The sequence below is a fragment of the Pan troglodytes genome, chromosome 5, assembly GCF_028858775.2.
Source record: "Pan troglodytes isolate AG18354 chromosome 5, NHGRI_mPanTro3-v2.0_pri, whole genome shotgun sequence".
Classification (NCBI taxonomy): Eukaryota; Metazoa; Chordata; class Mammalia; order Primates; family Hominidae; genus Pan; species Pan troglodytes.
Window position 1 is genome coordinate 14015571 of NC_072403.2, and position 288358 is coordinate 14303928.

At 40.9% G+C, this 288358-nt stretch overlaps 1 protein-coding gene and 3 long non-coding RNA genes across 9 annotated transcripts; 2 read left to right on the plus strand and 2 right to left on the minus strand.

Annotated features, from left to right (window-relative positions):
* Positions 1 to 7971: 7971 nt before the first annotated feature.
* Positions 7972 to 37001, minus strand: EEF1E1 (eukaryotic translation elongation factor 1 epsilon 1). Of its 5 annotated transcripts, none has more exons than XR_010157542.1 (5): positions 36812 to 36970; positions 31659 to 31859; positions 24624 to 24719; positions 13181 to 13331; positions 7972 to 8122 (listed from the first exon to the last, which is right to left on the minus strand). XR_010157542.1 is itself a non-coding variant. In XM_518229.9 (5 exons), the coding sequence occupies exons 1-4, from the start codon at positions 36896 to 36898 to the stop codon at positions 13263 to 13265; spliced, it is 453 nt and encodes a 150-aa protein (XP_518229.2). In that variant the 5' UTR covers positions 36899 to 36970; the 3' UTR covers positions 7972 to 8122; positions 13232 to 13262. The 5 variants fall into 5 exon arrangements, 3 of the variants coding, with proteins under 3 accessions (XP_518229.2, XP_001166169.1, XP_001166234.1); XR_010157541.1 differs by having other exon boundaries at positions 13094 to 13331; XM_518229.9 differs by having other exon boundaries at positions 13232 to 13331.
* Positions 37002 to 37051: 50 nt separating this feature from the next.
* On the plus strand, positions 37052 to 87513 carry LOC107975046 (uncharacterized). Its single transcript, XR_010157543.1, has 3 exons — positions 37052 to 37229; positions 80860 to 80949; positions 87342 to 87513. It is a non-coding gene; the product is annotated as an uncharacterized LOC107975046 (long non-coding RNA).
* A 12082-nt stretch (positions 87514 to 99595) lies between these two features.
* On the plus strand, positions 99596 to 180022 carry LOC129144390 (uncharacterized). The gene is made up of 4 exons (XR_010157544.1): positions 99596 to 100436; positions 101895 to 102001; positions 172470 to 172555; positions 179392 to 180022. It is a non-coding gene; the product is annotated as an uncharacterized LOC129144390 (long non-coding RNA).
* LOC104006709 (uncharacterized) lies at positions 100229 to 112204 on the minus strand. 2 transcript variants are annotated; one of them, XR_680598.5, is made up of 4 exons: positions 112122 to 112204; positions 111575 to 111731; positions 102395 to 102623; positions 100229 to 101061 (listed from the first exon to the last, which is right to left on the minus strand). It is a non-coding gene; the product is annotated as an uncharacterized LOC104006709 (long non-coding RNA). The 2 variants fall into 2 exon arrangements; XR_001718236.4 differs by having other exon boundaries at positions 100563 to 101061; positions 111567 to 111731.
* Positions 180023 to 288358: the final 108336 nt, after the last annotated feature.

Genomic DNA, 288358 nt, shown 5'->3' on the forward strand with positions numbered 1-288358 from the left:
GATTTAACCAGCTATGCCTACATAATGGAACCCCAGTGAGTACTCTGGATGTGGAAGCTCAGGTGAGCTTACTGGTCGATAATCATTCATCAAAGTGTCAGGAGGGGGAAGCGTTCCTGAGGACACGTAAGCTTCTATTTGGGAAATCTCCCACATCTCGCCCTATACATCTCTTCATTTGGCTGGTCCTGATATGTGTCCTTTATAATAAAACTGTAATAGCAAGGAAAGCACTTTCTTGAGTTCTATGAGTCATTCTGTGAAACCTGAGGGAGTAAAGCGAATAGCAATGAAACATCATGTGTAGAGAGAAGCTGCGTGGGTGAGAACTGAGGCACCCTAGCAGAGAGTGCTCAGGCCCTGGGCATATGACAGAGACAGCTGGTCAGAAGTGCAGGTGGCCTGGGAACCCCAAAGCTTGTGGCAGGTGTCTGAAGGGGCATCTTGAGGAGGACCATGCTTTGACCTCTGAAGTCTGTGCTAACTTCGGATAGCACTGCAGTTTAACAAACACTTACATGGCACTTGCTACATGCCAGGTAATACTGTAAGTGGTCTACAAATTTGCATTCATTTAATCCTCATGGCCGGCCTTTGAAGTAGTTATTATTATTGTCCTCATTTTACAGATGAGGAGGCTGAGGCACAGAGAGGTTAAATGACTGCCTGACTTGTATGTGGCAGAAACAACTGCCTCTGTGTCTCTGTGTATGTGTTTAAGCATAGGTGGTGGGTGAAGAGAGAGTGGGGAAGGGAGATTTGGAGAGAAGGGAGAGAGAAGCCATATTAACTTTAACAGGCCACATGGGCTTTTCATTTTTTCATTCAAAAACATTTAACAAATACGTTATTGAGCAGCTGCTATGTGCCCAGCATAGTGCTAGGAGCTAAGACACAGTGGTGAACAAGACTAATGCAGCCTTTTCCTTTCCTCATGCAGCCTGCAGGGGAGCCAACACTGAATAAGTACACAATTACTTTTCTGCAAGTCTGTTGCTTGTAGCCTGTGAATATGTGTTCTAGCCATTTGATTATACACTATTAAGTTGTATTGTTCTCTGGGATGGTGAGGTCCAGCATATGCCTCTGTTCTCTCTCCGCTTTTATATAAATCTTTACACTGCGGCTCAGACAGCTAGGAGACTGAGAAGCAACATTGGCAGTGCCATTTCGCCTGGCACATTCAGCTGCTATGAGTGTGTCCTTGGTCTTTGACCCATGAAATCTCCAGAGTTTTGAGGCTAAAATGGGACTCTTATCCTCTCCCTGAAGGTCTTGTATTGTTTCTTATTGTCTCTGGATTGATGAGACTTTTCCTGTATTTTTAAATGAAATTTTTATTGAGATATTTGTAGCTTCTCATGCAGTTGTAAGAAATAATAGAGTTTCCTTTTACACTTTGCCTAGTTTCCCCCAGTGGTAACATTTTGCAAATGCTAATGTTACAACCAGGATATTGACATTGATACAATCCACCAATGTTATTCAGATTTCACCAGTTTTCCTTGTATTCATTGTGTGTGTATATGTTTAAGTTTATGCAATTTTATTACATGTAGATTTATGCATCTATCATCACAGTCAGCATACTGACCAGTTCTGATGCCATAAGGATCTCGTTAAGGTTCCTGTTTATAACCACATTTACCTTCCTCCCTGTCCCCACCCTGACTTCTGGCAACCTATCATCTGTCCTCTATTTCTAAAAACTTTTTCACCTCAAAAATATTATAGAAATGAAATCATACATTAAGTACCTTTATGTTTTTAAGAATAGCTGTACTCACATCATAACCTCTATACAAGATTGGAGAATCAATATCATATACAAATATAAGCATGGGATTGTAAAGGGATTTTTCCAATTACTGTGCTTTTTGAGACTCAAGACATCTAAATCATGGAGATATTGTCAATTTAGTAGAAGTAAAGTTCTGACTTTGGGGGAAATTTTTTGCTGTAATCCCATGTTGAATCTTTTGAAAATTAAAAAATAAATGAGTTATTACATGTATACCAAGAATAAAATTATAATTTATTCCTTAGTATAAGCCCATCAAGGGGAACCATAATAGGCACAGGGTGGGAGATAGAGGGACTCCTAAGTTTATTTTGTGTTCTATCACATCCACTCCATGAGATTTCCTCTGCAACATCTTTTATTGACATTATTTCTTATTTTTGTTTGTCTAACCTATTTTAGAAATGGGTTAAAAAATTAAAAAATGCAAAAACTGATTAAAGCAAAGGAGGAGAAAAGAGTAGGTGGTCTTGCTGGGCGTGGTGGCTCACGCCTGTAATCCCAGCACTTTGGGAGGCTGAGACGGGCGGATCGCCTGAGGTCGGGAGTTCGAGACCAGCCTGACCAACATGGAGAAACCCCGTCTCTACTAAAAATACAAAATTAGCTGGGCATGGTGGCACATGCCTGTAATCCCAGCTACTTGGGAGGCTGAGGCAGGAGAATCGCTTGAACCCGGGAGGCGGAGGTTGCGGTGACATGAGATTGCACCATTGCTCTCCAGCCTGGACAATAAGAGCGAAACTGTCTCAAAACAAAAACAAAAAAAGAGTAGGTGGTCTTTTGGGTGAGGTACTAAATATTACTGTGTAGCAATCTCATAACATTTTGGAAATGCGGCCGGGTGCGGTGGCTCACACCTGTAATCCCAGCACTTTGGGAGGCTGAGGTGGGTGGATCACCTGAGATCAGGAGTTCAAGACCAGCCTGACCAACATGGTGAAACCCCATCTCTACTAAAAATACAAAAAATTTTAGTATTAGCACCGGGTGTGGTGGCAAACACCTGTAATCCCAGCTATTTGGGAGGCTGAGGCAGGAGAATCACTTGAACCTGGGAGGCGGAGGTTGCAGTGAGCTAAGATTGCACCATTGCACTCCAGCCTGAGCAACAGAGCGAGACTCTATCTCAAAAAAAAAAAAAAGTTTTGGAAATGCTTAGGGCACACTGGGCATGAAAGCCAGTTTAGTGTGAAGTAGCACACTTTGTATTAGCATTAGCGGTCTTCTAGGCTGAAGCAATTTTATAATCCAGTGCTGAATCTTCCTGTACCAAATGCTGCTAGTTCCCCCTAGAGAAGCTTCTGGTGTAGCTCCATCATTTGGAGAACATGCAGGGCTTACTGCAAGAGCCACTAGAAAGTAACTGCTCCGGTGACAAAGCCAACCCATTGGAACACAGAATGCATTCCATCCACCACCCTGGGCACACCTTCATTAAACTGGACTCAGCTGTGCAAAAAGACAAAAGCATGAGTTGTTGTGTGCATGCAGCTAGCTCTACGTATGCCTGTCACCTAAGCTTTGGACAGGTGTAGTACAGTGGTTCTCATGGTATGGTCATCACAGCAGCAGTATTAGACTCCTCCTGAATCAGAAACTCAAATTGGATCCCAGAAATCTGTGGTTTGAGAAGCCCCAGGTGATTCCCACGCATGCTAAGTCTGCGAACCAGTGCTTTATTGCAATGTCTATTACCTGTTTCCTCAGCATCTGATAATGAGAGTCAATGATAGAGTTCTTTTATCCAAGTGACAGGGTTCAAACCAAATGGTGAAAATGGTCAGGAACTGGAAACTTCATGAGGTCAAAGAGTTTAAAACTTCTAAGGGTTTTTAAGACAAAGTATGTGTGTTGCAGAAGGTCAGGAAAAATGGGGATGGGGGAGAAGGAGAACTTACATTACATGAACAGACTAGTTTATCGACTGCACCAAAGAAGCTTTGGAATTTGTAATCAGGTGGCTGGAAGTTTCTCATCTTGCTCAAAGCAAGCCTGTGGCCTTATTGTTTAGAGCTATGCCTTGTCAAATTGGTCGTATGGCTACTGTATTTCAAGCTTAACTTGGACAGACAGGCCTGCGAGGCACAAATTTCTCAAGCAGATGAAGTTGGGGAGAACAAAAATTATCCACTGCAAGACTTCGAGGACAGATGACACCCAGCAGGAATGGCAAGCCAAATCTGCAGGAGCCATAATACAATTGGCTAGCCCTAGGGACCTGGCCTCTTTGAAGTGGAAGAGACAGCACGAATGAGCCATTAAATTAACTCACTGTGCTGGAAAAGATGCAATGCTTTCATTACCCCCAAAGAAACAAAATTTAAAAGATTAAAATATTCCTAAAGGAATCATGATAATGGAAGCAGAAATCCTTGAGATAACAGCAAAAAAATGGCCAGCATCTCAAATTCTCCTGCCTTCCTGCCTACCTTCTTTTGGCCTCCCTTCCTTAAGTGAAAGATGAGTTTTGCTAGATTAGGTAGCAGTTGGAATTAGTTTTATTTGCTAGCAGTATTGGGAATAAAGGCAAAGCCTGCAGGAATGTGGGCGCCAGCAACAAGTAATCATTATTGCAGAATCAAATTCCTCATCTCATCTCTGATATGCCTCTATGTAACCCTAGAGCTGGGCTTCACGGTGTTATAAATCCAGCATACAAGACACAGAGCAGTGGGATGTGGAGCCCCTTGTGTATCTAAAAGCTCTGCCCAGCAAGAGAGATATATGACGGTAACTTTCTCCCCATTGCTTTTGCAATAAAATTCACCCAGTGCTCCGGGAAGAGTTAGGAATGTAATTCCACTTCAATAAATCAAGACTAAAATTAAGATGGCCAGATATGTAGCAGCCTGCTCAGGTGTATGGAGAATTTGAAATTTAGTGCCCTGGTAATGGGCAGTAGCAGATTATCTAATTATACAGAGAAAGAAGAAATATTACTCTCTGGGGTAAAAAGCTAAATGCTCTAATCCATTAAACTACCACAGCCCTGGCAAAGCTAGATTCATATTAAAGTTCATGCAACATCTGACTTTTTAAAAAGGAATTAAGTCAAATGTTAGAAAAAAATATAAATGAAAAAGCTATAGTTCACAATAATTCTAATTTGACCACTTGTCAAATAGTGTATTTTATCTTTGGGTGTGATGTACATGTACCTGATTATAATAGAGTTCTATTCCGTCGTAACAATATAACCGCTTAAATTTTTATCAACATATCTTGAAGCTATTCTGAGCAGACTTGCTATTCTGAATGGAATTTCAGCAGGGCTCTCATGAATTACATTTTTTTTTTTGAGTCGGAGTTTTGCTCTTGTTCCCCAGGCTGGAGTGCAGTGGCGTGATCTCGGCTCACTGCAACCTCTGCCTCCTGGGTTCAAGCGATTCTCCTGCCTCAGCCTCCCGAATAGCTGGGATTACACACATGCACCACCACACCTGGCTAATTTTGTATTTTTGCTAGAGACAAGGTTTCTTCACGTTGATCAGGCTGGTTGTGAACTCCCGACCTCAGGTGCTCTGCCCACTTTGGCTTCCTGAAGTGCTGGGATTACAGGCGTGAGCCACCGCGCCTGGCCATGAATTACATTTTTAAGGGGGCACTGACAGCATGATGCGCTGGCAGTGGATGATCGTTCACATTCATTCCACTCCTCCCTTCCTGCCTTCTTCATCCCTGTGGGAGATCTAATGTGCCTATTACTGACTGTAGTTAACCGTGGGCTCAGGTATAATTGGGTGGGGTAACTGGGAGTTTACCAGTACTGCTAGCGAATAAACTGCTACATATCTGGCCATCTTAATTTTAGGTGTAACTGGGAGTAAACATGAGAATTCCTATATATCTGCTAAAAGCCTTAGTGAATAATCTTCTTGCTGAACTGGGGGTGGGAGATGGGGTGTTTAACTGGGAAGTCGGGTCATGGATGGATGATTATGTCATTCTTGGAGCTATGTCACCTTTTCTACCATATTGTGATAGTCATTGCTTGGGAAGAGACTCACAACTGCAGAACTACACAAAATACTTCATGATCTCTTGGATGCTTGGGTATAAGCTTGGCTGTGGTTGTTTGACATTGTTCCCATTCTATAATTTCTATTTGTTTTAAAACTCGTTTTTATTCTAATTAATGAAAAAGTTCACAGATGTTTGACTGAAGAGTGATTCTTCCCTACTTGGAATTTTTTGTCTGTTCCTAAAAGTTTCACATGGAATAGGGACATGTGTCTAATCAGGGGAGTTGAATCAAATCCAGTGAACATGGCAACAGATGGTCTTCTAACCCTGAAATCATACAGTTCCCATTTCAGTCATGGTCTAACCGAGGTGGTGGTTAGCATGTGGGTTAGTCTCTGCCTCCTCTCTAGCTCCTAAATTAACATGAGATCATATTAATGTTGTAAAATTCCCATACAGAGCTCAGAACATATTAAATACTCAGTAAATGATATCTAATTATTTACTTTCAAACAATGCTGAGTGGCTGGCAGCCTCCCAAAGAGTGCTCTATATACCCTGTTTCAGGAATGTGTTCACAGACCATTGGATTGTAAACTTTATGAGGGCAGGGATGTGACTGTGTTATCTGCAGGGCCTAGCAGAGTTCTGTTACACAGTATGACCTAAATAATATTTGGATTATCATTGACTGGTCAGTGCTGTAGGCTTCTCGGAATTACAGAAAGAAAATCCTTGGAAAGGGGCTTTCACTTTTCAGAAGGAAGAGCATTCACAAAGATAGCTGCACTCTCTTCTAGACAGGTCGCATCAATCTTTGTTGTTTTTTTTTTTGAGACGGAGTCTCGCTCTGTCACCCAGGCTGGAGTGCAGTGGGGGGATCTCAGCTCACTGCAAGCTCTGCCTCCCGGGTTCACACCATTCTCCTGCCTCAGCCTCCTGAGTAGCTGGGACTACAGGCACCTGCCACCACACCCGGCTAATTTTTTTGTATTTTTAGTAGAGATGGGGTTTCACCGTGTAAGCCAGGATGGTCTCAATCTCCTGACCTCGTGATCCGCCCACCTCGGCCTCCCAAAGTGCTGGGATTACAGGCGTGAGCCACCGTGCCCGGCTAATCAATCTTTGTTTTTAAGAGACAGGGTCTCACTCTGTTGCCCAGGCTGGGATCCAGTGACACCATCATAGCTCACTGTAATCTCAAATCCTGGGCTCAAGTGATCCTCTTGCTTCAGTCTCCCAAAGCACTGGGATTACAGGTGTGAGCCACCACACCTGGCTCTTTCATCTATTAGAAACAAAATAAGAAAGACAGCATGGTCCTTTTTTCCAACAGCTTGAAAAGTGTGAGAACCAGAGACTTTTTTTTTTTTTTTTTTTTTTTGAGATGGAGTCTTGCACTTTCACCAGGGTTGGAGTACAGTGGTGCGACCTCAGCTCACTGCAACCTCCGCCTCCTGGGTTCAAGTAATTCTCCTGCCTCAGCCTCCCAAGTAGCTGCAATTACAGGCACCTGCCACTATGCCCAGCTAATTTTTTGTATTTTTAGTAGAGATGGGGTTTCACCATGTTGGCCAGGCTGGTCTTGAACACCTGACCTTGTGATTCATCTGCCTCATCCTCCCAAAGTGCTGGGATTACAGGCGTGAGAGACTTTTAAACTGGTAAGTAATGTAAATTCATGTTTTATCAAAATCCCAGGATGCTCTGCCACCATTTTTATCTCAGGCTCACATGTTGAGCAAGTTGGTACCTCAGGGATGATTGGCAGGTAGGAAAAGTCTTAATAATTTGGCTTTATGATTTTACAATCTTCCATAGCAGTTTTTTACTCATAACTTTCTACGTATTAGGCACAGTGCTGAGTAATTTTTATATATTCCCACTGCAAATTAAATGAGATCAGTTGTCTTTACCCCTATTTCATACGAGGAATTCCATGTGCAGTGACTTGAGCAAGGTCTCATAATTAATACATGGTGAGGCTGGTGTGCTCGACTCCACTGCTTCCCCACCCCCAAATGATTTAATGCTGTAATTCACATATTACAACATTCACCATTTGAAGTGTACAAGTTAGAAGTTTTCCGTATATTCCCAGAGTGGTGCAACCATCTCATTTATTCTTAAAATTATGTACCCATTTATTTTATCTAATACCTAGGGCAGGTTTTTTCTAGGTTGGTAAAAACTGATTCCACAAGTTAATTAAGCAGAATTTTATGGCACTCCATGTAGAGTAGTTTACAGGTAAGTTTGAGCCAGACATTTGTGTTTGAATCTCAGTTCCTTGATCTCAGTTCCTTGTATGATGTTGGGTTCGTTCCCTACCTCTGTGTGCTTCAGCTTCCTTATCTGCAAAAGGGGATAAAAAAGGAGTGAATTCACTTAAAGCACTTAGAATAGTGCCTGATACACACTAAATGCTCAGTAAATGTTATCTATTATTGTTATTAAAAGTTTTAACAGATATTTTAAAAAGCATTAACAGATCTTCATAACTGCATACTACAGAATCCTAAAATTAGCTCTGAATCATGAAAATTAAATTGTCAGTGAAATGTGGTCAGTGGAAATTGTATTATATCCCAATTCTTTGCAAATTGATGATCCATGTGATGTCAGCAATGTATTAACAAAATATCTTATACAATTGATCATTTGGCACTCAGAAGGCATTTTCCCATTTAAGCATTACTCACTGTGACAGAGATAGCTGGTTGCCTATGCAGTATCCCTTTTCCTTCTTTTCTCATTGACAGAGCAGAGCTTTATTCTGGGTGCCCTCCGACTACACATCTGGCCTCCTCCCAGCTGGAGTGGCCAAAATTGTAAATCAATACAGCCAAACAGGGCTTCCAGGAAAGGCCCTTCAGGGGAATTGATAAGGTTGGGAGAGAAGCCTTTTGCTGTCCCCCTCTTGCTCTTTCTTTGGGTCTTAATCAGACTTGATGTCTGGAGTTCTGACGTTAACATTGGACCATACGTTGAACTTAAGAATGGAAACCATTCGTTCAGCATGGAGCAGCAAAAACAGGAGCTGGATGCTTCACACCAAAGGTGGCCTAATTTCCTAACTTCTTTTACATGAGAAAAAAACAACCCACCCTGATGTTACTGGGTCTTTCTGCAATATACAGCTGTACCAGTAACATATACGTGTAATTTACACTTATACTTTCCTCAGTCAGCTCAAAAGGAATGTACTGAGCTCAGTCGGCTCAGTACATTCTTTTAAGAGATTGAGCACTGACTGTGGTGTGCCAATGATTGTTCTGAGGGCTGGATAAGCAAGGGAAAATATAGTCTTTGCTCTCAAGAAATTACTAAGCCCGGCGGAAGAAACAGATAATCAAAAACAGTACAATGATGCCAGTGCCAGAATCAGGGGCCAGGGGTGGGACAGACTTGACTTCATGAGGACATTGACAAAGCAGAATACTGAAGAGGTTACCAAGTGAGAAGGAAAGGGCATTTCAGGCAAGTGCCTGACAGAAATGACCCAAGAAGCACAGTAGAAATTCTACAAGGAAATGAATTGTTTTGATCTGGATGCTGAGAATATGATCTAACACTTGGCTGCAGAAGCCAGGTCTTCATCTTTCGACCATCCCTTCATCCTCCAAGATCTAAGTTAGTTGCGAGAAGTCCTGGTACTTGGTGGTACCAAGTAATACCTGTTCTATCAATGTTTTGCACAATAAAGAATTGCCTAGCCGACTGAGGGATTCAGAGGAGTAAGACACAGGAAGAAGCGGGAAGAGGGGTCGCTTGACAAAGAGGTGGTTTCCCTCTCTGGCCTCCCGCTCTTTCCTCACTGCTGACCTAAAATGAAGGAAAAGAGTGAAATAGTTGGGATGAGAATGCTTGGTGGCCTATTTCCTGTCGCCTCTATCTGTCCTGCTTCAATCCTCCTGCTGAATGGGGGGAGAAGACAGAAGTGTTGGGGCTAGGTGTAATTTGCAGCAGTGAATCATGATGTGGCATGCTTATAGCAGACCGAGTGGTCAGCATGAAAGGTACACAGACTTGACCTACCCCTGTAAGACACATAACAACTCCCATAATTAATTTGAACCCTGTAGTCTCCGAACATACAAATACAAATTTACAGTTTTTAATTTAAAGACCATGTCACAAAACTAAAAATACTCCTGAGGGCAATGAATTGTGAAATACATCACGTAAAAACTGTCTTGATCTGTTATACAGGAAGATGTGAAAGAGTGTGGGTTCCTTTCTAGACCACCACAATAATGACAACAAAGTGAGTTGCACAAATTTTTCAGTTCCCCCGTCCATAGAAAAGTTACGTTTATACTATACTGGAGTCTATTCAGTGTACAACAGCATTATGTCTAAAACCACAATGTATGCACCTTAACTAAAAAAATTTTGTTGCTAAAAACAGCATTAATGATCATCTGGACCTTTAGGAAGTCAATCTTCTTGCTGGTGGAGGGTTTTGCCTCCATGTCAATGGCTCCTCATTGATCAGGGTGGTGGTTGCTGGAGGTTGGGGTGGCTGTGTCCATCTCTTAAGACAACAATAAAGTTTGCCACATTAATCGACTCTTCCTTTCAAAAGACATTTCTCTGTAGCATGCAATGCTATCTGATGGCATTTCAACCAAAGTAGAACTTCTTTCAAAATTGAAGTCAATCCTCTCCAACCCTGCAGCTGCTTTGTCAACTAAGCTTATGTAATAGTCTAAATCCTTTGTTCTCATCTCTACAGTGTTCACAGCATCATCTCTAGGAATAAAGTCCACCTCAAGAAACCACTTTCTTTGTTCACCCCTAAAAAGCAACTCCTCGTATGTTGAAGTTTTATCAAGAGACTGCGGCAATTCCGTACCATCTTCAGGCTCTGCTTCTAATTCTACTTCTCTTGTTATTTCCACCACATCCGTAGTTGTTTCCTCCACTTAAGTCTTGAACTCTCTCAAAGTCATCCTTTAGAGTTGAAACCAACTTCTTCCAAAGTGCTGTTAATGTTACATTTTGACCTCTTCCCGTGAATCACAAATGTTCCTAACGGCATCTAGAATGCTGAATCCTTTCCAGGTTTGCAATTTACTTGGCCTACTCCATCAGAGAAATCACTATCTATGGCAGCTATAGCCTTACAAAATGTATTTCTTTCTTTTCTTTCTTTCTCTCTGTCTCAATTTCTTTCTTTGAGAGGGAGTCTCGCTCCGTTGCCCAGGCTGGAGTGCAGTGGCTTGATCTCGGCTCACTGCAAGCTCCGCCTCCCGGGTTCATGCTATTCTCCTGTCTCAGCCTCTGGAGTAGCTGGGACTACAGGCGCCCACCACCACGCCCGGCTAATTTTTTGTATTTTTAGTACAGACGGGGTTTCACCATGTTAGCCAGGATGGTCTAAATCTCCTGACCTCGTGATCTGCCTGCCTCGGCCTCCCAAAGTGCTGGGATCACAGGCATGAGCCACCGCGCCCGGCCTACAAAATGTATTTCTTAAGTAATAAGACTTGAAAGTTGAAATTACTCCTTAATCCATGGGCTGTAGAATGAATGTTGTGTTAGCAGGCATGAAAACACTGTATTTATCTCCTTTTTATCTCCATCAGAGCTCTAAGGGTAACCAGGTGTATTGTCATTGAGCAGTAACATTTTGAAACGAGGCTTTTTTTCTGAGCAGTAGGTCTCAACAGTCGGCTTCAGTAAACCATACTGTAAACAGATGTGCTGTCACCCAGGCTTTGTTGTTCCTTTTATAAAGCACAGGCAGAGTAGATGTAGCATGATTTTTTTTTTTTTTTGAGATGGAGTCTCACGCTGTCGCCCAGGCTGGAGTGCAGTGGCAGCGATCTTGGCTCACTGCAATCTCCGCCTCCCGGGTTCACGCCATTCTCCTGCCTCAGCTTCCCGAGTAGCTGGGACTACAGGCGCCCGCCACCACACCCAGCTGATTTTCTGTATTTCTAGTAGAGATGGGGTTTCACCATGTTAGCCAGGATTGTCTCGATCTCCTGACCTCGTGATCCGCCTGCCTTGGCCTCCCAAAGTGCTGGGATTACAAGCATGAGTCACTGCACCTGGCAAGATTTAGCATAATTCTCAAGGGCCCTAGGATTTTTGGAATGGTACATGAGCACTGGCTTCAACTTCAAGTCACCAGCTGCATTAGCCCCATATTTAATAAGAAAGTCAGTTGGTCCTTTGAAGCTCTGAAGCCAGGCACTGACTTCTCTCGAGCCATGGAAGTCCTAGGTGGCATCTTCTGCTAATAGCAGGCTGTTTCATATACACTGAAAATCTGTTGTTTAGTGTAGACACCTTCACCCATGATCTTAGCTAGATCTTGCAGTCTACGTTAGCACTTGCTGCTTCACCTTGCACTTGTGTTATGGAGATGGTGCCTTTCCTCAAATCTCATGAACCAATCTCTGCTGGCTTGGTTTCAAACCTTTCTTCTGCAGTTTCCTCACCTTTCTCAACCTTCATAGAATTGAAGAGAGTTAGGGTCTTCCCCTGGATTAAGAGAATGTTGTGGCTGGTTTCATCTTCTATCCAGACCACTCAAACTTTCTCCCTATCAGCAATAAGGCTGTTTTGCTTTCCTATCATCTGTGTGTTCACTTGAGTAGCACTTTTATTGATTGATTTATTTTGAGACAGGGGCTCACTCTGTTGCCCAGGCTGGAGTGCAGTGGCACAATCACGGCTCACTGCAACCTCAACCTCCCAGGCTCAGGTGATCCTCCCACCTCAGCCTCCCAAGTAGCTGGGATTACAGGCACTCCACCATGCCTAATTTTTGTAGAGATGGGGTTTTGTCATGTTTCCCAAGCTGGTCTTGAACTCTTGGGCTCAAGTGATCCATCTACTTCCACATCTCGAAGTGCTGGGATTATAGGTATGGGCCACCACACCCAGCCAGCACTTTTAATTTCCTTAAAACTTTTCCTTTGCATTCAAGTTGGCTGTTTGGTGCAAGAGGCCTAGCTTTCAGCCTGTTTTGGTTTTGACATGCATTCCTCAAGAAGCTTAATCATTTCTAGAGAGAGATGTGCAACTCCTCCTTTCACCTGAGCACTTAGGGGCTACTGTAAGGTTATTAAGTGGCCTAATTTCAATACTCTTGTGTCTCGAGGAAGAGGGAAGCCCAAGGAAAAGGAAAGAAATGGGGAACGGCTGGTCAGTGGAGCAGTCAGAACACACACAACATTTATTACGTCTGAAGTCTTATATGGGCTTGGCTTGTGGCACCCCAAAAATAACAATAGTAACAAAGATCATGGGACACAGATCACTGCTAACAGATAGAGTAATGAAAAAAATTCAAAATAATGTGAGCATTACCAAAATGTGACACAGAGACATGAAGCAAGCACAAGCTGACGGAAAAATGGTGCCAATAGTCTCGCTCGAAGCAGGGTTGCCACAAACCTTCCACGTGTTGAAGATGCAGTAAAATGAGGCGTGCCTGTGCCCACACACCTGGCCTGTGAAGTCTCCTGACTCAGTCACTTCAGAGACAAACATGGGGGCCGCCTGTTACAATCCTCATTTTCTTATAAACAAAACAATCATGATTTGCCTGGAGAAGAGAAAGGAAACTAACCTTACTGATTGCCAAGAGCTACATACTAGGCTTTTTTCTTCATGTTGTCTACTTTAATCCTAATTTAGCATTATCTTTTTATTTTTAGAAATTAAGAAAATATGATTGACTGCTTTAAGTTCTGCTAGAACTTTGAAGGGTCCACTGGTCAGACTCAGCATCAACACCAAAACATTAAGTAGCATTAAACGGGAAAGCCCCCGAAGACCCCATTTTTCTCATTATTTGTAAAGATAAGGTCTTTAGCTCTATGATAACTATTATTTATTCAACCAGCAAGTTATAAAATATACAGATCTTTTAATAAAGTGCCTCTGTTCTTCACACAGCTCTTTAACAGCAGTCTTTCCATGAGAGTTGGCTTTCAGTTTAGAAAAAATCTAGTAATTAAAAATCCAAAATTAGTGGGACAGTAAGACTTTCCCATCTCTTTTTTATTTTCCTCCTTACAGGAGGAAGAATTTCCCATCTCTTTTTGGCCACTGCATTGAATCATTAACTCAAGAGGAATGTATCTTACTCCAGTTTCCCGTAGGGCAGTTCAGTAGTTAGTTTCACCCCAATGAGTACTGACTACAGAAAGAAAGAAACAACGAAAAAATATTTTTTCAACCACATTTACTAGCTCACATAAATATTTTAAAACAAATCCATCTGTCTTCCCTTTTGGCTTCCTTGGCACAATTTATCACAGTTCTTAACAAACTACCATAAATATCCATAAGGGGAAAATGAATTTTAGAATATGAAAGAGAGGTTAATAAATAGCCAAATATGTCAACCATTGAAATGACCACCAATTTTAAGATTAAGCCTGATTTGCAACTTTTATTGAAATAAATGTCATCTATTAAAAACAAGGTTAATTTATAACTTGATCTCAACTTGTTTAATAGCAATTGAATTTTGACATAAAAATTGCAAAACTTCAACTAAAGAACAAATAAAACATTCAGACACAAGTTTACACTTCAAAAATTCTATCAACTTCAACAAATAATGAATGACTGTATATTAATTTACATTAGTCCTGTGGTCTAGAGTACATTTTCCATTTAAAACATTTTTAATAGATCTTCTGTATGGCATGGACAGCTTCTAGTGAGAATTAGTATATAGTCTGTTCTTGATGAAGACAACACTAGACAGATGTTGCCTGATGCCTGGATAATGCTGAATGTGACAAAACCAGCGAGACACATTAAGGTATTTCTCCTTTTCTTGAACTGTCAGGTCAACCTAAGTAGAGATTAAAAACATACACACACAACACAGATGTTACATAAGCACAACTGTTAATATCACTTAAGTAGGAGACAGAAGTTGAAAAACAACAACACCAATCCCCCAAGAGCTCTCAAAAGCCAACATATTCAGATAGGAGTAAAAGTTTCAGCCCAGTGAACACTGACTTATAAAGGTTCTTCGTGTTCAATGTTATGTTCAGTACAAAACCTGATGTCCTTCCTGCGAAATATCAAGTTTTCAACAAATGCAAAATTTACATTAACTGAGGATTTGGAGGTCAAATAATTTGTTTTTTACTTCATTGGAAAGGAAGATAGATTAAGATAACAGTTCTTTCTCTGGTATTCTTTAGTAAATCTAAAAAAAGGAAATGATCCATTTCAAGTCAATATTGCTTAATATAAGGAGGGGCTATTTCCAGTGGTGTGTGACTCAGATGAAGGAGGCTGAGTAAGTGCATGAGAACAGACCTTCATAATTCTGTTTGCAATAAAGCTGAACTCAATCTTTTAGTGAATGGAGCAGTTCACCCAATTTGCTATCAAGCTACAAGAATGCTCAGAGATTTGGTTAGAGAGAGATGTGATACAAACTGCAGGTGCTTATCATTTCACTGGGCTCAAATTCCAAAATAGGTGACTCAAAGACTTTTCTCTAAGATAAATTTTAGAATTATTGAGAGTTATCAGGTAAAGAGAAAACCAGTAGGGCAGTAACTTGCAGCCATGACCCCATGAATGGGTAGTGTATTTCCTTCTCTTAAGTCACATTTACTTAACAGATAGTGCAAGTCTCTATAACGCTGACAGGAGTGTTTGCAGAAAGAAATAACTCAGCCACCCTACAAGCGCTACAAACGCCCCAGCAGCCTGCTTGTTGGGAGACATTTTTAGTGAGATGAATGTCCTTTGCTTTTCAGCATTTAGCACATACCTGTTCTGCAGACAAACATTCTGCTAAGTTACCAGATCACCAAAGGTGAAGGATAAATCACTCCACATGCAGTAATTATTACAGAATACAAAAGGATATTAACAATAAAATTAAAAAGTAGGCGGTATTTTCTCATTAAATGTTTATTTGGACTCATATTTGTTGGCTCGATTTACTTAAGTTGTTACCAGGGAGAATCTTCACTGCTTCTGTTTCATAAAAATTTAAGTTTCAGGTTTTAGTGATACATACTTAAGTCCTACACACAAGCTGCTCTAGCACATTATAAAAACATATTCATCTTGTTTAAGGTGTGTAAGGTTGTGTCTACTTAGAAAGATGTTACTACAACTGTCTCACCTATAACATAGTCAGTCCATGGCACAGAGATAAATAACACATCAGTCAAGAAAACTGGTCAGGTATGTCTTTTTTAATGTAAAAGTTTAATTTTTATTATGAAAATTCATGGTTTCACATGAAAGAATTACATTAGGCTAACTGGTAGATTCAAACTGAAAGGAGCATCTACCTGTCAGGTGTGTTTTCATAGGCAGCACTTAATCTGTGGAATAAACTGAGCATCAGTCTATATTTCAAAAATATTTTGAAAAATATTTTGTAAAAGAGCATTTTGTTCTTTTTCTAAATCTTTACCATATATAAACCTCAGCAAGGACTTCGAAAGAAAATGTACGATTTATTAAAAGCTCAACCAGTAATAAACAGAGCTGCAAATCTAACAAGAAATGGGAGCTTTCTTACCAAAAATGAATAAATGAATGAATAAAATTCAAAATCAACTTCGACAAATCTCTTTGCTGATAGTTAAAGCAAACAGATGTAACAATAAGTTTTCCTCCAACTTGATTTCATGTCAGCTGCTGAAATACATGATGATTCAAATCTGACCTCTTTCTTACCATTTTAGTCCTTTCATAGCTCTTTCATTTCAGATAATTCTCCACTCAGCCATTTGGTAAAGCATTTCCAAACAATAGAGTACTAATGCTTGTTCATGTTCAAGTTGTTCACCCAGATTTTAAACTAGGTAAAAAGGGCAATGTTATGTGTGATATTTGTATTTCAGAACAGCATTTGGTGTCACTGAGGACTAGTATAAGTTGCTTACAGGCCTATTATTTAAAGAAATACTAACATACAGAACACAGCAAAATAAATATTCTCCAACTTAAACATTTTACATTTGGAGTCTCTAGAGTCAGGATTATCAACAGACTCACAGTAAAAAATAGTTTTTATTCCAAGAGCTCCTAAAGCTTCTAAAAATTCCTAATTTATTCCAATAATTTATTTATTATTATTATTTTTTGAGACAGAGTCTTACTCTGTTGCCCCGACTGGAGGGCAGTGGCGCGATCTGGGCTCACTGCAACCTCCACTTCCTGGGTTCAAGCGATTCTCCTGCCTCAGCCTCCCGAGTAGCTGGGACTATAGTCACATACCACCACACCTGGCTAATTTTTTGTACTTTTAGTAGAGACGTGGTTTTGCCATGTTGGCCAGGCTGGTCTCGAACTCCTGGCCTCAAGTGATCCACCAGCTTCGGTCTCCCAAAGTGCCTGGATTACAGGCATGAGCCACTGCACCCAACCCCCTATTCTAATAATTTTTAGCTAGATGATCCATTTGACAATATTTTTAGATGATCTATTTTAAGAATGTACATTTATTCATTTTTCCCTCAGGAAACTTTTGCCAGAAACTCACAGAGTTTTTCAAAAAGGATGAGGTTACGGTTACCACTTTCATCTCTTTTTACAGTTTAAACTTTGGAACTTGTCCCTTTGAGTCTGAGATAATTATGAATGACCTTGACTTGTTAACTCTGCTACTTTTTTGGAAGACATTCCCTATATAAACTTACTGTAAACAAAGAAATGAACAGATTTCTCCCCTCACCAAATTTACAGATTTTAAAAACATTTCTGATGGGATCTCCCGGACTATTTCACTTACAACACTGGTTTTCCACCATCCCTTTCTAGCTCAAGTTCTTTTTCCTTTCTTACAACAGGAAACAATGCAATTGTTCTAGTTGCCATTTCCTGCTTCATGTTGATCTGCATGCCAGTGTGTCTATAGTGGTGCTTGGCTCTTTCTGCCTAATAATTCCTTTTAATTTATATTGGCACTCTATCGTGACTTTGAACTTTAAAGCCAAGCAGATAATATTCTGAATCACTAATTTTCCATGAAGTCATGTGAGAAACACTTTAAGTGAACCGTTCCAGATCAGGGTGACACGCTGCTTTGCTACCTTTCCAACTGGCACCACGCTGCCGCCTTTGGGACATTCTTTAGGGCCAGTGCTCCTGGACTATTTTGCAGTTATTTCTTTTATTTTTCCTTTCCTTATAAAAGAACCACATGCCTCCAATGGTGCTCCAAACTTCAGAACAAAAGTATTTCAGTTGATAGCAATCTTACAGTCAAGCAGCACATAATATTACAAAGGATTTTAATAATCTTGAGTAACAGTCTGTTCACAGGGATGACTATGTCCTAGTGAAATCACTTTAAGAAAGCAGTGAGTCACTGGTGTTATAATAAACAGCCGCACTAACAGGCAGTATAACAAAGGAAAGGCAACAAAATATTCCTCAAACGGAGTTAAGATAGACCAGATCTTAGAATAACTCAGCCATGACTAAAATTGGGCTCACAATGAAACAAAATACAGTGGAATTATCTGATGACTCGAAGGTTCCTTGACTGCTGTTTTGTACACTGTGCTGATTACATATTCCGTATTGAATAATGTGAACAAACAAATTAAGGAATGCACGAGGACAAAAATAAATAATATTGCCAAAGCAAACAAAGCACGAAGACCTGGTAAATATCAGCAGGTGGCCAATCTGCACCTCACACCCACCCTACCTTAACACCTAGAAATCATTTATTCCACATCTGTATGTATTTGTACCCAACTTAACTGGAATGTCATTTAACACCACAGTGCAATTCTGCCATTGTGTAGGTTTTAGTCTGTGAGGCCTGTTCCTTGAGAAGGTGTTTATTTCTCTGATTACTTTGCCTGCACTTGGACTAGAGTGGGAGAGATACTTTGACTCATGATAGGAACCCAAAAGGATGGTCAACAGTGATTTACATATTAATCTATTCAATTTCACTTTGATAAGGATATCTTTAATCATAACATCCTGGTCACTATATATGAAGATGACATACATTCCAAAATACAAAATGTAAACACATACAGAATGCTAAATATTATGAATGTAACCCTAACTTTAACATGCTGCACTGAATGAAACACTTCTAACCTGCCTAAAAACCAAGTGCCCTCCAGTGCACTTAGACGCGTAATTAAATAACTTCGCAGCTAGTGCTAGGAATATTTTGCACTATAGGATTATGACCTTATTCATTCTGCTGGCAAAGGAATTCCAAACAAGTTCCCTCCTTTTCCGAGTATTTCTTTTCCCTACTGCAAAACCTGCATAAGCTAGAGGAAAGGAAAATTTAATTAAACACTTGGTTTATGAGTTGCACTTCAGTATCATCTTTTTTATTTTTAATTAGATGTAGAAATACTCTCCTTCTTAATGACAGCCCGATGCTACAGCAAGCCAGATCTTGTGGGTCTGAACAGACGTTCACTAGCCTGCTGGCTGTCATCACAAAGGACGACTGATGATATTTTTCCTAATATAAAGCTTAAAAAGTTAAATGTCAAAACATATGTCACATTTAAATATATATTTTGTAAAAAGCCAACAAGTTTGTTATTGTGGTTTTCAGATAGAAATTGTTCTTGGAGCCCTGTTGGGTAGCCATGCTCACAGCAGCACAGTCTCACTAAAATGAAGTACAGACTCCCTCAAGTTCAAAGACTGTGTTTAGGCTGCCACCAGGAGAGAGATGCTTAGATACCTTAGCAGCAAATCCTCTTTACCTTGGAGGCTTTTTTTGTTTTGAAATGAGGTAAGTTGTGCCTCATGATCATTTTAAATTCGAAAAGCTACTAAAACATATTGAACCTAGCATGGAATAAAAGAAGCTGGTAATCAATGTACTTCAGCTCCAATAAACTTTCTCCACATTTAAATAACATTACTTATATTACACTTTCACTACAAAGATAAAAAATCTGAAATAGGAACTATAAATAGGTACCAGTTGTTAAATATTGCTTTTATTTATTTTTTTAAGACAGGTCTCACTCTGTTGCCCAGGCTGGAATGCAGTGGTGCAATCATGACTCACTGTGGCCTTGACCTCCCTGGGCTCAGAAGATCCTCCTACCTCATTCCCCCAAGTAGCTGGGACTACAGGCACAGAGCTACCACGCCTGGTTAATGGTTTTTTTTTTTTTTTAAATAGAGACGGGTTTTGCCCTGTTGCCTAGGCTGGTCTTGAACTCCTGGGCTCAAGCTATCTACCTGCCTCAGCTTCCCAAAGTGCTGGGATTACAGGCATGAGCCATCATGCCCAGCCTTAATATTGCTAATCTCAATAAGCATTTAGCTGCACAAGGCACTGTTTTAAAAGCCAAGAGGGGATGAACAGAAATAAGACAAATCCTCTTTGGTCTCTTATTTTGCGTAAATTGAATCATATTCTTTGTAAGTATGGGGAACATTCATTCTACTTCACTCCTGCTGTCCCAATGTAATTATTAATAGGCCTCCTTTCACAGCCAAGTGTTTTGGATGAGAAATCATGTGGTCGCCCTATTTACAAAGAATATTTGTAATCAAACTTTTCATAAGCTTTCCAAAACAATGCAAATTCCCTTAGACAGCCAAGGCCATCCAAATCTTCAGATATTTTTCTGACAATTTTATGATTCTGTATTCTACTTATCTGCCTCATTCATTAATAACATAATATTCTGACCAGAGATTAGCACTGGATTCCATTTTCTCTACTTCATTAATTGCTTTCATGTAAAACAGTCTAATTTCTTCAATAAGATTAATATGCCCCTGAAAATAGTTTTATACTTCTGTTGTCTCCCTCTCAAGTATGGCATAGTGGGCATACACAGTGGGCTCTCAATAAATCATTTAAAACTCATAATAGTTTTACATTAAATTAAGGATCATTCTAAGCCATTTCAATAATGTTACAGAATTTAACATAATCACTGAGAGATCTTTGAGGAACAATTCAGAATAAAGTCAAGTAAATTCAAACTGAGGGATTATAGCTTGAGTAGGGAACTAATAACTGTATCATGCATTATTACGGTACGTTTGGGGGGTGAGGGGAAACTAAAAGGAATCCACTTCTATGACTGTCATGAAGCCCAGGAGTTCTGGAGGGAACTGCATTCCATTCTGAATTTTCTGGTTACAATCCCTGTCTTCTCTCTTCAACCTCAACTGAAAACCCAGACTCAAGAGGCCTCAATCTGTGCCCTCTTATTCTTGGCAAATGGCAAAGCCAACTATGTAGGAGGCTTTTTCAGAGGAGAAAACGACTTTGTTTTTCCAAAAGACAAACCCTCCACTTTGCTTTATGAGGCAGATAGCAGCCCCAAACCATGGACAGGTTGGGGCCTGCGCAGACCTCAATTACTACGGTATTTTACAGTTTATAAGACAAAGAGCTTCCCCACACATTAAGACACTTCAGTCAGAAGATCTGAAAGTTTGGCCCTTCCAAAAACTGAGCGCCGTGCCTTTAAACCACTCAAGTTTCCTAAGCATTAGTTTCTTTTTCTGTAAAAGAAGGCCAATAACACTGGTCCTATTTCCTTCTTAGTGATGAGGTACAGTGAGAAAGTATAGAGGAAACTCCTTGAAAAGCATAGAGAAATACGTTTAAAAATTTATTCAGTGTTTATGGAGGGGTGACCACCTACACATGCCAGGAATTACCTCAGACAATGGTGTTACAAATATGTGTCGCTACAATCATTGAGTCAAACAGCTTATAATTTAGAGAGATTTTCAAAGAATTACAGTAAGAGTGAAATGAGCTAGACCTGAAGTGTATATGAGGTACAAACACACACAGAGGAAGGAGCACCTCAATGTGGTTTAGGGGCCTGAGAGAGATGCAGCCGAGGAATGAGTGGGAACTGAGAGATACTTGGGAAATGCAAATGAAGTGGGGAGGAAGGGAAGGGCTGGGACCAGGGAACAAAAGAGAAGAGTAATGCAAGGACGCTGGGTAGAAACAGCCCAGCATACAGCAGGCTCTGGGGCACATGTTGTGGCTGAGAGAATGACGGGAAGGAGGATAGCAAGGGAGGCAGAAGTCAGATGAATTAAGACAGGGTTTCACTCTTGTCGCCCAAGCTGGAGTGCCTTGGTGCGATCTCTGCTCAGGGCAACCTCTTCCTCCTGGGTTCAAGCAATTCTCCTGCCTCAGCCTCTGGAGTAGCTGGGATTTCAGGCATGCGCCACCACGCCTGGCTGATTTTTGTAGTTTTACTAGAGACGGGGTTTCACCATGTTGGCCAGGCTGGTCTCAAACTCCTGACCTCAAGTGATCTGCCCGCCTTGGCCTCCCAAAGTGCTGGGATTACAGGGGTGAGCTACTGTGCCTGTCTGAGTTGATTATTTTGAGAAAGAAAAAGACACGGTCATGAGAAAGACTGCTCCAGGGGCCACCAAGCTCATCTCTTACAGTCCATCCTCTTTAGATGAACAAAAGATTCTAAATACTGGAACTTGGGCAATGTCATTGGGATCACAGGAAAAGACACATGTGAGAGGCATTTAGGAGCTGGAAATCAGGATCTGATTGACTGGATGCATGAGGTGCACAATGCACAAAAACACATGAGTTCTTTTTTTTCCACAGGGGGAAGATGGGTGTTGGGGTGATGGGGAGTTGAGCCAAGCTTGTAGGCAGAGAGATGGTCATAACAAAGCACATATTCTGGGGCCAAAGTGTCTGGTTTCTGGACCTTGTTCCACCACTTACTTGGGCAATCTCAAAGAAAACACTTGACCTCTCTACGCCTCAGTTATCTCATCTGTAAAATGGGGCTGATATTATTAGTGCCTACCCTATATGGCTGTTATTAGGATTAAATGAGTCAACATTTGTACAGCATGAAGAACAGTGCCAAGAACATAGTGAGTATCATGTCATCGTTCATGAACAAATTTAAAATAAAGAGACTGATCATGTAGGTAGTGGACAAGATTGAAGGAAAAAAAAGGAAATACGATCTGGAGCAAGATCCAGAAAAGGGGCAGGAGGCAGAGAGGAGATTCAGGTAAGAGGCCAGATGAATGGTGATATGGTTTGGCTGTGTACCCACCCACATCTCATTTTGAAATGTAACGTCCACAATTCCCACATGTCACAGGAGGAACCTGGTGGGAGGTAATTGAACCATGGGGGTAGGTCTTCCCTGTGCTGTTCTTGTGATAGTGAATAAGTCTCATGAGATCTGATGGTTTTATAAGTGGGAGTTCCCCTGCACAAGCCCTCTCTGCCTGCTGCCATCCATGTAAGACATGACTTGCTCCGACTTGCTCGTCCTTGCCTTCCACCATGATTGTGAGGCTTCCCCAGCCACTGTTAAGTCCATTAAACCCTTTTTCCTGTATATATATTACCCAGTCTCAAGTATGTCTTTATCAGCAGCGTGAAAATGGACTAATACAAATGGATTGGCCTAGGAAAAAGGCAAGGCTGAGACCAGGAAAAGGAGACAAGATAGACAAGGATGCACAATCAGGCAGGCTGGAAGATGAAGGGATTCAGATGAACAGCCTCCATTTTTCTAGCCGAATAATGGAGGAAGGCTCAGTGATAAGGACTAAAGATAAAGGAGGAGGGAGAAGGAAGGGGCTTAAGGAAGGAAGTAAAGGTTTGGAAGTATCGCTGGGAGAAAAAAAAAAAAAGGAGCTGAGCCAGTATGAGAGCCCAGCTGCAAATGGATAGTAAACATTTTTAGTGGCAGTAATCTACAGTGTTGTAATTTCTCCAGTAGAGCTCAGCTTGGATCTTGGATGTAAGAATGAAGACATTTATTTGGACTGGCCAAGAGCTGGGAACTTACAGGGAAAGGGTGGTGACTGTAGGGTAAAGCAAAGGAGCTGAAGATACTAAGAGGACGTAGCTGAAGTTACACAAAAGGGGGTCTAGGTTGGGTGGGGAAGAAAGTATACAGATTTGGAAAAGAGGAGTCAAATTACATCAGACAGAAATTAGACACTAAGAGATCAAAAGAGCTAAGATAAGCGGTGTATTAGTCAGGGTTCTCTAGAGGGACAGAATTAATGGAATACATAAATATATAAAGGGGAGTCTATTAAGTATTAACTCACACAATCACAAGGTCCCACAACAGGCCATCTTCAGGCTGAGGAGCAAGGAGAGCCAGTCCGAGTTCCAAAACTGAAGAACTTGGGAGTCTGATGTTTGAGGGCAGAAAGCATCCAGCACGGGAGAAAGATGTAGGCTGGGAGGCTAAGCCAGTCTAATCTTTTCACGTTTTTCTGCTGCTTTATGTTTGCTGGCAGCTGATCAGATGGTGCCCATCCAGATTAAGGTTGGGTCTGCCTTCCCCAGCCCACTGACTCAAGTGTTAATCTCCTTTGGCAACACCGTCACAGACACACCCAGGATTAATACTTTGCGTCTTCAATACAATCAAGTTGACACTCAGTATTAACCATCACAAGTGGTTACACAGAAGATGGGGTACTGGAGTTAAGATCTAGAGGTGGAATGGTAGGAATATGGGGCCCAGGGGATGATGACAAAACCTAAAGTGTGGCTGGAGAAGTCACTGCTGAAGAAGAGCAGAAGCATAGGAAAAAAATCAAGGTCAAGGAAAAGGAAGCAACTGAAAGGAATTCCTTTCATTTTTATCTGATAAGCTGAAAATGCAAATCTGATTTAAATTCAAGACAAAGTTTTTTTAAATTTTATTATTATTATACTTTAAGTTTTAGGGTACATGTGCACAACGTGCAGGTTTGTTACAAAAGGCACCTTGTATAAAGGAATTCCTTTCATTTTTATTTGATAAGCCAAAAATGCAAATCTGATTTAAATTCAAGACAAAGTTTTAAAAATCATTCTCAACACTACAGAAAAAAAGCCAGTAACTATACAAATACTCACTATAAAGCGATGAAGTCCATAGTACAATAGTATATCTGCTAATGTAAAGTTATACCCTGTAAGGTAGACTTTATCTTCAAGATATGAATTAAGATCCTAGAAAAAAGAAAAAACAAATAAATATTAATGTAAAAAACAGTAATAATAAAGTTAATTATCATATCATGACTTAAAAGATTTAGGCTACTAGAAAACAAAATATTGCCATTTAATAAATTTACTCTTTGACATTAATATTCATTCACAATCACAAATAATACGCCAGTCACCCCATTTTAAAAAAATAGGCTAAACATTACTAGTCTTAAATAAACAAGAAAACATTAGAAAATGATATTCAAAGTGCCATCTATGATCATTTTAAAGTCTAGCTTTTTGTTTTTGGAAATATTTTGTTGCTCATGCTCATTATTACACTTATTTTTTCCATTAAAATCAAAAATTCCCCAACAATTTCAATCTCTTTAGAGAATTCTAAGAAACTCTGTATCCATGAAACAATAATTCACCCATTTCCCCTTGCCTCTAGGTCCTGGCAACCACCATTCTACCTTGTTTCTATGAATGTGACTACTTTAGATACCTCATGTAAGTGCAATCATAGACTATATGTACTTTTGTGACTGGCTTGTTTCACTGAATGTAAAGTTCCTCCATGTAGCATGCAGCACATGTCAGGATTTCCATCTTTTTTAGGGCTGCATAATATTCCACTGTATGTACAGATCATATTTTATCGATTCCTGTGTCTACAGACATAGTTGTTTCCACTTCTTGGCTACTGTAACGCTGCTGTGAACAGGAGCGTACAAACATCTCTTCAAAACCATGCTTTGAATTCTTTTGGGTATATACTTACAAGTACAATTGCTGGACCATATGGTAATTCCATTAATTTCTTGAGGAAGTGCTATTCTGCTTTTCATAGCAGTTGCACATTTTACATTCCCACCAACAATGCACAAGGGTTACAATTTCTTCATATCCTCACCAACACATGTTGTGTTGCTCTGTGGGATTTTTTTTGGTAGTAGCCATCCTAATGGGTGTGAGATGATATCTCACTGTAAACGTGATCTACATTTCCCTAATGATTAGTGATTCCAGCATCTTTTCATATGCTTGCTGGCCACTGGTATATCTTCTTTGGCTAAATGTATACTAAAGTGCTTTGCCACTTTTGAAATCAGGATATTGGGTTTGTTTGTTGCTGAGTTGTAGGAGTTCTTCACATATTCTGAATATTAACCCCTTATCAAACATATGATTTACAAATATTTTCTCCTACTCTATGGGCTGCCTTTTCACTCTGTTGTCTCCTTTGATTGTGTCCGGAAATGTTTAATTTTGACATAGTCCAATTTATCTATTTTTCCTTTTGTTAGAGGTATTTTCTGGCAGAACAGCATGAATACGTCAATTTCCTGAGATGGAAAATGTTGGCTTCTCTTAAAATTAACACTTAATTTAGCAGAACAGGAATTTACATTGAATTATAGTCAATTAAGTGAAACAACAGATTCATAAAACCTTCAGAGAAAGGTTTTGTAAATGAGTTATATGAACTATTATTAAATATTCTTTGAGGCTCCTCTAAGGACTAGATATAAAAAACTGTCCAGTGATCAACAGCATTTATTCTAGAAGAATTCCTTAAACTATAGAGAGGGCATTTTGTTCCGATTCTCAAATCACATCTGTCTTAGTTCACTTGGGCAACTATAATAGAATACACAGACTGGGTAGCATGTAAACAAAAGAGATTTATTCCTCACAGTTCTGGAGGCTGGAAGTGTAAGATGAAGGTGATGGCAGATGCAGTGTCTGGTAAGGGCTTGCTTCCTGGTTCACAGGCAGCTGTCTTTTCACTTGGTGGAAGGGGTGAGGTCTCTCTCAGGCCTTTATTAAGGCAATAATTCCATTCATGAAGGCTCTGCCTCCAGGACCTAATCACCCCCAAAGACCCCACCTCCTAACTCCATAACTTTGGGGGTTAGAATTTTAACATATAAATTTGGGGAGGGGGAGTCAACCATTCAGACCATAGCAACATCCCAAAGTATCTGGAATACAGTGGTTCAGCAATCAGTAAAAAATGTTTGCAGAATATAGTGGTTCAGCAATCAATAAAAAATGTTTGCAGAATTGAATTTAATCTCTTTGAGTCTGCAAACAAAGTTAACATGATACACACTCAACATGAAGATAATGATGAAGACCTTTATGATAATCTACTTCCACTTAATAAAGAGTAAACACATTTTCTCTGACGATTTTCATTTAAAGACAGTCATTTTCAAAATGGTATATGAATATGAGCCCCTAAAGGTGGTACAGATAAGAACATAAAGGAATATGGACACAAATGAGGTGGGCATGGAAGAATCAAAATAAAATTTGGCTGGAAAGGGTAGAATGTATTGGAATATTAGGGACTACCACTTAAATTTTATGGTACTCTGTTGAATGGAGATGATTTCTCTCCAAATATCTTCAGAGAAATCAACTTTGAGAAAGTACAAGAAATAAAATATCTTCATTAAATTTCAAATAAAATAAATACATCTTCATTTAATTTCAAGAAGTATTTAAAGACCTGAAACAATAACAGTTTCGTATATTTTTTCCAAAAACAGAATCTATATCCGTGTTTTAGTGATAAAGACTGTTTTTTTTTTCTTTTTTTGAGATGGAGTCTCACTCTGTTGCCCAGGCTGGAGTGCAGTGGCGTGATCTTGGCTCACCACAACCTCTGCCTCCAGGGTTCAAGCGATTCTCCTGCCTCAGCCTCCTGAGTAGCTGGGACTACAGGCACACAACATGACCGGCTAATTTTTTGTATTTTTAGTGGAGACAGTGGTTTCACTACGTTGGCCAGGCTGGTCTCAAACTCCTGACCTCGTGATCAGCCTGCCTCGGCCTCCCAAAGTGCTGGGATTACAGGCGTGAGCCACCGCGCCCGGCCAAGACTCTTAAAAATGTAGTTTTTATAAACTATGATTAGGTAATATTTTCTGGGTTCATGATATAAATGAAATCTTTCCTACCAAAAGACAGAGTTTCACACACATTCAAAATATTCACAGGTGAGAACTAATTATGTCTGACATTCATTTCCTTTTTTTTTTTTTTTTTTTTACAATTCTTTCTGATGCCATTGTCAAACTGTTAAATACTTCCCCTACAATTCCACCTGATTTTTCTTTTTCCTTCCATCTATTAAACTTTCTAATAATACAAAAAAGTTGAAAAAGCAGTAAAATAAACAACTATATACCCTCCACCTAGACTCAACAAATGTTAGTGTTTTGTAATGCCTGCTTTTTGAAATTATATACTACCTTATTTATGAGGCATTTAAACTTAGCATTGTGGTTTTACCACTGAAATGGCACTTTGACAAATAAGAATTAAACCCTTTCATAATACCCTAAAAGGAAGAGTTTTAAAAATAAATAATAAAAACCTATACAGCCCAGTATAAACACAGGCAAAGAATACATGTAAGTGAATTTTTAAAAATAATAGCTAATAAGCAGTATGAAAACGACACATTAATAATTTTATTTTTAAAAAAAAGCAAATAATTTTTTTTTTTGAGACACAGCCTCGCTCTGTTGCCCAGGCTGGAGTACAGTGGGGTGACCCTGGCTCACTGCAACCTCCGCCTCCCGGGTTCAAGTGATTCTCCTGCCTCAGCCTCCTGAGTAGCTGGGACTACAGGTGCGTGCCATCACGCCCAGCTAATTTTTCTGTTTTTAGCAGAGATGGGGGTTCCACTATGTTGGCCAGGCTGATCTCGGACTCCTAACCTCAAGTGATCTGCCTGCCTCAGCCTTCCAAAGTGCTGGGATTTCAGGCGTGAGCTACCGCATGCGGCCTCAAACGAATAATTTTTAAATTTTCTTGTTTTGGTAATTAAATTGGGGTAGTGAAGGAGAAAGAGGTAATACCATGTTAGTTTTGTGGAAGAGGCCACTCTTATATGCTATGATACTATAATAATGTACTTTTCTGGAGGACAAATGAGCAACATAGCTTTAAAAATATATAGCTTTTAGCCTAGCAGTTTCTCTTGCAGGAATTTAGCCTAAGGACGCCGGGTGCAGTGGCTCACTCCTGTAATCCCAACACTTCAGGAGGCCGAGGCGGGCAGACCACTTGAGGTTAGGAATTCGAGACCAGCCTGGCCAACATGCTGAAACCCCATCTCTACTAAAAATACAAAAAAAATTAGCTGGGTGTGGTGGCACACACCTGTAATCCCAGCTACTTGGGAGGCTGAGGCAGGAGAATTGCTTGAACCTGGAAGGCAGAGGTTGCAGCCTGTGTGACAGAGCAAGACTCTATTTAAAAAAAAAAAAAATTAGGCTAAGGAAACAAATGGGAAAGTGTTCAAGTATTTAGCAACAATCTAGTAACTACCCAGGGATAGATAATTTAAATTGTGGTACAATTACAGCTTAAACCTTGAACAACGCAAGTTGGAATTGCACAGGTCCACTTAAACACAAATTTTCTTCTGCCTCTGTCACCCAAGAGAGTAAGACAAAGCCTTGCTCTTCTTCCTCCTCCTTAGCCTACTCAATGTGAAGTGAAGACTATGAGGATAAAGACCTATATGACAATCCACTTCCACTTTATGAATAGTAAACGTATTCCCTCCTCATGATTTTCTTAATAATATTCTTTTCTCTAGCTTACTTTAAGAATACGGTATATAATACACATAAAATACAAAATATGTATTAACTGACTTTATGTTACAGGTAAGGCTTGCAGTTAACAGTAGGCTATTAGCAATTGAATTTTTGGGGAATCAAAATTATACATGGATTTTCAACTGCTCAGGGAGTCAGTGCCCTGCACTGTTTAAGGGTCAACTATATATGATGCAATGCTAACATGTTATTAAAAGGAGAGTGTAAGTGAATACTTGTTGACGTAAAAAGGTGTTGACAACACATTGTAGGTGAACAAAAAAAGTTTACTGGCCAGGCGAGGTGACTCATGCCAGTAATCCCAGCACTTTGGGAGGCTGAGGTGGGCGGATCGTTTGAGGTCAGGAGTTCGAGACCAGCCTGGCCAACATGATGAAACCCTATCTCTACTAAAAACACAAAAAAATGAGCCATGCATGGTGGTGCACACCTGTAATACCATTTACTCAGGAGGCTGAGGCACGAGAATCACTTGAACCCAGGAGGCGGAGGTTGCAGTGAGCCAAGATTGCGCCACTGCACTCCAGCCTGGGTGACAGAGTGAGACCCTGTCACAAAAATATAAAAAGAAAAAAAACAAAACAAAACCAACAGGTTACCATGTCCAGTAGGTGCCTGTTTTTTTTTTAATACATACACACATATATACAAAAGGAAAAAAAAGGCATAGAAAAAACACAAAAGGGGTTTAATAAATATCTGATGGCCAAACATAAGCATTAATAGTTCTCTCTTGTTGGTGGGACTATGGATGTTTCAAATGTCCTCCATTTGCTTATTTCTACTTCCTAAATTCTGTAATATTTACTGCTTTTAAAATAAAAACAACACTGTCTTAAAATAGCAAAACAAAACAAATCAACCCTTTTCTCATCTGTGCATGTGGCCAAAATCACATTGCAATCCACTCTATATACAATCGGTCTCACCCGCCAGTCTGAGTTCTGTAAGGGCAGAAACTGTGTCTAATGCACCACCAGCCCTTAGAACTGCATCCTGGTGCACTGCAAGTGCTTATATTGTAGGTGCAGATGAGCAAACTGCGGTCAGACGAGGAAGACAATGCAAATTGTCCAGCTCCACATATATTTCAAAAACAAGAACATCTTAAATCAGAGGCTCCCAATTAAATATTTACATGTCTCAGAGATAACACTTTGGAAGTTACTTCTGTGCTTCTAATACCACATCTATTAATATAACTTTTGAATCTTATAAACCCAATTCATTGAAATTCTGTTCCTATCTTTCAGAATCAAGTACTTCATTACTATCCTTTCCCTTGGAAAACTGTAAAAGATGGTTGTGTTCACTTGTTATTTGCCTGAAATCTCACATTCACTTGGAGGGAGGATATGACTGCTTCCCCCTGGAAATGCTGTGAATAGTAGGGGCACAAGAGAAGGGTCCCTGTGAATGACCAATATGGTATTAAGAATAAATGGTTGATCACGACAGACATACAAAGGGCCAAGTTCTGAAACTGACTTTGTACCAGTTCTCTTGATGGCATCTATCAAGAACACAGTTTGAGCCATTTTCCCCAAAGTGATAAAGGAAGACCTTTCTTGTACAACTTACATTGCCATGATATAACAATCACAATACAATTAAGAAACAGAAGGAATTCCTACAGTGATATGCTGTTGTCTGAATAATCTCTAGGTTTCTTTCAAATTTAAAGCTTCAACAAAATCTTAAAATCTGCCTTCTTTTTATATAAATAAATTAACAAAAATAACTTCATTTGGAATTTTTTTTATTCTTGGTAACTCTGAAGCTATATCCAGTAGATTATTTTATTATTTGATGCCTTTGAAAATAAAAATTTAAAGCAATGATTCTCAAAACAGGGAAAGGTGAGCTTTCCCAGATCAGACAGTTTTTTTCAAACTACAACCCTAAAAGATTCTGCTTCTCTCTTGCCTCTGAGAAAGTACTTTACCCCTTAGAGAATCGGGATTGTCGAGTGGGGCATCACATCAAAAAAACAAAAAAAGTCATATAATACTGTAATTATTGACTATGACAAGGGTCCTGAAGGAAAAGCACAGGGTGCTGTGACTGCATATAGAACAAAGAACCTCATCCAGCTGAGAGAGAAGTAGTCAAGGAAGTTTCCAAGGCAGCATATCTTGGAGGGGCTGGTGGGGGGAACAGAGTCTGTTCCAGGCAGAGGGAATAACAGATGCAAACTACTGAGGCAGAAGGAAAGAGGTGAAGAAGGCCAACAGCTACAGCTTTTTAATCTCAGGGGAAAGAGATTTCTGATTAACAGTTCATGCATTTCAGACTATAAGAGAAGTCATGATACCTTCAACAGTGTGTGGATGTCATTTTTACTGGAGTGTCCATCTACTTGAGTGACCCTGTATTCTAACCACTGCTGAACGATTGCTTTTTCTTCTGCAGTACTCCCCAGCAAATATTCTTTGTTGGCTTGCTTGACTAGATGAGCTGCTATAGTAGTCAATCCTGTTAGACTTGGACCATTGTTTGTCTGAAGAACTGGAATCTTAAAAAGAAAAAAAAGTTCACAGAATTTAAAAAACAAGGACCACATCATGATTATAACTTCTAAGTAACCACGAAATCCCTCAACTGTTTTTTGAAATAATCCCGGATTTTACTCTAAGATACTAAATTACATACAAATGAAAGTCTAAAAAATAGCAGTTAAATAATTTACAATTTGTTAACAGATGCTTGATGATGAAACTGGTAATAACATTGCAAAAATCCGTATAATATTACTACAATAATCAGTATAATATTACTACAATAATTTTAAACTATGTACAATGAGAGAAAATGGAAACTCTAATTATACTGCATTAATTTCCATCAAGTTTACCTGCACCCTATTATATAGCAAAGTGAACATACTTAAATAAACCTGACTTCATGTTTCCCCTATTACAATAGCAATATAAAGGATCAGGTTTGCTTGCTTATAAGAAATTGACAATTAATTTAAATTTCATTGATACACAAACAAGCACAATGCATTATGAGAAATGTAAAAGAAAATGGAAAGTATTACCTAATGGGAAGACTGACCAAACACAAATAACAAGTATACAATCTCAATGACTTAAGCAAATGAAAAAAGAATTGTTTTTTTTGGGAAGACTGCTGCTCTTCTCAGCAATGAAATAGAAATAGTATCTTTTTTTTTTCTTTCATTTGAGACGGAATCTCACTCTGTCACCCAAGCTGGAGTGCAATGGCATGGTCTCGGCTCACTGCAACCTCTGCCTCCTGGATTCAACCGATTCTCCCACCTCAGCCTCCCGAGTATCTGGGACTACAGGCACGTGCCACCACACCCAGCAGTTTTTTGTATTTTTAGTAGAGATGGGGTTTCACTATGTTGGTCAGGCTGGTCTGGAACTCTTGACCTTGTGATCCACCCACCTTGGCCTCCCAAAGTGCTGGGATTACAAGCGTGAGCCACCGCTCCCGGCCGAAATACTATCTTGTTCTCTATAATGATTTATACTTTGCAAGGCATTTTCATACATCTACATCAACACGACTTGGTGAAGTATACAAGGAGATTAATACTCTACAGGATACAGATTCAAAGTAAGGAGGTAACTTCAAAGTAAAGGAGGTAAAATTCTTTCCACTTTCCATTCACTATTTATAGCTCCTTGACTTCTCACTTTTGTCTTCAATTCAAATGAAACCACAAGCTCTAAGATCACCAATAAATTAAATGTATTGAAAGAAAACAGTATGGAACCCTCCGAGGGGTGCCAGTAATGTTCTATTCCTTGATTGGGTGGTTACCTGAGTGTGTTAACTTGGTGGTAACATCAACATGTGTGTACTGAATGTATGGTATATTTTGGAGAAAAAAGAGAAATCAAATGACTCACAACTGCTGGGCGGAGGGGACACAACCAACTCTAAAGAGAATTACTTGTAAAAATAAATTATCCACAACCCAAGCATGCTCTCAAAAAAATTCCCAGTTACGTTCTCATCTAATCATTACATCTTCTAAGATAAGGTAAGTTATCTCATCCTCATTTTACAGATAATAAAAACCAAGGTTGCTTGGTTTGCAATGGCAGAGCCAGGGTTTAAATAAAGTCCTATTGGCTCAAACGTCCATTTTCTTTCCTTTACACAGCCTAAAATACACAATTCTTATGAGACACATACTATTTTCACATTCATTTTAAGGTTCCATAGTCTTCAAAGTAATTACTTTTAATGGCTGCATATGCAATAGCGTGCACTGCATAATGATATTCTGGTCAAAGATGTTCTGGATGGCATATCCAATGGTGGTCCCCTAAGATTATAATCAAGTATTTTTACTGTACCTTTTCTATGTTTCAGTATATTGAGATGCATAAATACTTACCATTGTGTTACAACTGCCTACATTATTCAGTACAGTAACATGCAGTACAGGTTTGTAGCCTGAAGGAGCAATAGGCTATATCACATACCTACTATTTGTGAAGTAGGATATACTATCTAGGTTTAAGAACACTCTAAGGCTGGGCGCAGTGGCTCACGCCTGTAATCCCAGCACTTTGGGAGGCTGAGGTGGGCAGATCACCTGAGGTCGGGAGTATGAGCCTAGCCTAACCAACACGGAGAAACCCCGTCTCTACTAAAAATACAAAAATTAGCCAGGCGTAGTGGCACATGCCTGTAATCCCTGCTACACGGGAGGCTGAGGCAGGAGAATCCCTTGAATCCGGGAGGCGGAGGTTGCAGTGAGCCGAGATCGCACCATTGCACTCCAGCCCGGGCAACAAGAGTGAAGCTCCACCTCAAAAAAAAAAAAAAACACACACACACACACACAAAAAACAGAACCCTCTATAATGTTCACACAATGATGAAACTGCCTAACAATGCATTTCTTGAAAGGCATCCTTGTCTTTAAATAACACGTGACTGTATGTCAATGTGTTGATGTACCATAATTTAAAGAATCAATATCCTAGATAAGGATCTCTGAACTGCTTTCAATTTTTAACTATAATTGGTAATGTTGCAGAGAATGCCTTATTGCTGGCTCACTGCTGTCAGCTGTCTTCCCAAAAAATGGCTGAATCTTATCACATATGGCCAACCCTTTCCCCATACAAGTAAACAGAAACTTTCACTAGCTGCTAACTGCTAAAATGCTTTAATTAAAATTAAATTAAAAACCACACTCTGAACTCGAAAGTCTTCACAGTTGGGCCTCAAACTGTAATTTGGGGTTTACCTTGCATTGCATCATTCCTCATATTGGTTTACTTACTGCCCTAAACTTCCCAATCCTTCAAAATTTATTGGTTTTACACATCTTTCAAAGCATAATCCCTTAAATGCCAGCTCTTCCATGAGTTTATAAATCCATTTTTATAGTCAGAATTAACTTCCTTTTTCACACTCCTCAACAGTGTTTTGCTCCATATGGAGTCCTAATTAGGGAAAAGAAGTCAGGTTGAGGGGACCAAGGGAAAGCAAAAAGAGAACGGCGATAAGCTACAAGTCTGCCTTTCTTCAGGGTCCAGGACACAGCCCTTCTGCACAAATAACTCAACAATCTTTCCGTGTCCAGCTATCACCGGACCTTCGGCTGATAGAAAACTCCAGTTAGCTCACTGCAACCTTGGTGTTATCAGTACTGCACAAACCCCTCTTCAGCACACAACCGAAGTACTATTCCGTAAAATCCCCAGCCAGCCTTTGTTTCCTTGCAGTTAGCTCCTCTCTTACTAACTTGCCTGTTGCACTCTTGCAACATATTTTCATACTTTCTCTAATAAATCTGCTTTTCTTTACGTACAGCTGTCCTGGTAAATTCTTACCCTGGCGCCACCAGCCCCAGAGAGTTGCTGCTCACCCACGACAGTCCATGAAGTGCTTACTATGTTGTGCTTTAAATTATTTGCTGATGATTGTTTCTCATACTAGATAATACTCATATCTTGGCAATGGTCCCTAAAAAATATAAACTAGGCCAGGCACAGTGGTTCACGCCTGTAATCCCAGCACTTTAGGAGGCCAGGGCATGTGGATCACCTGGGGTCACCAGTTCAAGACCAGCCTGGCCAACATGGTGCAACCCGGTCTCTAGTAAAAATACAAAAATTAGCTGAGCGTGGTGGCGAACACCTGTAACCCCAGCTACTTGGGAGGCTGAAGCAGAAGAATCACTTGAACCCGGGAGGCAGAGGTTGCAGTGATCCGAGATCATGCCATGGCACTACAGCCTGGGTGACACAGTGAGACTTTGTCTCAAAAAAAAAAAAAAAAAAAAAAAAAAAAAATATATATATATATATATATATATGGCACTCTTCCAATTTAAACGGTTGCAATGTTTGTCCACTCGGCCATATATATTATATTTATACTACATATATATTATATAATATATACACTAAACTAGGGAGTAGGGGCCGAAGGGACGGAATCATCACTGGGGCAGAGGAAACACCAAAAGAAGGCCACTTTGGCTCCAACGCCTACTCTGTCACCAATCACAGGGCTGATCTTAGGCTGAACACTTAATCTTTCTAGGCTTCAGGTTAACTTAAATAAAAACTATATTACTACTTTCTAGACAAGATCTTCACATGGACCAAATGAAGAAGAGAAAAAAATTAAAGACAAAAAACAAACATCATTTGGAAAAAATCTCAGAGGAGCAAAAAAAACATATATCCAAAGTAGTCTTCCTACAACCAATTTCCTTCTCTAATACATTCCCTCTACGACAAACAACTATAAAACACAAACGTTCTAACAGTGCCTCACCAGGCAATCTCATACCTTGTGATGTTTCCCGCATTCACTGTGGGTCGTACACTTAAATTGATAATCCAAGGCTTTAGAAACGCCTTCCCCGAATCCCCTAGATTGGGCCAAGACTTCTTAGGTGTTCTCTCTGCCATTTATGGTGCAACGTGGCACTCTTCCAATTTAAATGGTTGCAATGTTTGTCCACCCGGCCAAAAAGCAAGCTGCCTGAGAGGAGGAAGCATGTTCCCCTAAATCACCATTGTATTCCCCAGGCCCAGCACAGTGCTACCTGGCACCTTGTTAGCTATAACGGAGTCGCTGCGCAATAACTGAATGAAAGGTGCGATTACGGGAAAAAAAAAAAAAAAGCCAGTTACTGAATACATTCCAGGTTGGTCTAAGAGCCCTGTGAGGACCCTCCTCCAACTGGTTTTGTTTCCTCATAATGGGATGATGACAATTTCCCAGGAGGTGAAGTTCAGGTCAAGCCCAACCTGAGCTGGTTACCCCCTCCCTCCAGGAGGTAGGATGGCAGGGGCCGAGGCCCAGAGGCGCCAGCCGGCTAGCGGAGCAGACACGTGGGGAGCTGGGTAGCAGCATCCTCACTCCGCCCGTATCGGGTGGCCGGCCCGGGTCCTGCCAGGGCTCGGCAGGCCCCGCTCCCGTCCACCTCTTCCCCTCCGCGCCGCCTCTCCTTCTCACCTGTCGCTCGCCCTGAGCACTGTATTTATTCCCCTTACTCAGTCCCAGGGACTTCTCCAGTAGCGACAACTCTGCGGCCGCCGCCATCTTCCAGCCGTAGCTCCTGGCAGACGCGAGACCTGCAGAACAAGAACCTCCCGCATTGGTGGAAACAGAAGTCCCACTCCTGCAAACTTCAGCGGCGATTGGCTGAACGGAAGGGGCGTGGAGAGCGCGCGCCCAAGCGCAGGAGGCGGGGCCAGTGGAAGGGGCGGGGCTGAGGGCGGGGTGTGAGACAGGTGGAGAAGTGATGGTAAATTTCCACTCGAACTGTTGGGGAGCTAGTTACTGGTAGAGCGGCCCCAAGGCCGGGCTTCGGTGGCTGCAGTAGACTGGATCTGGATCTCTAAATGGCAATCTATTGACATGGCTGCCAGCGGTAACTCGTTAACTCATTTGCTAGTCTAAGAGAATTTATATATGATGGGAACTGAAATTTACCTTAGTTTGGTTCAGGAATCTGTAAATTTGAACAATCAAATTGAATAGCAAAAAGTTCACAGTCCATTAGGAGTTTCTAACGTGTAGCATAATTCATGAGGATTTTAATTGTGTTGTAGTGGTGAATTCGAAAAACTGGTTTTTCTACTGTTAATCTACAGCTCAACACTAGCAGTAGAATTATACATTTAAAGATTATTCACAGAACACGGAGTATGTCAGATAGGGGTCAAATAATTACAGCTCAAGGAAATCAGCCATTAATGGCATTAATGATCTTTATCTGCAGTACCAGAAGGCTGGTTACATAATTTATGAAGTTTTGGTATATAAATAAACAAGGTGCATAACTTTGCCCCACTAACTTGCTACATTCTTGTATCTTCAAAAAAGAAAGAAAGAAAGAAATAAAGAAAGAAAGAAAATTAGTAGTATATGTTGAATATTTCCAAAAGATTTGTGAAAATACAAAATATTTTCCACTTTGAAGAATGAATAAACAAAGTGTGTATTAGTCTGAGAGAAATAGAACAATCCTACAAGGTAATTCATCATTGAATCAGAAATATCAAAGTTTAGTGGGGAATGTTGTTACTGTGTTACACCTTCCCTATCCCAGAATACTTAATGAGTTTACTCTGTCAGCAGTAGTAAACATAAGGAAAAGAAACTTTTGCCAAATCAACATAACAAAATACAAAAGAAATTTCAGTATAAGTGGATTGTTAGGCACTAAATTATCTGTTTTACTTTCCATAGTCAGATAATGGAATGACTATTCTACTACTTTTTAAAAGACCAACCCTCTAGGATAATTCACACATCCATTTTCAGTGTTTAGGTACACTTTTTGCTTGTAATAAAACATTTTTTTAAAAAATTAACATTTATCCAATGCCAATGGGTGGTATATTGAAAATAAGGTTTGGCCTTTGCATAATTATAGAAATATCAAATTAAAAAAGAAATCCCTAAAAAACTGAAAGCAGAACAAAGCATATTGTACATCAAATTGATGACATCATCACCCAGTGTGGACCTCTTTTAAGTGACTTTATAGCACAGTCATTTAATTGTATACTCTTAGTAAGATATGCTTTAAGGACAAAATTCATGAAAACCTGTTTTTGGTTCTTTTTGTTTGTTGGTTTGGTTAGCATCTTGGCAGTGTCAGCATTGGTATGGTGCTGTATATGTACTGTGGAATAAAGCAAAGATGCAATCATGTGGTGTTGCTGGAAACCTGGGTGTTTGGTGTTGCCCAAAAGAGAAGGAGTTGTAAGGTAGATGAGGTTAAATCAAAACTTTCTGGTCCTGAATTTGAATTGTAATATCAATATGAACTTATGACGCTTTTATCTTAAGGAAAATGAAAAGTATTTCCTACCTAGCTCTGTTTACTTAAAAGACCTAGAAACAAGGACAACTCAGTAGCAATGAGCACCCCAGCACCCAGATTCTGGTTTCAAATACTATTTCCCACAAAAAGAAATGGGGGCTCTTTGGAGACTGGCTGAATCCAAACCTTGTGGGGAGATCAGTCTGGACCATCTAGTTATAGTAGAAAGAAAAGAAAGTATCTAAGAGTAATGAGGGGAGTCAAAGGGTAGGATCAGATCACTTGAGGGTCAATAATAGTCATTACAAGCTGAGAGTCGATAAGAATAATTGCAATGAATTGAAACATGTTGAATATGTTTAAGTCTATGAGTTCATAATGATACTAAAAAAAAACAAGAACAAAATCAAAATAACCCTCATTAGTTACCTTTGGAGGATACTAGAGATCCAATTCATTATTTTGAAAAAGGATAAAGAAAACACATGAAGAAACCAATATATTTTTTTCATGATTATCCTATGTAAACTGTATCTCAGGGAAACTAAACTGTAATGAGGAAAAATGTCTTAATAGAATTCTAACTAATAAAAACAGAACAATAGAATATCATTGTTTTGCAGCTACGGATATAATAATGAATCTAGGTGACAATTATCAATAGCTATTCACATCATAAAAACAGACAGACATAAAGTGCTTCTGAGAGAGGTGTACATCATCACCCAGTCTTGCCAATCGAATCTGAATTTGACCAAGCCTTTTGATCTAACAGCCAATTTACAAGAAATAATAGCAGGAAAGAGGATCATGTTAAATGATGTCATGGAGATACAATGAGCAAATTCTAGATCATGAAAACTATAGGACAAATGATCCAGTTGTTTCAACAAGTAAATTGCAAAGCAAAAAGAAGAGGCAGAGAGAGGTGAACCTGTAAGTTGAAAGCGTTATAAGGGAACTGTCAACCAATTGCAATATATAAATCTTTTTTTCAAGTCTGATTCCAACTAATAAACTGTTAATTTTTTTTAAGTGGATTGTCACATCATGATTGTGGCAAATGTCTACTACATTCCATTTTATATACTATGGGTATTAAATTCCATGCCCAAATTCACATAACTAATAGATCTGTGCATGAATCATCTGGGGATTTAAAAAAAAATCCATGCCATACTGGAGATTCTGATTCACTTTATCCAGGGTGGGACTGGGTGCTATTATTATTATTTTTTTAATCCTCAGCTGAGTCTAATATGTGGCCAGGGTTGAAACCCCCTATGGCAGATGCAGAATTTCAACTCTGCTTTCTGGCTTTTAAATCCACACTGTTCTGATTTTCTAATGTCTCCTTTCTCTGTTGTTACGGTGAGCAGGTGCAAGCTTTACTTCACTTAACATTAGACATAAGAAAGAGGAGAAAGCTTACATTTTATTAGAAATAATCAATAAATGTATTTTTAGATGATCTACATATTTGATCTGGAAATATCTATATCAACACAGCCTTACTCATAATAAAAGTAACTTGATGAATTGATTTTGTCAAATAGAACACTTCTCTAATTTGCTATTATCATAGTCAAGTTTTAAATCCACAGTACCTTAGGATATAAATTAAACGTCAAATGAAATTAATTTGGCAAGTGGAACATAAACTGGATGGCTTTTCTTTTTGGAGCATGCCTGACAGCTTTCTGTATGTCATATGGGCATCTGTTAAAATGAGCTGCATATGCCAGAAACTGTTACTGTATCAGATTGCTCTTAGCAATGCCATCATCTGCAAATTTTCAGTTTTAGAAGAGTTTAACTTTCTATTTCAGAATATGATAGGGTTTTAAACTTAGGTGTGAATGATATTAAATATGTGGTAAATGAAGTGATGCAGGTGCTATGCATGCATTTTGTTCTCTCTATAGATACCTCTCATATCTATGTATGTCTTGCACTTATCACGCTTGTTTGTTGAGCCATTCCTATGCACCAGGCACTGTACAATGCACTGGGGACACACTGATGAACAACTCCCATCAAACTTAGAGTATCTTGAGAGGAAAGACACTAGAAAAATTTTGCGATAAGGCAAAGATCAGGAAGTGGAAGGCATGATAAGAATGCAGAGAAGGCACCTGGCCAGGCGCGGTGGCTCACACCTGTAATCCCAGCACTTTCGGAGGCTGAGTTGGGTAGATCACGAGGTCAGGAGTTCAAGACCAGCCTGGTCAAGATGGTGAAACCCTGTCTCTACTAAAAATACAAAAATTAGCCAGCTGTGGTGGTGGTGAGCACCTGTAATCCCAGCTCCTCAGGAGGCTGAAGCAGAGAATTGCTTGAACCTGGGAGGTGGAGGTTGCAGTGAGCCAAGATTGTGCCACTGTACTCCAGCCTGAGCAACAGGGTGAGACTCCATCTCAAAAAAAAAGATTGCTTCCAGGAGGTCATGGTGTTCAAGTTGAGACTTGAAGGATGAACAAGAGTTGGTCAGGTGAGTGGTGGGGTGGAAAATTGAGGGAGAGTTCTGAGCAATGGGAATTGCATATGCAAAGGCTGCAAAGTGGAAGAGAGCATGATTCTTTGGAGTAACTGTTCAGGCTAGACCGGTAAGCAGATGCTGGATTGGAAGGGTCCTTGAACAATGCCTCTAAAAATTTTTAGAGGCCTCTGGGCATCCTTTATTTTTGATGGTTAATTTTATGTGTCACCTTGACTGGGCTTCAGGATGTCTGGATATCTGGTTATACATCATTTCTGGGTGTGTCTGTCAGGGTGTTTCCAGAAATGATGAGCATTTAAGTTGGTGGACTGAATGAAGATGATCACCCTCACCAGCGTGGGTGGGCATCATCCGGGCTGTGAGGACCTGGATAAAACAAAAGTATGAAGGAAGGTGATATTTACTCCTGACCTGACTGCTGAGCTGGAACACTGATCTTCTCTTGCCCATGGTGCTCCTGGTTCTCAAGTCTTCAAACTCAGATGGGAATCTTTACCATTGCTGTCCAGCTCCCAGGCTTTTGAATGGTACCACCATGTATTAGCCCATTTTCACGCTGCTGATAAAGACATATCTGAGACTGGGCAATTTACAAGAGGAAGGGGTTTATGGGACTTACAATTCTATGTGGCTGGGGAGCCTTCACAATCATGGTGGAAGGTGGAAGGCACATCTCACGTGGCGGCAGACAAGAGAAGAGAGCTTGTGCAGGGAGCTCCCATTTTTAAAACCATCACATCTCATGAGACTTATTCACTGTCATGAGACCAGCATGGGAAAGACACACCCCTATGATTCAATAACCTCCAACCAGGTTCCTCCCACAACACGTGGGAATTGTGAGAGTTACAATTCAAGATGAGATTTGGGTGGGGACACAGCCAAACCATATCACAGCATCTTTCCTGGGTCTTTAACTTCAAGACAGCAGATCACTGGACTTCTCAGCCTCCATAATTGTGTGAGCCAATTCTTATCTACAATCATTTATATACACCTATCTCTATGCGGAGGACAGAGTCTTGCTATGTCACCCAGGCTGGAGTGCAATGGTGTGATCTCATCTCACTGCAACCTCTGCCTCCCAGGTTCAAGCGATTCTCCTACCTCAGACTCCTGAGTAGCTGGGATTATAGGCACGCACCACCACGCCCAGCTAATTTTTTGTATTTTTTTAGTAGAGACAGGGTTTCACCATGTTGGCCAGGCTGGTCTTGAACTCCTGACCTCGTGATCCACCCACCTTGGCCTTCCAAAGTGCTGGGATTACAGGTGTGAGCCACCATGCCTGGCCTCAGGTGATCTTTCTTAGCTGCCAATCTATTTGGTCACTCCTTCCAGAAAACATGCCTGTGGCTCTTCATGGCACTTAGAATTTAGTCCAGCCTCCTTCATCTGGGAGCTAAGGTCCTTTATAACCTGACCTCTGTTGACTTTTTCATGCTCACTTCTAGACACTTCCTGCCTGGCATTTTTTGCCCCAGCCTTGGCCGTCTCCTCACAGCTCCTGGGAGCCCAAAATATTCTCTTGCCTCTGGGCCTTTCTGTCTCTGGTTCACTCCAGCAGGAATGCCCCCCTTCCTCTCTTAGGGCTGAATTTGAGCACTCATAACAGCCTTGGGAATGCTCCCGCCACAAGACAGACCCCACTGTGCTGAGGCTACCTTCTTGGTATCTGCCTGCCCTGGCCGGCATGCTGACTGAGCACACAGACTGCATCCTGTTTATTACTGAGTCATCGCACCGGGCACCAGCCTTGGAACAGAGTGATCACTGGATACATTCATTTGCCGAATGAATAAAGAATCATGAAAACATATGGAATGATGTGGAAAGCTAGGTCAATGGGTCAAAATAAGTAACATGAGAACTGTGAGGATATTACACAGTCTCATCTTTAAGCAAACATTAAACACCAAAAATTAAAAATCCCTTATCTGATAGTTGACCAGTGTAAATGAAAATGACTCAAAACTACAAGTCAGGAATGGACAACCAATGTACTGAAAGAAAAATCATTTTCTTTCACTAGTCTCCCAAACACTCATTCGTTGATCCCCCAAACCACCTTCTCTGGGCTCAGGAAGTGGCCATTTATTACATTATCACCATCATCATCGCCATCGTCCTCATTCTCCTCCCTCTCGGCATCCGGCTGTCAAACACTTACTGATCATTGCTCTGTGCTGGACTCTGTTCTAAGCTCTTGTATTAACTCATGAATTATCACACCAGCCTTTGAAGCAGATACCATTGTTATCCCCATTTTATAGATGAGGAAATTGAGGCTCCAAGAAGTGTAAGAAAATGAATCTTCAGAGCATTACAGATAGAGAAATACCTTAGAAAAGAACAAAGTATCCCCCAGATTTTGAGGCCTGCCCCGACATCCTCTCTATAGCCTCCTAATTCTCCGACTCAGCGGCGACTCAATTTAGAACTCCAGGCTCATCTTGGGGGACTCCAGTTCCTCAAGGCTTGGGTGGATCTTGGCTTGAGAGCCATGCTGGGGACCCTGCTGCACAGTGTCACTGAGATTGTTGCAGAGGAGGTGTGAGAGAGGAGCTGTCAGCACAGCTCCAACCACAGCCCTGGGGACAATGACAGCAGAGAGTCACAGGATTTTCAGCAGCAGAACATCTTCCCCACACTCCCTGGAGGAAGGCTCAAGGGCGGAGCATGTCCTCGGTGCTACCCTTCAGGTGAAGAGTCAGCCTGGGGCCAGCATGCTGGTGACAGGCTAATTCTTTCTGTTCAAGAGCAGCACAGGCCATTGAAGGGACATGTGCCCCGAGAACTACTTCCTTTCAGATTCTGCTCAGGGTCACCTTCTCTCTGAAGACTTTCCTAATCCCTTCCTATCCTCGCCCCCAACCCAGGCAGCGCTGGTCACTCTGTGTTTTGGGTTCTCCTGAACCCTGTATTTGCTCCCTACAAAGAAATTTGCCATACTTCATCGCACCTATTTATTCACATTTTGGACCCTTCCAAATAGACTCTAAATCACTTGAGATGCAACTGACACAGAGTAGGCATTCAATAATATTTCTAGGATGAGTGAATGAAGGTTAATGAATAGTAATCATTGCGGCAAAATATTAGAGGGACAGAGGAGTGTTGAAAGAGAATGGGGCTGGGTGCGGTGGCTCATGCCTGTAATCCTAGCACTTTGGGAGGCTGAGGCAGGTGGATCATTTGAGGTCAGGAGTTCGAGGCCAGCCTGGCCAACATAGTGAAACCTTGTCTCCACTAAAAATACAAAAGTTAGCTGGACGTGGTGGCTCACGCCTGTAATCCCAGCTACTTGGGGGACTGAGGCACGAGAATCACTTGAACCCTGGAGGCAGAGGTTGTAGTGAGCTGAGATTATGCCACTGCACTCCAGCCTGGACAACAGAGTGATACCCTGTCTCAACAACAACAGCAACAACAACAAAAAAAAAAAAAAAAAAAAAGAAAGAAGATGGGTTTTAGAATGGTGCAAAGGTAGCTGGGCATGGTTTCATGCACCTGTGGTCCCAGCTACTTGGGAGGCTGAGGCAGGAGCCCAGGAGATTAAGGCTGCAGTGAGCTATGGTTGTGGTTGTGAATAGCCACTGCACTCTAGCCTGGCCAACAGAGCAAGACTTTGTCCTAAAAAACAAAAACAACAACAAAAAACCCAAGAAACAAAACAAACAAAGAATAGAAAGGAAGAAAAAAAAAAAAAAGAAAGAGAAACAAAGCTATATATAGGCTCAAGGGCTAGCCATCCACACGCTGATGTTTAAGGGCCCCACGTGTTCCCATCTGTGACGGGGACTATTGGTTTCCTACCCAAAGCTATTTTCGTCTCCTTTTTACCATATAATAGAGCACAGCTTCAGTAATACTGCCAGGAAGTACAGGGGCAAAGCTTGTAAAACGAAGGTTGATAACTTTGGTCCCAAGTTGGTAACTTATTCTCTCATGGCCTTTCTCTGCTAGTAATTTTTAAAATGGCTTTTAAAGAGTTATCTTAGAATCTTTTGTAAACTTCAGTTCATTTTAGACTTTTTCTTTCTCTATAACATTCATGTATGTATTAGTTATAGTTGTCTTGATAACAAGTAGTTCCACTGTCTCAGAGGCTTAGCACATAGAACACTCATGCCATGGTTCAATGTGGGTCTCTGATTGCCAGTCACTTAGGAACTCAGACTTCCAGTCTAGTGATTCCATCATCCTCTAAGGCTTCAAAGTCCCTTTCTGGGCCCTAGGCTCTTGTCATTTGAACTATAGATGAGGCAAGAGGGAGACCATTGAGGACTACACTAGGTATTATGGGCTAGGTCTGAAAATGTTGCACATCACTTCTGTCCAGATCTCATCGGCTGAAACTCAGTCAGGAAGACACACCTGGCTAAAGGGAGGCTGAGTGAAGTGATCTGATCTGTCAATCTGCTTGTTATTCTGCACCTGTGCCCCAGTTTTATTCCCATTCTCCTTGGCCCTGCTCTTTGACACAGAAGACTGAGTCTGTGGATGACATTACCCAGAGTCTCCTACCTTCTGGCTTCCAGATAGGTTCAGTGTGGGAGGCACAGTTAAGAGATTGGAGAGCATGAGTTTGGAGTATTTATTGCCTTTCTCCCTTCCTGCATTTGGCTGTGCAGTAGAGTCTGACTCCGTTTGTGATGTTTGACCGTTCACAGCATTTAGGCCTCCATCCACCCTTGCCCTGCCCACCATCATACATCTGGGACTTCATGTAAGGAACTCCCCACCCCAAGCTCCTGACCTCTTGATGTTTGAACCCCTCAGCTTCATGACAGCTTGCACCTGCCCTTCCCCAGAAGTGCTCTGTGTGTTAGTAATAGACTTTCTTTCTTACTCTCTTGGTGCATGAAGGAGGGTCATTAGTCCCCATATCTGATCTATTGATTGGGAGGAAGTCTGTACCCTATTGGTGGAATGACCAGAAAACAGGCTGTGTTATCTGAGAGCAGTTGGTAACCTAGAAGTGGTAATGGCTTTCTATTCTTGCTAGTCCCTGGGCACCTCAACTTCCCGGATTGATTTTCTTAATCCTTTCCATGCTTCTATATCTAGTCCTTTCTTTAGAGCCTCTTGAAACATCAGAGTTGGATTCTGTTTCCTGCAGGAAACCTGATGGATATGGGAAGAAGAGGGAAGTGGTCTGGTGAGCATTTAGTCAGTTGCTGCAACATTATGATCAGTGCCAATTTTTAAGTTTAATCCTTGGCTTTCAGCGAATGTGGATATATATGGTCAACATCATTTGTTTTATATAAATGCACTAACATATATAATACATATACTGATGAAAGTAGATGGACTTTTATGAGGAACTTTAGTAGATGAGGGTCTTTTTCACATTGAAAAATTTTGCTTTCAGGCTTTTTTTGAGATTAAAATGGCATTTGAACATTGGGATGAAGACTACTCATCTGAAACTGGGCTTTGGCTAACTGGGCACAAACATGCTTTATATAAATTTTCACTGTAGGGTCCAAAGTAGTTCTTTTTTTATTTTTTTATTTTTTTGGGACAGGGTCTTACTCTGTGGCCCAGGCTGGAGTGCAGTGTCACAGTCTCGGCTCAGTGCAGCCTCTGCCTCCCAAGTTCAAGCAATTCTTCCACCTCAGCCTCCCGAGTAGCTGGGATTACAGGGCCATGCCACCACACCCAGCTAATTTTTGCATTTTTAGTAGAGACGGGGTTTCACCATGTTGTCCAGGCTGATCTCGAACTCCTGACCTCAGGTGATCCAGCTCCCCCAAACCCCCTTCCGGCTCCCAAAGTGTGGGATTACAGGCATGAGCCACCACTCTTAGCCGGCCTAAAGTAATTTTCAGTGAAGGGGTACTGCTGTAAAAATGAGTCTGCAAACTAGATGCCCTTCCTCCTCCAATTCATCCTGCTGAGATGCACATAGATGTGTGTGTCTTAGAATCAGCTGATGCTGGGAATAGGTCCCTTGTTATTAAGGAGGAAGATGCCAGGGGAGTCAGGAGGAGAGAGGTGTGTTCCTACAGTGCTGCGTGGAATTCTGCAGATGACCTAGCTGCTCCTGTCTTACTGTCAGTTTCTGCAGTCAAATCAGGCAGTTGTAACTTGCGTTTCTCTACTTTCTTTGATTTCATATCAAGCATCCTGCAAATTGGCGGGCATTTTTCAAATTCCCTTAAAGTTTGTGAACAAGAATCTCCAAGGAGCACTTGCCATCTCTGTGCCTGATTTGTGTATGCTCACTGGCTTGCAGCTTTTCCCAGGTTCTCTGGTGTTAAATTAATAACAAATGATGTAGAGCTGACAGGCAGGTGAAACTGGGGAGAACCGTGATATTAAAAAAAAATCTCAGTCTATTATGTAGCACAATGTGCAACACTTTGTCAGATTTTGCCTGCAGGTATCTTAATTTTGCTTAAATATTTTGCTCATATCTTTTTAACCCAGAAGATGGGAACGTAGCCCTTAGCATCTCTCAAGCAGACTGTGTAGCATATGTTAGTGTGATGCAGAATACCAAACTCTGCCAGTTATTTGGCGTTCTTTGAAAAGGCACTAGATAAAATAAAAATAAAGAAGACAAAAATACTTTCATGGTGGAGGAATTGTCTGATTCCCACTCGAAGTTATAAGGCGCATATTTTGGATCAATATAAACATTATTTTCTCACAGACAGAGCTATCCAACTGTGACTGCCTCAAAGTTAGAGTACTCTTTGTCATTGCAAATATTTAAGAAATTGGAGATCATCTGCCAAGATTCTTTGGAAATGATTTGTTGCAAGTATGCAAAATATTGGAAGAATACTTTGCAGTTTTAAACTACATACATTCAATCTGCTTTACATATTAAATTTCAATGTAATCTTTTAAAAATACTATGGAAAATTAATATACACACAAGTAGGGATAATAACATAATGAACCCTTATTACTGATTACCCAATTTCAGCAATGAGAACATTTATTTTAAAGAACAGTGCCACTGCTAAAAACAAATTTAGAAGCTTCTGGATTGGATGATGCCTGAAGTCCCCCAAATTCTATTTTATGGGCAATATAAGGGTCAGCCAAAAAGTGAACACCACTCAGTGTCCATCATCTGATAATGAATAAACATAGTATGTCCATACAAGAGTAGATGTAGCATAATTTTTTTTTTTTGAGACGGAGTCTCGCTCTGTCACCCAGGCTGGAGTGCAGTGGTGCCATCTCGGCTCACTGCAAGCTCTGCCTCCCGGGTTCATGCCGTTCTCCTGCCTCAGCCTCCTGAGTAGCTGGGACTACAGGCGCCTGCCACCTCGCCCGGCTAATTTTTTGCATTTTTAGTAGAGACGGGGTTTCACTGTATTAGCCAGGATGGTCTCGATCTCCTGAACTCGTGATCCGTCTGCCTTGGCATCCCAAAGTGCTGGGATTACAGGTGTGAGCCACCGCACCCGGCCATTGTCTGCTTCTTATGCTACGAAGTGTAGGTCCGTTTTTTAAAATATCCTCCCCATGCATTCAAATTTGTCTCCCCCAGTTCTGCAGCTATTTTTTTTTGAAAGGCTCATTACTGAGCAAACATCTCTTTACGACCCACCTCTGTAAATCCCTAAATGAATGACGAACTTTGAAATGACTTCATGAGGTTCTCAACTAAAGTAAATTATCAGCTGCACTATCTGGGGAGAAGAGACTAAGGGGAAAGGAGTGACTTTATTTTTTAGTAATACATGACTCAAAACGTCGACTATTCGTTATATCACCCCTACCCATGCATGGCTTGCTTCTGGGGTCTCTGAAATAGAATGAATTAATATTTTCATTTAGTTTTATTCTTGAAAGGGTGAGTTTCTCCACACACAGCATGGCTTTGTCTTCTGGATAGAGGCAATAAATAAACAAACAGTAAATAATTTAAATGATTCTGTAGTGATAAGTGCTGTTGAGAAAATAAAACAGAGATTTATATCAGGAGGTGGGTTCAGGAAAGGTCTCTCTAAAAAGGTGGCACTTGAAATGAGACCTAAATGACATGAAAGAACCTCTGAGAAGGTTTCTGTGGTGCAGCAAGTACAAGATTCTGAAGCACAACAGATTTTGATTGAAAAGGGGTTGAAGAGAACTTGGTGAATAGAGAGGGGGAGAGATAGGGGATGAGGTCAGAGTGATGTGTAAGGACCAGGACATCAGGGGCCATGATGGGTTCTTTGGGTTTTATTTCAAATACTCTGGGGAGCCTTCAGAAGCTTTAAGCAGGGACATGATGTAATTTGCTGTACACTTTCAAAGATCGTACTGGTAGTCATGTGAAGAAAGGATGGTGGGGCAGAATGAATGGCTGCAGGGAAATGAATTTGCAAGCCATTCACGGGGTTCAGGTGTGGGCTTACGGCAGCTTGGTCTATCACTTAGGATTAGGATTGTGATACTAATGGCGGATTATGTAATAAACTCAACTATATTGGCTTCATCAAAGGGGTTTTTCACACAAGAAGAAGTCTATTGATGGCAGTCCATGGCAGTCCTTGGCTGCTCTTTTGTGCCTTTAGAGCCCAGGCTCTTTCTGTTTTCAGCCTCTGTCATTCCAACATGTTGCTCTTGTTCTCATGGTTGACAGATGGCTGCTGTACCTCCATTGCATGTGCCTCTTTAGGCCAAGAGGGCAAAAGGGAAAAGGCACTTCCCTTTTATCAGGAAAATATTGTACTGGTTATGGTTATCTGCAGAAAACTGAATTTACTCCAGCAATACTACTGAAATCCTACTTGGCCCTGTGATGTTCAAGGCCAGATGCTAAAGCTTCATCACCACTGCTCTTGGAAGATCCAGATCAGGCTGAGTTCTCAGCACAGCTAACTCCCCTGTTCTCTTCTTCTTCCCTAGTAATGGAACCCCTGATTGATACACGGACCCATGACTGTCCACAAGAAAGACTACATTTCCCAACTCCCATGCATCTAGGTGAGGCATATGGCTCGGTTCTGGTTAGTGGGTTTTAGGCCAAAGTGTCATGTGAATGAGCCCTCCCTTGTCTGACCTTCCTTTTGCTGACTGGAAAGCAGATGTGATGGCTTGAGCTGCAACAGCCATCTTGGACAATGAGGAGGAAGCCATACACGAATGTGGCAGAAAAACAAGAGAAGAAGCTTGGCTCGCTCATGATTATAGAGTTGCCAAATCTTGCTTTCTTCAAGAAAAGTGTCTAAATGACTCTCTTCCTAGCCTTCAGTGAGAATCCAAAAACCTCTATTGTTAGGAAAACCCCCAGGAAGGGCGGAAAGCAACTGAAACTAGCTCCCCTCCTCACCCCTGTCCCTGCTCCCCAAAGACTAAAGGTTGGATGGGCCTGGGTGATATGATGACATATGCCAATCTCGATCACGTGCCAGATGCCTCCATGTCAATCTTCTGGCTTCCCTGGGTCACACTGGAAGAAAGATTGTCCTGGGCCACATATAAAATACATGAACACTAACAATAGCTGATGAGCTAAAAAAAAAAAAAAAGAAATTGCGGCCGGGCGTGGTGGCTCATGCCTGTAATCCCAGCACTTTGGGGGGCCGCGGTGGGCGGATCATGACGTCAGGAGATCGAGACCTTCCTGGCTAATACAGTGAAACCCCATCTCTACTAAAAATACAAAAAGTTAGCCAGGTGTGGTAGCGGGCGGGTGCCTGTAGTCCCAGCTACTCAGGAGGCTGAGGCAGGAGAATGGCGTGAACCCGGGAGGCGGAGCTTGCAGTGAGCCGAGATCGCGTCACTGCACTCCAGCCTGGGCGACAGAGCGAGACTCTATCTAAAAAAAAAAAAAAAAAAAAAAAAAAAGAAATTGCAAAAAAACTCATAAGTTTTAAGAAAGTTTACGAATTTGTGTTGAGCCACGTGTAATGCTGTCCCAATGCATCCTCGGGGCCGTAGGTTGGGCAAGCTTTTTCTCTGTAATCAAGAAATAAAATTTGTTTTGCTTATGCCATTTAGTTTTGTGTGTGTGCGTGTGTGTGTTTTTTCTGCCACATATATAGCTAAACCTAGTCCTGATTATGTCAAAGGTTTTATTTGAATGTTTTTGTCCACCTGGCAAAATCTTATTTATTCTTCAACACTCATCTCAGTATAAACTCTGTAACTACTTTTTTGTCTTCTCCATGATAGAACTATTCACTCTCCTATTTCTTGTTTAAAACGTTGTTTGCAGCCATCTTTTCCAGCACATTTTTTTTTTTTTTCAGACGGAGTCTTATTCTGTTGTCCAGGCTGGAGTGCAATGGCACGATCTCGGCTCACTGCAACCTCTGCCTCCTGGGTTCAAGTGATTCTCTTGCCTCAGCCCCCTGAGGAGCTGGGAGTACAGGCATGCACTACCATGTCCAGTTATTTTTTGTGTGTTTTAAGTAGAGACGGGGTTTCATCATGTTGGCCAGGCTGGTCTTGGACTCCTGAACTCAGGTGGTCCACCTGCCTCGGCCTCTCAAAGTGCTGGGATTACAGGCGTGAGCCACCATGCCCAGCCTCCAGCACATCTTATATTATGTTATATTAATGGCTTATATCATGTCACCTTTGCCTGTCAGTGAACTACATGAGGATAGAGATTGTTATTTACCTGTGTATATCTGGTCTTATAACAGTGCCAGATAAATGGTAGATATCCAAAGCTAACTTGAACTTTTAATTTTTTCTTTTTTGAGACATGGTCTTGCTCTGTCCCTCAGGCTAGAGTGCAGTGGTGCCATCACGGCTCACTGCAGCCTCGACCTTCTGGCCTCAAGTAATCCTCCCACCTGGCCTCTCAAGTAGCTGGGACTACAGGTGCATGCCACTGTGTCTGGCTAATTTTTAATTTTTTTTTGTAGATATGAACTCTCACTATGTTGCCCAGGCTGGTCTTGAACCCCTGGGCTCAAGTGATCCTCCTGCCTTGGCCTCCCAAAGTGCTGGGGTTATAGGTGTGAGCCACCATGCTAGGCCTGAACTTTTAATTTTTGATTTTTGTCTTTTTCACATTTCAATCATGGTTGTATGGTTTTGATTTTTTCTTTCTTCTGGTGCGGATTACTGGGGGAATCTGTAAGCTTTACGCAAGAGAAAAAAGTTGCCGTTTTCATACAGATCGATGACATTTTGCAAAATTTATTTGTAAAATTACCCAGAAGTGGAAGTCTTACAGTGTCATTTCTATCACATGCTGTTCACCGAGGCTGCCCGAATTTAAAAAGAAAGGAAATAGATTCTACCTCTTGAAAGAGTGGTGGCGGCCAGGCGCAGTGGCTCACGCCTGTAATCCCAGCACTTTGGGAGGCCGAGGTGGGCGAATCACTTGAGGTCAGGAGTTCCAGACCAGCCTGGCCAACATGGTGAAACCCCGTCTCTATTAAAAATATAAAATTAGCCGGGTGTGGTGACGGGTGCCTGTAATCCCAGATACTCTCAAGCAGGAGAATTGCTTGAACCCAGGAGGCAGAGGTTGCAGTGAGCAGAGATCGTGCCATTGCACTCCAGCCTGGGCGATGAGAGTGAAACTCCATCTCAAAAAAAAAAAAAAGAAAAAAAGAAAATGAAAATGAAAAAGAAAGAGTGGTGGCAAGATTCTGGAAGGGCACACGGGACTACAATTATTGTTGCAGCCATTTTTGAAAAATGCAATCTGCTACCATCTACCTTCTGGCCACAACAATGCATATCCCTCACTAAAGCTTCATCCCATTTGCCCTAAAGCTTCATCCCATTTGGACTTCAGGCTGTGACTCAAGGTCTAGAATCCCAGCACCTAAATCAGGTCCAAGTGAGGATGAGGTTCTTCAAATATTGTTCCTCTCAAACAACTCCTTGAGAACTGTTCCTTTTGATTGGAAGACCAGTAACTAGAGTGACGCATTATCTGGGTCTCACTTTCTCAACATGCAATGGTGGGATAGGCATAGAATGGCCACTATAGATACTCCTGTTCAAAAAGAGTGAAGGGACCCCTTTAAAAGAAGTATCTAAGTTTAGAGGGTTTACATGTAATCCAACCTTAGCCATCTTACTTTTTTTCCTTCAGGAAATGTTTCTAACTTGGTTTTTTATCTAGCCCTCAGTTGAAATCCTAAGATCTCCATTTTCAGGGAAACTCCTGTCTAGAGCAACAGCAGAAAGTCACTAAAATCTGCCTCCTCCCCAAAGACTAAAGGCTGGGTCAGGTTCGGTGAAAACCAAGGAAGTGGAGGGTAGATAATTTTTTAATTAAGGCTTCTTTGAGGGAAGGAAATGTCCTTGTAATGCGCTGGTGAAAGAGAGAACTGGCTGGATGTGGTGGCTCACGGCTGTAATCCCAGCACTTTGGGAGGTTGAGGCGGGTGGATCACCTGAGGTCAGGAGTTCGAGACCAGCCTAGCCAACATAGCCAACATGGTCTCTACCAAAAATACAAAAATTAGCCAGGTGTGGTGGCACACGCCTGTGGTCCCAGCTACTCAGGAGGCTGAGGTAGAAGAATCGCTAGAACCTGGGAGGTGGCAGTTGCAGTGAGCCAAGATCACACCACTGCACGCCAGCCTGGGCAACAGAGTGAGACTCCGTCTCAAGAAAAAAAAAAAAGAGAGAGAGAGAGAACTAAAGTGAACTTTAGTCATTATGGGGTTTTAAGCTTCCTCACCACGGAGGTAAGGTCTTAACGACATTCTTTCCAAAGTAGCTGTCTGATTTGAAGATACTGTAAAATCTATGGGCTGAAACTCACCTTTCACCTGGATGCAGAGATGTGAGGGAGGTGTTACCTTATCTCAGTGTTAGACTCACAGGAAAGTACTTCTCTGGCAGGGGAGTGGGCAGGTGTGGGGTTCTGCAGTTGCAGGTTTTGGGGTATGGTGAAGAGACTTCATCCAGTTGGACAGATAGTGGATCTGGATCACTTGGAAAGGATGGTGAGGCTTCCTTCGGCTTACTAGCAAGACAAAAATGATGGCTGCCGTGTGAAAGGATGTCTTTGTGACTAAGACGTGTTGACAGCACACTATGAGGGAGACATGTTCATTATCTTGATTGCGATGATGATTTCACAGTTGCCACATATCAAATTGTCCAATTTAAGTACTGTAGTTTTTGTATGTCAATTATGTCAATAGAACTGTTTTCTAAAATGTGAAAAGAAGAAAAGGGTAAGGGCACACAGCAGTTATAGGCACACAACTCTGAAATTCAGCATGTGTTGCCAGTTCTGTGATTAGGGCTCAAGCCTAATGTCTAGGTCAGACACTAGGCCTTAGGATTCACTGTGGCTCTTGGCTCCATCCTCTGAAATCCTTTTTTTTTTTTTTTCATAAAATGTGGCCCCTGCATGCACTTGAGTAATTTTCTCACTCTGTTTCCTACTCACAGAAATTTGAGGTTTTAAAAGCTTCATTTTATTTTTTTTACTATCTATCCCTTTTATTTCAAGTAATGGAATTCCTTTGAAAGTGTTGTATTTTATTGTGTGAATCAATTTGTAATTCATTCCATTAGAAAAGCCACAAATCTCTTCCCAAATATCTCTAGCTTAGACTCCCTGTAAGGCAGCTGAGGGACAATGACGTGAAGACTCATTTATGGGGACTTTTTTTCTGTTTGGAAGGGGCAATGCCTTCTGAGACCATAACACATGGTTTGACAGTCACATCCTTGGCTTCATCTTTAGTTCATGCTTTCCTGATAGTGCTCTGGAATTTATTTTATTTATTTTTTATTTTTATTTTATTTTTTTTGTGTGTGTAGGGGAGGGTAGGTCTGGAAGGCGTTTCTTACTTTTTGTATTTTTTGTATTGTTTGCTATCTGGAAAGCCAGGGAAGGAAAACAGTTTTATTTTTAAACCTAGCAAGACCTAGTTCCTTTATATTAACAATTCTTTCTTTACTTTATTTAGTTTAGTTTGTTTCTCTACTTACGTTTTACTGTAGTGGCAAACAGAGCCAGGCAGTACCTTCACCACTTTGCTTGGAAATCTCCTTAGCTAATGTATTAGTTCATTCTTACATTGCTATAAAGAACTACCTGAGACTGGATAATTTATGAAGAAAAAGAGGTTTAATTGGCTCATGGTTCTGCAGGCTGTGTAGGAAGCATGGCTGAGGAGGCCTCAGGAAACTTACAATCATGGTAGAAGGGGAAGGGGAAGCAGGCACGTCCTACCTGTCTGGACCAGGAGGAAGAGAGAGAGAAGGGGGAAGAGCTACACACTTTTAAACAACTAGATCTTGTGAGAATTTATTCACTATCATCAGAACAGCAAGGGGGAAGTCCGCCCTCGTAATCTAATTACCTCCCACCAGGCCCCACCTCCAGCACTGGGGATAACAATTTGACATGAGATTTGGGTGGAGACACAAGTCCAAACCATATCAGTTAGATTATCCCTTTCAGAATAACGTTTTCTTTTCTTTTCTTTATATTTTTGAGACAGAGTCTTTCTCTGTTGCCCAGGCTGGAGTGCAGTGGCATGATCTCAGCTCACCGCAACCTCCACCTCCCAGGCTCAAGCGATTCTCTCACCTCAGCCTCCTGAGTAGCCAGGACTACAGGGGTGTGCAACCACAGCTGGCGAATTTTTCTATTTTTTATAGAGATTAGGTCTCTCACCATATTGTCCAAGCTGATTTTGAACTCTTGGGCTCAAGTGAGCCTCTCACTTCAGCCTCCCAAAGTGCTAGGATTACAAGCATGAGTCACAGGGCTTGTCACCCAATGACGTTTTCTATTTCCATGTTCTCATAGTGCTGTAGTTTAGATATTTCTCTCCTCTGAATCTCACGTTGAAATTCGACCCCCAGGGTTGAAGGTGGGGCCTCAACAGCGGTGACTGGGTCATGGGGCAGATCCCTCATGAATAGATGAATGCCCTTCCTTGGAGATGAGTGAGTTCTCACTCTGTCAGGTACTGAGAGAGCTGGTTGTTAAAAAAAGGCTGGCACCTCCCTCTTTCTCTCTCGCTCATTCTCTGGCCATGTGCCTGCTGCCCACACTGGCTTTCCTTCACCTTCTGCCACGAGTGGAACAGCTTGAGCCCCTCACCAGAGGCAAATGCTGGCATCATGCTTCTTGTATCCCTTGCAAAATCGTGAGCCAAATAAAACATTTTTTTTTGAGAGTATCTGTCGCCCAGGCTGGAGTGCAGTGGCACAATCTCAACACACTGCAGCCTCCGCCTCCCGGGTTCAAGCGATTCTCCTGCCTCAGCCTCACAAGTAGCTGGGATTGCAGGCCTACGCTACCATGCCCAGCTAATTTTGTGTGTGTGTGTGTGTGTGTGTGTGTGTGTGTTTAGTAGAGACGGGGTTTCACCATGTTGGCCAGGCTGGTCTCAAATTCCTGGCCTCAAGTGATCCATCCACCTTGGCCTCCCAAAGTGCTGGGATTACAGGCGTGAGCCAATGTGCCTGGCCAAAACATTTTTCTTTATAAATGACCAACTCTCAGGTATTCCTTTACAGCAGCACAAAATGGACTAAGACACACAGGCAACAGTGTTACTAAATTTTTTGCTACTAAATAACAAGGATCCCTTTTCCTTCCTCTAGCTTCTGGTAACATTTTCTTAACTTTTTTATGAGCCCTCTATTACAACCTTTTAGGGGCCATATTCAATTCTACTAATGGTCTCTTCATGGTCCTTAGGACTTCTACCGACCACTGGATCATTAAGCCACTAGTATATATTCTAGGATCTTACTAGAACAAGAGCCCACTTCCAGGTAACAAAATCTGTTGATTTTTCTTTTGAGATGGAGTTTTGCTCTTGTCCAGCCTGGAGTGCAGTGGTGCAATCTCAGCTTGCTGCAACCTGCACCTCCTGGGTTCAAGCGTTTCTCCTGCCTCAGCCTCCCAAGTAGCTGGGATTACAGGCACCCGCCACCAAGCCCCGCTAATTTTTGTATTTTTGGTAGAGGCAGAGTTTCACCATGTTGGCCAGGCTGGTCTGGAACTCCTGACCTTAGGTGATCCACCTGCCTCAGCCTCCCAAAGTGCTGGGATTACAAGTGTTAGTCAGTGTGCCCGGCCCAAAATCTGTTTTTCACTTATCTATGTAGTCCGTAGCACAGCACCTGGTAGACAGTGGATTTTTGATGTGGAATTATATTTTTCAGTTCTTTATTTTTGTCTTTTCTCACGTTTTAAATGATGGGCCTAGGTAGTTATGGTTATTTTCATTTTTTTCTTATTAGATGGGGTCCAGTGGGGAATCTTAAAGCTTTCTGCATGAAAAGAGAGTAGTAGTTTCTACAACAGATCAATGACATTTTGAAAAATTTTTCTTTTAAAATTACTTGAGCACACAATTTGAGACACTGTAATTTGTTTTTACTCCACAGGGACATTCACAGGGGCCAGGTAATAGTTTATAAAACAAACACAAAGACCAAAGTCATTTGAAATTCAGACTGATTGTCTATCTTTTTTTGGGGGAGATAAGGGGAGGTTGTTGAAAAAGATAAACCTTTCATTCATTTTTATTTAGGGCCATTCTTGCCAGCAAGGGAAATTTAATCCATTCCAACCACCAAATCATTGACTGTACATTTATTCATTAAAGTAATCAATCAGTAGGAACAGGGTTTTCTTTCTTTTAATATATTAAATGGTAAAAATGATGGGCTCATAAAAGTGTCTAGGAATTTTCATTTCTTATCTTAGGTCAGCTGTCTGCAACAGTGTAATCCCAACTGTGGGACTTTGACATAGCTTGCCTGCTTTTTCAGTTGTTTTATGAGCACACGTACCATTTGTCCATATATGTAGCTTCCCATATGCCGCTGTGCAAGAAGAGAGTGCTGGCAACAGTAATTCCGATTAAGGGCACAAGAGAGAACAGAAGCATCAGAATTGGCACATGGCACATATCTGGAGACAAACACTGGCACCCTGGTCAGTAGTTGATGCATTCCTCCACCTGTCCCTGCAACTGCTCAGTCCTGGTGTCTATGACTGACAAGCCCTGTGGTCTGTCCTCTGTCATGGACCCTGGCAGGAACACATCCACTCATAGCCTTTGAATTCAAAAGCAGATACTAAATGAATGTGATCACACAACTATTATTTTTCTGTCATCATAAATAATTTATGAGGAAGGTCTTTGTTATTTTTTAAGATGGTTGATATTTTAAAGAAAATAGCACATTTGGCCAGGTGCGGTGGCTCATGCCTGTATTCCCAGCACTTTGGGAGGCTGAGGCAGGTGGATCGCCTGAGATCGGGAGTTCAAGACCAGCCTGACCAACTTGCAGAAACCCTGTCTCTCCTGAAAATACAAAATTAGCCGGGCATGGTGGTGGGTGCCTGTAATCCCAGCTACTAAGGAGGCTGAGGCAGGAGAATCACTTGAACCCAGGAGCTCACTTGCGGTGAGCTGAGATTGCGCCACTGCACTCCAGCCTGGGCAACAAGAGTGAAATTCCATCTTTAAAAAAAATGGCACATTTAAACAGTTTTTTTTTTTTTTTTGCTGCGCAACTTGCACACAGAAAAGTGTGTTAATTGTAAACATACAGATCAACATTTCACAAATAGAACACACCTGTGTAACCAGCACCCAGATCAAAAAGTGCCATCTCATGCACCCCTTTCTAATCCTTCCAGTTACTGATCCGAAAAGTAACCACCACCTTGACTTCAAATACCATAGATTAGTTTTGCCTGTTGCTAAAACTTTATATAAACAAAGTTATATGGTAAGTAGCCTTTTTAAAGCATTTATTTTTGAAGCTTTGTTCAGGCATGATGTTGTACAATACATTCCGTATATTTAGAGGATACAATTTGATGAGTTTTGACATATGAATACACCCATGAAACCATCACCACAATCAACATAATGAACATATCCATCACTCCCTAAGTTTCCTTATCTACCCTCTCCCTGCCCCTCCTCTACTCTCCCCAGGCCACCACTGATCTGCTTCTGTCACCATAAATCAGTTTGCATTTTCTAGAATTTGATGGAAGTGGAATCATAAGGAATGTACTCTTTTTTTGGTCTTTCACTCCCTATAATTATTTCGAGATGTACTCATGCTATTTTGTGTATCAGTAGTTTTTTTTTTTATTGCTCTTTAGCATTCTGTTGTTTGGACACATCACAATTTCTTTATCCACTCCTCTGTTAGTAAGTACTTTTTTGCATGTGGCTTCCTTTGCTTAACATTATGCTTGTGAGACTCGTTCTTAGTAGGACATTTATGGAAGAAAAGGGAAAGTTACTGAGTAACATACCAAGGAATAAAACTCTGCACCAGAGAAGATGAATCAATCTACATTTGTGAGGTCATGGTCAACCTTAAGTCATTCACATATTAGTTCAAATCATTTATTGAGCATCTATTTTGTACAAGATGTGTGAGAGAGTGAGCATACAGTGAAAGGGTAGATTGTATTACTGTTCCTACTTGTTTTCTGCCTTCCCTTGTAAGAAGATGATATATCCCTGTCTCCAGCCATGTGGCTTGCAGTGCATCCCTAACTGAGGATTATACTTTTCTGCCCTACTTATGTCAGGGGTGGGTATTTGACTTACTGTGGCTGAGGAAATGTGAGAAGAAGCTTGAAGAGCTGTTGGGTGGTTTGGCCTTAACCCTTTTTTCTCTGCCACAAGATCATTATGCCCCCACATGGGGGTTGAGGTGGGGGTTCTTCAACCTGTATTTGAAAGAAGGCACACAGATCAGAACCACTGCTGACCTGTGGCTGATACAGATAGTGAGCAGGAAATCTTTGTTGTAGGCAGTAGTTACAAATAAGAGCTTGGTCACTCCACACATGAGAAAATAAATTCTTAAATTATTCAATAATTAGTTGTGTTTTGATGGTAATACAACATGCCAATGCGCTTAAATTTGTTTTTTTATTTTATTTATTTATATTTTTTGAGACAGAGTCTTGCTTTGATGGCCAGGCTGGAGTGCAGTGGTGCAATCTTGGCTCACTGCAACCTCTACCTCCTGGGCTCAAGCCATCCTCACACTTCACCCCCTTCCTGAGTAGCTGGGATCATAAGCACATGCCACCATGGCTGGATAATTTTTGTATCTTTTTCCAGAGACAGTGTCTCGCTATATTGCCCAGGCTGGTCTCAAACTCCTGGCTTAAGCGATCTCCCACCTAAGCCTCCCAAAGTGCTGGGAGTACAGGTGTGAGCCACTGCGCCTGACAGCCCTTTAAATTTTGAAGACTTTTTCAGTTTTAATCATCCCCTCCATTCTTCCTTTACCAATATATTTTCTTTACCTTTAAAAGCAAGTTTACCTTTAATTAAGAAATAAATAATTTCTTGCATGCCTCATTTATCTCATTTAATACTTGATTGCCTACAAGTGACCAAAAACATATGAAAAATGTTTAACACCAGTAATCATCAGAGAGATTCAAATCAAGACTATGAGGAGATACTATCTCTCACCAGTCAAAATGGCTATTATTAAAAAGTCAGAAAATAACAGATGCTGGTGAGGTTACAGAGAAAAGGGAATGCTTATACACTGCTTGTGGGAATATAAATTAGTTCAGCCTTTGTGGGAAGCAGTTTGGAGAATTCTTTCTAAAACTAGAATTACCATTCAACCCAGCAATCCCATTACTGGGTATATACCTAAAGGTAAATATATGTACCCCAAAAGAGACCTGCACGTGTGTGTTTATCATAGTGCTATTCACAATAGCAAAGACATAGAATCAATCCAGGTGTCCATCAGTGGTGGACTGGAGAAAGGAAATGTGGTACATAGACAGCATGGAATACTACATAGCCATAAGCAAGAATGAAATCATGTCCTTTGCGGCAACATGGATGTAGCTGGAGGCCATTATCCTAGGTGAACCAATGCAGAAACAGAAAACCATATAACACATGTTCTTACTTATAAGTAGGAGCTAAACGTTTGGTATACACAAACACATAGATGAGAACAATAAACACTGGAGATTCCAAAAAGGGGAAGGGGGAGGGCAAGGATTGAAAAACTACCTATAGGGAACTATGCTCACTACCTGGATGATGAGATCAGTCATACCCCAAACCTCAGCATCCCTAAATATACTCGTGTTACGAACATGCACATGTACCCCCGGATCTAAAAATCCAAGAACTTAGTCATCTGGTTTCTTCCTCAGGATACTAGGAGGTTTTAGGGCATGCATGGTGGTGTATGTCTGTAGCTCCAGCTACTTGGGAGGCGGAGGCGAGAGGATCACTAGAGCCCAGGAGTTCAAGGCCAGCCTGGGCAACAGAGGGAGATCCCATCTTTTAAAAAATATACTAGGAGGTTTTAGACTGTTTCTTGGGATCTAATGAATCCAATGATCCCAACAATTTTCCCCAATCCCCTCTCTACCCTTCTCAGGGTATGAGCATGATACTCTCCATTTTTCTTTCCCTACCTGTCAACCTCCTGTTCCTGCATTCATCTACTTGAATCACAGACTCTCCCATAATGTTAGGACAGTGGGCCTGGTGCGGTAGCTCACACCTGTAATCCCAGCACTTTGGGAGGCTGATGTGGAAGGATCCCTTGAGACCGGGAGTTCAAGATCAGCTTGGGCAACATAGAAAACCCCGTCTCTACAAAAAATACAAAAATTAGCTGGGTGTGGTGATGCACACCTGTAGTCCCAGCTGCTTGGAAGGCTGAGGTGGGAGGATCACCTGAGCCTGGGTTGTCAAGGCTGCAGTGAACCAAGATCACGCCACTGCACTACAGCTTGGGTGACAAAATGAGACTCTGTCTCCAAAAAAAAAAAAAAAAAAAGCAAAACACAGGGTTAAGAAACTATCAGCACCTTGTCAAAATTCCTACCGAAAGGCCTTCCTCTGTTAGGCCAGTGAAGGGGGAGGTCTGGACTAAGATCAACTCAACTATATTTTCTTATGACCACACTACTGAACGGTTAATTTTCTTGTATTATTAGTTTACACAGGGCCTAGGCTAACTGGCATAGCTGTGCACCTCTCTAAAAGGAGTCTTTTATGTCTTAACATTGTCTGAGAATCCACCTCATCTACACTGTGCTGCAGTCTCTATCTTATATTGTACAATTAAAATTTACTCATGAACTATGAAAGTCATGCTCTTTATTTGGGCTCATGATCGTACTTGTTGTCCCTGGAAGGTTTAAACATTCCCATTTCTGAAAGCTTAGTTCCAAACTTGCACTGACTACCAACTACTAATATTACCTGTTTGAAGGAATCATTATAAAATACTCTTTGAGAATGTAGCTTATGTGTAGGTGTTGGAAAAATACATTTACCTGGTGATTCTTGGCTATAGTTGGCTTCAGGTGTGGTTGGATGCGCAGTGATTTTGTGTACTTGAGGCCCTCTATCTTTTTTTTTTCTTTTTTTTGAGATGGAATCTCACTCTGTCACCCAGGCTGGAGTCAGTGGCACGATCTCGGCCCACTGCAACCTCCGCCTCCAGGGTTCAAGCGATTCTCCTGCCTCAGCCTCCTGAGTAACTGGGACTACAGGTGCCCGCCACCATGCCTGGCTAATTTTTTTGTGTTTTTAGTAGAGACGGGGTTTCACCATATTGGCCAGGCTGGTCTCGAACTCCTGACCTCGTGGTCTGCCCACCTCAGCCTCCCAAAGTGCTGGGATTACAGGCATGAGCCACTGCGCCTGGCCCGAGGCCCTCTATCTTTGCTCTACCCTTAGCTGGGACCCAAGAGCAGCACGGCAGATGGGGAAAAGCCTGGTATCCAAGCCCAGGCTCCCTGTGGCATTCCCTTCCCTACCACTTACTAGGAGTGTAGCCTGGATGAAGCTACTTCACATCTCTGTGTTCCAGCCTTTCAACTGTAAAATGGACTATTTCTAAAATAGTACTACATACCTGTAAAGTTAGTCATGAGGGCTAAAGGAGTTAATGTAAGTAGAGCACTTAGAACAGAGCCTGGCACCTAAGAAAGCGCTGTAGAAATGTTAGCATTGTTAGTGGGCTGGATCAACCCACTCTGTCCCTCCATGGGGTGAGCATCCTGTCGGGATCTGCTGGGGCATTCCTGTCTGCAAATGGAATTGTGAGGTGGTTCAGTGAAGCTGCAGTTTCATTTAATTCCTGAAAAGGACTGGCACCAGGCCACTTTGAGCAGTGAAGTTGGTCTTCAGTAGTGTTTGGTTCTTCCTATCAGTTTTTGAGTCTTATTCTTCTCTTTGTCCCAGTTGGCAAATGTCTTGCTGATCCAGATCCTGACAACAATGGCAATGGGATGGGTCCACGCCTATCAGAACCAACACATACATAGTTCCAGTTTCTCATTATACTTTTTTTTTTTTTGAGGCAGAGTCTTCCTGTGTCGCCCAGGCTGGAGTGCAGTGGTGCAATCTTGGCTCACTGCAACCTCTGCCTCCCAGGTTCAAGCAATTCTCCTGCCTCAGCCTCCCGAGTAGCTGGGACTACAGGCGCGTGCCACCACACCTGGCTAATTTTTTGTGTTTTTAGTAGAGATGGGGTTTCACCGTGTTAGCCATTTTACTTTAAATGTATCCAACCAAAGATCCATCCATCCACCCACCCACCCACTCACCCATCCATCCATCCATCTATCCATCCATCCGACAAACATTTATGGAGCAACTCCTACCTGCTAGGCAAATTCGAGGCATTGGGATATGCTAGGAAATGGCATCATTTCTGTCTTCAAGAAGCTTGACATTGATATTGGGTTAATCCACAGGAAATGACATGAAATGCCGAGAAGTCTGGCATTTTGATAGGCTGCTAAGAGAGATATTTATGTCTTTTTCAGGGGCTATTTCAAAACCTTTACATGGTAACACGAAAAGCACCCTCTACTTATTTAAAGACATGATTTCTTATACAGGTATTTAAAAAGAGCATGAAGCTGGGACATTCTAAGAGCCAAGAAGTTAGGAAGGCAGTGAAAGGGGAGCAGGTATCGTGGATAAAAGTTAGAAGTTTAGGTAAAAATTGTGTGTCATAAGCTCTGCAGCTGGGACTTATCTGTCCTGCCCAAAACGAGCCAGTAGTTGTGCACCAAGGCTCCTCAGCACAGCATGAGGACGAGGTGATGATCACATCCTTCTTTCTGGCTGCAGGACCCAGGGTGCTATTGCTGCAGCTGGCGAGGATGATCACAGCACTGTCCAGACATCTCCAATGAGTAAGGCACCTGTCCGATGGTGCTGCAATGCTCATTCTATTTCCAGCAAGTTATTAGAAAAATGTGCGTAATCATTGTGTAAAATGCCAGCAGAGTTACCTTTGTGTGGTTTTTCTCACTTGAGATCTCAAAGTCAAGTCAAAATTCTTGAGGGGCTGTCCTTGTCCTTAGTAGCTGGATTCCCATCTCGTTCAGTCCAATGTCTCCCACTACTTTCCAATGTGCAGCTTGGTTCTGTCAAGCTGCTCTCATTCTTGCTCACTAAAAATGACCGAATTCCCTTGGCCAGGTGTGGTAGCTCACACCTGTAATCCCAGCACTTTGGGAGGCCGAGGTGGGTGGATCATGAGATCATAAGATCAGGAGTTGGCGACCAGCCTGACCAACATGATGAAACCCTGCCTCTACTAAAAATACAAAAATTAGCCTGCAATCCCAGCTACTCAGGAGGCTGAGGCAGGAGAATTGCTTGAACCCAGGAGGTGGAGGTTGCCGTGAGCCAAGATCACGCCACTGCACTCCAGTTTGGGCAACAGAGTGAGACTCTGTCTCAAAAAAACAAAACAAAACAAAAAAACAAAGCAACCTCATTTCCACCTCGAGGCTTTCACTCCCCCTTATCCCCCTTGATTAGTTACTTCTTTTTCCTTTCTCCCATACTTTTCTGGCTCCACTTAAAACTTCTTCAGTGAAGCATTCCAGAATTGCTTCACATCCTTTAATAACCTCTATTTCCCCCTGTGAATTTCCAGGCTACTGTGCACATAATTTGGATTACACAATTTAGTCTTTAATGACATATTGCATTGCAACGCTGGCTAGTTATTTTATGTGCTGGTGTGGTTAACTGATCGAGTAGGAAGCTTCCTGCTCCTTTCCTGCACATGTCCCAGCACCCAGCACAGTGCTGAGGATATAGTAGGTATCCAACATTTGTACCAGTACATCTAGTATATACATTATTGCAGGTATGGATCCCAGCTTTTCAAAGTCTGAAGCTTATACAATTTGAAGGAGCCTTTTCCTGAAAGGAAAAGAAAAAGACTGCAAGATTACAAATACAAAATCAGGAGCCAGAATGAATATTTCGTGAATACATCGCCAAGGCCGCATTTTGGGGAAGAAGTCTTCACAGGAGAGAGACTCTGGAGCTCCAGCAGCTCTGAAATGGACAAATCTAGAGATGTTTTTGGCCTTCACAATCCGTCTTCTCCATCTGTCACATACAAACTGAACATCAGGCCTCATTCTCTCTCCCAATGGCGAACCTTCCCTACCTTGGTAAACTGGCAAGGACCTCCCCTGATTTAGTCTGCGCCAGCTCATAGGACTGGGTGTGTAATTGCTAGGGAGGAAAATGGTGGTTGACAATTAAGCATCAACAGTGTCATTGATCTTTTGGGGAAGAGAAGAGGAGCTTGTAACAGCCAAAGTATCTACACATTTTTGTATTGTGTATTTATTCTATAAATGTATTTATGCCTTATATGGCATGTGTCATTTAAACTGGAACAGGCAGAGTGTCAAGAGGCCAGGGCTGTATATTTATCATCTGAGCACGGTGCAGGGGGCTGAGCCATTTCCTCTCCATCTAAGCTGTTGTTTGGAATCTGACCAGCTGGTGTCACTATGGGACCGTGAATACAGGCATCTTCAGAGCCCTAGGAGTAGAAGAATTTTGGATTGGCATTGTGGCCCTGGGAAAGGTAACCTTCCTCCCACCCAGCACGAGCCTCCGCCCGACCTCCTCTCTCCCTGTGCCTGCGTAGTTTATAAAATTGAGAACTAGCTGACGGATTTAATTTTGATGGAGAATTACCTGTAGGCAAGAGGGCAATCAAACCCATACTGTTAAGGGGCGGGGGACAAAGGTAATGAATCTGTTCTGTACATTTAGCAAATGGAGAGTGTCAGGCTAATAATCCGTCAGCTCCTTTTTCCTATGCAATAAGCTTCTGTTACATCTTGTTAGGTACAACGAACTCAGCACTATCTATAAGGGGCTGATTAACTAAGCAGTGCCTTTTCCAAGCTTCTCATTTCCTGTGTCCTTTCTGCCACCTGCCCTTCATCTATTTGGACCATCAAGGAGTCCCAGGTGAAAAGGGGATTTCAAATCAGTCTCTCAGTTACCAAGTTTTAGCAAATTATGGAGGTTTGGTATGGGAGAAGCTCGAGAATAAAAGCTGAGAAGTGCTTTGGAATTCACTGCAGGTGGAAGGCATCTCTGCCCGCGTTTCCTGTCACTATTGCAAATCATGTACAGTCTTTCATGGACCACGGGGGATCAGATAAAGCTCTCCGAGTTTAAATTTCGTTAAGAGTCCTGCTGACCCAGGGTCGTTAACTGGCTATCCCCAGTTTGCCAAGGCTGCCATAATGAAGTACCACAGACCGAGCGGCGTCAACAGCAGACATTTATTTCCTGACAGTTCTGGAGGCTGGAAGTCCAAGAGGAAGGTGCAGGCAGGGCTGGGTTCTGGTGAGGCCTCTGTCCTTGTCTTGTAGATGGCACCTTCTCACTCTGTCCTCATGTGGTCTTCCCTCTGTGTGCTCCCATCCCTGCTACCCCTTCCATGTCCACATTTCCTCTTCTTACAAAGACACAAGTTAGCTTCGATTGGGGCTCACCCCACTGGCCTCATTTAACCTAATCACCTCTTTAAAGGCTCTGTCTTCAAATACATCTCATTCTGAGGTACTAGGGGTTAGGGCTTCAACATAAGAATTTGGGGGAAACATAATTTAACCTCTACCCCTGTCCCCATCCCTTCACTGGTCTGGATTGAAGTTGACCAGTTTGAGATGCTGATTATCTGACTGAAATGTGTCTCCTTGGCTTTTATTTTATTTTATTATTATTTTTTGAGACAGGGTCTGGCTCTGTCACCCAGGCTGGAGTGCAGTGATGCGATCTCAGCTCACTGCAGCCTCTACCTCCTGGGTTCAAGTGATTCTCGTGCCTCAGCCTCCTGAGTAGCTGGGACCACAAGTGTGCACCACCACGCCTGGCTAACTTTTTGTAATTTTTGTAGATATGAGGTTTTGCCATGTTGCCCAGGCTGGTTTCAAACTCCTAGGCTCAACCAATTCACCTGCCTCAGCCTCCCAAAATGCTGGCATTCCCTTCAGCTTTTACCTGCCATTCTGAGTAGCATGGTTCATACTTGCCAACAGCCCATGATCCTCCTCTTCAGAACCATGAGAACATAAAGAATTTCTTCTTGATGCCCAGAGACCCTTCCTGAAGACCAGAGAACCTGGGAGGACAGAGGGACCTGTTCAGGTGACAGGACCTAGGGCCTTGCCCAGCGTTCCTAAAGAGTTTTTGATTGATCCCAGGGTTCCCTAGCTTGGTCTTCTTTCTTTTGTCTTCAGGCTTTTGCTGGAGTGCACTGGTGCGATCTCAGCTCCCCCAACCTCTGCCTCCTGGGTTCAAGCAATTCTCATGCCTCAGCCTCCCGAGTAGCTGAGATTACAAATATGTGCCACCACACCCGACTAATTTTTGTATTTTTAGTAGACATGGGGTTTCACCATGTTAGCCAGGCTGGTCTTGACCTCCTGGCCTCAAAAGATCTGCCCACCTCAGCCTCCCAATGTGCTGGGATTACAGGTGCGAGCCACCGCGACCAGTCTTCAGGCTTTAGATATGCATTTTAAAGAAATTTTTCTGCCAAGATGTTGTAAAGTTAACGTATTGAAAATAAAGTTGGTGCAAAAATAATTGAATTCACGATGTGTTTTTGCTATGCAGTACAGAAAGCTTTCACCTTTTACCACATAAAAATAAAGCAATACAAATTAAAATAATGTGCAGATATATGCTCGTATCAAATTAGCAAGTAATAATGTTCATGCTAGAAAATTTAGAAAGTATAAATAAAAGGAAGAAAAATCAATTATATACAGCTCTTGATATAGGGTTATCTATCTCTACTTCTTTGTAGGTATAAACATATTTTACAAAAAAAAAAAAAGAGAGAAAGATTATACTATAATACTGCTTTTTTTTTTTTTTTTTTGCTGGATGGAGTCTTGCTTTGTCGCCCAAGCTGGAGAGCAGTAGTGCCAACCTCCGCCTCCCATGTTCAAGTGATTCTCTCACCTCAGCTGCCCGAGTAGCTGGGATTACAAGCATGCACCACCACATCCAGCTAACTTTTGTATTTTTAGTGGAGATGGGGTTTCGCCATGTTGGCCAGGTTGGTCTTGAACTCCTGACCTCAGGTGATCCACCCGCCTTGGCCTCTCAAAGTGCTGGGATTATAGGTGTGAGCCACTGTGCCTGTCCACCGCTTTTTAACAAAGAGAAAAAAATTAACTAAACCACCCCCCAACCAAATTAGCAACTTAATGGAATTAATGAATCCAGTTGTGTATACAATAAATGTTGCTTGCCTACCATACCAGCACTGTTCTAGGGCTGGAGACATGGGGGTGAACAAAATAGACAAAGTCTCTTGCACTCACATTCTAGTGGAGAGACATAAACAACAAGTAGCAAATCAATATGTGCAGCATATCATGGATTCCAAATGCATATACATTTTTAGAGCATCTCTGATACTGGGATGCATCTTAGGGTCACTGTTGGTCTGTAATGGTCACTGCCTGAAAAGTGTGACATCAAAAACTTCAGGATAGGTGTCAAGAGCATGGAAGACAATCCCAGAGACAATATGGCCCACTCTTTTAGTGTCTATGAACAAATGGTTCTGGGGTGGAAGTCGGGGCAGCAATGAATTAGCAGAATGTAGCAACCTCCTGGAAGCAGCAGTTAAGTCGTGCTGCACTGCATTGTGCATAGCTGGCCAGGAGGCCAGCACCGGTGGCTTTATGGTCTCTTATGAATTTATTTTAAGAAATGCTGCAAAACCAATGATCTTAAGGTACCGAAGATGACATTGTTTGGCAAAATGTAAACATAAGACAGCTGTAAGTCAAAAAATGAGTCACATGAGTGGGATTCTGTGAGAAAGTTTTAAGAATATCTTTTTTTTTTTTTTTTTTTTTTTTAGGTGACGGAGTTTCGTTCTTGTCACCCAGGCTGGAGTCAGTGTCGTGATCTCCACTCACTGCAACCTCCACCTCCCAGGTTCAAGCAATTCTCCTGCCTCAGCCTCCCGAGTAGCTGGGATTATAGGCATGCACCACCACGCCTGGCTAATTTTTGTATTTTTAGTAGAGATGGGTTTTCACCATGTTGGCCAGGCTGGTCTCGAACTCCTGACCTCTGGTGATCCACCCGCTTTGGCCTCCCAAAGTGCTGGGATTAGATGCGTGAGCCACTGCACCCGGCCTGTTTTAGGAATATCTTAACTGATCTATTTCATGTCTTCAAAATGCATGCACAGGGGTGATACATGATAAAATCTATCCCCAGGCAGGTCTAGAAAAGCTCTTTTAATGAGCATAAAGTGATTGTCTATGTAGTAAGAAAGCATGGTGTCCTTGTTGAGTTAGTAGTGGTTTTTCTCTTAGTGGTATATAAAACGTGGCAGCGTGTCACAACCCACAGTGTCTTAGATTTTCTGAAATATGGTGGTCCATTAGGCAGTGATAAGTGGCTCAGATAAATTTAAGGTAAACTTGGAAGCAACCAGCTGGACAAATTGATTTGCATGGTGGGATGTGGAACTCAGCTGGTTCACTGCAGAACCAGGAGCAGCTGTGTTTTCGTCCTGGCTCTCCTGTGAAGTTCCTGGGCGATTCTGGGGAAATCCTTTAATTTCTCCCAGTCTTAGCTTCCTCATCAGCCAAATGATGCAATCCTGCTTATTTGGTAGGGGGTGAAATTGATGGTCAGGTGATTTACGGGTAACAAAGGTTACCTAAGACCATCCTGAGGGTCTGTGCTTGGTGCTGGGAGTATAGCACTGAAGAAGGCAGAGATGGTACCACTCCTTCAGGGGATAACATTTAATGACATACCGATCCAGTTTCTCACGTATCCAGGGGACATTTTCTGGTTCTTTCTGCTTTCTCTGCCCAACTAATAAAAAGTAGTGTGCAATGTGTCAGGAAGTGTGTGAGCATTTTTCATCACTCATTTAAGCCATGTTTGAAAGAAATAAGTGGACACAATTAAATTGATTTTTAAGACCTGAGAATTGTTTAATTCATTTAACATTTGTATTGGGCCTTGGCAAAAATGTAAAACAAAATGAAGTTGACCTTCAAAAGGCCAAATATCATTTTGGATAAATTTCCTCTTAGTGTTGTGGATATAACCTTTTAAGGAACTAGTGCCTCTAATTCCTTCACCCCGTCCTTTTCCTACTCTCCCTCCATCTACATATTTGTGTTTTCTTTTTCTTTTTCTTTTCTTTTCTTTTTTTTTTTGAGATAGAGTCTTGTTCTGTTGCCTGGGTTGGAGTGCAATGATGCCATCTTGGCTCACTGCAACCTCTGCCTCCCATGTTCAAGCGATTCTGTTGCCTCAGCTTCCCGAGTAGCTGGGATTACAGGTGCCCACCACACCCAGCTAATTTTCATGTTTTTTAGCAGAGATGGGGTTTTACCATGTCGGCCAACCAGGTCTCAAATTCCTGACCTCAAGTGATCTGCCTGCCTCAGCCTCCCAAAGTGCTGGCATTACAAGCACGAGCCACTGTGTCAGGCCCATTTGTGTTTTCAAATTTTGCTTTTGGGAGCTAGCTTATACTAAGTGGTAAATGACTAATAAAAGTCTTGAAGTGCAACCCTTCTGAAATGTTTGCATTTTAACTGGGATCAGTGCTTTGAGGTAAAAAAAATATATATTTTAAACATGGATTTCAGGTCATAATCCTTAAATAAATAACTTGATTTCCATCCACCTTCCCCATCATCCTTCTCCCCTCCTGAGGGCTGTGTAGGAATACTTAAACCATCACAGTTATGATTGCTTACTTTGCTTTCAATTAAGGTTGCTTCTATTTAGGAGGAAGTTTTGTTGTTTTTGTTGTTGTTCTATTTGTTTCTTATTATGGTTAATTATCAAATATCTCTGAAACTCAAACACATTTTTAAGGAAAACCTCTTCCTTAACTCTTAACAGCAAAGGCCCTATGTCTAACCCCAGAGAGTCATATTTTACATTTAATTTATTTGAGTGCCTCTTATCTATGTGTTGGAATATGCCCTTGCATTTTTTTTTAAAAAGTAAGAATAATACAAATGTAAAATAACATACTTTATTGATATTCCTAATTCTCATGTCTGATTAATTTTATTTAAGGAAAAAAATTGTCATTCCTTGATTTAACCATAAGAGTGGCCTTTTCTTGAGTTTAAAAGAATTTCTCTCTCTCTTTGCTATTAACGCCATCTGACAGAATTTTAGCCAACAAGCAGCGCCTGTCATCTTGAACAGTGACGGATGTTTGTTATAGCCCAGGCTTGACTAATATTATCTGTGCAACTATGTTTTTATCATCAAGTCAGCCTAATTTGATGTGAGTTTTGGGAAAGAATGTTCTCAACACTGAACAACGACCAAATAAAACCACTTTTATTTGGTTAACCAAGGTTTAATCAATAAACACATCAGCATTAAATTTGCTGCACTGCCGTGTGTTGTAACGTGGTTGTTCCCTCTCACTGGTTATGCATTTTGTCACTTATGGAATCGAGGTTCACTGTGCATAGCAGTTCTGGCACTTGGGAAACAGAGGCACACGGATAAAGGCCTCTTTTTTAGCTTGAATTCTAGGGACATTTAGCCAGGTTCTGTCTTTGCTCTATGGGCTTCAGTAAAGAGCAGTGGTTGGGAGAAATAGCCTGTCTTCGCTGATCCTGCAGCTGAAGAGGGATGACAGCAGGGAGAAAGGAATCAAGAACTGCCTTTCCTGTGGAAACACTAACCATTTCAACAGCATGAGCGTCACAACGCAATCCGTATGGAAGAAGCCATTGCGTTAACAGATAACGATCCACCTCCACTCTCTTCAAAGTGATTTCTTTTTCCTCTTGGACTCCCATCAGGGAGCAAAGAGTGAAGGGACTTCAGGTTCATTTAATGTTTACTATGCCTCAAGCATTTCCTTTGATGTCAGTATCATTCCTCTCATTTTACAACTGAGGAAATACTGGGCTCAAAAGGGTTAAATCACTTGTCCAAGGTCACACAGATGTCAATAGAAGAACTAAGTTTTTGATTCCTAAAATATATATAATTTTCAAATTATTATATATTATTATATACATATAAAATTATATATATAATTTTCTAATATACATATTAGAAAATTGCACTGCTTATTTGTATAGATAACAGTCCATATTTGTAGAACTTTAAATCTTGTATTATAGGCCTTTTTTTTTTCTTTTTTGAGACAGAGTCTCACTCTGTCACTAGGCTGGAGTGCAGTGGCATGGTCTTGGCTCACTGCAACCTCTGCCTCCCTGGTTCACGCGATTCTCCTGCCTCAGCCTCCCGAGTAGCTGGGACTACAGGTGCGCACCACCACGCCCGGCTAATTTTTGTATTTTTAGTAGAGATGGGGTTTCACCATGTTGGCCAGGATGGTCTCAATCTCCTGACCTCGTGATCCACCTGCCTCGGTCTCCCAAAGTGCTGGGGTTATAGGTGGTATTATAGGATTAAAAAAAAAAAAAACCTTACATGCCTTAAAGGTAGAAGCTACCATTAGAAACTTTTGGAAAAGTGGAAGACGAGTGGCCTTTGTAATTAAACATAACTGGGCTTGAAGCCCTCAGCTAGCGGTGCGGCATTGTGTGACAATGATTTTCCCTCCCCCGATCTCATATTCTTCATTCATAACAGGAGAATGCTTCCACTGAGAAATTGTGGACACTCTATAAATGTTACCTTGGGATAATTCTAAACATGTCACATGCATTGATCACAATGAAGGAACTTTTTAAACTATGTTCAATATTTCTTTAAGGTGTTATTTAATTAATCTCCACACTTCTGTAATGTTCATGTATGATAATTTGGGCAGAGAAGTCGAGTTGATAATATGCCCTATTAATAAAACAGGGTCAAATTTAATAGACTAGAATGTAAAGATGGGAAAAAATTGTAGTTTTCCTTATTGTTTTTAGTTGAACATGCATAAGTCAGCCTCCATTCTCATAGATGACAGAAAGACACATTTGACAAGTAAAGATAATGGTCTTTTTCTCTTTAAAATCATCCCTTCCAGATAAATTGGTTCAATTAATAAACTTCAGATTCCCTTTCAGGGTCTTTCCTCCCACTCATCCTTCCCACAATGTCACCTGAATGAAAGGAGAAGCTCATGAATTTCTGGGGAGTTGAGACGCCCTCTCCTTCCTGGTCACTTTGTACCCTGCACAGGGACCTGCTTAAGTGTGTTAGGTCCTGTGTGGCATCCTCCTGGTGCCTGCTGGGGAATTCTGTTCTCCTGAACTCTGAGATGTCTTTGGACAGACCCCAGACCTCCTCAGGCCATTGGTTCCCTCAGCACTTTCATTTGAGAGTCTGTTGAGGGAAGCAGGGTAGTTAAACAGGCAGTGAGTACACAGCATAACATGCGACGATGGAGGAAGCGCTCCGTGTCAGGAACACCATCTCTATGAAAATGGAAAGTCCAAAAACAGTCATTACTTTGCTCTTGCCGGAACCCAGGTGACTTCCAGCATCAATGTAGAAATCAGGGGTGCTGAACCCAGACTCTGCTTTCTGAGAAAGCTTCCTGGGAAAACTGGCTCTCGAGCTGCAAGCTGAAGGAGGTGCAGGAGGCAGCGGGCCAGACCAAGGGTTTTGGGAGTTGGGGATGGAAAGGAGGAGTGCACGTGTGAATCAGAGACTCTAGCATGTGAGAGGGCCCTGAGGGAAGCTTTTTTGAGAAACCAAAAAGTGGGGGCTGGTGTGGTGGCTCACGCCTGTAGTCCCAGCACTTTGAGAGCCCAAGGCGGGCAGATGGCTTGAACCCTGGAGTTAGAGACCAGCCTGGGCAACACAGTGAAACACCATCTCTACAAAAAATTTAAAAATTAGCTGGGCAGGGTGGCATGTGCCAGTAGTCTCAGCTACCTGGGAGGCTGAGGTGGGAGGATCGCCTGAGCCCAGGAAGTCAAGGCTGCAGTGAGCCATGATTGCTCCACTGCTCCACTCCAGCCTGGGTGACAGAGCAAGACTCTGTCTCAAAAAAAAAAAAAAAAAAAAAAAAGAAAGAAGGGTGGGGTACCATGTGTGTGGGTGGAGCTGGAAGCGTCATGCAACCAGGCTGAAGGAGGAAGCTGGGATCAAGTTAAGAAGGGCCTTCGTAACCATGGTAACATTGGTCACCATAGCCAGTCACTGTCAAGAGCACTGGGAAGCCACAGAAGTCTTGGAAGCAAAGGAATGACACGATCCCCTTTGTGGGAAGATGACTGAGCTGTATGGACACGATGGATCTGAGGGCCTGTTGTAAGAGTCTAGGGATTTATTAGAAGAAAGATATGATTAGCTTAACAAAATCTCATTTTTATGGCATGGGTTGGTATCCAAGATCATGAAAAAGAATTCCCATTTTTTTTTCTGAAAACATGGAAGTCAACAACATACACTAAAATATTATCAGAAGAGTACTCTATTTTAACATATGGATAATTTTATATTCTATATATTCCATATAATATATTTTAAAATCCATGGCTCTTTCCATCCACACTCCATTGAAAATAAATTATGAAATTATTGAAAAATAAATTATGATACTAAAAAACTCAATGAATAATAACTTAAAGATTAAAATGCATACATTTAAAATCTTGTCAACTGGTCCTTTACTGTAGGAGCTCTTATTAAGGTTCACATATATGCACCATCTTTCCCGGGCTCGGATCATAATCCCCCATGTTCATGTGATGTGTTTTAGACAATAAAAATGTTCAGAAGAGACATGTGATGCTGTAAGACACTGAGATTTGGGGGACAGTTTGCTACCCTAGCATAACCTGGTCTATTCTGGTGAATGTAACTCTATTACATCATAAAATAATATACCAAACATGGAATTTTAAAGTATCTCAATCTCTTATACAAATGGAAAATCTGAAAACAGTAGTTAACTTGCTTTGGCTGGTACCCAGGTGACTTCTTGATGAAAACGAATGCTTCCTAGTCTTTTAGGTGTGCCAGCGATGGGAAAACTGAGAATGATGAGGAAGCGAAGGAAAAAAAGAAGAGAGGTCTTCCTCCAGACGTGGCTTGGGAGCTTCCCATTATCTCTTCCGTCTCCCTTCCCCAGCATCCCATCTCAATCTCATTAAGCTCAGCAGGAGACACATTGGAAGAATTTCCCTTGAAGAAATATTACTTGTTACTTTCCAATAAGTGGACTAAATGGATTTAGCACCTGGGCAGTTTGTGCTAAGATGCTCATCAGACCGAGCTGATCTGTTCACAAGTTCTGAGCACTATGCAGGGGGATATCCAAATCCTGTTTACAGGTGCTTGAATGACACAACCGTGAACAGTAATTTCAGTGAAAGTGTGCAAAAGTCGAGCCACCAAAATGCATCTTTTTTTATAGTACTGTATCAGTAATTTTGCCCTATTTAAGTCATTATAACATTTAAATTCTGGCATCTCATTGTATCAAAATGCTTTGGATGCCTGCTCATTAAAATTCTCTGCATGTTATTCATCAGTATCGTATATGAGTTGGTTCTTGGTAGTGATTTTAACATGCTTCATCTTTATTCTGTGTTCTTTTATTCCTTTCCCTGTATTGATGTGTTGCAAGGCTTTGTCTCTAAAATGCTAATAGAATTGTTACTGGAGGAAGCAGCAGCTACAGAAACAGGCTCTGATCTTTCGGTGCAGCTCTAGTTCCTACGCCAGCAACAATTGAAAAATTAGAAAGCAAGCTCTGCACAACTGATGACTTGATAAGCAAAGTGCAAAGACAGGCACAAAACAGGCCAAAACATTTGCTGCTTCAAGAATAGAAAAGAAAAATAATAATACAAAAAAAATAGTAAAGATTTGGGATTGGGGTCTTTCACCTAAGGAGAAAAGCTTTGTCTTTTCTGCAGATTTCACCAGTCACTGACATTATAAGCGAATAGTGACATTTAGTAAAATGGTAAATGAAGGGAATCAAATTTACGGTTGCATGTTACTTATGACTATGTAGATTATAAGGGGAGGTTGTATGGTTTCCTTAGGTTCTTTGGAGGGAAGTCTACAGTCAAGTTTATGAAATGGAAATATGGCCCACGAGGAATAACCTCTCCTACAGCACAGGGAGGCCTGTTTCCTACTAGAAACCTTCTTCCCGTTTTTCACATTTTTAGTCATTTTATCTAACTATTCATTTATTGTGCCCAAAATTATTTGAAGCAGTTTATGAATATTTGGCTTTTAGATTGAAAAAAAAAACCTACATGGTCATGAAATGTAAATTATTATTGAAAGTCCTAACTTTCCAGATTCATTCCTACCCTACTAAGCTTTAGCCACTCAATTTACGTACAGGGATACATTTTTATTTTATTTATTTATTTTTTGGAGACAAGGTCTCACTCTGTCGCTCGGGCTGGAGTGCAATGGTGCGATCTCGGCTCACTGCAAACTGTGCCTCCTGGGTTCAAGCCATTCTCCAGACTCAGCCTCCCGAGTAGCTGGGATTACAGGTGTGTACCACCACACCAGTGATTTTTTTGTATTTTTAGTAGAGACTAGGTTTCACTATGTTGGCCAGGCTGGTTTCAAACTCCTGGCCTCAGGAGATCCACCACCTCTGCTTCCCAAAGTGCTGGGATTATAGTCATGAGTCACCGTGCCCCGCCCAGAGATACATTAAATATCTCTTATTAATATCATCGGTGTTTGTCTAGGGTTATCATCCACAAATGAAGCAAGCCAACCACCACCTTCAAAAGGCAGGATGTCTTACAATTGATTCATTATAATAAAAAAATAATAATAAATAAAAATAAAAAAATAGGCAAGTTGCTAACTGGAGTAACATCAAACATGTTCTAAAAAAGGCTCAAAATCCCTAAGATTTATTTTATTATCCAAGTAGTAGAACGAGACAAATTTTCTGCACCTCTCTTCTAAGGAAACCAAACAATGTTCTTTACATCGTTGCATCCCAGTTGGAGTGGCTGAAGATGTTCATACTTCTCTTTGTTATGTAGCATCAAAGATGAGACACTGGTCAGGGCTTGAGATAAAATACCCAGGATATGGTTTTGGTTTATGCAGAGACACAAAGTTGTGTTACTTGTGCTTCTCCCGGCTGCAGGGGATCTCCAGGTCATCTTTCTGTGCTAAGGAGACAACACAGTTACTGCATTCAGGTTTATGTTTTTAAATCTGCTTTTCCTGAGATAACTCTATGTGACTGTCAACGCTTTTAATGGAGTTTGAAGCCCGGCCATATTAAACCAGGGGGCCATCGTGTCATGCTGGCCTACGTGAGTGCACAGTCCCTGTCCAAGCCGATGTGGCATTAGACAGCCTTCCAAGTTCTGGGCTCAAGCTTTGGATGTCCAATCATGTTTCCTTTGGAAAATGATTTTTTTTATGGCTGAAATAAGATTGATTTTCCTTCTGTATGTTAGTTGCGCTTGTGAAAACAGCTTTAACCAAATTTTAGGGTCATTCTAACATGTCATTTCTACAATTAAAAGTGTTAACTATTTTGCAGATGAACACTTCCTTCATCATGTGTCCTTCCCTTCCTACATAAAAGCAAATAGAATCTTTTTTCTTTTTTAGATGGAGTTTCGCTCTTGTTGCCCAGGCTGGAGTGCAGTAGCACGACCTCAGCTCACTGCAACCTCCGCTTCCCAGGTTAAAGTGATTCTCCTGCCTCAGCCTCCAGAGTAGCTGGGATTACAGGCGCCCGCCACCACACCCCCCTAATTTTTTGTATTTTTAGCAGAGACAGGGTTTCACCATGTTGACCAGGCTGGTCTTGAACTCCTGACCTCAGGTGATCCTCCCGCCTCTGCCTCCCAAAGTGCTGGGATTACAGGCATGAGCCACCATGCCTGGCTGCAAACAGAATCTTTATATGTTCTCTAGAGAAAAGGTCAGAGGCTCTGTCTGGGTATGTGTGTGTTTTCCGGAACATTCTTTTTCATAGCAGTCTCTGTGAACTTCCAGATTTATATAGCCTGTAAAGGTGAAAGCAAATGTAAAGAACATTGTTTGGTTTCCTTAGAAGAGAGGTGCAGAAAATGTGTTTAGTTGTATTACTTGGATAATAAAACAAATCTTAGGGATTTTGAGCCTTTTTTAGAACATGTTCTATGTTACTCCAGTTAGCAATTTGCCTATTTTTTAATTTTTATATTTATTTATTTATTTATTTATTTTGCAGTTTGGTACAGGAAAGTTTATACAGTTTGGTGTTAGAATAGACAAAGCAAAAATTTCCTCTTTTTTTTGAGGCCCGGTTCCTCAAAAGAGGTAATATGAGCTGCCTCACAATATTTTTGTGAGGGTTAAATGAGATAATGCGTGAAAAAAATAGCATCATGTCAAACATAAAATAGTCACTCCATAAATATCCATTGCTTTTCATTTCATTCTCTGACATTCTCTTTCCTTAAGGAAAATCTTACATTAGACTTATAGTCAATGAGACAGAATGAATGAAGGATGGAAAAAGGAAGGGAGAAAGAAAGAGAGGAGCCCGGGCACAGTGGCTTACACCTGTAATCCTACCACTTTGGGAGGCCAAGACGGGTGGATCACCTGAAGTTAGGAGTTCAAGAGCAGTCTGGCCAACATGGTGAAACCCCATCTCTACTAAAAATACAAAAGATTAGCCAGGCATGGTGGCGGGTGCCTGTAATTCCAGCTACTTAGGACGCTGAGGTAAGAGAGTCGGTTGAACCCAGGAGGTGGAGGTTGCAGTGAGCTGAGATCGCAGCATTACACTCCAGCCTGGGCAACAAGAGTGAAATGTCATCTCAAAAAAAAAAAAAAAAAAAAGAGAGAGAGAGGAATAAACTATAGAGGAATGGTATCAACATCACATGAAAACCAGTTCAGAAGCATAATTTTAGTTAAAATGATCACTTGGTATCATGCTAACCAAAGTAATTGATTCAGCCTTTAAGGAAAAATTGGTTGTATAACATTTACTCAGCACCTACTAAGTACAAAGCACTGGGTTAGGCAGTAGGTATTAAAAGGCGAGCAGATGGATTCCAGACCTCTAGGAGAAATAGACACAAAAATCAATAGCTCCAATACAATATGCCAAATTCTGTAACAGAGAAAAGGCTGCACATGGGTGATGCGCTTACACTGAAAGGATTACTTCGATTTAGAGCCATGAGCTCCGATCGTCTCTAGCATATTACAGATATTTTGATACAATGCTCTTCCCTTGTGAGAACTCCTTGTCATTGGATGGACAGTTAGGATAATTTGTTGCTCAGACTCAACTTATTTTGGCTTCTGTAAAAATTATCTGAGTAGTGAGGCAAAACACTTGAGTATTAGGGAAAGCCATAGACATCAATTTCCTCAAGGGGTAAGAAGTTTTATCATTTGTGTTTTCATCTGTAGCAAAAAATACAAATGCATAAAAGCTCAGGACCCAGATGAAGCATTTCACCACCTGGGCCTCTAAAATAAGTTGGCAGCTCCAACGAGAAGGTGTAGGTTGAAAAGAGGTCCCTGTCCCTCACAGCTTTAAGCAGACCTGACAGTTTCTTATTGAGAGAGAGAATGTTCCTTAGTTGACATGAAAAGTTTTGATGACACACCACCCTAATTATCCCCTACCCTCTGGAAGAGCTGAATCCACAACCCAATTCTGGGTGACATGTTTTTGCCCTTCTTGCTATTATCAGTCTCCACTAACTGATCATCACGTCATGTTAACCTGCAAATACAAACTCCTGAGCCATTTAATGAGACCTTGATCTATGGCCAACTTGAGGCCCTCCTTGCCCATCTCTTCCTCCATTGAAGAGCAACATCAAATAATGCTTCCAATAAAATTGACGCGTCTTTGTTAGAGATGTCAGGTTTAGGGGTGTCTGGCCTCTGAAGCTGGCTAATGCATGAGTCCTTTTCTAGACAAGGTAGAGGGCTCATTGGAGTGATTAGAGCAATTATTCAGGGTTACCTGTCATATGTAATCAGCTCTGGCCCATGTGGTGGGAAGAGGTGACCTAGACCTGCCTTTTCAGACCAACTATTGCTATTGGATGGCATCTTTGCCTTCAGCATCTCCTTAGATATGCTCAAGTTCCAAACATCTATCGGCAAAACTTAACTTTCTTGCATTTTTAAAAATTCTATTTTAATAGCCCTCTTACTCAAAGGAGGTCATCTGAGGCTTGTTATGATTTATTTTTCTTCTGCAATTTCTCTTTTATCCTACCTGACATATTTTATTGCTAAATTTCCCGTGTGATAAAGCAAGAGTCCTTCTGAGTTAAGGAAAACTTCTTACTTCCTTTCATCTCATCAAATCATCCTGAAGAGCAGATAAAAGCCTTTTAGTGAAACCTGGTATTACTGAAGAAGGAAAGAAATTCTAAAACCACAGAAAAATGGCTTATATCTGGTGCAGAAGTTTTTGATGAGGTAGACTTTATTGTTAATCATTATGAGCCTTATCATCATCATTATTATCATCATCATCATCTTCACTGGCATTAATTTTTGTTTTCACCTCCATTAGGTACTTGTGTGTATGCGAGTAGCACTAGAAATGCCATAACAATGGAATCATATGTCCACAGTTCTACCTCTTTGAGCCATGCAATTTAAGGCAAGTAAATTTAAACATGCATTAAAAGTAACACATTACATTTTGAGTAAAAAACAAACAAGAGCTTGGATTGTAAAAATAATTGAAACATTGCCTTTATGTATAACATTTTATTTTTTTAAGTGTGAGAAGTGAAGGAAAACCACAAATGCTATGTATGTCATCCAGGAGAATGTTTTTACCCCCTCCTTTAATTTCTCAGAGGGAGAATTAGGGCAGAGGTGGGACATTATATTATGAATTACTTTAGAAAAGGGAAATCAAAGTCTTGTGTGCTAGGGCATTTCAGCCATATTACCACCAAGTAAAATTAGGTATCTTGGTAATTTTTATAAAAGTGAGATTATTTTCTTTGGCTAAGGCTGAACAGCAGTCATGATAAGATTGGGATAGCATCTCCTTGTGATCGGAAATACCCTTGATATATGACAAAGTATGTGACTCAATCTGGGTCAGTGAAAATTTTCTCTCCCCCTGATTTCTATTCATTATAAGTACAAACTCAGTCTAGAACTCTGTGGGAACTCCTCTTATTTGTGGCCCAGAAATAGCATTTAATAGTTACTTGTTATCATTTCCAAATCAACACATTTCCAAGCAGAATCAAAGCAATATCCTCTGCCAGGATGGATCCAGGAAAATGGTAACCACTCATGAGAGCCATTGTTCCTTTTGTCCTTCTTGCCACAGGTAGCTTTTTGGAGCACCAACCTGCTTTCCCATCCTTGTCGGACATATGTTGCCACTGGGAAGTATTTTTTTCCAACTAAAGTTGTCTCAAGTGTTATTTGGGGCTTGGGAGGGTGGGGTGGTCCCTCTGAATTCCATAGTATTTACTGCCTTACAAAACAGATATTACCTTTTATTATTATTTTTCGTTTTGTGCATGAGTTCTGTCTACCTAACCACACATTATGTCTTTTCAGACAGATGTGAGCTGGTAGAAGTCATGTAATCTCACTGAGCTTCAGAGTCCCCATTTATAATGTGGGGGATAGTAATACTATCTTCCTGATCCACTTCACAGGCTGTTTTGACACGAAGCATGAGATAATACATGTTGAATGAATGAATGAATGAAAATATGTTGAAAAGTATAACGTACTGTGCAAATTTAAGTCCACAGGTGCCTAGAATAATAGATCTCTTCAACATGACCTAGCCCAGTGCTATTGTTTCAACGGTGAGGAAACTGGAGTCCCTGCAGGCAGTCACAGAGCGCCTTAGTGCAGCTGAGCCTGTGTTCAGGTCTCTAGACTCTCACCCTGGTGCTCTCAGTTCTCTACCATGTTGCTTCTTTCATTAAGCAGGGCCTTCCATGTGATGGGCACCAAGTAACTGTTTGATTATTACCAGAGGCAGCATAACCAGAGGCAGCACAGCCTGGTCTCCCTCTGGGGTGTGAAAAACTTACACTACATCCTTTCTTGAAAGCAGAAGGTGACAGAAAGGTAATGAGAGTGTTGGTGCCTGTCGGAGGGATGGGAGAAGCAGAGCTTCAAAGGATGAAAAGGAGTACCAAAGAGTCTGGCTAGGCCTATGGAGATGACCTTTGCTGATGTACATTTTCCAGGTTGGTTACAGGTAGCTTAAGGTGGGGAAACCTTATGGGGATTTATGCTTGGATGGGAAGCTCACTTTCCCCCTTCTAGTAGTACTCTGCCTTCCATGTGTGACCACTCATGCCTGCTATCCAATGGGTGACTCATTTCTAATAGGAACTACCTGCAGGCATAGGACTCAGGTTGAGAAGTTGCTTCCAAACAGCAAGGTCATTATCAGTCTCAGATCCAGTTCATGGATCTGGCACACCATAGCGGGAGAGAGATCAGAATTCACAGATCTGGAGAGGTAGCCATTTCGAACATCAAGCTTGTTGGGGAGAGATGGGAACCAGAGGGGCTATTGACAAATGAGCACAGATCTGTAACAGTCAAGATACGGACTGGGATGCAACTGGGTCAATGTGGCAGTTCTGGACCAAACTTCATACAGGTTGAGAAACTGCAGGCATTCCTTTCACATGAAGCTTGCTGTTCGTTGCTGCACTCGGCTGGCTAATGGGTCACGCTGGCATCCTTTCTAAAGCTTTGGTTGGTACTTGTGTTAGTCCATGTTGCATTGCTATAAAGGAATACCTGAAGCTGGGCAATTTATTAACAAAAGAGGTTTATTTGGCCCAGGGTTCCGCAGATCATACAGAAAGCATGGTGCCAGCACCTGCTTCTGCTGAGGGCCTCAGGGAGCTTTTAACCATAGGGGAAGGTGAAGGGGGAGCAGGCATGACACGTGGTGAGAGGGGGAGCAAGAGAGAGAGGAGGAGGCATGCCAGACTCTATCGACCATGAACTATCGTTCATGAACTCTCAGAAACGAATGGAGCAGAAACTCATTCTTTTTTTTGATGGCATTTCACTCTTGTTGTCCAGGCTGGAGAGCAATGGCGCAATCTTGGCTCACCGCAACCTCCGCCTCCCAGGTTCAAGTGATTCTCCTGCCTCAGTCTCCTGAGTAGCTGGGATTACAGGCATGTGCCACTACGCCTGACTAATTTTGTATTTTTTAGTAGAGATGGGGTTTCTCCATGTTGGTCAGGCTGGTCTCGAACTCCCGACCTCAGGTGATCCACCCGCCTCAGCCTCCCAAAATGTTGGGATTACAGGCGTGAGCCACTGCGCCTGGCCAGAAACTCATTCTTTGCTGCAGGGATGGCACCAAGCCATTCATGAGGGATCCTCCCCCACGACCCAAATGCCACTCACCAGGCCCCACTTCCAACATTAGGGTCACATTTCAACATGAGATTTGGAGGGGACAAACATCTGAACTATATCAGCATTTAAAAAAACTAGGAGGAGAGGATGGAAATGCAGTCAAGCTATGCCTTCCATACTTCTCCTTGAAGTATTGCTGTAGGAAGCCAAGCCAGTGTCTCATTTCAGGTGGTTGAGTCATCTGTGCTTTTCACACCTCAGTCAGAATACAGCTGCTCCTTCTTTGCCACCCATGATAAAAAGGAAAATATTTATTTGAGCAATCAGGGTGTTCAATTTCTTCCAGTACCCTAGAAGTAACTGAAGCAATGCAATTATTCTTGAAGAAGACAAAAGAAACTGCTGCCAGACATCTTAAATTAAAGACGCAGTGCAAAACCTTACTGTTATATGTCTGAATGCTGTACTGAATGGCAAACTCACATACTAAAAAGATTTAAAAACGCTTATGGTAGCAGAGTTGTTCACTTCTATTCTTGATCCAGCTGCTGGTGAAGTCTTGAAGAGGCAGAATTATTCTCTTAATATTTTGACACTTGTATTCAAAGTCTATTTGAATTAGCAGGTTTTGAAAAATGAGATGTTTGCTTCTGTGGTTGAAGGAAAAAAATCTAGGTCAATGATAACCTCACTTCAACCTTCTCACTTTGAAATGGGTGCGTTCCCTCTCATTGCTGATGAGCGGTCAAAGTCCCCCCCAGGCACACAGCCTTATTCACTGCCATCACTTCTCACAGGAGCAGAATGATAATACTTGTAAATAGAGGTGTTGCGCAGGCACATGGATTAATGCTCTTACTGGCTGGCCTAATAGGTTCATCAATTAGCAAAATGATCCTATGCTACCACTCAAAACTAAGAAAACTTAGGTACAACTGCCTCTCACCAATTCACTGTACCTGGAAACATCCCCCTTAAAGGTCTGGTGGGGGAGAAAGACTCTCCTGGTTCATTAGTAGGAAGGAAATCCAAATCAAGTGTGAATGACGGAAGCAGTGCCAGTAATCTTGCAAGTGGTGTGATTACTCTGTGTGATATTTCAAAACCTCCTCCGAAGGGAAAAATCAAGATGATCGGGTCAGTCAGCTTCACACCAAACTGGCCTGGAGAATGACAGCCTTTTCATTGTCAAACAGTTCAAGAATGTCTCTGTGTGATATTGATGTGGCATCTATTTTCAAACTGTAATCCAGTAGCTCTGGCATGCAGGGTTTTGTATTTCTGCAAACTCTTTTGGGTTTTGTATTTCTACAATGTTTGCCTGAGCTAACATTTCTCATGAACAGAAAATTGAAATTTTAAAAAGCAATTATAGATGGTGTGAAATATAAAGACACCAGGGACATTGTATTCGGGATTTTTCAGAGAAACAGAGCCAGTAGGGTGTGTGTGTGTGTGTGTGTGTGTGTGTGTGTGTGTGTGTGTGTGTGAAAGAAAAATGCTTATGTGATGATGAAGGCTGACAAGACCCTAAGTCCTAAGATGTGCAGTTGTCATGCTGGAGACCAGGAGAGCTGATGGTACAGTGCCAGTCTGCGTCCGAAGGCCTGAGAAAGACATGCAGTCTCAGTTTGAGTCTATAGGCAGGAAAAAACTGATGTACCAGTTTGAAGGCAGTCAGGTAGCAGGAATTCTCTCTTACCTGAGGGACCTCAGCCTTTTTGATCTATTGAGGCCTTTGACTGATTGAATGAGGTCCACCCACATTTGGGAGGGCAGTCTACTTTTCTCAGTCTCCTGATTCAAATGTTAATCTCATCTAGAAAGACCCTCACAGAAACATCCTGAACAATGTTTGACCAAATATCTTGGCACCATGTGGCCCAGTCAAGTTGACACATAAAAGTAACCATGATAGATTTTGACTGAGTTCGAAACTGGAAGCCAGTAGATCTGTGAGGTTAGGTATTTTTTTTGAAAAGCTGATGAGTAAAATTCCTGTAATGCCCTGCTGTCTCTTCACCCTTCTAATCTTCCCTGTCATGGGCAGGTAAGCTGCACGTCACTCAGATAATGGCTAATTGCTCAGCTGCTTGCTGGCCCTTTGGTTGTAGAGTATGAAATCCTCATATGCAAAGTGGTGCTTATACCCCCTGCCTTTATGGCCTGTAGGAATTCCTTGAGGATCACTTGCTGACCAGGAATCAGGTAGCCTGGCTTTTGGTTTGGGTTTGGCTTCCGATGTGTTGTGTGCTCATGCAAATTATTTGAGCTTCAGTTTTTCTTTTCTTTTTTTGAGACAGGGTTCACTCTGTGATAGAGTGCAGTGGTGTGATCTTGGTTCACTGCAGCCTCCGCATTTTGGGCTCAAGCAATCCTCCCACCTCAGCCTCTGGAGTAGCTAGTATCACAGGAACAAACTACCATTTTTTTTTTTCCTTTTTGTGTAGAGACAGAGTTTCACCATGTTGCCCAGGCTGGTCTCAAACTCCTGGGCTCAAGTGATCCACCTGCCTTGGCCTCCCAAAGTGTTGGGATTAAAGGCATCAGCCACCACACCCAGACCATTTTTCTTATTTGTAAAATAATCCATGTGATCTCAAAGATCCCTTCCAAGTTTAAAACCTTGAAATTAATAAATGACTTGGAAACTACACAGAGAACTTGCCTGTACATGAGTAATCTGGGTATGCGGATAAAATCTTTTACTTTGAATTCCTAGTCAAAATGCGGACCTAAAACACACAAAAGAGTAGGATGAGAGGAAAACTTACTTCTTACTGCTGTTTATTCTTTATTTTTATTTGATTAGTGTCTTATGTTTGAAGGATATTTGAGTTCTTTTAACTTTTTGATATCTAGAAATGATGAGCTGCTTATTTCCACATTTGGAATGAATTTCATTCCAGGTAATTACTTCAGATGATTGCTCCTATTATTTTGTTTTGGTCCTCTGCCTAAAACATGCCTTAAAGATTTTTCAAAAATAAAATTATTTCTTTCCACAGCAATAAAAGTACATTTTGTGGTAATACTTGACATGCTATGTGCTAATACAGATTCTCTTTGATTTATGATGAGGTTATGTCCTGGCAAACCCATTTTAAGTTGAAAATATTGAAAGTAGAAAATGCAGTTAATACACCTAACCTATTGAACGTCGTAGCTCAGGCTATCCTACCTTAAATATATTCAGAACATCAGTATGAGGGAGTATCGTATTGCATGTCACTAGCCAGGGAAAAGACCAAAATTTAAAATTTGAAGTATGGTTTCTGCTGAAAAATCTTATTGCTTTTGCACCACGGTAAAGTCGAAAAATCCTGAGTCAAACCACCATAAATCAGGGACCGTCTGTAATTGTCAGCTTATGACTTGTAAGTTCTGGATTTCATAGCTCAAGGCTGGAAGCCAACCTTGTCTTTTCATCAGTCAGTTTTGAATCCAATGGCAATTATGTACCAAGAAGACATTCAAGAACGTTAACTTACACTTTGTGTACTTTTCTATAAAATGAAACTTTAGCATAAATTACAGTTGGATTTATAGTACATGGGATAGAAGATACACTTCCTATTGCTGTCTTCTTTTGTAGAGAAGGCAAATAGCCTACTGCATAGTGATAAGACTGCTAACCTCCTAACTTCACATTTGAAACTCAATTTCCATCTGTTTTAGTTCCACACCGAGTGTCAACGACAGAGATGGAGGCTATTGATCAAGATCCTTGTGGACCCACCCACACATTCTTCATAGAATCATGGCTGACAAAGTGACATGCTATGTGTTTTCACAATGACATAGAGATTGAAAATGAAAAAGTTAAATATAAATCTTCATGGAAGTTTCAGTAATTTTTAATAATTTGTTCTTTTGTGGCATGCATATGTGAATGATATATTTGTCCTAGAGCAATAGGAATTCATTTCCCCACATCTGTAATATCTGCAGTAAGCTAAATTAAAAATGCATTTGTACTTGTACAGTTAAATGATCATATTTAATGAAATGTCAGAGATGAATCTTAGCAAATAGTCAGGAAATTATTTCAGGGAGTGCAGCATTTCATTACTAGCAGTCAGAGAAAAGCAAAGTGATTAAACAAATGGTTTACTGCTCTAAGGTGGTGGCTGCCCAAGAAGAATAGAATGCCAACGTGTGGAGGTGAGAGACAAATGCTGCCTTTTCTGTGTCCACCGTCTCTCTGCTCTGGTCCCCCTCTACACAATGGAATCCTGAGTCTGATAGTAGCTCAGAGTAGGGGCTTTGGAGACTTTTCTCATGCATTGAGGGAAATAGCCATTAGGAAATGACTATGGTGTATGGGAATCACCTCACATGAGGTCCAGGACCAGGCTTTAGAAGGCGTAGGCAGATGAGTTGAGTAGGAGTCTCAGATTAATTGAATGAGGACTGGAAGGAGCTGGTTGAAGAACAATGGATATTTAGCCTCCAGATCTTTACCCATGGGGGACAATTGGATGTGGGTGGCAAGCAACATGGAACTGGGAAGAGACAGGAGATTAGTAGCTGTGCTGTGGGTAAGAACAGAGTGGAAGAGGATAGGCAGGTAGGTAGCAGGCAGCAAGCAGGCACAGAGGAGAAGAAGAATCAAGTGGATAGGAGGGAGGTTAAAGGGAGGACACTGGTCATTTGAAAGGGCAGAGTGCAGCTAGTTTATTTGTTACCAATGTAAAGTCACGCCCCACACAAATCTCACACAAGCAACTTGAATCATCAAATCATCAACTGTTTTGGTTGGTGTTATGGGTTGTATGGTGTCCTCTACGAGTATATGTTTAAGTCCTAACTCCTAGTACCTCAGGATGTAACCTTATTTGGAAATAGGGTTGCTACAGATTTAATTATTAGGTTTGTGCAAATATAATTGAGGTTTTTGCCATTAAAAATAATGGCAAAAACTATTATTAACCTAATAGGAAGAGCTTCTACTGAAGTAGAGTAGAATCTCTATCCAGTGTGCCTGGTGTCTTTAGAAGATGATGTGGCCAGGCGCGGTGGCTCACGCCTGTTATCCCAGCACGTTGGGAGGCCGAGGTGGGTGGATCACCTGAGGTCAGGAGTTCGAGACTAGCCTGGCCAATATGGTGAAACCCTGTCTCTACTAAAAATACAAAAATTAGCTGGGTGTGGTGGTGCGCACCTGTAGTCCTGGTTACTCGGGGGACCAAGACAGGAGAATCACTTGAACCCAGGAGGTGGAAGTTGCAGTTAGCCGAGATCGTGTCACGTCACTCCAGCCTGGGGGATAGAGTGAGACTCTGTCTCCAGAAAAAAAAACAAAAACAAAAACAAAAAACAAGATGATGTGACAGAGGTAGAAGAGGCAGAGAGTGGAAGGATACAACTGCAAGTCAGGGAGCTCCAGAGATTGACAGCCACCAATACAAGCTGGAAAGAGACAAGAAGTCTTCCCTAGGGCCCTCAGAGACAGCATGGCCTTGCTGACACCTTGATCTCAGACCCTTCCAGAGCTGTGAAACAATAAGCTTTGTTGTTTTAAGCCACCCAATTTATGGTATATTCTTACAGTGACCCTAGGAACCTAATACAGTTGGTAAAACCCAATTCTGAATGGCCAAATCAATAAGGCATATTTCTCAGTCTTCTGAATTGTTTCTTAAGGAAATTCCATTACTTTTCATTTACATTTTTGGTACTGTCATCCAGGGCTAGGGTGAGATGAGTAAGGCACTTGCCTCAGCTGCAAAATTTAAGGAGTTGCCAAAAACCTCGGTAATTAAGAGAATATTTCAGGACAATATTTTAAAAAATTAAAATTTATGCAAAAAATTATGATGAAGAGAATATGAACATTTTAAATACAGGATCACTATTATTGATTTTTTTCTCTTGAGTCTGTATGGCCTGGTACCGCATTGTCAACATCTAATAACATAAGTATGTTTAAAATACATATAGTGAAAGACATAGATGCAAACATATTCATATAAGATATATTCTATATTCCAATTTTATCTTAGGAAGACACCCAAAAAAGATGACAAGGTAAAAGCAAGGTGACTTGGGTTGAATTCACTTTTCCCCATGGGAGAACTCAGATTGTATTGACAGTGGGAAGACCAGATCAGCAACATTGGGTTACAAGGAGAGCCCAGGTAAGCATTGTTTAAACATGAAATCTGCATAAAAAAGGCAAGCTGCTATAATCGCAGTAGCAAAGGGAATTAGATTCTTTGGCCTTTACCACATGACAGTAAATGACAGCATAATAAATAAAGCAAAAATGATTTCTGACTTATACTTTTCACATCATATCCCGGAGGCACTTTGCTATTGTTACAAGTACATTAAATGTAGGTCTGATTATTTCTCAGAAGGAGCTGACAAGAGACATAGTCTGGTACATGGAGCTTCTGGCCTATGTTTGGTGGTTAATATTTACTGGCTTCATACTTCTCCTGAAGCTAAGGGGAGATCAATGATAGAGCTAGGAGAGACCAAAAGTAGAATGCCTTTTCACACATGTAATTCACATTAACTTTCTTCAGTTGCTTAAAGATGTTGTTGAGTGTTTGCCTAACATGTGAAGTTGGTTATTAGCCTGGAAAAGTGCAAGTATCACTCCAGTGGCCAATGGAGAGGGCTTAGATATGGATTCTATGACTAGGAGAAAATGGATAAGATGGACATAGATGAAACATGGGGATCTATGTTACTGAAAAAAAATTTTATTGACTTGTTTTTTGGTGTATATAGTTCTATATATTTTAACACATGTATACATTCATATAACTATCACCACAATCATATGAAAACTGTTTTATAAACCCTCAAACTCCCACATATGACTTCTTTATAGTCACATTCTCTAAAACTTTTGTCTTTTCTTTGCAGAATGCTCTGTAAATATTGATTATTTTAGCTGTCATGTTTAGGTATTTAATTTATTTTGAGTTAATTTTTGGAGATAGTATAAAGTAAACATCCAATTTCATTCTTTACATCTGGTTATCTGTTTTCCTGGCACTATTTGTTGAAAAGATTGTCTTTTCCCCATTAAATGGACTTGGCACCGTTGTTAAACATAACTGAACCATGTATGTGGGAGTTATTTTTCTGGGCTCTTTGTTCTGTTCTATTGGTCTATATGTCTGTCTTTACTCCAGTACCACACTGTTAGGATTTTTGTAACTTTGTAGTAGGTTTTGAAATCAGGAAGTGTGAGACTTCTAATTTTGTTCTTCCTTTTAAAGACTGCTTTGACTGTCATTCAAGGTTTCTTGAGATTCCATATGAATTTTAAAATGCAAATTTCTGTTTTTGCATAAAACATCATTGGGATTTTGACAGAGATTGCATTAAATTTATAAGTTGCTTTGAGTAGTATAGACATCTTAAAATATTATGACTTCCATAATATAGGTTGTCTTTTCACTTATTTATACTTTCTTTTATTTTTCATCAACGTTTTATATTTTTAGTGTATATGTTTTTTGCCTTGTTAAATAAAAAAAATTTAATGATACTTGCTAAAGCATGGTAAAAAATACTTCATTCAGGACCATCACAATAAGTATCGGGACCAGTGCAATGAGATTTGTAGTCGGGGAGAGGGACTGTGTGTTTCTAGAAATTTTTCCACTTCATCTAGGTTTTCCAGTTTGTTGGTATACAATTATTTATAGTACACTTATAATTCTTTTTATTTCTGTAAAATTGAATTAGTGTCTCCTTTTCTGTTTCTTATTTTAGTTATTTGATACTTCTCTCTTACTTTTAGCCAATATAGCTAAACCTTTGTCAATTTTGTTGATCTTTTCAAAGAACAAACTCTTGGTTTTGTTAATTACCTCTATTGTTTTTCTGTCCCCTATTTTATTTATCTCTGCTCTAATCTTCATTATTTACTTGGTAATGTAGGCTTTGGGTTTAATGAGATTGTTGATTTGAGATCTTCTTTTTTAGTGTAAGCATTTATAGCTATAACTTCCCTCTTATTATTGCTTTTGCCCTAGCTCATCAATTTTGATATGTTGTGTTTTCATTTTTATTTATTTCAAGATATTTCCTAATTTCACTTGTGGTTTATTCTTTGACTCATTGCTTGTTTAAGAGTATGTTGTTTAATTTCCACAGATTTGTGAATTTTTCAGTTTTCCTTCTGCTGTTGATTTGTAGTGTCATTGTATTGTATTGGAAAAGATAGTTTGTATGATTTCAATCTTTTATAATTTATTAAGACATATTTATGCTCTAGCACATGGTGTATCCTGAAGAATTCCCCATGTGCACCTGAGAAAAATGTGTATTTTGCTGTGTGGGGTGGAGTGCTCTGTATATTTTAGGTCTAGTTGGTGCATAGTGTTATTCAAGTTAAGGGAAGTTTAAATTTTTCCTATGAAGGGCTAACTTGAGCCTTTAAAACAAACTGATAATAGAGTAACAGAAAAAAGCATACAAATATATTAATGTGCATTTGGGCATGGAAGTCATACAAAATAGGAAAACCTCAAAGAAATGACCAGATGGTTGATGCTTTTAAACCTTCTTGAGGTTACGGAAAGAATGGGGGCTTGGAGGAAGATGGCAAAACACGTTATGGTGCCAAGCCAGGTTATGGGAGGGAGAAAAGAGGACGAAAGGCATGGGGCAAAGGTAATCTTATTAAGGAGATGAAACGTCACAGGGATCAGCACTCAGAAAGAATGAATGGTAGCCTTGGTATTTGCTTATCAGTTAGACCTTTAAAGGTTTAAAACTCTCAGTTAATCTTTTCTAGATCTGGATAAGGGGGGAGCGTCTCAGAGAAAGCTTATTTGCATCTGTTATTTACTTCATTTTATTTCCTCTACAGATGTAACCTTTCCCCTCAATAGACAGCTTTGCAGGGCTGTTCTTGTGTTTGCAGGCCCTGTGTAGAGCCTTCTCAAAATACAAACGGCATATTTTGAGGTAAAATATTTTCAGCGCCTTTAAATGTTTGTATTTCCTTACTGATTTTCTATCTGGCTGGTGTATTTATTATTGAAAGTAGGGTAGCAAAGTCTCCTACTGTTATTGTAGATCTATTTCTTCCTTTAAGCTGTCAATATTTCATTCATATATTTTGGAGTTCTGATGTTTGGTGCATACATGTTTATAATTGTTATGTATTTTGGTGAAATCACTCTTTATCATTATATGATGTCCTTCATTGTCTCTTGTAACAGTGTTTGACTAAAAGTCAACATTGTTCTGATCCCAGTATAGCCACTCCTGATCTTTCTTGGTTACTATTTGTATGGAATGTCTTTTTCATCCTTTTACTTTTAACCTGTACATGTCTTTAGATCTAAAGTGAGTCTCCTATAGGGAGTTGATAGTTGAGTCCTGTTTTTTTTTATTTATTTACTCCATTCTGTTAATTTATGTCTTTTGATTGAGGATTTTAATCCATTTACATTTAAAGTAATTACTCACATGAAAGGACTTACATTTGCCACTTTAGTAATTGTTTTCCGCATGTCTAACAGCTTTTTTCCCCCTCATTTCCTGCCTTCCTTAGTGTTTTTTGTAATGACTCATTTTCATTCCCTTCTCATTTTCTTTTGTGTATATTCTTTTTTAAAATTTTATTTATTTATTTATTTATTTATTTATTTATTTATTTATTTTTGAAATGGAGTCTCACTCTGTAGCACAGGCTAGAGTGCAGTGGTGTGATCTCAGCTCGCAACCTCTGCTGCCCGGATTCAAGCGATTCTCCTGCCTCAGTCTCCTGAGTAGCTAGGATTACATGCACCTGCCACCATGCCCAGCTAATTTTTGTATTTTTAGTAGAGACAGGGTTTCAACATCTTGGCTAGGCTGGTCTTGAACTCCTCACCTCATAATCCACCCATCTCAGCCTCCCAAAGTGCTGGGATTACAGGCATAAGCCATCACACCCTGCCTCTTTTGTGTATATTCTATAGATATTTTATGTGTGGTTACCATGAAGACTACTTGTAACATTCTAAAGTTATAACAATGTATTTTAAATTAAAACCAACTTAACTTCAATTGTATATAAAATCTCTATTCTCTTATAGTTCAGTTCATCAACTTTATCTTATCAATGTCATCAATTACATCTTTATGTATTATGTACCCATTATCATTTACAATTATTTTTATGAATTTGTTTCTAAATCCTATAGAAAATAAAAAGTGAAATTACAGCCAAAATTAAAATAATACTGTTTCTTATATGTATTTACTTCATGTATTTACTTTTACCAGAGAATTTTATATTTTCAGATGGCTTTGATTTACTGTCTAGCATCCTTTCATTTCAATTTGAAGGATTCCCTTTGGCATTTCTTGTAGGGCAGGTCTAGTGGCAATGAATGACCTCAGCTTTTTGTTTATCTTAACATGTCTTGGTTTTTCCCTCACTTTTGGAGGACAGCTTTGCCAAATATAGAATTTTTAGTTGATGATTCCCCCCTCCACCCCGGCACTTTAAATATATTGCACCACTACCTTCTGGCTTGCAAGGTTACTCTTGAGAAATCCACCAATAATTTTATTGAGGACCTCTTATATGTGATCAATCACTTTTCTTTTGCTGCTTTCAAGACTGTCTCTTTCTCTTTAGTATCTAAAGTTTGATTATAATGTATCTGAGTGTGGGTCTTTTTGGGTTTATCCTACTTGGAATTTGCAGAGATTCTTTGTAACTACATGTCTTTTCTCAAATTTGGGAAGTTTCTAGCCATTGCTTCTCCAAATGATTTCTGCTTTTCTCTCTCTCTTTTCTCCTTCTGAACTTTCATACTCGTCCTCTTGATGGTGTCCCATAAGTCCTTTTGGCTCTGTTCCCTTTCGTCATTCTTTTTTCTTTCTGTTTCTCAGACTCAGCAATTTCAAGTGATTTGTCTTCAAGCTTGGTGATTCTTTATTATGCCTGGTCAGGTCTGCTTTTGAACTTCTCTAGTGAATTTTCAATTTAGTTATTTTAGTCAGCTTCTAGTTTTTATTTTTTTTGTTTTAAAATTTTGCTGATAGGTGTGTAGTTTAATCCTGTGGTCTTTCATATTGGGTAACCTGCTACATTGTCATCAAATTTGTTTAGTAGAAAACGCTTATATCAATGAAGAAGAGGTTAGGGTGCATTTTAACGTCATGGAGAGCAGAATTGATAAACTGATATTGGCCATTAAATGTCTCAGAGGTTTATCAGTATAAAGATCACTTTCTTTCAAAATGCTCTATATTTTAAAAAATCAGCTTTCAAAATATTCTTATACAATGGAGAAAATATTGTGCCCTGAATTTTAAAAGACAGGTGCAAGGTTTTGTTACAGGTTAGAGAACAAGACAGGGTTAGATTTCAGGCGGGTAGTGTCTTCATCATCAGAATGTAACATTCTTCCCTTATGCAGGATACATAAATCATAATATATCTGTGAAAAACCTCACAGTTGTGTGATTGTCTATCAATGGGCTGTCTCTAAATCCTGAACGAAGTGGCAGCCAGAGTAATAACGCATTAGGTTTAGTTTCTGTTTCCCAAGACACAGACTCTTTGCATGGCAAAGAGAAAATATATTAAGGCAGTGTGCAAGCATGAGGCATCATTGACCTTACACATAACTTAGTTTATTCTTTGCATTGTCCTTAGTAAGGAGTTCACTTTTTGATTATTTGTTTGTTTGTTTGTTTGTTTGTTTTTGAGATGAAGTCTGGCTCTGTTGCCCAGGCTGGAGTGCAGTGGCATGATCTTGGCTCACTGCAACCTCCGCCTCCTGGGCTCAAGCAATCCTCTCACCTCAGCCTCCCAGGTAGCTGGGGCTACAGCCTCATGCCACCATGCACGACTAATTTTTGTAATTTTTTGTAGAGATGGGGTTTTGCCATGTTGCCCAGACTGGTCTTGAATTCCTGAGCTCAAGTGACACACCTGCCTTGGCCTTCCAAAGTGCTGGGATTACAAGTTTAAGCCACTGTGCCTGGCTAATTAGCTTTTTTAAAGTGCTAAAGATTTTTTAAAAACTAAACAAATTTTAGAGGATTTATAGAGATGCATTTTCAGGAAGCTGGATTATTTAGTTATGTTTGATGTGTCATTTATATGACCCTAAACAAATTAAAAGAGAAAAAACTTCAGTCAATTCACTAGTGTACACAAAGACAGGTGATATTTTTGATAAATTTTCCACCATCAAATTAATGAAATAACTAATTGCTTTGATTTCTGTTACACAAAGCCCCAAAGCTGTCAATGCTAGAAAGTAGCACAATTAAATTCATTTGCTTTTTACAGAAAATGAAGGGCCTTAAAATGTTTGGAATATTGAAAGCAGGTATTGGATACTGGGTTGGTCCATTCTCATGCTGCTATAAAGAAATAGCTGAGGCTGGGTAATTTATAATGAAAAGAGGTTTAATTGGCTCACAGTTCTGCATGCTGTACAGGAAGCATGATGCTGGCATCTACTTGGCTTCTGGGGAGCCCTCAGGAAACTTACAATCATGGTGCAAGGTGGATGGGGAGCAGACATGTCACATGACTAGAACAAGCGCAAGAGAGAGATGTGGGAGGTGCCACACACTTTTAAATGATGAGAACTCACTGTTTTGAGGAAAGCACCAAGGGGATGGAGCTAAACCATTCATGAGGAATCCGTCCCCAATGTCCCCATGTATCCATCCCCAATCACCTCTCACCAGGCCTCATCTGCAGCATTGGGGATTACAATTCAACATGAGAGCTGGTGGGCACACAGAAACAAACCATATTAGATATCTTCTTAAGCTTGCTGGGGAACACATGCAAATTACTTTATTTACACATATATAGTAAAATGGAAGAAGACAGAGAATCTCTGGCTTAGTCTGGAGGGTTAATCTAATTTTTTTTTTTTTTTTTTTTGAGACAGATTCTTGCTCTGTCGCCAGGCTGGAGTGAAGTGGCACAATCTCGGCTCACTGCAACCTCCGCTTCCTGGGTTCAAACGATTCTCCTGCCTCAGCCTCCCAAGTAGCTGGGACTACAGGTGTGCACCACCACACCTAGCTAATTTTTGTATTTTTAGTAGAGATGGGGTTTCACCATGTTGGCCAGGATGGTCTGGATCTCTTGACCTCGTGATCTGCCTGCCTTGGCCTCCCAAAGCGCTGGGATTACAGGCGTGAGCCACCACGCCTGGCCTAAATTTCTTATTTGTTAATTGAGCATAGATATTTCATATAAAATTTTCTTTGAATGCACATAATTTGTTATTGATTTATTTACTCAAAAATATTTTTCAAGTGCTTGAGATACACCAGGCCTGTAAGGCACTGATTCTGAAAGAAGGTATAGATGGAGACTGCACCCTTAGAAAATTTGCTTTTGGGGGGATATAGGCCTTAGAGCTGTGATGACTGCAAACACAAAGTGAAGAGTTGCAAGAAGCTCAAAGACAAAGGTTAGGAAGCTCAGAAAGAGGAGTATTGTTTTTGCTGGGCAGAAGGGTGGCTTTGTGGGAATGGTGCTGTTTAACTTGTCTCGAAGACTGGGTAGGATTCAGATATTTAGGGATGGAGAACAGCACTCCAGGCAGAATGCACAGAGCGAGTGCTGCCAAAGTGCCATGGTGCAGGCTTTGAAAGGGAGCCCTTGGTTTGAGGTGGGACACAGGATAAAATGATGTGAGGTTTGGAATAAGGCTAGAAAAGAAAGAAAACGTTTGAATTTATTGAGTGCCTACTTTGCAGCATGTATTGAGAGTTGCTTGTGAGAATGGCATAGTTTTCAACCCCTAAAACTACTGTCCCCAAATAAGTTTATTTCTCCTTTTTGTTATTTCCTTTTTGTAAAGTGTTATTGTTGCTTTTCTGCAGTTGGGGAAACTGAGGTGTAGAGAAGTTAAAGGACTTGCTGGAGATTGCCTCTTACCAAGTGGCAGGACTAGCATTTAAATCTAGTTTTGACTGACGCTTGTTTTTTTTTTTTTTTTTTTTTTTTGAGACGGAGTCTGGCTCGTCGCCCAGGCTGGAGTGCAGTGGCACCATCTCGGCTCACTGCAACCTCCGCCTCCCGGGTTCACGCCATTCTCCTGCCTCAGCCTCCCGAGTAGCTGGGACTACAGGCGCCGGCCACCACGCCCGGCTAATTTTTTGTATTTTTAGTAGAGACGGGGTTTTACCATGTTAGCCAGGATGGTCTCGATCTCCTGACCTCAGCCTCCCAAAGTGCTGGGATTACAGGCGTGAGCCACCGACTCTTAAGTACAAGCTCTTTCCGGTCTACTGCACTGCCTTGAATGAAATCCCAATGAAATGGAAGGTGAGAAGCCTCTGAACCTCTGAGGGCTTTTTTCTAAATTTTTTTTATTTTTTGAGACGAAGTCTTGGTCTGTTGCCCAGGCTGGAGTGCAATGGCGCAATCTCGGCTCACTGCAACCTCCACCTTCCAGGTTCAAGCGATTGTCTCACCTCTGCCTCCTGAGTGGCTGTGACTACAGGCACATGCCACCATGCCTGGCTAATTTTTGTATTTTAGTCGAGACGGGGTTTCACCATGTGGGCCAGGCTGGTCTCAAACTCCTGACCTCAGGTGATTCGCCTGCCTCGGCCTCCCAAAGTGCTGGGATTACAGGCGTGAGCCACTGCGCCTGGCCCCTCTGAGGTTTTGAGCAGTTGAGAGGCAGTGTTAGGGGTCCTTGTTTATAAAGCTGGTGGAGCCTGAAGGCTGGGCTGGAGGAAACCTGGTTTTTCAGTTTTATCCTCACTGAAGAAACGTACTAATTTGTGTTTGAAGGAAACTTAACTTAGTAATACACCTTTTTCTAGATGCTACTAGGCTACAGTGATCCCTGGGCAGCTGAGTACAGGATTACACTTACAAAACTGTAAAATTTTATTGAGTGCGGTATTGAGAGGTGACAGCGTGCTGGCAGTCCTCACAGCCGTCGCTCGCTCTCGGCGCCTCCTCTGCCTGGGCTCCCACTTTGGCGGCACTTGAGGAGCCCTTCAGCCCACCGCTGCACCCTGGGAGCCCCTTTCTGGGCGGGCCAAGGCCAGAGCCGGCTCCCTCAGCTTGCAGAGAGGTGTGGAGGGAGAGGCGCGAGCGGGAACCGGGGCTGCGCACGGCGCTTGCGGGCCAGCTGGAGTTCCGGGTGGGCGTGGGCTTGGCGGGTCCCGCACTTGGAGCAGCCGGCCGGCCCTGCCGGCCTCGGGCAATGAGGGGCTTAGCACCCGGGCCAGTGGCTGTGGAGGGTGTACTGGGTCCCCCAGCAGTGCCAGCCTGCCGGCGCTACGCTCAATTTCTCACTGGGCCTTAGCTGCCTTCCCGCAGGGCAGAGCTCAGGACCTGCAGCCCGCCATGCCTGAGCCTCCCACGCCCTCCATGGGCTCCTGTGCGGCTTGAGCCTCCCCGACTAGTGCCACCCCCTGCTCCACGGCACCCAGTCCCATCGACCACCCAAGGGCTGAGGAGTGCGGGTGCACGGCACGGGACTGGCAGGCAGCTCCACCTGCACCCCGGTGCCAGATCCACTGGGTGAAGCCAGCTGGGTTCCTGAGTCTGGTGGGGCCTTGGAGAACCTTTATGTCTAGCTCAGGGATTGTAAATACACCAATCGGCACTCTGTATCCAGCTCAAGGTTTGTAAACACACCAATCAGCACCCTGTGTCTAGCTTAGGGTTTGTGAATGCACCAATGGACAGTCTGTATCTAGCTACTCTGGTGGGGCCTTGGAGAGCCTTTGTGTCCATACTCTGTATCTAACTAATCTGGTGGGGCCTTGGAGAGCCTTTGTGTCCATACTCTGTATCTAACTAATCTGGTGGGGATGTGAAGAACCTTTGTGTCTAGCTCAGGGATTGTAAACGCACCAATCAGCGCCCTGTCAAAACAGACCACTGGGCTCTACCAATCAGCAGGACGTGGGTGGGGCCAGATAAGAGAATAAAAGCAGGCTGCCGAGCCGGCACTGGCAAGCCGCTGGGATCTACTTCTGCGCTGTGGCAGCTTTGTTCTTTCACTCTTTGGGTCCCCACTGCTTTTATGAGCTGTAATACTCACCGTGAAGGTCTGCAGCTTTACTCTTGAAGCCAGAGAGACCACAGCCCACTGGGAGGAACAAACAACTGTAGACACGCCGCCTTAAGAACCGTAACACACACAGCGAAGGTCTGAAGGTCTGCAGCTTTAGTCCTGAGCCAGCCAAACCACGAACCCACCAGAAGGAAGAAACTCCGAACATATCCGAACATCAGAGGGACCAAACTCCAGACGCGCCACCTTAAGAGCTGTAACACTCACTGCGAGGGGCTGTGGTTTCATTCTTGAAGTCAGCAAGACCAAGAACCCACCAATTCCGGACACAGTATCTTATCAATTACTGTGCCCAGCGCACTAACGGACATTAAGTAACGAATAATCAACAACCTGAAGCTTGTTGCTATCATAATTTCACTGAAGGGAAAAATTGGGGCTGATAGAAGTTAAGTCACCTGTTCAAGGGTAGAGCTAATCAGCGGCATGTTCAAATATAGGGTTGTTTCTGTAATTTTGTAGTAGTCTATTTGCCCAGAAAGGCAAAGGAATATTAATTTTAGAAAAGGCTGCACCGAATTCTGCCACCTGTGCAGGTAGCCTCCCTCTGGACTCCAGATGCCACTGTGATTACCCCATTCTGACCCACTCTTGGAGCTTCCTGTCATCAGCCATCCATTCTCTTCTCTGTCTTGGTTCACTCCTGAAGGCTTCCTGTGTTATCCTAATGTGCGCCCTAATGTACACAAATCACTTTCACAGACAGTGTCATGAGTATGAGGTGAGCAATTCATCAATGTCAACATATCTTTGATGAACGGTGGTTTGTCTTTGCAAGGCCTGAAAGAGTCCAGTGGATTTCTATTTGCTGTGGCTTGCTGGGGATTGAAGGGATTATGGTTGATGTGAGGTTTGAAATTCAACCAGTTTATTATTAGTGGGGGCACATGAAGTTTGAAAATCTTGGTTGTCTTGATCTGTCTTTTTTTCCTTTTCTTCCTTTAATCTTTCCCTCCTTACCCCTTCCCTCCCCTCCCCTACCCTTCCCTTCCCTTTAAATGTAAGGGGAAAAGGGCACACCGGTCAGAAATGCAATGAGCTAGTTGTTGGTTTTTGTCACAATTATTCATATGTCCACTTCTATTTTTTCCCACTTGATAGTTAAACCAAACATCTAGTTTTTACTGCCTTCTCAAAATACATAATTCATTTAGGTTCAGTGTACTTATTGAGTGACTATGTGCAAAGCATTGTACTAGGTGTTCTAGTACTAGTGTAAAGAATAATTCACATTCAAATGGAAAGATGATGACTGAGTGAACAAAATTTGGGATGTCTTGCCCCTTGTGTTTTTCACGTAGATGTTGGTTACTTCAAATGACATGAACAAAGGTCCTCATGTAAAGCTGGAGGAAAAACAAAGAAAGTCAATTGCTTTAAGCTATGGTTGGTAGTTGGTAATTAGTAACACTAATTACAGCTGATACGAAGACTACAATAGATTTGTTATAAGTACCTATAATTCCCCTTTATCATGCTTGAATTATATTCCATGCAGCTTGGATAGCTTACAGTTGCTAAAGGCTCATGTATAATATACCTACATCTCTAGACATAACACTCCTTTTTGTCAATCTGGGAAAGAATATAGTGAGGATTGACAATTATATTGTTATGAAATGAGCCATCTTTTCTCATCCTTGCCAAGTTCCCTTTTTCGGCTGGCCCTAGTGGCTAGGGAAAAGTCTGAAATAGTGATTTTTCAGTCCATCCTTTGAGTTTGAAGAAGCATTGCTATTATTATAAATTTATCCTAGGAAAATTAAACAAAATAATAGCTTCATACAAAATTAAGCTGCATAAAATTTCCTTGTCAGATGAGAACAGGCTGAGGATTGTCTTTATTTTGTTTTGATGACTGTGTGTGAGTGTGTGGGGTTCTTTTTCCTTTCCTGGAGCTGTATCAGATTGTGGGTCCTCAGATTTTAGGCTTCTCATAAAAGGCAAGACTTATAAAAAATCTTGGTGAACTTTAGACTAGAATGAATTTCATGTTTTGGGTAACCTTGGGATTTTGGTGGAGACTGGTTTGGGATAAGACTGATGCTGGAGTTGTTGTAAACACCTAGAATTTTTGTCTTTTTTTGATCAGTGACTATATTTCTTGTTTCTTGTTGCTGCTGCAGCAAATTACCAGCAACTGGGTAGCTTAACACAGCAGAAATTTATTCTATCACAGGTCTGGAGGCTAGAAGTCTGAAATCAAGAAGTCTGCATGCCCGTGCTCCCTCCACAGGCTCTAGGGGAGGATCCTTCCTTGCTTCTTCCAGCATCTGGTGGCTCCAGGTATCCCTTGACTTGTGTGCACACCACACCAGTCTCTGCCTCTGTGATCACATTGCTTCCTTCTCTGCAGCCTATCTCATATCTCCCTCTGTCTTTCTCTTATAAGGACATGTGTCATTGGATTTAGGGCTCACCCATATAATCAAGGATGATCTAGTCATCTTGAGACCCTTATCTTAATCACATCCACAGAGAACCCTTTTCCACATGAGGTCCCATTCATAGGTTCCAGGGATTAGAATATGGACATATCATTTTGGGAGACTCTATTCAACCTACTATAGCGGTTTTCAAACTTGTTTTGAATCAAAGGAAGAAATACATTTTATAGCATAACCTAGCCCATTGTACACAGGGAAATAAATAATTTCACAGAACAGTGCTTTCTCTTACCGTGGGAGATGTGTTCTGTTCATTTTCATTCCATTCTATCTTATTGCATTCGATTCCAACAAAATCTTGTTTAATAACCACCTAAACAGATCTGATGATCCATCAATGATGTTGCCACCCACAGTTCTGGATCTTAGATGATACTGGGTTGTATGAGAACGTCTGGACTCTGTGCACTGGGGAGCACTGCTTTGACTTGGATTCCTTAGGGCCGGCTGCACTGAATTGGCTTTGAAGGAGTGGATGGGAGGTTGAAAGGTGTTATCAGAATGTTGCATTATTTGATGACATCTTAAATACATTAAACACAAATCACCAAAATTTACTGACATATTTTCATGCATCAGGCATTGTGTTAGATATGAGAACCAAAAAAAAAAAAAAAGATGAGAACCACAAAAATGAATTACTCAAACCCACTCCTCAACATTTCCTAAATTTTCTTTTATGTTGTACCATACAAATGATTTTAGGTATACATTCTTAATCACCAATTTATCTGCCAAGGCAAATAGCTGTAAATGTCCACTTATTAACTTTTCACTTTTACTTAAGTACTCGAAATACAGAGTCCCACCGAAGCACTTAAATTCATACTTTATAAATTGTTTTAAGAGGATTTGGAGGCAATTAGGAGAAAGCCATTTCAGAGAAGATGCTAATCTGAATTTCTCATAATTGTGTGGACATTTTAAACACTTTGCAAGTGAGACTATAAATGTAAAAGCAGCGACCAAAAAGTTCTGCTTCATTTCAAGCAGGTGACGTAAGAGAACTAAAATCCATGATTAAGAAAAATGAAATTGTATAAATTATAGCAGAAGTGCCTGTCATCGCCTGCTAAAATGCCTCCGGGGGTTAGATTAGAAAAAGAAAATTACTTATCTGTAATTCTTATTCTCTTTAGGTAGCAATTATAATAGATATACACTCTTGGGTGTAAGTCATTGGTGTGAGAACCAGGAGTAGACTCGAAGTCAGCTAAAGAATTATAACCCTCAAGGAAGGCGTACCCTGGGACGTCAAGGGCAAAATGTATGTGGAATGTCATTGCCCCCGAATATCATTCCTATCTGACCATTGAAAAGCGCAGGTGAATTTGGTCCCTTGGAAGAAAAGAGTGGCTGAGTGGATCTATTATTATTATCATCGTATATTAAATGTAAAAAGGTCTAGCCGCAGGCAACATTTGCGAGTTGGGTCTACTCATTTTCTCTGTGCCTTTCTGCCTACTTTAGGAATCCAATACCCACTTACTCGCCATCCCCCTCACTCTGCTCTTAGGAAATACCTCATTCAATTTATTTACACCAAAGCCAAGGCATTCACAGTAGCAAGAGCCTTGGAGAGGGAATAAGAAGCCACAGGCCTGCCTGCGGCTGGCTTGGCCACCCATTTATTCTGAGATACCAGGTGAGCCATGTTAGCTCTCCGAGTGAGCTTCCGTGTCCTCATTCATATAATGGCGGGGTAGAACGAGGGAGCGCATTTCTTTTGTTTTTTCGGAGACGGAGTCTTGCTCCGTCTCCCAGGTTGGAGTGCAGTGGCGCAATCTTGGCTCACTGCAACCTCCGCCTCCTGGGTTCACGCCATTCTCCTGCCTCAGCCTCTCGAGTAGCTGGGACTACAGGCGCCCGCCACCACACCCGGCTAATTTTTTTGTATTTTTAGTAGAGACGGGGTTTCACCGTGTTAGCCAGGATGGTCTCGATCTCCTGACCTCGTGATCTGCCCGCCTCGGCCTCCCAAAGTGCTGGGATTACAGGCGTGAGCCACCGCGCCCAGCAGAGGGGGCTCAATTTCTAGGAACACTTTCATCTCCATGATTCTAGGTAAAGAAGACAGGACAATTAAAAATAGGCTAATTTTAGGGTAAACTTTTAGGCTAACGATGATACCCTTGAATGTGGCCTTTAAACTTGGGAAGAATTGACATTGAAGCCATAGAAATGAAGACTAGCTTGAGGCATCCATTGGGACCCAGGCAGGTATTTGGTGGGATCATGTTTGTTTGATCTAAACCTTTGTGGCAGCTACACAAAAACCCAAGACTGGCCCTAAATGCGCCTGCGTGTAACTTGAGTTGAGACACAATTCGCCTAAGAGCCCCTGGGTAAGGGAGCAGTTTCTGAAGCTGCCACTGGGGCAACATTAGTGCGAGAAGCAATCACTCCTGAAGGGTTACTCCAATGTCTGAAAGAACAAGGGACATTCCCAGCAATGGCTGCGTCATTGCTAAGGAGCAACTTACACATGGGAGTGTTTCTCTTTTTATTTCTTTTTAATGTGCGCAGGGACTAGCTGCTTGTGCCTCTTTGAACATAGGGGCAGAAAAAGGAATTTCATTCTTTTCTCTCTTTCTCACACCAGTCTACGCATTCCTTCTCCTCTGAGGCGATTCCAAGCCAAATGGAAGGGAGAAGTACTAGGAGGCCTTGCCCAGGTTTTATATGGTTTTAAAGGGAATGAAAGGTTTTTCTTTGGGTGGGAATGACCAGAGGTTTGCAGGGGTATGTGCTCCTGTGACCCATCACCTGCTTTGGCTTATAGTCCTAACTAGATGCACCACTAACCAATTCTCCTATCTGGACCCCTGCTAGGGACCCCCTCAGCCAACATAGAGGTACTTCATATGCATGTTTGAGATTTTTTGTAGTGGGGCATGAGTGCGTATGGCTCAGCTGGGTCCCCCCTGAGCTCACATCCTAAGAATTCAACATTGCTCTGTGGCCTAAGGCCTGTGGACCTGGGCACGGAGGCCAGAGGAGTGCACTTATCACAGCCCAGGGAAGTTTTGTCCTTTTCCTCCGTTTATCCTGCAATTTAAAGGCCAAACACTGATAAGAGTTAAAGATACAAAAGAAAACAAGACACTGTGCTGTCTTCAAGAATGTTATTGTTTGGGCTGGGCGCGGTGGCTCACGCCTGTAATCCCAGCACTTTGGGAGGCTGAGGTGGGTGCATCATGAGGTCAGGAGATCGAGACCATCCTGGCTAACATGGTGAAACCCCATCTCTGCTAAAAATACAAAAAATTAACCGGGCGTGGTGGCGGGCACCTGTAGTCCCAGCTACTCGGGAGGCTGAGGCAGGAGAATGGCGTGAACCCGGGAGGCGGAGCTTGCAGCGAGCCAAGATCGCACCACTGCACTCCAGCCTGGGTGACAAAGCGAGACTCCATCTCACAAAAAAAAAAAAAAAAAAAAAAAAAGAATTTTATTGTCTGATGGCGTGAGGACATTTCCAAATCAGAACTCTGCAAGATTTGGGGTTGACCCAAACATAAGGTCATGCCTGGCGCCACACTTGCTTTTTCACTGTTTCCAATGTCCCTATTGTGACAACACACATAGTATGGTCTTGTCCAGAAAGTGGAATCATATGCAATTTTGGAAAACTCTAAACAATTATTAATTGTTAATACATTGTTCAGGGGAGTCAGAGCCATCCCCAGGACACAACTCTTTGGAGCAACAACCCTTGACCCTCATGCCCTGACCCTGAAGCCACAGGAGGCAGCAGGAGATGGGACATTGAGTGGGATCCAGAACATTTGCCTGTTCCAGTTGCCCTTTTTCTATCAATATCTATCAATATTTTCTCACTTCAAATGACCTGGGATGTATGCCTTTCTGGAGCATAGTTCCCTGGAAAATACACTCATGAGTTCCTTAACTATAGGAAAACCTTCTGAGAAATGCATCGGTAGGCAGTTTTGTTGTGTGAACATCATTGAGTGTGCTTGCACAACCCTAGCTGGAACAGCCTCCTAGGCTAAATGGTACAGCCTATTGCTCCTAGGCTACAAACTTGTACATCAGGTTACTGTACTGAATACTGTAGGCAATTATAACACAATGGTATTTATGTCAAAACATATCCAAACATAACAAAGATACAGTAAAAATACAGTTTAAAAGATAAACATGGTATACCCATAGAGGGCACTTACCATGAAATGAACTTGCAGGGCTGAATTGCTGTGGGTGAAACTGTGAGTGATTGGTGAGTGAAGTGAAGGCCTAGGACATGACTTCACACTACTGTAGACTTTACAAACACTGTACAGTTAGGCTACACGAAATAATGAATTCACCTTAGCTTATTGTCACCTTTTTACTTCATAAATTTTTAAATTTTTTTAACTTTTGACTCTTGAAATAACACTAAGCTTAAAACACAACCATATTGTACAATTGTCCAAAAATATTTCCTTTCTGTATGTTCTTATTCTTTTTTCTACTTTAAAAATTTTTAAATTTTTTCCTTAATTTTGTTGTTGTTGTTGTTGTTACAAATGAAGACACAAACATATATGTCAGCCTAAGCCTACACAGGGTCAGGATCATCATTATCACTGTCTTCCACCTTCACACCTTGTCCCACTAGATGGCACTTGATCAAATATCACTTTCTCCTGGAAGCTGACCCTAGCTGCTTCAGGTCTTCAGGGGCAGTGACAGGCAGGGAGCTGTCATCTCCTATGATAACAAGTGCCTTCTTCTGAGATCCCTCTGGAAGGAACTGCCTGAGGCTGTTTTACAGTTAGAGTTTTAAAAATAAGAGGCTGGGTGTGGTGGCTCACGCCTGTAATCCCAGCACCTTGGGAGGCCAAGGCGGGTCGATCACCTGAGGTCAGGAGTTCGAGACCAGCCTGACCAACAGGTGAAACCCCATCTCTACTAAAAATTCAAAAATTAGCCGGGTGTGGTGGCGTGCGCGTGTAATCCCAGCTACTCAGGAGGCTGAGGCAGGAGAATCACTTGAATCTGGGAGGCGGAGTTTGCAGTGAGCAGAGATCATGCCATTGTACCCCAGCCTGGGCAACAAGAGCAAAACTCCATCTCAAAAGTAAAAGAAGAATGAAAAGTATAGTACCGTAAATACATAAACCAGCAACATAGTTGTTTATTATCACTATCGAGTATTCTGGGCTGCACATCACTGCATGAGCTAGACTTTTATATGGCTAGCAGCACAGCAGGGTTGTTGACACCATCTTTGCCACAAACACTGGAGTCATGCCCTGTGCTTTGATGTTACCATGCTTATGACGTCACAAGGCAATAGGAATTTTTCAGCTCCATTATTTTACAGGACCTCAGTCATATATGTGGTCTGTGGTTGACCAAAACATTGTCACATGGTGGCTGAGCGCAGTGGCTCACTCCTGTAATCCCAGCACTTTGGGAGGATGAGGCGGGTGGATCACTTGAGGTCAGGAGTTCGAGATCAGCCTGGCCAACCTGCTGAATCCCCATCTCTACCAAAAATCCAAAAAAAATTAGCCGGGCATTGTGGCACACGCCTGTAATCCCAGCTACTCAGGAGGCTGAGGCAGGAGAATCCCTTGAACCTAGGAGGAGGAGGTTGCAGTGAGCTGATATAGCACCACTGCACTCCAGCCTGGGTGACAAGAGTGAAACTCCATCTCAAAAAACCAAAAACCGAAAACAAAAAACATTGTCACATGCTGCATGACTCTACCACATAAACTGAGTAAACATGGATGTCCTGTATAGGAGATGGAACTCTACTGTAAGTGACGTGAACTCTACAGATCACTTAGAGAGGTCATGTCCTCATCTCAGCTGGAGAGCATCTGCTGTGGAGAGGACCTGGCTGCTTCCAGACCTCTCTGCCTGACCCCTGACTCTTGATGACCTGTGTCCTCAGAATGACCAGGAAGGCTTGACACTGAGCAGAATCTCTAATTCACCTGAGATTGATTTGACAATCTCATCCTTTGTGTCACTTCAATTTGCAGATCGTTCCATTATTGGCAGCTACTTTTCTTAACTTTTTCCAAGTTGCATTTGATAAATTTTTTCATTCATTCATTCATTCTCTCATTCACTCTCTCAACATATATTTATTGTATGCCTACTTCATGCCAGATACTCTTCTAAGTGTGGGGGATATAGCAGTGAACAAAAAAGACAAAAATCCCTGCCTTCATGGAGCTTACCTTCCAGTGGGGAATGATAGGCAACAAATAACAGTAGGAGTCAATGATGTTAGAAGGTAGAAGTCATGAGTATCACTGGAGAATAAAAAGCAGGATAAGAGAGATGGGGAATGCAGTGGGAGGTGTAACAATTCCAAATGAAGTGGCTAGGGTCAGCTTTCATGAGAAAGTGACATTTGATCAAGTGCCAGAAGGAGGGGAGCCATGTGAATGCTGGGGGAGACCTTTGCGGACAGAGGGAGTGGCTGGAGAGGTGGGAGACTGTGTGGTCAGTTTGAAGCACAGACGTGTCCTGTGTGGCTGGACAGAGGATGGCAGAGGCCCAGAGCGGTGAGCTGGTGTTCGCTCACAGATCATTGAAGGCTTTAGGGGTCATTGGGAAGGCTTGAGTTTTCCTCTGAGTAACATGAGGAGATCTGGGAAGATTTTGAGCAAAGGCGTGACATGTCTTGATTTGTGTTTTTAAAGGATTGCTTTGACTACTATTCATTTTTAACCAGAATTCACCTGAAAAACCTGTGGGAGTGAAAGGTGGTGGGCAGGGCCCTGGAGGGAGCGGCAACACTTTAGAGGCAGGTTTATGCAAAACTTGCTCAGAGAATGGGGTGCAAGAAGTCTTCATGGAAGACATATAAATTTGTCCTGAGCATCATTTTAAATAAAACTTTGTTAATTTTGAAATATAGCACACTTAAAGAAGAAGGTGCATAAATCATAAATACGCTGCTTAATGAAATATAATAAAGCAAATACTCCTATCACCATTGCTGGGGGTCCAGAAATTGAACATTTGCACAGCCTTAGAGGCTCCCGTGTGCCCCTTTCTAATCAGCTCCCAGCCTACTCCCCAAAGGCAACCGGTTTCCAGACTCTCATGGTGGTCACTTCCTTGCTTACTTTATCTTTTACCATCTATGTGTGGATACTGATGCCCTGTATTTTTGCCTACTTTGTTGGGTGTCTGGCTTCTTTCTCTCAAGTTTATGTGAGTGACTCATCCAGGTTGTTGTTTGAGGCTGTGGTTTGTTTTCATTGCTATACATTTCATTGTGTGACTCTCTTTCAATTTTTTTCACCTATTCTACTGTTGACAGTTATTTGGATTGTCCCCTGCTATGAATATCCTTGTACAAATCTGATGTCCACATGCAGCCATGTCTGTTAAACCTATAACCCAGGACTAGAGCTGCAGGGTTGTAAAGTATATAGATATATTCATCTTTAGCAGATTACATTAGTTTTTTTGTTTGTTTGTTTGCTTGTTTTTTTGAGACAGAATCTTGCTCTGTCTCCTAGGCTGGAAGGCAGTAGCGCAATCATGGCTCACTGTAGCTTCAACCTCCTGGGCTCAAGTGATCTCACTTCAGCCTCCCAAGCAGCCGAGTAGCTGAGACTACATGTGTGGGCCACCAGGCCTGATTTTTTTTTTTTTTTAGAGACAGGTTCTTGCTTTGTTGCCCAGGCTAGTTTCAAACTCCTTACCTCAAGGAGTCTTCCCACTGTGGCCTCCCAAAGTGTTGGGATTGCAGGTGTGAGCCACTGCGTCAGGTCAGATTCTTATTATTAGTAGTAGACTATCTCTTCCAGAATGATTGTATCAATGTACACTCTTTCCAGATGTGTGTCAGAATTATCCTTGATATATATTCTTGTCTATACTTGACATGTTACTCTTTTTAATTTTAGCGATTCTGCAGGGTATATAGTGACACCTCAAAAAGTGGTTTTAATTTGCATTTCCTGTGTTACAAAGGAGTTACACACCTTTTCACATATTTATTGTCCATTTGCATAGCCTGTTTTGTGAAGTCTTTGGTAAGTCTACTGCTTATTTTCTATTGGCGGATCTTTTTCTTGTTGATTTGTAGGGTTTAAAAAAATTCAGGATATGAACAGGTCATGAATGACAAGTAGCCTGTCTCTCTCTGGCTTAGCTTTTCATTCTCTTATTGATGTCTTTTGAAGACCAAATATTCTTAATTTTAATGTGGCCATATATTTATCAATCTTTTCCTTTATGGTTTGTGCCTTTATGTTTTATTTTAAAAAATCTTTCTCTTGTTTCTATATTATCTTATAAAGTCTTTCTATTTTGCCTTTCACATTTAATCTAGAATACAACTGGATTGATTTTTATGTATGATATGAGGCAGAAATGCTCCCTTCCACTCTCCCTTCCTCCTCCCTCCCTTCATTCCTTCTTTCCTCCCTTTCTTCCTTTTTCTCCTTCTTTTCTTTCCTCCCCCCCTTCCTTCTTTTCTTTCTTTTTGAATTCTTTCCTCCCTGCTCTTCAGTGTCATCTCTACCATAAATCAAGTGCCTATAGATACATGGGTGATTGTCCTTCAGATTTCATTCTAAACTAGCTCATTTGCTTTTTCCTTTGAAAGAAAAGTCTAAACACCAGAAGTCTGACAGTGGTTCTCAAATTTGGCTGAGGTTTGGAATGATGAAGATACAGAAGCCTGGGTCCCACCTCCAGGGATTCTATCTAGTTGGGCTGGGACGTGGTCTGGTCATCAGGATCTTTAAACCTCTCTGATGGGCAACTATGGCTGAGGCTCAGGGGAAAGGAAGACAGGGAGAGCACACTGTTATCATTATGGTTGCCCCATAAAAGGCAGGATTCCTGGTGAAGGCTGAATTCCAGATCATTAACAAATAACTTTTTAGTATGAATGTGTCCCAAATAGGGCATGAGACATACTTATGCTAAATAATTACACGGTGTACCTGACATTTGTATTTAACTGAGTGTTCTTTCTCTCTCTCTATAAAACTATTATATATATATATTATATATATAATATATATATGAAAAACAGTTATATGTGTATATATATATAATATACATATATATTTATACATATATTTTTCGAGACAGAGTCTCACTCTGTTGCCCAGGCTGGAGTGTGCAATGGCGCAATCTTGGCTCACTGCAACCTCCACTTCCTGGGTTCAAGTGATTCTCCTGCCTCAGCCTCCTGAGTAGGTGGGATTACAGGTGTGCACCATAATGCCTGGCTAATTTTTTTTTTGTATTTTTAGTAGAGACAGGGTTTTGCTATGTTGGCCAGGCTGGTCTCCAATTCCTGACCTCAAGTGTCTGCCTGCCTGCTGGGATGAGCCACCATGCCTGGCCTGTGTTCTATATTTTTATTTGCTGCATCTGGCAATACTTGTTATCAAAAAATGATTCCTTACATGCTGACCTTGTTGGAACCACGGTCTTCAAATACCGTTCATCTTCCCCACTCCATCATGGTGCTGTGCAGGGCTGCTCTTGTTGGGTTGATTTCTCCTTATGTCTCCAGCTGCCTGAGTAGCTGCTGACTATTCCATGAAACAAAATACTCAGAACTGGACTACCTGGTGGCATTACAAAAAAATGTCACTTGCCTTAATGGGGTTTCAGACTTAAGAAGGCAAATTTAAGAATAAACAATTGGGGCAACATTCTTTGGAGAATGAACAATGAAAAGACTGACAGAAAATGAAAAACTGTCATAGAAAAATGAAAGACTGACAGAGCAAAGATTCACAAAGTCAATGATTTATACATGGTACAATTAAAACCAACAGAGGGAATCATGAGCACCTTCCTTCTCATTTTTCTGGACTAGACTAAGTGAAGTAGTTTAATTAGTTGGGTGATTCATAGATAGGACGGTGTCACAGATGGTCAGTTTGTAGAAACAGACAACAGAACCTCCCCCTTCCTTCCCATGTCTGTAGATGTATGCATGCCCAAGTCTCTACCATCACTGAAGAGTCTGTCCTTCACTGCTCAGCCTGGCAGGTGTTGCTCTTGAGTCCCTTGGAAGGTTCTAGAAGGAAAAGACCTCTCACTCCCCAACTTGGACTGTCGCTATTGTGTGATCATGAGGCTTAGAATCCCTCACAGCAGTAGTTTTGCTGCTGGGTTGTCATAGTATCAAGAAATTATTCCACTCCCACGTTTTTTGGGGATTCCTGACTCTTGCTAAGCGCTGAAATGCCCACTTATTCTCAACTTTGAGAGATTATGTTGTCTTGAAGGCAGAAAAGGGTACATGTATGAATAAATGGTTGAGGCTGAGTTCATTATACTGGTGGCGCTTTTTTCAGAACATTGTCCCTTTCTTATAGCATCCTATTTGATTTTAACAGTAACCCTGCCTGCTGGGTAAGTAGGGCAGGCATTACTTCCCTTCCTTTACAGATGAGAAAATAAACTCAGTACAGGTAAATAATTGCATAAAGTGATACAGCTAGTAAATGACAGGTAGAGAACACAGGTCCTCTGGCTCCTAATGTCTTGCTTTTTCTAGTATTAATACTCCCTGACAGAGCACTACCTAAATTTGCGTGATCCTAACCACCATTTGAAGATCTTGTTCAAAATGTGTGGATTCCTAAATCCTTTCCCTGACTATTCTAATGCAGTGAGGTTAGGGTGGAACTCAAGAGTTTGTAATCGAAAGACTGACCTCAGCAAATTAGCAGAGACTATTGTATTTTAAAATTATCATTGGAATTCCCTTTTTTTCCTTTTTGAGACAGGATCTCACTGGGTCACCCAGGCTGGAGTGCAGTGGCGCAACCTCGGCTCACTGCAGCCTCAACCTCCCTGGCTCAAGCGATCTTCCCATCTCAGCCTCCTGAGTAGCTGGGACCACAGGTGTGCACCACCACATCAGGCTAATTTTTAAAAATTTTTTTGTAGAGACAAGGTCTTACTATGTTGCCCAGGCTGGTCTTCAACTCCTGAGCTCAAGTGATCCACCTGCCTCGGCCTCCCAAAGTGGTGGGCCCAGATATGGGCCACCATGCCTGGATTCATTAGAATTCCTCATTAAAGTTCTGGGGATCCCAGCCACTTTGGGAAGCAGCACAAATAAATTTAAGTGGAAATATTTGCTACGTCTTTTGCAAAAATTGTTGTTATTTATAGTTAGCTTCTCAAAATTAAGTTGCCAGGTGGAAACATAAAAGTGACTAAATTATTGTCCATTTGTTTGGACAATAATTGTTTTGGACTTGTTTGACACCAAAGCATGTCTACTTTTGGTGTCAGTGGGGACTAATTGAAGAAGAGGTCTCTCTCTTTTAGGTTTTGGTCAATTTAATCCATTTATCTAATGAATGTTTACTGAAAATCTATAATATACCAGGTACTGTGCTGAACACTGGAGTTAAAGAGTTGGATGAGACACAGTCCTTAGAGAGAGACTGATAGTTTACTAAGTAGACTAACATGCAAATCTATAGATTATAATACATGTGATTGATGGATTAATAGGGATGTGGATTCCATGTTCTGGGAGCACAGAAGAAGGAAAATTCTGCTCTACTGGGGTCAAGACAAACTCCACGAGATGAGGCAGGGTCTTGCCTTGAGTTTTCTTGGATGTTGATGAGCCTCCAGCCTTCACTCTGTATTGTATTGACAACTTCGGGACCACTCATCCCTTTCCTGTGGGGCCAGCTCAGAAGACAAATATCATTCAAAACTGAAGTTAAATGGCTGGTGCCTCCCAGCCTGCTGGGTTTCCCACATCCATTGCTTCCTAGGGAATACCTGAAAATGAGGTCAGCACGAACCAGGTGGGCTCTGAGCTTGGGTCCAGCCAGCCCCTTTCGTAGTTTGGGGGAGAAAGGCGGTTATTATGCTAGAAGCCCGCACAGCCCACAGTGCACCTCTTCTGTGTTTCAAGAAGGCTGTTTTTGTATTTGCAGCCTCGTTTCAGGTGTGTGGATGTCAGAGAGATTGATGCCATCTTCAGTGACCTGTGATCACACATCCTTACAGCCCTCCATCTTTCTGCCTTGCTTAGCAAATTCCACGGACAATAACTCCAAACAGAGCCTTTGGAAAAGGGCACCAAGGACAAACCTGGCCTGTTTAGAATCTAACTTCGAGTCACTCTTCTCAGCTCTTTATTCCCCTCAATTAAATTGGTTATTTGTAGAGTTTCCCTGTCTTATTTAATACAGTTTTAATTTCTTTTCTCTCTATCATTACTCTTTCTACCCTCTCTTCCTCCTACTCCCCCTCTTTCAACCAAATTGCCTAAACCATTTTTCACCCTTTGCTTTGATGGCAACCAGTATAAATAAAACCAGAGCAGCAGCAAGTACCCCAGGAGAGGGGCAAGGGGTCACCGAAGCTGCCCTTGGAGGGCTTGGCTGGGCTTTCTGAGTCAGATGGGCAGCCTGTTTCATGCCCCAAATCCCTCTCTGTTATCCTCCCTGCAGGCAATGTTTTTGTTTTTACTGTGGTTCAGCTCCCTGGAATGCAGAGCTCTTTTTAAAAGCTGACTGAGTGGAGAGGCTTGTGTCTGGGTAGCCTTTCTCTTGACCTGGAGAGAGAACTTGGGGGTGGGGAAGGAAGGGGTGGATAGAGTCCAGAGGAAGAAGTGGCTTTCTAAGACAGCAGCACTGAGTGTGTTTTATCTCTGAGATTGGTGACTCTGTTTCATCCATGAAGATGGGTTTGCTTGTTAATGTAACTTCCTGTTTTGGAGGTGTCACTCAAAAATATTACAGCTTTTAGCATTTGAGCTCTGGAGGAAAAATGATTTTTGTGTGCCTGGGTGCCTGAAACAATCCAGGTCTACTGAATTCTGATTTTGAATCCCTGAATAAAGATGAGAAAATCAAAGTAGACAAAGAAATAAACATGTCTTGACTGCTTTTCCTGTGCCAGGACTTTTACCTACACGTCTAATTTAATTGTACAGTAGCAGCCCTCTGAGTTGCTGTTAGTGTTCTTATGTTACCGATGCCAAAGCTTGGGTCCAGGAAGCTTAGGAAGCGAGCACAGAGCTGGCGAGGGGCACAGCCGGGACTCTTCATCCGACCGTCCACTCGCCTAAGAGATAGCGTTTGTGTCTTACCAACTTCAGGGAGGTGTACACATTTCGTTCTGTTACTAGCAAATGCTACATACTAGACTCTCACTACAACATTATTAGGTGTGCCTGAACAGAAATGGCACCTGCAAATAGAGCTTTATGTAGAAAACTGAAGGGCATGTAAAGGTTGGATGTGCTAAGCGCTTCTTAAAATCTTTCTGCTTCCCTCGCTCCCTTCCTTCCTTCTTCCCTGTCTCCCTCCCTCCTTTACTTTCCTCTCTTTTCTCTTTTTTCCTTCTTTCCTTCTTCCTTTCCTTCCCTTTTTCCTTTTTTCCTTTTTCCTTTTCCTCCTTTCTTCCTTCCCTCATGTCTCCTTTCTCCCTCCCCCCTTTCCCTCCCTTCCCTCCCCCCTTTCCCTTCCCTTCCCTCCCCCCTTTCCCTTCCCTTCCCTTGCCTTCCCTTCCCTTCTTTCCCTTCCCTTCCCTTCCCTTCCCTTCCCTTCCCTTCCCTTCCCTTCCCTTCCCTTGCCTTCCCTTCCCTTCTTTTCCCTTCCCTTCCCTTCCCTTCCCTTCCCTTCCCTCCAATTTCACTTGCTATAGAGATATGACGTACACACAGTTCAAAGACTGAGCATACCTCATATCAAGGACACAGTTCCTGTCCTTGAGGAGTATCTGTCCATCTAGGGGGATGGCCATATAAGCAAATTGCTCTGATGTCCCATGGCAAGTTCTGTTGCAGAGGTTTACATTCAGTTCTGCAAACAGAGATGAGGGAGCAAGTAATTTTGCTTGGGGAAGTTAGGGGAAGATAAAGAGAGGAAGTGCCATTTCATCTGGGCCTTGAATATTGGGGAAACATTTACTGGGGGCTAGGGAAAAGGCATTTTATAAGAGATGAAAATGCACTTTAATTCAGGGGCACAAATAGGACCAGGATGGTTGGATTTCAAGTACAGTGTGAGGGCTGAGGCTGGGAAGGCAGCCCTCGGGTTAAGTCTTCTCCTCTGGAAGGGCTTGGGAAGATATTTTGGGAAGAAATAGAGTTTGACATGAGTCCTGGGGTCTGGGTAAAATTTTGAATTATCACAGGAGTCCAAATGTCCCTGGGGAGTGGGGCTGTAAAGTCTACACTTTCACTCTCTTCTCTGACCCCTGGACATTTTGCACAGGGCAGTGTAACAAGTCACTCGCCTCACAGAGCCCTCTGGGAAAATCCCGCAGAAATTCGGAAGTCATCTCTTCCTACTTGCAGTGGATACCAGACTCTTTCTCAAAAAGCTGAGCCCATTCATGTAATAGAATTGCCCTTGAAGAAATACTGGAAGTTATTGGGAAAGAATTTTTATTTTTGTCCTGTGGAAATAAATGAAGAAAAATCAAATGAGAATAAGCAAAGGCTGTTTACTTACTCAGAACGTGCTATGAGCGAGTCAGCTGCCATCACTTGTCTTTTGGCAGAAACTCAGAGGCAGGCAGAGGAGTGGGGAAGCTTCATAGTGGGGGAAAGGGAAGGCTCCGAGAGTGTGCTGATTGGAGGCTGCTGGCACGGGAAGCTGGAGGGGGCTCACTGGAAGTGAGGTGTCCCATGGGATTTGGTAGAGTGCAACTTGGCTTTCTCTGCTTGGTCCTCAGAAATAGGGACAGAAATTAGAAAAACTGTCAGTTTTTAATTAAGTCCTGGCCCTTTTGGAGCAAATGTTACAACGGTTTTTGTTTTGCTTCCTGGGTGGTTACTAGAGATAGTGTCTGACTTCCTAAAAGTCTGTGTCATAGACATCAGGCTGGCTTCCTGGGCTGGCTCCTGCAGATGATGGGTTGGTTTCCTGGGCTGGTTGCATAGATTGTGGGTCACTTTTTAAAAAATATATGTCTGCTTATTTGTATATTCATCCTCTGTCTGTTTGTATTTTCAGTCTCTCGGTCCATATACCTATGTGAAATAAGAGATCATCTCTGGATTTCAGGTGGGCACTATGAGTGGAGTGTGTCTGGTAGACACATAAGGAGCTGCACACAGAGCTGAAGAGTGCAGGCCAAGTTGTGTGGGTGTTCACAAGGGTGCCAGGCTGTTGGGGCCGGCGTGGGGCTGAACTCGAGCCTGCTGCTCGTAGGGGCAGCATGCCTGGAGGAAGCAACTTTGTTAGGACAGCTCTGGAAATGTCCTACATGAATGGTTTGGCTTCTCTATTCCTTTTGACAGACAGTAGCTTGGACTCCATCCCAATAAAATGTTTGACCTCTCTCAGATGGAAAACAGAAGCTGGAAGCTTATTGTTGCTACTGGAAATAAAGACCAGAGAAGAAAAGACACTTTGTTTTGATGAGACCTTATAACAGATGTGCTGCTTAGGCAGAGCAACATACGACTTTAATAGAAAAGGAACTTTCCTCTTCTCCACCCACCCTCAGTTTTGGAAGGTTTGATTGAAAAGGGGAAACTGTCTTTTTTTTTTCCCTTTAACTAGTATCAGGTGTCTTACTCAGGTGGTTGGGTAAAATAGTCAAAATATTTTTACAACAGCTGTAAATGGTTTTATAATACACTTACTGTTTATGAGGAAGGCTGACGTGTTGGGGAGTTTTCATGGCTATGATGGGCACAGAGCAGGCAACCAGCATTTCTTATGGAGTTTTGCTAAAAGGCGTTAATCCTGGTCACAAAGCCAAGTATAAAATTTCAGTGGCTTCTGAAACTGTTGCCTTTTTTTATGTCCCCTGTCTGAAGCTCTCTGGGAACCAACGGAGTCTGACACAGCTAAACATGTTTGCTTCTGTGAACTGTGTTTATGAGGCCATGTTCACTTAGAGGCAGAGGGAAGATGGGAAAAGAAAGTGGAAATATTGCTTTTAAGTAATGAGTGAAGTAAAACACTATTACTAGTGTTTTGTGTAACTTTCTAATTTAAATTGAGGTTTTTTTCCCCAAGTCAAGTGGCATCTTTTTACGTAGAAAAATTTAACAATTGAAAAATTGAAAAAAAGTAAATGAAGATAAGGATCTGCTTTTTAAAAAGGCGAGGATAAAGATATAATGAAATAGCATATATCAACTTCTTTTGCAGGGTCAGGGAGTAAATTTACATTATTAGCGTCATCCTTAATAGTCTATTGAAAATAACGTAGTTTAATGATCTTAATAATATAAATTCTTGGGAATTAACAATTTGCTAGAAAATTGTAAAGAAGTTCTCATTAAATGGACACCCACAAGCAATACTGAGAGATGATTACAATTCAGCAGGAGTTCTTTAGAAAGCAACCGTGAAATATGGCTACAACAATTTTGTTCTTATCTATGTTAAGGATACTGTATAATCCTGAATGATGAAGGTACAAATGGTGCATTGAAATGGAAAATTCAATTTCTTACTCTATGTTCAGGGGAAAAGTATTCCTGAGAGTTTATCTCCTAGCTTTTTTATGACACCAAACAACAGAGATTGTAAAGGGTCGAGGGAGAGGAAACAAATGAGAATGTTTAACTTGTCTGAAAGGCAAGTGACACTTATTATCTGTTCATTTTGCATGATGAAGTTACTTTGTTTTTTAAAACAGGACACGAGTATTTCCACTGGATCTGAAATTAGAAGAGGGAAAATATTTTTCAAAAATCCATCAAATTGGTAGGCTATGTCCGAGAGTTGCTGTGCAGTCTTACAATGTGTATCTTCCTTTTCGCAGTTAAGGAGGATAATCCACTGTTCCCTTTATTGGTCTGTTACGAGTATCTGTTGGAAGTGAGTGCCTTGTCAGTTATTCGTTCAGTCAAATGAATGAATACCCATATTCTGGGAACCAGGCATGTTGGTGGGGTACAATGAAACACATGCCCCACCCTCATGCAGCTCACATGTTGAGAATGTCTAGAAAAAAGCATAGGGCAGTCACGATTCAGTGCTGCAAATTCTACCACAGCAGGAATTTTACCCAAATACAGAAGGGCCATAATCACTCTCTTTAAAAAATTGCCTTGCCTTATTGTTTAATTTTTTAAGCTATATAAATTTCTTTTTTTCTTCAACTTTTATTTTAAGCTCAGGGCTACATGTGCAGGATGTACAGGTTTGCTACATAGGTAAACATGTGCCATAGTGGTTTGCTGCACAGATCAACTGTTACCCAAATATAGATATATAGATATAGATATCATTATATCTCTCATATATATATATATGTATATATATAATTTTTTTTTTTTTTGAAACGGATTCTTGCTCTTTGACCCAGGCTGGAGTGTGGTGGCATGATCTCAGCTCACTGCAAGCTCTGCCTCCCAGGTTCACGCCATTCTCCTGCCTCAGCCTCTCGAGTAGCTGGGACTACTGGCGCCCGTCACCACGCCCAGCTAATTTTTTTTTTTTTTTGTATTTTTAGTAGAGACGGGGTTTCACCGTGTTAGCCAGGATGGTCTCGATCTCCTGACCTCTTGATCCGCCTGCCTCGGCCTCCCAAAGTGCTGGGATTACAGGCGTGAGCCACCATGCCCGGCCGTGTTACCCAGGTATTAAGCCCAGCATATACTAGCTATTCTTCCTGGTGCTCTCCATCCTTCCCCTCAGCCCCCACCCACCAACAGGCCCCAACCAGTGTGTGGTGTTCCCCACAACGTGTCCATGTGTTCTCATCATTTAGCTCCCACTTATAAGTGAGAATATGTTGTGTTTGGTTTTCTGTTCTTGTGTTAGTTTGCTGAGGATAATGGCTTCGAGCTCCATCCACGTCCCCACAAAGGACATGATCTCATTCATTTTTATGGCTGTATCATATTCCATGGTGTATATGTGCCACATTTTCTTTATTCAGTCTATCATTGACGGGCATTTAGGTTGATTCCATGTCTTTGCTATTGTGAATAGTGCTGCGGTGAACATGCACATGCATGTATCTTTGTAATAGATGATTTATATTTCTTTGGGTATATACCCAATAATGGGATTGCTGGGTCAAATGATATTTCTGCCTCTAGGTCTCTGAGGAATCGCCACACTGTCTTTCACAATGGTCGAACTAATTTACATTCCCACCAACAGTGTAAAAGCATTCCTTTTTCTCCACAACCTGCCAGCATCTGTTGTTTTTTTGACTTTTTAATAATTGCCATTCTGACGGGTGTGAGATGGTATCTCATTATGGCTTTGATTTGCATTTCTCTAATTATCAGTGATGTTGAGGTTTTTTTCTTTCTTTCTTTCTTTTTTTTTGAGATGGAGTCTCGCTCTTCCGCCCAGGCTGGAGTGCGGTGGCGCAATCTCGGCTCACTGCAAGCTCCGCCTCCCGAGTTCACGCCGTTCTCCTGCCTCAGCCTAAGGAGTAGCTGGGACTACAGGCGCCCTCCACAGCGCCCAGCTAACTTTTTATGTTTTTAGTAGAGACGGGGTTTCACCGTGTTAGCCAGGATAGTCTCGATCTCCTGACCTCGTGATCCGCCTGCCTCGGCCTCCCAAAGTGCTGGGATTACAGGCGTGAGCCACCGCGCCCGGCCTGAGCTTTTTTTCATATGTTTGTTGGCCACATGTATACCTTCTTTTGGGAAGTGTCTGTTCATGTCCTTTGCCCACTTTTTAATGGGGCTATTTGTTTTTTTTTCTTGTAAATTTGCTTAAGTTCCTTGTAAACTCTGGATATTAGACCTTTGTCAGATGGCTAGATTGCAAGCATTTTCTCCCATTCTGTAGGTTGCCTGTTCACTCTGATGATAGTTTCTTTTGTTGTGCAGAAGCTCTTTAGCTTAATTAGATCCTAATTGTCAATTTTTGCTTCTGTTGCAATTGCTTTTGGCATTTTTGTCATAAAATCGTTGCCTGTGCCTTTGTCCTGAATGGTATTGCCTAGATTTTTTTCTAGGGTTTTAATAGTTTTGGATTTTACACCTAAGTCTTTAATCTGTCTTGAGTTAATTTTTGTATAAGGTGTAAAAAAGGGGTTCAGTTTAAATTTTCTGCATATGGCTAGCCAGTTCTCCCAGCACCATTTATTAAATAGGGAATTCTTTCCCCATTGCTTGTTTTTGTCAGGTTTGTTGAAAATCAGATGGTTGCAGGTGTGTGGTCTTATTTCTTAGCTCTCTATTCTGTTCCATTGGTCTATGTGCCTGTTCTTGTACCAGTACAATGCTGTTTTGGTTACTGTAGCCTTGTGATACGGTTTGAAGTTGGGTAGAATGATGTGTCCAGCTTTGTTTTTTTTTTTTGCTTAGGATTGCCTTGGCTACCCGGGCTCTTTTTGGTTCCATATGAATAAAATTATATAAATTTCTTAAAATTTAAATTAAAACATTTAGGATAATGTAAATAGGATGATACCATATTTGTTAATGTTTTTTGATCTTATTTTTTCTTTTTTGTTCAACATTCACATGCTTCTTTCTTATTCTTTTCTCCTATGTAATCCTCCAACAGATGTTTACAGCCTAGAATATATCTTTATTTTTCTTTATGCTCAAATAATTGTATACACACATATATTTACATGTATTGCATAGAAATGCAAACATAAGGGTTTTGATCATTGCATTATATAAAAGTAAAATTTTACAGTCATAGGGCATAGTATAACTTGATCTGATCTTAGGATTTAAATGAGGAAATTTATCCTCAGGCCATGTAACATGGAATAATCTTTGGTAATTTTTATTTCATTCATTCAAGCAGAATAAATAAAATAATGCTCCAGCTATCTTTAATCATTGCTAAAACTTGTAATGAAAAACGCAAGAGCCTCTTTTCTTCCTTGGTCTACATGCTGCCTCATAGCCAGCTGAAGTGATATATTGTTCAGAATTTGAATTTATTGATCATATTACGTTTTCCAGAAATTCGCTAAATAAGGGGCTCTAATACCTGTGCAGACAGGTAGGGAATACCCCCAAATGTACCTGGGTTATATCCTACCCCTTAGACAAATGGTAATAGGGCCTTGCCCGCTCAGGTTTGGTGATGATCAGATTTAGCTGCATCTATCACTGGTTGTTGCTCTTCCTATTGCTCCTAGTGGTAACTCCAGGCTCTACTAGAGAGTGACTAGTTTATTCATGTGCTTCTTTAAGACCACTCTATTATATTTAAAAATAATCAAACTGATCCACACATACAGAAGCCTAATGAAGTCCTAACCTTGTCTTCCTTCTGCTCCCAAATGAAGAAGATGTGGGGAGAGAGAAAGTAGGCTTGAAGGGAAGTCCATCTCTGTCATTTCAGGACAGGCTTGGCCCTGTGCAGAGCTTTCTTAGAGCCCGGACTTTCAAGTAGTACCAACAGATTGGGGCTCCCAGTTCTTGGTGCCTGATGGTCAATCACAGAGCTGACCTAGCAAGGGGGATCTTGAGAGGGTCCGCGGAAGATTGGTTTTATTCACAGGCTGTCCCCCTACCAACAGGTTTTCCTACCAGCAGGTCCCAGGCTGCTACCCCTCCCTGCAGTAAGGATTTTTGGAAGAATGCTAGTTGTCTGAGTATCTTGCCCTAACTGCCAACTTCAGTAAATTCTTTACAAATGGTTCTCAGAGAGCTACACAAGTTGTGTAGGAATTTGGTGTATGGGACAGAGGAGTGGGAAGGAGAATGGGACAGAAAGGGAGGAAAAGGTAGAGAAAGTGGGAAGAAAGGGAGGAGGAGAAGAAGGGACAGGATGAGGCTTGCCTAGAACCTCAGCTCCATTAGGAGAGACAGACTGGATCCCATAGTGTGGGATGGTAACTCTCTTCAGTTAGTTTTAAAAATGACATGAGTAATGAGTAGGGAAGGAAAGAGCAGCCAATGGGATGGTTTAGAGGAAGCCATGAGACCCAAGGGAGGAAGTCTGGCAAATGAGGGTGAAGCAGAGTTATTAGATCCTTTGGGAGAAAAATCCTGGAAGACTTAGGCTGATCCTATTTTTGTAGGGATCACTCACACCATTATCTAGTGGGGCAATTGATGCATGACAGCTGCCCATTGATGTCTGTGAAGGTAATTGCTTGCTTTAAAGTTCATTCACGCTGCTAAAACAGAATATCATAGGCTAGGTAGTTTATAAACAAAAGACATTTATTTTTCACAGTTCTGAAGCCTGGGAAGTCCAAGATCAAGGTGCTGGCTGATTTGGTGTCTGGTGAAGGCCCACTTCCTTGTAGATGGCATCTTCTTGCTGTGTCCTCACGTGATGGAAAAGTGAATGAGATCCCTGAGATCCCTTTTATAAGGCCACTAATCCTATTCATGAGTCTCCACCCTCATGATTACCTCAAAGTGGCCCCACCTCCTAATACCATCACATTGGTGGTCAGGATCTCAATACATGGGAATTTGGTGGGGGGCACACAAACATTCAGTCCATAGTAATGCTACAAACAGATTTTCTTGGAAGTTGGTTGCCTCCTTGGGAATAGCAAGAAGGTACTCAGATGTAAAGTTTGCAGTTAGCATCTTCTTTTGCTTTAAGTTGGTTTATCATGATGAAATTAGAATTGGCACCCTTAAAAATACTTAAGACTATTTGTACACATCTCTTCTGCATATATTTTCTTTCCCTGAGCCCATTTTTATAGTCTTTGAAGCTTAAAATATAAACCTCCAAATGACCAACCCCATCTTTTGCTTGGCATTCTAGTGATCTTTATTTTTTTTTTTTAGAATGGCCTCAGGCACCAACATTGTGGCAATGTGTGGGGTACAGAAGAGTGGCTGTGATAAAGTAACTCAAAAGAGGTTAAGGTTTTATTTAAGTACAGGGTAGGGAACTATTCTAAGTGTGAAAAGCCATCTTCCTGACCAGTGAGGAGCTAGTGAAAGGTAGCTAACCTTCCACAGTGCTTCCAGAGGGCTGGAAGCCCTGACTTTTTGCAGCTTGGCAGGAACATCTGTAAAGGCTTCGGACTGGAACCTGCAACTTGCCAGCACTAGTGGGAAGCTAGTGATCTCTGTGTCTGAATAAAAGGTTGATGATTTTTATGTAGATACAAATTCAGAGAAACTGTCAGTTCTCTAATAACATATGGAAAAATTCTAAATTATAAAATTTGTATTATTTTCTTAATAATAAGATACTTTTTGCAGCACTTATCAGAGCCCTTTTATCTAGACTTGTGAGATTTAGCAAATAAGAGTAGTGTTTTATTCAGCAATTCTGCCTTTATCCCATTAGCAATATTAGCATTTCCATCCAAATAGATCATGCTTACATTTTTTTTTTTTTGAAACGGATTCTTGCTCTTTGACCCAGGCTGGAGTGCGGTGGCATGATCTCCGCTCACTGCAACCTCTGTCTCCTAGGTTCAAATGATTCTCCTGCCTCAGCCTCCTCAGTAGCTGGGATTACAGGCATACGCCACCATGCCTGGCTAATTTTTGTATTTTATGAATAGAGAAAGGGTTTCACCATGCTGGCCAGCCTGGTCTTGAACTCCTGACCTCAGGTAATCTGCCCACCTTGGCCTCCCAAAGTGCTGGGATTACAGTCATGAGCCACCGTGCCTGGCCATGCTTACTTTTTTAGAATATTCACAGAATTGCGTGTCCATCACTGCAACAGATTTTAGAGCATTTTCATTAGCCCAAGAAGGTACTCTGTACCCCTGTGTCATCTATCTTCCCCCAATCTTCCCCACCCTCTGCCAGCCCTAGGTAACCACTAATCTACTTTCAGCCGCTATAGATTTCCTTATTCTGAACATTTCATATAAGTGGAATAATCCATTATTTGTCCTTTTGTGAAAGGCCTATTTCATTTAGCATGTTTTTCAGGCTCATCTGTGTTGTAGCATGTGCCAGAATGTCCTTCCTTTGTAAGGCTGAATAGTTTTCCATTGTACGGATAGACTACATCTTTATTCATTCATCTGTTGATGGACATTTGGGTTGCTTCCACCTTTTGGCTGTTATGATTAATGCTGTTACGTGCATTGGTGTACACGTATTCGTTCAAGTTCTTTCTTTCATTCTCTTGGGTACACACCTAGAACTGAATTGCTGGGCTGTGGGGTAAAACCATCTTTCACCATTTGAGGAATTGCCATGCTTGCTTTAAAAGCAACATGCAAGTTTTTTTTGTTTGTTTGTTTTTGTTTGTTTGACAGAGTCGTGTCCTGTCACCCAGGCTGGAGTGCAGTGGCGCGATCTTGGCTCACTGTAACCTCTGCCTCCTGGGTTCAAGCAATTCTCCTGACTCAGCCTCCTAAGTAGCTGGGACTACAGGTGCCTGCCACTACACCCAGCTAATTTTTGTATTTTTAGTAGAGATCAGTTTTCACCATGTTTGCCAGGCTGTTCTCAAACTCCTGACCTCTGGTAATCCACCTGCCTCGTCCTCCCAAAGTGCTGGGATTACAGGCGTGAGCCACCGCACCTGGTCCCAACATGCAATTTTTCTATGATTTTAATTGTAAACAAAATTTTTTAAAATTTCTATTCATCCCTTTTGCTGTTTAAATTGGGTAATGTTCATATAATGCTGCGAAAGACTTCCTTACTATCTGCTTTCCTGCCCCCAGTAAAAAGGAAGAAAAAATGGAGAAATTATTTCTATATCAAATAAAATGCAAAACAGGAGAGGAAATTCCTTACATAATTACATTAAAAACTGATAGTGAATTTTTTGAGGAATACTGAAAATCCTTCAAGCCCAGGAATGTTTGTAAAGTTCTGAAGCTTTGCTTGTTCCTGAATATTAAAACAGAGCCAAAGGTTTTCCTTTTTATTATTTTGAATAAAAAACTCCAAGAATCCTTCGTGTAAATCTCGACACTAAGCCCATCTTTCCTTGTCTTGCCCCTTGAATCATTTATTTAAGCGGGCAATAATAAAAGGTGTCAGCAATTCAGTTGTGAGCTCTGGAAGATTTCTGTGCGCATTGACCTTTAAGCATTTGCATCTTGACAGGTGAGCTGTTCTTACTGTTTCCTGTGAGATATGGTGCGGCCAAGGGGTCAGGCATGCTAATGACAAAATTACCATTTACCTTTTACCTGGCAGGCCCGGTGCCTGACATTATAAATGTAGGTAACCTTTCACCTGAAGCTCTCTTTTGCTCTAGAAGAGATTATGTCGGAATGAACTTACTTATGGTGGCAGAAGAGTTATGGGTGAAGAAGGACTGAATTTAGTGCATTTTTTTCCCTTTGGGTTTCTTTTTGGGGATGCCTTTTCTCTCGCAGTCATTCTGCATAAAACATTACTGTTCTTGGTGTGGGGCTGGAGGGGGGCGATTGGAGCAGGGTTAGGGGAGAAGAACGCTGTTTTTGTCATCTTGTGTTCTTGACATTTTTGAAGCATGGCTGTTTCTCTCCTTTCTCTAAAGCTGCAGGTATTAATGAGGTTTTACTGGTGGCCCGCCTTCATCTATAACTGCCGTCCTTTTCCTGCTGATTCCAACAGAATGGCATTTCAGGGCTACTGGATACCAGATATGGTTAAGTAGTTAGGGGAACTGGTGGCGATTGGCAGAGATGCAGGCCTCTAGCGGATGCAGAAGAAAAATAAAACACAGAGGGGTACCGGCAACAGGAGGGGTCTGAAGAGGCAGAGGGCAGCTTGGCCAAGTCAAATAAAGTTAATGAAAGATGATGCGATTGCCAACTTCTTAGGCTAGCCAGTTGATGCTGTGTATGTCATCTTTTGACATATTCATCCGTTAGTCTTTAAGGTGTCATGGGATGAGTGCATTCTCTATAATAACACTTAGCTAAATATCCTGAGACTGGCCTGGGCCAAAATTAAAATAAGAATGCTTACATTATTAGGTAGTAAGATTCATCATTGAGTGTCTACTTCCTGGTGGTGCTGAGTGGAGCGAATGAAGGGGGATAGAAGGAAGGGAAAGAAGAAAAGAAAGAGAGAGTGAGGAAGAGAGGAAAGGAAGGAGGGAGAGAGGGAAGAAAGGAGGGAAAGAGGGAGGAAAGGAGAAAGGAGAGAAGGTGGGGAGGAGAGATGGAGAGGGAGAGAGCAGGAGAGAGGGGAAAGCCTTATTTTCTGCTCTTGGTGGAAAGCCCTTCCAAAGCAAGAAACCCAGGTCACTGCAGCCTAATAAGAGAGAGTGGAGGATGTGTGGGGCTCTCCTGCCTCCAAGCCCTCTTCTCCACCTTCAGAGAGATGGATGGTTAATAAGGAGCCAGGAATCCAGTGATCTCTGACCTCTGCAAAGATGTCTTTCACTTAGTTTTTCTTGGTAAAGTGGTGCATAGGACTTCAGTGACATTTGCCTGGTGGTTATGAGACACTTTTGTAAACCAAAAATAAAATTTGGAGGCCTGCCCCCAATCACCTGAGTGGATTTCCTCCTCTAGGTCAGGGCCCTCCAAACTGAACCTGAAAGGCTGGCTCAGGCCATGATGGGAAGATGGGGTGGACATGCCTCTTTATGCCCTCCTCCCTTTTGGATTTAGAAAAGCTGACCAGCATTTAACACCAGCACAAACCTTAAGTCTGAAGAAACCTTAAGAAACCTTTACAATCGGCCGGGTGTGGTGGTTCATGTCTGTAATCCCAGCACTTTGGGAGGCTGAGGTGGGTGGATCACTTGAGGTCAGGAGTTTGAGACCAGCCTGACCAACATGGTGAAACCCCATCTCTACTAAAAATACAAAAATTAGCTGGGCGTGGTGGCGCACACCTGTACTCCCAGCTACTTGGGAGGCTGAGGCAGGAGAAGCACTTGAACCCTGGAGGCAGAGGTTGCGGTGAGCTGAGATAGCACCATTGCATTCCAGCCTGGGCAACAACTCCATCTCAAAAAAAAAAAAAAAAAAAAAAAGAAACCTTTACAATCCGGAAAAGGATTGAATCGTGGCTTTATTATCCTTGAGGACAATTCTATGTAATGTGTGGAAGATGAGAGGATTCCAAAGACATTCCTTTCCTCTTACAACCTCTTATAAGCCAGACATTCCTTTCTATTGATAATAACTCTTTCAACCAATTGCCAATGAGAAAAATTTTAAATCTACCTACGACCTGGAAGCCTCCCCACTTCTATTTGTTCTACCTTTCTAGAGTGAACCAGTGTATATCTTGAATGTATTTGATTGATGTCTCATGTCTCCCTAAAATGTATAAAACCAAGCTGCGCCCTGACCACCTTAGGTACATGTTCTCAGGGTCTCCTGAAGGCTGTGTCGTGGGCCATGGTCACTCATATTTGGCTTAGAATAAATGTCTTCAAACATTTTACAGAATTTCACTCTGTTCATTGATACTTTGTAAATAATGATAATTAGGAACCCAAGAAGTACTGCCTGCTTGTTTAGCGTGTTCATTTAGCTCAAAGTTTGGTACCTTGTAGTTGTCATATGGAATAAATCTTCAGCCACAAAATCTCATTATGAATGTATTCCAGGAAGGAGATATAATTTTTTTTGACCATTTGCAGCATATTCAAATGAAAGCTGGTGCTAATGAAATTATTCTCATGTAATTAGATGTATTAAATAATGTCCCAGGTTGGTTCAATGACACGGTTGGATTGCTAATTTCTCTTCTTTCCAGGCATGGAAAGATTTCTCCCTGAAGATTTGTGCCACAAATAGCCCCAGAAGCTGGCTGATTTTGGAATCATTGCTGCACTGAACCCAGAGCTCCCCATGGCATCTTGTTTAAGAAAATTAAGTTTTCCCATTCTTCCTCTGTAAGCTGGTGACCCTGGGTGGCACGTTACAGGAAAAGCTTGGAACTCTTGAGCTCAAATCCAGCGTGTTGACAAGGTCCCAGTGGGAACCCCATTCAGGCTGAATGAATTGGCAGTCATTTCCAGGCTTATCAGATCACATTCTCCTTGTCTTACTTTATTTTGTGAATCAACCCCAACTCAGGAGACCAGAATCACAACAAGAATTTCATTTTTGCCAGACAAAGGGCTCAGCCGTGCATTCAGCCATCAAGTTTTCCTTGTCCTTCCCTGGGTCTGGAGCGATATGGACTGTAACAGTGGATCCGTGTCAGGTTTTACTCATGGCTGGACTGCCTTGTCACGCTCCTTGGCACCGAAGGAGTGTGATTGAATGTGTGTAGCTGTCAGAGGCAGAGGGGAGTCAATAATACCTGATATTTGCCTTGAATTCCTGTTTTACCTTCACACAATTAAATCTTGCCTTCACATTATTTCATTTGCTTTACTTGGAAAGGAGCCCTAACCTTGAAAAGGATGGAAGTTGTGGCTTTATTATCCTTGAGGACAATTCTATGTAATGTGTGGAAGAAGAGAGGATTCCAAAGAGATTCCTCTCTTGTCTTTTCCGCATCAACTGCTTTGAGTCCTTTGTTTTCTTTCCTGGGCTCTTGTGTGGGGGACACATCTGTGTTTATATACAGCTAGGCCATATCTCTCTCCCAAAGAGGCAGAAGCCAAACTACATGGCTTCAGGAGGGGGAAGCAAGTTTTTCTCAACCTTAGTGAATGATGTTTCTAGAACAGGGTGGATCTCTAAGCCCTTAAGGATGATGCTGTCTGTTCCAGAGAATTCTATATAAAGTGTATGTGTGTGCACGCTTCTTTCAGTTTTCTTCTCTTAAGAAGACAATTAGCAGCAGCGTTCAACATAGAGTCCTCAAAGGATGAAATCCTCCCAACATTTAACTTGGGTCATTTGGGAATGTGTAAATGTAGTTACTCTTCCAGGCCACCGTGGGGGGCTATTTGGTGTACTCCTAAATGTAGGACTTTTCACATTGAAAAGAATAAACTGGAACAGACTTCCTGACTCACATCAACCAGCCAGGCCTGATCCTTTCATTACAAGGTAATGCATTTTGTAGATTGAGTAGGAAACTAAATAGGCAGCCCTCTTTAGGGATGTAGATATCTCTGCTTCAGAAAATGTTTATTGATTCTTTAGGTTCAGAACAACATTAATCATGCAAAAAGCCAAAGACCCGAGACTCAGAATCTGGTATCAGGAGACAGGGGAGCTGCTTTTCTTTTCACAGTAAGACTTATGTCAACACATTTCTGAAAATGAATCAATAGTCAAATAACTCAAGTGACAGATTGATCATTCTGGCAGAGAACAAAGTCTATAAGATGTCACACAATCAAAACAGCAACAACACGTAAGGCATTTTATTTGACATTACTCAAAATTCTACTGATCCTATCACATTTAATACGTCTTTTTCCATCAGCCTCTGGAGATAGGAAGATAAAAGTAACAGTGAGATGAAATGTAGCCATTACATTAGAAATATGAACTTGCAGGGTGCTTAACGCTATTTCAAATACCACTTTAAAACAAAAAATAAGGTTACACATTCCATATCCATTTAAAGTAGACTATGTAATATGTTATTTGTAAGGTCTTTAATAGATTATAAAACACTTTTTAAATATCATTTCAATTAAAATTTGACTTTATTTTAGCTGTTTAAAAATTTTTTTAAATGAAATTTTAGCCTTGCAATTTTTCTCCTGTAAAATGGGCTGTTTTTTACTTGCTCATCAATACAATATTTCTTTTCTCATTTTTAGTTCTTTGCAGGTTGAACCTTGCTGTGGAAGCCTGAGAGCTTTTAACAAAAGAGCTTGGGGGAAGATAGGTCAGAGTTCAAATTCCTATGTCTGCCTTTTATTGGCTGCTTGACCTGGGCAGGTCTTCTGGTCTCTTGAAATCTGCATTGAAGCACAAAAGGGAATCAGAAGAGTCTGTTAAAATGATTGTAAGGCAAGGATGAGTTATATGCTTGGCATGTAGTCAGCACTCGTGATATTATTGAATATTATGATCAATATCATTACTAGTATTACTCCTATATGAAAGCTGTCTGTTATTCAATATTTTTCTCTAGAAATCTCTATCACAGAAAAACAATGCAATCCCTAAAATAAGTGTTCAAAATAATGATCACAAGGCATTCAAAAATCCTGAATTCTTGAATTATCAAAGAAAAGTTATGTTTTTGGCAGTGTAGCTTGAATGATATGTATATTATAGTATACTCTAATTCTTAAATATTGTTTATTTATATGTTATATATACTGACCCTCGATGTATATTATTACTTCACTGCAATATTCAATTAATCAACACTTGACTAGGCTGCATAATTTAAATTTTTTAAAATTTCAATAACTTTTAGGGTACAAGTGGTTTTTGGTTACATGGATGTATTGTATAGTGGTGAAGTCTGAGATTTTAGTGTACTGATCACCTGAGTAGTGTCCATTATACCCAATATGTAGTTTTTTATCCCTTGCTCCTCTCCTACCTGTCCCCTCTTCTTAGTCTCCAAAGTCCACTGTACTGCTCTGTATGCCTTTGCTCCATAGCTTAGCTCCCACTTATAAGTAAGAACATATGGTATTTGGTTTTCCATTCTTGAGTTACTTCACTTAGAATAATGGCCTCAACTCCATCCAAGTTCCTGCAAAAGGCCATTATTTTATTCTTTTTTTATGGCTGAGTAGTATTCCATAGTGTGTATATAGACCCACTATATATATATATATATATATATATATATATATATATGTATACACACACTATATATATAGATAGATACAACATATGCTATATATATAGTATATATTATATATACATAAACTTTCTTTTTTTCCTTTTTCTTTTTTTGATTTTAATTTTTAAATTATATTTTAATAGTTTTTGGGGTACGGGTGATTTGTGGTTACATATATAAGTTTTTTAGCGATGATTTCTGAGATCTTAGTACACCCATTACCCAAGCAGTGTACACTGTACCCAATATGTAGTCTTTTATCCATCACCCCCCATCCAAGTCCCCAAAGTCCATTATATCATTCTTATGCCTTTGTGTCCTTATAGCTTAGCTCCCACATATAAGTGAGAACATATGGTATTTGGTTTTCCATTCCTGAGTTATTTCACTTAGAATAATGGCCTCCAGCTCCATCCAAGTTGCTGCAAAAGGCATTATTTCCTTCCTTTTAATGGCTAAGTAGTATTCCATGGTGTATATATACCACATTTCCTTTATCCACTTGCTGGTTGATGGGCACTTAGATTGGTTTTATATCTTTGTTTGTGCAAATTGTGCTGCCATAAACATGCATGCACATGTGTCTTTTTCATAAAATGACTTATTTTCCTTTGGGTAGATACCCAGTAGTGGGATTGCTGGATCAAATGCTAGTTCTACTTTTAGTTCTTTAAGTAATATCCATATTGTTTTCCATAGTGGTTGTACTAGTTTACATTCCCACTGGCAGTGTAACACCATTCCCTTTTCACCACATTCAAGCAAACGTTTATTGTTTTTTGACTTTTTAATTATGGCCATTCTTGCAGGAGTCAGGTGGTATCTCATTGTGGCTATGATTTGTATTTCCCTGATGAAGTGATGTTGAGCATTTCTTCATATGTTTGTTGGCTGTTTGTACATCTTCTTTTGAGAAGTGTCTATTCATGTCCTTTGCCTACTTTTTGATGGGATTATTTTTGTTTTTCTCGCTGATTTGTTTGAGTTCCTTGCAGATTTTGGATACTAGTCCTTTGCTGGATACATAGGTTTCAAACATTTTCTTCCACTTTGTGGGGTGTCTGTTTACTCTGCTGATTATCTCTTTTGCTGCACAGAAGCTGTTTAGTTTAATTAGGCCCAAGTTATTTATTTTTGTTGTTGTTGCATTTGCTTTTGGGATCTTAGTCATAAATTCTTTGCTTAAGCCAATGCCCAGAAGAGTTTTTCTGATGTTATCTTCTAGAATTTTCATGGTTTCAGGTTTTAGATTTAAGTCTTTGATTCATCTTGAGTTGATTTTTGTATAAGTTGAGGAGATGGGGATCCATGTTCATTCTTCTACATGTGGCTAGCCAGTTGTCCCAGCACTATTTATTGAATAGGGTGTCCTTTCCCCAATTTATATTTTTGCATGCTTTATCAAAGATAATTGGCTGTAAGTATTTGGCTTTATTCCTGTGTTCTCTATTCTGTTCCATTGATCTATGTGCCTATTTTTATACCAGTACCATGTTTTGGTAATTTTAACCTGGTAGTATAATTTGAAGTTGGTATACCACATTCTTTATCCACTCATTGGTCAATGGGCACTTAGGTTGGTTCCATATCTTTGTAATTTTGAATTGTTAGGCTGGATCATTTTAAGTTTCTTATATTCTGTGTGTCATCAGGCAAACCAACAGATATATAGTGGAGAGAAATTGTAATTCAATTCTGAGTAGTGAGTGAAACCTATAGATAATAATAGTAAATAATGCTTAATTTTATTTATTTATTTATTTATTTATTTATTTATTTATTTAGACAGAGTCTCCCTCTGTCACCCAGGCTGGAGTGCAGTGATGCAGTCTCGACTTGCTGCAATGCCCACTTCCCAGGTGCAAGTGATTCTCCTGCTTCAGCCTACTGATTAGCTTGGCTTTCAGGTGCATGCCACCACGCCTGGCTAATTTTTGTATTTTTAGTAGAGATGGGGTTTCACCATGTTGGCCAGGATGGTCTCAATCTCCTGACCTTGTGATCAGCCCGCCTCGGCCTCCCAAAGTGCTGGGATTATAGGTGTGAGCCACCGCACCCGGCCGAGCAAGGGTCTTTTGAGAGGTGACAGTGCCCACTACTTAGATCGGTGCACAATTGATAACTTATGAATCGTTGTATTTCTGAGATTTTCCATTTTATATTTTCAGACAGTGGTAGACCACAGGTAAACCATGAAAAGTGAAGCCATGGATAAGGATGGACTACTGTATAATTAACCTAAGTGTCTGTCAATGGGTAAATGGATTAAAAAAACTGGTGTATATACACAATGAAATACTATTCAGCCTTAAGAAAGGAGGAAATCCTGTCTTTTGTAACAACATGGATGAGCCTGGAGGACATTATGCTAAGTGAAATAAGCCAGGCACAGAAAGACAAATAACACATGATCTCACTTATATGTAGAATCTCAAAAAGTTGAAATGGAAGCAGAGAATAGAAAGGTTACTGGGTTTGGGGTGGGGATATGTTGGTCAAAGGATACACAATTTTGGCTAGACACAAAGAATAAGTTGAAGAGATCTATTGTTTCTGTAATTGGTAACAATGTATTGTGTACTTGAAAACTGGGAGGAGAGAGATTTTAAGTGTTCTAACCACAAAAAATGGCATGTGAGGTAATGCGTATGTTAATTAGCTTGATTTGCCATTTCACAATGTATACATCTTTCAAACATACAGTTTTCAACAAACATTTGGTACACCATAAATAGATATAATTTGTATTTATCAATTATAAAAAGAGAGAATTTCTGAGACCACACCCTGGGAAAGGAAATAGGTCTGGTGTAGGAAGCCCTTATTCATTAAAACTTTTCAAGTGATTCTGATGTGCATTTAGTCTTTTGGTTGTAGTGACTCTGAGGAGCGCTTTACTCAAAGAAATTAGTCTCTAATGAAGAAAATTTAGGCCTGATGACAGGTCAGTGGAGGGCATAAGTTGAGGCTCATAGTAGCATTCCTATTACCCTTAAAAATCACAATATGTAAGATCAGTTTTATTATTCTCTGTACCAGAATTCTCTTTAATATGCTTGATGCGGATCATAAAAGCTTATAGCTAAGAATCTGATTATTTCAAGCTGTTAGTTGAGCCAGACTTGGCTTATTTCAATTCCTATTTCAGAGAATGGTATAAAGCTACTTCCTGAGAGTGTTCCCATATGTACGTTTTTCCATGGCTAAGCCAATGGCTAAAGTGAAAAATAGAGAAGAAAAACACTGCAGTGACTTGGGTGGTCACTATAGGCCATATTCTGACTCAAGCTACTGGAGTTGCAGGTTCAGGCCTGCAGTATGTCCTCGGACTCCTTAAGGACTGATTTGATGGACTTTTTCTCATTAAAACTTTCTGGAAGTGCAAGTCTGAGGCATGTGGAAATAAGCGAAGACCAACCAAATGAGAAGAGGCAATGGTTACTTATTCAGAACTTGTCATAACAAGGGAGTTGGTCAACATTACTTGTGCTTTGTTAGCAACTCACACGCAGACAGAGGAGTGGAGAAGCCTCACAGAGGAGCAGAGCAAAGGCTTCAGGCGCGTGCTGATTGAGGAAGCTGGAGACAGCTCACTAGAAGCAGGGTGTGTGGTATGAATGTGTCTCCCCCAAATTTATATGTTGAAACTTAATTGCCAGTGTGATAGTATTTAGAGGTAGGGCCTTCAGGAGGCGATTAGGTAGTGAAGGTGGAACCCTCATGAATGGGATTAGTGCCCTTATAAAAGAGGTTGTTGGGGGAGTGAGTGCATCCTTCTGCCTTCCGCCAGGGGAGGACACAGCCACAAGGCACCATCTTTGAAGCTGAGAGCAAGTCCTCACCAGACACCAGGTCTGCTGGCCCCTTGATCTTGGACTTCCCAGCCTCTGGAACTGTGAAAAATAAATTTCTGTTATTGTAAATTACCCAGTCTAAGGTCTTTTGTTATAGCAGCGTGAATGGATGGGAACACAGACATCCCATGTGATTAGTTAAGAGGACATATTTGACTTTCTCTGGTTGGTCCTAAGTTGGAAGTGGGAGCAAAAGTTAGAGATTAATTTTTCAAGGGACAATTAATGAAGTCCTGGACATTTTGGGCCAATTGTTATGGATGTTGTTGCTTGACTTCCTGAACTGGTTGCTAGAGGTAATGATCTGACTTGTAGATGGACAGTGGGCTGGCTTCCTGGATTGGTTACTATAGATAAGGGATTGGTTTCCTTGGCTGGTTGCTGCAGGTCGTGGGTTGGAGTTCTATTTCTGTATATGATCTGGCTATTGTCCATGTGTATTCAATCTCACAGGCATTATCTTCTATTGCGGAGGCACCTGGCTTTACAGGAACTATGTTGTGGCAAGAGAAGGACTTGGCTATTGATGAGAAACCTCTGTTTCACTTTAGAATCCACAACCAGAAATGTCCAAGTGAGTGAGAGATATGCAAAGCTCCAACTGGCACAGACTGGAATTCTAAAGTAAAAGAAAATCCTCAGGACTCCGCATGGTGCCCTTTAAGTACCAAGCTGCTTAAAATATCATTCTGTTTATTGTAATTTGATGTGTGAAATTCAGGCAGGCATTTACCATTCAGATCCCATTCCTAAGGGATTCCCATTTGGGTGTGTTCGTATGACTTATTCTGAGCCTTTCTTCAAGTATGGACGCTTGAGATTGTTAGGTAAAATGCACATAGATGCTCAGAGATGAAGTGTTTATCATCATTACCTCAATGAATCATTCTCCAGCCTTGACAGGTTCTAATGTCCCCCATGCTTCAACGCCACCCACTCTGTCTTGCTCTTTGTCTGAAGCGTGTTCTCTTTCCTTCTGCCCACCAGCACCCCCATCTCAAAATTTCAAAGTATTCCCCTCATCAATCATTTGGATTTAGCTGGGGGCAGAGGGGGCGGGGGTTGCTGGACAGCAGCAGAAACTTTGTCCAAATACCTCATAACAAGAACAACAACATGGTCATGGCCCCTGTTTGCTGGGCTGGGGAGAATGGGGGCAAGAAGGGAGGAGGGGACCTGCTGCGACAACAGACCCAGGCTGCCACCAAGGGAGTGGCAGCTCCCTTGGTGAGTGCAGTCCCCTTTACTAAGAAAAAAATGGGGCTGTTCTCACGGCTCGACCTTCTGTTCCCTGGGGCTACTCTGGAAAGGGTCCTCATTTCTGCTTTTCCAAACAGGGGGCTTCCATTTCCATCAAAGGTGATAGCTGAGTTAGGAAAACTGAGTCTGGCCTGATGAGGCTGCATTTTTCCCATTGCTGGCTCAAGGGAGACTGTGATTCTCATGACAAATTATGTATTCTACTTTTAGCTCTTTCCACCGGGTTATACTATGACCTTGGGCAAGACCCTTGACCTTTCCGGGTTCCCCCTCCTCCTCTTAGTTTCTCCTCATCTGACCAAAGCACTTTTTAAAAAAACCATGACCGTGTTATAAAACAAAATGTAGAATAGATGAAAGGAAAATGTATGATCATGAATCTAACAGGAACATTGTTGCTGTTTCTTCCCATTCCTTTTTCTATGCTTTAAAATTATCGTTGCAATCATTGAATCTCTACCTGAATAGCTTGCTTTTTTTTTTTTTTTTTTTTTTCCCCGGGACATGTTCCTAGGTTGCTGAATAATCTTTATAATCATGATTCTTAATAACTTTATAATTTCAAGATGTATTTCTTAGTCTCTTCCATTTAGCTCACCTAGAAAATATACTGGGAATTGAGATACAGTAAAATCCACTGAGAAATTCTCCTTGAATTTCCTCTTGTTATTTTCCCTTTCCTTTGAAATATTCAGGGGTTTCTTTTTTAGAGTAGGAAATTAGCCAGTGCCTTAGAGATAAAATGCCCAAATAAAAACAAAAATTAACCTCAACCCCACACTGCCCCCAGACAAACCCAAACACTGGTTAACTCTCTTTTTAAAGTTAGTTTGGGCCGGGCGCGGTGGCTCACGCCTGTAATCCCAGCGCTTTGGGAGGCCGACGTGGGTGGATCACGAGGTCAGGAGATCGAGACCACCCTGGCTAACATGGTGAAACCCAGTCTCTACTACAAATACAAAAAATTAGCCGGGCATGGTGGCACGTGCCTGTGATCACAGCTACTCAGGAGGCTGAGGTAGGAGAATCGCTTGAACCAGGGAGTCGGGTTGCAGTGAGGTGAGATCATGCCACTACACTCCAGCCTGGTGACAGAACAAGACTCCATCTAAAAAAAAAAAAAAATTAGTCTGTCCATATTCTTTCAGTAAAATGTTCGATTCTTCCAACTCTTAGATTAAAATGTCCCAAGGAGCAGCCCCTGGGCTTTATTTTTGGGATTTGGTGGTAAATCTTCCTCTGGATGTCAAGTCTCCTCAAAGTCTGCAGGAAATCCTACTGGGACTTGGAGATTGTGACATCAGATCTAGTTAGAGCTGCTGAATGCAAGGAACTGCAGATGTCTGAACACGCCAGGAGAGAGAACTTGCAAAGACCTACAACCAGCATCCAGCTGGATTAGATGTGTGGCTTTTTCTGTCCTCAGGTTACCTGGGGAAACAAATCCCACAGAAATTATTTGATCGCCCCCCTCCAGAGCATACAGTGAACAGATGAGAGAAGGTATCTGTACTATGAGAGCCTCTCTCTACTGTGCTCCCCATAAAAGGCCAACAGCCTAAGAAGGCTTCACTTTCTCTGGGGTGCTATTGCACTGCATCATATACAAATATCCATATGAGGGGAAGAAAGCAAAGCAAAACTTTTCCTCTTTTGTTTTTTTTTTTTGAGACGGAGTCTCACCCTGTCACCTAGGCTGGAGTGCAATGGCCTTATCTCGGCTCACTGCAACCTCCACCTCCCGGGTTCAAGCGATTCTCCCACCTCAGCCTCCTGAGTAGCTGCGATTACAGGCACTTGCCACCACGCCTGGCTAATTTTTTTGTATCTTTAGTAGAGACGGGGTTTCACCGTGTTGGCCAGGCTGGTCTCGAACTCCTGACCTTGTGATAAGAGAGAATTTTTCCTCTTTTGGATAAATCATTTCCAACTGAATTCATCATGGCCACCTATCATGTATCACCCTTCCTCCTCCCACCATATTGTGCCAAATCCAGCTGCTGCTCCCCTGGATTTCATTCTAGTCAGGTAACTGGGGGTCATCCTGATTTTGACTTTTAGTTCTCACATCCAACATTCACATGAGTTTATTAACTCTACCATATACAGCTTTCACATCAATGTGCTTCTCCACTCCCCTACGGTACTGCCTCATTTCATGTTCTCATCATTTGTAAACTAGATTTCTGGGTTACCACGATTTCTTAACTGATCCACATACTTCCAGCCCTGTCTTCATAACACATGGTGTCCTTTCTCATGATCAGCCAGTGTCTGCCAGTCACTTACATGGGAGTCTTCATTCTCCTTTGTCTGTCTGACCATGCCACTCATCAGACCACATTGCTCCTCGGTAAATTACATGCAGGATTCTTGGCATGGCAGACATGAGACTGCATATCTGCTGCCTTCTTTCCTGCCCAGCCTGATCCTCCCTCCTGATCTCTTAAATCAAAATATCACTTGGTGCAGTCCAGGAAGACACATTTTTAAAAAGCTCCCTGGGCAATTCTCATGTATGGGATCCATTGATAATTATTTGGAAACTAGTATTCCAGAAGCTCAATAGGATGCCATTTATGTCTCAATTTTCCTACAATCAAGCCTCAGGAAAGGACGCATCATAATGTATTTCAGTTACTGAGCCCCCTTGGGTTGGGTCCAAGGTGGAATTCTGTTATGGTTAATTCTGCATAAAAGATTTTGTTTATAGTTAAACTGCGGGATATTAATGTTGCTTGTACCTGAAAAGATTGTGTGTGGTAAGCCTTCCTGTGCACTAAACCAGTCACGTTATTCCCCTGTCTTAATTCAGGGGCAGCATACCTCCTTATACCCAAGTCTTAATTTAAGAGGAAGAGAAAGGAACAGGAAAGAATGTGGCAAGATATAAGAACAAAAGAAGACTGCCCCACAAAAGAGCGTGGCAAAATAGCACAAATGGGAAATATTGAGTTGGCAAAGTTTAGGGAGTTAATGATCATGTATACTTTCATATTTTATGATTTTACCATCAGACATGAGTTTTTAACAATAAGGAAAATGCTGATTCTATAATGTTCAGGGGAATGTCAGGATGCAAAATTGTTTTTGCAATCTCAGTTGTGTAAAGTATGTTTAGAAAACACCTTAAAATACTGTATTAAGTTAATATTGCTTCTCTCTGGTGTTGAGATTATTGATTTTTAACTTTTTAAAAAAATTTCTCATCCCGATGTTTTTAAATTTTTTTGAGTTCACAGACAGTATGTTTGGAATCAGAAAAATATAAGCTAACTTTTGATTGTCGTTGTTGGAATATAACAGGAAGATATATGAAAGTGATAGAGAAGTAGGCAAAGGATGGTGGAGGGGGGAGGGAAAGAAAAGGGGGAGGAACAGTAATAAAAGAAAAGGAGAGAATATGGGGGAGGAAAGAATATGGCCATAGGGCGAGGACATATTATGTCTGAAGCCTGAGGACACATCATTTTCAGATTCCATCTTCAAATCGGGGCTTCTGACTTCCTTCCTTCCTTCCTTCCTTCCTTCCTTCCTTCCTTCCTTCCTTCCTCCCTTCCTTCCTTCCTTCCTCCCTTCCTTCCTTCCTTTCTTTTTTTGACAGAGTCTTGCTCTGTTGCCCAGGCTGGAGTGTGTAGTGGTGCAGTCTTGACTCACTTCAGCCTCAACCTCCTGGGCTCCAGTGATCCTCCCACCTCAGCATCCCAAGTAGCTAGCTGGGTCTGCAGGTGCACGCCACCACGCCTGGCTAATTTTTGTTATTTATTATTTTTTGCAGAGACAAGGTCTCCCTTTGTTGCCCAGGTTTGTCTCAAACTCCTGGGCTCAGGCAATCTGCCCATCTTGGCCTCCCAAAGTGCTGGGATTACAGGTGTGAGCCACCGCACCCAGCCAGGACTCCTGATTTTCTAAGCAGACTAGTACTCGATCAGAAATGCTATAAAAAGACTGCCCTTGTCTAATGCACTGGTATTCTCTACAATGACATGTGCAAGCAGCTGTTTCTTTTTATCATCAGTATTGAAAACAGCAAAGAGCTCCTGGACATTACTTTGAAGTCATTTGCATATTGATAAATGAGTCACAAGATGGCAAAGCTTCGATGTTTTAGGAAAATATTTCCTTATATCCTTTCTGCCTCTCTCTACTGTCCAGAGTCCTCTCAAATTAATCAAAGGGATAGGAAACTCCAACCCCGAGGACCAGGATGGTCCTTTGTCCCCAAGGTGAGTCCAGTGCTGACCTGGAGAGGGACTCCGGTCATTGTAAGATTGGAGGATGGATTAGGCCATGGATATGCAGAGGCAGGATGAAGGGAGTGAGCACCCAATCCATAATGACTGAATTACAATTTTAAAATGGAGTGAATTAGATAGTTATTATCAGTGTAATTATTCATAAATGTGCCTAATTATTCATAATTATTCAGAAGCCTATTACTTCCCTGATTGCCATAAGTGATCTCTGAGGCCAATTACAATTGGATTCTGGTCACAGGACTCAGTGACTATTACCCATCTGTCTTGGTGAATCCAGAGCTTGGTCTCTGTCCTAACAGCACGGAGAGCCCTTCGTGTCATCTGGCCTTTTAAATACACACAACAAACCCGTTGCGTTAAACCCAGCTGATTTCAAAGCCCTCATTGTCTTTTTCCCCCTTTCCGGTCCCAAGCTCCACTTATTTGGGTTCAGGCTGTTCCTTCGAGGGCACACACTGCTGCTGTTTAATTAGGACTCTCTTGTTGTCATTCCTGCATTTGATATCTTAATAGCATTGAGAGCATATGTAGGGAAATAGGCAAAAAGGAAAGTACCTTCATGCACATAAAGGTGATATGGAGAAGCCAGAAGCCCTGGAAGGCTTGGCCGTGTTTTAAAGGTTGCACTGTCAAATCAGTGGTTTGAGATTTTCTGTAAATCTTGAGGCCCTAACACACAGGTGAGGGAACGCAGCTAGGTTTAACTCAGGCGGCTACAGCTTGCCGCCTCTGATACTTATCACGCTTCTGAGGATCATTTCAAAATAGTGTGGCCTAGGAGAGCGTTTCCAATTTTTCCAGAATGATTTCATTCTGACCTCAGTGTGGCCAATTGCTGGACGTGGGCTCCGGCTTGATACCCCGTCTGTGCAGAGCGTCTTGTGACTGCATCAGCGCTGAAGCTGTGGCTCAATTTCTACTTTTTTTTTTTCTCCCTGGAAAACATTACGGCAATTACCATATTGTGGGGCAGCATTATCAAGTGCGAATTAGCATATAGATTAGTTCTGGGGGGCAGGGAGGAGAGGTGGGTTAAGAACTTTAAAATCATGTATCGTTAGGCTGCACAAAGAGTGGCATGCAGAAATCTTCCAGGCCCTGGTCGACCTAACCCTGTGTGTACATCAGCGGATCTGATGGGTGTCAGCTGATCATTTCTAGGGGAACAAAGGCAACTCAGTTCTGACTGTAGCTACGAATGGGGCAGTGTAAGAAGTGGCGGAGCTGTTGGTGGATTTTAAGACCTTCATCAGCTTTTCGTTCTTGGACAGAGAATCCCTGATTTGGTTAGTAAGAACTCCCTATAATTAATTGGAGTCACTAAGTTCACATTTTGCATTTGGTCCAAGAAATGAAAATGGTTAAATTTTTGCTGATGGGATAAAAAAGAGTATAATCTAGAATTGAGACTTTTAAAAAGAGTGTGGCAAAAGATAGTATGCAAAAAGGAGATTAATTTCCTACCTTCCATCAGAAGAATATAAAAATAGATTTATTAAAAAATAAACATTTATAGGACCTCCTTTATCTTTCTAAGATCTCCAACAGTGCAGGAGACTGGTTTAGAAACAGTCAATCCGTCAGTTGGTCAAGTGTTTATTGATCATCTACTATGTGTACAACACTATGAATGGTACAAAATATAGGATATGGAACTAATCACCAAAGTTCTCACATACAATCCTTTAAAGAAATGGCACAGAGGCTCCCTATTGGCTGCTGTGGAAGAGTTCAGAAGAGAGGGAGAACTTTGAGGACTAGACTAGAGTGGTCAAGAAAAGTTCAACAGGATTTAGGAGCTTTCTTGACTACAAAGGGTAAGTGGGGGTGTGAACGGGCATTCATGAGGATATTCCAAGCCAGGGTGATGGACCACAGGACTCAAAGGTCAAGGACATTGTGAAATGGATGGCTTAATGAGGAGAACAGCCTGACAGAACAGAGGGTCTACATGGAGGTGATGGAAGTGTGTATGAAACAAAGGTATGAGACTAAGGCAAATGTCTTAATCTCTTTCAATCTCAGTTATCTATTTCATTCAAATGGATTTAACAATAACTTCCTTGAAAAATGATCATGTAATAAATGAGATGAATTATTTTTCTATATGCAACTTCTGGCATACAGTAAGCACACAGCCTTTGCTAATTAATTAGTTAAATGTGATATTGCTTAATTGAGTTAGATTTAAAACCACTTAGGGTCAGCTCGGGGCCCAGTGTTAAGCATGCAACTTTGTCTGTGGCAAATACTATCGCTCAAATTAGCAACAAATAAAACATGTTTTTAAAAAATAAACACAATTCCTCTGAAGAAAATAACACCCCAAATCCTTTTTGGGATCACCTTTTCAGCTACCCTGGTTGGGGGCAGGCTCCAATTGGGATGTAGGAGAACCTGCTTCAGGAAAACAGAAAAATAAAGGATGTGGATGTGGATGGGTGAACTGGGAAGACTGATGAGCTGGAAGGAGTTGCACTGAGATTTATTTTCCCACAGTGACTTGAAAGGATAAAAAGCAGAAGAATACGGCTGCGGAGCCTGACAGGTCTACCTGACTACCAAGCAGGTCGGGTCAGCATGGCTGCTTTGATTACTGGAGACGCTACACATTTCATGGTACATTAGGTAGATTCTAAAGCCTAATCTGGTCCCATGAATGGTCAAGGTATGGATTGTTCGATGGTGGATGGGCACGAGACAGCCATGTGCAAATGTGTAATTGAGCACGACGTCCTGGGTCTCAGCCCAGCATCATCCACCATTCATGGAAGGAAGGTCCCATCAACTATGCACTCCCTGGACCCCGAAAAGTCATCCAGGTGTATTCTTTCATATCTCCCCCACCCAGATTCTCCAAATGCTGTGAGAGGCAGGAAAAGAAAAGTACAAGGTCTTCAATCTTGGAGAAAATTTCCTGACACACAGTAGGTGCTCAATAAATATTTGTGAAGAACTGTTTGTTGAAAAAAAAATCTTCCCTTTTACTCAGTTTGAATCCTCAGGTCCCATAGCTTTTATTGGCCTGTATTGATTTTTCTTACCTATTTTCGAATGTTTAGTACTGGTATCACAGTTATTTTTTCATCCCATGAAAGTCTTCTCCTTGTTGGATTTTGAGCGGCTGCAGGAACTTTTGTTCTTGTTTCCTCTGCAGTGTCCAGTTCTGTGCTTTGCTTAGTGCCTGTATGTGCTGAATAGTGACCGGGCAGCTGTGATCCAGTAGGATGGGCACTAGGTTAGGAATAAGAAAATGTCAGTCTGTCTGTGCTCCGACAGGCAGCGTGAGAGTGAATAAGCCATCATCTCTCTGAACCTCAGTTGGGTCACATGTAAAATACGGATAATAATTCACATCTTATCTATAGAAGAGGATTAAACAGTGTATTTGTAAAGATTAAATATATCACTGTACACTAAAGTATTTCAGCAATGACTTTTTGCATTTGGCTGTGATTGTACCACCCATGCATTATCATTTTTGTACTGGAGACCTTCCCATTCTGAGGGGAGATGGATCCGCAAAAGCATTAGTGGGATAGAGGTGAGCTGATACTGGTCTCTTATTTGCTTGCAGCTGAAATCAGGCTAGGCCAAAGCCAGGAGGGCTTGTCTCCCCTTCTGATATTGTGTGACAGGTGACACTGTTGGTTTAAGAACAGACAGCCTTGAGCATAGAAAGCAAGAAATGTATGTTTATGAACCTGCTCCCCGACCTCCTTCCCCTAAATAAGAATTGATGCTGGGAACAGAGAAAAAGATAGAAAAGACTATCCTGTGATTAGACAGACAAACCCATCAAGCTAATCAAATCTCATCAAACGCAAAGTTCTAGGGCATGAGATTCCGTGGAAGAGAGTTCCAAGGACCACCAAACTTTACCTAGAGCTTTTCCTAACTCTCTTCCAAGGAATCGCATGCCATGAGGCACATCACTGTGATGGGGAGGGTGTGGTTGAAAATGTCCACTTTGCTCAGTTCCTACTGAGCCCATTTCCAATGATAATGTGGTAGTCTGGTCCAGACCTTTTTTTGTTTGTTTGTTTTTTGAGGCAGAGTCTCACTCTGTCGCCCAGGCTCAAGGGCAGTGGTGTGATCTCAGCTCACTGCAACCTCTGCCTCCTGGGTTCAAGCAATTCTCTTGCCCCAGCCTCCCTCCCGAGTAGCTGGGATTACAGGCACCTGCCACCATGCCCGGCTAATTTTTTGTATTTTTAGTAGAGATGGGGTTTCACCATGTTGGCTGGTCTCGAACTCCTGACCTCAAGTGAACTGCTCGCCTCAGCCTCTTTACTGTGTCTTTATTTCCCTCCTACTGCATGTTTCACTAGAGAGTCCTCAAGCCGTTGCTGATCCACCATCACCCAACCCGCCACAAGTCAGGATATTTTCCCCCTGCTTACTTCATCTCCTTGGCAGCATTGTTAATAAGTGGTTACATTTAGTATCTGATAAAGAGAGGAGGACAAACTGTTCTTTAAAAGGGACTCAATAATATATGTTCAGTGCAGTATTATAAGCAGTCAAATAATACACGAGTACCCGGAGTAAGATTGGCAGGTCATATTTCACACATCTCAATTCAGTCTCCCGTCTCCGAGCTGCCATCAGTTTGGGAAGACACCCTTCTAACAACATTTCTGTGCATTCCTGTACCTCTCTGCTAGTATCTAATGATGCATATTAATGAGAGTGTATTGGATGCTGATCTCTTTTGATTCTCCCATCAATCCACTTTTTAGACACTGCAGGTGTCTCTCCTTCGTTTCACAGAGGTCAATAACCTGGCCAACATGTCAGAGTTAGCCGGATTCCAAGTCTGTCTTATTTCCAAGCTTAAGAGCTTAAGTTCTAGGTACTTCTTTAGTTACTCTGATACTTCTTACCTAGCAGCTGATTTAGGAATGATGTAGGCTGATCACAAAATAATTGTTTTAAAAGATAGAAAAATTGGATGATGCCAGATAAGATCCAGAGAAAGCCATTTTGATTTTGGATTTTTAGTCCCATTAGGACTAACTTATATGGTGTGTTAGACTCAATCTTGGATAGAGAAGAAAGGAAATTTTGCATGGTAGGTTCTGATGTTGATGGTTGAGTTCAGGACATACGGCATGGCCCATAGGTGAAAGAATAATTCAGACCTTCCAGCACTGGGAGTCTGCATTTAAATTCTATAAGGAAGTAAAAACATGTTAAAAGTTAAAGCCGAAACATGAACATAAACCATAAACATCAAAAGCCAAAAGGCTTAGGGTTGGAAAGCTGACAAGCTGTGAGAAGGCAGAATGGGAATGGTTGGGGGCTGGGCCCTTGGAGCTCCTTGGGCCTTCACTGGGGGTCCCATCTACGCCCAATGCTTAATTTTAGTGGTAACAGAATTCCAATAAGGATACAAATCTGGTTTTAACTTGTGCCCACACCGTTAAAAACTATTGCTTGTCAGAAGAGAGAAGAGAGCTCAGGGTAAGGCCTTTCCCTTGGTGTTGGTGAAAACTACCCCTCCCCTATGGGAACTGTGGGTTTAACCCAGCTGCCTCATCAACATACATTTTACGGATTCCCAAATGGGGCACAGATGAGGTGGAGGTGGGAGATGTTTGCAGAGTGACAATGATGATTATGGCCATTTTATAACTTGTAGCAACCACAATTTATTTTATTCAAATAGTAATGTAATTATTGGTTTAATTATGCCTTTAAATAAATTAAATATTTTTAGTTTTTCATTTTGTAAAGTTTATGTATTTATTTTTCGAGACAGGGTCTCATTCCCGTTGCCCAGGATGGAGTGCAGGGGCACGATCATGCCTCACTCCAGCCTTGACCTTCTGGACTCAAGCAATTCTCCCACCTCAGCCTCCCAAGTAACTGGGACCACAGTTACATTCCACCATACCTGGCTAATTTTTTGTATGTTTAGTAGAGATGAGGTTTCGCCATATTGCCCAGGCTGGTGTTGAACTTCTGGACTCAAGCGATCCGCCCACCTCGGCCTCCCAAAGTGTGGGATTACAGGTATCAGCCACTGTGCTGGGCCAGAAATTAAATTTATTTTACATTTGAAAGGTCTAGCATAGGGTCCATCAGTCAGAGGTTTGGGGAAGAAATCTGGCTTTATTTTTTTCTTCCAGTTTCACGTAGATAATTCTATTTAACATTAAGCATATTATGACTTTCATTATAATTTAATTTCCCCACAGCAGATACCTCCCTACTTAGCATGAATGTTTGAGGTTTCCAAACAATATGACATCTTGATGGGTTATCCTGATAAGTTCTGAAGAACTCTCCTTACTCTAAGTCTTAGTTCTGTTCCTGAGAGCAGTAGCCTCATGGCCTTCAATCCTGGATGCATTTTAAAATCATCTGGACAGCTTGATTCACTGGTTTGGAGTAGAGACTGGGAGTAAGTATTTTTCAAATGCTCCCCAGAAGAGTATAACTGTAGCTAGAGCTAAGAAACAGATTGTTAGATAAGTAGAAATTCTTGAGCCGAATTATTAATATGCAGTGGTGTTTAAAGGAATATGGCAATGGCCTTTTTGTGATGCAAATAGCCTGTCTCCAGCATTCTAATTTTTTTATTTGGAAGTCTGAATATGTACACAGTAATGTATTGCTTAATGATGGGGGTATGTCTCAAGAAATGCATTGTTAGGTGATTTCATGGTTGTGTGAACATCACAGAGTGTACTTACACAAATCTAGGTGGTACAGCCTGCTACATACCTAGGCTATATGGCATAGCCTGTTGTTCCTAGACTGCAAACCTATACAGCATGTTACATTACTGAATTCTGTAGGCAATTGGAACACAATGGCACATATTTGCATGTCTAAAAATAGAAAAGCTACAGTAAGAATATGTATTATAATCTTTCAAGGACCACTGTTGGATATGCAGTCCATTGTTGATGGGAACGTTGTGATGTGCATGACTGTATCTAATATTGCGTGCAAGTGTCTGTGTGAACAATACGTAATGAGACAACTGCACAGGCTTCATTACAAAAGAAACTTCCCTTAGTCCACTTAGAAGATGTCTGACCCCAGCACTGACAGTAAGTCTTCATTTATACCCACTAAGGGCCCTATAATCTTGCAAAAGTTATCACATAATATTTATTTATATTGACATTTAATACACAAGTGAGAAACACCTACAAATTCCATGAGTTTTCAGAAGTGTTATTTTCCTATCATAGTACTTTTGGTGGCATCTTTTTTTTTTTTTAACTTATGGACATTGTAAAAATGCATAGGAAAGTAGAGAAAATGGTATACTCAGTCCCCATTTTCTAAACATCCAGCTTCAACAGTGATCAACATTTTGCCCATCTGGTGTTTTGTCTTTTCTTCTTCCTTTACCTTCCCATAGAGACAAACGTAACTTTATAATTCTTTCACTTTCTTTGAAAAAATCTTAATAATTGTTTAATATTACACTGCCAACAACCCTCACTCATCTCTTGATTGAAGAGGCAGGCTGTAATTCCATCTCTGGTTTGCAAGGTTTCCTTCTAAACCTAAACCCTTAAGCTATGTTCTTGCAGACTGGGACATTAGCAAGATCTCTCGATTGAATTACAGAATTGCATTCCACCAAGGATTCAGTTTTGTAGAGTACTTAACATTGAACTACATGACGAGGCACAGGAGTAATGGGTCTTTTCAGTAATACCATCTTTTTTTTCCCTTCCGTAAATCAAAGGCAGTATTAAAAGACCTTCAGCTCTTCAGCACGAATGGAGTTAAAAGTATACAGGGGCTGGAAATAGCCCCCAAATGAAGGCAATTCTGTCATCTCCTGAAGGCTTATTCTTTTACCCATAGTTGTTAATATGAATAATTGAAGAATCTGAGAGCTTTTCTGTGATTTGAAACTTTTTGGGTGTATAGATTCCATAGTTTCCATTGCCCTGGAAGCTGAAACAGAAGAAATTACCTGACTTGTTTCTGCTTTCTGCGGGTGACCCATTTTGGGGCTCTGATGCAATCCCCAGGCAGTGGGGTGCTTTGCCTTCCAACTTTGAGGCTGAGAGTTTAGAGGTCACTACTGGCTCTGAGACAGCCTGGACTTTCTTCTGGATTTGACTCTGGCAATACAATAAAGAGACCACTGTAGAGAATTTCCCATCCTCAGGAAGGTCCAAGGACAACACTCTTGAACCTGAGCAAACTTGTTCTCCATCTGGGAGCTCAAACCAGGAGGCTGTGTATACTTCTCACTCAGATTCAGTTAACCTCAAGATTTTGCCACAGTAGTTCTGAGCCTTCGAGTCTCAGCCCTCTTTTGTCTTCTGTGACTTCAAGGAGAATATGAATTTTCTGGATGATTTTGCAAAACAATACTTAATTTTATTTTTTAAAAATGTTGTCTGCAAATGTGGAAGCAAAGAGAGGAATTAGGAAAAGAGAGAAAGCTGTAAAAATTTGGGAACCCAAATTCCACCAATTTTGGGGGGACAGGTAATGGAACTGTTTTATATCCCAATTTTGGTGGTGGTTACACAAATCTATCTGTGTATTAAAATTCATAGACCTGTGTACCAAAAGAGAACAAAGAGAATTTTACTGTTACGATAATTTTTAAAAGAAAATAAATTGTTAATCAGGGGGAAAATAAAACACCCAATCCTGCTCATGTTTGGAAGTAAAGAAAAGTCCTGAAAGGGAAATAGCACCTTGGGATTATCAATTATTTCAAAAGTTGTTTAAATTTTTGTTGAAGATTTTTTATTTTTACTTATTGTGTAGATGATATTGTACTGACCAAAATTTTAGAAGTCACCAAGAATCATGTATCCACAGTAAATCATTTGTTTACATTTATTTTTTATTATTTTATTTTATTACAGACAGGGTCTTGCTTTGTTGCCTAGGCTGGAGTGCAGTGGTGTGATCATAGCTCCCCGCAGCCTGGACCCCCTGGGCTCAGGTGATCCACTCTCTCTCTCTCTTTCTTTTTTGTAGAGATTAGGTCTTGCTATGTTATTCAGGCTGGTCTCGAACTCCTGGCCTCAGGTGATCCTCCCGCCTTGGTTTCCCAAAATGCTGGGATTAAAAGCGTGAGCCACTGTGCCCTTAATGTTTGCATTAAAAAAAAAATCCTATAGGCTTCAGTGAAGTTTCTGCTTCTCTTTCACTTTACTGGACAAACGCCAGCCTGAGTCAGAGCTTCAGGGAGAGAAGGAGAGGGCCTCCTTGTTCCCAGTGTGGGCTGAGAATCATCCACTCCGCTCCAGACCTGTGGAATCAGAAGCTGCCTTAGGTGATTCACTACACGTTAAAGTTTGCAAGTGGGTCGTTGGGGATTTCTGGTTGCCATGCCAATTGCTGCAGAGGCCTGAAGTCAGTCCTTTCTCCTCGGAGGGTGGCCACAGAACATACACCTCTGCTGTTCCCCACAGTTGAGTGTGAGGTTACTTTCCTGTCTCTATCTGTCAGGGTCCCTTCCAGCGAAATGAGATCAGTATATCAGAGTTGCCCATGGAAACTTCGCTTAACTCCATTTTTAATATCACAGGCAGTATTTGAGGATTATTTTCCCCTGCCATCCTAAAACATCTGCCTTTTCTCTTAAATTTAAGATGTAAATCATCTTCTAGCCAGTTGAGGGGAGCAGTTGAAGTGCATGGGTAAAAACAGAATCTGGGAGAAATGTGGGTATTTCATTGGAAGTTATGGAAGGCTCTAGTTAGCCAAGATGGGTGCCTGGGGCAGAAAGAGTTCTTGTCTTGTGTTGCTTGGTGAAAACAGAATGTTCCATGCAGAGTTGCTGTGTTCACGCACACTGCTTTGGGTAGGTCTATCTGGTCCTGGAGGCAGAGGCAGATCTGTCAGGAACACTTTGTCCTGGGCATGCTTTCTGTCTCCTTATGTCCAAATGCAATATGAGCCCCAAATGTTGGTGCAGGGAAGACTCCATGGCTTGCTGTCACCAGATGAGCCTCTAGTGTGCGAGCTATGAGACCAGCTGGTGTTTCCCTGTGGGTGACATGACTGGGTCCACATACCTTTAACTTTATGCAGAAAAAAAAATCCCAGTAAAAGCATGAGTTAGCACTCACTGAGATTACTTCTATCATATATTTTTTCTTTTTAATTAATATTTCATGACCAGTTAACCAGCAGTCTGTTATCCTTCTAATAAAGAAAAAGGTATTATAACCAATAAAATATATTTATTGCCCTCATTTTAAAGTCTTGATTAAGGACCCATCCCTCCCTTGTGAAAGTCTTTTTAAAAACATCATCAGAAGTACACAATCAATGGGGAAAGAAGCCCTTGTTTGTTTAAAGAAGAAACATATTCCCCAACAGAAGATATGAAAACATAAGTCTGCAAATAAAACATGTGGGTCTGTTTACTTAGTAGAGATTTTGTATCTGGCTAGTGTAAGTATAGTCATTCTCAATTTTGAGGGATTCAGGAATTTTTGCTTTTGTAAACTCAATATATGAGATATAATGCAACTCGAACATAAGAAAATAACTCGTTTTCATTCGCATTATGAGAAAAGGGATGTAGTGCCTATAGGACCATCTTACATGAACAGAACATACATTTCTCTCTCTTTTTTTTTTTTTTTGAGACAGAGTCTCGTTATTGCCTGGGCTGGAGTGCAGTGGCACGATCTCTGCTCACTGCAAGCTCCGCCTCCCAGGTTCAAGCCATTCTCCTGCCTCAGCCTCCCGAGTAGCTGGGACTATAGGCGCCCGCCACCACATCCGGCTAATTTTTTGTATTTTTAGTAGAGACGGAGTTTCACCGAACACAACATACATTTCTCAGGTTATGGCTATCAATCATTCTGGAAGCTTACATTGTGGGTTCCAGCAGTTGGAATCTGTTAAACAGATCTATACTACTGAAAATTCTGTGCAAGACAGCTAGAGAAAGAGCTTAATGAATTCATTCTGAGGTGGCTAGATATCAATTAGCCAGAGTAAGTGAAGAAATTGTAAAGCAAAGGGTGTGTGTAGAGCTCTTCCTTTGTGTGGTGAGAGCTCTTGGTTTTACTCATCAGAGGAGATGCAGAAGACTCCAAGCCGTCTGCACTCTGCTGCCATCACTCAAGGGGGTCATTGCTTTAGGAATTTTTCCTAGCTTTTCCTACTTTGATGAATTACTTTGAAATACTTTACTATGCTTCACCATATAAGATTCAAATATAAAAATAAAATCATACGGTTTTAAAAGTAAAATAGAACCTTAGAAAGATTCCACTTTATTTAATTTTTCACTTGAGAGAAAGAAGGTATAAAGGGTTTAAATAATGTGCCTGAGGCAACACAGCTAGCTGGTGGCAAAACTGGGACTAGAATTCACCTCATTCTGCCTTGTGATTTTAGAACTGAAAGAAGCTAATTTCTCATTTGTGCAGCCCGTTTCATCAATGGACATTAAAAGTTCTGTTTAAAGTGCTAGTTAATTTACTGATTGCCAGGACTTAGTCAACTGAGGTAAATCCAAAATGTGTTTGATATACCTCAGTAAACAAAAAGGGTACTTTTTTCAGTAAACTGGAGTTAAAGACGTATTTACTTTTAGGCGGAAAGACTATTTGTAAGGCATTATGACAATTGCTGAATCTAAATCAGTATAAACATAGAATTCCGTTAAAAGTATTTTAAAAATTGGGTTGATTCTGGTTAGTTTGCCAATGAAGTCATTGAATAAATGTTGCAAAAAGCTAGAGAAATCTGTATAATGTTCAGAATTTGACCTAGATTGCATATGGGTTTTAAAAAATGCCACCACATTCATTATTGTGAGTAATTACTTATAAATATATAACAATACACTTTGCAAATATGAAATGCTCATGTAGAATATTAAATGCCGGTAATCCTTAAGTATTCTGAATAGTAAAATTATTTCCCCAGTTGTTTCTGCTTTCATGTAAAGAGTAATCAATGAGCTTGTTTTTATTAGCATTTCTGTTAGTTGGTGTGTTTACGTCTTGTTGGCTCAAAGCTTAAAGAAAAAGCAAAGCAATATAAATTCTACTGATAGTAATAAAAATATTAAAGCTGAGAAAGAACCACTTGTAGCTTCATATTTTATGTGGCTAAGTTGGTTTTGGTGAATTTTCTGTGTAAAAAGCAACCAATAAACTAAACCGAACATCTCCCAACGGCATTTTCTTTTTCTGTGGTTGAATGGTGGAAAGAAGGCAGTAGTGTGCCACCTGGTGGTTCAACATGGATTGACATAGTAGAGTTTCCCCAATCCTGTATTAACCGAATTTAAAACATAACCATTATTTCCTCAGCTACCAATTCTTTCCTCCTTGGAGATATTTATTTTTCTTATTCTAAAGAATACTCATCAGGTACCATTATTCTGTTTGGAGATTGGAAATACGTTAAAATTAAAACAATCACCTCTAATGTGCTTCTCACAGCTTGTCTATCCACAGACATTTGCCATTTGTGTTATACCAATGATATTTAATTACATTCAGATACAACTAAGGACTAGAAATAAAAATAATGCCATCCTGGGGTGGGCATGGTGGTGCACACCTGTAATCCCAGCACTTTGGGAGGCTAAGGAGGGCAGACCATTTGAGCCCTGGAGTTCGAGACCAGCCTGGGCAATATAGTGACACCCCATGTCTGCAAAAAATACAAAAATTAGCTGAGCATGATGGTGCATGGCTGTGGTCCCAGCTACTCTGGAGGCTGAGGTGGGAGGATTGCTTGAGCCCAGGAGGTTAAGGTTGCAGTGAGCCTTGATTGCACCACTGCACTCCAGCCTGGGCGACAGAGAGAGGCCCTGTCTTACGCACAGAGACAAAAGATTGAGAAGGAAGGACTTATTACAATATAATATGACATTATGCCCTTGATATGACATGTTACTGATGTCAGTGTGCTAGAAATGGAGATACATTAACAAGATAACGCCTCTTTGAGTGAAGATGAAGTGATCTTGAATAAAGAACACCAAAGTTTCAAACCAGAAATGCATACTTTGTTTTATATGCCTACACAAAAGAGAATCTTTATCCACAATTTATATTTTTAAAAAATCAGATGAATGCATTTTACTCTTTTTCTAACAGTGTCTATTTTTTCATTTTCTACTTGAATGGAATGCAAATTTATACTATAACTTCTAAGATTATAACCTTTTTAAAAGCCTTCATAACCTCAAGAATCCCAGCTGGCCAGGTTAAATAACAGCATGACTGCTTTCAGCCAAAGGCCTATGCAAAGCTAGAGCAAAAAAAAAAAAAAAAAAAAAATTTCTTCAAAATATATCTGTTTCAGACAGAAGAAAATTAGGATTTGACAGGAGTAGAAAAAAGTATGATTTCAAGTTTAATTCTGCAAGGTGAACTTCAGAACCCTACCTTATTGATTGGGCTGATTTAGCAGCACTGTCTAAAATTCTTCTGGCTCTGATTTTAAAGGCAATCTTTGCACTAGGACAAAAGATCAAAAGTTAACATCTGGATTGGTGATAGTAAATTACCATTTCTGGTTTTTTTTCTTCAGTGATATTAATTACAATACCCCTCACCCAATGAAACTTCAGCAAGGATTTTAGATAAATAAGGCACAATCTGAGGTAGAATGAGAATCTTGAAACCCTATCCTAAGCTCAAGGATAGTACAAAAATAGATTCTTGGGCTAGAGTTGTAAGATGGATCTGCCATGCACATGTGACAGACATACCATAGTCTAGAATGCAAAAGCTTATCTAGACTTGAGAAAGGCAGGGTTAACTGTGGAGAGTAACATTTTGTGGTCACTGTTGAATGTACTCTTTCAAATAGGTAAAATGCATACTGATTAGGCTGAGCATCTGATTAAACATCAAATTGTAGAAATCAGTGTTTATTTGAAAAGTTAACTGAGCATTCACATAGATGAAGTAATTTCTGGTATCTTAATAGACAGCCTCTGAACTACAGAATCCCATCAATTCTGTAGTTGGGATGGCATTATTGTTATTATTATTTTGAGACAAGTTCTCGCTCTGTCACCCAGGCTGGAGTACAGTGGCATGATCATGGCTCACTGCAGCCTCAACCTCCTGGGCTCAAGTGATCCTCCTGCCTCAGCCTCCCAGGTAGCTGTGACTATAGGTGCACACCACCATGCCTTTTAATTTTTTTGTAGAGATGGGGTGTCACTATGTCACCTAGGCTGGTCTCGAATTCCTGGACTCAAGCGATCTTCCCACCTCTGCCTCCCAAAGTGCTGGGATTACAGACATGAGCCACTGTGCCCAGCCCCAGTCATTTTTATACAAAGCCAGATGTCTGAATATTCTAGTGAGTGGCATCTACAGTTCTTGGTGCAAACTTTGAAGCAAATGTTATAGCTCCATCAGGCATATGCAAATCACTGTCCAAAGTCTTATTGATGAGAGAAACCAGCTTCATTGGGTTATAATCAAATCATAGCTCACTGCAGCCTCAAACTCTTGGGGTCAAGGATCCTCCTGCCTCAGTCTCCCGAGTACCTGGGGCTACAGGCATGTGCTACCACTCCCAGCTTATTAAAATATTGTAAAGGTGGAATCTTGCTATATTGTCCAGGCTGGTCTTGAACTACTGGCCTAAAGTGATCCTCTTGCCTCAGCCTCCCAAAATGCTTGTATTACAGGTGCAAGCCACAGTGCCTGGCTAGTCCTGCATCTTTTAGACTATTTAGAAAATAGCAGGAGGCTGCATGGTGGAGAGGAAAGAGCATTTAACTTGGAGTCTCTTCTGTGAGTAGAAATGCTTTTAGACTTTGATGTCAAAGAGGTTTATTTCTTGCTGGATTTCTTATATATTAAGCGAATTCTGCAACTATCTGTAAGATAATTGAGCAATCATTAGATCTATCTGGCTTTATATGGAGCCCTCATAATTTGGGGCATAAACTAATTAAAGAGTAATTACAACTAACCGATTCTGTGGTCCACTTTCAGTTCAAACTTTAAGTAGGAAGTGAGTCTTTTTAACAGAGGGGCTTTCGCGTGCTCCTCACATTGCCAATGCGCCTAACCGAGCTGATGGGGTCAGAGAGAACAAGACCACTCAAGTGGACACAGGTATAGGACGAGGGCTCAGAAGGAAGGAGGCTGCCGTTCCAGAGTCACCTTTCTTAGTGAGGAGGGCTAGCAGCCAGCGTATTGGAGGGAATCAAACTTCTCCATGGAAATCAAGTCCTGACGGTAAGCTCAGTGAGAGCAGTGTCCAAGAACGATTCTGGAGAACAGCAAAAGACCAAAGACGTCAAACCAGCTTCGTTTTGAAATATTTTTCATCGAAAACAGATTCAGAGTTATTACGCGAGCCTGAGTGAGGGGGAAACAGTGCTGGTTGACTGGACTACTGTACTCAAGAGTATGTTATAAGCCATATCTAGTTCCCATTGCCATTTAGGTTGCTGCAAAAGTAATTGCAGTTTTTGCCATTAAAAGTGATGTATTGGCCAGGCCCGGTGGTCATGACTGTAATCCCAGCACTTTGAGAGGCTGAGGCGGCTAGATCACTTGAGGTCAGGAGTTTGAGACCAGCCTGACCAACGTGGTGAAATCTCATCTCTACTAAAAATACAAAAATTAGCCAGGTATGGTGGTGGGCACCTGTAATCCCAGCTACTTGGGAGGCTGAGGGAGGAGAATTGCTTGAACCTGGGAGGCGGAGGTTGCAGTGAGCTGAGATCGTGCCATTGCACTCCAGCCTGGGTGACAGAGGGAAACTCCATCTCAAAACAATAATAATAATAATAATAATAATAATGTAATTTGTTGTGGGTTGAATCCTGTCTTCCCCCACAATTCGTACATTGAAGTCTTAACTCCCAGTAAGTCAAAATGGAATTCTGTGTGCAGATAGGATCGTTAAATATGTAATTAGTTAAAATGAGGTCATTGGGTGAGCCCTAACCCAGTACGACTGGTGTCCTTATAAAAAGGAGAAATTTGGACACAGAAACCTGCCCACAGAGAAAATGCCCATGAATAGGAAGGTAGAGATTGGGGTGATGGGTCCACAAGCTAAGGAGTGCCAATGATTGCTAGCAGTCACCAGAAGCTTGGCAGAGGCATGGAACAAATGCTGTCTCAGAAGGAACAGGACTTCCTCAGACTTCCAGCCTCCAGAACTGTGAGATGATACATTTCTGTCCTTTAAGCATCCCTATTTGTGGTACTTTGTATGGGAGCCCTAGAAAACTGATATAATGTCATAGTTCAGCAGTTCTCAATATTTCTTGTTATCATCTTCATGAGGGCTTGAGTTAGGATTGTCAGATCATGCACAGGATGCTCAGTTGAACTTGAATTTCAGATAAAAATCAAACATTCCTTTTAGTGTCAGTATGTCCCGAGTATTGCATGGAACATACTAGTACTAAAAAGTTATTCATTGTTTATTTGAAATTCAAATTTAGCTGGATAGTCTGTGTTTTTATTTGCTAAGTCTGATAATCCTATCTGGAGTGCCTTTGTCATAGTTATGACAATGAGGAAATGAGTCAATTACCTGGACTCAGTGGATTCTTCTTGGTGCCTACTAGAGTCAGCAAAAACAGAAAAGTGGAAATGCTTTTAGACTTCTGTCTCAGTGATGTTTATTTCTAACTATATAGTTGGCCATGTGTATCCTCGGTGTGGTGGTAATACTGAGTGTCAACTTGATTGGACTGAAGGATGCAAAGTATTGATCCTGGGTGTGTCTGTGAGTGTGTTGCCAAAGGAGATTAACATTTGAGTCAGTTGGCCGGGGAAGGCAGACCCACCCTTAATCTGGATGAGCACACTCTAATCAGCTGCCAGTGAATATAAAGCAGGCAGAAAAACGTGAAAAGGTAAGACGGGCCTAGCCTCGAAGCCTACATCTTTCTCCCGTGCTGGATGCTTCCTGCCTTCAAACATTGGATTCCAAATTCTCCAGTTTTGAGACTTGGCCTGGCTCTTCCCATGCTGGATGCTTCCTGCCCCCAAACATTGGATTCCAAATTCTCCAATTTTGAGACTTGGCCTGGCTCTTCCCATGCTGGATGCTTCCTGCCTTCAAACATCGGATTCCAAATTCTCCAGTTTTGAGACTTGGCCTGGCTCTTCCCGTGCTGGATGCTTCCTGCCCTCAAACATTGGATTCCAAATTCTCCAATTTTGAGACTTGGCCTGGCTCTTCCCATGCTGGATGCTTCCTGCCTTCAAACATCGGATTCCAAATTCTCCAGTTTTGAGACTTGGCCTGGCTCTTCCCATGCTGGATGCTTCCTGCCCTCAAACATTGGATTCCAAATTCTCCAATTTTGAGACTTGAACTGGCTCTCCTTGATCCTCAGCTTGCGGACAGCCTATTGTGGGACCTTGTGATCCTGTAAGTTAATATGTAATTAACTCCCATATCTATGTCTGTGTCTATATGTATCTATCTATATCTTATTAGTTCTGTCCTTCTAGGGAACCCTGACTAATACACTCAGGTTCCAAATTTTTGGATTCAATCAACCTCGGATTGACAATATATGACAAAAACATAATAAAAAAATTAAAAAATCAATATAGTATAACAACAATTTACATAGCTTTGAAGTATGGTATGTGTTGATTAATGATGAGATACATTTTGAGAAATGATGAATCACTGGGCAATTTCATCCTTGTGCGAATGAACACCATGGAGTGCAGTTGCACAGACCCAGATGGTGGAGCCTGCTGCACACCTCGGCTGTGTGGTAGAAACCTTTGCTCCCAGGTCACAAAACTGCACAGCCTGGTACTGTACTGAATACTGTAGGCAATTGTGACACAATGGTAAGAGTGTGTGTGTGTGTGTGTGTGTGTGTGTTTGTGATGGAGTCTTGCTCTGTTGCCCAGGCTGGAATGCAGTGGCACAATCTCGGCTCACTGCAACCTCCGCCTCTCAGGTTTTAGTGATTCTCCTGTCTCAGACTCCCGAGTAGCTAGGACTACAGGCGCGTGTCACCACACCCGGCTAATTTTTTAAAAAAATTTTTAGTAGAGACGGGGTTTCACCATGTTAGCCAAGATGTTCTTGATCTCCTGACCTCGTGATCCACCCACCTCAGCCTCCCATTGCTGGGATTACAGGTGTGAGCCACCGTACCTGGCCTGTAGTGGTGTACAGTGGTGTACAGGTGTACCAATGGTACAGGTGTACCATTGTTGAATGAATGGTGCTCACAGGACTGGAGGCTGCTCTGGGTGAGTCGGTGAGTGATTTGGCAGTGAAAGTGATGGCTCAGGAAGTTACTGTACCCTACTGTCAACTTTGTAAACACTGTACACTTAGGCTATGCTACATTTATTAAAATTGTTTTTTCTTTCTCCGATAATAAACAGCCTATGGTAGCTTTTTAACTTCATAAACTTTAATTTAAAAAAATTTTGACTCTTATGTAATAAAACTTAGCTTAAAACACAAACTCATTATACAGCTATACAGGAATCTTTTTGTTTCTTCTTTTTTTGAGATGGAGTTTTGCTCTTATTGTCGAGGCTGTAGTGCAATGGCATGATCTTGGCTCACTGCAACCTCTACCTCCTGGGTTCAAGCAATTCTCCTGCCTCAGCTTCCCGAGTAGCTGGGATTACAGGCACCCACCACCATGCCTGGCTAATTTTTTGTGTTTTTAATACAGATGGGGTTTCACCATGTTGGTCAGGCTGGTCCTGAACTCCTGACCTCAGGTGATCCACCGGCCTCAGCCTCCCAAAGTGCTGGGATTACAGGTGTGAGCCACCGTGCCCAACCTTCTTTCTTTATATTCGTATTCTATAAGCTTTTTTCTATTTTTAAAATTTTAATTTTTTTTCCTTTTAAAAATGTTGTTAAAAACTAAGACCCAAACAGACACATTAGCCTAGGCCTACACAGGGTCAGGATCATCAATATCATTGACCTCCATGTCCACATCTTGTCCCACTGGCCGGTCTTCAGGCATAATGGCACACATGGGGCTGTCATCTCCTATGGTAACAATGCCTTCTTGTGGAATCCCTCTGAAGGACCTGCCTGAGACCGGTCTACTGTCTACTGTTAACTTTTTTCCTTTTTTTTTTTTTGAGATGAAATCTTGCTCTGTCACCCAGAGTGGAGTGCAGTGACGCCATCTTGGTTCACTGCAACGTCCACCTTCTGGGTTCAAGTGATTCTCGTGCCTCAACTTCCTGAGTAGCTGGGATTACAGGTGTGCGCCATCACGCCTGGCTCATTTTTGTTCTTTTAATAGAGATGAGGTTCCACCATGTTGGTCTTGAACTCCTGACCTCAGGTAATCTGCCCGCCTCAGCCTCCCAAAGTGCTGGGATTATACACATGAGCCACCGTGCCCGGCCAACTTTTTTCTTTTTTTATAAGTAGAAGGAATGCACTCCAAGATGATGATACAAAGTATAGTAAATACATAAACCAGTAACACAGTCGTTTATTATTGTCATCAAGCATTATGGATTATACATAATTGCATGTGCTCTACTTTTCTTTTCTTTTCTTTTTTTTTTTTTTTGAGACGGAGTCTTGCTCTGTCGCCCAGGCTGGAGTGCAGTGGCGCCATCTCAGCTCACTGCAAACTCTGCCTCCCGGGTTCACGCCATTCTCCTGCCTCAGCCTCCCTAGTAGCTGGGACTACAGGCGCCGGCCACCACGCCTGGCCAATTTTTCGTATTTTTAGTAGAGACGGGGTTTCACCTTGTTCATGTGCTCTACTTTTCCATGACTGGCAGCACAGTGGGTTCGTGTACTCCAGCATCACCACAAACATGTAAGGCACGCGCTGGGCCACCAGGTCAGGCCCAGGTTAGGATGGCTAAGACATCACTGGGCAATAGGAATGTTTCAGCTCCATTATAATCTTCTAGGGCCACTGCTGTTGATGCAGTCTGCTATTGATCAAAACATCATTATGCGGTGCGTAACTGTACGCAGGAGGGTGTGCAAATATGCAAATAATATGTCACTTTATATAAGGGACTTGAGCATCCTTGGAATTTGGTATCCTTGGGAGTTTGGGGGATCGTGGAACCAATACCCCCTGTGTTGTTGAACCATACCGAGGGATGACTATATTTGCTACATGTTAAGCTGATTCTGCAACTAACTGGCTGTAGGACATTGTGCAAATCACCTGACGTGTCTGGGCCTCAGTGTTCTCATTTGTTAAATGAGGGAGCAGAACTATCTGCTTTCAAAGGTCTCTTCCAGCCGTTTATGTCTGTCATTCAAGGAAATGCTTCTTAAAGGAACATTTTAAAAAGCCTAGCTTATGAAAGCATTAGGAAGCACTTAGCTATTTTTATGGTTTGGATCAAAATTATAAGCTGTCGCTTCTTGGAAAGCTTTATTACCTCCACTTCTTAACAAAGGCTGAAGTTTAATATCATTATGTGCCCCATAATGAAGAGGCCCTAATTTAGGAGGGCGTTCATGATGATGATCACTTAAAAAGATCACTGATTTGAGAAATGGTTCAAGTCTTAATGGGCGCTGAGAATGAAGGCTGAGCGATTACTTCTTTCCTGGGCTGGTAGTGTTGATGTTTGCTCTGCTAATTGTACTTAATTTACTGTGAAGTTTTTAAAGAGACTTCTGTTGCTCTGAGTGATGGTGCTACTGGGTGAGGCACTGAACTTGGAGACTATTAGTCCAAGCTACGTGAGACTTAATAGTAAAGACTCCTGAATTTCTTTTTAAGTAATTTTATTTTGAGTAAATTTATTTTATTTTTTTGAAAGTCCATTTAATTTTTAATTTACAAAGTCATTCATGACTGAGTCAATTTAAACAACTCAGGAAAAACCTCAAACCCCAACAAAATTCCACTAGCTAAGTGGATATATTTTAGTAAATTTATTTTTAAAGTAATTTACTATGTTAAAGAAAGTGTGCTGGAGTTAGCTGAGGACTTTTGTGTCTTTTCTTTCCTTTTTTTTTTTGATATTGAGTCTCGCTCTGTCGCTCAGGCTGGAGTGCAGTGGCGCAATCTCGGCTCACTGCAGCCTCTGCCTCCTGGGTTCCAGCAATTCTCTTGCCTCAGCCTCCTGGGTAGCTGGGATTACAGGCAGATGCCACCATGCTCGGCTAATTTTTCTATTTTTAGTAGAGACAGGGTTTCACCATGTTGGCCAGGCTGGTTTCAAACTCCTGATCTCAGGTGATCTGCCTGCCTTGGCCTCTCAAAGTGCTGAGATTACAGGCGTGAGGCACCACGCCTGGCTGACTTTTGTATCTCTTCTTCACATTACTTCTTAGACACAGAAATAATTTTGTCCATCTGTTTGTGAAAAATTTGTGAAAAATCAGGAGTTGGTAATATCACCAGTGGTTCTTAAAAATGAGACCAGGCTAGGGGTGGTGGCTCATACCTGTAAGCACTTTGGGAGGCCAAGGTGGGTGAATAGCTTGAGCCTGGGAGGTCGAGGCTGCAGTAAGCCGAGGTCACGCCCCTGCACCCCAGCCTAGGTGACACTGGGGGACAAAGCCAGACCCTGTTTTTTGCTTCTATTTTTGTTTTTTTTTTAAAAAAGAGACCAGATAGGTATTCCTTAAAAATGGTTCTAGAGGAGCCAGTCGGCAGTTGGGATAGTGGAAATGGGAATGTCAAGAACTGAAGAGAAATGACAGAAAATAACCTGTTGAAAAAGCTGGCCAGCCATGGTTGCTCACCCCTGAAATCCCAGCACTTTTGGAGGTCGAGGTGGGTGGGTTGCTTGAGCTCAGTAGTTCGAGACCAGCCTGCGCAACATGCGACACCCCATCTCTACAAAAGGATACAAAAATTAGCCGGGCATGGTGGCACACACCTCTAGTCGCAGCTATTCAGGAGGCTGAGGTGGGAGGATTGCTTGAGCCCATGAGGTCGAGGCTGCAGTGAGCTGAGACTGCCCTTCCCTGCAATTTCCTTCCTCCAACTGAGACATGACGTCTGAAGCCACATGAGGTGACAAGTCAGCAGGATGAAAGGCAAGAAAGATAAAAGTCAGTGTCTTTCACTTTACTGACCCAAAAATTACTCTGCACCTCCAACTTCTGGGCATTTTGTTTTATCAGGTCCTCGTTGGTGTTTGATTTGGGGCTGCAACATAAGAGGAACTATGTATTTCCCCCAGTTAATCCCGTTGTTGAAGTAGGAAGGGGCTGACTTATATACAAAGAGAAATTGACATTAACTGGAAAATATATCACCCCTGGAAACAAACCATTACCTGGTGATCTATTTTTCCTTGATTTAAATTGTTTCTTAATTGGAATTGTTACCCGCTTGACTTGGACAGTTTTGTTTTCTATTTATTTTCCACCCACCACACAGGGGTATTTGAATAATCTTGCACGGTAAGCTATCAAATGTAATTTAAAATAAGAGGAGTCATTATTCATTATACATTGTGTTCACATTCGCAATAGCTTTCTTTACCTTGTTAGACCTTAACCACCTTCAGTTCACTAAGGAAAGCTAAGCCACAAATCAGTAGTCTTGCGATTTAAGTTGTACTTTTGCTCCAAAGATGATATGAGAGTTGAAAAACAAGACCATTTATTTACCTGGACCTGGGAAAGTAATTCTCATCTGAAAACCAGGTGTCTCTGGTTCTTCCACTAAGATTGATTGCTTTGAGTGTCAGCCAGCCCAGGCTGAGCATTCCTGAGTAATTAGGATTCACTTCATTGGCAGGCGAGTGCTGACCTCACCTTGCAAAGCTCTCTGAAGTGTCTGAGCAGAGGGTCCACTCCTCCCCGGCATACCTTTGCAGCAATATCCTGGCAGATACTTTATGTCATGTTGCCATGAACGGCATTGTTCTGCCCCAAGCCCCAGGCTACTGGAAAAAATGGTAAGTGTTCCAAGTTTAAGCTAAATAATGTGTTTTTAATGAGATCATGTGCGTTGCGGATCAAAAGCATCACCAAAAGGTAAAAAGTTCAAAAAGCCCTTTACATGCACAGTGAGTTTGACCAAAGTGGCTTTCATGATCTTTCTGATAGAATTTTAAAAAGCACTTTCAAGTTTCTGATCCTAAATGTTACACTTCAGCAGGTTTTCTCCTTGCCTTTCATCACACAGAGACAGGAGCGATTCGGTGGCAGGGTACATCTATTAGCAGGACAATAACAATGCTTTGCAATCTGTGTGCTGCTGAACATAACAGGGTCTAGGAGCACTGGGGAGTGTTGTTGGGGTGGTCTGGCAATCTGATAGAATATTATCCCTTCAAAACACTGGGGAAAACCCACTAAAGCAAGCCCTGGCTTAGGAGAATTGGAGTTCTGCTCAAACCACATCTACTTCATGAGACTTTCCTAGAAATCTCCTCAATTAGAATTAACAGGAGGAAGGGAGAAATAAATCAGCATTTGCTGAGTTTCTACGAAATAATAAATACAGGCTGGGCCCAGTGGTTTGCGCCTGGAATCCCAGCATTTTGGGAGGCTGAGGCAGGAGGATTGCTTGAGGCCATGGGTTCAAGGCCAGCCTGGGCAACATAGTTAGATCCTTGACTATTAAAAAAAAAATAGCCAGGCATGGTGGTGTGTGGCTACAGTACTAGCTACTTGGGAAGCTGTGGCAGGTGCATCACTTGAGCCCAAGAGTTTGAGGTTGCAGTGAGCGCTGAACACGGCACTGCACACTCCTGCCTGAGTGACAGAGCAAGACCTTGTCTCAAAAAAAAAAAAAAAAATCACATGTTGGGGCCTTTAGATGTATTATTTCATTTAAACTTCAAATATCCTTAGGAGGTGGCGACTGTTAACAATCTGTTATTCCTGGCCAGGTGCGGTGGCTCAAGCCTGTAATCCCAACACTTTGGGAGGCCGAGGCAGGTGGATCACCTGAGGTCAGGAGTTCAAGCCCAACCTGGCCAACATGGTGAAACCCCGCCTCTACTAAAAATACAAAAATTAGCCAGGCGTGGTGGCATGCGCCTGCAATCCCAGCTACTTGGGAGTTTGAGACAGGAGAATTGCCTGAACCTGGGAAGTGGAGGTTGCAGTGAGTTGAGATCACGCCATTGCGCTCCAGCCTGGGTGACAGAGCAAGACCCTGTCTCACAAAAACAACAACAACAACAACAAAAAAAAACAAAAAACTTCTTCCATTGAACATTATTTTAACCATGAATATAGAATTTCTTCAAATCATCCTTGTATAAAATTAACTTTTAAAAATAGCCTTAACCTTTAGGCTCTGTGAGGTGAGAGAGCAGAGGCCATGCACTTACTACTACCATTCATGGGCCCACTGAATGTTGGCTTCAGTATCAGATTCTCTTATATGTATGTCATCTCCTTTAATATTTAAAAATCTCTGGAGTTTGATACTGTTTTGCTCATATCATAGATGAAGAAATTGTCTGAGAGACTGAGTAACTTGCTTAAAATCACCCAGTCAGTAAGTGGCAATGCTGAAATTTGAACTCAGTTCTGCGAGTGTAAAGCCCACATTTCTCTAGTAATATCTAGTATTTCTCTAGAAATAACATTTCTAGAGTCTTCTTGCCTCCAATCTTGGTGTTGCCCCTAGCAAAGGGTGCTTCAGTGTTTGTCCAAATGAATGTATTGTGAATGATCCATTTTCCAACAAGTAGACCTGCCTTCCAGGCCCTCATCACTAGATTGCAAGCCACCTCAACACATTTTCCCGTGCCGTCTCAACACGCTTCCAACTCCGGCTTGGACTAAGTGTGGCTCAAGGACAGTAGCATCAGCGTCACCTGGCACTTCATGGAAATGCACATTCTTGGATTCTTTTTCAGGCTCTGAATCTGGGGTGGCTCCCAGGAATGTGTATTTTAAAATCAAGCTTTGCAAGTGATTTTTATGCATGCTGAAGTTCAGAAACCACTTTCTTAACTGCTTTTCTTGCATCTAGGCATGAATCATTCCCTCTATCCTTTAGAGAGCTGCCAGTGATTTTTTTTTTTTTTTTTGAGACAGAGTCTCACTCTGTTGCCCAGGCTGAATGCAGTGGTGCAATCACAGCTCACTGCAGCCTCAACCTCCCAGGTTCAAGCGATTTTCCTGCCTCAGCCTCCTGAGTAGCTGGGACCACAGGTACATGCCATGATGTTTGGCTAATTTTTTGTAAAGATGGGGTTTTGCCATGTTGCCCAGTCTGTCTCAAATTCCTGGGCTCAAGCAACCCACCCACCTTGGCCTCCCAAAATGCTGGGATCACAGGCCTGAGCCGCTGCGCCAACCTGCCAGTGATTTTTTTGAAACACGCTTAGCCTCATGTTCTATAGGCTATAGCATACTTTCTCCCTAAGGAGACACTGTACCCTTGACATGCTTCTTTTCAGGAACCCACAACATTTTATTTGAGGGATTTGCTTACATGACCATTACACTCATTGGCATGGGCCCTTTGAGGAGTTGGTCTTCACCTATACAGCCCTAGTATGTAGCACCTCTGAAAACTATTGAATAAATTAAGGAAACTGCTAAGTCACGTCATTTTCTTGTGGCAAGAGGGGCTGCAAAATTTATTAATTAATCTGACATTCCTTTTTCTAAGTTTTTTTGATGGTAGATTTTTCCCCAATTAAATCATATAGCTAGGAGTTGCGGGAAAAATGACAGGAGCAGAGCCTGTTGTTAAAAGTCATCTACAAACATGCTGCTACTCTACTTAAGGAATCTACAATGAGATGGGTTATGCTAATTGTCCAAGCAGCCACCACTTTGCAAAGAAGCAACTGATGAGCAAAATGTTTATTTTGCAACTAAAAAGGATTAGGAAGATTTGTCCCCCTACCTTGAAATTTTGTTGAGAGCCCCAAATTAAAAATGTCATTGACAAGCATAGTGTCTTTCTTTCTTTCTCCCTTATGGAATCCAGAGTTAGAGGTTGCCCTCTCGATAGGCAGGGCGGGAGTTGACAAAATGAGGTCGTTTTAAGGCTACTAAAGATTCCATTTTGTGAGTGAACACATGGAGGCTTATGGAGTCTCAGTAATTTATCTAGAGTTCCACTGGTGGTGAGCAATGGGGCTGGGGTGGAACTCTGGTTTGCCTGATGTAACAGCTAATGGTCTTTCCTGCACGCTGGCCTCTCAACAGAGAGTTCGCAAAGGCCTGAGCCTCAGCATCAGATCAGGTGCTTTAAAAAAATTTCTAGGTGCCACCATGGGCCTACCAAATTAGAATCTTGGAGGTACAGCCAGGGGAATTTGTATTTTTAAAAAATGTTTGGGGCTGGGTGTGGTGGCTCACGCCTGTAATCCCAGCACTTTGAGAGGCCAAGGTGGGTGGATCACCTGAGGTCAGGAGTTCGAGACTAGCCTGACCAATATGGTGAAATCCCGTCTCTACTAAAAATATAAAAATTAGCCGGGTGTGGTAGTGAGCACCTGTAATCCCAGCTACTCAGGAGGCTGAGACAGGAGAATTGCCTGAACTCAGCGGGCGGAGGTTGCAGTGAGCTGAGATCATGCGACTGCACTCCAGCCTGGGTGACAAGAGTGAGACTCTGTCTCAAAAAAAAAAAAAAAAAAAAAAGTTTGGTTATTTGTTGGTTTATTCTTTAAATTCTGATGCTTGTCCTTGTTTGGGAAATGTGGAAACAGGCAGCCCCATATTCAGAAGGACTTGAACCTGCCTCAGCCAACCTGGTAGGTATCACCACAAATTCAGTGGTTCTCAAGGGTGGTCCCCATACAGTGGCAGCAACATCATGTGGGAATTTGTTAAAAAAATGCAAATGCTAGTGCCCCACCCAGACTGCCTAAAGGGGATCTAGGGTGGTGCCTACCAATCTGTATTTTAATAGTCTTCCAGGTGATTCTAATGGTTGCTAAGATTTGAGGAACACCGATCTAATTGTTTACTGTATAAATGTACGTATTCCAGACACGGCCATTTCTAAGCTATTATCAGTTACTTGGAGCTCAGTGTAGATGAAGACTCTAAAGGAGGTGAGGAGAGACGCAGCAGCACCAGCAGCAGAGAGAGAGAGAGAGAGAGAGCGCGCTAGAGAGAGTGAGGTGAAAGGGGATGAGTGGCGTTAAGAAGGGAGGCAGGTAACTGAACAATCTACCAGACTTCCCAATTTTGCCTGAGGCCAGTCCCGCCTACCTTAGCTCCTGCCTTTCTTCTAAGAAGTAAATGTCAAAAGTAGTTTTCTTTGAAGGTGACATAGGTATTTAACACCTCAAACAGTTAGAACCCCACCAGACAGTTTTACGATGTGATAATTTACCTCTTACAAGTAAGTACACTTTGCCCAGGTAGAAACTGACTAGCTGAATCTGGGTTTCAGCAAGGAATTCTACTGAAACAATTTCTTCCTTTTTGAAGGCAAATCTGATTGAGTTTTTTTTTAATTGGAAAATTATGTTCCTTTGGGCTCATTATATCACCAAAATATTAGGCTAATGATTGGTCTAAAAACCAGTGTCCAGGGATTTCTGTGGTTTAAAAAGATTAAATGAAGGACTGTAGTCTTACTTCTGCACAGTACAGAATGAACACATTTTTTTCTTTATTTAAAAGTATTCAAATAAAACATTCATTTTTCTGCTTTTTAAAAAGCCAAAATTTTCAAATAACTTCCAATATGCACCAATTATGTGTTGGGGATACAAGGATAAACAAGGCAGGATTCTGATGCCCAAGGAGCTTCCAGTCCAGTGATAAACTTGTAGTCATGATTGACATGCACATATTCTATTCTCTGTCAGAAATCTCTTTGCCCAAGCTGTGTGCCTAGATATTAGTTACATAGTTGCCCATACAACTAGGTCTCTTACCCATAAGAATATCAAGTCAAGAGAAAAACTATCAATTTGGGCATTTCAAACAGAGAGAGTTTAATTTAGTGTATTGTTAACATAGGTATTAGAAGAACTGAGGAGGCAGACAGGACTATGGGGGCGCTCAGAAACTTGCAATGTGAGGAAGGGCTGAAGAGACACAGGGAAAGATGGTGTTACCAGATCCCAGAAGCTGGCTCCATTGGATGGTTCTGGAACCACAATGGGAACTGCTTGGTAGAAGCTGGAATCCTAGACAGATGTAGCTACTGCTGGAGGTGTCCATCAAAGTAGAGTGAGAAGGAGAGAATCTTTGGTTCCCCCTTTGTCTTGCGCTCCAGTCTTCTGTGAGCACCTCCCATTGAACAAATCTAAGTGGAAGCCAAGAGGACAAGCATTCTGGAAACCACCATCCCTGAGGTACAGACAGAGCAGGGGGAATGTGGAGAATGGATCTAAGGACAAAGTCCAAGGAGGGGCAAACTCTAGCTGTCCTCCTCTGAAGGAACTTCTGGTTCTTTCTTGGCTGGAGCAGGGTAAGAAAGATTCTGGAGAAGTCAGGACCACTCCCCGGGGAGGAATGTGGGGAGATGCAACCTCGTGGAGGCAGCAGAGATAGATAGAGAGGTAAAAGCTGTGTGGAGGCATAAGGACCCCTGTCAGAACGAAGATTCTTGGATTCTCCACCAAACCCTACACTTAACCCAAATTATTTTATTTATTATTATTGTTATTTGCTTTTTTTCCTCTTGCAACAGTGGTCAATGTCTGCCTTCTACACTTAGTGAAAATCAGTCTAATGGCGAACCCACACAGATATCAGTGTATCTACATTGATTTGCCTTTCAAGAACTTGGGAGGCTGAGGCAGGAGAATTGCTTGAACCCGGGAGGTAGAGGTTGCAGTGAGCTGAGATCACGCCACTGCACTCCAGCCTGGGCGACAGAGTGAGACTCTGTCTCAATAAATAAATAAATAAATAAATAAATAAAAGAACTCAGAGAAGAAATGCTTAGCTCAAAGAAAAAAAATTGCAGGCATCGTGGCATTTAAGGCAAACAGATTTCGGGCAGGAGATTCCCCCTAGGACCCTCAGTGGGCTCCTGCCTCTCTACTGTAAAGAGTTTTCTGTATAGAGACCTGGTTCATCGTAATTTTACTAGGACCATTGCAAGTTGAATACAATAACCTCAGCTCAAGACAGTCCTTTTCCAGGGCCAGCGTTTAAAAAAACTTAAAAAAAAAAAAAGATCCAATCCATTGTGGGCCCATACTTTGATAAAATATAATATATTATAAAAATTACTGGAAGAGTTTCATAGAAAGAGACATACAATACATAGGATCTTTTTTTTTTTTTGATTAGATTCAACAGGCATATAGTGACTCTATCCAATGGTGGTGAAAATTTCTAAATTCTTATTCTTGGTCAGGTGCGGTGGCTCAAGCCTGTAATCCCAGCACCTTGGGAGGCTGAGGCTGGTGGATCATTTGAGGTCACGAGGTCGAGACCAGCCTGGCCAACACAGTGAAACCCCGCTCTCTGATAAAAATACAAAAATTAGCTGGGTGTGGTGGCGCATGCCTGTAGTCCCAGCTACTCGGGTGGCTGAAGCAGAAAAGCTGTTTGAACCCAGGAGGTGGAGGTTGAAGTGAGCCGAGATTGCACCCCTGTACTGCAGCCTGGGCGACAGAGTGAGACTCTGTCTGAAAAAAAGAATAATAATAATAAAAAAATTAATTCTTACTCTTGACTCTGTAGTTGCCTCCTTGTAGACCAGCCAGCCAGTTTCTGGACAGGTTCCAGTCTACTGTCCACACAAGCCTAGAAACACCATCCAAGATCGTCCTTATGATTGCAGGAGGCCACTCTGAAGGAAACTCATGTTTCCCCTTCCTGCCCTCTGTGGCCTGTGAGTTTTGGAAGTCGTGGCCAAGACTGAACAAAAAGCAGGATCTGTGAGTCGGCAAGGACCTGGTGCAGAACAGATCTGAGGAGGATGCTTAGCAATAGCTGAGAAGTATTTCACCCATTCTGCCTTTATATTTATTTATTTTTGAGATGGAGTTTTGTTCCTGTTGCCCAGGCTGGAGTGCCGTGGTACAGTCTTGGCTCACTGCAACCTCTGCCTCCCAGGTTCAAGCGATTCTCCTGCCTCAGCCTCTGGAGTAGCTGGAATTACAGACATGCACCACCACACCTGGCTAATTTTTATATTTTTAGTAGAGACGGGGTTTCACCATGTTGGCCGAGCTGGTCTCGAACTCCTGCCCTCAGGTGATCCACCCGCCTCGGCCTCCCAAAGTACTGGGATTACAGGCATGAGCCACCATGCCCGGCCCAATTCTGCCTTTTAAAGCATCTCTGTGCTTCTCACTCAGTGGAACGGGGTCTACATCTTTTCCAACTGCCTCGTTTTATGTTCTTTTGATGCTGACAACTTGGAAAAGGCAGCAGACATATCTAAAAATGACAGTTATCTTCAGGGAAAGGAAAATGGCAAATATTAGACAAAAGAAGTATGAAGTAAATTTTTCACCCTGAAGGGCCAAAGAAATCATTAGAGTTATCTGACAGCCACAGTCTCCAGGCACATGACTTGCCCCCTGGCTATCTCATTGCTATTTATATGAGCGGGATGTCTATCTTGCGGCCAGGGCTCAAATCAGGTGGGAGCTATAGGAACTTAGATATGGCCCAGAGTGAAAGAAACCAGGAAACCGTTATATCTGGCTTTCTAAAGTCCAGATTTCAAATTATTCATCTGGAGTTTATAATTAGCTATCTTCTCCCAACACACACACACACACACACACACACACACACACACACACACACTCACACACACTTTTTTATTCTCTCCCTCAAAACATCACATTGAGCAAATTAAAACTTTCGGAGTTAATAATTATTTCTCTTCTCCAAGATACTGCTATTATTTACAGAGTGAGTGGGTATTGAAATAAGGTGAAATAAAAATTGCTGCTCTTTTTCTAGGACAAAAATAGTCAAGTAGACCATGAATTGGGAAATTCAAAAGCCCTCTTACTAACTCTCACACTTTTTTAAATCTACCAAATTCTGTGCTTAAAAAGTTGCCATGATTGAAGTGTTATTAGAGTAATAATAATTGAAGTTAAATACATACCTACAGAATATACTGTCAAATGCAATTACATAGTGGTGCCGTGTTCCTCTCCGGTTGAGGAACAGGTTCTTTCTCCTGCCCTTTATTAAAGTTTAAAGGGAGTGCTGACTTGGTGGTAGGAAAAGGGGTGGGGAATGAGCTTTCTTGCAGCTGACCTTCAGGAGCGGCTGTGTTGCCTGCAGCACTGCTCTTAAACTTGCCAGAATGCAGTAATGTTTGAGAAGGAATGTTAAAACAAAACAAAAAAACCCAAACCAAAAAAACCTCATCTCCAAATCAGCCCCCAAATTCATCTCCCAAGATCTGTTTTTGACGTGTCTTGATCATCATTCTCCTGGCAGCTAAAATCCTAAGCCATATGTCAGTGCGTTTATCAAAAAGAGGCTTGACTGTATTTTCTTCATATTGTTTCAGTGATAGATTCTAATCACCAGAACTTAAAAACCTGTTCCCACCATCTTTTGACAAGTCAAAATTTCTCCATTTCAGCCTTTAGCATGATAAAAAAAAAATCGAAAACCTCCGTATGTATTGAAATTCTCACTGCTGCCGAGTATCCGCCTTCTCTCTGAAGATCATGTCTTCTTTTTGACTAGGTTGAAGACCTGAAAACTGTGACCCCTGTTGCCTAGCAACTGAGAAGCTCAGCCTCAACCCCGGGTGGGGGAGATGATGGAGAAAGGTCAGTGAAAGAGGCGGGCCTGTCCTTATCAATATGCCACTGTGGCAGCGACTTTTATTTCTTTAGAGTAATATATCATAATAAGTTTTGTAGGTCTTTATACTGTGGTTCTCCCTTTTGAATAAAAGCATAACTAAGACTTGAGGGGATGTCTGATATAACAGAAAATGTAACCATAAAAAAAAAAACCCAGAATAGAAATGATCTGACTGCTGAGTACCCTGCCGAGCTGCCTGAGGCAGTTACACATTTCCATTGAGTTATTTTATGATCAGGCCAGTATGTTATTGAAATATTATCTCTTTAGCCTTTCTCATTCTGATAAGAAATGACAGGCTCTCAGAACAGCAATACATACAGAGTACAAAATATGGAGCTGTGGACAAAATTCAGTCGGGGTGAAGAACATTGGCTTTGGAGAATTTCCATGAAAACCAATTATCCTTGGGTTGTATTTTCAAATAGGGCATGGTACACACTCCAATGTCCACTTTAATTGTGATGAGAATTTGCAGCCTCCGTTGATGATTCCATTTAGCCCAATTACTGAACAACATTCAAGAAAAATTGCATCGTTTTTAGTAACCTCGCTTAAGATGCAATTTCTTTAGCAAATAATGCAATGCTGTAATGTTTCAGAAGCACAGGTAAGGGTTGCAATCTGGATTTGAAGGGTCACTCAGGAGAAAAGGGGAAGGAGATGAAACAAAGAATGTAACGTTTCAAGTTAAGTCTTCTGAAAGTGGCCTGACTTAGAACTGTTTTGGAAATGACACGCAATATATACAGCTTTGTTAGCTTATTTATCAACATATCGCTGGAGGATCCTGATCTTATTATTGTCTACTCCTTGCTTCTTTATTGTTGCTTAATATGTAAGCCATTTCACATAAATAAAATCGATATGGATATATTTATAGATACCTAAGGGAGACACATGGTGTCTTGGGCTGGGTGTCAGGAAACCTGCGATTTATTCTCCAATCTGCATGTGACTAGCTGTGTAACCTTTGGGCAAAGCTACAACTTCTCAGGGTCTCGGCATTATCCCCTGTAGAATGAAGAACTTGAGCTACGTAATTTCCGCCATCGTTCCCTATGATTCTTTTCACTCCCTATCAGCTACATTTTTCCCTCGGTTCTTTCTTCTGTCGCCCAGATATAGATAATCACATTTCTTCTTATGCAAAGTTTGATATCCATGTGATTTTGTATCATCGCCACTTTGTGTGTCTTTGAGACTTTTTGACCTTCTGACAAGTGACTTGTGAGAGGATATAAATTTAGGTGTTCCCAATTATTAGCATTGTTTTCCGTTTTTATAAATTGACCTTCCACAAATCTGAAGTTAGCGTTTTCTTCTGTTCAGCCCAGTCTCCGTGAACTTACGGGATTCATGACTGTTCTGCTTTTCTCCTCCCTTCTTCTTCTTCTTCTTTTTTTTTAAAATAGCATTAATGTAGAAGCAGATGCTGTCTCTCTCTTCACAAATGCTGCACAGTGAATCATCGTAGCCTCTCTGTAAAACTTTAACTTAATGGAGTCCTGGCATTTCTGATGAGACGAGGAACTTAATTTCATAGAACAACGTATTGGACAAGCTGTTCTTGGACATTCCCGTCTCAACTAAATGTTAAAAGTATTAAAATTCACATTAGCACCAGAGGAAGTTTTGCATGGGTAATCCTTTAATACAGTGTTTTATGGCTCTATTAGCTGCACAGCAGCTGGTGACATGATGAATTTAATCCATTAAAAAATTCAGTAAGAGGTTTAAAAGTCAGCTTTTGAAAACATTATGTTGCTGCAAGGAAAGAGAACTTCTCCTCGGGGCCAGAAACAGGGTGGCTTCACACTGAGGCAGGTACAGGAAACACACCTGCACGCAAAACTTTCACATGCTTGGATGTTTGCACTTAGAGGAGGGCTAGAATGATAGGTGAGAATTCAGGACACAGGCTGAGAAGGGGCTGACGCAGTGCAACAATTCTGACTCAATCTCCTACTTGTTTCTTGATTTTAAGAGAAGGTTTAATATAGATATTAAATGATGGTGTTGTTTTTGAACGTGCTAACATGTTTTCTTGTGCTGATGTATGTCTTCGTGTAAAATCAGAAATGCTTCAAGCCTTTATTTAGAGACCTAATTATTTATCTTGTGAGAATTTAACTAAGAAAATGTTTTCCACCCTTGATATAAGTAAGCTTCTTTGCAAAGTTAACTGTGTGGAAAGGTTTTGGCCTGAGGAATTTGAGGTCTTACTTCAAAGAAATGCTGTAGATTTGTATGTCTATAGGGCATTGGAATGGATCCTGGGCACAGGATGTCTAAGTTGCTCCTTGGATGGCTTAGTGAGTAAGGACCAGTCCAGGAATAGACTAATGGTTTTAACCAGTAGGCTTTGAATTCTTACACTGATCTTTCCAAATAAGACTGTCTCAAAAAAAAAAAAAAAATGTACCTTGTCCAGCCCTAACAGATTTTGCAAGCTGCTAGGTAGGATTATTGTTCTCAAAGTCATGAGTTTGGTAAAAGGAGAATTAGTTTGTAACAAATATGTATTTCTGAGCAGAGGCAATAACAGGTCACCTTGGATCAAATTGCCCAACATCCACAAATGAGTTTGTCACTGTATTCAACCCTCACGAGTGAAAAAATAGGTAGCTTAACTTAGCAGTGGTTTTTACCTAAACAACTCATTTATGTAATTCCCATGTTCATGTGAAGTCACTTATGTTATATCCTCACTTAGCATAACTTGATGTAGAAGGGGAATTGCATTTCTTGTGGTGCAGCTATTATGGATCGTAAGAGCAGAAATGAAATCCACTTCATCTGCCTCGCAGGAGATCTGTAATGGTCCCGAAAGTGTAAATAAACCACCAGGTTGAAAACGGAAACAGCCATTGTATTCTTGAGTATTAAAAATTGGTTTATTTTTCTTCCAACATGAGAGGCTTCATTTTTCTAGAATTGCTACCTGGCTATGAAAGGTCCTTCCCTCTGTCCCATGGAAGGGGACATGAACATTCTAAAATTATTTTCCATAATCTCCCCCACCAAAAATGCTACCAATAGTTTGCCTTTTAATGGAAAATTTGATGTATTAGAAAACAGTTGAACTTGAGAGCTAAGAGCTGTTAGCTTGAGTGAAATCTGGTTTGATAATATCTCACCCTGTGTTTGAGGCTGATTGATCTAGATGCACCTCCTTGCCCCCTGTGCTTTTACAAAGACCGCTTTCATGGGTGTGCAGTAATGTGTTTCTTTTTCCAATCTACATGGTTCCTTGTGACTGAGCCTGTTGTAAGAAGGGTTATGCAGTCTGAGTGCCCGACTAATGATACTGCCTTCTGTAAAAAAAAAAAAGAAAAAAAAGAAAAAAAGAAACACAAACTCCATAACAATGATTTCCTTATTGAAAAAAAATGCATAACCAAAATCCAGTCAATAGTGTCATCATAACCATACACGCCATTTCCATATACACAGTATTTTCTTAAGCAAGAAGGATTGTGGTTGACATTTTCGATTTTATAGTAAAGCATCAAACAAATGTAAAATAATGACATCTTTTTGACAAGCATAGGTATTTTGATAGCATTTAGTACGGTACTTCCATTCCCAAAGAATCTGTAAATGAGAGCAATTTGTATTTCTCCATGGTTTGATCGATTCCAGTGATTCTTGAATTGCCACTACAGGATAGTACAGGGTGGGCCATGCTGGGTTACTTGAGGTGTAATTAGCTAATCCTGGCATCCAAGAAAAACCCCTTAGCCACTGCAACCTCTTCTCTGCTTTCTCCTCCTCGCAGTGCAGTGCTGGGGAATGTGTGACACCGTCCTCCTCTCTCATATATGTGAACGTCGATAGCCTCTGCGAACTGGCCCCACAGTTGTTAATTTTTTGACTGTGGGCTGAGACCCATTAGCTCAAATGCTCACTAGTGCCCAATCCAAATTTGTACACATCAGTTATTTTTAAAATAGCTCAAACAAGCAAATTTTCAAGCCATTTAGAAACTGCCTGCTTTGCATACCTGCATAACCTCACCCAACAGCTGTCATCTATTGATAATACACGGCCTTCCCATGATAAAATCCCAAGCTGCTATTCTTCCCAATGAGCCCTCTGAGCTCCCTGGCCCAGAGACTGCTCTCTGTGCTGCTGTGCCACATCACTAGACATCTGAGCCCCTCTTCTCCCCTCTTCTCCTGGAGAGTTGCCTATGCTCCCCCCTTCTGAGCAGTGGCCTCTGCTTTTTAGCCTCTGAACAGACTTCCTCTGTGAGGGACTTTCTCCCCTATGCAACCCTGTCCAAGCACCAAGCTTGTTATGTGTTGCTGTTTCTTAATCACTCCCAAATCCCTCAAACCCCTGACATCCTTCTCCCTCCTCCTCTTCCCCATTTCTTCACAATAAACAAAACAACCTTGAGGGCTATACGCGTACAGGAGGAGGAGGAGAAAATAGAAGAGGAATATGGAAATTGGGAAAAGGCTGCCAGTATATATACAGACTTGACTATTGTGAGACAAAGTAACCAATATAAGAAGCCACGTTTGCTCATTTCTGCTTGAACCCCCAACTCTGATGAAATGCAGCTCTCTGGAAGAATGCCTTGAAGACAAAACAGAATAGAGCACACAGCCTCCCCATGTCTCTTGCCTGAGTCATTACATTCCTTAAAAGATAAATGACCTAGCGTTGCCTTTTCCTACACATAAGATAACATCTGACAGGGTTAGTGATTATGCATCCACAATCTATAACCAAATGTACTTTAGTAATCTATAACCAGATGTACTCTTACACCCAAACTTTCATGAGATTTGCACTTACTGAATCTTCACCACCTGTATATAAACTGTGAGTTGCAGTACTGTGTTGGAGCAGTCTGACAGAACTGCCCCCAAGCTGTAGGCCTCCATCTATAGTTTTCAGTGAGGCTTCTAAATAAAACTTACTGTCATTTTTTCAATGGTCCTGGGTCCTCTGCTGAGCAACTGACATAGGGAAGGTGCACTGGAGTAAGACAAGGGAGAGCACAGGTACACTTGAAAAAGAAAAGGAAACAGATGTAGTGGCTGCTCTTCCTGACCCATGTTCCCATAGCTATGAATTGGTTTCTTCCTTTGTTCCCCATCTGCTAACATTCATTCACTTATTTTTTTTTTTTTTTTTTTTTTTTGAGGCAGGGTCTTCCTCTGTCTCCCAGGCTGAAGTACAGTAGTGTGATCATAGCTCACTGCAGCCTCCACCTCCTGGGCTCAAGTGATCCTTCTGCCTCAGCCTCCCAAGTAGCTAGCATTACAGGCATGTGCCACCATGCCTGGCTAATGTTTCTTAAAAAATTTCTGTACATAGAGGGTCTCGCCATGTTGCACAGGCTGGTCTCAAACTCCTGGTCTCAAGCAATCCTCTTGCCTTGACCTCCCAAAGCAGTGGGATTACAGGCATGAGCCACCACACTCACCCCCACGTTTTTTTTCTTGGAGACAGGGACTCACTTTGTCACCCAGGCTGGAGTGCAGTGGTGTGATCACGGCTCCCTAGATCCTTGATCTCCTGGGCTCAAGCAATTCTCCTGCCTCAGCCTCCCGAGTAGCTGGGACTACAGGCATGCACTACCACGCATGGCTGGTTTTCAAAAAAAATTTTGTAGAGATAGAGTCTTGCTATGTTGCCCAGGCTGGTCTTGAACATCGGGCCTCAAGCAAACTTCCTGCCTTGGCCTCCCAAAGTGTTGGGATTACTGGTGTGAGCCACTGCATCCAGCCCACTTATTCTTTCGTTCCACAGATTCTGGTGGACTCCCTCCTATGTGACTTGCCCTGAGCACTGGGGTACAGTGAAGAATGAAGTATAAATTAGATTATGGTGTAGGGGAAATTCCAACCAAATAGGAAAGGAAGCTATGAAGAGAGCCCACTTTCCTAAGCCCCAGTGGACTGTGGGGAGGGCGAGAAGAGTTTAGACAGCTGGGTGGTTAGGTGCCAGGAGCCTTTTTTTCACTCCTCTCAGGCCTGAGATCTCTTGGGAGATCATCAAGTTCTCTTGGGAGAAGTTTTAGACAGTCGGGCATGGTGTAGGGGAGGCTGCAGGTCCCTATGAACACTCATATCACAGTGATCCCAAAGTGAATTCCCCATAATCCCAGGAAGTGCCCAGCGTAGGACTCCACAGACACATTTGTTTGGCGAACACTCCATACTGCACAGTCCTCTAAGACAATGCTTGATGTGCATGCGGATCACCTGGGGATGATGCTAACTCAGTAGGTCCATGTGGGGCCTGAGCATCCGCATTCCTAACCAGCGCTCCAGTGATGCGATGCTGCTGGTCCATAAGCCCTATTTTGAGCAACGAGGCTTCTGAGATTCTTTCTGCCTCTTGGTGTATTGAAGGCACTAAGACATCTTTTCATGAACCCAATTTTATTTGTCTAACATGGTCATTTACAAAGTGACTACAGCACAACTATGGGAGCCTTTGGAAGCATTTCAGGAAACTTTGCACTATTAGCCTCATGGTATTTTGCTGCATTATCAAGCAAGAATTCTGTTTATTGTGTGTGAGTGTGTGTGCATTGGAGTGTGTACGTGTGCCACAGAACTCTAGGTGGCAGAGTGTATTTTGCAAAAATAATTGACCACACTGTTTCCCATGTTATCTAAGAACCTCATTGACTCCTCCTCAAGAGGTGGCATGTATATTTCTTCCCCTTGAACCTGGGCTTGTGTGACAGTCTCGGCTAGTAGAGCGCGGCCAAAGTGTGATTTGTGATGTTAGGTCATAAAAGGTGATTCTGCTTCCACCTGCTCCCTCTCAGGACAATTGCTCTGAGCTTTCAGTCATCATGTGAGAAGTTTGGCTACCCTGAGGCCAGCACATGCAGAGACCACACGGAGAGATGAGAGGCAGAGAGAGCTGCCCAAGGAACTCCAGCTGTTCCAGCACCCAGCTGTTTGAATCCTCCCAGCCCAGGCACTAAACGTGAATGAAAAGCTCTCAAGACAACCTCAGCCCTCGGACCCAGCCACAGACTGATTGCCACTGTATGAGAGACCTCAGATGAAAACTGCCAAGTGGAGCCCGGCTAGCTAACAGATTTATAAGCAAAATAAGTGATTGTTATTGTTTCAAGCCACCATTTTGAAGTGGCTTTTCTGCAGCAATAGATGCCTGGAGGAGTCCTAATAATAAAAATTAATCAGATGGAGGATCTGCTTTTTTATTTTCACTTAGGACTAAGGAAAGGCTTGGTATAATCTTTGAACTGAGATAAAGAATAAGTTACTCTTAAAATTTTCCAACAAATGGAGTCCTTATTGTCTGTAGTTAGTACCCAAAGCTTAGACACTTTCTCTGTACATACCCTTCCAAGGATAAGGCTGTATTTTGTAATGCCAGATGACACAATCTGATAAACAAGCAGACACCCATTAAACTGAATGAATGTCAAAATTTTTTCATGCTTATTTGTTATTAACGACTGAGAATGTGAAGGTGCAATTCAAATAGTTTATTATTGTTATAGGTTTGTGGCAATATATTACAGTTTACGCCTTGGCTTAGAAGTTGATTACAAGTTTTATGAGACTGAGTGCCTGTTATTGGCAATCTTGATGTTTTCTTTTTCCCTGTAACATGTCACAGACAATTGATTTATATGTAGTCAATGATTTTTTATACTATATCATTTCAATAAAAAAATTAAAGAAGAAAGTGTGTAGTAGGGAGTGGAAAGAAGACAATGAAGGCTACATCAGTCATATGGTGGGATTTCAAAGTGTATTAATAATCTGCATATACTCTATGAAATCCATCTGAGAACGTTTTATGTTCTTTGCAAGAGACAAAACAACAAGTCATCAGAGACTTCTTATAAACACAGGTGGTGCTTATTAACTGAGAAATAAAAATTTTACACTCCTGATGATTAGCTAGACAAGTTTTCATGTGCTCCTGCACTTTTGGGAAATGGTTTTTATTTTCTTTTCTATTTTTTTCTCTCAATTCTGATTACCTTCCTTCTATATGAACAGCTTGAGTTAGTGGTGCAGTGATACCTAAAATATCTCTGACAGATTTTGGGTAGGGGGAAGATATTAGCAATCTATTTTACAATGATCATCATAATAAAATATGACACTCTGCAAATTTGAACAGATATGGCCATGCAGCCTTAATGCAAATAAACAAAGACTTCATATGTGAATAGGGAATTATGTTTGTATCTACAAATAATTGGCTAAATAGGGAACATCTAATTTACCTGTTCTGTTTTATCTGTCATTACCACATATTGCTTCAGTGATTGTTCTTAAAATTGCCTGAGTCAACTGGTTATTTTGTGACTGTTTCAAGGTATATGAAGGACAACAACCACAACACAAAACAAAAGAAAAATTAAGAGAATTTTGTGAATGAATAGGGACAAAATACACAAATGAAAAAGTCTTAATCATTCATCGAAATGAAGCTGAGTTTGGAGGTTGGTTTGATCACATATGTACTCTTTGAGGAAGAAGGAGACTGTAGAGAAGGTTTTTGAAGGGATCTTAAAACACTTAAAAATTATAGTGTAAAGAGATCTGAATTTAAACCTCTGGAGTGTAGAGATGTGAGAAGTATAGATGGACATTTGGAGCATCTAGAGGCAAAGACACTGCATGACATTAGAAAACCTGGGTCAGAGTCTGAACAGAAAAACATGAATTTAATGCATGTTGTAGAGATGGTTTATAGGACAATCTTCAGGTGCAGGAGTCGTTTTACTATGAATAAGATTTACATCTCACAAGCCTTTTTTTTTGCTTATAAAAGTTTTAAATCTTTTTTTAAATTATACTTTAAGTTCTAGGGTACATGTGCACAACGTGCAGGTTTGTTACATATGTATACATGTGCCATGTTGGTGTGCTGCACCCAGTAACTCGTCATTTAACATTAGGTATATCTCCAAATGCTATCCCTTCCCCCTCCCCCCACCCCACAACAGTCCCCAGAGTGTGATATTCCCCTTCCTGTGTCCATGTGTTCTCATTGCTCAATTCCCACCTATGAGTGAGAATATGCGGTGTTTGGTTTTTTGTTCTTGCGATAGTTTACTGAGAATGATGATTTCCAATTTCATCCATGTCCCTACAAAGGACCTGAACTCATCATTTCTTATGGCAGCATAGTATTCCATGGTGTATATGTGCCACATTTTCTTAATCCAGTCGATCATTGTTGGGCATTTGGGTTGGTTCCAAGTCTTTGCTATTGTGAATAGTGCCGCAATAAACATACGTGTGCATGTGTCTTTATAGCAGCATGATTTGTAATCCTTTGGGTATATACCCAGTAATGGGATTGCTGGATCAAATGGTATTTCTAGTTCTAGATCCCTGAGGAATCACCACACTGACTTCCACAATGGTTGAACTAGTTTACAGTCCCACCAACAGTGTAAAAGTGTTCCTATTTCTCCACATCCTCTCCAGCACCTGTTGTTTCCTGACTTTTTAATGATCGCCATTCTAACTGGTGTGAGATGGTATCTCATTGTGGTTTTGATTTGCATTTCTCTGATGGCCAGTGATGATGAGCATTTTTTCATGTGTCTTTTGGCTGCATAAACGTCTTCTTTTGAGAAGTGTCTGTTCATATCCTTTGCCCACTTTCTGATGGGGTTGTTTGTTTTTTTCTTGTAAATTTGTTGGAGTTCTTTGTAGATTCTGGATATTAGCCCTTTGTCAGATGAGTGGATTGCAAAAATTTTCTCTCATTCTGTAGGTTGCCTGTTCACTCTGATGGTAGTTTCTTTTGCTGTGAAGAAGCCTTTAGTTTAATTAGATCTAATTTGTCAATTTTGGCTTTTGTTGCCATTGCTTTTGGTGTTTTAGACATGAAGTCCTTGCCCATGCCTATGTCCTGAATGGTATTGCCTAGGTTTTCTTCTAGGGTTTTTATGGTTTTAGGTCTAACATTTAAGTCTTTAATCCATCTTGAATTAATTTTTGTATAAGGTGTAAGGAAGGGATCCAATTTCAGCTTTCTACATATGGCTAGCCAGTTTTCCCAGCACCATTTATTAAATAGGGAATCCTTTCCCCATTTCTTGTTTTTGTCATGTTTGTCAAAGATCAGATGGTTGTAGATATGCGGCATTATTTCTGAGGGCTCTGTTCTGTTCCATTGGTCTATCTCTCTGTTTTGGTACCAGTACCATGCTGTTTTGGTTACTGTAGCCTTGTAGTATAGTTTGAAGTCAGGTAGCATGATGCCTCCAGCTTTGTTCTTTTTGCTTAGGATTGACTTGGCAATGCGGGCTCTTTTTTGGTTCCATATGAACTTTAAAGTTGTTTTTTCCAATTCTGATCTCACAAGCCTTTGTATCAATTCAATTTCCTATTCAAAGTGCTGTAGAAATATTGTATATGAGCACAGACTGGTGTGTATGAAGGTGAGCAAGCACAAAATATTACTTTAGTTAAATACATAAACATCTATCTATCTATCTATCTATCTATCTATCTATCTGTCATCTATCTATCTATCTATCATCTCTCTCTTTCTGTAATTCAACATTATGGCATAGAAGAGGATAATCTAAAACCATTCAGTATTAATTGAGATGAGATAATAGCTAAAGAAAAATGAATTGTATAAAAAAGTAAATGTATGCATCCAAGCAGGGGACCCAGAGTGCAAATGATTGAGAGACAGAAGCCTGGATGATTGGTCCTGGCTATTAGAAACCATTTGTCAGGGTGGGGTGCCTCCTAGTAAGATGAGAACAAAGAAACTTCCACCTGCTGCAAACAATTCAGTAACTGACACCAAAGAACAGGTTTCTGGAAAGTAATCACTTTCCACACTATATAATGGAATGGACTCTTCCAGATGAGGGGTTTAAAACTCAGCACAAGTAACTCCAAGTTGAATCAGGTCTCAGAGAACTTTCACCTCTGAAATACTTAAGGATCACTTCTCTTATCAGTTTATCTGCCCACTTGCTCAGGGAACTAGATAGACCTTCTATCATCCATGGATAAGCCTCCTTGGCTGACATTAAATGAACCAAGAGCTGTGAGAGGATAGAGGGAGGAAAATAAATGTCTGCTAAAGAAGCTTTGAGCCTTTTAGTTTCTAGTTGATTATCAATCATATTTAGAATTAAATATCTACTAGGAGAAATGTTAAACATAATTTGGGGTTTGAGATGTAGAGCCAAGACTGTGCAGAATATTCAGTTAAGACTGTTTTGTCTCTTAGCAAAGGGATTTCTGGCTGAAGTAGTGGCTCAAGAAAAATGTACAGAGGCGTAATGATGGATGAGATTCCTTCATTCACCTGAGTATTTATTGAGCACATACTACGTGTTCAGCATCTGTGAGTCTTGCTTTGGGAATGAAAACAAATGCAAGTATTATTTTGAAGAGAGAAGTAGAAGTTGATAATATTTGCTGTGTATTTCAGTAGAGGCAGTGGAGAGGTGTCAGTATAAAGTGCCTCAAATTTAACACCTAGGATTTTGTTTTCTGGAGAATAAAGGATGGGATACCTGTCTATTTAAGGTGAGGGTGAATTGAGACTGAAGAATTAAAAAGAGGTAAAATAAAAAATGTAGTGAGGAAAAAAAAGGCAAGTGTATCGATTATACAGATAGGTAGTGAGGAAAAAAAAGAAAAAAAAGGCAAGTATATCTGTTAGACAGATAGGTGGTTTTCACTAAGTTTCTTCTGTAAACTTCTAATAGTCCCTAGTCGTTGGCATAATGTCTGTAAGTAAAAGGGCAGTTTCAAACAAGTAACGATGAAATTATTTTATTCATATACATTACTCAAATTTGAAAGTTTTTGATAATCACAGAAATTCCATTATATAAATTGCTTGACATCCCCAATTTTAGAAAAGCACAAAAAATATGGTCAAAAGTGATTAATTGGTAATGATGTATTAGCTCCTATAAACTCAGCACTTTCACAAATAATAAAAAATATCCTTGAGACAAAATATTAAAAAACAACTACTTTAAGGCATCAGGGAGCAAATAAAAGCAGGCAGATACTAGAGAAGCACTAAAAGCTAAACCAAGGAAGAGAACTGAGTGAGTCCCACATTCTTAAGGCTTTTAGCTTGAGGGTAAGTCCCAGTTGTTGTCCTGTCAGGTTGTCAAAACATGGATAAAAACCCATCATCCTACTGGCTTAAAGAACCACAGGACAGAAGTCCACATATTAACAGACAAGCATTTTAAAGCAGCTATTACAATTATACTCAAGGGTAGGGGAAAATATACTTAAAATAAATGAAAATATTGGAAATCTCACCAGAGAATTATAAACCATAAAAAGTGAAATAAATGGAAATTACATAAGTAAAAAATACAATATCTGAAATTTAAAAGTTACTGTATGTGCTTGACAGCATGCTGTATACAACAGAAGAAAGAGTTCGTGACCTTGAAATTATCCAAGCTGTGGGCCAAAGAGATAATGATTTAAACAGAAATGAATTTTAAAAACCCACGTGAAACCATGGAAAATATCAAAGTATCGAATATATGAGTAATTTGAGTCCCAGAAGAAAAGAAGAGTGAGAATTGGTGAAAAAGTACTTGAAGTGGGCTCAGTATAAAAAGAAAATATCTAAACCAGCTAGAGAAAAATGACATTCTACATACAATAGGACAACATTCTGAATAATCACTGATTTCTCATGAGGAACTCTGGGGACCAGAAGGAAATGGAATAACTTCTTTAAACTGCTGAAAGAAAAATACAAGCTTTCAACTCCAAATTCTATATTCAGTGAAAATATCCTTTAAAATGAAGGCAAACAAAAAGCATTTTCAAATAAAAAACAATCAAGAGAATTTGTCAACAGCAGACATGCACGAAAAATGCTAATGAAGTTCTTCTGACTGAAAGAAAATAATACTGGATGTAAATTTATATTTTCAGGAAAAAATTATTAGAGATGGTAGATACCTGGGTAAATATAAAATAAGTTTTTTCTTACTTTCTTTTACACTACGTAGGTCTGTTTAAAGTACTGATTAAACAAAATTCTTGTGGGGGCATATATAGTCTACAGATGTAATACGTATACCAACTGTATCATAGAATATAGGAAGAGATACAATATTGATTGTAAAAGGACTGAAAAGTTTATAGTGTGTATCGTAATCCCCATAGTGTCCAATGAATAATATGCAAAGCAGTAAAGCTAAAAAGCTGACAGAAAAATAAAATAAACTTTTTAAAAAATTCAAAGAATCTAAAATAAGGCAAGAATAGAGGAACTAGGGAGCAAGAACTTAAAAGGACAGATGGTGAATAAATAATAAAATGATAGGCCTAATTCCAATCATATCAACAGTGCACTAAATATTAATGAACTAAACACTCCAATTAAACTGCATAGATGATCAAACTGGATAATAAGCAATACTTAACTATGTACTGTATACAAAAGTGCTCTAATTATAAAGCTATAGACAGATCAAAAGGAAATGGATAGAATAAGATATACTGTGCAAATAGTAATGATAAATTGAGTGGAGTGGAATTCATATCAGATAAAAAAGACTTCAAGACAAAGAGCATTACCAGGGATAAAGATATTTTGTAATGATAAAAGACTTTGTTTTTCAGGAAGCAATAGCCATCTCAAATGTGTTTAAGTCTAATAATGGGTTTCAAAATATGCTAATCAAAAATTGATAGAATTAAAGGGAGAAATAGTCAATTCCATGAAAACGCGAGACTGCAACATGCCTCTCTTAGCAATTGACAGAACAACTAGACAAAGAAATCAATAAAGTCATTGCTGTGGTTTGAATATTTGTCCCCTCCAAAATTCATGTTGAAAATTAATCCCTGATGTGATGATTTTGGGAAGCGGAGCTTAGTGGGAGGTGTTTGGATTATGGGGGCAGGTACCTCACAAATTGCTTGATGTTGCTTTCGAGGTAGTGGGTTCTTGCTCGTGGGAGACTGGGTTAGTTCTTATGGGAATGGATTGGTTTTCTCAAGACTGGAAGTTGTTATAAAGCCAGGACACCCCTCAGATTTTGTCTGTGAATGTGTCCACCCCCGATCTGTTACATTGTGATGCAGCATGAAAGCCCTTGCCAGAAGCCGGGACCATGACCATGAACTTCTCAGCTTGCAGAACTATGAACTAAATAAACCTTTCTATAAAAACAATAAATGACCCAGTCTCAGGTATTCCCTTACAGTAACACAAAATGAACTAAAACAAACATAGAATACCAGAACAATGCTATCAACCACCTTGACTTGATTGATGTTTATAGAATGTTTTAACCAACAAATGCAGATTACATATTCTCAGCTGTCAATGGTATGTTCACCAATATAACATGAAGGTTAGCCATGCAGTAAAAATTTCAATAAATTTAAAAGGATTGAAATCACACAGAGTATGTTCTCTAATTATAATAAAATTACATCAAAAATAGAAAACAATAAAATCTATAAAAACCCTAAAACCTATAAAAACCCTAAATGTTGGGAAATTAATCAGCTGTTTTCTAAGCAATCTAAAGGTCAAAGAAAAAATCAGAGAGACGTTTGAAGATATTTATAAATGAATAATGGAGTACAACATATTAAAATTTGTCAAATACAGCTAAAGCAGGCTTAGAGGGAAATTTATAGCTTTAAATACTTCTGTTAAAATGTATGTGAAAATCAGGCTGGGCACAGTGGCTTATACCTGTAATCCCAGCACTTCGGGAGGCCAAGGCGGGAGAATTGTCTGAACCCAGAAGTTTCAGATCAACCTGAGCAACATGCTGAGACCCTGTCTCGAAAATATATGAGATATATATATGTATATATATTATATATGTGTATATTGTATATGTGTATATATTATATATGTATATATTGTATATGTATATATTATATATGTATATATAGTATATGTATATATTATATGTATATATTGTATATGTATATGTTATATATGTATATATAGTATATGTATATATTATATGTATATATTGTATATGTATATGTTATATATGTATATATAGTATATGTATATATTATATATGTATATATATTTTATATGTATATATATTATATATGTATATATTGTATATGTATATATATTATATATGTATATATTGTATATGTATAATATATGTATATATTGTATATGTATATATTATATATGTATATATTGTATATGTATATATTATATATGTGTATATTGTATATGTGTATATTATATATGTGTATATTGTATATGTGTATATTATATATGTATATATAATATACATGTATATATTATATATGTGTATATATTATATATATATGAAAAGCAAAGGAACTAAAAGCAAAAGCATTTCTTAAAAAATGACAAAATTGGAAGACTTTTTGTTATATATATATATTTTAATACTTTGCGACTTCAAAATTTGTCATAAGGCTCTAATCATGAAACTGGTGTGATATTTGCGAAAGGACAGACAAACAGATTAACCACACAGAATTGAGTTCAGAAAGAGACCCTTACATCTGGATAAAGTTTATACAGGAGTTTTCTGTACTTTTCTTTCAATTTTTCTGATTCTGAAACTATTTCAAAATAAAAAACTTAAAGAAATATAAAAATGTCACATGATTTGAACAATAACACACTGGAGTAGATACTAATTGAATGAATAAAAGAAATCCGTAAAACAGCTATGCTAAAAACAATAGTGTTTATTGTTCTGAAATGTAAAATTTCCTAAAGATTCATCTGTTGTCCTTTCTTCCATTTACGGAAAAACTTACATATTACAGCTGAGAATGTGTATTTTAATGTGCAATGAATACTCGTGTTAAAATCTAAAAGCATACACATTTAAAAAATGAAGCCCCAACAAACCACTTGGGAAAACATTCTTAAATAAAAATGAAAGCAAATCCATAATTACACATTGCAGCAGATGCTGTTGATGTTCATCCTTAGCCCCCCAGCCCTTGTCTAAGTTCACTTTCAGCTGAGATGAACAGCATCCACGAGCAGTGATAGTTTCCTGCCTCAAACCACCATGGCTTTCTATTTCTTAGCTTTAAGGATTTCTTCAGTGTGCTTTGCTCACAGGCATGGCCGCCTAGAATTACTGAGGATTTAACACCCTCAGGAATGTTTATGGGTACATATCCCAGCTTCCCCTTTCCTCAATGGGACATTTCCAGGACATGCTATCAACTTTTTTTCAGAGATGGAGCTCCCGTTGCTCATAGCATTAAACCACTTATTAATTCACTCTTTATTGGCTTTTCTCCTGCCCATTATCACTTTCCCTACTTCCTCTTTTATGCTTCCCAGAATCACATTCTAGATAACTTTCTACGCCCAAGTACTTGTTCAGGGTCTGCTTTCTGGGAACCCCAAGCTACAACACACATTATCTTAAAATAGTGTGATGAAGATCACTACCTCTCAAAAGCAATAGGATGTGACTTAACAGGATTTGGACTCTGATGCAAATTTGTAGCAGTATAAATTTCTATTATTGAAAAAGAAAAAATAAGAATTATACAGTTTATTTAAAAGCTTAATAACCAATGTAGAAATAAGAATATTATAGAAATAAACACAACCACAAAATAAATTTGTTAGAAAGCAAATACAAAATTAAGTTACAAAATCAAAGAACGTGCCCTTTGGAAAAAAGTTAAAAAGCAACAAATGTCTGAAAATTCTGATAACAAAAAATGAAAGAAGACAAGTAAGCAAAATAGGAAAGCAATTATTACATCAGATATTGAATAAATCAAACAATTTAAAAAGAATGCTGTGTATAGACCTATTAACATAAGTCTATGTTAATAATTTGGTGGCAAAATAAATAATTTTAAAGGAAAATATGAATTATTATAATTAACTCAAGAAATAGATAACTGAATATTGTGATGAAAGAAATTAACTTTTTTTGAAGAAAAAAATGCTCTGCAGCTGGATTATTCTGACATAATTTTTCTCAAACTTTTAAATCATAGCTCTTTCTAAGCTATACAAGCTAATCGTAGATGGAAAACTTTCCAATTCCTTTCATAAAAATAGAATACATTTGATATCAAAACTTGAAAAGGATAAATCAAAGAGGAGAAAAAACATTGAACAATTTTTCTTCTGAATATGCTTAGGATAATGAAAAATATCTACAATCAGAAGGTAATAGTTTACTAGGCAGTAAAGAGCTAGAGGCATTGCCGTTATAATTTAGAACAAAACATCGATGTATGCTGCTGCCACTATCAATTTATATTGTCTTGAAACCTCCAGCTATTAAAAAATAAGACCAAAAACAAGGATAGAAGATATAACATGTTTGTTACTGAGGAAAAAAAAACCCCTATTATTGTTTGCCAATGATAGTTTATCTAGAAATTGCAAGAGGTCAACTGAAAAACTGTCCAAACTAATAAGGTTAGTTAGTTGATTAATTAGATAAGTGGTTCTTGTAACAAGGAGAGCCTGAATATGATAGATTAAATAAGATAGGAATCTATTTTCATCTGTCACACTAGTCCAGAGATCAGTGGTTCAAGAATGATAGAACTGCTCTGCTCCACATGGTGATTCAGAGACCCAGGTTCTTTCTATCTTCCTAACAATAGTCCCCTAGGATGGGAGTTGGCAAACGTTTTCTGTAATAAGCCAGATAGGCTTTGAGATTCATATAGTCTCTGACACATTTTCTTTTTCTCCCTATCCCATCTCCTCTCTCTCTCTCTCTCTCTCTCTCTCTCTCTCTCTCTCTTCCTTTTGTATTTATCTTTTTACCACCATCTATAAAGGTAAAACGATTCTTAGCTCACGGGCCATACAAAAGTCAGGCTACAGGTCAGATCTGATCCACAGGCCATAGTTTGCTAAATTCTGCTCTAGAATGCTGTTTAATTCTTTGTGCTTAAAAATGATTCATCTCAAGCTTGTGTTCCAGGATAAAAACACAAATGTTTTTAGTGATAACTTGGAAGTTGCAAATATCACTTCTATCCACATCCCATTGGCCAGACATTTCACCCGCTGAGCTTCAAGAGGTTTTGGGAAATCTGGGTAGCTCTGTGACCAAGAAAAGCAGAAAAACACACTTGGATGGGACAAGTATAAATTACTGGTTAAAATAATTTTTTAAAAAAATTAATACTTTCCTAAGTATCAATAATTTCCAGTTAGAAAATATAATGGAAAATGGGTCTTTTGCAAATTGTCAATAGCAAATTGTCTCTAAAAACTACCTAAAACATTTTGAACCTGAAATGTTCAGGATCTGCCTGAGTAAATATAGGAAAATATAATAAAGACAGTAAAAGTTGACAAATTAAAAGAAAGACAAATGAAGTTGCTAAACAGAAAGCTGAGTATTTAAAGTATGTATGTCAAATTTCTTTAATTAATTGATAGATTTAATGTAATTCTAATTAAAATTCTGGCCAGGTGCAGTGTCTCACACTTGTAATCCCAGCATTTTGGGAGGCTGAGGCAGGCAGGTCGCTTGAGCCCAGCAGTTTGAGACCAGCCTGGGTAACATGGTGAAACCCTGTTCCTACTAAAAATACAAAAATTAGCAAGGCATGGTGGTGCATGCACCTGTTATTCCTGCTACTTGGGAGGCTGAGGTGGGAGGATCGCTTGAGCCCAGGAGGTCGAGGCTGCAGTGAGCTATGATTGCACCACTGCCCTCCAGGCTGGGTGACAGAATGAGATCATGTTTCAAAAAACAACAGACAACAAACAACACCACCACCAGCAAAATTTCAACAAAATTAATGTGTGAGTTTGACAAGGTGATTCTGAAATGTGTATGGAAAATAAATGTATGTAGAAAAATAAATGGGAGCAAATTCTTAGAAAAAATTATTTAAAAATAAATGAAATGAGGTGTCATCGGTCAAAAGGGGGCTCAGGAGACATAGCATAGTTGGAACAGGGAAAACTCATTGCCCTTTCTAACAATTTTTACGTCACAAAATCTTGGGAAATAGGAGATCTTTCTTTCATTTCCAACCACTTTCTGTGTGACCTTAGACAAGTTATTTAATCAATCAGAGTATCAATTTTATGGCAAAATGAACCCAATACCACATATTTTATAGGGGTTTATTAAGGGATATGGTTTGTTCTGTGCCACTTCTTTACTGTCCTATCTTAGAAGGGAAAGACTGCATCCAACTAAAATGGTATCAAATCCACTCTTCCTAGTGTAGTATGCCACCTAGGATCTCAATACATGCCTATGGTTACTGATGATGATGATGATAAAGAAGGGGAAGAGAAGGGAAAGGAGGAAGAAGGGGAAGAGGAAAAGGAGGAGAAAATAATTGATATGCTACAGAATTGTACACGGCAATTCATCTAGGCAGCACTTGCCCGTGTCGGGAAAGAAAGCTGTTCTGAATTTTAGTTCTATTCCTAGCCATATAATATTAGGAATGTTACCTAATTTCTCTGTGCCTCTATTTTTTCACTGCTTAAATTTAGATAATAATGCTTAACTTGCCTGCTGTGATGATGATAACAATAACAAACAATTTATTGATCAGTTGTTGTGTCCTCGGCACAAAGTGCTTATAATACATGAAATCATTGAATTCACACAAATCTTGAGAGGTAGGTACCATCGTCATCATCATCATCATCATCATTATGGATATTATTTGCATTTTGACAGAGGAGGAAGCAGAGGTAAAGAGATTACCATAACTTGCCAAAAATCATGCAGTTATTGGGTTTGGCATCAGGCCCAGAACTTGGGCAGCTCTTTACCATGAGGGTACCATCTGCATAAATGCCCGGCAATGGGTACTTACCCAGTCCAGGTAATAAATAATAACTAGGCGGGGTGCGGTGGCTCACACCTGTAATCCCAGCACCTTGGGGGGCCGAGGCGGGCAGATCACGAGGTCAGGAGATCAGACCATCCTGGCTAACACGGTGAAACCCCGTCTCTATTTAAAATACAAAAAATTAGCCCGGTGTGGTGGCGGGCGCCTGTAGTCCCAGCTACTCCAGAGGCTGAGGCAGGAGAATGGTGTGAACCTGGGAGGCAGAGCTTGCAGTGAGGCAAGATCGCACCACTGCACTCCAGCCTGGGTGACAGAGTGAGACCCGTCTCAAAAAATAAATAAACAAATAAATAAAAAATAAATAATAACTAACAACTATTGCCTCTGGGTACTCACCTTACAGAGGCAGTCAATAGAAGTTGCACATTGCAATCTAGTTGTTCTGTCTTGTGAAATCTTTATTTAAACAAAAGATTGTTTAAAGGCTCAGTGAGTCCTTGAGGACAGGGAGTGTGTCTTGTTTGCAAAGCTCTTGGGACAGTGCTTGGCTTGTGGTAAATACTGAATAAATGGGGTGATCAAGGTGGTGGTTCACCATTGTCACTAAAAGGTCTAGACAAGTGCCTGGTTCTTTATCTGCCACTAAATACATGTTTATTGATTGAATGAATACGTCAACAAATTTCTTAATTTCAAATGTCTTTGATATTCCTAGTTTTTTCCTCGAGTTATGCCTTTAAAGCAGTGCAAGATATGCCATTGTGAAAAGGCGTATAGTCTTAAATCAATGTTTGTTTACTACAAGATCTTTCCTATTTAAATTTGGTTAAAACTAGTGAATTTGTAGGGGAATGGTAACAGTCTGCAATACAGAAGGCAAAATCTTAATTCACTTCAAATCAGCAAACATTGCTGTTTAGGGATAATAATTGATAACTGTTTAGAATTGTGGTTGGAGAGTTTTATTACAGGTATGCATTATAACCAGTTTCACACAATCCAGTGGCATAAATTTCAGCAAAAGTGATGAATTTCAAAGAAAACATATCTTTTATTTGTAGTATTTCCAATCTGACTGTTTTCAGTTGTGAATCAAAAAACATTTGATTTGAGACCATGAGTATAGCAATACTGTTTTATAAGAGTGTTGTGGGCTCAGTAATGTTCATTTATTTTAATCCTCTCTATAAATTTTGACAGAAGCCTCTTTATGAACACATACTTTATGAGTTCCACCAAATAGAAATGTCCCAGAAAAACATTATTTTATTGGGGTAGACTAAATGTTTCGCTGGGCAAAAATAAAACCACTGAAGATAATAGATAAGTTGAAAATTTGTGTTTCATTACAGAGTTTTGTTTGCTAGAATAGAGGGTGCCCATATTTCTGAAAATTGGGACTGGTTTCCAGAACTTTGCTGTACCATTTTTAGATTCCCTTTCTTTAGCTATAGTCTAATTTACTAATCACTGGGAAATGGGGTGGCCCTGAAAGAGAGAAGTTACCCTACTTTATCAATTCTTGGAGAGATGAATCCTTAAAAATGAGAGAAATATTAGCTGGGGGGGTGGTGGAAAGAGAGATAGAGGAAGAAAGAGAGACAGAGAGCCAGCAGAGCTGGAAAAATAATCCTTTGCTTTCTATATTAGCTTCCAAGATCATCCCCATATAGCTGTTCGAGACCTCAATTTATTGAACCTAATGGAGATGAGTGACAGAATGGTGAGACTGTTGATGATTATTATGTGCAGCTTCACTGAGGTCATGGGCTTGGTTAATTCCCTTCCAAAGGGATGGAAGGAGAGAAAGAGAGCAAGAAGGGTGAGTACAGTCAATTCAGCCGCTCACTTTCAAGCTAACTGGGAACTGTTTATAATGAATGTCCCTGCCTCCATCAAGGGCATTTCTTCCATTTAACGAGCACGCAGGAAGCAGACATTGCTCAAGTACAAGGGTTCAGTTTGCAGTGAGCCACAAATCACATTTCATTTATCAGGCCCTACAGATGACAGGATATCATCGAATCCCTGGAGAGCCATATTCATTAAAAAGAAATCTTAAGTAATTACAACAATTAATTGACTTGAAACAGTTTCTGGTGGATAAGGTTTACATAATTCATTTGCCAGACAAAACAAGCCTGATCGAATCTGGGAACATGTTATTTAGAAATGTCCCACTATCTGACAAGGTACCTTCGTGGAAAGGTGTTTATCATCGGGATCCTTTTTTTTTTTTTCTTAAAAGGAAAGAATAATTTTTGAACAAGAAATGGGTATCTGAAAATGTCTAACAGACTTTATTTTGAGCCCATAAAATGGTGCTACAGCACCTCTTGACTTACCGTTGTGACTAAAACTGATGAATGAAAATGACGATGGGTTGTATTAATTGAGGACTCTCTGAGTTTATGGTTTTGAGGATGAAGCTTGAGTTGGATCCAAGACAAAGGCCTTCCAAAAAGCTAAACAACTATTTAGGACAAGATCCAAGGCCCAGTTTAAGAACTCCATTATCAACAAAATAAGATGCACAAAGAACTACTCTTGTCATTAATATTTTGCCAAAATTTTCAGCCATTAGTCATAAATATTTTAGCTCCAATGTTTTATTTTATTTTATTTTATTTTATTTATTTTGAGGTGGAGTTTTGCTCTGTCACCAGGCTGGAGTGTGGTGGCATGATCTCGGCTCACTGCAACCTCCACCTCCCGGGTTCGAGCGATTCCCCTGCCTCAGCCTCCCGAGTAGCTGGAACTACAGGTGTGCACCACCACACTCAGCTAATTTTTTTGTGTTTTAGTAGAGATGGGGTTTCACCATGTTGGCCAGGGTGGTCTCAATCTCTTGACCTTGTAATCCACCCACCTCGGCCTCCCAAAGTGCTGGGATTGCAGGTGTGAGCCACCGCGCCTGGCTAGCCCCAATATTTTAAAAGGTGGGGCCTGTGATTAAATTTAGAAAGGGATATCACTGAAGAGTCATAAACAAACAACCTTTTATGTACTGCAAAATATGATTTTCCAACCACTCAGTGACACCTGCAACATAATATAACCACATTATTAGCCTTCTGCTATATCAACGTTTATTTTGGAGAAATGATTTAGAGAGGTTCACATAATGAAACACCATCCTCTAATACCGCTCTGAGTTATCTTATTGGGGTCATAGGAGAATGGATGATGGTAACTCTTAGGAAAGCAAGAAAGAAAAGCATATACTATAGAATTTTTGAGACTGCTATATCTTATTTCACGACCCCAGTGAGGTTTACTAAGACATCTGGCTTTTAGAACTCACAGTCTCATATAAAGGGCTAAAAGTTGGATGGGCATTACACCCAAGAGTGATAGTTTCTTAGGTTTGGTTCTCCCAAATCAAGCCATGTATCGGCTGCCTCAGTAGCTCCTAAGAAGCTCACTAAATATATGAACACAGCACCCAGGGAAGACACATGGAAAAAGAATCACCAGGGTGGGCTTGAGCCTCTGCTGTTTCGACAGTCATCCCATGACCATCAGTGAATGTTCGGAATCATTGAAAAACCTGTAGAATAAATTGCATTTTTTTGGTATTTTTAGACATTATTCTATTTTCCCCCTCCAGATTTCCCTTTCTGTGCCACTTGTTGAAATGTTGCACATTTCTGGACCCTAAATTTACAAGAAGTTGCAAGGGTATGGATTCTGTCCATCCGACAAGCCTTAACGAGCCCCCAGAGCTGCAGCTATAAAATGAATAATGTTTCTAAAAATTAGTTCCATATTTTCTTGAATTTCTTTATAGATAGATAGATTTTTATGTTAGTCTGTTTTTTCACATTCATAATTGCCATGTGGCTTAACAAAAATAACTCCCTTCTCTTTGCTAAGATTTTCTAATTTGTTATTTGTTTGAAGATAATCTGATGGATTGCGTATGTTTTCTGATGACTGAGTTAAAATCCTTTTCAGATCATTCCAGCATTGGATTCAACTGAAGTTGATGTGAGTTGGTTGTCTCTTCTCATTCAAGTTGTGATTTTCTTGGTATGATGGGAAATTTCTATTGCATCCTGGACATTTTGGCTATTATGTTGAGCGACACTGGATCCCATTTAAATCTTTTATTTTGGCAGGTAGTCACCTCGTATAGGTTAGTTCTCAAGGATCTTGCCTAATTTGGTAGGCTGTGGTTCCAACAGTAGCTTAATTTCCTTCCTTCCTTCCTTCCTTCCTTCCTTCCTTCCTTCCTCTCCTCCTCCTTTTCTTTCTTTCTTTCTTTCTTTCTTTCTTTCTTTCTTTCTTTCTTTCTTTCTTTCTTTTCTTTCTTCTTTCTCTCTCTTTCTTTCTCTTTCTCTCTCTGTTTCTCTCTTTCTCTCTTTCTCCTTTTTTCCTTTCCTTTCCTTTCCTTGTTTCCTTTCCTTTCATTTCCTTTACTTTTTTGACAGCGTCTCACTCTGTCACCCAGGCTGGAGTGCAATGGCGTGATCTTGGCTCATTGCAACCTCTGCCTCCCAGGATCAAGCCATTTCCTGCCTCAGCCTCCCGAGTAGTGAGACTACAGGCACCTGCCACCACACCTGGCTAATTTTTGTATTTTTAGTAGAGATGGGGTTTCACCATGTTGGCTAGGCTAGCCTCAAACTCCTGATATCAAGTGATCCGCCCCACTCTGCCTCCCAAAGTGCTGGGATTACAGGCATGAACCACTGCACCCAGCCTGTAGTTTAATTTTCTGAGCCTTTGTGGTGTTATTTGTCTGCTTGGTTTATACGTTGCCAGCGAGACTCTCACTGGTTCCTGCTAGGGCTGCTAGAGGGGCTGAGGGGCTTCCCCAGGGGAGCCTTCCCCATGTCTACCTTGGTGGGGAAGGGAAGTTCCCATTGGAATGGGGACGGGGCTTCCCTGACCAGCTAATTGTTGCTCTGGTATTTCTCACTGGGGTAGAGAAGTCTCAAGCCCTGCAGGGCAGGAGAGCATCTCTTCTGGTATTGTTAGCGAGGCTCCGGGATCAGGCATCCAGTCCCCTTGCCGTAGTAAATGGTGCAGGTTTGCCTCCTATTGCAGGAGGAATTCCTGTTTATTCCAGGAGAGAAATGAGGCTTCCTGGGCTGCCTTCTGTTGCTAGGTTGGGGTCGAGAAATGCTGGGTCTGAGTCAGCAAGTCTGAGTCCTGAGTTGGTTGGGAGGATGTAAGGTGCCCTGCCCCTGTGATGTTCCTCCAGTCCTGGGACCCCAAACCTGGTGGCTTTCATCTTACCACCTTTCAGCGTTCTCCTTTGGTTGCCTCTTGAGCTACTGCTAGGATTTATAGTTATAATGAGTGGGGGAAAGAAGGGAGAAATGTGTCTAGGTTATGAATAGGTTTCTAAAATTAATTTCCCATGGAAAGTCCCAAGGATAGATTTTAAAAAATAATTTCAAAGCAAAGCTTACTGTTGTGATATACTAACATGTGGCCCCAAAGATTTTTTGAAGATAATTTCCTGTGATGGTTTTTAAATGAGATAAGATGTATTAATAAATTGTTTGCCCAATAATATTTCTACTTGGAATTACACATCAAAAATACCATGGGGTTTGAAAAACTCTATAATCTGGGGAGATGAACCAAAAAAGAAATACTTGGCTGAAAAAAAAAAAAAAAGAGAGAGAGAGAGAAATACTCTGGTTTCAGTTTCTTGTTAAATACCCAAGGATTAAATGGATAAATAATTATTTGAGACAGAGGCAGTTTCCAGAGTTTAATACCAGAAGTTTTTCCAAAGGCCCATGTCAGTGGTGCACCAGGACTGGCTGGTTAACAGTAATCCCTAGAGATTTTTAAGGAGTCCCTGCCTCACCCTCTAAAAATTCTAAGCCAGTGAGGTGAGGGTTTGGCCCCTGAATATTTTTTTTGTAAAGCTCTCTAAGCAGCTATGATGATTGACCGCATTTGATAACTATATTTAACCAATAAATTGGTAAATTTCCAAAATGTGCTTGAACTGAAAAGAGAAGGCCCTTTGCTCAAGGTGACACTTTGTGCAGGGAAAGCCAAAAGAAACATGGAAATGTTGACCTTGCAATGATTTTAAAAGGGAGAATGAAAAACCAGAAACCACCCAGGAGCACAGCAAGAATTATATAAGGGGTCCAACAAGTAGCGTGTGAGAAAAATGCCTGGAATAATAGATGTGTTTTACTTGGTGAGGACAAGCCTTAGGGAGGATGTGCTAATTATCTTCAAATATTTAAAGGAGTATTTTGAGAGGAAACTAGACTTCCACCATTTGGACTAGGAACCTGCATCTTTAGCAAACTTCCCAGGTGATTCTGAGGGAACTGTGGACCTCACTGAACATTCCTGGTTACAAGAAGGCTTCATCCAGACTTTCTTTTTTTTTTTTTTTTTTTTTTGAGATGGAGTTTCACTCTTGTCGCCCAGGCTGGAGTGCAATGGTGTGATCTCGGCTCACTGAAACCTCCGCCTCCCAGGTTCAAGCAATTCTCCTGCCTCAGCCTCCCAAATAGCTAGGATTACAGGCACCCACCACCATGCTCAGCTAATTTTTGTATTTTTAGTAGAGACGGGGTTTCACTGTGTTGGCCAGGCTGGTCTTGAACTGCTGACCTCAGGTGATCCACCCACCTCGTCCTCCCAAAGTGCTGGGATTATAGGCATGAGTCAACATGCCCAGCCCATCCAGACTTTTATAGAATGGTTTGGGCGTTTGAGGATGAGAGAGCTGCTGGGGAGAATTCAACAGGGAACCAACCAAGACGTAAGAGGAAGGAAGGGAAAAAAGGATGGGAAGGGACAAGAAGGAGAGAGGAGGCGAGAAGAGAAAGGAAAGAAGGAATGAACAAAGGAAGGAAAGTGGGAGAGATGGAAGGAAAGAGGGAGGGGAAGCAAGGCAGGGTGCTCTAGGTGTGGAGGGCCTGCCCTTGATGAAATGCTGGTTGTTTGACTGACTGTAATACAGCTCAGCAACTGGTAATAAGGCAGAGAAAGTAGAGTTGCATTCACTGGAAATGAGGAATGGGAAAGGCGGAGAGAGTGGAAGGTCAAGGGGGAGAAGGAGTTTGAGCTGTTGATAAGGGAGGTGAGAGAGTTGTTGGTAATAGAGGATCATGGCCAAATAGGGAATCAGGTACATAGAGACCACACCAACAGACCTCAAATAGGCAGTGAGGCCAATGGGCTAGAGGTTGCCACCAAGGTGAAGGAAAGGTTTAGAAACAGTGAGGAAGTGGAGAGGACTAGATTTGGAGTTGTTCCCACTCTTCATGGTCAGTGAGATGGGGAGAAAGCAGCACCCAGCATGGAGCCAGCTGGGAAGCCAGAGTTTTGCCCAGTACAGTGCTTCTCAAACCCCTGTGTGCATTGCAATCACCTAGAGGGCCTGCTACAATGCAGGCTGCGGGAGCCACCCCAGAGATTCTAAGGCAGTAGGTCTGCAAGGGGCCCAAGAGTTTGCTTTCTTGACTAGCTCCCAGGTGATGTCAATGTCCTGGCACCACATTTTGAGACAGTGACCTAGGAAAATCCTGCCTTCTGTTAAATGGACACACTTGGAAGGGCTGAGGGCAAAAGAAACTGTCCACCATGCAGAGGTCCAGAAAGCAGAGTAGGCGTGGAGAGGTGGAGGTGGGGGTGACTGGGAGCCTGGGGTCACTGTGGGCTGCACCCGGGTGAGAGTTTGGGCCTTTTAACAGGATGGGGTGAGCCAGATGAATTCCAGAGTGTTTTCAAGTAGCAGTAAAAGTCTGCGTGGGCAGTTCACACTTACCCATCACTAGTTATTTAAAATTGCTCTTTTCCATGCATATTTCAGTTTGTTGGTGCTGAAAAGAGGAGTAGCTCATTTCACTATGCCTGAAAGAGGTTTTGGTTCAGAGCTAGCATGGAGTAGGGTTGCCCATCACAAAGAATGAAGAGTTTGATAGCAGAGGACTTGGGTGAAGCCTGATGGCATGAAGACTTTATTCTTTTCCTGAAAACCTTTCAATGAATTCCCATTGCCTTTAGGGTACAATCTAGAATCCACAATGCTAGGTACAGAGGTCTTCACACTCTGGCCTGAGGCAGTTTCTCCCTTCTTTCCTGGACTGCAGTCACAGAGGATGTGTTCTATTTCCTTGCATTCACGGTGCTTTCTCCAGCATCAAGGCCTTCACAAGTATTTGTGGCTTTCTTAGGATGGGTTTTCTCTTGCTTTATTAGCTAGCTTCTACTGATTCTTCTAATAACAGTTCAAGTGTCTCTTTTAAGGGAAAACTTTCTTAAGTACCAAACTAGGACTCCTTTCTCCTCTCCTTTCTCAACTTATCTCACAGTTTGGTTTTTTTGTTTGTTTGTTTTCTTATTTGAGACAGGGTCTTGCTGTGTTGCCCAGGCTGGAGTGCAGTGGCACCATCTTGGCCCACTGCAGCCTCTGCCTTCTGGGTTCAAGCGATTCTCATGCCTCAGCCTTTAAGTAGCTGGGATTACAGGCATGTGCCACCACACCTGGCTAATTTTTGTATTTTCAGTAGAGATGGGGTTTCGCTGTGTTGGCCAGGCTGGTCTTGAATTCCTGGCCTCAAGTGATCCGCCCACCTTGGCCTTCCAAAGTGCTGGGATTACAGGCATAAGCCACCATGCCCAGCCTCATAGTTGTATTATAATTCTGTGTTTACTATAAATTTTCTGTTTTCTACCAGAAATGGTAGGCTAGGAGAGGGGTGACCAACTCCTTCCAGTTTACCTGGAACTTCCCTAGTTTTATAGCTCCAAGTCCAGTGTCCTGGGAACTCCTCAGCCGGGGCAAACCAGGATGCTTTGTCATCCTAGTCTGGTCCACAACACACCCTAGATCTAGCACTGGCCAGCACCTATCATACGCTCAATATATATGCATGAAAAAAAAATATGTGCACGAAACAAAATTGAATAGTGCTTAAAGTGGGTAAAAGAGAAATTAGCCGTCACTCTCAATATTCCCCTGACCTCAACAAACGTTCCTTGAGAAGGAGAAAAAATGGCAAACAGCCACTATTCAAAATGATTTTAGGAGTCTGACTCCAACCTTTCACCCTGAAAGACAGTGATTGAATTTAAGACTATAGACAAATAGCAAGATAATATGTAAGTCCAGTCTGCTGAACATGGGGGTGTCCATTTGTTCATTCAGCAAATAGTATTTTTTTGTGCCTATCCTCAAAATACGTCTCTCTACCAGGTTCACTAGTAAATTATATTCATTCTCTTGGGAGAGTTTTTGTAAATTACCTAGTGAAATGCAAATACTGTGATAGGAGATGACTCTAAACTCTATCAGCTGCGATTCTGAAGTGGGGGGAGGAATTAGCATGGGTTCCAGGCTAATGTCTGCAGACAATTAGGACTCCTACAGTGGCCTGGGTCAGGCTATGACAACATCCTACTTGCCTTCACATGTCTCTTCTTCCTCCACAACCCCTGGGGACATGGATGTCTCTCTAAGTAAATGTATGATCTGTGCCCATGAAGAAATGAAGTGCCTTGCAAAGAACACGATGTCCTGACTCAAGCTCCAGTAAACAAACTCAGTAATTTATGTGGGAAGTCCTTTGTAATTTTACACAGACCTTTGACTGCTTTAAACTGTTTAGGAGTATTTATTCATACAGCATGTTTAAGAGTCAGCATCAAGGATTTCAATCTTCCAAACAAGAAAATTAGAAAGCAAGTTTCGTTCCCACAGCGACAGAGGAAGGGCAGAGGCTATTAGGACAACTCATCTCCTACAATATTAAAAACACCCTGGCAGGCTTTGCCAGGTCACAAGAAGGACCCGCCGGAGCTGGGAGTGGGAAGAGCAGCTGTGGTGGTGGCTCGCAGACAGGTGCGTGGGCAACTTGTCTCTGCTCGTGAGGTCAGATATTGAAATGAGAAAAAAGGAAGCTGAAATGCTTCTCCCCAGACCCATGATTTCTATTTTACTCAGAAAGCATGTCTTTACTTCAGACATTAGGGAAAATATGAAGCTAAGCAAAGGGTGAAAAACAGTCTAGAAAAGAAGTAGGGGAAGATGTTCGACTGTTTTTCACCTACTTAGAACCAAGCCCATTAATAGAACAGGAGCATCAATTCCTTTCACTTCCCTCATCACAAGCAGTGGTGATGGAGAAAACCAGGATATTCCTCCAAGCGTTCTTGACGCTGACAGCTGTTTCAAAGATATGTGGTTCTATCATAGGATGAACCTGTGCCCAGAGAGTGGCACAGATCAACCAAGACCCATTAGTACCTGTTCCAGTTTGCTATGTTGCAAATTACCTTAAAACTTTAGTTGCTTAAAACAACCACCATTTTATTATATTTCTTGCTTTTATGGGTCAGGGATTTGGGCAGGGTTCAGTTGGAAGGTTCTTCTGTTCCAGGTGGCATGGACTGTGCTTGGTTGGTGGTGGATTCAGTTGGCGGGTGGGCTGGTATGGAGGACAGTTTCCTGCACAGATGTGCCTCAGAGGGTGTGGTGGGCTCAATAATGGTCCCCAAAGATATTCAGGTGTGAATCCCTGGAATCTGTGACTGTTACCTTATATGGCAAAAGGGACTCTGCAGGTGTGATTAAGGATCCTGAGATGGGGAGATCATCCTAAATTCTCTGGGTGGACCCTAAATACAATCAGAAATGTTCTTACAAGAGGAAGGGAGAGGGAGATTTCCCTACAGAGAAGAAAAAGGCCCTGTGAGGACTGACACAAGATGTCACATTGCTGGCTTCGAAGATGTTGGGAGAGGACATGAACCAAAGAATGCATGGAGTTCTGCTGTCATTGCTGGGAAAAGGCAGGGAAACAGGTTCTTCTCTAGAATCCCTGGGGGAAGCGAGGCCCTGCTGACACCATGGTCTCAGCCCAGTGAAATTGATTTTGGGCTTCTGACCTCCAGAACTATAAAAAAATAATGTGTGCTGCTTTAAGTCACCAAGTTTGTGGCAATTTGTATAGCAGCCATAAAAAAAAAAATAAACCAACAAACCTAACATAGTAGAGATGACCAGATGACTGGAGTGAACTGAGACTATTGAAGAGTGGGTGGTGCCATGGCCTCTCTGGCATGGCAGCTGTTCTCAGCGTTTCACATGGCTCCCAGAGAATGTCCAAGAGAGGAAGTGGAAGTTTCCAATTTCTTAACCCTGGGGCAAAGCAATCACAGAGCCTGCCCCAGTTCAAAGGATGAAGACATAAACTTTACTTTTCCATGAAAGGAGCATCAAAGACTTTGTGGCTGTCTTTTTACTGCAGGAAAGAACACTTTGAAAACTCATGCCCTGCTGACTGTGGAGCAACACCATAATGTCTGCATGCTTGTTTAATTTGCTGACTTTCAAAATCCTGGTTCTGTGGTGGGTAAAATCATTTATCAGTTTGACATAAAAAACAGAGTCATAGGGATTATTTTGTATTCCTGATGGAATCCAAAATCACACTGGCTTATGTCATTTTGGAAGAGGTCAAGAAAACAAGCAGGCTTGTTATAGGGTGTTCATTTATTCATTTCTAGTCTTTCTGCATAATTGGCTGGAAGATAGACATTGTATCAGCAAGTGGGGCCAGTAATGCAGAAGACAGTGTGACAAAACTGATTGATCTTCATTGAAAAACTGGAGAGCTGGTACAGGATTTCTCTGTTCTTTCGTCTGAGCATAATGACTACTATGAAGTAGACAGACTCTACTGCAGCTTCTCAGAAAGTGCTGCTGTCACCTCCACTTCCAATCCAATGTGTTGCACGGATGAATGTTCAGAGTTATTCAGACACTTTCCCATATGTCATCTCCTTTGATCTTCATCACATTCTACCTCTCAGCTCGTTATTTCTAATAATAGGAAACTCAGCCTGAGAAAAGTCACCTAGCTAAATAAATGATCAAGCCAAGACTTTGGGTTGGCCTTCCTCTTTTTTCCCAGCTGAGGGAAGGTTCCCAGGGGTGGACACATGATACAAAAGCACAGAGGAGCAGGTTTCCCACACATTTCTCATGCCATTTTCTCCTCATTGCAGATGTATGCTGATTTCACACAACCGGCTGACTTAACAGGTGTTCAAGCGTTTGAGCACCTGGAGTAGAGATGAATCTGAGATGGGGGTAGCTGCATCAGCCCCATGCAATGCACACTGGCTGATGTCTTGAAGCTCTTTAGATTACACTTTTGCATTTGCTTCTACAGTGGAGAATAATACAGTGAGGACATCAGGGACCTGCACTTTGATCATGAAAACAAACTGGCTGGACCTACCATATTGGTAGAAGCCCAGTCACCTTCCAGCTGCCTCGAGATATATGTTTGGGTGTGTGCAGGAGTCCATGAAAAGTGCTGCAATGAGTGCCTCTCTGAGTGATCTCTGGGCTTTTAAGAAATCAAAACAACATAAGACAAATAATAAAGATGAAACTCCTCTTACCACAGCTGGAGACCTCTGAGGTAAAGGAGTATTTTCTGGTCAGAAACTTATGGGACTACTTTCCTTGTATGGGAACAATGGCTGGACATCCAGAACTCCTAGCTGAGATCAAGCCGTCTTTGTGGTGGGAAGGGTTTCCAGGGTCCTGGTTGAGTTATCATCACCATCCACCTCTACTTTTCATCAAGAGCCAACTCCAGGCCAGGCATTGTACTAGGTCTTTTATTTATAGCTTTATTATTATTATTTTTTTGGCATAAAAGGTATATTTTCTCCAAAACCCTGTGTTAGCATATTTTTGTATTGCTGTAAAGGAATACCAGAGGCTGGGTAATTTATAAAAGAAAAGATGTTTATTGGGTTCATGGATCTGCAGGCTATGCGAGAAGCATGGTGCTGGTACCTGCTTCTGGTGAGGGCCTCAGGCTGCTTCCACTTATGGCAGAAGGGGAAGGGGAGCTGGTGTGTGTAGAGGTCACAAGGAAGGAAAGAAGGGCAGGGAGGTGCCAGGCTCTTTTCAACAACCAGTTCTCTTGGGAACTAAGAGGGAGAAATCATTCCCTAGAGAATGACACCAAGCCATTCATGAGGGATCCACCCCCGTGACCCAAACACTTCCCACCAGGTCCCACCAGGCCTTTAACAACAGGGCTCAAATTTCAACAGGAGACTTGCAGGGCCAGACAAACCATATCCAAACCAGAGCAGCCCCTTCCAAGGAAAGTATCTCCAAATTTCCCTGTTTCTAGTGAGCCACATTACACAGGGCTTCTGCGCACAGGTGACAACTTAATCAGAGAAGGAAAAATGAGATGGAGTTGGAGTTATGCCCATAACATTTTACAGTTTTATTACTATAACAAGTTTCAGAAGCAACTAAGGTGTTATTAATACTAACATTCAAACTTCCATGTTACAGACTTTATAAAGAAATGTGGTGAAGGGGCTGCAGAGTGGTATTTTGGTCTTGTCACCAACCAAGAAAATGGAAAAGAAGTATACTGAAAGCTGCTAAATACAGCAAACACCACCCCTGGAAGGGAACTGGAAGGGGCCATGTATCAAGTAGGGGTTCCTTCAGTTGAGTGTGACAGAAAACCGAAAATAGGGGCCATGCACGGTGGCTCATGCCTGTAATCCCTGCACTTTGGGAGGCTGAGGCAGGAGGATTGCTTGAGCCCAGGAGTTAGAGACAAGCCCTGGTATATCTAACTCATCTCTACAAAAAATAAAAAGAATCAGCTGAGTGTAGTGGCATGCACCTGCGGTCCCAATTACTTGGAAGGCTGAGGCAGGAGGATTGCTTGAGGCAGGAGGTTGAGGCTGCAGTGAGCCGTGATCGCACCACTGCACTCCAGCCTGCATCACAGAGCAAAATCTCGTCCAATGCCAAATAGTTATGTCTTATTCAAGATAGATGCATTTTCTTTCTTTCCATAAAAGGAGCCCCCAGGGTAGATAGTACACTTGGGTACAGTAGCTCCACAATGGTCAGGGATCCATCTCTCTCTCTCATCCATCCACTGTCTGTCATCTGATGTGCCATGGTCTAGGAAGGCTTCCTGGATTGCAGCCAATGTAGCTGCATTTCATCCACCAGGAAGAAGGGAGACAGAAAAAAGCAGCAGAGATGAACCCACTATCTTTTAAGGGACCCCCTAGAAGCTGCCACATACACTGCCACTTTACCTCTATAAGGAGGATGGAAAATATCATCTTTAATCTGGGTCAACCTATACTTAGTTCAAAATCAAAGTCTGCATAACTAAGAAAGATAGGAAAAACCGGTATGGATAGACCAAACATGGGAATTAGAAAAAAGAGCTGATTTCTGCCTGGATTTCAGCATATACTACAAACATATTAACATTAACACATTAACATTTAACAAGTCATGACTCCCCCTTCCAAAACTGCATTAAATTAATTCTTAACACATGTACCATGAAACTACTTTTCTTTTCCCCAAAATCTTTTCCTGGTAAAATTGGCATGTATCTTATGTTCATTCATGTCCTATTTTGATACACATGATAAAAATCTCATTGAATTGGCTATCTCAAACCTATGAAGCAGGCAATATTATTATTATGGTTCAGTAGGATTACGAAGTCTGTTTAGGCCCAACCAGGATCGAAATCCAGATGCATCTGGTTTCAAAATATTTAATGCTTTCTGAAAATGTACCAAAACTGTTGGACTTCAGGAAAAAAAAATAGCCTTGGTGTGAGAAGCTTTTCCCAGTTTGTCCCATATGAGAACATTGTTTGGTGGTAGAAAGAGGCATTTTAAAGCTGAGGAAGATGTGGTACTGCAATATTAATATAAAGAGAAATTGCAACAGAATACCGACCAATCCGTCTTGGTCAGACCATTCTGTGTAACTATAAAGGGGTAGTATTTTTGGCTCCTGGGTCCTTTAAGCCGTGTTTTGTTGCTTCTGCAACAGCGACATAGTAGGTCCCCGCTGAATTTGTGTTGCAGCCTGGTGGGCAGCCGGTGTAAACAATCCAAACTGAATTTCCTTGCTTGCAAATACTATGGCAGATCCCTGAATGCAGAGCAGATGTGAGAAATAAACTCTTGAACCATTTATATCTGTTGTAAATTGAAAGGGGAAAAAACATCCCCAAGTAGAAAAATAGCTTGGTTTGGTATTAGAAGAACGTATTTTTTAAAAAGATGCCACATGAAGCAATTTGAATATCAAAATGGCATTGGGGAAAGTTGGTTAATAAAGTACTGGAATCCAAATGTTTCCTAGAAACAGGTGTTATCCTTTATCAGCATTATAATTTAATTGGGTGTTCAAATGTTTAAGTCTTAAATTCAGGGAATACCTACTAGCATTTTGCTCCAGATTCCACAAAAGTAAATTTGAGTATTGTCATGACAGAAATATATATACAGTTGCTAAGGCCAGAGGTTTACCCACAGGTCCTTCCCTGTATGGCCCAGCCACATGAGAGAAATTTTGAATAAAGCACATCTATATTTCTGTATTGGCTTTGATACAATTTGATGGGCCATCTGCTCCCAGACAGCTAGGTCCCCTGGAGCTGTCTCTAAGCATCTGAATAACTCTCTGGTCCACAGCCAGCTGTGTTCACACAGTCAGAGGCTTCAAAACAAGTCCCAGGTCTGAGTTGAAAACAGTGGTATTGTTTAAAAGATAACAGCTCTCAAATTTTACCAGTTGAAAAGAAATATAGTGAAGGTCATTGCTACCTTCTACACCATGGGAAAAAGATGTTGGTTGGGCATGGGTTCACCACAACCTCTGTCCCTGAGGTTCAAGCCATCCTCCCACCTCAGCCTCCCAAGTAGCTGGGGCTACAGGCACACACCACCACGCATGGCTAATTTTTTCCATTGTTGGAAAACTGGTAAACTGTTAGTGTCCCATTGAAACCCAATTTTACTGTGAGTAAAATTAACCTCTGAATCCCATAAGGCCCTAAAGAAATTATCCATCCCCAAATCAGTGACTTGTCCTCATTAATGCCTTTGGACTCATTGTTAGGTGCAATCACAAAAGATATAAAAGGCATCTGCATATTATGGAGTTTATCTCTAAAATAGGCAAGATGAGTTCTTTCCTGGATGTATAATTGAGAACTTAAAATACCTTTGGAATGCCAGTTTCCAAACAACTACTCCCAGTGAAGGAGTTGTGAAGTATTGCTGCTTATTCTCTGTTCCTTGAACGATGATGGAGTGCCGTGGATGACTCTCTCGGGAGGAAGGGTACTGAGGAGACAAGGGCATTTCTTAACCACAGAACTAGAGAAATAATACCCTTTCCACTCTCCGCACTGTTGAGTGGGATCTTCAAGGCTGGGACACATACACTTTTATGGGAAAGTTCTTTCTGGATTTACACAAGTGTGACAGTATCATGCTCCGTCATAAAAAAGTATCAGCCTCATTCTTTCCTTATTTTGTGTTTTTTATTCATTCATTAATTTATTCTTTCATTCAACACATTGTTGAGTACCTTCTTTCTTTTTTTGGAAATAAGGTCTGGCTCTATCACTCAGGCTGGAGTGCAGTGGTGCAATCTTGGTTCACTACAACTTTGCCCTCCGGAGCTCAAGCCATTCTCCCACCTCAGCCTCCCAAGTAATTGGGACTACAGGTGCCCGTCACCATGCCTGGCTAATTTTTGTATTTTTTATAGAGACGGGATTTCACCATGTTGGCCAGACTGGTCTCGAATGCCTGGGCTCAAGCGATGCTCCTGCCTTGGCCTCCCAGAGTGCTGAGACTACAGGCATGAGCCACCGTGCCCGGCCTATTTTTGAGTGCTTTCTGTGAACAGCTACTATGCTAGTCATTAGAATTATGAGCAGAGAGAGAAAATCTAGGCACTGCTGCTTACAGTGGTGGGAAGGGTTTCCAGGGTCCTGGTTGAGTTATCATCACCATCCACCTCTACTTTTCCTCAAGAGCCAACTCTAGGCCAGGCATTGTACCAGGTCCTTTATTTATAGATTTATTTATTTTTGGTGTAAAAGATATATTTTCTCCAAAACCCTGTGTTAGCATATTTTTGTGTAGCTATAAAGGAATACCAGAGGGAGAGAGACATCAGTCTGAGGATCCCAGGGACAGAGGTACAACTGCTGTGAGCTTCAGAAGAGCAGCTCAAGGTCACACGAGAGTCAGTAACAGGGCACTTGACTAAGGGTGGTCAGCAGAGAGTTCCATGAGGAAGGTATTTTGAGCTGAGAGCTGAAGGAAGCATGGGAAGAAGAGAGAAGAAAGGCAGATGAAACATTATATCAGGCAGATAGAACAGCTTGTGCAAAACCCCTGTGGGTATATGGTGGGAAGAGGGCCCAAGTGTTCAAGCAATGGAAGAAGGCCGCTGTAGGTGGAAGGCAGGGATGGAGGGGCTTGGGGAAGAGCCACATTCCCATGTCCCTGCGCTTCTCAGCTCCTGCAGCCCTGTCATCTTCAGGTTTGCAGAGAAATCCAAATGAACAGTAGGAAGCCAGAACCTACCTCTTGACCAGGATTTCACTTCCTGTTTTTAGGTATATTTCACTTTTTTTGCATCTTGTTTTAAAGAGTGCCAGCAATCCCACTATTGGTATATACCCAAAAGGCAATACATTTTTATGTCAAAAAGATACCTGCATTCATATGTTTATCACAGCGCTATTCACAATAGCAAAGATATGGAATCCACCTAAGCGTCTATCAACAGAGGGTTAAATAGTCCATAAAAAAGAATGAAATTGTGTCTTTTGCAGCAGCATGGATGGAACTGGAGGCTTTTATCCTGACTGAAATAACTCAGAAACAGAAAGCCAAATACCGCATGTTCTCACTTATAAGTGGGAGCTAAACAATGGGTATGCATAGACATAGAGGGGAATAGTAGATGTTGGAGACTAAAAAAGGGTTTTGGGGGGGTGAGGGTTGAAAAATGATGTATTGGGTACAGTGTTCACTATTCAGGCAATGGGCACACAGAAAGTTCAGACTTCACCACTACGTAACATATGAAATAAGAAATCTGCACTCATACCCCTATAATATAAATACATAGATTAGATAGATAGACGGATAGATAGATAGATAGATAGATAGATAGATAGATAGATAGACAGATAGATAGATCGATCAAGAATCCTAGGAGGCTCATAATTAAATCCAATGTTCATGACTGAATTATCCTTACCCCACCTTTAACCTTCATCTACCTGCCTCCCACATCCCCCACTAGGATTAATGTGAGCGATTCATCACATTAAATTCTTTCAGCTGTTTCTTTGGGTTTTTTATTCCCACATTTCTAAATATGCTTATACTGCTAATCATTCATCTCCCAATTTTAAACCTATCCATTTGTGTCCTGTTTTTGCAGATGAAGGCTCAGCCTGTCTCTCATACCTCACTCACTCTCCCTATCACACCAACATGGTTATAGTCACCATTGTTGACATCAGCAGAAACTTTGTGAATATTGTTCACCGCGGAGCCTGCTATATACTGTGATCATGCATTTTTCTTCACAGTTTTTGGCTTTCCTTGAATTAATACTTTGCTTCATTTCTTTATTTGCTTTATGTATATATTCCTCATATTTCTCCATCAAATCTGAAAAAAAAATTCCTGTATTGAGAGCACATTCCCCGCCACCAGCATTTTGGGAAGAACAGAGTGAGTAAAGGGCATAGCTCAGTCATAGACGTTTCATAATCTTTCTGTTTTTAGGATGGGAGCTCCCTGTCTCTCCACCGTGCCTGGCATCTGGAGCCTCTCTAGGTGAATATATTTAGAGACTAAATCTGCATCTCTGGGGCAGGGTGTCTGGGGAGGCATTTTGAAGTTCTAGTTGCAGAGTGGTTTCCTCTTATCACCCGCCTTCCATTCTCTTACCAGCTTCCAAAAATCAGTTAACCTTGCTCATCTGCTGATGCATCTTCTCCTGTTCTCTTTGTCCCTTTGGGCTTCTGCCTATTTTATTCTATTTCCTTTATTTTAGAGGCATTTCAAGGGAGGGCAGGGCCAGCCTGCCATGTTACCTGGCAGTCCCCTGCGGTTTCAGGGTCAGCTGTCCTCTCAGCCCAGTGGCCAGGCCCCGCTTCAGGCCTGAGACTAGCGTGGACTGCGCAGGGATGTGGGGGAGGGGCTTTTGTGTTAACCACCAGTTCCCTTGAACTTTCTGCCTGCCTGCTTTCTGCTTTGCAGCGTTGTGCCTGCACCAAAGCCTGGAGGTGTGTCAGGGAGGCTCGCAGGGGAGGTTCTTGCCCATATGTGCAGGAATGACACTGACTGATAAGAAACATACTTTTTTATTACTCTTTAAGCAAAACTTTCAATAGTCAAAATCCCCCTCCCCTCGCCTCTCTTTCTCTCTTGTGTTTCTATAATAACTTCATTGGATCTGGGCATCTGGATTATAGGTGTTCATTGAAAACCTCAAAATAACAGGGTCTGTTTTCCTTCTCCTGGGAAGGCCCCATGTGAACTCCACAGCCCGTCTTCTAGGATCCCAGTCCCTCATTCTCTGCTTGATGAAGACCTCGGAGGAGGGATTGTGGAGAAGGGGACTGGGAAGCAGGCAGGCTTTGGCATTCCAAAATGAATGGACATGAAAAGAGAACATCTTGGAAATATCTATTTAGAAAAGGTCAATGAGAAGAAACAAAATAAAATGTAGCTGGGAGCTCGCTTGACCTCTTCGCCTGGTGTGAAGAAGCCTCACCAACTTAGAGAAATTCACATTCTTCCTGGTTACTCAGCATCGGCATTGGAGATGGTGAATAATGCAGTGGAATCCTTCCACGCAGAGGCTGCACTACTGGCATAGGGTCGGCCATGCCACTAGCAGCTGGGAGTGAATCTCTGAAGCCACTGAAAATAGGGATTTGTAATGGAAATGCTGACAGACCCTTAACCATGGCAGTGCTAGCAAGAGCTGCGATAATACAGTAAATAAGGTGAATGGGCTCGGCTTATCTCATTTCACAGCTGAGCTGTGTATTGCCAGATAAATCAAATCAGGGTAAACGGCTTCATCTAATAAACTGGGTCAACATATAATGTATTTGTTCAGGTTCGCACTTTCATTGATTCTCATTTGATTTAAGAAGAGATATTTCAGCTCATGTTTGAACATTTTTACTATTCATCCTTCCTTCTGGTAAGGAGAGACTGAGAGGCAGGGACACACAGCTGGGATTTTTTTTTTCCTTTAAATAAATTAAGTTTTCTGATTCTTGTAAGTTCTTCTGCTTTTCATCTTTATGCATCAACGTGGGGGAGGGGTAGCAGGACCGCTTGGGGAGAAAGCCAAGAAGAAGCAAGAGAAAGCACTCCGTCTCTTCATCTGCATTTCCCAATAACGTTTTAGTGATGTTTGCTAATGTATCATTCATTAACCATCAGCCACTATAAAAAACATAATCTATCTCGCAAAGTGGACATTATTATCGCATTAAATCATTTCACAATATACCTGAACGGTTCCACATGAGAGGCCTGGTCTGGCCAAGCTCAGATGCCTCCGGGGCAATTCTTCAGCAGTAATGAGATACGAGGTCTCTCTGTGATGAATACGATATTACTCGTGTCAGTGGTTGCGGACTGCACCCAGAATATTTCTTCTCACAGGTTTTTTTTTGTTTTGTTTTTTTTTCCTTCCATAGCAGAGGAACTCAGGCAAAGCACTATTAACCCAGTAAATGAAGCTCTAAAGATCACAGAGTGTGTCCATTAGGAGACAAGATGGAGACTAATCCAATTTTTCTTGCAGGAAGGGAAGATGATGCTTTGGTAACATCTGGGGACCGCAGGCCCTGCATTGCAGATGAGGCTCTGTGTTTGGGTCCTCTCCATCCCTCTCCTTTCTATCTCTTCCTTCTCTGCCTTTGTCTAAGGACAATTATTACATTGTCCCCTCCTCTCCCTCAAGCCTCTCTTGCCGAAAACCTCCTTGAAGGTGATTAAAATAATGTCCATGGCTGGAGGAAGAAATGCAAAAGGGTAAAGGGTGGAGGGAGAGAGAAAGAGCCAAAAGGTAAGGCTTCCCACTTCACATTGCTGGGACTGTTTCCTGAGGCTTCAGGTCTGTGTTGTAGATGGGCTGGACTTTGCAAAAGGGTGAGTTGGAAGGTGCAGGGACCATTTGCTTTCTGTTCCTGTTAAAATCACGTCAAACAGTCCTGCTTTTTGGGAAATAATCCGTGTTTTTTTCTCTCATAAGGGCCTTCACTTGTTTCTTTTATTTCTCAGAAAACTGTTTGCAGGTATTTGTTTAAAATGTTGATGGATAAATGCAAGATTCCAGATCCTAGCCATAGGCTAGGATGGGAGGAATATCTTGAAGAGTAAAATAAAAATAGAAACAGAGTGGTGATTTTTTTCCCTAACCTTGTTCTAAACCTTTCTCCCTTTCCTTTTCTTCAACAAATACTTATGTGTCCACTTTATGAGGTACCTTGCACAGGCCACTTATGCTTCATGGTGTCGTTACCTCAGTGAACAAATACAAAACAAATAAACAAAAAGCCACAAACAGAAGAGCCACAAAAGAGCTGCAAGGATGTCCCAGTTAAAATTGGGTGTACAGGCTGGCAACTGTGTCACATGTAACTAAATGTGATGTGTGATTTTTTTTTTTTAATGACAACCCTACATCATTCCTTCCCAAGAGAACATCAAAAATATATTCCCCTGAAGAGTAGCCTAGAGAGTCAGAAAATAGATCCTTTTTCCCCACAGGTTTGTTTTCTGCAGTTAATCAATTCAGAAGGATTAGCTTAATTTTCCACACTTAAAAATGCAGGTTGAAACACCCCCTTTGAAAGTCAAATTTATACTATTTCACGTTACTCTGGTATATTAGCTCAGGTGATGTGGAAAATGTAATTTAGAAAACATTTTGGCTTACTCATGGTCTTTAGAAAGGACAGCATGGTAGGAGTCATGATTTTGTGTCTAAATGGATGTACACTCAACTTCCCTTCTCATGCTGAAATGACCTTATAGATTGTATTAGTTTCAGTGAAACTTATTTACATTGAACGAATGAATCAATCTCTCTCTGAACCCCCCGACCCACTTTCCCTTGTCCTTCCTGTTTCTCTTCCTTTTTTTTTCTTTCTCATGTAACAGAAAGACTAGAAACCAGTTGCTGGGGGCATTTTACTGACAATGTCCTCATTTATACCCTACTAAGAAAATATTTGGTCTGGGTGTGGAGGCTCACGCCTGTAATCCCAGCACTTTTGGGAGGCTGAGGTGGGCGGATCATCTGAGGTCAGGGGTTCGAGACCAGCCTGGCCAATGTGGTGAAACCCCATCTCTACTAAAAATAAACAATAAAAAAAAAATTAGCTGGGCGTGGTGGCAGGCACCTGTAATCCCAGCTACTCAGGAGGCTGAGGCAGGAGAATCACTTGAATCCAGGAGGCGGAGGTTGCAGTGAGCCGAGATTTTTCCACTGTACTCCAGCCTGGGCGACAGAGTAAGATTCCATCCCCCCCCCCCCCCAAAAAAATAGAAAATATTTGTTGCCATGATTTTTAGAAAACAATATCTAACGTCTTTTTATTGATTTGACTTTTCTTCAATTTATAAGGCTCACGTGAGTTTTTGTTTAAATTAAATGATCCAGATAATGTTAACAAAATCTAGAACTTTTAAAAGGTCATATATTTAGCAGAGCATTATTCTGGCCACTGTTAAGAGGGCTATTTCATTTCATTATGTAGTATTTCATTAAGGTACGTTTCTTTTTAACTAGAGAGAAACCTATGGCCCACATCATTAGCTCAGTTCTCATAGTTTTTTTAAAAAGTAGTCCTCGTTTTCTTTTTGAAACTTTTGCTCCAATGTGGTTATTCCTTCTAGACTACTTAATAATGATTTTTCCCCATTTATTTGTCCAAAAAATGTTTATTGATACTGATCAGAGTATTTCTAGCTCTTAGTATTTGTTATAGTCTCTATAGCTCCCACCAAAGTGCTGGGCACTGAGGAGGTGCTAATAAAATGTGTTGAATTGAATGATCTGTAATTGTCTTCTAGTTTGTTTTCTAGGTTCTACCTTCACCTGGTTCAGGAACGTTTTAGCTAGAGCAGCTCAAGGCACTTTATTTATTTAGAGACAGAGTCTCGCTGCGACGCCCAGGTTGGAGTGCATGGCGCAATCTTGGTTCACCGCAGGCTCCGCCTCCCGGGTTCCAGCTATTCTCCTGCCTCAGCCTCCCGAGTAGCTGGGGTTACAGTCATGTGCTACCACGCCGGGCTAATTTTTGTATTTTTAGTAGAGACCGGGTTTCCCCATATTGGCCAGGCTGGTCTTGAACTCCTGACCTCAGGTGATCTGCCCGCCTCGGGCTCCCAAAGTGCTGGGATTACAGGTCTTAGCCACTGCGCCCAGCCAAGGCACTTTTATTTAAATTCTTCTGACTGCTGTTCATGGCTTTCCCTAATCTGCCTGAAGATATATGACATTGCATATCTCAAGTAAGACAGTTATTCCATCCCGAAATACAGCCCATTCCTTGTTATCACTGTGAGAAGTGACAACGTGCTAGCAGCACTGGCTCGCTCTGGGCGCCTCCTCCGCTTGGCGTCCGCTCTGGCCTCGCTCGAGGAGCCCTTCAGCCTTCTGCTGCACTATGAAGGCCCCTCTCTGGGGCTGGCAGAGGCCCAGCCGGCTCCCTCTGTTCGCGGGGAAGTGTGAAGAAGACAGGCACGGGGCGGGGGGTGGTGTGTGCCGGGGCTGCGCGCCCGGCGCTCGAGGGCGGGCGTGGATCCTAGGTGAGCAGCTGTTCGGCAAGCCCGGCACTCGGCGCGGCCGGCAGGCGCCTGCTGGGCTTGATCGGAGGCTGAATCCCGTGCGTGGACCGCCGTTCCCTCTTCCCGGGATCATTTGGCCACGAGAGCAGGTCTCGATCTCTTTCTCGCTTCCTCTTTTCCTCTTGATTGTCTGGGCCGAGCTCCCTCTGGGCTGCCAAAGCGCCCGGGCTAGGTGCCGCAAAGTCCAGCCGAGAATGCCAGTGAGACGTGAAGCCGGCTGGGCTTCTGGGACTGGTAGGGACTTGGAGAACTTTTCTATCTAACTAAAGGATTGTAAACGCACCAATCAGCACTCTGTGTCTAGCTAAAGGTTTGTAAACACACCAATCAGCGCTCTGTGTCTAGCTAATCGGGTAGAGGACTTAAGAGAACTTTTGTGTCTAGCTGAGGGTTGTAAACGCACCAATCAGTACTCTGTGTCTAGCTAAAGGTTTGTAAATGCACCAATCAGCACTCTGTCAAAACGGACCAATCATTATTCTGTAAAATGGACCAATCAACTCTCTGTAAAATGGACCAATCAGTAGTATGTGGGTGGGGCCAAAGAAGGGAATAAAGGCAGGTTACCTGGGCCGGCAGTGGTAATCTGGTCAGGTCAGTTTATAAACTGTGGGAGGTGTGTGTTTGTTTGGTTTGTTTGTTTGAAGCTCTTAACAATTAATGTTGCTGCTTAGTGTTGGGTCCGTGTTGCTTATGTGAGCTGTAATACTCACTGCGAAGGTTTTCAACTTCACTCCTGAAGTCAGTGAGATTACGAGCCCACCAGAAGAAAGAAACTCCACACACTTCTGAACAGCTGAAGTGAACGAGCTCCGGACACACCACCTTTTAGAACTGTAACACTCATGGTGAGGCTTTGCGGTTTCCGTGAGACCAAGAACTCACCAATTCTGGACCCAACTGCTATCTGTACGTTGTGCAGAAGCTGCACCTGGTGCCTGAAGCCGGTCTCCCTGGAGGTGCTCTTTTTCAAATCTTTAACTACTTATTCAAGGCCGTATGCAAGCCGTTTTCTGGCCCTTCCAAAATTCCTCTTTGATAACTGCAGTCCACATTGACTTTTTTACATTCACTTGTACTTTATAAAACCTTTATTGTACGTAAGGATACTTAACACGACATCCACCCTGCTAACAAAATTTTTAGGAGTCCAATACAGTATTAACTATGGGTAGAATGTTGTGCAGCGGGTCTCTGCAGCCTACTCATCCTGCTTGACTAAAACTTGAGAACTGTGATTAGCAGCTACCTGTTTACTCTTCCTCTCTGTGCCTGGCTGGAATTATGCAGTATTTGTTCCTCTGCAGCTGGATTATTTATTATAGACTCACAGCTTCAATGTCATTAGTCATCAGGGAACTGTAAACCAAAACCACGATGAGCTATGCACACACACCTGTCAGAATGGCTATTAAAACAAAACCTGAAACAAAAGACAAGTGTTGGCCAGATTGTGGAGAAGTTGGGATCCTGTACACAGTTGGTAGAAATGCGAAATGATTCACCCACTATGGAAAACAATACAAAGAATCCTTGAAAAATGAGAACTAGAACTACCATATGACCCAGCAGTCCCACTTCTGGGTATTTATCTAGAGGAATTGAAATCAGAATGTCGCAGAGATATCAGTACTCCCAGGTTCATTGCAGCATTATTCACAATAGCCAAGATGTGGAAAGAACTGAAATGCCTACTGGCAGATGAATGGATACAGAAAATGTGATATATGTATATATATGTATATATACAATGAATTATTTTTCAGCCTTAAAAAGGATATTCTGCCATGTGTGGCAAGGTGGATAAACCTGGAGGACATTATGCTTCAGTGAAACGGGTAAGTATTGCTAATCCTTCTTCCACGTAAGTAAGCTAAAACTCAGAGATGTCATATTATCTGCCCAAGGTTTTAGAGCTAACATAAGGAAATGGAGAAGTTGGAATTCAAACCGGTCTGAAATGTTGTTGCCGTACACAAGGTCATCTAGATTTTTGTCGATTCATTTGCATTTTCTACATGGACTAGCATGTCATCTGCTAACAAAGATGGTTTCATTTGTTTCTTTCAAATCAGTATACCTTTTATTCCATTTTCTTATTTCCAAATCGTTATACTTTTTATTCTACTTTCTTATTTCCAAATCGATATACATTTTATTCCATTTTTCTTGTTTTGTTGCATTAGCTAGAACTTCTAGTGTTGAAAGGGAGTGGTGAGAATGGGTATGCTTGTCTCATTCCTGACCTTAGTGGGAAAACTTCTAATTTTTCCCCGTTAAGGATGATGTTCGCTGTCGGAGTTTTGTAGATTTTTTTTTTTATCAAAGTAAAGAAGTTTCCCTCTATTTCTAGTTTGCTGGGAATTTTATTACAAGAGTGTTAGGCTTAGTCAAATGGTTTCTCTGCATAGATTGATATAATTATATGGTTTTTCTTCTTTAGCTCGTCGATGTGATGGATTATGTTAACTGATTTTTGAATGTTGAACCAGCCTTGCACACCTAGGGTAAATCCTACTTGGTCATGGTGATCTATTTCCTTTTTAATTTTCTCTCCTCTACTTAGAATAGAATTTTTACTTCTAAGGTATGAGTGTGTGTGTGTAAGGGAGTTCCATGCCTTAACCCTAACATGGTGGTATCATTCTATACCTGGTAAACTTGAGTACTCAGTACTGTTGTCACTAGCATATTCTACAGCTCAGTGAGCATTAGTTTTACTCTGAAGTGCCTTTGAGGACTTCATAGGAGCAGTAAGAATGCTTAGGACGATAAATAAAATATTGTATGACCATTCAGGGTTGCTTCCTTAGTGACTTCCCAACTTTCTTCCTCTCTGTACTGTTTAGCTGTTTGCTGCCCTCTCTCCATGTGACCCAGCTCCTGACCAGTTGAACCAATCAGAATAGTCCCAATTCTCGTGCCATCCACTCATTTAGGGATGGAAACGTGACCCAGCTCAGGATGGTGAAATGTGTGAGGGCGGTTCTGCTCAACTACTATCTGTGCACTTGGGAAAGGATTCCTTGGTTTTTAGAAGAAGCAAAAGAAAAAGATGGTTTATTCTGGAGTGTCATTTCTGGATGGCTGCCACTGTGTGGCCACCAGGCAACCATAAGGGGAGTTGGGTTAGGGCAATGCCAGTACACCCAACGTGGCGGAGTTGAGAGATGGAAGAAACCCAGGTCCTTGGGGGCATTGTGGAATTGCCGAAGTTTACTAACCTTGAAGCTGCCTTAACTCTTAGTCTTAATTTTCTAAAGCAGAAATCTGAGGATTCCTGCAATGTCAGTAGGTACTTGCATTTATGTTGAGAAATTTTTCTGAGTGTGGCCCAAGAACAGCCTATGTCAGAATATTTCAGAATGCCTGCTAGAAAGCTGGGCTTTTCTTCATATCTTCCATATTATAGGAAGGAATATCCATGGCGGGGCCTAGGAATCACCATTTTAACAATTCCTCTATTCTTCTGTTCACTCAAGATTCAGAATCTGTATTTTCAGATACCTGTTGCAGGGACTCAGTTCATCACCCCCATGGAGAACAGCCTTGCAATATATTATATTTTCCTATGTTGATGCCTAATTCTTACAGGGCATCTCACCATTCTAAGATAACACCACCCCAATGAGACATGAGCCTAAAGTCCAGAAATGTGAAACAGATTAGAAGCGAGAAAAAGATCAGAAATATTTATTAGGATAATTGGAAGGAGAAATGGTGAAACTCAACAGGATAAAAATATGTTAGTGAGACAATGGGTCTTCTCCAACATATATTCAGAAGGCAGATGGTAAAGTGGGAAGCTAACCCGTTAAGAAATAATTATAATAGGTTGTTGGAGACTAGGGAAAAGAAAGTAAAAGATTTACTAAATAGCTTGTACTCCATTTATGCACAAAGGTGGCCAATCATAGATTATATGTGCATGTGAGTGTGTATTAATGAGAGAGAGCAAGCCTTGGAGAAGGCAGCAGAGCTTAAAGATTGCCCGTGGAAGGCATGAATGCATCAAATGGTCATCTTATGAGCTGAAAGAGTGATGTCCTCACTTTCAGCATCTCACTGGCCATCAAGTACAGTTTGACTCCTATGTTGTTAAATGACAGTTGTAAAAATGATAGCTCTGTAATGTCTGATAATTAAAATACTTCTTTTCTGGCAAAGGCTATTTAGATTTGCATTTGTTGAAACCTACAAATACTCATGCATGTGCGTGCACGCGCGCACACACACACACACACACATCTCTCTAGAATAAACCATTTAAACACCTTTACATCCTTTTCCCAAGCCTTCAATAACTTCCAATTACTGAAGCCATAAATGCCCTATTTTACAAAATAATACTCTTGAGGCCGGCACATTTGCCTCACTTACTACCTGGGAAAGGCTAAGTCTGTTGTTAGAATAGTAATTTAGATTATATTTAGTTTGGAACTTCATTCCCATGGCCCTGGAGAGCAGATATTGGTGTTTTCATACACTCATGGGTGGGTCTTTTCTCTTAAATATTGAAGGTTGCAGAGCTGATCTCTAGCGCACTGTTAGGGAGAGAATTCTTGAAATTTCACACAGGAACTACTCACCATCTTCCTGCTATCAAATATATGAATATGCCTACATCTTTATCAACCATGTTCTCCTTCTCACTTGTTAAAATAGAAATTCTATCTGTTCTTTAAATCCAGTCTCTTCCTGGGTGCTTAAGATTCGATTTGCCTCCATTTTCCAGGAATTTGACAGAGCCCTTTCTCTCTATTTTGTATTTCACCCCTCCTTTCAATTTTTCTTTCTTTATTTCTTATTAATTTTTTTTTTTTTGAGACGGAATCTCGCTCTGTTGCCCAGGCTGGAGTGCAATGGTGCAATCTCAGCTCACTGGAACGTCTGCCTCCTGGGTTCAAGCAATTCTCCCGCCGCAGCCTCTCAAGTTGCTGGGATTACAGCCACCTGCCATCATGTCTGGCTAATTTTTGTATTTTTGTAGAGCTGGGGTTTCACCATGTTGGCCAGGCTGGTCTTGAACTCTTGACCTCAGGTGATCCACCCGCCTCGGCCTCCCAAAGTGTTGGGATTACAGTTGTGAGCTACCACGCCCAGCCTCAATTTTTCTTTTTTTAATAGACTTTATTTTTTAGAGCAGTTTTAAGGTCACAGAAAAATTTGAACGGAAGCCACAGAGAATTTTTATGAACCCTGTTCCCCCACACATGGACAGCGTCCCCCATTATCACCATCTTCCACCAGAATGGCACATTTGTTACAATTGATGAACTGATGTTGACACATCATGATCACCCAAAGTCCATAGTTTACAGTAAGATCCACTCTTGGCGTTGGACATTCCATGGATTTGGACAAATGTATAGTTACATGTATCCACCACTATAGTATCATACAGAGTAGTTTCACTGCCCCCCAAATCTTCTTTGCTCTACATATTCATCCCTCCCTTCCCCAACCCCTGGAAATCACTGATCTTTTACTGTCTCCATAGTTTTTCCTTTTGCAGAATGGCCTGTAATTGGAATTATACAATAGCCTTTACAGATTGATTTCTTTCACTTAGTAGTATGCATTTAAGTTTCCTCCAAGCTTTTTCTTGGCTTAATAGAGCATTTCCTTTTAGCAATGAATAACATTTCATTGTCTTGGTAGAATACAATTTATCCATTCACCTACTGATGGACATCATGGTTGCTTTCAAGTTTTGGAAATTGTGAATGAATTTACTATAAACATTTGTGTGTAGATTTCTGTGTGTACAAAAGTTTTAACTCATTTGGGTAAATACTAATGAGTGCAATGGCTGGATTGTGTAATAAGATTGTATTTAGTTTTGTATCAAACTGCCAGTGTTTCCAAAAGACTGTACCACTTTGTATTCCCATCAGGAATGAATGAGAGTTCCTGTTGCTCCACATCGTTGTCTGTGTTTGGTGTTGTCAGTGTTCTGGGTTTTGGCCATGCTCATGGGTGTGTAGTGGGATCTCAGTGTTGTTTTAATTTGCACTCTCTAATGACATGATGTGGAGCATCTCTTCATATGCTTATATTTATCTGTATATCTTCTCTGGTAAGCTATCTGTTCAGATCTTTAGCCTACTTTTTAATTGGGCCATGTATTTTCTCATTGTTGAGTTTTAAGAGTACTTCGTCTATTTTGGAAAACAGTCCTTTATCATATGCCTTCTGCAAATATTTTCTCCAAGTCTGTGGCTCATCTCTCATTCTCTTGACAGTGTCTCTTGCAGATAACTTTTTAATTTTAATGAAGTCCAGTTTATCAATTATTTCTTTCATGGATTGTGCGCTTGGTATTGTATCTAAAATGTTATTGTCATACTGAAGGTCATCTAAATTTTCCCCTGTTATCTTCTAGAAGTTTTATACTTTTGCATTTTACGCTTAAGTCTATGATACATTTTGAGTAAATTTTTGTGAGAGGTCTGAGGTCTGTGTCTAGATTTTTTTTGTTTGTTATGTGGCTGTTGAGAGTTGTCCTAGCAACATTTGTTGCAAAGACTTTATTTTCTTGTCTTTGCTCCTTTGTCAAAGATCCATTGACTATCTATCTATCTATCTATCTATCTATCTATCTATCTATCATCTATCTATCTGGGTCTGTTTTAGGCTTCGTGTTCTGTTCCATTGATCTGTTTGTCCAGGCTTATGCCAATGTCTTGATTACTACAGCTTTATGATAAGTGTTGAAGTCAAGCAGTGTCAGTTCTCTGACTGTTCTTTACTATCGTGTTGGCTTTTCTGGGTCTTTTGCCTCTCCATATAAATTTTAGAATTAGTTTGTCAATTCTCCTGTCAATTTTTATTTTTCTCTCTCATATTTAAAATCTGCTTAAGATTCTTCATTCAAAAACAAGACTAAGCATACAACAACAAACCCCAAAGCAGCCCTCTCAACCTCCCTTCCAATTTCTGCTCTCTCTCCTTTCTCGTCAGGTTTTACCCTCATCAATTTGACCAAAACAGTTCTTGAGGATTTCATTAGTGACTCTTATGTAGCAAAATCAGCTGATATTTTAGAGCTCCCTTGATTTGGCTTCTGAGCCGTGTTCATCACTGTTGACCTTTGTCTCTCCTTCGCTGTTTTCGGCAGCCTTGCCTTCCTCAGCCTGGATGTCCGAGGTTGCAGTCCTCAGAGCTCCATCCTGGACTTTCTGATGTTCTTCCTGTCTTCGTTTCCTGAGTGGTTCTGACCATGCTTCAGTCACTTCCTTATCACATCCTACTGTTGACTACCAATGTTTACAGATATCCCAGGTGAATTCCTGTGGAGTCTTTACCACAGTTTATGATTATAGATGTAGTCATTTATTTATTTGCCTCTCTAGACTGTTAGTGATATGAGACCAAGGTCTGGGTCCATCTTTGCTCCACAGTGTCCCTAGAGCTTAGAACTTAGTTGACACATCTTAGTTACTCTTTGAATATTGTTGAATGAAGGACCAGAGAGAGGAAACTTGGCTATCATACTGTCTGTCCATAAGTGCTTCTGAGGTGTCTCTAGTGAGACTAGTCATTTAGATTATAATTAAGTTGTTCTCACTGTCAATGTCCTCACTTATCACTTTCTAAGCTGATCAGTAGCTTCTTGTTGTCAAGTTCTTCGGCTTCTTTGCTCTTACCTTTCTGAGATTGACATGGCCTAAGTATATTTTCTCTTTGGCCCACCCCTTTTCCCCCAAGATACAGTTGTTGCCTATTTTGGATGGTCTCTTGTTTTTTTGTTGGTCTCTCTCTCTTTTGTACAATAGCTCAAGGAAGAATTTGGAGCAATGTTTTTCTCTCTCTAAACATACCTAGAGGGTTGAGATGCCACTAGGTTACATGGTGAAATCAGCCACTGCTTGACATACAAGGATTGGAAATGTACATTTCTGACATGGATCTCCCATTTTTTTGCAGTATGATTTTGGTATCTTGCATGGACTTAAAATTTTATTTTGTTCTAAATCTAAATACTATAATAGTAGATACCTACCTACATGTATGTAAAATACTCTAATAAAATAAAACAAAAATATGCTTCTATGTGGATTCATTATTCTTTTCCAAATTTCCTCTAAGTTTCCCTGGTCTTCAGGACTCAAGTCTGATGCCAGTCTACCCCTTTTCTATCTTTCTATCATTTCTGTCTATCTTGACCTGGCTAGCAGGCCATGCTGCTCTAAACTCATCAGCAAAAACCATTGCCAACACCTTTTTGCCTTGCAGCTCATGTTCTGAACTCTGCCATCTCAACATTTTTGCCTTCTATTTCTAGCCATTTCCAGCTTGTAGGTTCTGCAGCTGTCTCACTTTAAAAAATGTTTTATTGAGATACAATTAACACAATAATAAACTATGCATATTTAAAGGGTATAATTTGATGAGTTTTGACCTATATACATCTATACCCATGAAACCAGCATCATGATCAATATAGTGAACATGTGCATCAGCCCAAAGTTTTCTCATGTCCCTTCATAATCCCCCTGTTGTCCTTCCCCAGATCCCAAATCCACAAAACCACCAATCTAATTTCTGCCACTATCAACTAGTTAGCATATTTTAGACTTTTTATAAATAGAATCATACAGTGTCTATTCAGTTTCATCTGGCATCTCATAATTATTTTGAGATTCATTCATATTGTGCTTTATCACTTCCCTTGTGAATGGAAATTTGGATTGTCTTGTTTTGGACTGTCTTGTTTTGGCCTATGAAAAATAAAACTATTATGAACGTTGGCACACAAATATTTGTATGGGTGTATATTTCTTTTGAATAAATATTCAGGAGTGCAATGCCTGGATCATATGCTAGAGAAATGCTTCACTTTTTTAGGAAGCTGCTAAAGTTTTTTTCCAAAATGGTTGCACTATATTTCCACCCACAATGTTTGAGAGTTCCAGTTCCCCCATATTCTCCCCAAAACTTGCTGTTGTCAGTCTTTTTAATAATTCTCATAGGTAAATAGTTGTATCTCATTATAGCTTTAATTTGTATCACCTTGAGTTTTAGGAGTTCTTTATATGTTCTGGATACAAATGTTTATCAGACATGTGCTCTGCAAAGATTTTCACCCAGTCCATAGTTCGTTTTTTCATGCTTTTAGCCATATCTTTTGATGGGCAGACATTTTTCATTTTGATTAAGTCCAACTTATCAATTTTTTAATGGATAGTGCATGTGGTGTCATATCTAAGAAATTTTTTGCATAATCCAAGATCAAAAAAATTTTCTCTCATGTTTTCTTCTAAAAGTTTTATTCTTTTAGGTTTTACATTTAGGTCTATAATCTTTGAGTTAATCTTGTATATGGTGTGAGGTATGAACCAAAGTTCATTTTTAGGGGGAGAGAGGTTTCTTCTTATTTTATAGTCTCATGCTTATACCTTAGGCTTGATACTTGGGACCCCTCCTTGATGGTTAATAGTTACACTGATTACAGCTGGTTACACACTGGTTATGCACTGGTTACTGCTGCTCTGGCCAATACTTTGCTGAGTAGAGCTTAGCCTTAGGACCAAACTTCATGATGATGGTTGGGGCCAGTCTGTGGCTTGGCTAGCTTTGGCCCCATGGCCAGGGTCCACATGGAGCCCTTTCTTTGAGTCTAACTGATCGTTGTTGTTTTCTTTTTTTTATTTGCTGTGTACCCCTCTTGATCTAACCTTTTCTTCTTTAAGTGCTCATATCACATCTCTGGATTAATTACAGCAAGGAGGTAGCATTTATATCTCCTCTCTTCTATCTAATGTGTGCCTCACTGAGAGCCACCTCTATAGTCACTCCTAGATTCTCATCTCAAATACCAAACCAAATTCATTTAGGTCATTCAGTTCATTTATCCAATGTTTGCTGAGTTTTACCACATGCCATGCAAACTGCAACAAAGGCAGGCTCCATCCCTGCTGTCATGCACCTTATAGCCCAGTGGTGGATACAGAGAAATAAATAGGCTAATATGGAATGGTGAAATTAGTGCTAAAATGGTGGGAATTATAGGGGCTTCCATTAGTCAAGTCTCCTCTTTTGAATTGTCCCCACCTTTGATTACAACTTGGTTGCTTGTTCTTAAGGAGAGCATCTATCCATGGTTTCCTTCTTTGCCTGATCATCATCTAATGAATTTGGACACTTCCAAAGAGCAAAATGCCATTTGCGTTCATACAAATTCTGCAAGAGGTAAAAAATTTGGTTCTGAATTATCTAGTTAATTGTCACTGCCATCTGATTTTGGCTGTGGGCAAGTAGCCTTACCTGTGAATTGAAACTTGTATAATTCCTGTAGGAATTCTTTTACTTTTGCCTCTGAATGCTTTTCTAATGAACTGCATGTAAAATTCCACCTTTCTTAGAATTTATAAGACTGTATGTGAAATCTTGCTCTGTCATTTGCTGTGTGACCCACCCCTATTTTTTTGTGCCTCAGTTTTTTATGTATAAATTGAGAGTTTCAAGTTTTGATTCTAAAATGCTAGACGCTTCACTTTAAAAATTACTTAAAGCTTACCTCCCTTATTCAGACCACCTCCCCTCCATCTCTGGCCACTCCTATAATCCAGTAGCCACTTTATATGTGAACATAATTATATATAGCCATCTAGCTATCTACAAGTATTTCTACTTCGGATATTTTGCTTTCTGGTTATACGAAAATGTTGCTCTACATTTTCCCAAAGACTGTAAAAATATGCAGTCAGTAGTTTGTTCTTTTCAATTTGATGTATTTCCATAACCTTGGCATGTAGTATATGAAAAAGATATTGACCAAGTAATTTTGTTCTAATGGCTTCATGTATATATAAAAGAATTCCCCAGTAGTCCAACAGATTTGGGATTTCAGATAACCAGTTTACACTTTTGGCCCACTTAATTGCTTTTTCATTGGATATGAAGATTGAGGGCCTGAACTGTCCAGCTGAATCAGTTCTCCCTTCAGTTTTGCTTGTGTGGAGCCTCACCTCTGAGCTCCTACTTGGCCAATTCCGGCGAAGTCCCACTGGGAGCATGGCAAGAAGAGAGGAGTGATGCAAACAGGCCTGAGAGCTTGAGTGCTGCTGGTGACTGCGCCATTACCCAGAAAGTGCAGGTTAATGTGGAGGAAGGGAGGAAACTGTGGGAGGCAGCAAAGCAAACCCTACAACACCCATTAGAAAGAACAGTCATGCAGCATTGAGATCAGGAAGAAGGGCCAAGGGTCAAAAAGTCAGAGAAACTACCCCCATTCCCTAACCAAGGAATGCATGCGAGAGACAGGAATCAAAGAAACAGCAATAGAATGAATACTGAATTAATTCACATGGATTTGGCTCTCACAATGTGGCCCCGAGTCACCTGATGGGTCTCTAAATCCTTGCAGGACAAACAACCCGTGCTGGTGGGAAGGATGTTATCAAGTGGCAGCAAATAGGAGGCATGCTGCACTGCTCCTAGTAAGTGCTGTGTCAGCTGTATGTAAACTATCAATTTGGCATATGCAAATAACTCCATCATAGAATAGAATATTAAGTGAGATCAGAAAGCCCAGAGAGAATTACGTGCTAATTCAGAGAAGGAAGAATTCAGTGTCTATTCAAGTGTGAATGTATATGTTGAATCCAGAAAGGCTTTATGAAGACGTGAAATTTGAAGTCAGCCTTGTAGAACTGGAAAAATTTTGTCAAGCCAATACTGTAGGAGTAAGGCAGAAATAGTAATAGAAAATGGAGAAGAAGTTAGAAAATGAGAGAGTGCTTAGAGAACATCCGTAGTTTAGTTTGGCCAAGGGATAGATAGGATATGGGGGCAAAAAGAAATAAGATTTTAATGGAAGGTTGAGGACAACTCATGAGGACTCCTATATGCTACCCATGACTTTTCTTTTTCTTTTTCTTTTTTATTTTTTGAGATGGGTTCTCACTTTAAAGTCCAGACTGGAGTGCAGTGGTGTGATCTCTGCTCACTGCAGCCTCAACCTCTGAGGCTCAGGTGATTTTTCTACCTCAGCCTCCTGAGTAACTGGGACTACAGGTGAATGAATGCTACCACACTGAGGTAATTTTTTATATTTTTTTGCAGAGATGGGTTTTCGCCATGTTGCCCAGGATGGTCTCAAACTCCTGGGCTCAAGTGATCCGCCCACCTCGGCTCTCAAAGTACTGGGATTACAGGCATGAGCCATTGTACCCTGTCGCTACTCATGACTTTGTTTCTCCATTTGTTCCCACTTTCTCAAAGGTATTTCACTGCTCGCCTCTACCTGGGGCCTCAGTCCAGAGCCAATCTGGGGGGAACATGTGAAAGCCTTCCTTATCCATTTGGGTTTGGATGTACATCATGTTCCCATTCTTAGAGTCTAGAAATCCAGCCTCACTAGACTCCAAAATGACTATGCTGTTTATCCCTAAGCCTCCTTGGCCGCCATATAGCTCAGAGCCTGCATGCACCGCTAATGCACAGCCAGCCCCTACGTCACAGAACTGCTTATGTTCTCAAGTCCCCATGTTCACCAAAGGGAGCGTCTGCATGCTTCCTTTTCCATACTCTGCCCACTTGCTGAGCCTAGTAGCACAATGCCCCTCTAGAAATGGGTCCTAATCCATGTAAGCTGCATCCTGGAATTCTGCATAGTTCTCAAGAGGGCTCTCACCCCTTCTCCCTAGACTGGAACTTACCACCTGTAGACTAAGAGTTCCTGCATCTGTGTAGCTTCTTAGCTGGATTTGTTCCTGCTTTGTGCTGAATTGCTAATTTGATGTTTTGATATTATCATTTACAGAATTAGGAATAAAAATCTTTATACCAGGTCTCAGACCTTGGACCTACACATACTGGTAGCCTCTTAGTTCATCAATGCTCTTGGCCACCTTCTACTCTAAAGAGCAGATCTCTGTTCAGCGTTGGCCTCTTATACTTCCCACCAGTTCGTCAGGCTTAGTGGCAAAGCCTACCTGAGACGCTGCACCAAGTGATTTCTCATTGTCTACTAACTTATTGCACATAAATAAGGTTTACTCACATGGGGTTTATGTTCCATGAGTAACTAACCTTCCATCTTCCACCATTTTTATATAGGAAAAATCAACTTCAAGAACAAACATGGCATTCAAGACTATATCATATAGAATTTGTTAGAGGCACAAAGCAGAACTTGACTCTGGGAAATTTAAATATAGGGCACATACTGAAAGGATGTCAGAAGGTTACAATAATAATGAGCACGCTGGAGAAATAGGATTGAATGTGGGAAGGGTGAGGTAACACCAAAAGGTTAGGGTTAACTAAAACTACAAGGCTGGACCTGTGGCAGGAACTTGAACTCGTAGTTGGGTTCCTCCGCTGGTATTGGTATGACTTCCATTTCTTTTGACTTTGTGTTAGTCTCTGAAGATTCAAAATTACAAGAGTATCCACTGCTTAACTATCCCCCAGTATGATGTGTCTGCCCTTGTAATAGTCTCTGAGGATTCACATTTACAAATGAGTATCCACCGCTTAACTATCCCCCATTATGAAGTGTCTGACAGGAGACTTGCATAGTCAGCTTCCACAGTGGGAGGCGAGCATCTGTCATACCAGACCCCTATTAACTCCAATAGAGATGGCACCAGGTTCAGGAGACAGAAGAGAACTAGAGTCAGCAAACAAGACCTAAGTGTTCGCTAGCCAGAAACTTACATACAAAGTGGGCCAGTGGCAGCAGGCTGGACAGAACTGCAACCGCTTGTGCAAAGCATGCAGTTCATACAGCATCTTCACTTAGCACCCTCCCCCTAACAGTCTCCATCAAGCAACCTTCATTTAACCCAAGACAAAGGGCCTTGATACCCTGTATGGTCCACATTCTATGATACGGGCTGGGGGCTCAGGTGCTCCTCACAGACAAGGAATGGATCTCCATGTTGCCCACTCCTGGATCCCTTAGCTTGGAACCCCAAACACACATTCAGGTGTGAGTGCCACACAGGGTAATCCTTAGGGTATGGTCAAGTCAAATTACTGCTCTCAGGCGCATCTACCACACAACATCCACAGTTATTGTCCCACGAAGACCCCACACAATGCGGAAGAAGTGATTTCCTAAACTGAAACAAAGACATTATTAGGAAGGGGAAATGGGTATTGTGTTGACAAAAATATATATCTTCAAATATCCTTTCTCTAGTTCTTTTCTATTACTGCTTCAGACCTCATACTTTTTAAGTCTTGAAAAGACATTTTGTGAATTGGTTGACAAAAACAGTCACTAAAAAATGTTTTCTGACTCTGTCCCCACCTTCCCTACACAAACTCCAAATGCCCACGGTCCTCCCAAATGGCTCTGGGAGGGCCCCAGTGGCATTCAACGTGTGCTCTGAAAGCTGGCTTTGTACCTCAGGGGCTTCGTCTTTGCTTTTTCCTCATGTTTTAAAGGTCTTTGATTGTGTCTTGGTAGATACTAGCATCAGAAGTGGAAGCTCTGATGTCAGCGTTATTAATTCTACACCCTAGTGATGGCTGCTGTCAGAGCCACCTGTGCTGTGACTATGGCGGTCATCAGTGCTGTCACCCCTATTGTCACCAATGGTGCCTCTGGTGCCCAGTGACCCACAAAGATACAGACAAATGTTTCCTTTATTATTTAATTCCTTTTCCATTGCTTCCCTTCTTTATATATCTTGTGCCTCTCAGAATCCTCTTTCTCCTCTGAAGATGGGTCAACCCATTGTCTTTGAAAGAAATTTCTGGGCCTTTCAACTGTTTTTTTGCTGGGTTACTTACCAAGGAACATCTACTACATCTACTCTATGTAATTCCCCAAACTGGCCATGCAATTCCCTTCCTTTGTCCTCTGTCTTTCTCTTCTCTTTTCCCAGAATATCATTCCCAAACTGTATTCACCTGCAGAGCTCTGATTAAGCCTTCAATCTCATCTAACCCAGACTGGAATGATTCACTGCAGTCAATCCACATTCCGTCTCATAGCCCTCAGGGCAGTATATTGAAATGATCAGTTTATATTTCTGTCTCCCCACCTAAACTCTGAGCTCCTTGAGGGCAGGACCTGGGTTTATTTATTTATTTATTTATTTCTCTCTCTCTCTCTCTTTCTCTCACATATCTTGCTGTCTGGCACATAAAGACCTTGGATACTCTTATTCAGTCATTTAGTACTGAAATTTAAGATTTAAAAAATCTGTCAAAACACCTAAGCAGCTCAGTTCCAGAGAAGTGTCTGTAGGGAGATGATAAATACCATACGCTTTCCCTCTGTGGTGAGGAGGATGGCAGGAGGAGGGTTGTTTCAAGCTGATGTGTTTCAACCCATTTTTAACAGCACGTCATAGGAGCCACCTGTTTCTGTGCCCCCCTCTTCCCCCCAAATCCTTTTTTTTTTTAAGTCAAAGTCTCCCTCTGTCACCCAGGCTAAAGTGCAATCTCGTCTCACTGCAACCTCCGCCTCCTGGGTTGAAGCGATTCTCCCGCCTCAGCCTCCTGAGTAGCAGGGATTACATGTGCATGCCACCACGCCTGGCTAATTTTTGTATTTTTAATAGACATGGGGTTTCACCATGTTGGCCAGGCTGGTCTCGAACTCCTGACCTCAGGTGATCTGCCCACCTTGGCCTCTCAAAGTGTTGGGATTACAGGCGTGAGCCACTGTGCCTAGATCCCCCCACTTGCTAATCCCTGCCTAGTCTCCCAGCTGACCTCGACACCCTCTGAAAACACCATGTGTTTGGAAACCACTCAAAATAACCATAACCAATGGATGACTATGGTAGCAACAAAATACTAGTTTTTTTCCCTCCATATATCAAATAAAACATCATGAAAGTTATCTCCATAGCTTTGGATAAAATGGAATAAGATAAGCAATTTGAAATTTCTACTTTAGAAAAATTTCCTAAGGAAATAAAAAATTTCTATTAAATATTAGTCTTTTAGTAGAGCATATGTCTCCCGAGTAGCTGGGATTACAGGTGTGCACCACCATGCTCGGCTAAGTTTTGTATTTTTAGTAGAGATGGGGTTTCCCCATGTTGGCCAGGCTGGTTTCAAACTTTTGATCTCAGGTGATCTGCCTGCCTCAGCCTCCCAAAGTGCTGGAATTACAGGCATGAGCCACCATGCCCAGCCTCATTATCATTACATAAACAAGCTCTGCTGTCCCCCTTTGTATATCTTTTCTCTCCTGGTCATTCTTATAGCTAAGAAGCATCATTTCTAACTATTTTCAGAAAAAAAATACTCTTTAGTCTATTGGGTATTTCATGCAAAAGCAAACATTACTTTTTGTTTTATTTTCTTTTTTTTACAACTGTAGCAAATATGGGATCAGTGGCCAGATTGAGGAAGATATTTTGATTTACTTCTCTCCCTAAGACAGTTTTCAGGTGTTATCTTTGGTGGGAAGCAGATGAAACTAATTAAAGACCGAGTTTCGCAGAAGGCTTGAAGTAGAGAAAGTACAAAGTGTGAATGATTTGGCTCTAGGGAGACCAGGGACAAGGAACTTTGCCTACAGGTGCAGCTTACAGGTGCTTACGTGCTTTACACGGACTATGGGCTTAAAGCAAAGATGGCAAATCATAGAGGTGGTAACAGGTATCATTATTTTCTTTCTCCCTCCCCTCCCCTCCCCTTCTTTCTTCTCTCTCTTTTTTTTGAGATGGAGTCTGCTCTGTCATCCAGGCAGGAGTACAGTGGCACAATCTCAGCTTACCACAACCTCTGCCTCCCAGGTTCTCAGCCTCCCGAGTAGCTGGGATTACAGGTGTGCACCACCACGCCCGGCTAAGTTTTGTACTTTTAGTAGAGACGGGGTTTCTCCATGTTGGCCAGGCTGGTTTCAAACTTTTGACCTCAGGTGATCTGCCTGCCTCGGCCTCCCAAAGTACTGGAATTACAGGCATGAGCCACTGCACCCAGCCTCATTATTATTTTTTTCTTGATGAACTCTTTGTTATCAGAAAATATGTTCAAGTTACAATCTGGGAAGGGGTGTACACCTTCCTACTTTTCCTCTTCTGTGCAAAGCACACACTCAGAATCCTCACTACATATTATCTGGTACCACACATATTTTTATGACCTAAAATTGGGCTCTAAGGCATTTCAACACACACACACACACACACACACACACACACACAATATATATATATGTATATATATACACACACAGATATATATATTTATTTATTTATATATAGTGATCTTCTGTCTATTCTTTACCTGTGCCACCCTGTTCAGGAAGCCCTGTGTTGCCCTGTTCAGGAAACCCTGTGTGATAAGAATAATTGGTTTCAGTGTTGGAAAGGGTCTTTAAACGTTGCCCACCCGAATGACCTGTCTAATGCCTAAATCCCCTCTGCCGCACTCCCCCACAGGTAAACATGGAGCTTCCTTCTGAATTATTCCAGTTCAAACAGGTCATTCCAGGAGGGCTGTTAAACTTGGGGCAGGGCAGGTGAGCTCTCAGAGTTCGAGAGGTCTTCCTAATATTGAGATTAAAATCCTCCTCTTTGTAATTTCCACTGGCTAATTCCAGTTAAGCCTTCTGGGGTCATACAGAAGGAATACAGGCCCCTTTCTACAGGACAACTCTCTTCATATCTAAAGACTGCTCTGTAGTTCACAATGTTTCTGAAAATTGTTTTTTAAATAAAATATCTCACTTTTCTTAATAGCATTTTATCTGTATGGAGGAAACATAACTGGATATTTCCTCTGTACATATCCCCTGTATATCTTGGATCTCCCCAGATTCCACTCCCAGCTCTTTTATTTGTTGGTGCTGTGGAAATAGGCAAATCTCTTTACTCTGAAAGCCTGTTTATCATAAGATTAAACATAATGCCAATTTCATGGTTATATTTTTAGAATTTATTTATTCAATAAATATTTATTGAGTGCCCATTAGGCTGGGAATAAAATAATAAAGCAGACAAACACCTCTACCCTCTTGAAGCTTAGATTCTCTGAGGGTAGGGGACAGAAAATAAATAAAATATAGAGAATGTTGATTGGCAAAAGTACTACAAAGAAAAGCAAAGCAGAAAAGTGGGGATGGGGAATACCAAATTGGAGACTTGCAATTTCAGACAGGGACTAAATGACATAGTGTGCACAATTGCACTTTGTAAACTGTAGAAAGCCGGACATGTAGGACCTATTATTTCTATTGTGTAGTGTTCTCGCTCCCCCATGCTGGTCACTTTTCTCTGGTCATATTCATTTGCGTATTTCTCTCTTAATGTTTGGTGTCTGGAACTGAGTCTAGCACCCCAGGTGTAGTTAGACCAACTCAGGGTACTACACTGATTTTGCCCTACCTATTTTCGAAAGGATTTTAGGTAGCTTATAATCAACTAAAAATCTAAGGCTTTCTCATTGATTTCATCCTTGAGCATATGTGTCTGCCTGGGATGCTTACCCAGTGGTGGGGCAGTAAAGCCAGCTTTAGGAACAGGAGTGAGCAGCTTCCCACACAGTTGAATTTTAGATCTCCCTGCTCCTACCCTCATCCATTGAGCCAAACCTGAAGTTTTTGCAAGAGAGAGGGAAGTTTTCATTTCATAAGAAATTGGTATCCTTAAAAGCACATTGCCCCAAAGAGACACATTTCTGATGTGGAAGAATTCAAAATAATTTATATGTATATAAATCCTCTGATCTCAAGAAGGTGGACCGTAAGTCACCACTTGTTAAGTGTGAGATTCACAGAGACCTCCTGCTAAAGAGAACAGTACAGAAAGAAGAGAACCAAGAATAACTTCACACTGGGCAAACCTGACAAATACTACTTCAGTGAGGCAATCAGGATCAGCATCAACAGTCACAAATGATGTTGATATGATGGACCCTTGAAATGATTCAATAAAAAATGCCAATTTCCCTCTGTAGTCATCCTTCCAAAACCTCATGCCCCTAGTCTAATCATGAGAAACGCATCAGAAAAATTCCATTATAACAATATATCGACCAGCATTCCTCAAAACTGTCAAGGTCATCAAAAACAGGGAAAGTCTGAAAAAGTGTTACAACCCAGAGGCGCCTGAGAAGACATGATTACTAAATGTATTGTGGAGTCTTGGATGAGGTCTTGGAGTAGAAAACAGACATTAAATAAAAGCTAAGGAAATCTGAATAAAGTATAGACCCTAGTCAGTAATAATGTATCATTATTGGTTTGTTAACTGTGACAAATGTACCATGCTGATGTTAAGATGTTAACTGGGCATGGAGTACATGAGAACTCTGCCCTACTGTGACGGCTAATTTTATGTGTCAACTTGGCTGGGCTTTGGGTGCCCAGATATTTAGTCAAACATTATTCTGGGTGTTTCTGTGAGGGTGTTTTGGATGAGATTAACATTTAAATTTGTGGATTTTGAGTCAAGCAGATTGTCTTCCATAATGTAGATGGGCCTCCTCCAATCAGTTGAAGGCCTGAAAGATTGGCCTCCCTGAGCGAGAGAGAGTTCTGTAGCATACTGTCTTCAGACTTTACCGGTGACATCAATTCTTCCTGGTTCATACAGCAGACTACCTTTAGATTTGAAGTGAAATGCAGCTCTCCTGGGTTTCCAGCCTGCCGGCCCACCTTATGGATTTTGGATTTGCCAGCCTCCGTAACTGCATAAGCCAATTCCCTTTAATAAATTTCTTTCTGTGTGTGTATTCACATCCTGTTGGTTCTATTTCTTTGGAGAACCCTGATTAATACAATTACTTTTACAACTTTTCTGTAAATCTAAATCCATTCTAAAATAAAGAATTTATTTAAAAGGTAAATTTTTAAAAGTGAGTATCCTTGAAAGAGGCAGCACACTGATTTAAATGTATTCCGAGCTAAATTTACTCTGAATTCCAGTTTTTTTCTCGGAGCTTTGGTGTAGGAAAGTATCAAAGGGAAAGTAAAAAAGGCCTTAATTCCTGTTTTTTCCCATTAATACTTTCCTATACTAAAAGTAGAACATGAATCCCATGTTCATAAATCCCTTTCTTATTAATAAGTCAGCTTCTCAGGCATTCTGATAGATTATATTCCTAGACAGTGGATATAAGCATACTGGAGTCTGAAAAACATTCTCCATTGTGAGAGAAGGTGTCAGGCCACTTATCAGGCACAGGTTTCCAGAGGGAACATGTGATTGCTCTCCTTTGTCCCTGCTCCCTTCCCTTCCTTATCCTTGATTCCCAGAGGGAGCCCACAAACCCATAACTGTTTTCCATAGTATTCTAGCTCCCAATCCAAGAATGGGGGCATATGGAAGCAGATGAAGCTAAACTATGGTATCGGAAACTGACCCTGAGTGAAGAATCTGCATTACTGTTGAGGCTCTGCCCTGAGGATCTCTGTGACATGGCAGAGCTCACTGTGTCCCCTGACGCTTCTTCATCTGTGGGAGTCTGTGATGGAGTAAGAGGGCATTTAGTAATAGACAGGTAATTAATGAAGTTCAATAAAAAATCTGAAGAAGGAATGGCTAAGATTCTCATTAATGATTCTTTAATTTTTTGTAATATGCATTAGAATCTTTCCAACTGAAGTCTTTCCAACTGGAAATGCAATAATATGAGATTAATTTTGTTTTTTAAAAAACAGGCTAGAAATGAAACGGCATTACAGGGATGCTTTAAATAGTTTCTCTGTTGAGTTCTTCAGCTCACACTAGAAAAAAGCTGAGGAAGGAACATGAAATGTGTGAGAATTAAAGGGCTGCAGAAAATAAAAATTTATGAGTTTCTAGGGCAGTCTCTCTTTTACGCACACACACACTTACACACACATTCCAAAAATAAATACTGATGGGTGTTAGTGTCACCTAATGGGCACATAGAACTGAAAGAAATGTTTATAATTCTGACCTCAGTGACTCCAGTCAGCTCAGTCCTTTAGTGTTTAATATTGTTTCCGAGTTTGTGCTGTTAAATCAAAAGGTTATCTGTAATACATCTGGTGCTATTAATGCAAAAGATCAGGGGTATTCAAAAGACATTTATTCATTATTAATATAGATAATAAAGGATCATTTATGAGGCTTCAGATGAGATTTTTATCATCAAAAGCTTAAAAAGGGAAATTTATTTTTGCTTCAGGACAGACATGAGAGGGATCCATAATGGGAAATGTGAGAGTCAACACAAAACTGTCAGGTTCACCCTGTTTCTGAAGATGGCTGATACTTTATAGCAACAGATTAAAAAGAAAATAAAATCTTGTGCTTTAAATTTCTATTGACAGCGACTTCATGATTTATTCTAGGTTTGTCCTTTATTGAGATGTCTTGTTGATGTTCTCTGCTTCTTTCTATTACATTTGTGGTCTTTGATGGCTTATGTAAATTGAATGAGGGAGGAATTAATCAAATTTTACAAAATATTAGGGACTGTTGGCAAATAAACAAAGGACCAAGTTGGCTCCAGAATCTTTACAAACTAAGCAAGAGCTATGTCTCCTCTAGATTTTATTGAACACAAGAAGTAATGAGAAAGGGTGGCTTGAAAATATACTATTTTGGAGAAAGGTGATATAACACTGGGGGACCTGGAAGAGCTCTTAGGTGTGGAACATAGGATTACTGGAATTGCTATTACCTTATGCTGTTGGAGCTGATCAAAGTGGATGTTAAATGGATTTTTAAGGGAGTTGAGATTTTCAGAATTTCTCTGACCTTGAATTTGCAAATACACACAAATGAACCAATTCTCTAACCACTTATGGTAGGTGACTTATTGGAATTTGAGTTTGGAATCATAAGTGAGAAATAGAAAACTAAGGATATCCTACACAGTATCAGCTACATACCAAGTGATCGGGACATGTTTGCTGAATAAATAAACATGTCTTGTTAAGTCCAAGTATCACAGTTGAAGTTACCTTGTACCAAAGGACAGTGGGGATATTACAAGGGCATTTATTTATTACTAATATACGTCATTGAAAACCATGTGTTTGGGATTTCAGATGAATTATCTTCATTAAAGAATAAAAAAGGAATATTTTTGGACAAAAAGGCCCCGGGTTAGCCTGATTTTAATATTAGCTAGTAATTTCAGGACTAAAAATGGAATAAAACTCCATAAAATCACACATTGCTCCCTCTATACCTGCTTTATTAGGGTAAAGGGCAATTGGAGATCAAGTCCAATATCCTACTCAATAAATATGCAACCAAAACAAAAGTCGTGGACTATCTCTAGCTCCGTATCAGACCATTTGTGCGTGGAAAAAAACCCCTTAAACCTAGCCATCAAGCATCGAAGATAAATATGGATCATTCAAATATATTGTTATGAGATGGGCGAGTGCTGTGAAGGAGCCTTTGTATTGGGCATAGGCTTGGCTGTCAACACTCATCCGTCAAATGTTCCCACATGCGCTGAAGAGGCTGGCAAGGTAAAAGCAGATTTTCTAGACATCCTTGCACTGATATTCCAAGTGAGATTTAGGTTTTGAAAATCAGGTGCACTTATGTAAAACTTGGAAGAGGCAAAGCTGCTCATGTGTTGTTTGTTCCTGGCAACACTATCATGGTGGCAGTTTGGTTTCTCTGTTGTTCTCAGAGATCTTAGACTTCAGTCACTAGCTGTGTTGGTTTGGAAAGCCAAAGAACCATCATATCCTTGGGAAGGGAAGGCAGGCATGGCAAGGTTCTGGAATGGGAAACAGAAGTGTTAATTTCCTCCATGTGTTGGTGGGGGCGTGGTTCTGGAACTGGCTAAATTTTTAATTCCTCAAATTATTTTTTTAAATATATTTTTATTTTTTAAATTGACACATAATAATTGTACACATTTATGGGGTACCATGTGGTATTCCAATACATGTATGTATACTGATCAAATCATTATAATTTGCATATCAATTACCTTAAACATTTATCGTTTCTTTGTTGTAAGGACATTCAAAATCCTCTTTTCTATCTATTTGAAATATATAGTACATTGTTGTAACCTACTGTGAATAGAATATAATAACTTATTCCTCCTAACTGTAACATCGTACCCATTGACTAACATCTCCCCATCTCTCCCTTCTCCCTATTCTCCCCCATTGCTGGTAACCACTATTCTACTCTCAACTTGTATGAGATCATTTTTTTTTAGATTCCACATGAGTGAGATCATGCAGTATTTGTCTTTCTGTGGTTGGCTTATTTCACTTAACGTAATGTCCTCTAGGCTAATATAGGTTGTTGCAAATGACAGGATTCCATCCTTTCTTATGGTTGAATAGTATTCCATTGTGTATATATACCACATTTTCTTTGTCCATCATCTATTGATGGGCACCTAGATTAATTCCATGTCTTGGTTATTGTGAATAGTGCTGCAATAAACGGGAGATTATAGATGTACATACTGATATTATTTCCTTTGGACATATACCCAGTAGTGGGATTGCTGGTTCTTATGGAAGAGCTATTTTTAACATTTTGAAAAACCTCCATACTGTTTTCCATAATTGCTGTACAAATTTACATTCCTTCCAACAGTGTATATGGGTTTCTCTTTCTCCACATCCTTGCCGGCATTTGCTGTTTTTTTTGTCTTTTTGATAGTAGCCATTCTAACTGGGGTGAAATGATTTCTTATTGTGGTTGTGATTTGTCTTTACCTAATGGTTAATGATGTGGGCATTTTTCATATACTTACTGGCCATTTATATGTCTTCTTTGGAGATACATCTATTTAGGTGTTTTGCTCATTTAAAAATCAGATTATTTACTTATTTTTGCTTTTGAGTTTGAGTTCCTTATAAATTCTACATATTAATTCCTTGTCAGATACATAATTTTCAAATATTTTCTCCCATTCTGTAGGTTGTTTCTTCACTGTGTTGATGGTTTTCTTTGTTGTGCAGAAGCTTGTTAGTTTGATGTAATTACATATGTTTACTTTTGCTTTTGTTGCTTGTGCTTTTGAGTTCTTGTAAAAAAAAAAATTGTTGCCTAGACCAATGTCATGTTTCCCTGATGTTTTCTTTTAGTAGTTTCATAGTTCTGGGTCTTATATTTGAGTCTTTAATCCATTTTGAGAGGATTTTTGTACATGGGGACAACTAGGGGTCTAATTTTATACTTTCACATGTGAATATCAAGTTTTCCCAGCACTATTTGTTGAAGAGACTGTCCTTTTTCCCTTGTGTGTTCTTGGTGCCTTTGTAAAAATCCAGTTGACTGTAAATGCATGGATTTACTTCTGGGCTCACTATTTTGTTCTACTGGTCTACATGCCAATACCATGTTGTTTTGGTTACATGGTATATAGGTTTGTAGTATATTTTGAAATCAATAGTGTGATGCCTCTGGCTTTGTTCTTTTTGTTCAGGTTGCTTTAGCTAGTCAGGGCCTTTTGCAGTTCCATAAAAATTTTAGAATTGCTATTTCTATTTCTGTAGAGTGTCACTGGAATTTTGATAGGATCACATTGAATCTGTATATCACTTTGGATAGTGTGGACATTTTAACAATATTAACTCTTTCATGGACATGAAATAGATTTCCATTTATTCATGTCCTTTCCAATTTTTAAAATTAAGATGTTATAGTTTTCATTATAGAGGTCTCTCACTTTTTTGGTTAGATTTATTCCTAGGTATTTTTTTGTAGCTATTGTAAATGGGATTGATTTCTTGATTTCTTTTTCACGTAGTTCACTATTAGCATATATAAACATTATTGATTTTTTAAGGCCTGTTTCATTTTATTACACTTTGCTTAATTTTGCTTCACAGGTACTGCATTTTGATAAATTGAAGGTTTGTGGAACGCTGCATTGAGCAAGTCTATTGGTACCATTTTCCAACAGCATGTGCTCACTTCATGTCTCCGTGTCACATTTTGGTAAGTCTCATAATATTTCAAAATTCTTCATTATTATTATATCTGTTATAGTGCTCTGTGATCTGTGATCTTTGTTTTTAAAATCTTATTTTTAAAAATTTGTGTATATTATCATGGGGTACAAGTGCAATTTTGCTACATTGATATATTGCATTGTGGTAAAGTCTAGAAACATTACTGATTTTTCTATGTTGATTTTATATTCTGCCATTTTACTGTATTTGTTTATCAGTTCTAATAGTTTTTTTTCTGGAGTCTTTGGGATTTTCTAAATATAAGATCATATCGTCTTCAAACAGGGACAATTTAATTTCTCCTCTCCAATGTGGATGCCTTTTATTTCTTCCTCTGGCCTAATTGCTCCCAGTACTGTAACTGTTAAAAGTGGTCATCCTTGTCTTGTTTCACATCTTAGAGGAGAAGCTACAACTTTTCCACATTTAGTATAATGTTGGCTGTGAGTTTATCATATATGGTCTTTATTATGTTGAGACTTTTTTTTTAACAAGCCATTTAACTGGAAGAGGTATGCTTCTTTTGTGCCCAATTTGTTGAGCGTTTTCATCATGAAAGAATGTTGACTGTTGTCAAATGCCTTTTTGGTAACTGTTGAAATGATCATATGGTTGTTGTCATTTATTCTGTCTGTTGTGGTATATCACATTTGTTAATTTGCATATGTTAAACCATCCTTGGGATGAATCCTACTGAATTATGGTGAATGATGTTTTTAATGTGCTGTCAAATTCTGACCACTAGTATCTTGTTGAGAATCCGTGCATCCATGTTCATCAGGAATATTTGCTTGTAGTTTGTTGTTGTTGTTGTGTTTTTGTTTGGTTTTGGTATCAGAGTTATGCTGGCCATGTAGAATGAATTTGGAAGCGTTTCCTCCTTTTCAATTTTTAGAATATTTTGTGAAGAATTGGTGTTATTTCTTTAAATATTTTGCAGTATTCTGCGGTAAAACCATCAGGTCCTGGACTTTTCTTTGAGGGGAGACTTTTTATTATGGCTTTAATCTTGTTACTTATTATTCATCTGTTTAGATTTTCTATTTCTTCTTGATTCAATCTTGATAGGTTGTATGTATCCAGGAATTTATTCATTTATTCTAGATTTCCCAATTTGTTGGTATAAAATTGTTCATAGTAGCTTGTTTTTTAATTTTTATTTCTTCTAAAAAAACACAGGATACGTGTGCAGAATGTGCAAGTTTTTTACATAGGTATACGTGTGTCATGGTGGTTTGCTGCATCTATTGACCCATCCTCTAAGTTTCCTCCCCTCACCCTCCACCCCGCAACAGGCCCTGGTGTGTGTTGTTCCCCTCTTTGTGTCCATGTGTTCTTCATGTTCAACTCCCACTATGAGTGAGAACATAAGGTGTTTGGTTTTCTGTTCCTGTGTTAGTTTGCTGAGGATGATGGCTTCCAGCTTCATCCATGTCTCTGCAAAGGACATAACCTCATTCCTTTTTATGACTGCATAGTATTCCATGGTGTATATGTACCAAATTTTCTTTATCCAGTCTATCATTGATGGGCATTTGGGTTGGTTCTATGTCTTTGCTATTGTAAATAGTGCTGCGATAAACTTATGTGTGCATGTGTCTTTATAGCAGAATGATGTATATTCCTTTGGATATATATACCCAGTAATGGGATTGCTGGGTCAAATGATTTTTCTGGTTCTGGATCCTTGAGGAATCACCACGCTGTCTTCTACAATGGTTGAACTAATTTACATTCCTGCCAACAGTGTAAAAGCATTCCTATTTCTCCACAGCCTCACCAGCGTCTATTGTTTCCTGACTTTTTACTAATCACCATTCTGACTGGCCTGAGATGTTATCTCATTGTGGTTTTGATTTGCATTTCCCTGATGATCAGTGATGTTAAGCTTTTTTTCATATGTTTGTTGGCTGCATAAATGTCTTCTTTTGAGAAGCGTCTGTTTGTATCCTTTGCCCACTTTTTGATGGGGTTGTTTGTCTTTTTCTTGTAAATATGTTTAAGTTCCTTGTAAATTCTGGATATTAGACCTTTGTCAGATGGGTAGGTTGCAAAAATTTTCTCCCTTTTTGTAGGTTGCCTGTTCACTCTGATGATAGTTTCTTTTGCTGTGCAGAAACACTTTAGTTTAATTAGGTTCTATTTGTCAATTTTGGCTTTTGTTGCAATTGCTTTCGGCGTTTTTGTCATGAAGGCTTTGCCCATGTCTATGTCCTGAATTGTATTGCCTAGATTTTCTTCAAGGGTTTTTTATGATTTTGGGTTTTACATTTAAGTCTTTAATCCATTTTGAGTTAATTTTTGTATAAGGTGTAAGGAAGCGGTCCAGTTTCAGTTTTCCCAGCACCATTTACTGACTAGGAGATCCTTTCGCCATTGCTTGTTTTTGTCAGGTTTGTTGAAGATCAGATGGTTGTAAATGTGTGGTGTTATTTCTGAGGTCTCTGTTCTGCTCCATTGGTCTATATGTCTGTTTTGGTACCAGTACCATGCTGTTTTGGTTACTGTAGCCTTGTAGTATAGTTTGAAGTCAGGTAGCATGATGCCTCCAGCTTTTTTTTTTTATGCTTAGGATTGTCTTGGTTATACTGGGTCTTCTTTGATTCCATATGAAATTTAAGATAGTTTTTTTCTAATTCTGTGAAGAATGTCAATGGTAGTTTGATGGGAATAGCATTGAATCTATGAATTACTTTGGGCAGTATGGCCATTTTCATGATATTGATTCCTCCTATCCATCAGCACGAAATGTTTTTCCATTTGTGTCCTCTCTTATTTCCTTGAGCAGTGGTTTGTTGTTCTCCTTGAAGATGTCCTTCATATCCCTTGTTAGCTGTATTCCTAGGTATTTTATTCTCTTTGTAGCAATTATGAATAGAAGTTCATTCATGATTTGGCTCTCTGTTTGTCTATTGTTGGTGTAAAGGAATGCTTGTGATTTTTGCACATTGATTTTGTGTTCTGAGACTTTGCTGAAGTAGCTTATCAGTTCAAGGAGTTTTTGAGTGAGATGATGGGGTTTCCTAAATATAAAATCATGTCATCTGCAAACAAACACAATTTGACTTCCTCTCTTCCTATTTGAATATCTTTATTTCTTTCTCTTGCCTTACTGCCCTGGCCCAGAACTTCCAATACTATATTGAGTAAGAGTGGTAAGAGAAGGCATCCTTGTCTTGTACGGGTTTTCAAAGGGAATGCTTCCAGCTTTTGTTCATTCAATATGATATTGGCTGTGGGTTTGTAATAAATAGCTCTTATTATTTTGAGATATGTTCCATCAATATCTATTTTATTGAGAGTTTTTAACATGAAGGGATGTTAAATTTTATCAAAGGCCTTTTCTGCATCTATTGAGATAATCATGTGGTTTTAATCTTTTGTTCTATTTATGTGAGGGATTACCTTTACTGATTTGCATATGTTGAACCAGCCTTGCATCCCAGGGATGAAGCCAACTTGATCATGGTGGATAAGTTTTTTGATGTGCTGCTGGATGCGGTTTGCCAGTATTTTATTGAGGATATTTGCATCAATGTTCATCAGGGATATTGGCCTGAAATTTCCTTTTTTTTTTTTTGAGACAGAGTATCGCTCTGTCACCCAGGCTGGAGTGCACTGGCACAATCTCGGCTCACTGCAAGCTCTGCCTCCCGGGTTCACACCATTCTCCTGCCTCAGCCTCCCGAGTAGCTGGGACTACAGGTGCCCGCCACTATGTCCAGCTATTTTTTTTTTTTGTATTTTTAGTAGAGACGGGGTTTCACTGTGTTAGCCAGGATGGTCTCAACCTCCTGACCTCGAGATCTGCCTGCCTTGGCCTCCCAAAGTGCTGGGATTACAGGTGTAAGCCACCACACCCAGCGGAAATTTCCTTTTTTTGTGTCTCTTCCTGGTTTTGGTATCAGGATAATACTGGCTTTATAAAATCAGTTAAGGGAGGAGTCCTTCTTTTTCAATTGTTTGGAATAGTTTCAGAAGGATGGGTACGAGCTCCTCTTTGTATTTCTGGTAGAATTCAGCTGTGAATCCGTCTGGTCGTGGGCTTTTTTTGGTTGGTAGGCTATTAATTACTGCCTCAATTTCAGAACTTGTTATTGGTCTATTCAGAGATTCAAGTTCTTCCTCGTTTAGTCTTGGGAGGCTGTATTGTCCAGGAATTCATCAATTTCTTCTAGGTTTTCTAGTTTATTTGCATAGAGGTGTTTATAGTATTATCTGATGGTAGTTTGTATTTCTGTGGGGCCAGTGGTGATTCTCCTTTATCATTTTTTACTGTATCTATTTGATTCTTCTCTCTCTTCTTATTAGCATAGCTAGTGGTCTATTTTGTTGATTTTTTAAAAAAACACCTGGGCTGGTCGCGGTGGCTCACGCCTATAATCCCAGCACTTTGGGAGGCTGAGGTGGGCGGATCACGAGGTCAGGAGATTGAGACCATCCTGGCTAACACGGTGAAAACCCATCTCTACCGAAAACACAAAAAAATTAGCTGGGCGTGGTGGCGGGTGCCTGTAGTCCCAGCTACTCGGGAGGCTGAGGCAGGAGAATGGCATGAACCCGGGAGGTGGAGCTTGCAGTGAGCCAAAATCGTGCCACTGCACTCCAGCCTGGGTGACAGAGTGAGACTGTTTCAAAAAAAAAAAAAAAAAAAAAACAGCTCCTGGATTCATTGATTTTTTTGAAGGGTTTTTCATGTCTCTATCTTCTTTAATTCTTCTCTGATCTTAGTTATTTCTTGTCTTCTGCTACCTTTTGGATTAGTTTGCTCTTGCCTCTCTAGCTCTTTTAATTTTGATGTTTGGGTGTCCATTTGAGATCTTTCTAGCTTTCTGATGCAGGCATTTTAGTGCTATACATTTCCCTCTTAATACTGCTTTAGCTGTGTCCCAGAGATTCTGGCATGTCGTCTCTTTCTTCTCATTGATTTCAAAGAACTTCTTGATTTCTGCCTTAATTTCACTATTTACCCAGGAGTCATTCAGGAGCAGGTTGCTCAATTTCCATGTAATTGTGTGGTTTTGGGTGAGTTTCTTAATCCTGAGTTCTAATTAGATTGTACTGTGGTCTGAGAGACTGTTTGTTATGATTTCAGTTCTTTCGCATTTGTTGAGGAGGGTTTTACTTCCAGTGATGTGGCTGATTTTAGAATAAGTGCCACGTGGCCCTGAGAAGAATGTATATTCTGTTGATTTGGGGTAGAGAGTTCTGTAGACATGTACTAGGTCCACTTGATCCAGATTTGAGGTCAAGTTCGGAATATCCTTGTTAATTTTCTGTCTGGTTGATCTGTCTAATGCTGACAATGGGGTGTTAACATCTCCGACTATTATTGTGTGGGAGTCTAAGTCTCTTTGTAGGTCTCTAAGAACTTGTTTTGTGAATCTGGATGCTCCCGTATTGGGTGCATATACATTTAGAATAGTTAGCTCTTCTTGTTGAATTGTTACCTTTATCATTATGTAATGCCCTTCTTTGGCTTTTTTGATCTTTGTTGGTTCAAAGTCTGTTTTGTCAGAGACGAAGATTGCAAGCCCTGCTTTTATTTTTGCTTTCCATTTGCTTGTTAAATTTTCCTCCATCCCTTTATTTTGAGTCTATGTGTGTCTTTGCATGTAAGATGGGTCTCCTGAATACACCACACACCGATGGATCTTGACTCTTTGTCCAACTTGCCAGTCTGTGTCTTTTAGTTGGGGCATTTAGCCCGTTTGCATTTGAGATTAGTATTGTTATGTGTGAATTTGATCCAGTCATCATGATGCTATTTGGTTATTTTGCACACTAGTTGATGCAGTTTCTTCATAGTGTCATTGGTACTATGGTACTAATATGGTATGGAAAACATATTTTCATGTGTTTTTTGTGGTGGCTGGGACTGGTTTTCCCTTTCCATATTTAGTGCTTCTTTTAGGAACTCTTGCAGGGCAGGCCTGGTGGTAATGAAATCCCTCAGCATTTGCTTGTCTGGAAAGGATTTTATTTCTCCTTCACTTATGAAGCTTAGTTTGTCTGGATATCAAATTCTAAGGGGAAAATTCTTTTCTTTAAGAATATTGAATATTGGCCCCCAATCTCTTCTGGCTTGTAGAGTTTCTGTTGAAAGGTCCACCATTAGTCTGATGGGCTTCCCTTTGTAGGTGACCTGGCCTTTCTCTGTGGCTGCCCTTAAGAGTTTTTCCTTAATTTCGACCTTGGAGAATCTGATGATTATTTGTCTTGTGGTTGATCTTCTTGTGGAGTATCTTAGTGGTGTTCTCTGTATTTCCTGAATTTGCCTGTTGGCCTGTTTTGCTAGGTTGGAGAAGTTCTCCTGGATAATCCTGAAGTGTGTTTTCCACCTTGTTTCCATTATCCCCATCTCCTTCTGGTACTCCAATCAATTGTAGGTTTGGTCTTTTTATGAAGTCCCATATTTCTTGGAGGCTTTGTTCATTCCTTTTCATTCTTTTTTCTCTATTCTTGTCTGCATGCCTTATTTCAGCAAGGTAGTCTTCAAACTCTGATATCTTTTTTTCTGCTTGGTTGATTCAGCTGTTGCTACTTGTGTATGCTTTATGAAGTTCTCGTGCTGTGTTTTTCAGCTCCATCAGGTCATTTATGTTCCTCTCTAAACTGGTTGTTCTAGTTAGTAATTCCTCTAACCTTTTATCAAGGTTCTTAGCTTCTTTACCTTGGATTAGAACATGCTCCTTTAGCTCAGCATAGTTTTTTTTATTACCCATCTTCTGAAGCCTACTTCTGTCAATTTGTCCATCTGATTCTCCATCCAGTTCTGTGCTCTTGAAGGAGAGACGTTGCAATCATTTGGAGGAAAAGAGGCACTCTGGCCTTTTGGGTTTTCAGCATTTTTTGTTGATTCTTTCTCATCTTCATGAGTTTGTCTAGTTTTGGTCTTTGAGGCTGCTGACTCTTGCAAGGGTTTTTTTTTTTTTTTTTTTTTTGGCAGCTTTTTTGTTGTTGTTGATGCTGCTGTTGCTTTCTGCTTGTTTGCTTTTCTTTCAATAGTCAGGTCCCACTTCTGTAGGGCTGCTGCAGTTTGCTGGGGGTTCACTTCAGGCCCTATTCATCTGATTTACTCCCGTGCTTGGAGATATTACTCAAGGAGACTGGAGAACAGTAAAGGTGGGTGCCTGCTCCTTCTTCTGGGAACTCTGACCTTGAGGGGCACCAATCTGATACCAGTAAGATCACTCCAGTGTAGGGTGTCTGACAACCCGTGTTGGAGGGTCTCACCTAGTTGGGTGGCACAGGGAACAGGACCATTTAATGAAGTACTTTGCCCCTTGTTGGAGGGGGTGTGCTTCCCTGGAGGGAAACCCACTCATCTGGGCTGCCTGGATTCCTCAGAACTACCAGGAAGAGAGGCTAAGTTGGCTGGTCTACAGAGACTGCAGCCACCCCTCCTCCTAGGGGATCAGGCCCAGGTAGATCCAGAGTCTGTCCCTGAGCCTCTGGCTGGTGTTACTGGCTCTCCTGCAGGGAAGCCCTGCCCAGTGAGGAAGGATGGGTCAGGGTAAGACCTGAAGAGGTGCTCTGGCTGTACACTGCCACAGCCGGTGTGTTGGGCTGTGGGGACAAGTCTTGGGACCAAATCTAGCCTCCCTGGCTCCAGCAGTGGAGAAGTGCAGACTGGATCTATGGAGATGGCTGCCACCCTTCCCCCACCTAGAGATCTTAGTGAGTTACGCAGTTGCGAGTCCCAGTGCTGGCTGCTGCCCTTCCTCCAAGGAGCTAAAACTGCTTAGACAGCAGGCAGCTGCAGCTGTGGTGCTGGTCACCCCTCTCCCCAGGAGCTGGGTAGGCTTAAGTAGATTCCAGCTGAGAGGCTGAGAGAATCTGCGTGTTCTAGGGTTGGGATGCTAGGCCCTGGTGGCGTGGGTTCGTGAGTGGGATCTTCCAATCTGTGGGTTGCACAGTTCCATGGAAGAAGCACAGTTTCCCTGGCTGTGTAGCGTGCTCACTCACCACCTCCCTTGGCTGGGGGGAGGGGGTACTCCTACCCCATGTGGTTCTCAGGTGGGCCGACGCACCACACTGTTCTTCCTTCTCTCTGTGGGTCGTGCCAGCCTTCTAGTCAGTTTTGAAGAGGGAACCTGGATACTTTGTTTGGTGATGAGGGATTCACACCCTTATAGTTTTTTTTTGATGGGAGCCTCTGAATGCCACTGCTTCCAGTTGGCCATCTTGGCCCTGCCCCCGTGGTGGTTTCTTATAATCCTTTTTATTTCTGTGTTGTCAGTTGTAATGTCTCCCTTTTGATCTCTGATTTTATTTATTTGAGTCTCCTCTTTTGTTTCTTAGTCTGGCTAAGGGTTTGTCAATTTTGTTAATTTTTTTCAAAAAAACAGCTATGTTTTGTTGATCTTTTATATTATCTTTTTAGCATCTGTTTTATTTATTTGTGCTCTGATCTTTATTATTTCTTTCCTTATAGTAATTTTGGGTTTAGTTTGTTTATCTAGTTCTTTGAGATGAATTGTTAGGTTGTTTATGTGAAATCTTTCTTCGTTTTTGATGTAGGGCATTTTTTGCAGTAAACTCCTCTCTAAGATCCGGCTTTGCTGAATCCTATAAGTTCTGGTATGCTGTGTTTCCATTTTCAATGATCTCAAAAAATTTTTAAATTTATTCAGTGACCCATTGATTGTTTAGGAGTATGTTAGTTAATCTCCATGTATTTGTATAATTTTCAAAGTTCTTCCTGTTGTTGATTTCTAGTTTTATTCTATTATGGTCAAAAAAGATACTTAATATATATATATTTTTAATTTGTTAAGACTTGTGACCTAACAACATATGATCTATCCTGGAGAATATTCTATGTGCAGATGAGAAAAATGTGAATTCTACAACCATAAGCAAAAAAACAAAAAACAGAGACCAAAAAGCTTGACCTAAACCTCGTATTTTATATTTAAAAAATTTTTAAAAAAGGACCATAGGCTTAAATGAAAATGTAAAATTGTAAAACTTTTAGGCAGGGCAAGGTGGCTCATGCCTGTAATACCAGTCCTTTGAGAGACCAAGTTGGGAGAATTGCTTGAGGCCAGAAGTTCAAGATCACCCTGGGCAACATAGTGAAACCCCATCTTTCCAAAAAAAATTTAAAACATTAGCCAGCTGTGGTGGCTCATGCCTGTAGTCCTAGGTACTTGGAGGCTGAGGGAGGAGGATCATTTAAGCCCAGGAGTATGAGGTTACAACAAGCTATGATCACACTATTGAACTCTAGCCTGGGGCGACAGAGAGAGACCTTGTCTCTAAAAACAACAACAATGACAATGACAACAAAAACTTTTAGAAAAATAATGAGAGAAAATCTTTAGGATTTAGGGTTAGGCAAAGTGTTCTTATACCTGAGACCAAACATAATTCATAAAAAGAAGAGTAGATAAATTAGACTTCATCAAAATTAGAAATTTTGCCTGCAAAAGTCTCTCTTATGATGAAAAGACAGGTTTCAGACTGGGGGAAATACTTGCAAACCACATGTTCAACAAATGACTATGTCTAGACTAGCTCTTCAGGGCTGGGGTATATAAATAAATCTCAAAACTCAACAGTAAAAATCTGGGCATGGTGGTAAGCACCTGTAGTCCTAGCTATTTGGGAGGCTGAGGCAGGAGGATTGCTTGAGCCCAGGAGTTTGAGGCTGCAGGGAGTTATGATTGCACCACTCCAGCCCTGGGGACAGCATGAGATCCCATCTCTAGAACAAACAAACAAACAACCTCAACAGTAATAAACATTTCGATTAGAAAATGGGCAAAAGACATGAAGAGATATGAATAAATATTTCATCAGGCAGGATTACAGATGGAAAATCACCTGAAATTATGTTCAACATCACCAGCCATTATGGAAACCAAAATTAAAACCTGTTAGAAAGGCTAAAATAAATAAAATAAAAGGCTAACATTAAATGCTAGCTAAGGTATGGAGAAACTGGATCTCTCATACAGTAGGAATGTAATGGTGCAGCCACTCTGAAAAAGTTGGGCAGTTTCTTAAAACCCTAAGCATGCAACTACTATATGATTGAGTGATTGCTGTCCTGGGCATTTATCCCAGAGAAATGAAAACTTACCTTCACAAAACATTGTGAATTTCTTTAAGCAATTGTTTATAGAATCTTTATTCATAATATCCTGAAACTGACAATAATCCATATATCCTTCAATGGGTGAATTGTTCAACAAACTGTGGTACATTGATGCCACAAAATATTTCTCAGGAATAAAAAGAACTATGAAAAGAACATGAAACACACTATTAAAATACAAGTTGAGGCCGGGCGCGGTGGCTTATGCCTGTAATCCCAGCACTTTGGGAGGCCGAGGCAGGTGGATCACCTGAGGTCAGGAGTTTGAGACCAGCCTGGACAATATGGCAAAACTCTGTCTCTACTAAAAATCCAAAAAGTTGGCCAGGTGTGATGGCGGGCACCTATAATTCCAGCAACTTGGACGATGAGGCAGGAGAATGGCCTGAACCCAGGAGGCAGAGGTCGCAGTGAGCCAAGATCACACCATTGCACTCCAACGAGGGCAATGAGCAAAACTCCGTCTCAAAAAACAAACAAACAAAAAACAACAACAAAAAAACTTGAATAAATTTCTAGAGAATTATACTGAAAGGGAAAAAAGTCAATCTCAAAAGGTTTCACACACTATATTATTCCATGTATATAATATCCTTGTAATGACAAAAATTATAGAGATGGAGAGCAGATTAGTATTTGTAGGAGTTAGGAAGAGGATGGGGATGGGAGGGCGATGGAATGGCTATAAAAGGCTAACACGAGGGATCCTTGTGGTGATGAAAGTATTCTATATCTTGAGAGTGTCAAATTGCCTTCCATAAAGAGTATTCCAGTTTATATACCTGCCAATATTGTAATGAATATGCCAAATATTCCCATGTCCTAGCCCCCCACCCAATGTATTATATCACACTTTATGACTTTTGACAGCCAGATCACTGGTGGTGGTATTGTTTCCACGTGTATTTTACGTGATCTGTGAATATCACTTAAACATTTTTTTCTCATGTTTAAAAGTCATTTGTGTTTCTTTTTCTCTGAACTGCCTACAAATTTTGAGCTCACGGGGAAGCTCCCTGTCAAGATACTGGTTTCCTTAAATGGTCTCACCCACTGCCACCCCCTCTCCCTCCATACACACATATATCTTCTCTTTCTCATTAGGATAGTTCTTGATTTTATAATTAAGTTTTACCTCTGGTGCCTCTTGGAATCTCGAAGCAAGTGGTATACTTTCTTGCCAAAGAGTGGATTATTGAGAATAAATAGCTCGACCCTATTTATTTTTCTATGTCACACCTATTGAATTCTGTAATACTACAATCCCACAAGAATTATCAGGACATATTTCTTTTTCATTCCCACTCTGCTTCTATTTTGAAGTTAGTTTAATTTACCATTTTTCTGTAGTGGGTGTTAAGCTCTTTGAGGTGGATGACCCTGGCTTTTCATCTCCTGCTCTCACTGCCTTGCACACAGGGCCTGCGTCTTGGAAGCCCTCGGTTGATATTAGTCCACTAGTGACTTTCCTGCAACACTCATCCTTGGGAGAGACCTTGAGGTGTGTTTAGCTGACATTAGGAAGCCACAGCTTTGGGAGTGGCTAGCTTCTGTTTCTGCCGTGGCAAACTATTTCTAGGATAAAGATTTAGAGAGTCGTGGAAGTTGCTTCACAAAATGAATGGAAGTTTTGTTGGTTTGGTCACTTCTGATGTCTTTCTAGTCCCATTTGGTTGCTGTCCATTGTCCTCAGGCTGTCTTCTCTCTCTTGAAAACCTGCTGTTAGCAAAGGACTTGATAAGTTCATTCACACTGAAGTGCAACTGACTGATAACAGGTTAGATGAAGAGTTTGCATGGTAACCTATTCAAAACCTGAAGCTGAGCAATGAAGCTGTAATGCTGATATTTCATGATATAGATGGCAAGTATGAGAGTTAAGTGTTTGGCCGAGCAAAAGTCTTACATTCTAGAAATCTGAACATGGAGATAGCATGAATTTTCTCTACTCCTGCATGAGACCCTGGTCCCTCTTTTGGGCTGTGGAGGAAGTGAACTTCTAAGCAAGCTAAGCAGATGTAGCAGTGGTGCACAGGGTCTATTTATGCATTCTGGTCCACATCATAATAGATGCACCAAGGAAGGTGGTAATAGTTCATTTTAAAAACTCTCCTGTTTTATTATACTAATTGATGCAACTGATGATGTTTCTCTTCCTTAATAATAGTGACATTCATTTAATATCTCCATATTAACTAGTAGGTTCCAACTTATACTAACAGCATTTTTAGAAAAATCTATTAAAATTAAGAAAGGCTCAAGGAAAACAAAAAGAATAATTCCATTAAAAAATAAAGCTTATTGTTGTAGACATTAATGGACTATCTTAGTCCATTAGGACTGCTATAACAAAATGCCATAGACTAGGTGGCTTATAAACAACAGAAATTTATTTTTCATAGTTGGGCTGGGAAGTCCAAGATCAAGGCACTGGCAGATTTGGTGTCTGGTGAGGGCCGGCTTCCTGGTTTATAGATGGTGCCTTCTTTCTGTGTCTTCACATGGAAGGGAGTGGCTAGCCCTCTAGGGCCTCTTTTATAAGGGCACTGATCTCATTATGAGGGCTTCACCCACATAACCTAACCACCTCCCAAAGGCCCCACCTCCTCATGCCATCATCTTGGAGGTTAAGATTTCAATGTGTGAATTTTGGAGGACCATAAACACTCAGTTCACTGCTTGAACTATCATTTCCCTCTTTCTCTTTCTATTTTCATGTAGCTATTCCCTTTATTACAAATGCAATCTTCCTTTCTGCCACTGACATCTCTTAGCTTTAATTGATTCTCTTGACAGCGTTTTCCTATTCTGGATCTTCTTCCGTTGTGCCATTTTCCAGATACAATCCTGTATTTATTTACACAGCTTTTTTTTAAAGCCCTTCATAAAAATTCCAGCAATTGTTTCTTGCTCTCTGCCTCTTCCAGAGAAATTGTTATTTGCAAAGGCTTAATTAGGATCTCTTAGGATTCTCCACACTTTAGGATTTTAATATGTACTATTAGCACATGGTAGTCCTCAGGTTTCTTAGCTCTTCCAAATTTTCTTCCCCAAATCTGTATAGTGGTTTCTTAAAACATTTCTTTCTAAAAGAAGTCTGAAAGAAAATCAGATAAACATTATTATTACATCAAAGTTGCAAGCTGTTTCCGCACCACCATTTAGAATTGTTCTTTTAAGTTTTTAAAAAAGCAAATGCTGAAATTCATTTGAATGCTGTGTTCATAATAAGAAACCATTTTAATGATCACATATGTTGTTGTTTTAAGAGCTCATTTTATAATTGAAAGAATACACTCTAGACTAGACTGTCTTGGGGATTTGATTCATGCAATTCCTTCTTCATTATGTACTGAGCTGTTTATTAATCAGCCTGGCTCCACAGTCTGTTTTTATTCACTTTGATTTCTTTTGTGTTTAAAGTTCAGGGTTTACATTTTCAGTACTAAAAATGAAGATGACTGCTGCTTTTAGTTGTTTGTTTGTTTATTATGCCAACTAGATTTCTAAACATTTCCAGGCTGCAAAGGGAAAAAAGAAACAACAAAAAAGATGGGAGCAATATCCTGTCAACACATTTGCTTATTATATCTGGAGCCCTTGGAATGAGCCAATTAGTCCTAACGTTCTATTTGAGATTGTATTGCAAAGGCATTTGTTTTGCAGCATGGATTTTTTTTTTTAAGTTAGGAGCAAATAGGACCAATTATGTGCTTTGATTCAGAGAGTTTTCCACCCACCGCCTTCACCCAATTGTACCTCACTCTCCCTACTGTTGGACTTAAGCACTTCTCAGTCTTTAGGAGTCTCCTGTAATGTGAATGATAAGTAGCGGATACACATTTTAGTCCAAAACGCTAAGATGCAAAAAAACCTCACAGTATTTCTTTCTTTAATGCAATTAATTTCCAGTTAATCCTGCTCCACAGACAGATTCATTAGTGGGTCTCCCTCATGCTGCGTAAAAATTTAGGAGAGGGTGCTTCAGCACTGCAGAACATTTAGGGAAGTGTCCTCTGTTCCAGTCTACATTGATCACCTGGGAGAGGAAAGTATACATATAGTGGTGATAACCTACAAATCACATTTGTCAGTTTACTTGAAGAGCAAACAGGCTTTCAGATTAACCAACCTTGGGGAAGTCTTGTGATTCATGATGACACCCAGTTCCTGAGTAAAGAATCTTATATTGAGTGATACAAATTGTTGACGTACTGATTAATATAAGACCTACTGACAAAGAACAAAGGACGCAGATTTATTTCTGAGTCATGAGGTTTTACTGATTGTCACACAGGTAGACATTTTAGCACCTGTGTAGCAATCTGTAACCAATGATTGCAGTTTCTATATTATGACCTCCAGTGGAAATGGACAACTGTAGAGTGAGGAGTCCTCCCTTCTAAACTCTCCTATGAAAGCCTGTCCAACTTATAACAGATTCTGGAATACTCCCACTTTTGTTGGTGTGTTTTCCTGGGCCCATCCTCACATTTGGGTTCCAATAAAACTTTATTAATTTCCTTCCTTCCTTCTTCCTTCCTTCCTTCCTTCCTTCCTTCCTTCCTTCCTTCCTTCCTTCTTTCCTTCTGAAACAGGAGAGTTCCCTGACCCCCCTCACAGAATGTGCAACAGGGGTTTGGCTCATTTATTTGGACACCATGTGCTCAAAACCCTTACAGGAGGGGAAGCATGCAGGTGAGCAGGTGCAGGAGCCAGGGCGAGTGCTTTTGGGCTCCAGTCCCACGGCAGTGTTTAGGGGTATTACAATGTTCTTTTAGCCCTGCCGTCTGGGGATTGCTTGAGTGTTAAACAGTTCAGTGAAGAGTCAGTGTGACAGCCTTTTTGGATTCCTGCACCTAGTGCGTCCCAAATTCTAGTCCAATGTCCAGGAAGAATCAGGTCACAAGGGCTTGAAGGATGGTGAATGTAGGGATTTTATTGAGTGATGTAGGTGGCTCTCAGCAGGATAGGGAGCTGGAGAGGGGATGGAGTGGGAAGATAATCTTCTCCTGGAGTTCAGCCATCCCACAGCCGATCTCTTCTCTGACCACCCCTAGCCGAACTCCTCTGGATGTTCAGATGCTTCCTCTCTTTTCTCCTTCTGTGTCGTACCACTCTGCTGCTCTTTTCCTCATGAATCCTGGGGTTTAGGGGTTTATATGGAAACAGGATGGGAGGTGGGGGCATGGCGGGCCAAAAGGCAACATTTGGGCATGAAAACAGGAATGCCTGTTCTTATTTAGGGCCTCGGGTTCTCAGGCTTGAGGGTGGGGCCTTTGCAGGGGAACAGCCCTCTTCTACCCAGTATTTCCCTGCCTTCTGTTCATTTCCCTCCCTCCCTTTCTTTCCTTCCTTCCTTCCTTCCTTTCTTCCTTCATTCCCTCCCTCCCTCCCTCCCTCCCTCCTTCCTTCCTTCCTTCCTTCCTTCCTTCCTTCCTTCCTTCCTTCCTTTTCTCTCTCTTTATGGCAGTTTTTTCTCTGTCACCCAGGCTGGAGTGCAATCATAGCTCACTCCAGCTTTGAACTCCTGGGTTCAAGTGATCCTCCTGCCTCAGCTTCCTGAGTAGGAGTAGCTAGGACTGCAGGTGTGCACCACTGCACCTGGCTAATTTTTTCCCCCTATTTTTGTACTTTTAATTTTTTGTTAAAACAGGGTCTTACTATATTGCCCAGATTGGTCTCCAACTCCTGGCCTCAAGTGATCCTCCCACCTCAGCCTCCCAAAGAGCTGGGATTACAGGCATGAGCCACTGTACCTGGCTTCAAATTATTTCTGCCTTAGCAGCTTTAATTTCTATTAACAGGGGAAAGAACAAAACACACATTAGGAGCTCAATCAATTAGCTGCTTTGGCTAATGTTTTGTTTCTTTGTGAATGGACGCAGGAATGAAGAGAATCTGAACTAAGATGGGGTGAAAGTAGGAAATCATTCCCCCATGTCAAGTGCAAGGGCTATCCAGTTAGAGGCCAACACAGATGTCTGATCAAAGGTAAAAGTCTTTGTGTGCTTGCAACAAGGGAAGTTGTCTAATAAGGTCTGAAGACAGAAAGTCCTGTGGTTGTGTCCTGCCCTTCTCCTGCCACACTGGGCCTGCCTTCAGCAGCAATGTCCCTTGGTGGTTGTCCGCCCTCTGCCACCTGCCTTCATTTACTCTTGCAGTGGGGTTTATTTACTCTCACTATCATTTGGATATACAAAGAAATTTTAATTCCCTTATTTTTCAGACATCGACCTGACCTTCCTTATCAGCACTTGGTAACGATGGTGCTGACAGGTAACACAGTACAATCCAGTTAAACCCTTCATCTGATGCAATCGTTTAACTTTTTTTTGAGGTTTAATTTAGGATTTTATTATATTTTACCAGTCTTATAGATTCCACTCTGCTGCTTTCCAGTATGGTGCAGAGGGAATATAGTTCCTGAGGAGAGGTGCCCATGACTGCCAGGTTTTGGAGGAAGGGGTGGCCTAGCCTCATATTGGTTCTTGGGGCATTCTGGCTGGCATCTGCTGAGGGATGTTTGGTGTGCCCCTATCCCTGGTCATTCTACGGTATCCACCCATGACAACTGTGGCTGCTAATCTCATGGTCTATTGTTTCTCAGACTTGGTCAGGGCCTGGCCAGCTTGCCCCAAACATTTGCAAGGCTGAGGGCAAGGCTGCTATGATATATGAATACCTAAAAGTTAGCAATCAAGCTGACACACTTTTAAATATGTTCCATTCCTTTACCTTGACAAATATATCTTTATAATGACAAAATTGAAAAATATGTTTAAAACTATAGCTTTTGTAAATTGGAAAGTCAGTAAAATATTGACAAATTTATTTATAATTATACATCTGAGTGTTCTGTTGATGGGTTGATGATATTTACATGACATACAATGAATACATAATTCAATGAATTTTGTTATATATTTCATTGATTTATTTTTCTTGATTTCATTTTAGCACAATCATTAATTACATTTTTATGATCAAGATTTTCATAATTTGGTTCCATTCATAGTAATGCCAAATGAGATAACATTTCCTGAATCATTATACTCTGTATATATTTTCCCTTAGTTTCAATCTGGAGAAATCTTGCTTTGCAGAATGTTTAGCAAACAGAATTGTCAAGAAAAATTTTAAAGCAATATTTGATTTGGAATGAATCCATGACTTTTTTATGCATGTTGAAACATTGTAATGGAATTGTTGTATAATGATATAATAAAATTGTTGCTGAAGATATCATTATCAATTATTCAATTTCATCTTATTAATATCATTACTTACACCATGAGTAAGGTGGTCATCACCAGGTCTTTTGTTCCATATAGTTTATCTTCAGTTTTTCTTCTTTCAACTTTTGAATTCTTAGATAATTATATTTTTAAAAATGAAAATAGCTATGCTCTGCTCAAAATGTTCAGATCTCTCTTTAGTGAAAACTATGCCTTGATCCATAAGGGCCAAAAATGGTGCCTATAGAAATAGTTTGGAGATTATTTCTACATAAATCTTCTTCACAATCAAGCAGTTTTGTTTCCTTATTTTAATTTTATTTTTAATTGAAGTGTTACAATTTTCTACATTTCACATGCAGCCTGTTTCAATTTAGGCAAACTGTATTTTTCCAAAATTAAAAAAGTTTTGATCCTTTAAAAAATAAAATAACCAAAGTTGTTTTTGTTTGTGCTAATATTTATAGCAAGCAACAGTTCCAACCACATTCCATGAACAGTGCAAATTAAAAATGAATTTCATGTTTGTACAAGGCAATTCACTTTTTTTTTTTTTTTGACGGAGTCTTGCTCTGTTGCCCAGGCTGGAGTGCAGTGGTGTGATCTCAGCTCACTGCAACCTCCACCTCCTGGTTTCAAGCAATTCTCCTGCCTCAGCCTCCTGAGTAGCTGGGATCACAGGCGCACGCCACCATGCCTGGCTAATTTTTTGTATTTTTAGTAGAGATGGGGTTTCACTATGTTGGTCAGGCTGGTCTCAAACTCCTGACCTTGTGAGCTGCCTGCCTTGGCCTCCCAAAGTGCTGGGATTACAGACATGAGCCACCACGCTGGGCTCAATTCATTCTTTATATGAGCATCTTCTCTTGAGCGTCTTGTGTTGATTTACTTAACATTGTATGTACTAAAGTCGTTGTAATATCAAAGTTAACATGCGTTTCACCAAGATTTTTTTCCTCCTTTAGGCCAATCTAGAAAATACTGTATACGAGCTATGATTTTTCTCGAGAATATCATTGCCATGACACAGTTGAAGTCCTGCCTCCCATGAGTCATACACATCTGTTGTGAATACTGATCTTGTCCTTGAGCTCCCCTGGGATTCCAAATTGGAACATAAAGAGAAGCAAGAAAATGGACATTTAGCACTCATAGGATAATTCTATTGTATTCCTGCTGAAAGAAAGAATTTCATACACCGAGTGCTTCTTCTGCTTGAAGCCCCTCTGCTTTGAAGTGGTGTGATCTCCCCTTTTAACCTCAGCAGTGGGGCCACCTCAACCCATAACAGCACTGAGAAGCAGTCATCTTGTTTTGAGATCACAAAGTATGTGAGGTGTATCCCTGGCATCTGGACGGTGCTAGTCACGAGAGTAGATGTTAGGTTGCGGGCATGCCATGCCAGCCCCGGGCACTGGATCACAAGCGCTGGAGATGGCCATGTGTTTTTTTGTTTTGTTTTGTTTTGGTTTTTGAGACAGAGTCTTGCTGTGTCACCCAGGCTGGAGTGCAATGGTGCGATCTCTGCTCACTGCAAGCTCTGCCTCCCGGGTTCACGCCAATCTCCTGCCTCAGCCTCCCGAGTAGCTGGGACTACAGGCGCCCGCCGCCAGGCCCGGCTAATTTTTTTGCATTTTTAATAGCGACAGGGTTTCACCATGTTAGCCAGGATGGTCTCGATCTCCTGACCTCGTAATCCGCCCATCTCGGCCTCCCAAAGTGCTGGGATTACAGGCGTGAGCCACCGCGCCCGGCTGCCCATGTGTTCTTATCCCACAAAACCATCCACATAGGCAGTTGGCTTTTTATGACTCTGGGAGAGTGTCATTGGAAGAATTAGGTGGATTCACATGTTCCAGTTTTTCATTCCTAAATTCCGTATAAAATACGATTATATTTGCTTGGTTGTGTATACTATTTTGATAATTATTTTATTTATTTATGTATGTATTTTACCTTAAGGTCTGGGATGCATGTGCAGAACGTGCAGGTTTGTTACACAGGTATACATGTGCCATAGTGTTTGCTGCACCTATCAACCCGTCATCTAGGTGTTAAGCCCCACATGCATTAGGTATTTGTCCTAATGCTCTCCCTCCCCTTGCCCCCCACCCCCAACAGGCCCCAGTGTGTGAAGTTCCCCTCCCTGTGTCCATGTGTTCTCATTGTTCAACTCCCACTTATTAATGAGAACATGCGGTGTTTGGTTTTCTGTTCCTGTGTTAGTTTGCTGAGAGTGATGGCTTCCAGCTTCATCCATGTCCCTGCAAAGGACATGAACTCATGATAATAGTTTTATATGATTTCATTCTGAATATTTTATTTTTATTCCTTATTTAACCAATGTATTCGCCCGAGTGTGTATGTGGGTGTGTATGTGTGTGTGTGTGACATGCTGTGCCTGCTAAAATATGGGGCCTGAGGCACTTGACCTTGGGTGCCTCTTGTCCAGGTCTAAGGTCAGGACTGGGACCTGGGACCTTCCCCAGGGACTCAGCCTGCTCCTTCCCTTAAAGATGCTGCAGACCCTTCCAAGTGACTGCTGTGTCCCAGGCTAGACACCCTGCAGCCTCACCTTTGGGCTCACCATATTCTCTGCCCCAATGGCTTCTCTGGCTCTCAATCCAGTGTGAATTCCATGTGGAAATCAGGGATGGCTCGGGTATGCAAACTAGACCATCCCTCTGCTTGGCCACAACATTCTTCCCTTCTAACTATGGTGGGACCACCCCAGTTGGTAAGCATCACCCTCTACACAACAGCACCTGGTCCCCAGCATTCAAAAGGCCACCTATGCAGAAGTCTCGGGATGGCGATAGCAAGGCAAATATATCTTCTCTTTCCTCTCTTCTGTCTGATGTTCTCTTTCCACTGTCTCTCTGAGTAGCAAGGAGTGGAATTTTGTTATTTTCCTAATAAAAAATGTTATGACCTACTCAGTTGGCTTAGCCCTTGAAATGTCAAATATGAGCGCTAAAGAAATCTAGAAAATCTTTTTGTCCTCAAGAGTGCTATCCTTTTAGGCCGATTTTCTACAGTTAAACTTCATATTTGTTGTCAGAAATGAAATAGTGATTCTTCATTCATTCCTCCATTCTCTGATTCTTTCTGTAGCAATGCTTCTCCAGCTGGAGAGCACATCATCACCTAGAGAGCTCATGAAAACAGATTGCTGGGCTTCATCCTCGAGTTTCTGATTCAGTAGGGCAGGGTGGGGACTAAGAATTTTCATTTCTAATGAGTTCCAGTGGTGCTGATGTTTCCAGTCCAGGGATCACCGGTGGAGACCCATTAGTCTATGCCATCCTAGTCCCACCCGCCTGACACCTCATGCTCACCAGAAGGACACCTTGGGCTGACCAGAGAGAGGGTTTCTGTGTGAGAAGGTAAGATAGAAAGGCACATTGAGTTTTACTTTTACCACTCTTAACAAACTCACTGAAAAGCACCAGATCCAACTACCTGCTTATTTCAGTTGAGTATAGTTTAACAATATGAAATTTAAGAGAAACCATCCTTTCTGCTTTGCATCTGGGATCTGCCTGTTTCCAAGACACAGTTATCTTCTTTGCTTAACTGAGATTTCTATTGACATGTTCTTTCACCATGATAATTTATCATACTGTAATTTTTTTAATTTCAGTTTTTTTCTAGGTTTAATTTTAAATTATACTTAAGTGAAATTTAGCACATAGCAAAGACATGGAATCAACCCAAATGCCCATCAATGATAGACTGGATAAAGAAAATGTGGTACCTATACACCATGGAATATTACGCAGCCATAAAAAGGAATGAGATCATGTCCTTTGCAGGGACATAGAGGAATCTGGAAGCCATTATCCTCAACAAACTAATGCAGGAACAGAAAACCAAACACCACATGTTCTCATTTATAATTGGGAGCTGGACAATGAAAACACATGGACACAGGGAGGGGAACAACACATACTGGGGCCTGTTGGAGGTGGGGTGGGGAAGATGGGGAGGGAAAGCATCACGAAAAATAGCTAATGCATGCTGGGCTTAATATCTAGGTGATGGGTTGATAGGTGCAGCAACCACCATGGCACATGTTTATTTACGTAACAAACCTGCACATCCTGCGCATTTAGCCTGGAACTTAAAATAAAACAAAAATTTAGCATAAATGTATGTTCCTGCTTTGGAAGATTTTCTTCCACTTTTTCATGGTAGCAATAGAGCGAAATCATTGATCACTTAATTATGACCCCCTGGGGAGGAAAATGTTAATGAAAATATTTGAGAAAACAAAGAAGCATTTTTCAGATTTGAATGCCAAGTCACAATACAGCCAATCTGGTCTTTTTTAAAAACAGAATTGTGTGCATCACTCAACCTTTCTATGAAAGGCTGTTTGGTGTTTCTGCTTTTAAAGGGATTTGTGTAGGTGAAAAAGACATTTAGTACATTCCACTCCAATCTTGCTCTATTTGTTTGAGTAATAATGCACAATTGTAGATCTACAGGCTTTATAAATCACGTAAAACCAGAAGTAGCACTAAATTACTTTGTTTTTCCAAACCTCATTATTAAACTTAGTCTTCTACAGCTTCCTAATTTAAATAGGATCTTCTTTCCTTATTTGGCAAAAGAGGCTGGCAGCAACCATGAAATCCTTCTAACACTGAATGCCGTTGCATCTTCTGATACGATAGATCGTCAATAATTATGAAGATGATTTTGAATCCATTTCTGGTTTTTACCACTGGGTTTTCTTTCCTCCTTTTGTCCCTACAAGCGATATGTGAATGCATTTTATAAATGCCCTGCTCTCAGCTGCTGAACATTCTCCTGCTGAAAGGCAGGGAGCTAATTAGCACAGCCACCTCGACAGCGTCTGTTCCAGTCTCCCCTGCATGCATGCTAGAACACCTTTGAACAATGGATGACAGTCTGCAGAGAGCACAGAGCTCCCGGAGAACATAAAAATGCAATGGAACAGAATGAAGGGATGCAAGTCACAATCGTCTCAACTGCAAGTTGGCCAAAGTAAACATTGCCCCAAAGGTCAGACACGAGGCTGGGTTTACTATCACCTGGCTTCTTATGTATGCATAAAGAGAGAGATTGATATGAGACGCAGGGCGGGAAATTGATAGAGGATGAAAACACACCTGCCCAAGGCATTACTATGGGCAGACAGGCAAGCTAACTTGCTTATGGCCTGCATAGATTATATATCATGTTTGGACCTCATGAAGACATTCTGCATATTTAGAAACATGTCAGGAAATTTGGAGGTGCAAATCTGAAGTTATTTTGATGTCATTAGAAGTTCTACACATTTGCAAAATTCCATAATCCTTTATAAAGTGAACATAAAATAGTGGCTTTCCTATTTTCTTTTAAAGGAACGATGCGGGGATTTTTATCTTCTCAGGGTTAGATTCGATCCAGGATCAAAGTGTCACATTTAAAATGTTTACAATCATGAGTACCTGTCGTGACTTCCTTTCTAATTATCTGTAGGAGATGAGAATCTATTTCATGCCTTGTATGAAAAGATTTCTGTTCATAGCTTTAAATGACCAATTATTTCTTTCTGCACATTTTGGTAATTTTATTTCATGACTTTTGAACACCTTTTATTCTTGAAATTTCTCACCAATATTTGCTTGGAATTAAGTCACAGGGTACTCGTTGTACACCCCAAATCTTCATTTATGGAACCGTTGTCATTGTGACAATCTTACCTGTGGTAAAAAAATTCTAGCAAGAGTCAGTGTGGAATTTACATTATTTAACTTTCAATAGAAGGTATAGGTTTGTAGGTTCTTTTTTAATTTTTGTGAAAAACTTTTGTTAATTTTGAACTAGGTCCCAAATACTCAAAAGAGTGAGGTAAGGAAATGGAAGGAGGGAAGGCAGTGACTCATCAGCCCTCCTGGTTCCGCTCCACAGCGTGGGGGCCCCTCAGGGTGGTCTCATCGGCCGCTTCCCACCCCAGTTCCACTCTGGAGAGGAGTTGGACTTGATCTTTTCTAAATAGAAATGACATTTTGCTTCCACTTAGAGTGTTAAAAGGGGACTTTGTGCCCCATGGGACAATATTAAATAAAGGTGTGAAATTTAGTGTCCCAAGTTAAAAAAAAAAAAAAAAAAAAAAGAGAAATGATCAAACTACTGAATTAAAGTCAAAGATTCAGCATTTTTTTTCCTAGTGCCAAAAAAAAAAAAAAAAAAAAAGTGGTTGGGGAAAGATAGCAAGAGATAATAAAGTCAGGATACAGAACAGAGGGCCTTAGTTTCTGTCCAGAGGGACCACCATCTTTTAATATAGTCACTTAAAAATACATGCATTGCTACATTTTTCATTAGCCTTAATTTTTTCATCAATCATGTTAATTTATACAGAGGGCACTTAATAATAGCTAATTAACACTTATGACTTTTGAAATTAAAAGACCTTTGGAGAGATTACTGCTGATTGGGGAAAGGATTTTTTTTTGTTCTTTCCTTTTTAGAGAAGAAAGAGAAATAGCAAGAAGGCACAGGGCCTTCATGTGCTCAGAAGAAATTCTCTCTCTCGCTTCACTGATCAGTCGGCAGATGAAAGTGACATCAGCATAAGCAGGTCCAGTGATATTCTTTGACACCATGCTAGAAAACATGACCCAATTGAGCATTAATGGCTCAAATAAAATAAATAAATGAATGAATAAATACAAATTCAGGATGATCTTTACATAGATTGAGACCAAAATAAAATTTAGAAATGACACAAAATAATGTCAGTGGTTCACACACACACACAAAATAATAATCTGGGGGTATTTACTATGTTGGAGTAAGATCACATTAAAAACGAGAATTCGCTAAGTTGAAATCATATTGGAATTTTTAGTGAGAAACGAACTGTATAATTACCTAATTCGTCCACAGAGTTTGCTGAGCTGTATTTTCTCTGCGTCACATGAACCAACTGCGCTTGCCTGTATCATTCCTTTGTAACTTACTGCTTCAGGCCATGGTCTTCACATTAAGAAAGTAGATTTTAACTGTGTCCTTTTTAATATCTACAAAATGCCTTTGGTTGAGTACTTGTTTTGTGATTACAGGATGTGGTGTGTGTACGTATGTATTTATATGTGTCTATGTCTGTATGTATTTATAGACTATATAATCTATATTCTATATATATTATGTATATATATACATCTGGATAGATGGATGATAGATCGATCGATCGATCGATCTAAATTTTTTATTTTGTCCACCAGTAGATGTCTCCCTTCCCTGAGTGAAGGTTTGAATCTACAGGAAGGACTGCCTGAGATTTTTACCAAATCTGGCTTTTGTATGAATGGAGAAATCAAAGTTTAAAAAAGAGGAAAAGCTCAACATAAAGCCTTTCTTACCCAATGCAGTGTTTTAAATGCCTAGTGTGTATTCTATACCCTTCAATTGAAAAATGTTGCATTGGGGCATTTTAATTTTAAGAGGATCGCACAACAGATTCTCATCTCTCTCAGAGGCTTTGAGTGTTTCCATTTTGACTAAAAGTCTACATGAGGCCCAGGATGTGTAATAACTTTCTTGAAGTACCTAAACCAGTCTCTGGGGAGGTATGCATTTAAAGGATCTAAAGTCGGCCGGGCACGGTGTCTCATGCCTGTAATCCCAGCACTTAGGGAGGCCGAGACGGGCGGATCACGAGGTCAGGAGATCGAGACCATCCTGGCTAACACGGTGAAACCCCGTCTCTACTAAAAACACAAAAAATTAGCTGGGCGTGGCGGCGGGCGCCTGTAGTCCCAGCTACTCGGGAGGCTGAGGCAGGAGAATGGGGTGAACCCGGGAGGCGGAGCTTGCAGTGAGCGGAGATTGCGCCACTGCCCTCCAGCCTGGGCGACAGAGCGAGACTCCAAAAAAAAAAAATAAAATAAAAAAAATAAAAAAGATCTAAAGTCAATATAGGGAATAAAATGTGTTTCTAAATGTTAACATCTACTTGAAAATTGTACAAATTTAGTTATATGTTGACTCACTACTGATTTTTTAGTTTAGTATTCAAAGAGGTAAAAGACATTTACAAATACGTTTACCATATCTGAGTTAATGGTAAAGCATTTAGTGCAAGTCGTATATCAGGGGAGAAAATCCACACCTTGGGAAATTAGTCATACCCATGCTGAAAATTTTCTCTAGAAAAAAATTCCAGTGATACAGCCAAATTTTTGAATCATTCTTTTGGTGCCTCTGACATTTTCTTCTCCTTTTTCCTAGTTGCTTCTTCCATTTTCCTTGAGTTGCTGGTGGGGCCTTGGTCTCATCTACTTTATTATCTTCCTTGTAAACTGCTCTTTGTTTGGTCTTTAGGAGGTCGTGAATGACTGGTAGAGATTATTAAAGCATCTGTGGCCTGCTCATTGTAGAATATCCCAGTGGGCCAGATGGAAGATTTATTCTGAAATCCCTTGCTATAGCATGGAATATACCTGGAAAAGGTGTTGGCCTAAAACTCACATTTAAAAAATTTTCTTGGTGATCATTTCATGGTGTTCTCGTTAACAAAATGTCCTGACGTTATTCTAGCACTATTCTGAGGTGCTTATGGGCTGCAGCTGTTTCTTACTGAATCATTTAAATGAGTGAGTCCAAACGTTTCTTCCATGAGGATGCTCCCTACTAGGTAGCTGGGTTTTGAGTTTGGGACTTTCTCATGGGCGACATGGACTGTAGGCTATACCCAACTCCAAGCTATTAGATGTAGTTCTTCCCTTTTCATACAACTGACTGAAAGAAACTAGTGTATCTGACATCATATTAATATATGGAACCACTGATCTAGCGAATTCACTGTCCTCGTTTTATACATGGGGCTGTAGATCTAGAGGAAGTTTAGAGTGAATTACTAGATTATTAGGTTAGTATTTAATGAAATGGCTGTTAACCCGTAGGAGAATCTTATTTTTTTGAGTTTAATCAGTTTTCAAATGAGCAATTCCACTCTTTATCTAGCATTCAAAAAAATTGTGGCATGAGACACATAACATAAAATTTACCATTTTAATCATTTTAAAGTGTACAATTCGGTGGCATTTAGTACATCCACAATGTGGTGCAAGCTGCTGTCTAATTCCAGAATGTTCTCACCATCCCCTAAGAAAACCCCATCTCATCAGCAGTCACTCCCACTACCCCTCCCCTGTACCCCAGCAACCAACAATCTGCTTCTGTCTCTGTGAGTTTGCCTGTCCTAGACGTTTTATATCACACATTGTCTTTTGTGTCTGTCTTCTGTACCTCACATAATGTTTTCAGGATTCATCCTCGTTGGAGCGTGTATGAATTCTATATTCCTTTATATGGTCGTGATACTCTGTTGTATGAATATGCCACAATTCATTTATCTATGTTTTGGCTATTGTGAATAGTGATGCTGTGAACATTCTTGTGCAAGTTTTTGTTTGAACATGTTTTCAATTCTTTTGAGTGGAATTGCTGAGTCATATGGTAATTCCATGTTTAACTTATTGGGGAACTGCCACACTGGGGTGCCACTTTTAATTGTAAATGTTTCTTCAGAGAATCATTAATTTAATGTGTGAGAGGTGTCCTATTTAATAAAATTTCAAAGTTGGCCATCTCAGGACCTGTTGTAATAATGATTATCATTATTGCTATTAGTGTAGGATCTGATTCATTTTATAAATGAGCCAGTTGAGGCCCAGATAGCATAGCTATCTTAGCTTTAGTTTGTAGCTAATAAGTGCTTTGATCAGGACCACAGTCCAAGTCAACTAGTTCAATATCTTTTATATTACACTATGACATGTGCTAATTTCTTTTTAGCTTTTCACCATACTGGCAATATTAGCTCTGAGTCATTCATTTTGGTTGCTTGTGACAAAGCCACCTTTGATGCTGAGGTGACTGGCTAGGGTTTCTTGCTGTTAGACTCAATTGTCTCTAACCATCTGAGCAATTAGTAACAGTATTACCAGCTAACATTTTACAGTTGCTCCCCTCTTCTCAACATCAGCCAATTCTGTGTGCCTTAAGAAAATAATCCTCTTACCTCTCAGATTAAAAATGATGACACTGATGAATCAAAGGGCAATTATTTGTAATTTTGTATTTGCAGTTGGGAAACTATGGTAGTGATGATGTCTCCCTTTGTCATCTTATTAAATTTCAAACTTGCTTTTGCTTATATCCACAATGGGATCAGAATAGTATTTCCATACAAGAAAAAAATATCTTGCTTAGTGAATACCTTGACTTACTAAAAGAACAGAAGGCCAATTTTTCAGATATTTGATACCTAATTTCTAGTAACACTTAGAGCCAATAGGGATGATCAAAGGACAAAACTTCTAGGACAATTTTTCATTTTTAAATAGTGTTATTTAGATAATAAACTTTGCTTTATCTAGCCTTCAGCAGCTTTTATTCTAACATAATCAGTTAAACTAGTTAACCAATTAGGACTAATTTAGTAATTTAGGTACACACCAACTCTAGATGTAATGATCTAATTCCAGCATGCTTCTGAGCCTATCTCCCACTCAGCAAGTTTCTCCTAACACATTTGGGGCTACTTTGTTTAGTAATAGGAAGAAACTAACCTTTTCAGAGGCATTTTTCTTTGGTGGTGAAACTCATTCTCTGCCAGGATGGTTACCCTGGTAACAGAAAACATAGCTTTCTTTCATCGTGTATTTATTTGGTGTATTTATTTGGTAAAACATTTTGGCAGCTAATGTACTCAAGAGCTTGTCTGTTTCACAGTCCAGCAAAATATAGCACATGGTATGCAAATATTCTAAATTGAGTCTGAAATTTTCTGAGAATTTCATGATGGTTCCTTAGGGCTGCATTATCCCATACATTAGGCTCCAGCCATATGCGGCTATTTAAATTTAAATTCATTAAAATTAAATAAAATTAAAAATTCAGTTCATCCATCACACTGGCCACATTTCGAGTGCTCAATAGCCACATGTGGCTCGTGGCCACGGCATTTGATGCTGCTGAAATAGAGCGTTTCCATCCTTATGGTACGTTCTATCAGACGATGCTGCTTTAGATAATTGGGGAAAATCAGTTTGGCATCACAGAAGAATGGTTGTTTGTTTCATGGCCCAGAATTCTAGAAAGTCCAGTGAAGGTGGAAGAAACCTTGGAAAATGTCTGAGCTGAGTTATCCAGTCACAGACCTCAGGCACAGTGGATTGGCGGGCTAGTGACTCACCAAGTCCCATAACTGGTTACTGGTAAATATTTGATAATTTTACAGAGTGCTTTTCCATACCACGGCCACTTGGCAACTGTCCATTAGTGTTTTAAAAGTTAATGTAATGCTAAAATAGCTTACTAGCTTGTCATCTTTTTTTTTTTTGAGGCGGAGTCTCACTCTTGTTGCCTAGGCTGGAGTGCAGTGGCGTGATCTCGGCTCACTGCAACCTCTGCCTCCTGGGTTCAAGCAGTTCTCCTGCCTCAGCCTCCTGAGTAGCTGGGATTACAGGCACCCGCACCATACCCGGCTAATTTTTTTTTTTTTTTGCACTTTTAGTAGAGACGGGGTTTTGCCATGTTGGTCAGGCTGGTCTCAAACTCCTGGCCTCAGGTGATCTGCCCGCCTTGGCCTCCCAAAGTGCTGGAATTACAGGCATACACCACCGCGCCGGGCTGTCATCCTTCTTTTCTACATTGCCAAGCTCCTTGAGAGACTGCTTTTGCGTTTCCTCTGTGTCTCTGCCCATTTACTCTGGAATTTCTTGATGCAGAGTTTCAATCCTTACTACCACTAAAACTTCTTCTCCAAGGCCGTCAATCACATCTTAGCCACTAAATCCAAAGGCCTAATCTTCTATGTTGCAATTTCTCTGCTTTAATCTTGGAGCATTGAAGAGCAGCTGCCTGCACACGCCTTCCTTTCTCTCCTTTGCCTTCAGCGCTGTCTTCTGCTCCACTCTCCTCTCCCTCTTTGTTTCCCTGTCCAGTTCCTCCACCTTCCTTTGTCCCTTAAATAGAGCCACTCAAGGACCCGTTGTTTTTCTTATTACTGTTCTCTCTGAACTCTCTCCCTGGGAAAGTTTACCTAATATCAGAGCTTCAGCTGCCTCCAGGTGAGCAGCTCCCCACCTGTGACTCTCATCCTGACCGAGTCTGCTATGAGCCTGGGTCCCACGGCCAGCTGCCCCTCAGGAGCCCCACACTTAACATGCCAAACCTAACTGGTTATTTTTCTCCTGTAGGCCTCTTTCCACCGGCGCATCCTGTTTCTGTTAAAGACACCGTAATTCTTTGAGCTACCCAGAATTGAAATCTCAGGACTGTCACTGCCTCCTAGAGTGACCAACCATCCTATTTTGTCCGGGATTGAAAGGTTTCCCAGGAGTGGGTCTATCAGTGCTAAAACCTCAGGAGTCCCTGGCCAACCGGGTCAGCTGGCCCCTGCTCACTATTCTTGCTTTCATATCTAATCAGCCCATAATTTGTTTCATTTTCAGTTCCATGACATTTCTCACATCTGTCTCTTTCTCCCTGAGGCTCCCTTGTCCCACACCAGGTTTCTTGTAATTGGCTCCTGATTGATCTCCATATACCTCGTCATCCTTCCTTCAACACATCCCAAGACCCACTACTTGGCCATTCTTCTATAACTCAGCTTAATCATGTCATTTTTTCAACTCAAAAATATTCCCTGAGGACTTGGGGAAGGGACAGAAGGAGACTGGAAACAAAAGGCAGGCAACTGCTCTGAAGAGCAAAGTAAGAGCAAATGTCCTGTGGAAGAACAGAGGTTTGTTTCATTCTTTCTGGGTCCAGAGGTCTCAGGCGTCAAATCATTAGATTTGGGGAATGACTCCAGCCTGCAGTTGCTGGCGTGAGGATTTGGCAAGTGAAGATTTTCCTGCTGACTACCTCCCTCTGCTACCAGCTCTTTGTTGCTTTGCAGGTCTTCTTCCTCCTGCATCATCACTAGCCTTTTTGGGACAAGAGAGCATTATTCTCAGACATTATTTTTCTTGAGGATTTACTTTCCTTTCTCCATATCAAGAAGTAGGAACAGAGAACAATAAAATACAGATCAATTACACACACACACACACACACACACAGACACACACACAGTTCCCCAGCTCAGCCCTCCACAAAGAATATCCTCTCCCAATGACAACATTCTTGCACTGGAATTTAATATCGTTCATGGCCCGGGTTTATATGACTTCTGCTGCCTTATCTCAGTCTGCCCTCATTCAGGCCACTGATGCTCTGGCCACTATAAGCAGCTCCCTCTCCTCTGGGATTGTCCTCTGCCTTTCCACACATACGTGTTTGCACATGCAAACACCTTGCAGACTTCTTTGTCTGCTTTTGTCTCACTCCTGTCTCTGCAGGGTCCCAGCCTATCCACGATTCCAATTATAGTTTATGTGAAATCTCTTCGTTGATGTCTAAGCCGCAGATAATAGAAACCATTCTCCCTTTGCACAGGGGCCCACAGCCTTTTGAGAGTCTCGATTTTAAGACAACATCATGGCACATTATGTTGTCACTCAAGAGAGGTGAGAAAAGGCTTGGTGCAAGCCCAATACAGAGAGACACCTTTTTACAAAGATGGTTTAACTTTCCCAGCTGCTTCCCAACACAAGTCAGTTCCCATAATCATGTCATTAAAAGAGTTAGGAGAGCTTTCTGATTCTTTGTCTTCCAGAGGTGTTGTCTCGTCCTCTTGTTTTCCAAGACTGACAACGCCACCAACATGTTCTGAAAAAGCAAGTTATTACAAGTTTATATTTCAGTGGAGCTGGTTTCTAACCAGAATGGGCTGGAAAAATGTAGTTGCACTTGAAAACTGATTTGTCTAAAGCTGGTTCCATGATTGGACATAATTTCTCTCCTCGAAATTTCCAGATAACTTTACATGCATCTCCTTGATGTTTCTCATTTCTGATCATGCGTATGCCACTTTCTTCTCTGCACATGTCTTGGGACACTCTTTCTCTGTCTCTTCCTGGGGTTTCTCCTGCCTATTCATTACCGAAAGTTGGAATTTCCAGTGCTGTGCCCTGAGCTTCCACTTCATCTCATTGCCCATGTTCTCGTTCAGCAATTTTGCCCTTGTCCACAACTTCAATTAACATCTGTATATAACAACATCCAAAAGTATATCTTCATCCCTTGCTCTTTTATGCTCACAGCACTGTATCTTCCTGCTGAATTTCCTGATATTTCCACTTGAATATCATGTAGCAGCTCAAATTTAACAACTTTAACACTTCACCATCCCCTCTGGATTTACTGCTACTCCAGTGACCACATCTCAGTAAGTGGCATCCCCATTTACCCGGTTTCTCATGCCAGGAACCTGGGACTCACCTTTTCTCAATCAGGTTGTGTGAAGTCCTGTAGATTCTATCTCGTGCAATGTATCTGGACTCCATATCTTCATCTCCACCATCATTATTATCATCTCTCACTTATTCAGAAAAGCCTTTTTTGATTACCCAATATAAAGGAGAATTTCCAATTATATTTTTCATAGGAATTTTGTTTTCATAGAATTTGTCCTCATCTGTAGCCATATACTTACCTGTGTGATGATCAGTGTGTTTCCTCTCCAGCATTGGTCTGTGAGCTTTGTTTACCTTTGTCTACCTACCTCCAGGCCAGGGCTTGTAATATGTATTGAATGAATGAATGAACCTGACAGGAAGCATGCCATGTATTTGCCTATCAGTGAACAGATTTTGCCTCAAAACCTTTGTGCCACAGATAATAATCAATAAAAATCGAATTGTCAAATGCAGAGAACAACAATAATGTATTTATGAGGTTAGTTGTACATCTCCATATTTGCTTAATAACCTATAGGGAATGGCTTGGAGCTTTAGGGTTATCTTTTCCTTTGCTTAAATAACATTTAACAAAATTCCTAATTAGAACAAAGCCCATATTTGTAGTCTACAATTCCCCACATATTGAGTCCCATAAATTGGCAAATGATAAAATTAAAAAAAACACAAATAGAGTCTCGAAAAATTCACAAAGCTGAGCATGATATAATGATGAGTTGTTTCCTGTTTAAGTTTTGTATGGAACATATGTTCCTTCTGCTTGCCCATTGCCGGTCCTAGTATTTGGCTCAGAAGGGCTGCCAGTCATTAGCCCATGCTCCTCTGGGGTGGTCCAAAATCCATTTGAAGTCCGTTTCTCTTTTCCAGTAGAAGAAAAATCTTGACCAAAGATTGTTTCTGGAAAGAGATTGGTGCTTGTCATCCAATAGCAATGCCCTCCAGCAATGTTCTATGCTTTTCGTAATTTTTCAGTTCTTCCTCTAATTCTGTAAATGATAAGGAACCATTTCATGGGACCTTTTTTCTTGTTAAAGGTTGACAGTTAATTTCTGTTGCTTGCAACAGAAGAAACACCCAAATATTCCTAATCATTGTTTTCTGCACTAATAATTATAATAATAGCTAACTTTGATCAGTTACTATGTACTAGGCACTGTTCTAAGTTCTTTACATGTATATGTAAAATATGTACTGACATGCATGTGCAGCCATTTTATAATTATATCAGTGTTGGAGGATACACTCAATAAAGATCTCATAACTAAAATTACTACTAATCTAGGATTAGTGACTGACTAAACACAATCTGGCTTTTTTTATTTAGGTCTTTAATAAAAAATGAAATAAGAGCAAGTATATAGGAGAAAACAGCTAACATAACTAAGGGGAAGAAAACCCTGTTTCTAATTATCTTCGCAGTCTCTATTTGCATAGAAAGGACACAGACAGATTACATATTCATTTTAATTTTTATTGAGTATTATGTGCTTGGAGTATTGTAAAGATTCACTGAAGAGTACTTCTGCCTTCGAGGAACTTGTGTCTAGTAGACAAGCTTACCCAAACACAAGCAATTATAAGAAGGATGAGGAAGAGTATTTAATTATATTCAATATTACAGTGTTGATAGTAACAACGAGAGGCAGGAATTATTATTTTTCCACTTGCAGATGAAGATTATGAGGCTCAGAAAGGCTAAGTAACTTTTCTAAGGTCACAAAATTAGTTAATGATTGAGCCAATATTCAAATATTCACTTGCTTTGTGGACGTCACAATGAGATTTCTAACTGCAATAAGTGGAGGATGTTAAGGGTTAGTTCTCACTTATAAGTGGGAGCCAGACATTGGGTAATTGTGGACAAAAAGATGGCAACAATAGGAACTGGTGACTCCTAACTAGAGGTGTGAGAGGGGAAGGGAGGGGCAAGGGCTGAAAAACTACCTATTGGATCCTGTGCTCACTCTCTGGGTGATGTCAGACATTTCTCACATCTGTCTCTTTCTCACTGAGGCCTCCCTTGTCCCTCACCAGGTTTCTTGTAATCGCTTCCTGATTGATCTCCATATACCTAGTCATCCTTCCTTCAACCCATCCCAAGACCCACTACTGGGTAGTGGTAACTTACTCATGGGGTTGTTGTCTAGATTAAATGAGTTAATACAGATAAAGAATAATGACTGGCACATGGGAAGTGCTAAGTAAAGATCAGTTATCATGGTTTATTCACTCTTTCTGAAAAAATTTTACCCAAAGACATATACTGGCCAGGCGTGGTGGCTCACACCTGTAATTCCAGCACTTTGGGAGGCCGAGGCAGAAGGATCCCCTGAGGTCAGGAGTTCCAGACAAGCCTGGCCAACCAACATGGTGAAAACCCGTCTCTACTAAAAATGCAAAAATTAGCTGGGCATGCTGGCGCATGCCTGTAGTCCCAGCTACTCAAGCGGCTGAGGCAGGAGAATCACTTGAACCCAGGAAGTGGAGGTCATAGTGAGCTGAGATTGCGCCACTGCACTCCAGCCTGGGTGACAGAATGAGACCGTCTTAAAAATAAATAAATAAATAAGACATGTACCATTATCTAGTCAATAGAGATGCAATCAAACTAAAGAATTCTAGAAGGGCAAGTATATATACACACAAACATAAATATTTCCTAAATGAAAAACCAAATAATACTAGAAAAACATAGTTAAGTATATTTTAATGCAGTTATACAATTTAATTAAAATATAAGCTAATTATTGAAATAGAAGATCTATATATCTAAGTCTAAAATTCCAAATTATTTGACAACCTGGAAGTACATAAAATGGTGGGACAAGAGAAACTAAAAAGTTTTTAAGTTTCTCACTTCACATTTTTGACAATTAGAAATAAATAGGTTCAAATACAAATTTTAGAAAAATAAGATGTACTCCATCCATAAAGAAAGAGATGTACCTTCAATAATCATAGTATTTCCCTCCCATAAATGAGATAAATTAATATATAGTCCTTCTCTAACATAGATGTTTCCCAGATGTCTAACAGTGGTCTAACCTTTTTTATTTTTACAGTGCTCCCAAAGCTTGCTGGCACATAAACATGAATGAATGAACAATGTAGAATTCACTCAAGAAATTTCAAGGAGAGAGAGGAGGAGATTTACATCACACAGCAAACAACCTAATAAATCTGTTAAACGCCATGCATGTGAATAGGCGTTTTCCTCTTTTTGACCCTTTCTTTCCACATAGAACTCAGTGCTCCTTCCTCGTCCTCCGTTACAGTATTTATCGCCTTCCTTCTTCCACGCTGGGGAGCAGTCGAGGCTTGTGTTCTTCAGCGGACTTGCCAAATCATCCCCTCCAGCATGCTGCTCTCTCCCTTCCACAGATCATCTGTTAAGAAAATACATTTTTCATGTCGTTAATTTACATATACATGTGCATTATATATATGTTTATACAATGAGAGATTGTTAGGAAAATCACTACCACATATACATGCATTATATATATTACATATACATAAATATGCATTATATATATACCCGCACACACATGCATATGGAAAATTGTTAGGAAAAACAGCACAGTGGTAGTGTTAGTGCTGGTTGTCTTTCGGTGGTGAGATTATACATTTTTTTCTATAATTTTCTGTATTTTCCTAATTTTCTGTGATCCATATATGTTTTTAATCATCAAAAGATGTTGAAATTTAAACCATGTTCTACATACATTTTACATCCCCATTTAAAGCTTTCTCATGGTTCTCCATGGCCTGCAGGATGTTGCTTGATGTTCAGCTTAAGAGCTTCCTCTCCTCACTTCCCACCCCTCTGTCACTTGTAGCTCATGCCCTAATAATACCAGAGTGTTTCCTGTGCACACCCAGCTGATTCACGTCTCTTTGTCTTTGCTCACATGTCTACCTCCACCTGGAAGATAATTTCCCTTCCCCTGGCGACCTTCACACCACCCTTCTCTCCTCAGAGCAGGCACAGCTGCCCAGGAAACATTTCTGGTTGAGCCTTCCATGGGCCCTAACTGCATTTTACCCTGAAGATGAAATGATCTGTGCTTCTCTCTACCCTCCTTTCTGGACGGTAAGTTCCCAAAGGGCAGAAGCCACATTTTACTATCTTCATATCATAGCTTCTAGAAGGTTCTGCCAACATGATACAAGCTGCAAAAATCGAACTAAACTCAAGTGACACTAGAAGTAAAAGACCTCTGGTCCACAGCGAATATATAAAGTGGATAAAGAAGCTTTCTCTCTATTCTATGCATGTTCACAACACTACTTTGACTAAATATTCAAATTGGGACTGCCAAGCATCAAGACCTAAAAATATCTGTCTTTTGAGAGACAAAACAGATACTACTAGTTGAAAATAATGTCCTCGTGCTGTGGCTCTTTGGTATAAGAGCCCCTGCCATTAGCTCTATTAATGACAAGCAAGGGAAGAGCTGGGAAGGATGTCACGTGTGAACTCATGGAATCTTAAACTTCTCTTTCAGTGCGCTTAGGAGAGTATTCTTAGCCAAAACTGCTGAGTACAGATAAAATAGTTTGCTGCTCTTTAAATCACCCTAATCTTGAAAGCAATTAACCGTGCTTTGATAATTGAATTGATTTTTCCTTCCTCATTGAGGAGCACGGACATCGGCTAGGGAACTGAAGAAAAATCTCTTGAATATCATTAAAATTAGCTGTATTGAACAGCTTAGCATATATTTCAAAATTTTTTTAAAATAGTGAACTTATAAAGCTAAGGAAACATTAGGAAAAAAATTAAATGCCATCAAGTGTGCCACTACCTTATAATGCCATAGATGAAAAGAAAGGAATAATTCTGAACAATTTTTAAATACAGGAAAAGTGTAGTTTTTTCCCAACATTCATGTATAACTCAAATGTAGTTCAAGAAATTTGGCTCAGGCTTTTCCAGCATAGTTGCCTTTGGGCTGAGACAAAGAATGAAATATTTCAGCAGAATGGCACTTATTGTTGAATGGATCAGGACTGTTGGAATGGATGGTGCTTATCAACACAGCATTGCTGTAAAAATGCTTAACTATACACATAGACATTCTGTTGCCACAATGGGCTCAAATGAGACGCCATAGAAGTTATGATTATCATTATTATTATTGGTAAGATTACAAGAGATTGTGGCTTGATGCAAAACCTTCCAACATTCAGGACATCCAAGGTGGGGTTCTTGGCAGAAATATTGGTCCAGGAAGAGCCAGCTGCTCTTGGGAGATCCTGCTGCTCTTTGGATACATGTTTTTTACTCCCTGGGTTTGCTCAAGCCTACTCAGAATGATGTGTGGTATCCTTTAAAGGCACTTCCAGGCTACTTTGGTTTCCTGTCTTTGTTTCCTAATAAAACTTTCTTCTGACATTAATTCAGAATTCCACTGATTCAGAATTCAGAAAACTAGGAAGGTTAAATAGCCTGGCTGCTTTTCCATTGAAACATGTGATGATAATTCATTTTCATAACCTCAGCCCTGAGGCATGAACAAACCATGAAATACTTCATTGACAGGCAGCAAAGCAAGATCTTAGGGCAAGTTTTGGTGCTAAGGAGAGATTTTTGATTTTTTTAAATTGGTAATCTTCAGATGGTATAAAATTGTCATTTGTATTATTCAATCAAGTGGATTCTCTGATGCCCAGTGATTCTAGAGAAATAATTACTTGTCATACCAATGTTAGAAATTTCATTCTAAAAGTTGAATTGCGTGGCTGTTGAATATGAAAGTATACATTAAGGAATCCAATATAAATTCTCAAAATTAAGTGAATTTTCTGAATTATTTTAATTGTTTACAAGAAAGATATAATTTAGGGGCAACTCTTGAATAGCAGGGTATCTTTCAAGGACTGCATAAAAAGTTCAATATTTATACTCATTTTCTAAATACATTTTCATTTTCATTAAAAAAATGTACTTAGTGATATGGTTTGGCTGTTTCCCCACCCAATGTCATCTTCAGTTGTAGTTCCCATATCCCCATGTGTTGTGGGAGGGACCTGGTGGGAGGTAACTGAATCATGGGGGCAGTTCCCCCATGCTATTCTCATGATAGTGAGTAAGTTCTCTTGAGATCTGATGGTTTTATAAGGGGCTTACCCCTTTGCTTGATTCTTGTTTTCTCTCCTGCCACCCTGTGAAGAGGTACCTTCTGCCATGATTGTAAGTTTTCAGAGGCCTCTTTCCTTTATAAATTACCCAGTTTCAGGCAGTTCTTTATAGCAGCATGAATATGAGTTAATACAGTAAATTGGTACTGGGTAGTGGGGCACTGCTGTAAAGATACCCAAAAATGTGGAAGCGACTTTGGAACTGGGTAACAGGCAGAGGTTGGAACAGTTTAGAGGGCTCAGAAGAAGACAGGAAGATGTGGGAAAGTTTGGAACTTCCTAGAGACTTCCTGAATGGCTTTGACTAAAATGCTAATAGTGATATGGACAATGAAGTCTAGGCTGAGATGGTCTCCAATGGAGATGGAGAACTTTTTGGGAACTGGAATAAAGGTGACTCTTGCTATGTTTTAGCAAAGAGACTGCTGGCATTTTGCCCTTGCCCTAGAGATTTGTGGGACTTTGAATTTGAGAGAGATGATTTAGGGTATCTAGTGGAAGAAATTTCTAAGCAGGTAAGTGCTCAAGATGTGACTTGGGTGCTGTTAAAAGCATTCAGTTTTGTGTATTCACAAAGATATGGTTTGGATTTGGAACTTATGTTTAAAAAGGAAAGCAGAGCATAAAAATTTGGAAAATTTGCAGGCTGAGGATGCAATAGAAAAGAAAAACCCATTTTCTGAGGAGAAATTCAAGCCAGCTGCAAAAATTTGCATAAGTAATGAGGAGCCAAATGTAAATCACCAAGACAATGGGGAAAATGTCTCCAGGGCATGTCAGAGACCTTTGCAGCAGCTCCTCCCATTATAGGCCTGGTGACCTAGGCAGAAAATATGTTTTCCTGGGCTGGGCCCAGGGTTCCCCTTCTGTGTGCAATCTAAGGCTTTGGTACTGTGTGTCCCAGCTGCTCTAGCCATGGTTAAAAGGGGCCAAGGTACAGCTTGGGCTGTGGCTTCAGAGGGTACAAGCCCCAGGCCTTGGCAGCTTCCACATGGTGTTGAGCCTGTGGGTGCACAGAAGTGAAGAATTGAGGATTAGGAACCTCCAACTAGATTTCGGAGGATGTATGGAAATGCCTGGATGTCTAGGCAGAAATTTGCTGCAAGAGTGGGGCCCTCATGGAGGACCTCTGCTAGGGCAGTGTGGAAGGGAAATGTGGGGTTATGTGGGGACACAGAGTCCCCACTGGGGCACTGCCTAATGGGACTGTGAGAATAGGGCCACCATCCTCCAGACTCCAGAATGGTAGATCCACCAACAGCGTGCACTGGGCACCTGGAAAAGCCACAGGCACTCAATGCCAGCCTGTGAAAGCAGCTGGAAGGGGGACTTTACCCTGAAAAGCCACAGGGGTGGAGCTACCCAAGGCTGGGGAGCCCACATCTTGCTTCAGTGTGGTCTGGATGTGAGACATGGAGTCAAAGGAGATTATTTTGGAGTTTTAAGATTTAATTACTGCCTAGTTGGATTTCAGACTTGCATGGGGCCTGTAGCCTCTTTGTTTCAGCCAATATCTTCCATTTAGAACAGGTGTGTTTACCCAATGCCTGTACCTCCATTGTATCTCAGAACTAACTAACTTGCTTTTGATTTTACAGACTCATAGGCCAAAGGGACTTGCCTTGTCTCAGATGAGACCTTGGACTTGGACTTTTGGGTTAATGCTGGAATGAGTTGAGATTTGGGGGACTGTTGGAAAGGCATGATTGTGTTTGGAAAGGCATGATTGTATTTTGAAATGTGAGGACATGAGATTTGGGAGGGGCCAGAGGTGGAATGATATAGTTTGGCTGTGTCCCCACCCAAATCCAAATCTCATCTTGAATTGTAGTTCCCATAACCCCCACATGTTTTGGGAGGTGGGAGGAAACTGAATCATGGGGTGGTTCCCCCATGCTATTCTCATGATAGTGAGTAGGTTCTCATGAGATCTGATGGTTTTATAAGGGGCTTCCCCCTTCCACTTGGTTTTCATTCTCTCTCCTGCTGCCTTGTGAAGAGGTGCCTTCCGCCATGATTGTAAGTTTTCTGAGGTCTTCCAGCCATAGGGAACTGTGAGTCAATTAAACCTCTTTCCTTTATAAATTACTCAGTCTCAAGCAGTTCTTTATAGCAGCATGAAAATGAACTAATACACCTAGCATGCATTTATTGGGCATTTACTCTATGCACCACACTGTAATAGCTATCTAGGAAGGAAAGATAAATGAAGCAAACAAAAAGATTTTCATTGCATTTTTGTCCATGGCAGGCACTGTGTAGAGTGTGGCATCAGGTAGACAAGAGCATCAGCTTTACTGTTCATTATCTGGGTGACCTTGGGCACATTACTTGACTAGCCTTGGAATCAGCATCCATAACATGAGTATAATAATGCTTTACCTCATAGGACTTCAAGTAGAATGAAATAGGATAATGTACCTAGAGTATTTTATATAATGTCTAACACATGGGGTTTAAATGAAGGCTAATATTATCTCATTTAATGTAGTCATCATGACAATTGATGCCCCCTTCTCTCTTCCGTGCACTATTATTTTCTCTACTGCATTAATCCTCTATAATGTATCGATATTCAAACCTTCAGTATTTCTCCCATCTGAAAGGAACTTTGCCTTGACTCCACTTTTCCCAGCTACTGTCCCACTCCTCTGCTTCTCTTTACAACTGAAACTCTTTAAAAGAGGCTCCAGTGGTGAGCTGCAGTTGGGTTAAGAAAATAAGTAGATCCCAAAAAGTATGAGTTCCTGTCCTTTGTAGGACATGGATGAAGCTAGAAACCATCATTCTGAGCAAACTATTGCAAGAACAGAAAACCAAACACCGCATGTTCTCACTCATAGGTGGGAATTGAACAATGAGAACACTTGGACACAGGGCAGGCAACATCACACACCGGGGCCTGTCATGGAGTTGGGGGTGGGGGGAGGGATAGCATTAAGGGAAATATCTAATGTAAATGATGAGTTAATGGGTGCAGCAAACCAACATGGCACATGTATACCTATGTAACAAACCTGCACGTTGTGCACATGTACCCTAGAACTTAAAGTATATATATAAAAAAAAGAATTTTAAAAAAAGAGAGAAATAAAATAAGTGGATCCCAAGCTTGACAGACAGAAAGCGTGGTCACAGAAGCAGCTCAGATCAGCAGATGGGACTAGATACACACATATTCATGCACATGTAGATGCAGCACACGCACACACATACACACACACATGCACCATCCACATACACAAGCTGATGAACAGGATGAAGAAAGTACATTGATGGTGTCAAGGGCTGTGAAAATATCAAGGTGCATAAAACGTTCAAGAAAACTCTTGGCTTTATCAATTACGAGATGATTAGTCACTCTACAAGGAAATCTCAGTAAAGAGAGAATCTGAGAAAACATATACCAGATGGCTTTTATCACCTCAGTGATTCCTCTCTTTTCATTTTCTCTTAAATTTCACACAAGTACGCTTTCCTTTTAACATTCTAGTAAAGCTGTTCTCATTAAGGTCACTGATAACCTCTACATTACTAAATCCAATGGCCAGTTTTCAGACTTCATCCTGTATCATCAGTGGCATTAGCTGACCACTCTGTAGTCCTTGAAACACTTTCTACACTCAGCTTTCAAAGTATCACTCTCCTTGTTTTCTTCTTACCCCACTGACAACTCCTTTTCTGGTTCCTCCTCATACCTCTTTCCCTTAATGTAAGAACATCCCAGGGCTCAGGTGTAGCTCTTCTCTCCTCTCCTCTTCTCTCATTTTTACCCTCCCTTCCCTTTTTACTACCCTCCTCATCTCTTCTTTCCACACTAAGCTTCATGTCTTCGAATGCAATTTATATGCTCATTAACTCCCAAATCTGTATTTATAGCACAAATTACTCATTGATTCCAGATTCACATATTCCACTGCCTACTTGACATCTCCATTTGGAGGTGTTTTAGGCAACTCAAACTTAACATGTACAAAACTAAACTGACGTTGCTACTCATTCATTGTTGCCTACATTTCCATTAGTGCTAGCTCTGTTCCTCCAACTACTGGGTCCAGAAATCTTGGCATGATTGTTTTTGCTTCTATTTATTTCATACCCTATATGGTGGTCTTAAAATATGCCCACTATTTTTTATACTCCTCCCTTCAAATAGTGGAGCCTAATTTCACTCCCCTTGAGTGAGAGTTGGTCTTATTAACTTGTCTCTAATAAAAAAATAAATGGAAGTGAAGATGTACAACTTTGAAGACTAGGTTGTAAATGACACTGTGACTTCCTTTTTGTTTCTCTTTTCTCACTCTGACTGTGTTAGTGTGCTCTGGCTGCCATAATAAAAGCTTCTGGGTGGCTTAAACAACAAACTTTCTCACAGTTCTGGAGGGTGGGATTCCAAGATCAAGGTCCAGCATGATCAGTTTCTGGTGAGGGTTCTCTTCCTGGCTTGCAGATGCCACCTTCTCACTGGTGGAGAAAGAGAACAAGCTCTCTGGTGTCTCTTCTTTAAAGGCACTTATCTTATTGGATCAGGACCCCATTCTTATGAGCTCATCTAACCTTAATCACATCCCCAAAGGCCTTATCTCCAAATACAGTCACATTGGAGGCTGGGGTTTCAATATATGAATTTTGGGGTTGGGGGACATCCACGTATTACACCATAACACTGGGGGAAGTTAATGGTCTTATCATGAAGACACACAAGCACCCAATGGAGAGATTCATGTGACAAGGGACTGGGGCTTCCTGCCAACAGCCATGCAACGATCCATCTGAAGGCAGACCCAGTCAAGCCTTCAGATAATAGCAGCCCCTGATAGCATCCTAATTGCAACCTAATAAGACACCCTGAGCCGAAACTACCCACCTAAGCTGCTCTCGAATTTCTGACCCACAAGAACTATGAAATAATAAATGTTTGCTTTAATCCAGTATGTGTTGAGCTAAACTGTTATGAAGCAATAGATAACTAATATACCCCATATCCAATCCCTCAGCAAAGCTCTTTGTCTTTATCTTCAAAATATATTCAGAATCCAACCTTAATTGTACTGCCAAAATATTAGGAACTATTATATCTTACCTGGGTTTTGCAATATCTTCTTAACTGGTTTCCCTAATTCTACCCTTGTCCCATTTACCAGGACAGCAATCAGAGTGAGCTTGTTAAAATATAAGTCAGATTATGTCACTTCTCTGCTCAAAACTCTCAAATTTAAAGCTAAAAACGCTGTTGCCTCCTTGACTTCATCTCCTGCTGTTATCCTCATTCTGTCTGCTCCTGCCATATGGACCTCTTTGCCATTCCTGCATCATACCAGGCACTCTCCAAGTTCAGGGCCTTTGTGCTTGCTGTTCCCTGGTCTGAGACACTCTTCTTCCAGATATCCTGATAGCTTAACTCCTCTTCTTTAAATATTTACTTAACTATTGATTTCTTATTTCTTATTCTCCTTCCCTGCTCCATTTTTTTTTTTTGCATAGCTCGTATCCCCTAATCTACATAGTATATAATTTACTCTTACATTTGGTTTGTTTCTGAATCCTTCCCCACCCAGTGGAATGCTAGCTCCATGATGGCAGGGATTTTGTCTGTTTTGCTTACTCCTGTATCCTTAGTATCAAGGAGTGTGCCTGGCACATACTATGTATTCATTAAAACTTGTTGTAAGAATGAATAAATAAATAAGATAAATAGGCCATGCAATTTTACTTTTTTAAAGATAAAAAAGATTTGACTTTGCCAGAAGTGACATACCTACGTTGTGGGGTTGCAAAATACGAACCTGGGTTTGCCTTGACCCTAATGTTCATTTAATTATAACACATTGCAGGGCCCATTTTATATTATTCTTTTTTCATAAGAAATATTATTGAAAGAAAAATATCCTTTTTTTCCATAAGGAAAGACTTGAAAGAAGATGGTACTGTCAGAAATCTGAGTGACACCTCACACTGTAGGGTCTTTTTCATTGCTGGAGGTACTGCAGGGACACGGTGAATCACTATTTACTTAACCACAGATACTGTAGAGGAAACTGATGCTCTGCATGAGGAATTAACCAGGTGACCTACCCATCACTGTATCAGTCCCTTTTAATGCTGATATAGGTTCCAGCTAGTCAACACGGAGTCAGTGCACAAATATTAAATTTCCAGATCCTTAAGGGAAAAGAAGGAATCAAAGAAAGAGTCAAAATTTAACCCTCTGTTGTCAATGGGGCTATTCATAGCTCTTAGAGGCAGACACTTGACTGTGGTGTGCAGAAGATGTTGAGCTTGGCTTTTGATATCTTAAAGCTTAGGAACATCCAAATGGAATATCCCAAGGCATGATAAGTAATACCTTCCTCAAGGACTAGAGAGAGAATAGTAAAGAAATGTAGGAGGATTCCCTTCTTAGCAAAGTTTAACACAAACTCCATCAGTGCCAAGAGGACTGCTTCTTTAGGGACAGCAAGCCTTGTGAAAATTTCTGATCAACCCTCCCAGGGGCCATATTTAAAGTGGTCTGAATATTGCCAATAGGGAAGTAGCATTGGCTCTCCAATTTCTGACCAGGACACAGGGACAAGAAGCAAGAAGACCAGGTGTATTAGTCCATTCTTCCACTGCTATAAGACCATACCTGAGACTGGGTAATTTACAAAGGAAAGAGGTTTAATTGACTCACAGTTCCACAGGGCTGGGGAAGTCTCAGGAAACTTACAGTCATGGTGGACGGGGAAGCAAACGTGTCCTTCTTCACATGGCAGGACGAAGGAGAAAAACGAGAGCCCAGTGAAGGGACGAGACCCTTATAAAACGAGAAAAGGATGGGGGAAACTGCCCCCATGATTCAATTGTCTCCACCTAGTCCCTCCCACAACACGTGGGGATTATGGGAACTATACGATGAGATTTGGGTGGGGACACAGCCAAACCATATCACCAGGTCATTCCATTAAAGGAAGGGAACTATCCCAAAGCTTATATACATTTAACCAAGACTGACTGTTGCTGGGTGGTAGGGGAAGTAGGATACTCCTGGCCCCCAGAATGGATCAGAGAGTCAGATTCTAAGTGTTAAGTACTGCACAGCTGTCCTGGAGGCCTGGTGGACAGATAGAGCTCAGGCCTCATGTTCATGCAAGTGGGAAGGAACATCATGGGATTTCAGTTGGGAGACCTCTGCACATCCCAAAAGATTATCTAATTAGAAAATAAAATGAAAAACCAGCTCCCCTCCCCAGGCATCTCATCACAGAATACTGCTTTATTCCTTCTGCCTTTCATACAATGGGAGGTGTCAAAATGAATGATGTAGAAGTGGTTATTGGAAAAGTGCCATGTAGTACATTTGTGTGGTATTGTTAAAATGTAAATCAGGTCAACTTCATTAGGATGCTTAGTAGTTTCAAAATCAGGCTACAGTCCTTTCTGAGTCTCAGCTTCCAGCTGGAAGGGTAGTTTCCCCGGCACAGCTGTCCCTGCTACTAACTGTTCAAGGCAGAGATGGCATTTGAATATAGATTTGAATATATTGAGCAACTGACAACTATTCTCAGTCCACATTTTAAGTCAGTTTTTCCACATTAGGAAAATACATTTTGTTCATTCAACTGACCTTGATAAGAATATAAACTCTTGCAACATGGGGTACGGAGATGCCACTACTGTTCTCACCAGCTATGGTTGTGTACCCATGGCCTCGGGATTCAATTTGGCAGAGCAGTAAATGCTGGGCAAAGCAGCCTTAGGTTATAGTGCACACTACAGAGGGACAGTGCTGTTCTTCCTTGCAGGAGAGGCACAGCTTGAGGAGAGCAGTTTATCTGAGGAGCAGTTGGGGCCGGCACTGTCAGGCTCCAGGGGTGAGCTGCAAGCTGATTTTTTTTAAAAAAGATGTCTCCAGCTTGATAGACAACAGGGCCATAGAAGCAACTTGCGCCAACGACTTGGGACACATGCAGACGCAGATACAAACAAATACACGTATATACACACACACACATACACACACACACATGCACACACACACACACACACACACATGCACGTACAGCACAGGAACTGGTAAATGAGACAGAGAAGGAATAGGCTAGAGGTAGGATGACCAAGATGGTTTAATGACATGAAAGTCAAACACTAAGAGGAAAAGGGTGATTAATGTCATCAGGGTTTGAAAATGGTCAAGGTCACTGGGTGTGGTGGCTCACGCCTGTAATCCTATCAGTTTGGGAAGCCAAGGAGGGAATATTGCTTGAACCCAGGAGTTTTAAGACCAGCCTGGGCAACATATCAAGACCCCTGTCTCTACAAACAAAAATTAGCTGGGCTTGCTGGTGCAGGCCTGTAGCCCCAGCTACTCAGGAGGCTGAGGTGTGAGAATCACTTGAGCCCAGGAGTTTGAGGTAGCAGTGAGACATGATAGCACTACTGTAGTCTGGCCTGAGTGACAGAGCAAGACCATTTTATTAAAAAAAAAGTCAAGGTGCATAAAATATTCAAAAAGGCCCTTGGGTTTGTCAGTTAGGAGATCAGTAGTGACATCAAAACAGGGGTTGGAAAACTATGGCTGTTGGCTGCTTTTGTATGGCCCACAAGCTCCGAACGGTTTTAACATTTCTAAATTTAAAAAGTATTTACCAGATAACAGCTGCTGGAATAGTTGATTATATTGCTTCTTGGTCTGAAAGCCTAAAATATTTACTATTTGTCCCTTTACAGAAAATAAGTTCACTTACTGTTGCTCTAAAGAGACATTTTAGGAGAGGGGAGAGGGAACTTGAAGAATCCAGGTATCTCTTATCATCTCAGTAACACAGGAGGAACCTGTCTTGCTCCTCTCACTACTCAAAGTGAGGGATATGAAAATGGGATTCAGGCTTTGGTACCTTGGCTATACAGGAGACTCCACTAGAAAGTTTTTACATGTACTGCTTTCTTGATCCTTAACCTCAAGATATTTCTGGTTTAAAAAATGGTTGATGGGACCTAGGGTTTTTCTTGTTTTGTTTTGTTTTTGTTTTTTTGAGACAGAGTCTCACTCTGTCACTCAGGCTGGAGTGCAATGGCATGGTCTGAACTCACTGCAACCTCTACCTCCCAGATTCAAACCATTTTCCTGCCTCAGCCCCTCAAGTAGCTGGGACTACAGGCATGCACCACCATGTCTGGCTAATTTTTGTACTTTTAGTAGAGACGAGGTTTCACCATGTTGGTCAGGCTGGTCTCAAACTCCTGACCTCAGGGGATCCACCCACCTCTGCCTCCCAGGGTTGGTATTTTTTAACGGCAGACAGGGCTTAGTATAAACATGTTATAGTCTCATTGTAAAATCAGCATCAAGTCATCTGGAGTTGAATGGAAGGATTTTGGAGTATGTGCCTGCTGATGTTAGACTTTACTGGATTCAATCAAGCCAGTTTTAAGACTTTCCGCACCACCAAGTAGTGGCAAGGTGGGACATCAGCCAGTAGTCAGCAAATACTTACTGAGTGCCTATATTGTATAGGGCACAGCAGAAAGACAATGGGGTGAGGAATCTTGGGGTGTCGGTGAGGACATCCTGAAAAGTTAAATAATGTTCATTCTGTAAAAGGAGCCAACTAGGGTCAGA

Coding starts and splice junctions, on each gene's coding strand:
- EEF1E1 (XM_001166234.8), bottom strand. CDS start 36,898: ATGGCGGCGGCCGCAGAGTTGTCGCTACTGGAGAAGTCCCTGGGACTG. Junction 31,860..36,811: donor GTGCTCAGGGCGAGCGACAG/GTGAGAAGGAGA, acceptor TTTCTTTTTAAG/ATTCCAGTTCTTCAGACAAA. Junction 24,720..31,658: donor ACATCCACACACTGTTGAAG/GTATCATGACTT, acceptor TCTTTTTTCTAG/GATCTTAATTCATATCTTGA.